The 288,358-nt window shown below is 42.3% G+C and overlaps 2 protein-coding genes and 1 long non-coding RNA gene across 10 annotated transcripts; all 3 read right to left on the minus strand.

Moving 5' to 3' along the window:
• Positions 1–663: 663 nt before the first annotated feature.
• Positions 664–93,235, minus strand: LOC109866399 (transcription regulator protein BACH2). Its single transcript, XM_020455067.2, has 5 exons — positions 92,962–93,235; positions 25,834–26,088; positions 14,698–16,266; positions 7,437–7,643; positions 664–6,060 (listed from the first exon to the last, which is right to left on the minus strand). The coding sequence occupies exons 2-5, from the start codon at positions 26,074–26,076 to the stop codon at positions 5,578–5,580; spliced, it is 2,502 nt and encodes an 833-aa protein (XP_020310656.1). The 5' UTR covers positions 26,077–26,088; positions 92,962–93,235; the 3' UTR covers positions 664–5,577.
• A 22,626-nt stretch (positions 93,236–115,861) lies between these two features.
• Positions 115,862–139,672, minus strand: LOC109866124 (mitogen-activated protein kinase kinase kinase 7). Of its 8 annotated transcripts, none has more exons than XM_031800354.1 (17): positions 138,551–139,296; positions 137,828–137,938; positions 137,645–137,710; positions 137,463–137,508; positions 135,896–136,034; positions 134,888–135,012; positions 133,394–133,522; positions 132,764–132,894; positions 132,435–132,516; positions 132,057–132,175; positions 131,628–131,775; positions 126,290–126,370; positions 123,768–123,835; positions 122,770–122,872; positions 122,116–122,299; positions 121,523–121,638; positions 115,862–119,525 (listed from the first exon to the last, which is right to left on the minus strand). In XM_031800354.1, the coding sequence occupies exons 1-16, from the start codon at positions 138,629–138,631 to the stop codon at positions 121,560–121,562; spliced, it is 1,692 nt and encodes a 563-aa protein (XP_031656214.1). In that variant the 5' UTR covers positions 138,632–139,296; the 3' UTR covers positions 115,862–119,525; positions 121,523–121,559. The 8 variants fall into 8 exon arrangements, with proteins under 8 accessions (XP_031656214.1, XP_031656218.1, XP_020310256.1 ...); XM_020454667.2 differs by having other exon boundaries at positions 117,117–119,525; positions 122,116–122,177; positions 138,551–139,672; XM_020454668.2 differs by having other exon boundaries at positions 117,117–119,525; positions 122,116–122,177; positions 138,988–139,286.
• Positions 139,673–190,799: 51,127 nt separating this feature from the next.
• On the minus strand, positions 190,800–191,441 carry LOC116356216 (uncharacterized). The gene is made up of 2 exons (XR_004204702.1): positions 191,254–191,441; positions 190,800–190,836 (listed from the first exon to the last, which is right to left on the minus strand). It is a non-coding gene; the product is annotated as an uncharacterized LOC116356216 (long non-coding RNA).
• Between the last annotated feature and the right edge of the window lie 96,917 nt (positions 191,442–288,358).

Raw genomic sequence — 288,358 nt, forward strand, 5'->3', positions numbered from 1 at the left:
ACCAAGTTTCAGCATCCTGGCAGAGGCAACCAGGTTTTTGTCTAAAATGTCCTGGTACTTGGTAGAGCTCGTGATGCCGTGGACCTTAACAAGGGCCCCAGTACCAGTGGAAGCAAAACAGCCCCATAACATCAAATATTCACCACCATATTTTACAGTAGGTATGGGGTATTTCCTGCATCCTTCTTTCGAGGCCAAATCGATCACTGGTGGGCGGGGCCAAAGAGCTTTATTTTAATCTCATCTGACCATAGCACCCGGTTCCAACCCAAGTGCCAATGCCATTTAGCAAACACCAGGTGTTTACAATTGTTGGTTGCTCACAATACAGGCATTTGAAAAAAAATAGAAACCCTTCCAAATAGCCTTTTGGCTTGGAGGTGGCGTTCTGTAACTCTCCAACTGTGGCTCTTGGACTTTTCTTTGCCTCCCAAACCATCTTTCCCACAGTGCAAAGGGACAAGAAACACTTGGGTCCTCTTCTTATGTGACTACTTTACACCTTATTTCAAATCTGATATGATTTTAATCAGATAGTCCATATACCTTTGGTTAATTTCGAATTACACCTTAAAAGTACAGATTATGATTTAGGGAAAGAATACGACGAAGTAAACAATATTTATTTGCATTTGCAGATATAAAAAAAAGGACAAAATAACGTACATGATATGATTCTTTATTTCATAAACAGAAATGGTGTCTAGACAAAAATGTCATTTATATAACACTAGCGATTGAAATGAATGAAAAGGGGGTTTACGCAACACTGTATTTACAATGGTTGTTAAGTCATTTGAATTCATTAGGGTTGTGTAGCATTTAAAAATGAACAAGGTAAGTAGAGAATAAGCAATTAACAGTTATTTCAAATTGACAATATTAACACAAAACAGTCTTCTAGAAAAACGGGAGAGAAAAACAACTTTGTGACTACAAGCTTAAGAGTTATTACATTTTTAAAAAATGATGCACCAAAATCTACTAATACAATAATCCATATGATCTGTGTAAAAAGCATGTAAAAAAAACCCACCTGATGCAGTTTGCTGATACAGTCATTGACCAATTATGAGAGGTATGAAGGATTTCACAGGTAGATAAGTGTGAGAACGTCTGCATTGGTGGTTACTCAGAAATGGGGGGCGTAGGCCCCTGCATACACTCACTTCACTTGAATGTGAACTATGACCTCTGCAAGTTCTAAGGCAAAAATGGGAGGTGCACTTGTATCCATGTAACTCTGAAACATCCCCAGTTGAATGAAAAGACAAGTTGAGGAAACACCGTTTTCTGTTTACAAATGTAAAAACACTAACCATCAGTCCAATTTTAACCTACCAATTTCTATATACATGGCAAATTGAATAAACACAACTTTTTTGTAAACATATTTCACGTTTCTTTTACTCCTAAAATGGTCTCAGCCTGTGCATGTAATCAGGATACCAGTATACTGTATTATAAAGTTGAGCAATTTGTGAAAAAGGCAAGTTTTGTTCGTCTTTTCAAAACAACAACCTTTGGAGTTGGAGAGACAGTGTTTTTTTTTTCCAGAGAAGCAGCACAGAAAAACTAAAACAAACAAAAGTTCAACTAAACAAGAAAATATCCACCAACTAATAACCAAAGCCAGTTAACAAATCAAATTACATGGATTTTTTTGTTGTTGTTGTGTGTTTGGCTTGTAAAAAACTGCAGAGGTAAAGAACGAGAGAAATCCAACTAATAATGAAATGTATTACCAAAACATAATTCATATTTGTACTCCAATGTATTGTGTACTCTCTGCAGCCTCTTGATGGGGTTGATCTGTATCGGGCCAAGCTCATTACACAGTATTTGCATTGGTAGAAATAAGCTTCGGGAATATAAAACCAGAGTTTAAAGCTGTACTTTCACACACCCAAAGCAAAGCCATAAACATCAAAGCAAACATAAAAACCAGCTAAAAGTTACAAACGTCTGCTCCAAATTGAGAAATTGAGAAATAAAACACTTGGCACCCTGAGACGATATACAAGAGAAACGACTGATCCTGGTTAAAGTTAAACCAGACGATTGAGATGATGACACAACAAGCTTATTTCACCTGGAATGCTTGGGGGGGGGGGGTTGACCGTTGAGGTGGAGGTGCTCTACTTTCAACCACTGGCCACCATAGTAACACCACACATGGCATATCAGGCATGGAGCAGCTCTCTCAAGGCTAGAGGGCTAAGAGGTATGGACTGGACTGTCAAATGACTGGAGGGATGGTGCTGCTTTAAAAACTCTTCATGTATCTGCATCCACCCAACCAGCCTTTACATGAATCCAGGGGGCTCTCTTGGTAAAGTAAAAAACAACTATGAGGAATTCGAAATGTTATGCACAGTAGCCTACACACCAGAAATATGCTATGCACTCATTGCTATCCATAGAACATCAACAGTAATCATAATAGCATTATAAGGACATCTACAAACAGATAGAATGATATCTATTGGTATAGCTTTGATGGAGGACAATATAAACCTGATGCATTTCAATACATTTCCCCAAAATATGACATTTGTCAAAGTGTAGCCTAATGAGTGTGCTTTTCTGGTGGAACGTCATGCTTTTCACTTTTTACTTCAAAAAATCGTGTACGAAAAAGTCGGAATTGCATATGGTTTGCACAAATGTCCACTTGAATCCACCCATCTTTAGTTTTCTGTTTTGTATCTGATAATGGGGATGGATACCGTTCCACTTCAGTGACGGCTTATGAATCAGAGCAAAGTGGAAAAAGAACCTCGCAAACAACAATTTCAACAGGCAATCACAACTTGTCTAGACAGAAGTCTTCGAGCAAGGATGCCGTTACGACATGCATGTTGTGTGTGTGTATGTATTCATATTTCTGCGTATGCTTGTGGTTCTCTGTGTGAGACTGTATATGAGTCTAGCTACAACCTTAGGGAAACCTATGTGTATGGTCAAATAATCAGACTAGCAACCACACCGCAAAACACAGAGCACTCTAATACCACACGGTTTGTTCTCAGTCAGGACTGGTTGGAGAACTACATAACTGTGTCCAACAGGGGGCAGCAGAGTAACGCCAAGGGGAATTTGCAGACTCCTCAATATATACAGTTGTATTATCGCTCTTTCCTGACAAACTGTATAGCTTTTCGTCCTGAATGATGTTCAAGTTATGAGCAAAGCTTTATATTCCAATTGAATTCACTCCTCTTCATAGGTTATGGCTCTATTTTCTTATATTCTGTATTTTCAAGCACATCTCTGACTGTTGAACAGATAAGAAAAGTATTTCTGTATATTTACATTCTAAATGTAAATACGGTTCATCAGCAAAAGACAAGAGTAAATCATTTAGCTGAGGACTATCGTTTAGAAGCAAACGTAAGCTAGACAAACTAACTAAGTAAAATATACAGGGGCATGCATTCACATCACAGAATATGATGTTTTCAACAAATGTACAACCAGGGCAAAAATGTTACTATATCATATGATTGTTACTCAATCAGTTTGACGATGACACACACAGTGCTTTCACGTGAACTGAAGTCTCAATTAGCTTATTCAATTCTTAAAGAATTACAAATATAAGATGTGAACACTCTCAATATTATGTTAGCTTCCTTTTTTTGTTAATAACCCTGTTTACTGTAGTTTAAAAAAAATGTAATGTCTTCATAGAGATATTTATATCAATATTAACATTCAATAAGATGTTTTCATTTAAGTGCCAATTCAAGAGTTTCGGTATCTTTTCAGGATTCTGAACCAGACATAAGCCCTCTATGAAGTGCTATTAGAACTAGTTATAACTGAGCATCCGGTGCTGGAAGGAAAGAGCCTGAATTGAGCCCAGATTCATTAGGAGAAAGTATCCTTGGTAAATGGAAATACTTTGTGTCTGTTTTTGTTGTTGTTGCAGACAGAATAGCTATCCCTCAGCTTGAGAAGATGTCTACTCACACATTCCTTGGCAACATTGAAACACAACACCGAAGAAATCCAAAGGGTGCCTGTGAGAGCTTTCCCCATCGTACATATAGCATCTTCAAACACTGATAAGGAGAAATAAAGTTTCCTCAAAAAACACAACAAGCTGAAACTCGTTTTCACATTTAAAGTGGTGTCAAATTTTGAATGGATGTGGCTTGAGCCACTGGTGAATAACATACGTACACGGTCCGTGCCAGCAACATCCAATTTTCATGCAAGGGGCTCTGAAATGAATGTACGTGTGTGTGTGTGTGTGTGTGTGTGCGTGTCAAGCTGATTTCCTGAGTTTAAGAACACCCACCCTTATGGGGAATTTTCCTTTGGGCAGGAAACAGCAAAGCAAATATTTCCCCTTAGCAAAAACCCCAGTGAAAAGAAACGTCTAAGCCTCTACTTGTATAATATTACTGTGACAGTCACCATGCTCCATACTATATACATTATACGTTCTGCCCAAGCAAGCACTTGAAAGTTACCATTACAACATCCAAATACAATGGTATTGCTGATGTGTGGGAACCAGGATTGGGGTTAATTCCTTTTCATTTCCAGTTCATTCAGAAAGCAAACCAAATTGCAATTCCAATTTCACATTTTCCTCATTGAAAAGCCTTCAAGAGAGTTGGAATTCAGTGTACTTCCTGAATTGACTGGAAATGAAATGGAATTGACCCCAACCCTGGTGTGAAAATAGCTATTTAACCACCTGTCAAATCGTTATGTTTTTCTCTTTCGTTTCAGTGCTGCGGAAGGCAAAGGAGGAATGTTTAGGTACTGTCTGTACACATTGTTTTGCTGTACAGAAAATGCAAAATGAGTGAAGCAGAAGACATTTTTTTTTGCATATGAACATTTACAGTCTAACTGCTTCATAAATCTCTCATGTACAGAAGCTGTATTCTTATTTTCATGAATCATATCGAACATTCAGAAGATTTCTTCCTGAGTTTGAATTGCTGTGACAAGGGCCACCGAGAGAGAGTGAGAGAATAAGCGAGAGAGAGAGAGAATATACAGAGAGCGAAAGTGTTTTAAGAGGTAGAAATAGATTGATAGGAAATAGACAGAGTAGAAGAGCGATTGGGAGAGAGAGAGAGAGAGAGAGAGACAGAGAGAGAGAAAGGGAGAGCGAGAGAAATAGAGAGAGGAGAGACAGGGAGATAGAAACTGTAGGTTGATCGAGAGACAGAGGGAGCTGCTGTTAGGTCCATTGAGGTTTGAATTGAAGATGTGAACTTTGCCCATCCCTGTGAGTAGACTGTAATACATGGATAAAGAACACTGTGGAGATCGCTGCCTGCCCGGTCACGGTGTAGCACCATTGTAAGAGGAGTTTTGTGTGAGAAGTTCCCACTCTGTCATGGTTACAGAGAGGAGAATACCTGGAGAACAGTATTGCTGCTCTTAAGACAACTGTAGTGTCAACCTTTAAAAAGACATACAAACAAAATATATTTTCAAAGAACACTGGCCAAGGCTGACCATCTCAACAACCCCGAGAAAGGGGTTTGTCAGAAGAAAATCAAAACTAAAAATTAAATAATAAAAACACAGATTTAAAACCACCGTTTACTAAATACAGTCCTTTCTTGGCTGTTCATCAGTTGTACATTTATCAGTCATTTCCTGGCAGAAGTCTACCGTCACTGTCTGATTGGACTGTTCATTGAACGAGAGCTCCGCCTCCATGTATAACCTTGGCCCCTGGCCTTCCGCCTCGTTGCTGCTCGCCCCCCCGTCAGCCCCATTCCCCATGACCGAGTCAGGCTCGCACTCTGATGGCCCGGGGGACTTGAGGAAGCTGGGCTCCGGGGTGGCTGAGCCGGAGTGGGTGGTGAGGTCAATGCTGTTGGAGGCAGCATTGCTGGCAATGTCGATGGTGTTGGTGCCAGGCTTTAGGACCGGGCAGTAGTGGTTCAGGGACTGGACCTGCTCGGGGCTCAGCTGCACGTCCCTGCACACTTCTTGGGACAGACAGGAGAAGTTCTCCCACAGCTCACCCATACACTCCTTCAGCTGGTTCCTCTCTGTCAGCAGCTTGTCCTTCTCGTTCACCTGGTGGACACACAAGGAAATATTAGGGATGAGGAATAGTGTCATGAGCTGTGGTCTGACCAGGAGCAAAGATACATGCAGTACATACTGTGATACCCTTTGACACTGCAGCTGCACAGTCGACGTTCTACAAATGCTTCACGCTGCCTATAGCAGCAGCGTGACATAGATACGTACTACATGCCAATTCACCTCTTCGTATCAACATAAAAGAGTTCACCGTGACCTAGCTTTACTGCTTGTTCACCGAGCTTATATTAAATAATGCATGCTTTGGATGAGGTTTGTGATGGGCGAGCATTCCCAGGATGCTGTGCGCACCGAGGTAACATGGGACCAGGTGGTGGAAAGCGGTTTGAGATGATGAACTTGTTCTCATATCCTAGGATGCTGCTGGGTGACATCAAGGGGAAGGCTGTCAGTCCACTGTGGAGTGTAAAGCACTCGTGTGTGTGTGTGTGTGTGTACATGTGTGTGTGGCTGACACACACAACACATCAAAGGGCCCGCAGCTCCACCCCCCATCATGGAACAAAAGCATACTGGCTGCCTGTGAGAGACCACCCGCCGCGATGCCATGGAAACGTGGGGGCGAGGAGGTAGGAAGAGAGACATACAGCCAGCACTCTACTGCGGATGCTCGACTCTTACTATTCTTCCCCCTACACACATTGCTGTACTTTGACAGCTTGGCAGCTAGAGGGCAGTCGGCCAGCGTGAAAGTGCTGACACAGTGTTGAGGTAATTAATATCGCTCTATCCCAAGATAATGCTTGTTGCGCTGTCAACATGTGATTTAAAAAATAGATATATTTAACTCGGCAAGCCAGTTAAGAACAAGTTCTTATTTTACAATGACGGCCTACCCCCGGCCAAATCCTAGCCTAACCCGGACGACGCTGGGCCAATTGTGCGCCGCCCTATGGGACACCCGATCACGGCCAGTTGTGAGACAGCCCGGGATTTAACCAGGGTCTGTAGTGATGCCTCTAGCACTGAGATGCAGTGCCTTAGACCGCTGCGCCACTCGGGAGCCAACAGTTATCATTAGTCCAGGGAGAGATCGGTACTATATAGACACTACATGGTTCTACTACTTTACATGCCAGTAGGTCCACACACTATGTGCTGTAGTACTGTATGCGCCAGCGGAGGCTGGTGGAAGGAGCTGTAGGAGGACGGGCTCGTTGTAATAGCCGGAATGGAATAAACGGAACGGTATCCAACACATCAAACGTATAGAAACCCCACGTTAGACTCCGTTCATTTCATTCCCAGCCATCCCAATGAGCCCGTCCTCCTATAGCTCCTCCCACCAGCCTCCTCTGGTGTGCACAGTGTATCTGTGAGAGAGACATGGCTGGAGACACACTCACCAATTTTCTGATCTCACACTCCAGGTTCATGATACAGTCGAGCTTCCTCTTGCGACAGCGCTGCGCTGCGATGCGGTTCTTACTCCGCCTCCGGACGTCATGGATGAACTCCAGCTGCTCTGAGGTCAGTTTGTGCATTTTGACCATCATTTGGAAGTCGTTCCGCGGAAGATTTGTGATCTGATCGACAGGGAAAGGAAGCTTTACCTGCAAATCAAGAAATAAAGAAAGGCTTTTTCACATCTGACGTGGCACAGTGTTCACTTTTGAATGGAACATGGAAGGAACGTGAATGTGTAACAGTTTGATGAACCCTTGCTGATTCGACTTTATGTGCGTGTCAAAAACGGTCAGCCACATTTTTTTTTACCACAAGATGGTGCCAGAGTGCCGTCAGGACCAGGAATAGAGGATGTGACTTACATATACACATGTAAAGCCTGCAGCACTCTCTCTCTCTCTCTCTCTCTCTCTCTCTCTCTCTCTCTCTCTCTCGCTCTCAACCTGAAATATTGAACATCGTGTAACCTATTCTCGGGCAGAGGGGGACAACGTGATCCAAGAAATGAGTGTCTCTCCATCTGTCCCTGCTGGCTTGGAGAGGTGCCAGCGTGACAGATCGAGGAGGGACAGGCAGGGACTTGTCACCCCCATCCATAATGGTGTCAGGTGATATCTGTTAGGGCATGATATGTAACATCTACACTAGGGGTAGGCAACTAGATTCAGCCGTGGGATGTTTTTTTTGTCGGAGCGGATGGTTGGAGGAACGGAACATAATTATAATCATTTTGCAAATTGATCCCAACTAAGCCCCAAAAATAGATTGTATTTGAAAATAACAATCATTTCATATGTTGAATAACATTGAGAGACGATCACATAGGTCTCTTTTTCTATTCATGGGAACACTTGGAAACAGATTTCCTGAATTTAAACACATTTGTTGCTGAATTCCTGGTGATTTTACCTTTTTTTGGGGGGGACCCAAAACACTACAAACGTTAGGGGGGGGGGGGGCAAACAAATATAATCTTGCAGGCCATATCTATACTATCAACCTACAATAGTCCACGGGGGCTGCAGAACAAAAGAACCACGCAGAGCCTTACTTTCTCTGACACCTTCAGTCACATAGTGCAACACTAATCCCGGAGAAAAATCTTTGGCAATAAAATACAGATAATTGCAAATGATCACAATACATTATTTCCAGGAGGGTGTGATTTTCCCTCCCCGCACAGCATCAATAGATCGCCTGATTCTTTCTGCTCCCTTCTGATACCGACATACCCCAGCGGTACCTCACAGCACCAGGGAGCCGGGGGGGGGGGGGGGGGGGGGTAAGAAACAGGATGGCAGAGAGAGAGAGAGGCGAGGAGGAATAACAAAGAGCCAGAGGAAGACAGCCAGAGAGCTTTTGCCAAGATGAGATGAGCTGCTGCTCTCTTCCGCTCTGCTCTCTCTCTCCCCCCCCCCCGCGGCTGCCTCTCTGGAGAACGTCAAGAACAAAGTCAAACGGCGAGGAGGGATAGGAGGGAGGGGGGAGGAGAAACGTCTCCCCGTTCTCTCTGTACCTGGCCACTGAACCAGGGCCAGATGGAGAATCCAAAAGCCCCTCGTGACTGCAAACTGAGCCCCACTAAAACAGAAGACTAGAGGACAATGGACTGGGCTGGAGCCTGCTTACACTCCCTCAAGCTACTACACACACACACACACACACACACACCACAGTGAGCCGAGATATACGGCATCACCTGGGGTAAGTGCTGCACTTCAAGGGACAAAGCAAGGTGCCTATTCACGAGCACATCGAAATCACTCTCCATTGAAAAGCAAATCTAGATGTCAATTTATCCCAGAGAGACAGGCTTGAATTTCCTCATTAGAAGCCCCCAGTCCTCCGAGCCGTAGAGCCTATTTCTCATCTGGCCGCTGCATGCAGACACATGAATAAATAATGGGAGGAGATTTCCAGGCCACACTAGGCCCTGCAGGCTCCCTCCCACTACCAGCCAGGGTATGACAGTAGCTACAGAGAGAATGAAGGCAGAAAGAGAGGGAGGGCAATGGAACACATCCACATCCTGCCTGCTCTATGTGATCTGAAAACAAACAGAAGATGACTCTGCCGGTGATGATGGCCCCATTGAGCGCCATCTAATAACCACTAGTTATAGAGGTCTATGGAGTGACCAGACAGATGCGCTGATGGGGGGTGGCTCTCTCCCTGAGACAGGCTAGGGGAGGGAGGAGATGTTCAGCTACCTCTCCACAGCGAGCGACCTTGTAATGTTCTTCTCTTTTTTCTTCCCGGCAGTGGCGTTCGGAAGGGGTTCTGAAGGGGTTCGGAAGGGGTTCTGAAGGGGTTCTGAAGGGGTACCTAGGATATATTTAGTGGCTCCACCAGGAGAATCAGTCCAGCAGCAGCTCTGACGGCAGTCATAAATTCAAACCCAATGTGTTCTGGATTCTCACTAACTTTCTTTTTCCCCCTTCCGTCTTTCCTTCCTCTCCTCTTTCCCCTCTATTCTCCCCAGACTCACTCTTTCTCTGGGTCACTATGCTGCAAATAGGTCCAGAGTGAAAAGCAGGGATTATCTGCTACCCGGGGCGGCACTGTGTGTGCAGTGCCTCTATTACCCTACTTCCCTCTCCCCTCAGACACACAGAGAGAGGCTGGGCATCTGGCTGCCTGCAGGTCCAGACTTGGGCCAAGCCTTAGGAGTCAGATGGTGGAGCGGCCCGACGATGACGGCTAACGCCCGGGGTCAGTGGGTTCTGTACTACCAGTCCTCATCTGTAGGGTTGGTGACCCACGTTGAACCCTGGGAGGGAGTTTAACACTGCAGCGCACTGTGCAAGAGAGAGGCATGCAAAGCCACCTACTACTGTGTTCCTTCCTAGCTATTGACACAGGCCCTGAGGCAATAAATACAGATGTAGGATCTTAATTTGATCGCTCTTTTGTTGCTGAGAATTTTCCTACACAGCAGGAAATGCTAATTTGTAGTATATTCAAGATTTAAAAAGGATTCTAAAGTTTGTAATTTCCACTTTAAAATGTCAGACTTGAATCCCCTAACAATTTTTTTTATCAACCCCTACAAAAAAATGTCCATTCATTTTAATGTACATAATAATCCACATTTCCTGTTGCCGCAGGAATATTTTCCTGCTGTAGAAAATCTACTCAAATTAAGATCCTACGTCTCTACTTCCAATTTTCAGAGCAATTTTGGCTGAAAAGAGAAGCCATTGACTTAAATGGCCACGCACTGTGACTTGTTTTTCAGGTCTAACCGTCTCCCACTAGTTCTATAGTGCTGCTATCGTGACTGTGGCTCTGCCTCTGCATCAAAAACAGACCTTTATCTGGTGAGTACAACAAAACATGAACGTGAACACTAGCGTCTTTCTACGCTGATTATATACTACGTGCTCCCAGTTACACAGTGATATATCACTTGTTGGTTTATAATGTGATTACAGAGCATTATGCATCCTATGAAGATCTGGGAGAAGATCATGTTGTTACAGAACTCCGTTTAGTATCGTATTGCTTTTTCTACCGTAAACAAACGCTGTTGCCGGGAAAACCCCTATGGGAGATGAGTTTAGAGAGGCTCTGTGGTGAAGAGATGGGCTGTGTGTCTGTGGGTACTGTTACTGTTAGGATGCCAGGTCCCAGGGGATGGAAGGCGAAGTGGCAGCACCCCAGCTGGCTTTAAAGCTGACACGGAGCCTGTTCTCAGCTGCCAGCCCCAGCATCCGACCGTTCCCCAATGGGCACAACAACAGCCTGACTCTGTCTACACACAAGACAAATAACGAAACCTACAACAACAGCAAAAAAAATCAAAAAGGCTGCACCAAATCAGTATAATGTGGTTTACACTGTATGCCCCAAATGATTGAGACCACAGATGCATCATAACAAGGGTGGAGCAAGATTTGTTTTTTTACTGTAGACTATAATAGAAATAACAGAAGTGATATTTAGGTTTGTGCACTTCCTGTGTCACATGTTCATTCAGGGGTTAACGTTTGGTGGTGGGCGAGATCGGAAACATTGTGCTGCTAATATATCAACTCTACTTCCCTATCACTCCCACCTCACTCTCAGATCAATATGTGCAGCATACTGTGACCAGACAGTTAGACTGAGCTTAACGCCTACACAGGGAGAGAGAGAGAGAGAGAGAGAGAGAGAGAGAGAGAGAGAGAGAGAGAGAGAGAGAGAGTGAGAGGGGGAGAGAAAGAGAGAAAAAGGTCTCAGCTCTTTAAATCTCCTTTATCACTGTGAATTCCATCTCCTTTATCACTGTGAATTCCATCTCTGCTTCCTCCTCTGTGGGTGGATAGTGCAAAAACATTGGCTGGTGGTGGTGTACTGGGTTCCGTATTCACATCGCGTGCTGATCTCGGATCAGCTCCTCCCTGTCCACATAATCGTATTCATTATGAACTGAAAAGGCAAAACTGATCAAAGATCAGCACTCACTCCTCTGAGACTCTTTATGAATCCGGGCCATGGTCCATGTTTAAGAGGGGCCTCTCCTGACCCTATTGACTGATTCACTATGTATGATGTCGTCCAGCTGGGAAGCAGTAGAAATACAGTTAAGGTGTAAAAATGTGTCAATTAAAAAGTTACCCCAGTGTGGTGTAGTGTCTGCTATGTGGGAGGGTGTTGCTAATGTGGCTACCAGATGTGGGCTCGTATGCAACACCCTCTAACCTCAGTACTGGGAGCAGCCAGGAGACCTCAGACTACCTTGAATGACTATTGCCTCCATCTGCCAGACTAGCCTCCAGTTTAACAACTTCCTTCCCTGTCAGAATTCATTGTTCCCAGCGCCGGGGCTGCAGCTATTTCCAACAGCAGCAGCGTTGGGCGCTTGCCTGACTAGCTCTCCCTGAGTGGGGCCCGGTCTGCCTGTCATTTGCTCTGCAAATAAACAGAGGGAGAGGCATGGCAGTAGCCTCCCTGGACGCTAGCTGTGTTTGTTTGTACAGCCGACTCACTGGGGGGAATAAGGAAAAGAGGGCCCCAGGAAGCATGAGGTAGCAGTTTTGTTGCCAGATAAAGCTGGAGGAGAAAGCACGGCGGGATTTGGCCCCACACTGAGGCTCCTTATGTAAATGCTCTCCAACGCCTCCATCCATAACAGCATGTAATAAACCAAACAGCACCACTGCGAGAGGTTCTCTCACACACAGCAGCATCTGAGACCAGGCAGAGTCTGCCAACCTCATTCATAATCCATCTTATCAGCAGCAGGCAGATATAACTCCGTGCGGGTCAATAGAGGTCTGATCAGGGGAGAGCGACTGCCCCCTCTCATTGAAGCCACTGAAGTTCAAGGCCGACCGGGCACTGCAGGCATTGTTAGCAGAAAACAGGATCCCCCTCATTATAGTGAATGGAAGAATGGAACTCTTCATGGTCAATCATTGTGTAAAAAAAAAAAAATACAAATGAAGACAATCACGGTACCAATAATTGGTTCTAATACACCAGATGTTTGTCCTTGAACCAATCATTTTTTAATTGCACAAAGAAGAAATTACAAGGATAATTTAGTTGCTAATGGCAGCCTGCAGGCCTTTAACTTGAGTTACTCAAAGAGAGGGGGCAGCACTGAGCTAGCCTGCAACGTCACTTCCTGGAGTAGCTCAAACTGCGCATGTTATGTCTCCATGAGACGCCATCTTAACTGACTTAATTTGGCTTCAATGCGCTATTGAGTCTTCACATAGGAATGAATGGTGTCACGTGATCGGTGACTTTGTCCATTCATATATACAGTCATTGGATCTGACAGTGGATATTGTGCTCTGCTAATCGACTGCCTACAATAGAGTGTAGTGTGTGTTCCATACACTCTTTGACTCATACAAGATAACAAAGGGAACTGGAAATGTCTGAAGAGTCATTTTGGGGCTGCTTTTCTCTTCCTCGACAGCTCTAACGCTGTAAATTACAATTGTCTATAGTAGAGCACTCAACAGTCCTTCAAACGGCCCATAAATCACTGGGTGTGGGTGCCACTGAGGTAATAATTACACATTACTGCTAGGGCTGTTAATCTCTCTGTTTGTGCACAGAAGAAGTGACTGACTGGATTCTTTCCACAGTCCCTGTCATGTGGCTCCAACACCGGCGAAACTGGGACGAGGCTCCGTGAATCCGATCGCCATGGCAACGCACCAGTTTCTCCCTCTCTCGGCTCCCTGCGCACTTCAAGGTCTCAGGCTGAGAAGCGGCGAGCCTTTATCTTCCAGGCAAAGAGAAAACACGTCTGCCTACAACAAAAGCAAATGCTACGGATGCAATAGTTCCAAGATGAAATTAAAGAGGCATCAGAGGCATTCTGTATGAAGAAAAAAAAGGATCATTTTACATTTCCTTTTGATGGAACAAAACCGCTTTCATCCTGATTATAATTGTCCACTTGACTAGGCTGTATTCTATTTATCCTTAGTGATCTCACAGTAAACAACAACAACAACATCAACAACAACACCAGGGCTGTTCTGCAGTCAGCCTGGAGGACATCGGTTGTCTGGCCAGATGGATTAGGGGATGATTAAGGGATTGGCCATCCATCCTTGTCAGCAGCATGCCAGGCGCTGCAGGATGCAGTCTCATCATGACACAACGCGGAGCAGCCCCCCCCCCCCCCCCACCCCCTCCACGTGCACAATACAGACAGAGATAAAGTCACAGGAGAACCCCTTCAGACCTTAGAGAGAACCCGGACTCCTCCCCAGCTCCGGTCGTCTACATCGCAGTCTATTAGCCCTTCTACACACACCAGCGCTTCCCTGTCCATAGGATCAACCAATCACAGCCCTCGACACGACCACCGCATCCTCGGGAGTGTGTGTGGGTGTGTGTGTGTGTGTGTGTGTGCGCGTGTGTGTGGGCTCAGACTGTTCGAGCGAGCGCGTTCGGTTTGGACCCTCGCTCCTATTCAGACTCATTACACAGATCTCAAACAGTGCATAAAGCCGATTAACATTATCAAGGCGCATCTGTGCCCCTGTTCTGTTCACGGTGGCGTTGCTGTAAATCTGTTATTGAAAGAATAATACTCCTGCTTCAATTACATGATGATCTAATGAATGTGAATGCAGACCCAGAGAGCAAGGTCACTGTGAGATGATGATTCGTCTCCAAGGTGGGACTGGGTGTGTGAGGCATTGTGTACAACATGAGAGAAGGCAGTGTGATAGTGTTAAATTCACTCACCTCTGGCCCCTGCTCGACTCGGCACGACTCGCTGTCACCCTCGGAGAAGGATCCCGACTCATCGCTGGAGTTGGTGCCGTACGACTGCTCGCACTTGATCTTGGGGCGCACCTGGTTGAAGAGGGCATCTCCCCCTATCACGCCCTGGTCCTGCTGGTCGGTGGCGAGGCGGAGCGCCACGTTGGAGCACGGCGAGGAGGAGAACTCAAACTGGGGCAGGCTGCAGGGTGAGCCGCCGCTCCCATCCTCCGCGTAGGAGTAGGAGGAGCAGGAGCTGGAGGTCCGCGTGCGGGTCTCGGAGGGCGGCGAGCGCGTGCACACCTTGATTGGTACTGGGCAGCTGGTGTTGGGCCGCGGGTGGCAGAGGAGCGGCGGGGGCTCTGTGGTGGTGGAAGCGAGGGTGGGGGCGCTGCTGGGAGAGTAGGTCTGTGAGGTGGGGAGGGACTGGCTGGCACCAGCCCACAGACTCTTTGGCGTGTGCTCTGAGAGCTCCATCTCCAAAGAGTTCCCACCGGGGTAGGAATGCGCCGGGGTGCCCAGACGGTCGCAGGCCCCTGAGGAGGAAAAGATGACACTGCGGCGGTCCAGCTCCACTTCCTGTTTGCAAACGCCGTCGCAGGAGGCGGACTTCAGCGACGACAGCATCGGAGGGAAGCCGTCCACTACCTTTGGGGATGTAACAGACAGGCCCAGCTCCACTGCAGTGAAAGGCCTGAAATCTCCCTGAGTGGTTTCTTTGTCTTCGGGGCAGACGCTGGCGAGTCTGTTGGCGAATAGCTGTTCTGACACGTTGGGCAGACCTGGCAGGTCCGTTCCTTTCTTGAAGAAGGCGCGGAGGCAGGTGGGGGACTTGCTCCTCTTGACGGAAGAGGCGGATATCACTGGGACACTGTCCAATTCCATGGCTGTCACGTCGTCCTTGTCATGGCCATCCTGCTCGTCCCCTGACAAGCACAGCGAGATGGCCTCTTCCTCTGCCCGAGGCTCCACTTTGATTTGAGCCACCGGAGGCCTACTCTGGTCCCGGACCGCCCCGTCGCTGATGCCACCGCTGGTCTCCTTAAATAATAATGTGCTTGGAAAACCTGAGGTACTGGTGTGTGAGGAGGTGTCGTTATTGTGCTTGTTGCAGGCCCACTGGTACTTCCTGTATTTGGGGCAGCGAGGGAGGTCCGACGCTCCGTGCCTGTCGAAGTCCAGCCGTCCGTCTGCGAAGTCGCTGGGCACTGCCATGGCTAGCGGGTCCGCGTCTGGTGCTTGCCGCAAGGAGGCCAAGCATTCAGCGCGCCGCCGGGCCCGGGGGGAGGCAACCTTTGTTGTCGTCTCAGACTGCATGCTCTCGTCCTCAGGCTCGTGGTTCCCCTCGGCCGGCGCCACCTTGCGGCACAGCAGCAGGCCGTCCTCCTCGCTGCGGAGCTGGGCCTCCAGGAAGCGAAAGCACGAGTCCTCCAGGTTGTGCATGCGCAGGAATTCGGCACAGCGGATGACCTCCTGGATGTTTTCTCTGCTGAGTAACAGCTTAGCAGTGTAGGCAAACTGCAACAATGGGGCGAATCCCCTGGCAGTGACCTGCGAAAAAACAGGGAAATTGCCAGCATTACCATCAGCACTGCCATTGTTCTGAGCCCTTGGAGTGTGGTGAGACAACCCGACAGCTCTAATGACCATAAACAAACACTTTAAAATACCAGTTAATCTTTTATCGGGTCAGCACAGAACTTTCTATACAGCCTAGCAAATTAACATAAAAACCAGTGGTGCTGGGCTAGCTGGCTGGCTGTGTCCAACTCCCATTTTATGTTGTGTCCAACTCCCCATTTTCACTACAATAACCCTTGTGGCATACTGACATTCCACTGGCCCACCACAGTCTGTCTGCCCTGCCGCCCGGCGGTAGCCTATCGCTCTCCCCCGGCAGTTTCTGCCCACCTCTAGTCTTGTGTGGTGTCGACGTACAGTGTAGGACCATATGGATTGCAGCTCCTGCTGCTGCCTCACTTTCCGGTTCAGTCCCCTGCAGCCCCTCTGAGGTGAAGTGCCTCTAAGACCTAACGATTATGCAAAAGACAGTGGCTAATCTTTACTGAAGCCATATGGAGTAAACTAGGATGAGAGAGGGAATCCTTCCATTTAGACTTAATGCTGGATAATTAGGTAAACTCCTGAGACTGCAGAAGCTTGGCCGCCCTCTACTCCGGTTGTTGTTGAAGACAGAGAGACAGGAGGATGGAGCCAGGCTAGCTAGCTGTTTAAATGCCATTCTGTTTGGTGTCTGTAGAGAGAAACCAGTGTTAAGCTCCATTTGAGAGACACATCCCTTGCTCAGGCAACAGTAGCACACAGTGCTGTTTAACCACAGTTTCTGATGGCGAACGCACCTCTGTTAGGGGCTGGCTCGAGGAATGCCACGTGAAACTACACAAGGCAAGGTGTCCTCACAAACACAACTACGGGGGTTTCACTTTGAATTCGGGGAGCGGCATTGTTCAGCAAAGCACTTTTCTTTGTCAGAGCGATGTCAATTTCCCGGTAACACTTAGCGGGCTCTCTCAATGTGTTTTTAATGAGCAGGGAGAAAAGGCCCAGTGTTTACTGATTATTTTTGCTTTCCATTGTTGGTAGGAACAACACAAGATGAATTCCCTAGGTGTAATGGTATTCCCTCTCTCTGAGAGAGAAGACTGCCCCACTGCCCACTGTCAGCAGTAGAGGCTGCAGGCAAACCGGCACTCCAATGCTCGGTGCCACGCACCCTTCTAGTAAAACCGGATATTCCCTCCTCAGAAATGAAGCTCACAAACCACAGAAATTTGCTTTTGGAAAAACAACTGGGCAGTGTATATAAGGAAATACGAACATAGAGGGGGATTTTTTTTTTTTTTTAAGCCTGAGGTCATTCAATCATTCCTAGCAGAAGGAATGAAATCACTGAGATGTGTGTTGATTGTGTTGGAGGGATTATTCTAAATGGGTTTAAAATACACAAGATTGGGCCTCCCGAGTGGCTTAAGGCACTGCTAGCTGTGCCACTAGAGATTCTGGGTTCGAGTCCAGGCTCTGTTGCGATCGGGAGACCCATGGAGCAGTGCATAATTGGCCCAGCGTTGTCCGGGTTACGAAAGGGTTTGGCCTGATCAAACAATAACTCGAGATACACTCACCTACGTATTTACTTGGACAGTGACACTAAAACGTTTAATTTGGCTCTATATTCCAACCTTTGGATTTGAGATCAAATTCGTTATATGAAACGACAGTGGCGCATGTCAACTTTTATTTGAGGCTATTTCATACATATCTGTTTTCACAGTTTAGAAATGAATGTATTTAACCCCGCCCATTAGAAGATGTCACAAGTATTACCGCATGGTACGGGATTTGCACCGCCCGCAACAGCAGGGATCTCCAGAGGGTAGTGTGGTCATTCCAACGCATCACTGGGGACACACTGCCTGCCCACCAGGACATCTACAGCACCCGTTGTCACAGGAAGGCCAAGAACATAATCAAGAAACCTGTTCACCCTGTTACCATCTAGAAAATGGAGACCGTCCAGGTGCATCAAAACTGGGACCGAGAGACTGAAAAACAGCTTCTATCTCTAGGCCATCAGACCGTTCAAACAATCACCACCTGCCGGCCTCTGACCAGTACCCTGCCCTGAACCTTAGAAGTTAGAAGTTACCACCGGCTAAATCTATGACGTTAAAATTCGTATTTACTCTGTTCCATTTGACTGCGCAATCCACTGATTTATCAGCCCAGCAGGGCAATTTATAAACTTGAACTCCATTATAAAAAGCATCTAGACGTTATCTCAAATATCTTTTAAACTAACATTTCGTTTTCAACAGCAAAGATTTGTATAAACCTTGCTGCCAGTCTCTACGTCATTTGCAACATTGTTTCAATATTAAAATTTGATCTGCAGCTGTTGCATAGTAATGAAAGTGTCGGGAGTCTGGATGAGACATTCAACCAGGCGGCTTTTCTCAGATAATTGAAATCATGAATCAGCATAATTTTGTATAGATATATACAAAGAAATATCAATAGAAAACAGGTAAAACTAAACGAAGTGCAAATAGTTTGCAGTCTTTACAGCTTCAGTGCTTGAAGTGATTGTGTTAGCTGTGTTGTTGGCTAGCTCCTCTGAACAACAGTGTCCTGGCGAGGGAGCACATTCTCTATGCCAGATGAAATCGCGCCTCATTAGCTCATTGTTATGGATGTATCCAAATAAATATCACTAGAAAACAGCTTAAACAAATGCAAATGCTACTGTTGTTATTCTGGATGCACTGTTTGATGTGACTATAAATTAGCCATAGTTGGCTAGCTAGCAAGCAAGGGATAAGAACGTTGCCAGCCAGGATGGCAATGGAACATTTAGAACGAACGACTGGGTTGCATCCATAGATTCAGAACAAAAAGGACTTATTAACGACTGGGTCGCGTCTCTGGCAACCGAACCGATAGAACGAACAACCAGCCAGCTTGGGTACCAACCCTAGATTTGTGTCAGGACTATTTCTTGTGGAAGGGCGACATCTTATGAATAAATACATAAAAATACAGTTTTGAATATATGTAAATCCTAATTTGAATACATTGGTAACCCGTTGTGTGATAATGCCGTTGAAGCCGGTGTTTGGAGGATATATTGGCACGGTTTGACTGCCGTCGACTTTGTCTCGTACCTAACAACACCCGTGACAATATATCCCCCAAACACCGGCTTGTCGGCCATTATCACTTAATCATGGTAGCGTCCACGTTGATGTAGAAGTGTTCAGAAACATATTCTATTCCTATTTACAATAAAAGTGACTCCAAAAATTATACAATACATTATTTATCATTCCATTCTATTGGGCACAAAATAATCCGAAACACATCCAAAGCAAACTGCAGATGCATCCAACAAATTTGCAGTCACAACCTTGATGTAGTTGTTGCATGATGTTGATGTTGCATGCTGGGAATATGGGACCAAATACAAAACGTTTGACTGGAATTTGTCCAAATACACCTTCAAATGGGGGGACTAGATACCTAAAGTGCATTGATTTCTCAACGGTAAAACAGACGTATGGAAAAATACCCTCAAATATAAGGTGACATTCTGTACTGTCACCTCATATAAAATATTTAGTCTCAAATCCAAAATGTAGAGAGGCAAATTAAATGTTTTAGCTTTACAGTCCAAATAAACACGTAGGGGGAGAGTATCCTGATGTTACACACTATTCTGTGAATAGACAACTTACAGTGGATGCTTTAAGTTATGCCACACAACAACTCAATGTAAATCCTCATTTGAACTACGGACAACCTGCCCAAAACACTATGTGGCATCGTTATACTGTATAATTAAACTTTTGTTCAACATTTGTTATGTATACTAAGGATCTTATAAAATACCTCCACTAAGCAGATGTTTACTATAGGATATACGTGCGTGCCTGTGTACGGTGCACAGTGGGAGGAAAGAGGTTTGACTGGACTCGCCACTACTGATGAGCACAGCACCTCCACTAAGCAGATGTTTACTATAGGATATATACGTGCGTGCCTGTGTACGGTGCACAGTGGGAGGAAAGAGGCTTTGACTGGACTCGCCACTACTGATGAGCACAGCACCTCCACTAAGCAGATGTTTACTATAGGATATACGTGCATGCCTGTGTATGGTGCACAGTGGGAGGAAAGAGGCTTTGACTGGACTCGCCACTACTGATGAACACAGCACCTCTACTATACCACTGCGGTACCACTCTGCCACATCAGTGTGCGCAAACACGCGTGCACACAACACAGGAACACAGACACCTCCCTGCAGACAGATGGAAAGAGAGAGAGAGAGAGTGAGAGCGCCTCCTCCCCACGCACTGTCCACCCCTCCCTTCCTTTGACACACCCACAAACAGGGCAGATCCAACCAGCCGTCTTCAAACGTGAAAGTGGTTTGGTCTTAAATGAGGCTGGTCGGCTGGACTTGGCTGGCCCGCCGCATCAGGGCTGCTGACAAACAGACACGGAGCTGCTGCTGGGCTGGGGGGGAGGGGGGGGGGGGGGATCTATTTTCAGCTTGTATCAGCAGCTGCTGCCTGCGGGAGCACCTCTTTATGTGTGCCCTGCACCATACGTGATTACTCCAGTGATGAAACCAGCACAGTAGCCCAACGAAGGCAAGCGTGAGGGATCCGGAGGGGGAGAAAGACAGAGAAAGGAGAGAGGTAGAGAAAGAAAGAAAGAGAGAGGGAGCGAGGGAAAGCCACACACTATAAATTAAAGGACAAACAAAAAGCAAAGGATATAGGATATAAAGAGCATTTCCTGGTCATTAGTGGATCGACTTTGACATATGAAGTGTTTCAGGCCGTTAGCAGCACTTATTGCATGAGTTAAGACAAAGGGACAAATTAATCAAGGTGACAGATCTGGGCCATTATGCTAATGTGGGCTTGTGGACTGGGTGGATCTGGCCCTACTCTGTGTCTGGGGACTGGGGGGGGGGGGGGGAGTAGGAAGTTATAGCAAGAGTGCATCACAGAACCCTGACAATTCCCATGCCATTTTTGGGAAGTCCTTTTCAAATATCCTTTCATAAACAGGCAGTGTGGAATACTATCCCGCCCCTCTCTCTTTTTCTTTCATTGTCTTTCTTTCTCGCTCTCACACACCCTCTTCCTCCAGTCTATCTCTCTCTCTGTTCTTACATCAGCCTTTCACCCCTCTCTGAAGTTGAGATGGTTAATTTATGCAAATGCACTCCAGTGAATTCCTGCATGTCATGCATCCTAATGAGGACATTGCATGGCATGACAATGGAGTACTTCCCCGGCCGAGCCCAAATATAAATACTCCCATCTCCACTGGAGAGTCTACCCGCTAGATGCTTTAATATCAGCTCTGCCGAGTAACCTCGTCGACGATGAGTCACAGCACAGCGCTAATGGAGGGAGATACTGCATGGAGGGTTGGCTGCCAATGCGATTTACCGTCGTCGTAGGATGGGGATGGGAGAGAGTGGAGGAGGGAGCACAGGGATAATGAACTGCTGCAGTAGAGCCAAGCCCATTGGTCAGTCTGTTTGGAATCCACTTAGGCTACTATGCCAATAACAGTAGGGAAATACAAAGTCATAAAAAGTCCATTTGACGGCTAATGTGAATGAATGCATAGTGTCTCATCCGTGATGAGAAGGAAAGGAACGCCATGTTTTCCCACACTGGGACACACCGCGACGTCTAGCCACAGCTTAGCCGTAACTGCAGAGTTTTATTTGACCTTTATTTAACTCGGCAAGTCAGTTAAGAGCAAATTCTTATTTACAACGACGGCCTAGGAACACTGGGTTAACTGCCTTGTTCAGGGGCCGAACGGCAGATTTTTACCTTGTCAGCTCGGGGGATTCAATCTCGCAACCTTTCAGTTACTAGTCCAACGCTCTAACCACTAGGCTACCTGCCGCCCCAGTAAACCTCCCTTGACAGTGTGGATTAAATCAAACACTGCACTGCTTAATCCTCTTGTAGTTTACTGTCCATGGTGAGACACTGGGGAGGACATGACCCTGCAGCTTTGCTAGGAGTACGCTCAGCTCTGACTTTACACACTGTCCCTGTCTTTACTCTTCAGGATGCTGCACTCTATCCTGCTTTGTTTCTATACAAAGGGGCTAACTGCAGAACATTACTGCCGTCCCCCGTTTGAGACACCCTGCGTCTGAGATGAGACATTGAAAACACAGCGCAGCCCGTGGTTAATTGTCTGGGATCTCATGGGTTAAATCCAGCCATTATAAAACACACAGGGATCACTCTGCAGGCTCTCGCCGGGTGTCCCGGACTGACTGGCTGGCTGGTTGACTGACTGACTGGCTGGCTAGTAGGCTGGGAGGGAAACATAAGCTGCTCAAGGTGCTTCTCAGAGCAGCCTGCTCAAACGGCAGACAAAGAGCCTGTATCCTTACTGTCAGCTGAGCGCTGAGCCCTTGTGCTGGCGGAGAGGAGACCCCCTGCCACGACCAGGGGGGCTTGGCATTAGCACCAGCAGTTACACCAGGGGGTATCGCTAGCGTACTCGTTCCTCTCTCTTCCTTTTCTCACTCCCCTCTCCTCCTCCCACCCCTCCCCCACTGTCAGTATGGGGAAGACTGAGTTGGAGATACGCGCCCGGCTCCCGCCATCTGTCTAATAAGCTGTAAATGTGTGATAGTCTCCTGCTTAGGCTCCCTATTTGTGCAAAGCCATGCTGTTGCTGCTCTGCTTCCACCTCGCCCTGAGTCCCTCAGATTAGTTAGCCGGGCTTCTGCAGGTGCCGACCCAATCAAGTGTCTGTGGAGTGGGTGGGGGGGGGGTCACTCACCAACCCTAAACCTCTCAAGGCACATTACATTTCCCTGTCTCATCAGCCACTCATCCGCCATTCCCTCTCAACCCTCTTCACCAGGGCTCAAAATGATACTTAGTACAGACTGCCAAATCACTGCAATCGAAGCAGTGTGGTTGTATTTTTTTGTTTTGCTGAAGAGGGAGTTAAAAAAATACGCACCAATGGGCCTGAGTCATGACTGAGGGAACTGACAAACAGGAGGCGGTTGGAGGTTTCAACCAACTGCCCCTCTGTTGAATCACAAGGGAAGGTACTGTACGTCCTTAATGTCACACTATGCCCTACATAGTCCACTGCTTTTTGAACCAGACCCCTATTGGCCCTGGTGAAAAGTAGTGGACTATATACAGTATAAGGTACCCCTCCCAATGCATGCTGAGTAAACCAGAGGCCAGAGACGGCTACCGGTCCAGCAAGGGCCCGCCCTCCTCCCTCCTCCATCAGTCTGGATCTGCAATCAATCTTCTCCCGTCTATTCACCCTGGTCAGAGCTGCTTTCCCATACTGTGGTGAAATGGGAATGTGCAAAGGACGCATGGCGCAAGTCAGTCGGCTTGCCTGTGTATGAATGAATATTTGAATTGAATTGATTTCATTATCAAATCCTGCGCCGCATCCCGTGCAATTATTCGCTGGATTAGAATCCTAATGCAAATTCACTAATAATAATCAAATCACCCCTACAGCTCACAAATATATTTCATCGGTCGCTGTATATTTACTATGAGGATATATTTTCGATAAAGAAACCAAGGGCACATGCTGACAAGTAGGTCAAACTGACACCCTCCCAGCCGGGCTCCGGTGAGGTGGTGCGAGCCGGGGATCCAGTCAGACATTACACTTACGCCCAGTTTCATCATGTAGGAGAGCAGCTCTGAACTGATCGACGCGGACTTGCTCCGTAGCCGCACTGCTCTGCTGCCAGCGGTGGCTGATGACCACTCTTCTCCAGCTGGAGGCTGGAGGGGGGGGGGGGGGGGGGGGGGGGGGGCGACGACTCTCTGAAATGCCTCTCCTTCATTCGATCTCATATTACATCATACTGGTCCGTCTATGAATAGCCCTTTGTTCTGGCCCTGTTCTGTGATGTGGAGGAATGCTCTAATGTGACCCTGTGAGTGTAGCCTTCTATCATCCAATGCAAACCAAGTGTCCTCTGTTTGTTTGCTCTTGCTTGGCTAAGGACTTAAAGGAGACAAGACTTGATTGTTCTACTTTCGTGATCTGATCACGAACAAAGACCTTGACGAACGGGCCCCGTCTCTCTCTCTCTCTCTCTCTCTCTCTCTGAAACGGCTATGACATTAGATGGATGATGAGGTCACTAACCGGTTGCAGCACCGGCGACTTCGGACTGACAAGGTCATCTGGGAGGAGCGAGGAGTGATACAGTATGGGGGAGGAGAGGATAGCGTCATAGCCCCCGCAATGGTCTTTGTTTCACATTTCATCTGCAGTGTGTTTCTCTCTCTCTCTCTCTCTCTCTGCGCCTGCCTGCCTGCCTGCGGTGATCATCAAGGCCTCCTCGGTTAGTTGCCCTTTGTTGCACATAGGTGGCAGCCTTCGGTAGTGCTGGGGAACACAGCCCCTCTCGATCTCTCTGACTGGAGCCAGAACCACCAGTATCAAGGAGGCCTAGTGAGCTAAAGGTTGGTCTGTGCTGCATTGTTGCCGACACAAATCGGTGGGGCGAGAGTGGCCATAAGGCAAATGTGTCAGCGCCTGTGAGTCACGGACCATAAAGACGCGGGTGACAGAGGACCTTAAAACTTGATTGGTGACATCAATGAAATGACCTTCCCTACATGTTGGGACAGTGGCCTGTCTTAGACAGGACGGTGTGAGAGAAATATTGGATGAGCCCCAAATGGCACCCTATTCCCTATATAGTGCACTACTTTCAACCAGGGCCCATGGACATTAAAGACACAGGCTCTTTCAGAAACATGTCACTTTCCACACACGCTCACACCTGAAATACACAGCTGCTCATGCATTATGCATAACGCAGAAAGTGTGAATGAAAGGGATTCTGCCTCGGCGTGCGACGGGGGGGGGGGGGCATTCGCAGGAGTAACTGATAGTAACTCACTCAACACATGATGCTCATTGTACGTGAGGCAGGAACGGATTGATCTTTCAGGAGAGATCTCCGCAGCAGAAGCTCATGTTTGTGTGGCATGTGACGTGTAAGTGTGTTAAATAAATACATCTGTGGAGAACTTGAATCACTCCATGACACATCTATGATTGAATGACTGGAGGCTGGAATGACAGGGGTGCTGGGAAGAGGAAGCCGAGCATTGGCTGTGTGAAGGGAGAGGACTCTACCTGTGACAGAGAGCTGAGGAGCTGAAGAGAGCAGTGAGCTGAGGGAAAGGTGATAATTGCTAATCATGTCTCTACATTATCTACTAGCACCGTCGCCAGCACACCTCCCTATCTCACTCTCTCGCCTTCAGCTACTAGACCACACAGATTCAATTAAAACACGTATGTTAACTTGTTTCCTGCCTGGCTGACACCATTCATCTCGATACCATTCCCCTTGACACCGTTCACGACAAAGTGAGTGTCGGTATTGGAATGAGAAGTTATCAAGTGACTGGTGATAGAAATGGGCCGACGATAAAAGAACCTGATTGGAGGGAATATCTAACTGTGTGTTTGACCAGGTGTGGAAACGAAGAGGTTCTTCTGAACGCACAGGGTTTTTATACAGTAGATACGTACCTCTCCAGGTAGGCTGAGGAACAAGCCATTCTCGGCCTGTCGAACCAGAGCCTGCGAGAAGTACTCTGAGCAGGCGGCCAGCACGGCCCTGTGGCCGCGGAACTCCTTGCCCTCCACCAGGAGAGTCACATCGCACAGGATATCCTGCTTCCGCTGGTCGTTCAGGCACAGGAGGATATTGGTACAATGAACCGTCGACTCATACACGTACATGGGGGCTTCAGGCTTCTCATCCACGGACATTCCGCTCACGCCCTGGAAATAGAAGCACAACAGGGGGGGGGGGGTCAGCTTTCAGCATAATGCGACGGGCCCTGTCGGTGAGCTTGCGCATACTGCAGGGCTGACATCAGTGGCCCTCTCCTTGCACAGCCTCATCCCACCCCACCAGCCCCAAACACAGTCAACCCCATGATTCAACACTTGCACCACGACGAGATTAAACCGCCTCCGCTTAGCTCAGCATTCAGCTCTACCCTCTCACTTCCCCCTTCCCTGGTCTAGCATCAACACACACACACGCACACGCACGCACGCACACACACACACACACACACACACACACACACACACACACACACACACACACACACACACACACACACACACACACACACACACACACACACACACACACACACTCGAGTCACAGGCACTTAACACATTCCCTCTCATATACACCCGTGCATGCAAACACACAAGCAATAATACAATCCTCCCCCGTCCACACACACCTCCACGTAGACTCCTGTAGACAACCCCACACACAACCCAATCCTGACCTCCTCATACTCCCAAGCAAACACACGCACGCACGCCACAGCGCAAACAGAAAAACGGCTTGCATACCTCACTGCACACAGACACTGACATAGCACAACAGAAGGCTTAGTCTCAAGGGTGTCGTCCTTTCACACAGGCAGTAAGAAGAAAAGGCCACATGCTGGTAATCTATCCAGGTTGGGAGGGATCGCGACGATGAGTGGCACTCGAGCACACTCGGCACAGAGTAACACGAGTCTCGACAGGGAGAGGAGCGAACACCCGCTACACAAACACAACTCCAGCCTCCTCACCACCGCTGTGTAAACTGTGTGAGGGAATGCAGTTGTTCCTGTTGCTTTAAGCCATCAGAAGGCTGAGATTTGGCAGGGAAGAAATGCATACGGTCAAGCTATTCAAATGCGTCTCAATGTTATCAGTTGTCCACATACACAGTGCGGTGAGAATCTGCAAAAGGGGATCTTTTTTGCACTCAAACAACGGCACGTTTGGACGAACGTTCCGTCTCGAGTGACTATGAAATAGGAAATGACCGAAGAACAATGTAAATGATCAACTGAAACCATTTTAAATCACTATAGAAACCAAGCGATGAACACAAATAGTGCCTGCCAGGCTGTTTTCCATCACATAATGACTCTTCACTTCCGCAGCACTGGCCACTAACGTAAAGCTAAAACATGACTAAATCAGAACTACTGCGTGACTATATAGTTCTTTCAAAACACATCATCATCCTAAGAAGCCCTGCACTGGGAACCGCCTGCGCATTTGCGTGAAGTCAGTGCCAGCTCGACTTTCCCCTCTGCTCACCCCCTGGTGATTGATAGGCATGACAGTCCACACCATGTAGTCATCAACTATCTTCCCGCAGAGAAGTCATATCACTCTTTCAACTCCTGAGTTTGCTTACCCAACAACCCCTACTTCATTCCTGGTTGTTCACGTGGAAGACAGACCACTTTGTGTACATGTAGCGATCAGTCACATTAAATTGAGTCCCTTGTGACCGGCCAGACCGTGCATTCCTTAACCTTCTGACACCGTGCCACATTTGAAAGAGTCTTGGCTCTCACTCAGACAGGCAAATATAATATCGGTAACACGACTCCAACACACCGCCTCGCCATAGGGGGGGACGACGACATTACTGGTGAGAATGGAGACTTCTCCCCTGGCAAATGGAAATGTCTCTGTTGAAAATGGGAATCCTATCTCGCAAATGGACGTGGACCCGGGTGTGCTGTGGACACTCTGGATCTCAGACGGAGGAAAAAAAGCTACTCTGCTGCACCGCAAGGGTAGTGAAATGCCACGCATGTCCAGGTTCTTCTACAGTCCACACCATGTAGTCATCAACTACCTGAGGGGATAGTGTACTGGCTGTTACCTCTCCAGGTATAAAAAAACAAACTGTTACTACACCAGACATCATTCCAGGCTAGGATATCATATGTTTTCCATGCGGGGATCCCCTGTCCAGACATTTACAGTGGTTGTCTGAGTGGCCAGCCCTAATTATTGTTTCTTTTTTCCTTTCTTTTTTCCACCAAACATTTCTCAGTTGGCTTGGCAGGATGATGACCTGTCTTCCAAGAATAATGTCTCCAGATGTGGTTGCAAGGTTCACAACAATTCAAACATGCTATTTCTAACCCTGGAATGGGCATTCGCCTTGCTTCCATTTCAGACTGTCTGTTTCGCAGTGGGGAAAGGAAAATACAAGGGATATATACACACACACACACACACACACACGCACGCACCACAAAATAGCTGGCTATGGTCGCGTTCTGATTGGAATTGCTGAGGGATGCAAAAGCTCTTTTACTTTTTTCAAGGTTCGTTTTCTTCAACTGTAGCTCTTTTCGCTAACCGACGCAGCTAACCGACGCAGCTAAACCGGCTTTGTAACTAACACTCCTGCACAGATCGAAAAGCGTGGCGGTGAGTTTCCCGACACCCGTCAACAGAGCTGACTCCAGGGGCTTTACCACAACTCCTTCTCCCGAAACACTAACACAGATCTGAGTGGCACTGATTAACACTAATGAGGCTGGAGAGGAGTCAGTTCTCGGCTTTACACTTCACGCATCACGGTTGAAATGTTATATATTCTGTACATGCAGTGGGGTCTGGAATGATTGACGTCCTTGATAAAGACGAGCAATAATATAATAATTCTGAGTGAGAAAGTTACAGAGGGTCAAAGATCATACCTCCAAGACATTCTAACCTCCCATGTTATTGGTAATGGTGAGAGGTTGGCACGTCTTGGGGGAATGATCTTTGACCCCGATTAATTCATGATTGCCATAATCAGGGTAGCATCCACATCAGAAACATCTTCTTTTCTGATTTACAATAACTCCAAAATGACACAATACATAATTTATTCTTCAGTTCCTATTGGGCAAAACAGAAACAGAAACACCGCCAAAACAAACTACAAATGCATCCAACAAGTCACAACCTTGATGTAGATCTTGATCTTTAACAAGCGTGTCAATAATATTGAACTACAATGTATATGCACGCATGCACATACACACATACACATACACAATGTACGTACGCACGCATGTATGTACACAAGCACACACACACACCTGCACACAGCCTATTTGAATTCAATGCCATGTGCTACTACAGAACAGTATGTATTACTACAGTACAGTATGTATTACTACATTACAATATATGTTACTACAGTACAATATGTGTTACTACAGCATAGTATGTGCTACTACAGTATAGTATGTGCTACTACAGTACAGTATGTGCTACGACAATACATTATGTGCTACTACAGTATAGTATGTGCTACTACAGTATAGTATGTGCTACTACAATACAGTATGTGCTACTACAGTATAGTACATGCTACTACAGTATAGTATGTGCTACTACAGTACAGTATGTGCTACTACAATACAGTATGTGCTACTACAGTATAGTTTGTGCTACTACAGTATAGTATGTGCTACTATAATACAGTAAGTGCTACTATAGTATAGTATATGCTACTACAGTATAGTATGTGCTGCTACAGAACAGTATCTGCTACTACAGTATAGTATGTGCTACTACAGTACAGTATGTGCTACTACAGCACAGTATGTGCTACTACAGTATAGTATGTGCTACTACAGAGCAGCATGTGCATACAGTACAGTACACAAAGGAGCTACTTACAGCAAACATTTTTTCTTGTGTATGACAAAACAGTGGATGGTTTCATACACCTACGACATGGCAGTAAGATGTGTTCCAGCTTAGGGGGCTCTGAAGGAGAGGGGGCGATGACAGCATCATGATGGGCTCTGTGATGTCTCCTCTCTCTCTGTGTCTCTGAGGAGCCATATGCAGAGAGGGGACTGACAGGAGGGAGAGGAGGGGGAAATGGGGAGGGCTCCACACCAACAGCCCCCGGGCTTGCTCGCTCTCACTCTCTCTCTCTCTCTCTCTCTCTCTCTCCCTGAGCACGAAACAAAGCTGAGAGCGCCACACTCATGACAAGAGAGAGGTCACATGACTCATACCAGAAGCAGGGCATCATCCCCCCTAATGGCGACCAAACCCCCTCCCCCACACATACACCCTGGATGCCATTACAGCGCACTCCTCTTCAGACCTACATGCCTCTATTTCTCTCCAACCATTTCCACGGATTGGAGGAGAATGTGAGGTGTCTTAACAGACAACACAAAGGACAAGGTTAGACTGTTTTGACATCGTTCACTACACCATCTTCCCTTTAGAGGAGAATCAAGTTGAAAACCTAGCAGTTGCATTTTCAGGAAACAACAAAACCAAGTCTCCTGTGCTTAGGAAAGATATCATTTGAAGTCTCCTTGCTGTCTTATATAAGACGGGCCTCACTGAGCTCCTTTGATTGGTAGGAAATGCCAGTCTAGTGTGCAGTGAGTCATTTCCTTCATTGGCTCTGACACAGAATCAGATTCAATGGCTCATTACGTTCAAGATCCACTTGGCATTAATCACGGGTCTCTAATGACAAATCCTGTTGTTCCACTAGTATAAATTCACCTTCAAGAGGCATTATATAGGCTATAAGCAATGACGCCACTGTACAGGCCATACAGACCTGTTCAACATGAAATATATCTGGAATTCATATATTTTCCAAGGCAAGGCTATAATGTTATTCATTACAATTAAACATAGACGACCATGATGTCAGAGGGTTGTCCTCCAGAGGCCCTGTGCACAACATGCAGGTAATGAGCATGCTGTTGCTGCTGCTATTGAGATGACGTAAGTGAGTAATATGAGCACATTTCTTAAAAACCTGAGTCATTTAACATGTACTGTCTACAATAACAATGTGTGTATGTACTGTGGCTAGCCTGGCGGGTAGGAGCATTGGGCCAGTAACCGAAAGGTTGCTGGATCGAATCCCTGAAATGACAAGGTTAAAATCATTCTGCCCCTGAGCAAGGCAGTTAATCCACTGTTCCTCAGGCGCCGAAGATGAGGATGTCGATTAAGGCAGCCCCCTGCACCTCTCTGCTTCAGAGACACTGACTAGGTATCTCCCTTTACAGTATATGTGAGAGATATAGGGGAGAAAGAGAGCAATTAGGAATGAATTTAAACTGGGGTCTCTTTGCTAGTCTCAACTCTCATATGAATAACTTGCCTTGTTATTCCCTACCCATTCCAAAACTGAAACGAGTATTTCTTCAACAAACAATAGAACTACTGTGCAGAGTGCCGACACCCCAATGACAAGTCCTTATATTTGCATACCTTATCGTTCTTTGAAAGCATATAGGCCTGTGCTTACAGTATAAAACAAACACGTTGATGTGCTGTACCTGCTGTGGTTACGAACATGAGTTAAATGAGCTTCTTCATCATGGGAGCAGCTTGGCCAGAGTCTTACTAAAGTTTTTGCCCTGGAAAACAAACAAATAGCATAGTTCCCATTCAAAAAATCAGAATCACTCTCTACGATTGCATTTGCTGGTCGTAAAACAAGCCCTGTCTGCCGCTGCAAAACTAGGGTTGCGTTCCAAATGGCACCCTCACCCCTTTATTGTGCACCACTTATGACTAAGGCCCATCGGGCTCTGGTCTAGGGAATAAGGTGCCATTTGGGACGAAGGCCCAAGTCTCCTAAGCAGGATAGTAGCAAGGCTTCGAGGAACAGGAGAGAACACTGTGTTACTGTGTTCCGTTAGGACAGATGCCTGTAATTACTCTTGAGGATGAGCATGGCTTTAATGACAGAATCCAAATGAAGTAGCTTGCGATAACAAATTTGCTTGTAGAGGTATAGCCCAGTGGATGTCAAACATGGCTTTAAAGAGCCACTGAACACGTCGATTGGCACACGTGTTTTCCTGTTTCTAAGTGCTGAGCGATTAGGTCGGTTCTATAAAAATAAAAAAATGAAATCACGTTTTTTTCGATTTAAATCATTTTTTTTTAAACTATCCATTATGTGGGTTGAATGCTGTAACACAGAATACAATAGTTAATATAGTCCCATGATGGTAGTGACAGCCCATTACTGCTGATCACTTATTAACCATCATTTATTCACATTATTTGACTTTAATCAAATATTTCATTTGTTGTGTATATTACATGTGTTTTATTTGATGACTTTATTATTTAATTCCAAGTCATCGTCTCATCTCTGTAGAACTGCTGCCTGTGCTGTCTGACAAAATCACTATTTTGTAGATCGTAAAAGTAAATAAGACATACTTTTAGGACTGCTGAATACTGACTATCAATCACTTAGATCATGTATTTTCAGGTAGAGCTCCCTCACTAAGCAACAGCTGCTCTCTATATAACCTCACAATCAAGCATTCTTTTGTCTCTTCTGTAAGCAGGTATAAAATAAACACAGACTGGACAAGTAGATGCACAATGGATTATGGTCATTGTAGTTAATTACCACATTTTATGCGCTAAACTATGTATAATATTGGCCTGTTGCAAACTAAAACTCCCTACTACATCGCACAGTTCAGACTGGATGTGATTTATCTTTAAAGAAATTATAATCAAATAAGTAAACCGACAATTTTTACATCTAACAAAGGTGTTTGGTGCAGTATTTGTCAGGTAAAAAAAATGTTATGGAAACAAAGTCGGAGCTGCTGGGCAGGTCTGTATCACTGCCTATGCTGTTGGATAGAGAGCAATCACAGCTGTTACCCATGCATGTTAGTGGGCAAATGGACATAGTCAATTCAAAAACCAACCTTCAATTACCCGTTATGACGCACTGATGTTCCAAACTCCGTTTTAGACAAGACTGACTTCCTAACCCAAATGATCCTATTTACAATTTGACACTGGAATAGTGAATCGAATTTCTGAATCGAATTGATGCTACAATTTTCAAAGGGATTTGTTGGTTTTTAAAGGCAGTCACTTTATTGTGAGGGGTTGATATGTTTCAATAGTGCTCCAATATTAACAGACAGAGACAGAGAGACAGACAGAGAGAGAAAGAGAGAGAGAGAGAGACAGACAGACATGTGTTCCTCCCAGTGCCTGCTGTATGTTCCTATAAATGCATACATTCATCTTTGCAATTTCTCTAAAATGAGGGAGCAGATCCCTCCACTCACTGCAACATGAAGGTCAACCCAGATGACTATTCCATTATACCTAAGTGGCAATTTCCTCAACTCAATGCTCTCAGGCTCCTGCATGGTTCTCTTCATGCAGCTAGATTTCTCTCTCTCCCGCAGGAAATGACAGAATTCTGCTTATTAAACCACCTGGAGGGCCTCATGGGTAGTTGTTCAACTATTAAATTGTGAAGTCATGTATTGATATTACAACAGTGATGCAGGAATCCATGTAGTACATGTTCTCCTTGCCATCAAGGTAATTATTTCCTCAGCCTGTTAGAGGGATTTGGTCTGGGGCTTTAGGTAAATTAATTGTAGTAGATTCATGAAACTGAATCATTGAGAGGCACAGACAGTCAGACACCTGAGAGGGCTGGGCAGAGCACTGTTAAGGTGGTGACGGAATTTGTGGAGATGTATCTCCCTAATTCTGCATATAAATAAATCATACAAAAATATATAAATAGACAAGTTGAAGTGAGCACATGCTGTAGGTCTCATTGATATTCAGAAAAAATCTGTGATATCACACCAAAGGTGGCAGTTCATTCCTAGCCAAACTACAGCGATGGAAACATGTTAATGCTTCATTATAGAATATGCAGAGTGAGGATGTTTGAGAATAGGAATTGAATGAAACAGAGATCACTATCAGAGGGCTAATGAAGAATTGTAATGAGAATGGAGTCAGAAGCGCTGCCTTTAAGTGACCTTAGATGTCTCTTTGGTATGTACCACTGGGCTTTATCAGTGTCTGGTGTTCCTCAAGGCACCATTCAAGGACCGATACTGTTTATTGGGCTAAGGAGTAACCAGGGCTTTAATGACTGGTTAATGACAGAGGCTGGCAATGTAACATATGTTGTCGTAAACACGTTTTGCTTATGACAAAATGTACATTTAAGTACTACGGCAAATCATCAGTATGAAAAAGTACGAAAATGTATGCACTCGCTACTTAATGTAAGTCGCTCTGGATGAGAGTGTCTTTTAAATCAATGACTAAAATGTTCAAGAAATGTATCATGCAAAGAGAGAGAATGATTCTCTTGCCTGAGGGAGAAAAATGTAAGAAACGAGAGTGAAAGAAAGGATCTCTTCTCAGCGGGGGTTTCCAGCTGACTGTGTAACCACAGACAGATAAGACAGTGACGTCAGTGGCTGAGAAAAGCTGTTACTCTCAGAGGCCAAGATATGGATCAATCTGGCTTCCATCGGTTCAATGGATTCTCATATCGAACCGGAGACCATGCATACAGGACACAGACGTTCGACGTTCGACGTGCTGACTGAGCTCTTCTATGGAATACAGTTGATCTGTAAACAATGTGACTCAACTGAACTGACCTCGTTGAACCTATTTAACGTGGAACCATTTTGGTTTAGCCTGGTCATACTACATGGTTACTTTTCTGTCACTTCTGATCTCATTTTTAACTCATTAAATGATGTAGAACCATTTACGCAAGCGAGTTCATGCTGAATCTATGACGCGTTCAGTAATAGAGGTCTCTACATGAACACGTGGCTATGAGAGCACAGTGGATAGTGCATCTGCATTGAACTATGGGTCTGCTCAGGCCACAGAGAGGGGTTGCAGATGTGGCAGACAGACCATAAGCAGGAAAGAGAGACCTCAGCGTTCAAGGCAAAGAGCTGGGCCAAAGACACAGAGACGAGTCAGGCTATGCCAGGGGTTCATTAAAGCCCAACTCAATCAACAAACGGACCCAGAACCTTTTCACCCAGATAGAGATAAATATTGCCTCCCTACGCTTTGATCCCGAGCCAGAGCTAAAAACAGCATATCATACATTTTCGACCATAGGTTGCCAGAGACTTGAAATATTAATTTAAGGAATTTTGTAAGACACTGTGCATGTGGCATGTTCATCATTGAAAAATGGAACATTGCTTTACAATGGTTAGAGTCTGAAATCAGTGGATAATATGATCCCAGGTGTGGTATGCAATGATACTCAGACCTGGTTCGGGACAGTCTTTTGGAATAGAGCCTCTGGGTATATGACTCCCTAAGGTGATTCTCTGCAGTTTTGCAGACCAAACCCTGGAGCTCCTGCCTGCTGACATTGATGAATGGGATCAGCTCTGTGTCTGGTGATTGTGAAGGCGGGAGGAGAGAAAAGTGAGGGAGGAGAGGAGGAAGGAGAGGGAAGGAAGAAGGGAGGAGAGAGAACATCTGATTTTGCACACCTGCCGGAGCACTGGGGGACCTGCACAGTAATAACATTAAAGGGTGGTTTCCCGGGCACACAGATGAACCTTTTCACGTTTCTTTTTATGCGTGTAATTTCAGAATGCACTCACTGTTCCAAAATGTGATTTCTACGCAACAGGACAGTTAACACGTGCTGCCCTTTATAGGCTATGCTTAAATTTGTCAATTTCAAATTAGTTTCAAGTTTTATTTTCTAACAACATTTTGAATTGAGGCGTGTTCCGTCTTCTCATTAATTCACATAGAAGTAGCCCATTTGACTTTTGCGAACAAATAATGTTTAAGGCTTTACTGAGGAGGACAAACATCTCTCTTCGAGTAGAGGCCAAGCACTTCCCCAGTGTTTCCAAACATCAAGTATGCAGACATTTGCGCAGTCTTGCACAAACTATTCCCCCCTGGCACATTTTCTGGCTAGTGCTCGAATTGCCTTCATTGTTGTTTTCCTTTCAAATAATAACTTTGGACGTGTGTGCGTTCCTATCAAAGTAAGTGCCTTATTTTCTGTATATCTTGTTGTCATTTCTAGTGGAGCATACCGTATGTATGTATGGAGTATAATCTATTTACAGTCTTATTCACGTTTTCAAGTACTGGTGACATCAATTCTTGCATCGATTTTAATGGACACATATGATGTGTGTAAAATACTTTTATGAAGGTTGTACTGATTATGATGAGCTAATGCTAAGCTATTTGCCAGCTATGTGTGGTGCCATATGTTTGTTGACATGATACAATGCATTCTGGGTGTAACGTAAAGTCTATCAGACAAAAGATGTTATAACAAAATGAAGTGGGATGGTTCACTCATCTTTCAAGTAAACTCCCTGAAGTGAATGAAGGGAAGTGAATGATGGTAGACGACACACCTTCTTCAACATGCATATTGCAAACAGACCAAACTCATTTTGTCTCATCTTCTTATCTTTGGTTGCCTCAACAACAACAAAAACATGGCGGACCGCACAAACTACCCATCATTGGATTACTTAACATTTTTATAATGTTTTTTACTCAATTATTTAGATCAATGGTGAGCTCACCTGTGATGTGATGACTTGTAAATAGTAATTGCTATTAGCTTATTGATATTATGGTTTCTGTCAGCTGAGAGTTGACCGCTTGTGTTACGTCAATCTTTCCTCAGCTAGCGCTAGGACTAATGTAGCCTACATTTTCTGGTTTGGATGAATGTGTTATGCTAACGCTACTTCTGTGAATGTCTGAACCAAAAATAAACTAGTCACATTCAGGATATAACATTGGAAGGACTGTGTTTGTGAAACAAGTTTCTGTGAAAAAACTGGGTAGCCAGCTCAAATGCTGACTCTTGCATCAATCGAAACTGAACGTTCTAAATAACCATTATTTTTTAAATAAAAAATCAAATGTACACCTTTTTACTCCCCAATTGGTAGTAGTTACAGTCTTGTCTCATCGCTGCAACTCCCATACAGACTCGGGAGAGGCAAAGGTCGAGAGCTATGCGTCCTCCGAAACACAACCCAACCAAAGCCGCACTGCTTCTTGACACAATGCCCATCCAACCCGGAAGCCAGCCGCACCAATGTGTCGGAGGAAACACTGTGCACCTGGCGGCCTGGTCAGCGTGTACTGTGCCCGGCCCGCCACAGGAGTCGCTAGTGCGTGATGAGACAAGGCTATTCCTGCCGGCCAAACCCTCCCGAACCCAGACGATGCTGGGCCAATTGTTCGCTGCCCCATAGGCTCCCCAGTTGCGGCCAGCTGCAATAGAGCCTGGACTCGAACCCAGAATCTCTGGTGGCAATAAGCATTCTAATCACACCATTTTGAGCGTACGCTGCAGGGACCACTAGAATGATTACACCTGTGTGTCAAAGTTAAGCCTAGTCCATTTTTTTTGTCCAGGACTAAGCTTAATCTGTGTCCGGGAAACCGGCCCTTAGAGTTCTGTACAATCTACCATTAAAATCAAAGGTAGTTAATGTCTTAATGAGGCAGGCAGAGTGCCATATCCTTCAATACTAAGAACACCATCGGGATTCACCCTCCAAAAAGAAAACAATTAGTAAAAAGTACAATAGCACACACTGTTTAAACTATCAAAGACAACTGTTAGCCAGATTACAGGTTAAAATGCTCACGTATTGCCTGTGAGACAAGAGGGTGGTCCTTACACATGTAGCTAGCAGAGAAGTTATTCCAGACAGTCCACATTTCAGGCTCTCTCATGAGTCATGACTTACTGTTGATTGAAATGAAACATACATCGTACTGTATAGACTTCCTTCTGATCTTACCTGCAAAGTAAATCCCTCTCTTTAAGAGTATCAAATTCATTCTAATGATGAAGTTAAGGGGATTTTTGTTTTATCTAATCAGTGCTCTTTAATTCCACACAGTGCCTTAGTCAAATTAGTATGTCAACATAAGCAGCAACGTTTGATTAGATTGTTTGAAGCAGTCCCTCATTTAGATGAAGTTGTAATGAGGTTGGAGTGATTTAATTGCTATAATTGCAGAATCTACTTTACGACAAGAGTGTTAAGACTACAACTACGTGACTTACCAAAAACAATAACACAGCAACTCGTCACACCACTTCCCGACACAAAATGCAAGTTATGTAGCTCGTACCTGGAATGCATCTCACAATATAGACAAACATGCTAGCATTACCTCAGAAAGCCTTCTCAACTTGGCCAGTCATTCTGTTACTCTCCACACTCTGGTAACTTTTTCATGTCTCACAAACTGTTGCTGAGTACATCTGTGCATATGTGAGTGTGTGGGTGTGCATGTGAGTGTGTGAGAATGCATACCAGAGTATTTTAGGCTCCGGCCTGCATTAGCTGCAGCTTGCATGAATCATGACTTCCCTTCCCACATTGTAGGTCAGAAAGCAGGGTGAGTCATTACGCTGTCTTATATGGTAACAGACTGCAAATGTGATAGAAACACTGAGTTATCTATAGACCTTGGCTATAATTCTGCATGGACTCAAATGTAAACAATATTCACTGTTGTATCTCATTCTGTGTCTACTTTGATATTAACGCTGTGGCCACACTTTGAATACAGTAGAGTAGATTCCTCCATACTTTAACATGTTTCTATTACTGTATTTCTGAGCTGGCCAGTGTCCGTGACAAACATTTTGTTGATTTGGAAGGTAGATGAGGCAATGGCTGTCTCCAAGAAGAGTACGACAATCCACTGTATCCAGACATTGTTTCTACCTGAATTGTAACTAGCAACTTGATATTACTTACATGTTAGATAGAAATGGTAGAAAAGTAATGTGGCGTACACGCTTTTGTGTGTCTAATCTCGGAGAGTACATTGGTATTGACTAAAGCAACAGGATAATCACTAACTACCCTAATCTGCACCTCAAGCAAATTCCCTCTCCTTTGTCTCATCGGTTAATGACCCCTTCCTCCTCCTATGATCAGTTCAATAATCACAGAACCCCTTCTAATGAAGCTACAATGCAACCACGGACACCTCAGCGATATCAACCACACAAAACTCTGACACAAGCGAAACACTCACACCATCACTTTGGCCTGAAACTGCCAAAAAGGTGATCAAGATAGTATTGGGGTTATTTCAGATCGTTACCATGAAGATTTTGAGCGTTGCCACCAGGGCCCAATGGAAGGTGCTGGCTGGAGGATGACTGGTAGGGGATGGGGGGTAGTGGTGGGAGAGAGACCAGATGGAGGGCTTTACACGAAACAACAATACAGAGAAAGAAGCCCATATGAGAAAAGTTGATGTGATAATTGGCAATGAAATAAACCTTCAACAGGCTCAACAACAAACAAAATAAAACAACACCTTGCAAATGGAAACTCTCCCCATAGGAAAAATATGGCACACAAAACCACCCACATGAAGCCTTCAAAGGCTGAGTGTGTTGTTCAGTGTGTGTGTGTGTGTGTGTGTATGTGAACGTGCATGTGTATGTAGGTCACTCCAGGAAATGAGTGCGTTTTGCGTCCCTTTGATATTTGAAGTAGAAATTGTGCACCAATATTCAATTTAAAAGCCTGTTAAATTAAACGAAGTGCCCTTTAATATAAACCACATGGAGAATTCAATCAATCTGATTTGTCATATGAATAAAGACTTGTTAAAGTGCCACATTTCAGCATTTTGACATGACCCTCCATGCACCCTCTGTGACTGCTAGGAAGATTTTAACCCACTTGACCCAAAGATTTCTCTAAGTTGTCACCATTACTGTAAAGCCAGAGTTATTTTGTTGCTTTGACAAAAGTCATTTTTTTAAAAGATTATTATTTACTTCATGTGATTAGTGATTCATTTACATATGTCCTTCATTTGAATGTGAACACTGTTATCTGAACAGTACTTTTTTCATTTTTTTTTCTTCAAAAGAATCATTGAACATCTAATAGTGAAATCATAGTGTAAAAGCAGGTGAGCTAGTTCTACTCCTTTTGGCAATTTTTGTGTTTTGTGGTGGAAAACTGAACATGTCGAACATAACATGTCATCCCTGTTACCCACAGATAGACAGGCGAAACATATTTTAACAATAACATTTTTTTTGTGCCACACCCTGTTGCACACAACAAGTTTCCATTCCACCTGTCACAAAAGGGATTTGTGGCTGATTTAACTCCTGAAATCATCAACCTTGTTAGTCAACCCCTATTACTTTATTTGGCACTTAGATGCAGAAAGAAAACATCATAGTGGGTCAATCTCTGCAACAACTAAGAGCGTTGAAACGCGAGGCTCAACTTCTCTGCTAAATTGGCCCAGAGGCTGCCACACTGTAACAGCGTGAAGAGAACCCGTGCAAATGCATAGATACGGTGCTGCTCATGGCAACTTCATTTCACTCAGTCTATCTTTAACAGGCACCAACTATAGTCTTTTTTTTTATTTGACCTCTTGAGATGGGAAAATTAGTTTTTTATGAAGATGAACATGTGCTCTTTATGACAGAATGTTAAAATGAGGTGAAATCAAAAGCGTATTTTTTTTTTTGCCGTGGGGAATTGCTTCTATACAGCCACAAGAGCATGAATGAGGCCGGGCACTGATGTTGGGCGATTAGGCTCGCAGTCGGCGTTCCAATTCATCCCAAAAGTGTTTGATGGGGTTGAGGTCAGGGCTCTGTATAGGCCAGTCAAGTTCTTCCACACCGATCTCGACCAATAGGGTGCCATTTGGGACACAGAAAAAGATCTGCCATTTTCACATGACAATCCTGTTTCTATGGTTATTTATCATTATATGCCACAATAAGCCCAGTTCTTGCAGGAAGCACGATCATACACTCTAAATAAAAGAGAACCACGAATGGTCCTTTTTTGCAGAGGAAGGATATCGCTGTGAAGGCTATCGCTCATTCATAAAAGCTGAAAAACGACGTAATCATTAATGAAGTCTGTAGCTTTTGTTTTTCCACCAATGTTATGAAATGTGACTGAGAATTTCAGCCATTCATATTTTTAACATTGACCCCCCATCAGCATTTCCTCTTTAAACTCTTTAAAATCCGCGAAATGTGTCCTCAAAATCGAATTGATGAAAAGACGAATAAATTAAATATGGTTACACAAATACTCTAATGCCAATTGAATGATTAAAAAAAGAAGGATCCACCGTAGATATCAACAGTAGACTCCATAAAAATAATCTGTTCAGAGTTTTCATAGGCCTGTGTTAAACAAAGCATCCCTCCCTCTACTATGCTATAAGGTAAATTATAAACTGGGTGATTCGATCCCTGAATGCTGATTGGCTGAAAGCCTTGGTATATCAGACCGTATACAACAGGTATGACAAAACATTTATTTGTACTGCTCTAATTACGTTGGTGTGTGGTATATGGCCAATATACCACGGCTAAGGGCTGTATCCAGGCACCCCACGTTGCATCGGAGTACCTGGCTTTTAGCCATATACCACACCCCCTCGGGCCTTATTGGTTAATTGGACAGGTGACATAAATGGATGTCATGTAGCGTGCCAGTAAGGGTTTCTAGTGATACACTGCCTGCCTGTAAACCCGTTCAGGACTGTTGTACTGTGGCTGCCTGGCTATGGTGAGAGGTTAAAGCACATTCACACATACCAATACATGAAGTGTCCCTGGACCTGACCAAGCGGGGCTAGCTCACATTACACAGGCAGAGAGTGACTGCCAGTGCCCATACCAAGTCAGATGACCCGCTGGCAGCAACGCTGACAAGAGTGTAAGAAAGCTAATTTTGGAACTAAGGTGAGGCTACAACACATACAGTATGGATACGTAAATGTGTGAGTGGAGATAATTAGTCTGCATGTGCACACTGAGATGGGAAAGGGGCGGCAGGTAGCCTAGTGGTTAGAGTGTTGGGCCAGTTGCTTGATCGAAACCCCGAGCTGACAAGGTAAAAATCTGCCCTTCTGCCCCTTGAACAAGGCAGTTAACCCAGTGTTCCTAGGCTGTCATTGTAAATATGAATTTGCTCTTAACTGACTTGCCGAGTTAAATAAATGTAAAAGACAAGCCATAACATTAACAGAGGAGTAGGTTAGTCTAGACGTTCTGAAATGAACGCCACGCAGATCATAAAAAATAATTGAATAATAATAATAATCAAATAATTTGACCACTCACTCCCCACTCATTGTACACGCAAGTCATATGATGTATTTCTTCAAAATGCAACATCTGCATGATTTGGCCTCTTACAGTGGTGACTCCATGATAAGGTTAATGAGGGACTGACACGGAACAATCAATCTGGGGCACCCCAGACGTGCTCAGTCATAGATAGGAGGTGTAGCTACGTAAATGCAACCCACGTGCATCTGAAATACACTGTGAGGGCATGGACTGAAAGGTTATGGTTGAAGTTGGCAAAGATGTGACACATACTGTGGTTAGTGTGGGTTAAGACAGACAGCGCTGCTGGTGACTCAAAGTGAGAAGAGAAAGCCATATGCACTCTTGTTGTACGGATGAGGGACTTGAGATACGGTGGAAATATTCTGAGGGAGGAGATACTGACTGTATCTGTGGCGATGATGAGTGTGACTAAAGTAACTTCATATCCATCACCGACAGAGGTGATTTTAGATACAACAATAGACAATGAAAATGTTATGTACATGAGCAACACTCACCGTTGCTTTTTGAGATGAGTACCGGTTGAAGTATTGTTTTAGTGGGGGTGGGGGGGGTTGTCTCATCCACCACATTTTGGTAAAGTGGGATATGGTTATCCTCGGCCTTCATCAGACATCTGATATTACCACTTACTGTGGACAGATAGCTGCTATACAGTGGGGCAAAAAAGTATTTAGTCAGCCACCAATTGTGTAAGTTCTCCCACTTTTCTGGAGAAAAAAAATCTCATTTTGTCTGTCATAGTTGAAGTGTACCTATGATGAAAATTACAGGCCTCTCTCATCTTTTTAAGTAGGAGAACTTGCACAATTGGTGGCTGACTAAATACGTATGTGACAAATGCTGTCTAGTATCAATGGTGCTCAAATCTCAACTTCAGCTTGATCCAGAAATGTTTCAGACTTTATACCGCCCTCAGTTGTTGCCTGTGTTTTTAAACAGCCACTGCATTAGGCTGTTTGCATGACCATACAGATGTAGGATCTTAATTTGATCGCTCTTTTGTGGCTAAGAAAAGCAAAACTTGTAGTGTATTCAAGGTTTTAAAAAGGCTTCTAAAGTTTGCAATTTCCACATCAAAATGTCAGACTTGATTTGACGTGACAAAAAATGTATCAACCCCTATAAAAAATATCCATTAATTAGAATCCACATAATAATTCACATTTCCTGATGCTGCAGGATTATTTTCCTACTTTGCCAAACTGGCTGAAATTAGGATGCTGTAGTACAGAGCCACTGGGCAAATGACTATGTTACACTCCTTATTCTAAAATAAAAACTCAGCAACCTACACACAATACCACATATTGACAAAGGGAAAACAGGTTTTTAGAAATGGTGCAAGTCTGTTAAAAAAAACAGGAACACCTTATTTACATTTACATGTATTCAGACCCTTTGCTATGAGACTCGGAATTGAGCTGGGGAAGGGTACCAAAACATTTCTTGGCCTCCATCAATCTTAAATGGAAGAAGTTTGGAACCACCAAGACTCTTCCTAGAGATGGCCGCCCTGCCAAACTGAGCAATCGGGGGAGAAGGGCCTTGGTCAGGGAGGTAACCAAGAACCCGATGGTCACTCTGACAGAGCTCCAGAGTTCCTCTGTGGAGATGAGAGAACCTTCCAGAAGAACAACCATCTCAGCAGCACTCCACCAATCAGGCCATTATGGTAGAGTGGACAGACGGAAGACACTCCTCAGTAAAAGGCACATGACAGCCAGCTTGGAGTTTGCCAAAAGGCACCTAAAGGACTCTCAGACAATAATTACCATAGTGAATTATTGTAATGCTTGATTATTTGTCAATTAATCCCATAAGGGTTGGGTTACCAATTGTCGATTTGACTTAAAAAAAAAAAGTTTAATTCATTTTCAGACCATGAGAAACACGATTCTCTGGTCTGATGAAACCAAGATTGAACTATTTGGCCTAAGAGCCAAGTGTCATGTCTGGAGGAAACCTGGCACCATCCCTACGGTGAAGAATGGTGGTGGCAGCAACATGCCATGAGGATGTTTTCAGAGGCAGGGACTGGGAGACTAGTCAGGATCGAGGGAAAGATGAACGGAGCAAAGTACAGAGATCCTTGATGAAAACCTGCTTCATAATGCTCAGGACCTCAGACTTGGGGCGAAGATTCACCTTCTAATAGGACAATGACCCTAAGCACAGAGCCAAGACAACGCAGGAGTGGCTTCGGGACAAGTCTCTGAATGTACTTGCATGGCCCAGCCAGAGTCCGGAGTCCGATCAAACATTTCTGGAAAGACTTGAAAATAGCTGTGCTGTGACGCTCCCCATCCAACCTGACAGAGCTTGAGCGGATTAGCAGAGAAAAATGGGAGAAACTCCCCAGGTGTGCCAAATACAGGTGTGCCAAACTTGTAGCGTCATACCCAAGAAGACTCAAGAGTGTAATCACTGCCAAAGGTGCTTCGACAAAGTACTGAGTAAAGGGTCTGAATACCTACGTAAATGTGATATTTCATTTTTTTTTTTTACTGTTTTTGAATTGTCATTATGGGGCATTGGGTGTAGATTGGATGAGGAAAAAAAGCAATTTCATACATTTTAGAATAAGGCTGTAACGCAACAAAATGTGGACAAAGTCAAGGGGTCTGAATACTTTCCGAAGGCACCGTATCTCTGTAGCAATTGGTTTCTGCTTGATTAAAACAATGCATCTTAATAAGACCTCCAGACCAGGAAGGGAGGGAAAGAGGGAGGAGTGGGTACACTGAGTGCACACAAGGTCTTGTGAGGGGCAATACTTGTGGAAAACAAGACAAATAAACAGCAGGATAATAGGTTACGGGTGGGGTAGGTGGACTGGATAAAATGGTATCTATACCATTATAGACTATACCATTATAGAAAAACACCATATACACCGAGTATACCAAACATTAGGAACACTTTCCTAATACTGAGTTGCACCCACCCCTTTCACCCTCAGAACAGCCTCATTTCTTCAGGGCATGGACTGTACAAGGTGTTGAAAGCGTTCCACAGGGATCTTCTGGTACATTGACTCCAATGCCCGCAAATATAAAAGAACGAAACGAAAATTGGTTTCTATACTTCAGGGCTTAGTGTGTTGTAAAGATCCGGTAGATTAATAGGACTCTACTGGATACAGTTAGTCATTCATTCCATGTACAGTACCAGTCAAAGGTTTGGACACGCCTACTCTTTTTAAGGGTTTTTCTTTATTTTTTACATTGTAAAGCTGTCATCAAGGCAAAGGGTGGCTACTTTGAAGAATCTCAAATATAAGATATATTTAGTTTGTTATTTTTTCAGAAGGAGGTTACAGGCACAGGTGTAACATTCAAAGTCATATTGATTCAGATATACTCACATATTTAGTTATCATATTTGCATTTGATATCATATACATTTACTTGTACCTGTGGGCTGCCACTCAAAAGAAGAAGAAGACAAATCTAGAGAAATGCGTACAGAGATAAAGAACCGTATCAACAGCTTTGTAACATTTTTTTTAATGCAAGGACATCTGAGGTATAAGGACAACCTCATGCAACTAAAGCTGTCCAACTTCTCTTTTAATACGTGCTTTTTTTCTCCCTGTTGAAGGTAGACAAAGAGGTGAAGGGTATTATAATATAACAATATATGCCATTTAGCAGACACTTTTACTCGAAGCAACTGACATGCACGTGTGCATACATTTGAAATTCTTTGTTTTATACGCGATAAACCTCGGCGAAAGATAGTGGGTGTAAAGAGGTTCAAAAAGCTTCCAGCCTACTGAGCGAACCTACGTCACAGCTTTAAAAAAATACATTTTTTTCGCACCCAGCAGTCAGTCAGTCAGGGTGAAAGAGGCAGAAAGGTGTTTTCTAGGGCAACATTCCATGGCTGTTCATCCTTGTAGATTCCTCAATTTAAAAATATATATATGAGAATAGAAAGAGCCTCAAAGTAACATCCATCCTCCCATATGTACAGTAGATGTTGGGCAGAGTCTGACTCTGGCCCTGGCTCCTGACTGTGTGATTCCCAAAGGTCACTTCTCCTTTTCAACTCGCGCTCTGTTTGAAGTCAAGTGCAGAACAAACACAACAATGACTGATGTATCAGGCCATGCAGTGTTTTCTTCTGGAAGCAGGGATCTCGTGGGAAAAAAAAGAACACACACAGGCTGTTGCTATTTGGAGATTAGGGCAAGACGCTGACTGAAATTACACATTGGGGCCAGGCGGAGGTCTACGAACAGGAGGGACATTTTCTTTTCCAGCGGGAGGAGAGGAAAGGACAGTTCTTGGAAGGCAATGATCAATGCGCCGTGTCTGGCTGAGCCATGCTCTTGCATCTTAAGCATTTTCGCTCTAGTCTGTGGGCTAGCCAGAGCACCCACGCACAGACTGGACATAGCCTATTGGCCTCAGCCTGTCTGCCTGCTAGAAGGCCACTCTTCCAGGTCCAAACATACAGCAGGGCTAAACAGCACTTTTCTCTCCCGCCGCCTGCTGCCGCTTCCTAACCAACCAAGGTCAACCTCTGGCAAACCACAAATTACACCCTGAATCGCAGGCAGACAGGCCAGCGGAGAGAAAAAATACTTTTTTTTGTTCCTCCACGTAAGCGGCTATTTTTAGCAGTCTAATACAGGCTCAAGTTTTACAAATTGAAACACATAAAAAAAAAGGTTTGTGTTAAAGTGTAAAGTGTAAAGTGTAAAGTGTAAAGTGTAAAGTGTAAAGTGTAAAGTGTAAAGTGTAAAGTGTAAAGTGTAAAGTGTAAAGTGTAAAGTGTACCCACCCGGGGTTGTTGTCTGATCTTTCATTAGTTGTGCTCCTAAAATATCCCAGGTTTAAAAACAAATGGCAGAAACTTACATGCCAAGTACAGACCATAATATAGAGTACAGACTTCTGTGAGATTTTATCCCACGGCCATAAGATTGTTCATGTCTAACAACTACTGCTCCCCCTCTACGCTGCTGCTACAAAAAACAATTGATTCGATTTATTACTACCACTACACTGCTGTTCATTGATTATTGATTGCCATTTACATTCGTATGTATCGATTTATCCAGCTACTCCTTTTTACATTAGTATATTATCGTAAGAATTTACAGTTGAAGTCGGAAGTTTACATACACCTTAGCCAAATACATTTAAACTCAGTTTGTCACAATTCCTGACATTTAATCAGAGTAAAAAATTCCCTGCCTTTGGTCAGTTAAGATCACCACTTGGTCAGTTAAGATCACCACTAAGACCTCAGCAAAAAATTGTAGACCTCCACAATTCTGGTTCATCCTTGGGAGCAATTTCCAAACGCCTGAAGGTACCACGTTCATTTGTACAAACAATAGTACGCAAGTATAAACACCATGGACCACGCAGCCGTCATACCGTTCAGGAAGGAGACGCGTTCTGTCGCCTAGAGATGAGCATACTTTGGTACGAAAAGCGCAAATCAATCCCAGAACAACAGCAAAGGACCGTGTGAAGATTTTGGAGGAAACAGGTACAAAATGATCTATATCCACAGTAAAACGAGTCCTATACTGACATAACCTGAAAGGCCGCTCAGCAGTGAAGAAGCCACTGCTCCAAAACCGCCATAAAAAAGCCAGACTACGGTTTGCAACTGCACATGGGGACAAAAAATGTACTTTTCTGAGAAATGTCCTCTGGTCTGATGAAACAAAAATATACCTGTTTGGCCATAATGACCATCATTATGTTTGGAGGAAAAAGGGGGAGGCTTGCAAGCCAAAAGAACACTATCCCAGCAGTGAGGCACGCGGGTGGCAGCATCATGTTGTGGGGGTGCTTTGCTGCAGGAGGGACTGGTGCACTTCACAAAATAGATGGCTCATGAGGCAGGAAAATTACGGGGATATATTGAAGCAACATCTCAAGACATCAGTCAGGAAGTTAAAGCTTGGTCGCAAATGGGTCTTCCAAATGGACAATGACCCCAAGCATACTTCCAAAGTTGTGTCAAAATGTCTTAAGGACAACAAAGTCAAGGTATTGGAGTGGCCATCACAAAGCCCTGACCATAGAACATTTGTGGGCAGAACTGAAAAAGCTTGTGAGAACAATGAGGCCTACAAACCTGACTCAGTTACACCAGCTCTGTCAGGAGGAATGGGCCAAAATTCATTCAACTTATTATGGGAAGGTTGTGGAAGGCTACCCAAAATGTTTGACCCAAGTGAACATTCTAAAAATAAAGTGGTGATCCTAACTGACCTAAGACAGGAACTTTTACCAAATGTTAGGAATTGTGAAAAACTGAGTCTAAATGTATGTAAACTTCCGACATCAACTGTATATATAAATATCAGTCCTCCACTAATCAGTTTCGGTATCGTCGTTGAAAAATCACAATCGGTCGACCTCTAGATGAAACCAAGATTGAACATCTGGAGGAAACCTGGCACCATCGCTACGGTGAAGCATGGTGGTGGCAGCATCATGCTGTGGGGATGTTTTCAGTGGCAGGGACTGGGAGACCAGTCAAGGGAAAGATAAACTGCGCAAAGTACAGAGAGAGATCCTTGATGAAAACCTGCTCCAGAGTGTTCAGGACCTCAGACTAGGGTGAAGGTTCACCTTCCAACAGTACAACGACCAGCCAAGACAATGCAGGAGTTGCTTCAGGACAAGTTCCTGGATGTCCTTGAGTGGCCCAGCCAGAGTTCTGACTTGAACCCGATCTAATATCTCTGGAGAGACCTGAAAATAGCTGTGCAGCGTCGCTCCCCATCCAAGAGGATCTGTAGAGAAGAATGGGAGAAACTCCCCAAATACAGGTGTGCCATGCTTGTGGAATCATACCCAAGAAGGCTCGAGTCTGTAATCGCTACCAAAAGATGCTTTAACAAAGTACTGAATAATGTGTCAGCATACTTATGTAAATGTGATATTTCAGCTTTTTTATTTTGACAAATTTGCACACAAAAAAATACAACCAGTTTTTGATTTGCCATTATGGGGTACTGTGTGTAGATTGACGAGGAAACACAAACAATTGAATCCATTTTAGAACAAGGCTGTAATGTAAATAAATGTGGAAAAAGTCACAAAAAAAAGTCAAACACTTTCTGAATGTACTGTACACAGCTAACAGTACTACACAATTTGATTTGATTTCATTAGGGTCCCCATCGACACCAATCGTGACAGCTAGTCTTACTGGGGTCTGACATATAATGAAAAAGACAGTACAGACAAAATACTTTACAATTTACACTGTACATACGTGTGTGTGTGTGTGTGTGTGTGTGTGTGTGTGTCATCATCTATCAGTTACACATACATGTCAGTAAATATACAAACATTGTTTAGTCAGTAGCTGATATATTGCGTTCCCTACAGGTTATAGAAAAGAGCAGAAGCTCTAAACTCTCCATTTAAACCTGTTATATTTACATACCGATGTTAGACACATTATCCAAAATTAAAACATTTCTAGGAAGACTACTAGTCGTGGGATTTCCCTCAGTTCCATTCAATTAGTTGGTAGCTATAACAAACTATCGCTGCTGTCTGTCCAGTCCAGATCCTACACGTACTGCTACACTGCACATTCATGGCCCCAGCCTGCTGCTAATGTACTATAATGTACTGCTAATCTCTATTGTAGCTCCGGATCAAAATGAGCACACACACAGACAGACATTGGTCTTTCGTCCTTTTATTAGGAACAAACTGTTCTAATCTTCTCCCACCACACATGAAACAAGGCCTGAGGACACCAACACACTCTGACTACCCTGCTGAAAAAAAAACAGTGTCGACCAAAATTGCTGTGTTTTTGCTGGTGCCTTCGCTGTGTTTTGGACACTGATGACCAACATGAGCTGGTCACCAGCGTGCCAGCATATGCTAGTCACCAACAAAAACAGCACCAAAGTACATAATTATTGAAGACAATACATGACATATATCATAAAGCCTTACTCCGAGGGCCTAATACAGTGGTCACATCAGGCCTGCAAGTCACATTATGCTGGCTTGCAAAGTGATGTTTAATTCCTATTGGAATCCAGCCAGAGTGGGGATATTCAACAATTGGAACTTTTATTCACCACAATAAGTCCCCCCTCGTAAGCGGCTATTAATGGAAGTCTAATCCGTCAATGGATTTCTAATGGCTCAGATTGGGCAGATGAAAAAACATGAATAACAACAGGTTAAACGTTGTTCAAGTTTTTGTCTGACCTCTCATTAGTTGTGCTCCTAAAATATCCCAGGTTTAAAAACTAGTGGTAGGGAGTGCGAGACCTGTGTTCTGAACCAAATGTTGGAGTTACAGTAGTTACAAATGTCAGACACATTGTCTAACGTGAACACATTTCTAGGATGACTACCAGTCGGAGGATTTCATTGGCTAGGAAAACAACCCACTATATCCATTGAGTGCCTTCTTCACTCAGTTCCACTAACTCAGTTGGTAGCTATAACAAACTAACACTGCTGTCTGGCCAGTCCAGATCCTACACATACTGCTACACTGCACATTAATGCCCCCAGCTTGCTGCTAATGTACTGTCACTCTATTGTAGCTCCGGATCAAAAATGACCTCACACAGACAGACATTGCTCGTTCATCCTTAGGCTTTTATTAGGAACAAACTGCTCTAATCTTCTCCCACCACACATGAAACAAGGCCTGAGGGACACAAACACACTCTGACTAACTGACTGGCCTCAGCCTCAGCCTCTCGCCTGCCTCCTAGGACTCCAAAGAAAGAAACAGATCAGCAGCCCACTGTGGACAAAAATGCCCTTTATAGCTGCAGCCTGCCTGCTAATGAGTCAGCGTAATCCAATAGGAAACTGTCTAGTCGCACATCGTAATTCTCACAAGGGGGGGGGGGGGGGGGGGAGCTAAACACGCACAACAATGAATAACGAGCCAAGTAGTAGTAAAAACACAAACAAACATGCAGTCCTGCTGAAACAGGGGAAGGCATGAGGCATGTTTCAGTCAGAGTAAACACATAAACACTCTATGTAGCATTCTCCTCTTGAGCCTGCCTGGCACACTCCCAGACAATAGGACGATAGGCTCTGATCTGCCTTGGATCTCAACTCCACACGCAACACCCTGATAATGATCTGCTCTCTGTGATGAAGCGATAGTAGCTGATGTATTTGCTCTCTATTTGATGAATGGGTCACATTCCAGCCTGTGTCTGGTGGAAAACCCAGCGGCAGCTTTGCCCTGTTCTGTCCTGTGCCTGTGGTGAGGCTGTGTAATGAAGTCAAACCCAGAAGGGGGGGTTGGGGGGGGGGGGACAGCAGAGCAGCAGAGCAAATAGAGAAAGACAAGAATTAAACTACAGTATATACAGTGAGTAACAGTACCAGACAAATGAGGTATTTGAAGTACATATGTACATATACAGTAGGCAGGGTATAGAAAATAACAAAAGGAAGAAAGGAACAGAGTAGTGACTTGCAGCACACACACGTCTGTCAGGTCGGCCTTGCCTATGGATCTCATTTAGTGTGAGGTCTGTGCATACAGCGCAGTACTGTGAGGGTCTGTATTGATACCAGGCTAAAGCAACAGAAGCGCATTCTACATGTACTGTATGTATTAGTCTCTCATGGCAAACGTGTTCCAAAGTGAGCCTATGAACTCTCCGCAGGAACTCTCTGAAACCCCCCTGAAGCAGCACCTTGAAACTGAGTGTGTCAAAGCTGACTTTTTCAGTAGCATACAGTGATGTACATGTACACTGAACAAAATACATAAAACGCAACATTTAAAGCGTTAGTGCCATGTCTCATGAGCTGAAATACGCACAAAAAGCGTATTTCTGTCAAATGTTATGCACAAATTTGTTTACATCCCTGTTAGTGAGCATTTCTCCTTTGCCAAGATAATCCATTCATGTGTAGCTCGTTTTTGGTCACAGGTCCAGGAATGGCTGAATAATTGCAACATTTGCTGAGAACTAATGCTACAGATAGCAATAATGGGTGCTATGAAAAGCCATAGTCAATCAATCAATAATATAATAATTAGTTTAGCAAAAAAAATGTATCCTTAATTTACAATCTGTGGAACCTATGAGAATAGAAAGGTTCGGAACTTTTGTTAAGCATCACAGCACAGTTGAAAAATATATGGCAAATAGAAATCCAAAATGGATGGTGTAAAGAGATAGATGGGAGGGGTAGAATGGAGCTGAAGGATGGGACTAATAACGAGATAACCAATAGCACAGTTACAAATAGAAATCAAACTGGATGGACATCAGACATAGAGGAAGGACTAAAAACAAGCAAAATAGAACTATTGTAAAATATAGAACTATTGTCAAATAGATTGTGTCTGTAAAATGTGTATAAGATGTATAAACTGAAGGTAGAAGCCTAAGTGTTATTGTTTATTAGTTTACTCCAATTGCTGGAAGGGTGGTAGGGTTTGCAGGGAATAATAAAGGTATATTCTTTAAAAAAGTATATTTATCTATGTACAGTTTAAGTCGGAAGTTTACATACACTTAGGTTGGAGTCATTAAAACTCATTTTTTCAACCACTCCACAAATTTCTTGTTAACAAACTATAGTATTGGCAAGTCGATTGGGACATCTACTTTGTGCATGACAAAAGTCATTTTTCCAACAATTGTTTACAGACAGATTATTATCAAAAATTCACCCAACTTATTGTGGGAAGCTTGTGGAAGGCTACCCAAAACGTTTGACCCAAGTTAAACCATTTAAAAGCAATGCTACCAAATACTAATTGAGTGTATGTAAACTTCTGACCCACTGGGAATGTGATGAAAGAAATAAAAGCTGAAATAAATAATTATATCTACTATTATTCTGACATTTCACATTCTTAAAATAAAGTAGTGATCCTAACTGGCCTAAGACAGGGAATTAATGGATGGACATTTGAAAAACTGAGTTTAAATGTATTTGGCTAAGCTGTATGTAAACTTCCTAGTTGGGGTGGCAGGGTAGCCTAATGGTTAGAGCGTTGGATTAGTAACCAGAAGGTTGCAAGTTCAAACCCAGAGCTGACAAGGTACAAATCTGTCGTTCTGCCCCTGAACAGGCAGTTAACCCACTATTCCTAGGCCGTCGTTGAAAATAAGAATTTGTTCTTAACTAACTTGCCTGGTTAAATAAAGGTAAAACACTTCTAAAAAACTGTAGGTGTATGTATGTATCTGTATCTGTATGGGTATTTATATGGATATATATATTTCCCCCCAAAATATATGGGGCATTGGAAATTATGCAGACAATTACATTGATGGAAGCAGCAATATTAAGCTGATCCACCCCAATAAAAAAAGGAAAAAAAGACAATTAAAGAATTTATCTAATTAACACTTTGTTCTAGCTAGCTATTTGTGTAGGTAGCTATCAAGTAAACACAATGATAGGTGTGGCATATCAGGAAGCTGATTAAACGGCATGATCATTACGCAGGTGCACCTTGTGCTGGGGACAATAAAAGGCCACTAACATGTGCAGTTTTGTCACACAGCACAATTCCACAAATGTCTCAAGTTTCGAAGGAGCGTGCAATTGGTATGCTGACTGCAGGAATGTCCATCAGAGCTATTTCCAGATAATTTAATGTTCATTTCTCTACCATAAGCCGCCCCCAACATAATTTTTGAGAATTTGACAGTACGTCCAACCTGCCTCACAAATACAGACCACATGTATGGCGTCATGTGGGTGAATGGTTTGCTGATGTCATTAACACAAACAGAGTGCCCCATGGTGGCGGTGGGGTTATGGTATGGGCAGGCATTAGCTAAGGACAACGAACACAATTGCATTTTAATCAATAGCAATTTGAATACACCGAAATAACGTGACGAGATCCTGAGGCCCATTGTGAGGCCCATTTATTTTAAGGTATCTGTGACTATATCTGTATTCCCAGTCATGTCAAATCCATAGATTAAGGCCTAATTAATTGATTTAAATTGACTGATTTCCTCATATGAACTGTATTCAGTATATTCTTTAAAATTGTTGCATGTTGCTTTAATATTTTTTGTTCAGTATAGATGAGAGGTTTGGGTAAGGTGTTCAAGGGGGAAAACCATGTAAACTGCTCATGACACTAAAGCAGAGTGTATGTACGACGTGCCTGAACCCGACTGGTATAAGAGGATAAATAACAGCAGAGTCATCATGTCAGAGGGTGAGCCTGTGGACGCATGCCAAATGGCACCCTATTCCCTATGTACTTTTGACCAGAGACCTATGAATAGGGTGCCATTTGGGATGCAGAAGAGTCTCTCCCTCTCCCTGTCCTTGGGTCTCTCTATAAACTAGGGTACCAGTGAGGATTTCCTACACTGGACAACTTGTTACAGGTGTTGATAAGACATTGATAATAATCTGCCAATTTGTTTCATGCCATTACCTTAAGATATAAGGGGGGAACATAGCTACATGTATATTTAATAAAATTCCCAAGTTGATGTAAACGCCTATGTTTAACCCTTTCTCATGGTTGTTGTCTTGATAGATTTGTCTAAAATCGTGTGACACAAAACATTACTTTTCTGTCCTTGCATTTATGGTAGAGTAAATTGTCATTATATCATATATTAAGCATTAATCAGTTAAATTAGACATTGAACTTGAACCCTGTAAGTATCCTGCATCTAGCTGTCAGACAGTTGTTTGTAGAGATCTGTTGAAATTCAGTGTAACTATGTAACATTTTGTGTCGCCTTATGTTACGTGGTGAAAACAGTTTTCATGGGCACAAAAATCCCCAAAGAATGATGCAATTGCAAAATAAAATGCTTCTAACCGAAAGAGTGACCTTGACACTGAAAAACAAAATTGTTACTATCATTAATGTGTGTTCTTCAATAATTATGTACGACACTTGTTGAATGTGCATTTGGTGTCAAGCTGTTTAATTACGCCGTAGTAATTTCACACATCATCAACTGATCCAGTGATGAACAGCTGTTGTGATAACACGTGCGATGCTACAACAGGCCAAGTGCGAGGAATGTCCATAATATTCTGGTGTCTCATTCGTTATGCCGGTGAGGACATTTGTGCCTGGATCCACGCTGGATCTAATGTCCCTAGCAAATTGATGCTGATCATCCGTTGTTGTCTGCTTGATTTACAGCAGTATCTCGTTAGATTTAACAGAGGAAGCATCAAGGTAATAAGTTCATGTTTTCATGTTTCTGTGCCTCGGATTGGACACCGAGTCTACTCGGCGCAATTGTGTAGGATACACTATTGCGCAACACCCAACGCTATTCCTATGAATTATTGTGGACAGAGTGAGAACAAATGACATAGCTTAGTGGGCTTCTTCACGACGTGGTCTGATACTGAAATAACATGACAAACACATTTTGTTTTCCATGCTACACCTGCAATTTTAAACAATACAAGAAAATGAATTTGGAGCTCAGAAATTCAAGTACTGGAATAGGCCTACCTTGAAATGTAGATATTTCCTCAGTTTGGTGCTTGAAAAGTTATTGTAATTGTTGTTGCCAATTTATACGTTCTCCTGCTCCCTTATTATTATCATCCGTGATTTCATTTTTTATCAGTTTTTGTGAGAAATGTGGCCACTTTAGTTTGTGGTAATTGCTTACTTTTTTTTTTACACTTTCAGCATGCTTTTTTTGGAGGGGGGGGTTCTATATTAAGCCCTATATGTACATAAATCTAAATAATAATTTAGTAATTTAGCAGACGCTATTATCCAGATGTCTGTATAAACCCTGTTTTTAAGGATGTATCGTCCTAGTCCTCCGATGTTGTTGTGTTTGTTGCCGGAGTTATAGGCAATTTGCATATTATCCTCTAAATACACATGTGGAACTACACAAAAATACTTAATTTTTTTTGTTTCAAACCATTTTGACATTTTTATCCCAATGTCACACATTGGCCCCGTTATCTATAGAAAGACCCCTTTACTCCACACCATAAGACCTGCTTCTAACTGGGAGAGCTCATAAAAAAACCAAGCCCAAACTCCAACTGTCAAGGCGCTAGCCAGCCGCGAGTCATGGCAGGATTCATCAAAGCTTTCTCTGCAGAGTGAAGGTCGTCTGAGGGAATGGTTGGCTGACGTAAACCAGTCAATTGTTCCCCTCGTCCTGCTGAAGAAGGTCGACTCAGATGACTAGTGTGTATGGGGAAATGCACGGGGGGAATGTACTGTAGTATACCATAATGATTCTATCAGTAATGTTCAACCCACTCCTTTCACATCTTGCCTGAGCGAATCGAGTAACCTTTTACCATTCCTGGTGAGGTGGGGAGAGCGGGAGCAAAGGGTGGTGGAGGTAAGCTAAGGTGGGGAGAGAGAGGGGTCCCAGGGCTAAAGAGGAGAATCATAAACAGCTCGCAAAGGACTGAGGCGACAGCAGGGAATACATCCCCCCCCCCCCCAAAACACACAAGCGTGCACGCACACACATTTTGACTTCCACATTTTCACACGCATGCACACACACACACAGACACAACCATGTGTACACCTCCAACTCCCCCCACCCAGATGCACTCCAAGAATGCTCTGATGTCTGATTTGTTTTTTTGTTGCTCCCTCCCTCTGAGTCATAATTTCAGTGAGGGAGCCAGGAATGAGTCAGAGAATATTCCACAAGGCTAATAGTACATTGTCAGAACGCCATGACAGACTCTCAGTGGCTAGTTTTCCTTCATCGGGCTGAATCAGTTATAGTGGGAAAGAAGTTATAAAATGGCAGCCTTTTCTTTCTGTTGTTATTTGAGGTATTATGAATGAAATACAACTATCAGTCATAAGAACATATGACATATGAACAGCTTTCTATGCCAATGACCCTTTATTATAAACATGTAATACATTCACGCGTAGCCTCAAATATATCGCATATGATAATAAACCGCTACCACAGTCTCAAAATTAGCTTTTTTCTCTCCTTTGAAATTCTATTCCACAATAGAAATTAATTGGCTTTGCAGATGAAAGAGAAGTGTAATTGTTAAGTGCTAAGTGCTGCATTGAGAGGCTTAGCGAACGTGCATCACATCAAAGCTCGGGCCAATTAGACCGGGTCTCCCCTGCTCCACTCAGAGGGCTAGGGCTGACGAGGAGGGCGTGACTATGAAGGGTCCTTTCTAATTACCCATTCAGTCAGGCTTCTCTCCAGACAGCTGCTCCCCCGAGACGCAGAGAAACACACCCCTGGGAACACCTCTCCATCCCAACATCACTGCTCGTAGACAATGTATAGTCATGGTGCCCATGGGTGGCTCCATCACAGAGCCTGACTTATAGAAGTCTTGAGGTCCACACCTTTCATACTACAACCGTACATTATATCAAGCAATATCACACATCAAGGTAAGGTAAAGTTTTCTTACATGGGTGTTTTAACTCAAACCCAAATCAGAAACCTTCCGTGATCAGATCAAAGTGAAGGGGGTTTACGTCGTATATTTCCCTCTCTGCCACCAATGCCAGAGGTTTAAGGCGTATTTGTATTTTTTAATGGATCCCCATTAGCAGCTGCCTCACTTTACACACAAAACGAAAGATAAAACAGTACATCATATAACAATATTACACCACTACTAATTTACAGTACAAAATGTATATCACCACCACACAACAATATTACTATGTACATGTGTACAGTGCGTGTGCTAGCGTGTGTGTGTTTCCGTGTGTCTGTACCTGTGTGTGTCTCTTCACAGTCCCTGCTGTTCCATAAGGATTATTTGTTACTGTTTTAAAAAATTATAATCTGATTCTACTGCTTGCATCAGTTACCTGATGTGGAATAGAGTTCCATGTAGTCATGTCTCTATGTAGTACTGTTAGCCTCCCATAGTCTGTTCTGGACTTGGGGATTGTGAAGACACCTCTGGCATGTCTTCTGTGGTATGCATGGGTGTCGAAGCGGTGTGCTAGTAGTTTGAAACAGACAGCTCGGTGCATTCGGCTTGTCAGCACTTCTTACAAAAACAAATAGTGATGAAGTCAGTCTCTCCTCTACTTTAAGCCATGAGAGATTGACATGCATATCATTAATGGAGGAAACCTGGCACCATCCCTACGGTGAAGCATGATGGTGGCAGCATCATGCTGTGGATCTGCAGAGAAAAATGGGAGAAACTCTCCAAATACAGGTGTGCCAAGCTTGTAGCGTCATACCCAAGAAGACTCAAGGCTGTAATCGCTGCCAAAGGTGCTTCAACAAAGTACTGAGTAAAGGGTCTGAATACTTACGTAAATGTGATATTTCCATTTTTTTTATTTTAATAAACATCGCTAACATTTCTAAAAACCTGTTTTGCTTCATCATTATGTGGTATTGTTTGTAGATTGATAAGGGGGAAACTATTTAATCCATTTTAGAATAAAATAACATCACAAAATGTGAACCAAGTCAAGTGGTCTGAATACTTTCCGAATGACCTGTACATTATTAAGCATTTCACACATATCATCCAGATACTGACTGTTAGCACAGGGTGGTTTATATCATTTTACCACAAGGCTTTAGGTGAGGCTGATAAACCTGTAGCCATATTACTTCAACAGTACTTAACATGAGATCCTCTTTAAGCTTTACAGGAATTTGGTTTGGAAAATAGACCGCAAGGTTGAAGACAGTAGTGTTCAGTAGAAAGTAGCCGTCGCTGTAGTGTAGGAAGGGAGGAGGAGTAAGGTAGCGTCTCTAATGGCACCCTATTCCCCATGAAGTGCACTATATCCCCCAAAACTACGGCACTGTATAGGCAATAGGGTGCCATTTGGGATGAACCGAGGTGATGGACGATTCCTCACATAATACCTCAGCCCTTCCATGTGAGCCACAGAGGGATAGGAGCCATTCATCAAACTTTGGGCAGCACTACAAGTGCGCCGCTGTTTGAAGTGCTGTCAACTTAGTCATGCTATTCACCCAAAACAAACCTTATGCACACAGTGCACAGAGTCGTTTTAATTTTTTTTGTGAGATGTGAAAGAGGTCTTTTGTTCGATGTATTGAGGGAGCCTGTCAGCGTTGTGTGATCAAGGTATCAGTGTTTTTAGAACAGACCGTTTGTAAAGAGACTTCTCGGCATTCATATACATCATGACAGAGCAGCAGACATTCTTGAAATAATCCAAACTAAACACAAAGCACATTCTTGCAATATAACTCAAGCCAGGTGTCTAGGTCTTTTGGGGTCTTGTATAGGTGGCTATAGTATAATTTAGTACTTCAGATTTTTTATGCCAGGCAGTGCATGATACTGTATCTGTAGTAGGGGTCAGAACAACTTGCCTGAGGACTCATCCTGAACTTAATTCCGCTGCTCCATCGATGATTCCATACCTCAGTCTGAACCTGCCATCCTAGAAGTTGTTTGTGCTGATGTCAAAATGATGTGATTCATGATTCGTGTCGGCCAGCTCTGGTCCAGCCCATCCATTTCTGGGACCAATCAGAATGGCTTGAACGTGTTCACTTTTGAGAAGTCGTCGGGAAGGATGCAAATCCAGACTCATCGCGGAGAAACGTTAGTGGATGCGGATTGGCCAGAGTGCTGTGGATGGGTAACCAGGCAACAGAACAACATAGATTGATCATAATTTGGCTAATCTGCTGCTGCGCATGTTGTGTATTTTGTGGAATTGCATTAGTGTGACCTTCGGGAAAAATGTTGTAATTTCCCGGGTCTTTTCATGCCATTTTTCTGATAAATGTGAAGAGTGTTCCCGGGACAGTCTCTGGATCCCGGTTACCCATGTTAATCCCTGGTGCTGACTAACGGAAAGTAAATTGTAGACTATAAAAATAAATAAAAAATAGAGTCACAAACTTTTTAGATCAGTTAACGGGCATCATAGGGCCTTAGTCAGGGTAATATCATGAATGTTTGAACAGGGTTATGAGGACAAACAGTACAATTTGTGCAACCGATGACCACAGAGTGATGAGACATGAAAAAGTAGAACTGTTCAAAAATAATAGTTTACAGCAGGTAATCCCAAACTGGGGTACGCCAAATAAAAATGTTTATTCACATTTTCAAACAGTCCATTTATATTTCCCAAGGGGGCTAAACATTTGGGTGAGTTTTTTCTCTCTCTCGCCTGAGTAGCCTCGTTTCACTGCCCAAAATAAAATTCAACCATCTAGTGTTCAGCGAAATAAAAACACAATATCAAATACAGGTAGCCCCGTCAAATAATTAACATCCAATCACATTAACCGCTACTCTCTCGCGGGAATTCCACTGACGGTCCGTATGTAGCCAAACGTAGCTGCTGCTCATGTTGGTATCTGTACCGATGGGGCAAAAGCCATGATAGGGAGTCATAGTGGAGTGGTAACGCGCGTGCAAGCAGTTGCTCCAGACGCCTCTTGGGTACACTGCAGCATCCACCGAGGGGCTCTTGCTGCCAAGGGAATGCCTGACAGCTTGAAATACATTTTGGACACTACAGTGAAAATAACTTTGTTAATTAAAGCAAGGCCCCTGAACTCTCATATATTTTCTACACTATGCAATGATATGGGCAGCGACCATGTAATGCTTTTACAACATACAGAAGTGTGCTGGTTATCATGGGGCAAAGTATTGACACGTTTTTTAAATTGAGAGACGGGTTAAGTTTTCTCACTGACCATAATTTTCAGTTGTCTGACCGCTTGCATGATGAGGAGTTTCTCACACGACTGGCCTATCTGTTTTTTCTTGCCTGAATGATCTGACTCTAGGATTACAGGAACTCTCCACAACTATACTCAATGTGCGGGACAAAATTGAGGCTATGATTAAGAAGTTGGAGCTCTTCTCTGTCTGCATTAACAAGGACAACACACAGGTCTTTCCATCATTGTATGATTTTTTTTTGTGCAAATGAACTCAAGCTTACGGACAATGTCAAATTTGATATAGCGAAGCACCTGAGTGAGTTGGGTGCGCAATTACGCAGGTACTTTCCCGAAACGGATGACACAAACAACTGCATTCGTTATCCCTTTCATGCCCTGCCTCCAGTCCACTTACCAATATCTGAAGAGAGCCTCATCGAAATTGCAACAAGCGGTTCTGTGAAAATTTAATTTAATCAGATGCCACTGCCAGATTTCTGGATTAGGCAACGCTCAGAGTATCCTGCCCTGGCAAATCGCGCTGTTAAGACACTGATGCCCTTTGCAAACTCTACCTATGTGAGAGTGGATTCTCAGCTCTCAATAGCATGAAAACTAAATGCAGGCACAGACCCTGTGTGGAAGATGATTTAAGATTGAGACTCTCTCCAATACAACCCAACATTGCAGAGTTCTGTGCATCCTTTCAAGCACACCCTTCTCATTAACCTGAGGTGAGGTATTCACAATCTTCGATGAACAAATACGGTTTTATATGTAAGATGGTAAAATAAATAGCAAAATTATTGATTATTATTATATTATTCTTTGTGCCCTGGTCCTATTAGAGCTCTTTGCCACTTCCCACAAGCCGGGTTGTGACACGCATTCTTATGTTTAATAAATGTATCGTATAGTGTGTGTGTGTGGCAGGCTTACAGCAATTGGGAGGGCGTTGACCCTGGTGCTAGAGGGGATACGCAGCTGGAGGTTGAATGTTTGAAGGGGTACGGGACTATAAACAGTTTGGGAACCACTGGTTTACAGCATGTTGAATATATTAGGCTATTATTTACACCATCATACTGCAACATGATTAAATATTGTATATAGTATTAACGTCATAAATCATTATTATTCAATTTCATGTTCCCTTGTTTACATTTCATTTAACCATTGTTGCATATAATCTTTTAGTTCAAACATATATAGTTGCCCCACATGATATCTTAAATATCTTAAATATAAATATTGATTTATAATCATGCCACATAGGGGCAACACAGCATGCCGATACCCCACATGGTTTCCTTTAGTGAAGTGTGCACGGCTTTCCTCTGATGTCAGAGACAGAGTAGGCCTATAGTATGATCACCTCAACATGCCCTGATTCGCCGAACACAACACAAGTCAAACGCTTTATTTTACGATTCAATAAAAAGACTGAGCCACAAGAGGCACAAAGCACTCCGTCAATGTCAAAACCCCCGACATCATCGTATTTTTACTGGTAATCGAATAAATCTCACCTGTTTCTCTCTCCCTCTGTTTTCTCTCTATGACAGCCGGGGATAGGTAAGGGTCCCTGTCCATGGATGAGGTCACTATAGATTCTATTCAGGGCCTGTAACAATTCACAGTAGACTGCCAGGCCTGAGAAGCCAGCGGCGACCCATCAATGACTGCCTTTCTCCCTGGGGAGCCACTGTTTACTAAGTACAGGGAGGGATGGAGGAGGGGAGAGGGGGAGAGGGGGAGACAGGCAACAATGGTGCTCCTGGACCTGTGAGCGTAATATTGATGTCATACTACTCGTCCCACATTATCCTCTCTATTGATTAGGCTGATCTCAGCCTTGCAGAGCCACACTAAACCAACCAGCATCTATCTATCTATCTATCTATCTATCTGTCTGTCTGTCTGTCTGTCTGTCTGTCTGTCTGTCTGTCTGTCTGTCTGTCTGTCTGTCTGTCTGTCTGTCTGTCTGTCTGTCTGTCTGTCTGTCTGTCTGTCTGTCTGTCTGTCTGTCTGTCTGTCTGTCTGTCTGTCTGTCTGTCTGTCTGTCTGTCTGTCTGTCTGTCTGTCTGTCTGTCTGTCTGTCTGTCTGTCTGTCTGTCTGTCTGTCTGTCTGTCTGTCTGTCTGTCTGTCTGTCTGTCTGTCTGTCTGTCTGTCTGTCTGTCTGTCTGTCTGTCTGTCTGTCTGTCTGTCTGTCTGTCTGTCTGTCTGTCTGTCTGTCTGTCTGTCTGTCTGTCTGTCTGTCTGTCTGTCTGTCTGTCTGTCTGTCTGTCTGTCTGTCTGTCTGTTCTGTCTCTTTTTCCCTCCCTGCCTTTCTCTCTTACCCAGACAGTGTGCTGGGTTCACATTGTCTCTCCCCCTGCATCTCTCAATTCTTACACTGCACGTAAGTGAGTTCTCCCTCTATCCATAAGGATGAATAGACTGAGGTGACTGTGTGTCAGCATCACAGACACAGACACACACTTACAATGTGCTGCCTCTGGGACAACATGTTACTCTAGATATATGCATTAAGTGTGGTGACTTAAATGTCACTCATTAATTGTAGTGTACAGTTAATGGAAGTATATCTGATTGAAACTTAAACTACCCGTTAAAGAGAGGCAATGGCCTTGACTTTCAATAAAGCTTATGTTATATTACCTGAACTGTCAGTTGATTATACTTGAAGCTAAGTTGTCAACTCTCTATGCGATGTAGTTAGGCATGCAGTAGAGCAACTATTTAAGATGGTGTCACACCATTTAGCAAACAATTTACTCACAGACAAAGAAATCACTGTCTGCCAAGTGGCTCATACAGTATGTGGAAAGTATGAATCACTAAACAGTCACTTTTAATGAAGACAAAAATCTGTGGAAATGTGGGTTGTGCCTATACCCCTCAGAGTTTCCATACAGGGAAAAATGTGCAGGGTTTATATGACCATAAAATGTAAAACATTATTTGAGTGTAGGGGTACTTACAGTGCCTTGCGAAAGTATTCGGCCCCCTTGAACTTTGCGACCTTTTGCCACATTTCAGGCTTCAAACATAAAGATATAAAACTGTATTTTTTTGTGAAGAATCAACAACAAGTGGGACACAATCATGAAGTGGAACGACATTTATTGGATATTTCAAACTTTTTTAACAAATCAAAAACTGAAAAATTGGGCGTGCAAAATTATTCAGCCCCTTTACTTTCAGTGCAGCATACTCTCTCCAGAAGTTCAGTGAGGATCTCTTAATGATCCAATGTTGACCTAAATGACTAATGATGATAAATACAATCCACCTGTGTGTAATCAAGTCTCCGTATAAATGCACCTGCACTGTGATAGTCTCAGAGGTCCGTTAAAAGCGCAGAGAGCATCATGAAGAACAAGGAACACACCAGGCAGGTCCGAGATACTGTTGTGACGAAGTTTAAAGACGGATTTGGACACAAAAAGATTTCCCAAGCTTTAAACATCCCAAGGAGCACTGTGCAAGTGATAATATTGAAATGGAAGGAGTATCAGACCACTGCAAATCTACCAAGACCTGGCCGTCCCTCTAAACTTTCAGCTCATACAAGGAGAAGACTGATCAGAGATGCAGCCAAGAGGCCCATGATCACTCTGGATGAACTGCAGAGATCTACAGCTGAGGTGGGAGACTCTGTCCATAGGACAACAATCAGTCGTATATTGCACAAATCTGGCCTTTATGGAAGAGTGGCAAGAAGAAAGCCATTTCTTAAAGATATCCATAAAAAGTGTCGTTTAAAGTTTGCCACAAGCCACCTGGGAGACACATCAAACATGTGGAAGAAGGTGCTCTGGTCAGATTAAACCAAAATTGAACTTTTTGGCAACAATGCAAAACGTTATGTTTGGCGTAAAAGCAACACAGCCCATCACCCTGAACACACCATCCCCACTGTCAAACATGGTGGTGGCAGCATCATGGTTTGGGCCTGCTTTTCTTCAGCAGGGACAGGGAAGATGGTTAAAATTGATGGGAAGATGGATGGAGCCAAATACAGGACCATTCTGGAAGAAAACCTGATGGAGTCTGCAAAAGACCTGAGACTGGGACGGAGATTTGTCTTCCAACAAGACAATGATCCAAAACATAAAGCAAAATCTACAATGGAATGGTTCAAAAATAAACATATCCAGGTGTTAGAATGGCCAAGTCAAAGTCCAGACCTGAATCCAATCGAGAATCTGTGGAAAGAACTGAAAACTGCTGTTCACAAATGCTTTTCATCCAACCTCACTGAGCTCGAGCTGTTTTGCAAGGAGGAATGGGAAAAAATGTCAGTCTCTCGATGTGCAAAACTGATAGAGACATACCCCAAGCGACTTACAGCTGTAATCGCAGCAAAAGGTGGCGCTACAAAGTATTAACTTAAGGGGGCTGAATAATTTTGCACGCCCAATTTTTCAGTTTTTGATTTGTTAAAAAAGTTTGAAATATCCAATAAATGTCGTTCCACTTCATAATTGTGTCCCACTTGTTGTTGATTCTTCACTTCAATGCACTTTTGAAAAACAGGAGATTTTAGATTGGTAAACTAGCCTAGCCAGCTATCTAAACTTGCAGTAATCATGGCCAAATACCGACCGTGAGGGGGGAGCAACCAAATTTCGCCTTAGGGCCCCCAAAAGGCTAGAGCCGGTCCTGAATGAAAGGTTTCTCCCTGCCCCTTCCCTGCATGGCTGGCCTTTTGCCCGGGCTCAGTCACCCACTCTGGCTCAGTGTCCTCTTTCAGCCTCCACCACTGACATCATTAGTGCCTGAAAGGCCCGGCCGGTTCCGCTCTACAATCCAGGGTTTCATGTAAAGTAAAGTGTAGTAGGTGTATAATTGGTCCTCCGATGTCTGGCAGGTCACCCTATGGCTAGATGCAAAAAATACACAGCGACGCCGTGTGTCCTCGCTCACATGTGGTGTGGGGAGGTATACATTGGCCATATTGATGACGGAAAAACAAATAGGAGATTATTCAAAGGGACCAGAATGGAAACAATGTAGCAGAATTGTTCCAATACACTGTTCTTCCTTTAAAAATAAACCTACATGTTTATCTTTTGTAATGTAGCTACTGGTGTTACTTAACACACACTTTAAGGTTGTAGTTTTTTGGTCAGAGATCTTGTGAAAGAACTGTAAATTGGTAGCCTGCAACGGAATCAGTCACCTTTACTGAAGTGTTCGCCACATATTTTCAGACCTGTTCCTCCCTCTCTCTCTCTCTCTCTCTCTCTCTCTCTCTCTCTCTCTCTCTCTCTCTCTCTCTCTCTCTCTCTCTCTCTCTCTCTCTCTCTCTCTCTCTATACAGCTGGTTTATTATTCACAATCCTGCGGGTCAACAGTCTAGCTAGCAGCATGTGTAAGAACCTGTCTTACCTGATTTTTTTATCTCTTGGCATTTAGTTATTCTGGGCACCAGGTCAAGCGATAGGAGCATCATCTGAATTTCTTTGGATGGGGAGGAAGGGGTCACAGAGCAGTTAAACTGAAAAGACAGCTTCTTTTCCCTGGCAGAGTGAGAGAGCGAGAGAGAGAGAGAGTTAGAGAGAGAGAGAGAGAGAGTTAGAGAGAGAGAGAGAGAGAGAGAGAGAGAGAAACTGCCAGTGAAAAGCCTGGTCTACTTGGCTCGGTGGAAACAGGTGTCAAACAGGAACTCTGTGTTTAACGTCTCCTACTGCAACACGCTTCCTGGAGACAGATGCGGCCTCTCTCTCTCATGGGCCAACCGCCCTGCAAACTGCTGCCTCATCCTTTACCTCTGTCAGATTGTGACCCAGTTTCGGCTGTGTTGGGAAGAGTCAAAACAAAATAAAAACGTAACAAACACGTTCCACATTCACCCCTCTGCGCTTGCTTTGGAAATAGAGTTGGATCACAATATTCACATATTGTGTGTTTAGCCCTTGACTAAACTCCACAAGCAAACAGTACAGGTTGTGCCACACTGAATTCCATTTCATGTTAGTAAAACTGATGTACTTCTTCATGTACATGGTTGAATTGAGCACAACATATCAATCCCATCACATCCATCTACAAAATCCAGAAAAATAAGCTAAACATAAGCATCACCCCGCAGCGTTAGAAGTGAAGGGGATCCTTGCTTTGCTATTTATTTCAAATGGACCCATTTCCACAATGTCAATGAACACAGCGATCATCATGCTGAGATTTAAGGCTCTATTATGCACAGAGCAATACAAGTCTTTCTGTCTGAGTTAACGGTTCAACGGTGATAATTGAACAACAACTTAGCACCAGCTTCAAAGGCCAACTCCTCCCCATCATCTGCTTTTCTATAGATAGAACACCTCACCCACCACAATTATCACAATGCCAAGCTCGCTCCCTTCGTGCAATTACAACTAATGCATTCTGCAGAGGCGCACTAAGGGCCTGCTATGGCCTTGAGTAGTACTAAAGAGACACTTTCGAAGCATCAGACCAGCGTCAGCTTTCACACACAATAGGACACAACGAGACATCAACAGCAATTCACCATATTTGAGGTTCATGTTCATTCATCCACCCCCCGAGCTATCATTGCACTGTGACACAAAAAGCGGCATCGGTGTGCTTTAGGACCATGCGGATGCTTTAGAGCGGTCGGGTAGGCTGTTTGGCGGTATAAACCAGCTGTATTTAGGACCCTGCAGACAGCACAGAGCGTGCAAACAGAGGGAGCTGTTGTCTGTGTGTGTTGTGCTTTTGCTCCAAGTTGTAAAAGCAAGCAGAACAGAAACTACCTACTCTTTATTTGGATTTAGCTGGCAAGGTAACTGCTTTTTGACTTAACAGAAAAATTTATTTATCACCAGTGTGGAGTTAGTAGGAGAACTGGCATGTAACTTTAGCAAAAACGTACCCAATTGCCATACTTGAGTAAAAGTAAAGATACCTTGATAAAAATGACTCAATTAAAAGTGAAAGTCACCCAGTAAAATACTACTTTAGTAAAAGTAAAAGTATGTATAAAAAGTAAATGTAATTGCTCAAATATACTTAAGTATCAAAACTAAAAGTTTAAAAAGTATCTAAGAGCTGTAAAAGTATCTAAGAGCTGTAAAAGTATCTAAGAGCTGTAAAAGTATCTAAGAGCTGTTGTGTGTATGGAAATGTTTTGAAGCCTTTATTTTGTCCCGTTTCAACAGAAGTAAATGAACTTGGCTAGTTTTTACCAGTAGATGTACCATTAGAGTTAGCCAAAAGTTGGCTAATGTTAGCTAGCTAGCTAGCTCACTAACTATAGCTATTATTTTTGTCTGACTAACACTAGACCTGAGTCAAACTATGAAACCAGCGGCCAAACGATTGAAGACCGATATTCTGACATGTTTTGATAGCGCAATGCGAGTTTTTGTTTGAGTCAGTAAAGCAATGTAACGTTATTGATCTGTCAGTTTCTCTAGCTAATTCCCTACTTTTCACAGTGAGACAATATAAACAGCTCTATAGGCTTCACTGTCATGGTGCACAGTCAGTACACAACACAATGCTCATCATTTCTTAGCAGGATCAGGTGGTGACAGGTGTCACAGCAGGGTCAGACAGCCAGGGAAGACCAGTCTACAGAGCTGAGGTGAATTTTGCAGTATATTTTAACAACCAGTGAATGGATACAATTGAGTTGAGTTGATGAGTAGGCTACAGTCTGGTATCTGGGATTCATTTTAATTTAAATTATTGAACCATAGAGTCTATTCATGGATAACATCATGTACAAATGTACACCAAGGTAATTATTTTTTATTCCTCATCTGAGCAGGATAAAATGGTGACGGGGTCTCAGCAGGGTCAGGAAACCAGGGAAGACCAGTCTGTGACGGCGCTGAGGTGAACTTTTACAGATGCAACACTTTATTCTCTTAGCATTTATAGCGAATAAGAAATGCATTGCCATTAATTGGAAGGTTGGTTATCTTCCCACAATGTCACAATGGATGGCAGAAATGTCAAGTTATGTATCACAAGATTTGATTTATTACAAGATTAAAGGTATACTGTGCAACTTTCATAAGGTCTGAACGCTTATATGGAATACTGTATAACAAAAGGAGTCTGTATTGAAAATGTGCCCACATCAGGGGAGATACCTATTTAGGCAATCCCTAGCTGCTGGGCTGCTCAGTCCTTGCCCTGGGGGTCTGCCGTACTGTTGGTTTTCACGCTGGCCTTGGCTTAACACACCTGAAACCAATAATGAATGTTTCACTAAGATCCTAATGATGAGTGGGGTGTGTTGGATTGAGGTGCTGCAGGGCAGTGGACACTTAGGAGCAGGATGAGTCGATCCAGCTATATTGTGTGCAATTAAAAAGAGCTCTACAGTAGTATTAGGCCTATGATAGGAATCACAGTGCCCTCCATAATTATTGGGACAGTGAAGCATTTTTTCTTCCATACTACAAAAGTTTGATTTGAAATCAAACCATGACTATGAAGTTAAAGTGCAAATTGTAATTTGAGGGTAGAAATTAGAGCACTTTTTGTACATAGTCCCCCCATTTTAGGGGACCAAAAGTATTGGGACAAATTCACTTGTATGTGTATCAATGTGGTAAAAAGTTAAGTATTTGGTCCCACATTCATAGCACGTAATGACTACATCAAGCTTATGACTCTACAAATTTGTTGGATGCATTTGCTGTTTGCTTTGGTTGTGTTTCAGATTATTTTATGCCAAATAGACATGAATGGTAATGTATTGTGTCATTTTGGAGTCACTTTTATTGTAAATAAGAATAGAATATGTTTCTAAACACTTCTACATTAATGTGGATGCTACCATGATTAGGAATAATCCTGAATGAATTGTGAATAATAATTAGTGAGAAAGTTACAGACACACAATATAATAACCCCAAGACATGCTAACCTTTCACCATTACAATAACAGGGTAGGTTAGCATTTTTTGGGGGGGGTATGATTTTTGTGCGTCTATAACTTTCTCACTCATCATTATTCACGATTAATTTAGGATTGATTATCCATAATCATGGTAGGATCTTAATGTAGAAGTGTTTAGAAACATATTCTATTCTATCTAATAATAAAAGTGATCCCAAAAAGACCCCAAAGGAGTCATATTAGATTGTGAAGAAATGCAGGAAATTAGCTTTAGATGGCCCAAAAATGAGCTGTAATCAGAATCCTTCATCAGGCTATTCAAGCAATGATCTGGTGAGCCAGCCAACGAACACACATCTGCCTGTGCTTCCATTCGGCACTGGCGTGCACAAACCGTCTCCATCAGCCTCTGGCACTGGCGGGCACCACTCTGCTCTGAGTGGATTTTTCTGGGATGATAATGTGTGCATTACACAAGCTGGAAATCACAGTGTGTAAATCCACCGAGAGAGGTCTAACGGGGAACCAAGGAAAGCACAGCCACAAGCAAGAGAAAACCAACTGCAAACCCGGAGAGAAAAGTCTAGATCATAGATCAGTGCGGTCATAAGAGGGTGGGTGACACATGCACATAGGACTGACACATACAGCATATGGTTGGCTGCGACATGGAACTATAATTCCGCGTGAGAACATCCACCAGAGACTTCTGACAGTCCATTCAGTATCCACTGCGTGCCACGCCAGGCATTTAAAAGGCACACAATGCAGACAGACGTTCAAGTGCACAAACACATACTGTCTTCAAAGAAAAATCTGATCTGAATTACACTACTCTACTCCTCTTCTCCCTCCCTCCCTCTCTCTATCTCGCTCTCTCTCTCCATGTTTAATCTGGACTTGATTGTGAATAGACTGCCAATCCAATATTCACAAAGGATTTAGGTTACATTCAGGGTGACATGAATATATTGCAGTGTGAAAATATTTGTTCATTCATTATGCACACTGTACCATTCCCACTGGGCACAGACGTCAATTCCGCGTCTATTCCTTGCAGGTGCCAAGTGAGGATCCACACAGTACTTAACAAAGATATTGAGTAAAATGTGGAGCTGAGAAGGTCAAGCAGGAGATTATCCTGTTTAGAAACAGGTGTGAGAGATGGTGGGGATACGGTAATTTCACTTCTACAAACTAAAGACCATTTATCAGACTGTGATAAATAGCGTGTGTTCCAAATGTCCGTGCGTGGCTGATCGTTTGCACTGTTCTTTCCACTGCCAGGCTGGAAAACATTGACATTGATATTTCATCACTCATCCCTCAACAAATGTTCATCTTGACCTCAACACTGGGACTGGAGGGCAGGTTACAGGGGGTCAGGTGGGGTGTGGTGGAAGAGGGAGGGGGGTGGACAGGGTTGTTTTTGAGAGCAGGGCAAACAGCCCAGCCAATAGGCTCGCAGCAGCCTCGAGTCTCGATCAATGAGGGGGGTGGGGAACGGAGAACGATAGACAAGGAGAGAGAAAGAGAGGGGGTGGAGGGAGGGGCGGACTCTTCACCAACTGTGACAGAAGAGACTGGTTGGGAAGACGGGGGGGTCACTCGGTTCAGCTAGTAAATAAGTCATTTGCTCCGAACGCATTCCAAGGCTCCACCTCACCCTCCCGCCCTCTGGTCCAAAGTCTCTTTTCGGGTATTCCTGGGGTTTCTTAGGCTGCTCTCTCTCTCTGCTCTCCAATGGTGTGTCAACATTTCCTGACGGACTGCCAGTGTAGGCTGTGGTCTTGTTCAATGTAGGGTGTTCACTGCACATAGAAGAGGACTGGAGGAAGGCCAAATTAGCGGCTGCATTGTCCCTAACAAAAACATAATTCCACTCACCACAGTAAATGAGCCCTGTGCTGGTGGACAATTCCTTCAGAAACCCAACACTGGAAAATATATATATTTTCTTCTTCAATCTTTGAAAATTTTTCCCATTCAGTCATGGCTAGAAATGTACTACTACACCAAAATAATCCTTGCATCCAAACAAGCCAGTCAGTAGTATATGCAGATGAATACACCCTGCCTTAAGCAATGCAGAATCTGGCCGTGGCGCCATCTGCCTCGGCTTTTGCTAATCACCTCAACCAGATGGGTTAGTAGCAGATCTTTGAGGAAGGTTGTTTTCCTGCATAATACATGTGAGCATCGCCGGCCCACTAACTGGAGTAGCTGCAGAAATGAATATTGCTTTTTTTCCCCTCCTTTCTCGGTTTTAAAATGGAAAGGATTTCAAGAAGAGCGTTTGATTAAATTGCCGATAGAGCCATTTGAAGATTGATGACTGCTCAGACTATTACACACAGTGCTACTGAGCACTTCTCTAATAGGACCAAGTAGTGCCTCTGAAGGGCAAAGAGTCATTGATTTAAAACGTTAATATTGAGATCAGTCCAGAGTCCATTTGGCAGCCAGAAGGGTCTGCAGATCTAGGTTAATAACCAAGCAGGCCTGTCCTCGAAAACACTCATCAAGCAGCTTTGAAAATTCATCGACAACAGGTGGGCACACTGAATGAACGGCACTTTAAAGGCCGAATGAGAATATCACCACATCTGTTCTGAATGAAGTCTTCGTAATTTAATTTGGGCTTTTGTCATGTTAGGGAAAAATATGAGCAGTTATTCAAGGCTGCTGCACAACCCACTTTACTTGCCTGATGAATCTCCAAATTGAAGTCACTCCCAGTACCAGGTGAAAACAACAGCAGAAATCGGTCTCACAGCCAGACTGCTGCTCTAAGCGCTCTAGGCAGAGGATGAGGACATGTTCATTTCTCGTCTTTGAGCATAAATGTGATATACTGTAAACGTAGGTCTAAATGTGATGAAGATTATAATAATGAGATACTGGAAATATTTGATGAGAGATGTTTGTTATTCTTGAACGCCTCACTACAGATATCAAATCTGTACATTACGCAAACAGACAGGGTATGAATGGTTAATTCCTGAGCTTAGTGGCCCACTGCAATTCTGAGAAAGGAGGCTGAAGTAAACTATGTCTGAGCCAATGGCGAGAGGTTGAAGATGAGGAGAGTAGGATAGTAATATATAAGTAATCGTAATATATAGAGGCTATTCCAAGGAGATTTCTAAAGTGGTCTACCATGACAATTGTCCCACATAATGGTTTCCATGGCAACCAGACTTTAAGATCTCGTCTGCAAACCTCTAGTCCAGAAATGAACTAGATGAACAATGGCCAACAACTTCCCACCTCCAGATTATAGGACATTTTTTTTTACACAAGTATTTTGTTCATTTCAGTGTGCTGAAGTAAACAAACTTCCATTTGCTGGGAAAAAGGACTCTTCTCCTCTCACAGCACTCCTGTTCCTATGAGCCGTGGCCGTATCCCAAGAGTTCCAAGAGCATTTATCCCAAGAGTATCCTTTCAGTCCTCGGTCTCCAAAAGCTCAGCAGGAATTTCGATGCATCAATAGAGGTCTTCGGCTTACGAGAACGCTTCCTTAAGATAACACAAGAGCTAAAAACATGAAACCCCAAAGGGAGTGAGACTTTTATTTTTGTTCATCTAACCATGTATTAGTTATTTTGATAAGACTTTTTGGCCAAGTAAAGAGTTGATGTGGATTTAGAAGCAAGTCGTTTTAATAAAAACAAGCAGCAAAAACAACTCTAACTGTAACCAGCTCTTAAAGCTTGAGTACGACTGAGGTTCCATTCTCTCCAACTGTTCCAGCTCTTCTTAGAACCCGTCTGGTAGTCAATAATCCGTTAACCTGCTACACATACTTCAATTATTTACAGTATAGAGTTCAGAAGTGAACAAGGGCACTCCATACTTCAGTCTGTCTGAGCAGGGCCACAGGGTCCACAGGGGTCAGTGGGAAAGCTAAGTCCAGACCAACCACTGCCTGCCCTGCCCTGCCCTGCCCAGAGGCTGCTCTGTCAGTTAAGGAGCCAGCTCACAAACAAACACGCTGCCACTGCTGGCAAAGTGGTTTAGGCCTTGTGACCATTCTCAAATTACTGATGCTACAAAGTGCATTCTGGGGGAACATTTGGGCAGTATGCACATTATCTTGTAGACATTTGCTCAATTTCACTCTATTCTTTAATCCATTAGATAGACATTGATATCATGTGCCTTCTCATGCTGAAGCCACTAGCCTCTTTTTCTACGTACCTATGTAATGCAAAATCAACAGCATCTAGAGGCAGTTTATTAAGAAAAAATGCTTTTTAGTTGCTTGTTTTCCCCCCAAACAAACACCCATTTAAAGCACATAATTACTGCCTCTATTTGCATAAACCTTTCATAAGGAGATGCAAAGGCAAGGGATTTAAAGGGTTTAAAGATATGTACATGTATTTTGGTGAAAAAAAAGCTATGGTTACAGTCTATTGGTATACAACTTTCTTGTAACTAACTGAGGGTTTTGGATAACATTGGATTCAACAAACGTTTTCACTTTCTATACATTTACAGTGCCTTCAGACACTATTGACTTTTCCCACATGTTGTTGTGCTACAGCCTGAATTTATTGATAACATTTCGATTTTTTGGTCATTGGCCTACACACAACACCCCATAATGTCAAAGTGTAATTATGTTTTTCGAAATGTTTGCAAATTAATACAAAAATAAAAGCTGAAATGTCTTGGGTCAATAAGTTTTCAAACCCTTTGTTATGGCAAAGTTCAGGAATAAAGATTTGCTTAACAAGTCACATAAAACCTTGCATGGATTCACTCTGTGTGCAATAATAGTGTTTAACATGATTTTTTAATGACTACCTCATCTCTGTACCCCACACAATTATCTGTAAGGTTCCTCAGTCGAGCAGTGAATTCAACCACAAAGACCAGGGAGGCTTTCCAATGCTTAGCAAAGGTAGATGGGTAAAACATCTACAATAGCAGACATTGAATATCCCTTTGAGCATGGTGAAGTTATTATTACACTTTGGATCAATACACCCAATCACTACAAAAATACAGGCGTCCTTCCTAACTCAGTTGCCAGAGAGGAAGGAAACCGCTCAGGGATTACACCATGAGGACAATGGTGACTTTAAAACAGTTACAGAGTTTAATGGCTGGGATAGGAGAAAACTGAGAATGGATTAACAACATTGCAGTTACTCCACAATACTAACCTAATTGACAGAGGGAAAAGAAGGAAGCCTGTGCAGAATACAAATATTCCAAAACATGCATCCTGTTTGCAACAAGGCATTAAAGTAATACTGAAAACAATGTGTCAAAGCAAATCACTTTTATCCTGAATACAAAGTGTTACATTTGGGGAAAATACAATACAATACCACTCTCCATATTTTCAAGCATAGCGGTGGCTGCATCATGTAATGGGTATGCTTGTAATCGTTAAGGACTGGCAAATTTTTCAGGATAAAAAATAAATGTAATGGAGCTAAACACAAACCTGGTTCAGTCTACTAACCACCAGACACTGGGAGATGAATTTACCTTTCAGCAAGACAATAACCTACAACACAATGCCAAATCTACACTGGAGTTGCTTACCAAGAAGATAGTGAATGTACATGTAAGACCTGAAAATGGTTGTCCAGCAATGATCAACAACAAATTTGATAGAGGTTGAAGAATCCAGGTGTGGAAAGCTCTTAGAGATTTACTCAGAAAAACCCACAGCTGTAATCGCTGCCAAAGGTGATTCTAACACGTATTGATTCTAACATGTGGTTGAATACTTATCTAATCAGCATATATTAATGTTTTATTTTTCAGATTTGTTTTTACGAATGCAAAAAATGACAATGCAATCCATTTGAATCCCACTTTGTAGCACATTTTTTGTTGTTGAAAAAGTAAAGGTGTATGAATACTTTCTGAAGGCACTGTAGGCTACTACATCACATTCCTCTGGGATTTGATCTGTTAACCTATAATGTCCATCAGTCTATGAACAATACACTACTATGCTTTTGATTATAACCATACACAGCTTTGGGGCACCGCAACATAACCTACCACTAGAGTATAACATCAAACCCCTATATAGCCTCTACATGTACGTACTCTATGCATCACTGCAATGCTAAATGCCAGACTGACATGACAAATCCATATCTGTCTGCAGGGCAGTGAACTCAAAACATGCTGGTGTCAGGGGAATCACTCCAACTGCAGGGAAGCACAACAACCCCATGGAAAAGGAATACAAGTTCCTGACAGTGGAACGAAAAGCAACCCAATCTGATCATGCGGATTAATAGGTCAAACTAGCAGATTAATAGGTCAATTGAAACTTGCCTCTTTGTGTGTTTTTGACGTCTGTGGTGGTTAACCTAATACAATGTCCTGTCTTGTCCGACGAGTGACTGTGATTCTGGGACAAGCTGGCAGGGAGCTGGACGTTCCTCCCCTCCCCTCTGGCTCTGCCAGCAGTGTATTAAAATAAATCTGTGCACAGGTCCCACCCCTGCATGTTCGCCAGACATTACCTTATACAAGGCTGGCTCCAGTGCATTCCTCTGTCTCCCCTAGCCCGTGAGCAGCTTTTAACCCCCCTGCTTCCCCTGTCCTCATCCCTCCCTTCACCCTGGTGTGGTTCTGTCTCTGTGTGTACATGATCTCACATGACTCAACAAAACTCTGGGCCTGGAGAGGGCTGTCCAGAGCCTTTCCCAGGAGGACGAAGAATGACTTTGTGGAAGGGACCCGGAGCTCTGCCGGTAATTTGGCTCAAATTACCCGCTTGTCAAGCCTGGTGAATTTGGCTAAAAATGAAAGAAAGCGGAGCCCACGACAGGCGGATGAATGAACCCAGCAGTCCCCCCTGATAACTGGCCTCCCAGTTCCCTCCGCGCCACGCAGCGTCTCCGGGAGGACCCGCTCAGCTCGGAACAAAGATGTTCTAATGCTGGGCACGGCTCAGAGTGCTGAGAGCATTCCAACAACAAACATTCCCCTTTTCTCAACAGAGGAGAGTACTGAAAGAGAAAGGGGGGGGGGGGGGGGGCAAGTAGCAGAACGAATACATGATGAGCCAAAGTGAGAGGGAATTCCTGTGCTTTCACTCACTCTCCCCATTTGCCCCTCCTGTAAACATTCCCACTCTAAATTTATAAAAGAGATATCACTCCAAAACAGAGCAGCAAACTCAGAGCCAGCCTCCAGAATCCAACCGAAACAAACATGAACACAGCAGATAGACAGGCCATACTTTCTCTGGGCTCTGAGAGAGAACTGAAGTCCCCCCATCCGGCCATCAATCGGAACAGTCTTAAGTCTTAAGTCTTAAGTGTGAGGAGTAGCGGTCCTGGCGCTGAGCAAGAGACGTAAGTGCTGCTAATGCAATGAGGAATGTCCTGACGTGGAGCTCCTTTAAATAATTTCATAGCTGTTTACCGTATATGTTCAGCTCCTATGAGGTCTACACGGGTGTTCCAGACTGCCATCTGGTTTCTATTTGGAATTGCAGATGCAGTGACAACGCTGGTAGTGGCACAGGCTGTGAAATGAGTGCATTTTCAGCTTTGCAACAGGTCAGTCCCGGATGTCGGGTTCACCTCGCACAGCAAACACACACGCACCCAGTCACAAGAGGGATTGTTGTGACGAGATTCTACCTCATTTCGCCTCACAGGCCAGGCTACCCAAGAGCATCCTGAAACATCATCCTCACCTAACAAAATACCTAAATGGCAAGAGGAGATAAGTGGCACAGTAGGTGTTAAAAATAGGCCTCTCTGGGACAGATACAGACGTTTTTTTCTTTCTGGCATTTACACTCTTGCGTGGTGACTCTTGCGCGGTGACTATGTAGCTGAGGGAGAATGTCACAGCACCGCTGATACAAATGGTGCACTCCAGACAAGATGCTGAACAACAGCCACTGAAAACATACTGTCCATCTGTCTGAGAGGCTCGCCTTCCAATGAGAACAACAAAAACAAAAACAGTCTCACAAATGCCTTTGTCTCGCTGATACAAAGTGTTCCACAATGTCTAAATGGGGCTAATGTTATCTGTGAGGCATAGACAACCCTGAAAAGACCTGGGAACCTGCCTTTTCAGATAGAGGTATTATTATAACAAAAAAAAAAATTATGTCAGTGCTGCTATACATGACATCTTACCATGTAAAGGATCATGAAAACATTACATCACACCAGAAAAATCCAAGTGAGAATCAAACCTTGATAGGTGTAGTTTACTGCACATCAATCAATGCCTTCTGAAGGAAAGGGAAGACAGAGGGAGAGAGAATCCCTGAAAGCCATTTGTTTAGCAGAAGACTTGATTCAATAGATTCAATAGACATCTGAATCACACTCCGGAGGTCGAGTTTATTCTCCAACCCGTAAACAATGAGCACTGAGTCATGTTATAGTATGAGCCATTTCTTCTGCGTAACGATGAAATATAACAATTCAAATTTTGCTATGCTCTTGGTTTTAAAGAGGGAACTGAGTGTTTCCATAAATTTTATCTCACAATATTGTAACTTTAAATTATCCTACTTATCAGTGATATTTGCATGCCATGATATTTGGAATGAATACAACTTTATTTAAACTACTTTGCCCTTCTCAAATTGAAGCTGGTTATAAAACGCATTTGTTCTCATACAATTGATTGATTCAAAGATATTCCCAATGTATAAAATGGCATCATATCTCTCTCTCAGTGTCACACCTACATGCAACATGCCTCAGAGTGACACAAACAATGGCCTCTTTCACTGCCTTCCCCATGCTGGATGAGAATAGGTGCACCATGGGAGCCAGACTGCTTGCTTGTAGTGCACGTGGATAATTGTGAGACATTCAAGGAATCCAAGCATTGGTTAATGTTCCTTTAACTCACAGGCATCTGCTCTTGAACTATACGGTTCAATTAGCCCCCCCAAAAAGGTTGCTTTGCAAGATAGGCATCATGGAATTTTAAAAAATGAATCAGGACATTTGGGTTGAGACAGACCTTGCCACTGATCCTAAGGCACTAGCATGTACTCTGAGCAGGTCTTAGCCATGTTACATAGCTGCCTAGATGCCATCCAGGTGGTCCGAGGCTAAGCGCTCTTATGGGTTGTACTCCGACTATAACCATTAGCATTAGCTCTAAGCTACAAACCTTGTATATGAGGCTAACAGCAGTGAGACACAATGATCCATTGTGCTACTAATTGTACAAACTTTGCCATTATTTTACAACACATACATTCAATGGGATCTTATATCGGAATTGAAATATTTAAAAAGAGTGAATTGGGGAAAGTATATGAATTCATTGTTGTTTCTGTTAAATGTTTCTACATAAATTTGGCTACGGCCAAAATTCTAGCACCTGTAGAGGAAATCACAAAAGGAAGCTTAATTTCCGTAGCAATTTTTGAAATGAATAAATTGAATCGCTTAAATATATTTAGTCTGGCTGAAAATGTGTTGCAGAGAACTCTGTCAACTAACAGTTGACAACACAGTTCAACTTGGGGTATAATTCCTAGAGACTACAATCATCCGACCCCAAGGATTTCTTAAAGAGTTTTGTGGCTCAACGTCTCTCCTCCCAGCTTTGCCGTAAACCAGGGCTCCATGAATTAGGTTGAGATAGACCTGTCTATTTTCTTCTGTTTCTTCTGATATGGTCCATAAGCTAAGCAACTGAGGACATCTTTCTTGCTACGCAGTTCAAAAACATGGGGGGGGGGAAAGTAAACCCAAAGAAACGTATTTCTAGCAAGTAACGTGTGCTGATGAATTTGACTTTATAAACATAATACTAGATAAGTGGTAAATAGTCGATAGACGTTCTTGTCAAAGTAGCAATAAAAAGTAGCATTTGTGACCACAAAATACTTTGCTGTATAACATGAAAACAGCTTCCTTGACAACATAAATGTTACTTTGAGAACATCGGTTACTTACAGGTTTGTCGTCCATGGTGTTAGTAATCAGTAACAAGTCATTCACCAGCAGCAGTGACTCTATAACACCAGCCGCACTGCTATGTAAAGGTGTTATGCCAGTCATTTGATTGGCAGCTCAGGGGTCTGTAGTGTGGGCTTCATGTAATCACTCTCACACACACACAGACACACAGACACACAGACACACACACACAACTCCTCGCAGTAGCACTTCCCATTGGCTTATGACCCAGACCAATGACAAAGACTCACAACCAAATATGTGTGATGTCAATCTAACTATCTTATCACAACTGAAATAAAACATTCCAAACACAAGCGCACATAAAGGTCACGAAGCACAGATGTGCCTACGTAGTTTATGTTACGCCACAATTTACCCTTCAAACAAAAACCTGATCAAATCTGCACCATCATCACATCATAACAACAAAAGATCTGATCTGCTAACAGTTCTAACTTTGATGTCCACCAAAGAGGCGGCAAATCAAATTGAAGAAGCTTGTAAACCGCAATACTACTCTATAAATTGGACTGTGCATGATAATCAAGCCACTGAACCAAGAAAGGTGCTTAAAGAGCTGCAAACGTATAGTAGTATGGCACAGTTTACTGGGGCTCAGTCCACTGGATTGATAGCAATCTATTGATGAATCACACTGACTTTACAATGCTTCATGGCTACTCATTACCCTGTTCAAACAGATGACACAATGTCAATTATGAATACAGTAAGAGAACGCTAAGCTAACCTAAAAGTGGATGCTAATTCTGATTAGGACTAATTTGCTTCCTCCCCTCCAAAAACAGCCTCTGAGAGTAAGAGGAAAGAGATGCGGCGCAACAGTAATCCATCTGAACCTTATCCATCTTAAAGCCTTTCGTGCAGGCGGCACTAATCGATCCAGATTCTCTCTGTCGGTGATGGAAAAAACACGGCGAGAGGAGCTATTGTCTCGAGAACGAGTGGGAGAAAAGAGCAAATGCCATTGACGTGGCCATAGATACAACTGAGAATTGATTATACGACAGAATTATCAAGTTAATTAATCTAAAACTATCCTCAGTTGTGTTCAAAGTAGTGCTGAGCAATTAGTGCATTTAGAAGTCGGTTCGGTTTCGGTTCGATCATTTAAAAGAAATTATCACGGATTTTGATTTTGGGTTTGGATAATTATTTTAGACATTAAATGCAATATGTGGGTTTAATGCTGTGACTGCCTGTCTGTCAAACCATAGAGAAGAAATACAATACTATGGTTTTTGAAACATCTCTCTAGATAAAAACTCATACTTCAGTTGTAGGTGTATTAGAAATGTGTAAACGCCTCAAAATGATATATTGGATTTTGTAAAGCATGATTGGGTAAATACAAGGTGCAGGTCAAAAACATACAAGTTCTAGAGACATGTATACTACCGTTCAAAAGTTTGGAGTCGCTTAGAAATGTCCTTGTCTTTGAAAGAAACCTTTTAAAAAATAACTTCAAATTGATCAGAAATACAGTGTAGACATTGTTAATGTTATAAATGACTAGCTGGAAACGGCAGATTTTTCCATGGAATATCTATATAGGCATACAGAGGCCCATTATCAGCAACCACTCCAGCGTTCCAATAGCACATTTTATTAGCTAATCCATGTTTATCATTATAAAAGGCTAATTGATCATTAGAAAACCCTTTTGCAAGTATGTTAGCACAGCTGAAAACTGTTGTTCTGATTAAAGAAGCAATAAAACTGGCCTTCTTTAGACTAGTTTAGTATCTGAAGCATCAGCATTTGTGGGTTTGATTACAGGCTCAAAATGGCCAGAAACAAAGAACTTTCTTCTGTAACTCGTCAGTCTATTCTTGTTCTGAGAAATGAAGGCTATTCCATGTGAGAAACTGCCAAGAAGCTGAAGATCTTGTACAACGCTGTGTACTACTCTCTTCACAGAACAGCGCAGACTGGCTCTAACCAGAATAGAAAGAGGAGTGTGAGGCCCCGTTGCACAACTGAGCAAGAGGACAAGTACATTAGTGTCTAGTTTGAGAAACAGACACCTCACAAGTCCTCAACTGGCAGCTTCATTAAATAGTACCTGCAAAACACCAGTCTCAACGTCAACAGTGAAGAGGCGACTCCGGGATGCAGAGTTCCTCTGTCCAGTGTCTGTGTTCTTTTGCCCATCTTAATCTTTTCTTTTCATTGGCCAGTCTGAGATATGGCTTTTTCTTTGCAACTCTGCCTAAAAAGCCAGCATCCCAGAGTCGCCTCTTCACTGTTGATGTTGAGACTGGTGGGCCTGGCTCCCAAGTGGGTGGGCCCCTGCCCAGTGATGTGAAATCCATAAATTAGGGCCTAATGAAATTATTTAAAATGACTGATTTCCTAATTATGTAAAATCTTTGAAATTGTTGCATGTTGCATTTATATTTTTGTTCAGTATATTTAGGTCAAATAGGCATCTACAGTGAACTCCAAAAGTATTGGGACAGTGACACATTTGTTGTTGTTTTGGCTCTGTACGCCAGCACTTTGGATATGAAATGATACAATATGAGGTTAAAGTGCAGATGCTCAGCTTTAATTTGAGGGTATTTTCATCCATATCGGGTTAACCATTTAGAAATTACAGTACTTTCTGTATGGGACCAAAAATATTGGGACAAATTCACTTACGTATATGTATATTAAAGAAGGTCAAAGTTAAGTATTTGGTCCCGTATTCATAGCACGCAATTTACTCTACAAACTTGTTGGATGCATTTGCTGTTTATTTTGGTTGTGTTTCAGATTACTTTGTGCCCAATAAAAATGAATGGTAAATAATGCATTGTGTAATATTAGAGTACTTTTATTGTAAATAAGAATAGAATATGTTTCTAAACACTTCTCCATGAATGTGGATGCTACCATGATTATAGAAAATCCTGAATGAATTTTGAATTTTATTTTTTATTTAACCAGGCAAGTCAGTTAAGAACAAATTCTTATTTACAATGACAGCCTAGGAACAGTGGGTTAACTGCCTTGTTCAGGGGCAGAACGACAGATTTGGAACTTGTCAGCTTGGGATTCGATCAAGCAACCTTTTGGTTACTGGCCCAATACTCTAACCACCTGCCGCCCCTGCCGAATAATGATGAGTGAGACACACAAATATAATACCACCCCCAAAAATGATAACCTCCCATGTTATTGTAATGGTGAAAGGTTAGCATGTCTTGGGGGTATGATATTTGTGCGTCTATAACTTTCTCGATGATCATTATTGAGAATTCTTGTTTCAGTCTATTCATATTTAAGCAATACGGTTCGAGGGGGTGTGGTATATTGGCCATATATCACAAACCCCCGAGGTGCCTTATTGCTATTATGAACTGGTTACCAACATAAATAGAGCAGTTCAAATAAATGTTTTGTTGTACCCGTGTACGGTCTGATATACCACGACTGTCAGCCAATCAGCATTCAGGTCTCGAACCACTCAGTTTTTAATGCATGTTATAGGATGGTAATACAGAGTGACAAGTAGCCACGTTAGGAATACTCTGTACAGGAAAAGCTACATTCCAAATGTCAAACTCCATTGTGGATTTTACTGAGCCATACTTTAATGTTTTCCATTCCACAAGTGTGCAAAACTAAATGGAAAATCCATCCCTTTTATCCATGGTTCTAACTTTCACTCTCTCTTTTAAAACAAAATGGTAAATGTTCATATTTAATAATACTAGCAAAATTGTAATTGTATACTCTTTGCTATTCTTTTTCTTTATGGGAGAGTTGAATGTTCTTTTCCGAATGTGTTTTCTTTGCTACACTTCTGTTTTTTTTCATCGAGAAAACACACCACACACAAGAAACAGGCACAACTAGCCACACCACCACACAAAGCTCCTCCACCAATGGCAGCCGATTGTGAGGCGGAGAGAGAGCTGCCACCGCAAGGCAAATCCTGTTGATCTGGTCGTGAGCCAACTGGTTTACAGTATTTCAACAGGAAGTGGGCACTACGCCCCTGCTCCTCCACGCCCACCTCCTCTCTTTCCGCCCTCCTCCCAACCACCTGTGCAAGTCTCACAGGATGAAGATCCCCAACACCCACCAGTCTCATAAACACTAGCTAGGTCTACAGCTGCACCATACCCAAAACCACACTACGTACGTGTTTGTCTACTTTTACACTCTACTGCTTCGATTTCAATGATTTCAATGAAAATATTGTTCTGTATTTTTAGGAACTTGTATTTTGACCGTAATAAAACACATTTCAAAATGTTTTAGAATAACTGACAGTAACTGCATGATTCTAAGTATGAAATGGTTATACTTGTATAATTGCAGGGGCAAATCAATGAAGTAGCCTACACATGAAAACAAATAGAGAGAAGTTCCATGAAGCTGATTCATAGATAATCATTATTATGTCCTGACTTGTTTATCTTGACCCTGGAGAAAGGGACTCATTCGAGGAAGAAAAAAATCATTATTATTCATACAGCGTAAATCATCAGACACAGATGTTGGAGCTCTGTGTTAACATCGCCTCACACACACACACAGGGAATATTTAGTTTTTTGGGCGAGCCGTTCTGATATGCTAAGCAGTACTAATAAATACGTCTAGAAGGAATGGTGACCTTTGCCAAAGCCAAGGGTTACCTCAGAGTTCACAGTAACGGCTGACTTGCCCTGGGCCTGGGTCTGGCAGACAGACAACAACAGACTGCCACGGGATCATCCCAGCTCTCCCTCTATTCTCCCTCCCTCACTCCCTCGCTCCCTCACTATAACAATGATCTCACTCCCCTTACCAGGACTCCACTGATTGTTTTAAATACCTTCCACTCTCCAATGCTTGAAAGACTGCTGCCCCCCCCCCCCCATTGACTAAGGAGAGAAACAGGAAAAGGGGGGAAACAAAATTATCCTGGCAGGAAATGTTGGGCCCTCTAGCCACCTTGGGACTCGGGTTCACTCAGGTATCAACCTATATTATTTTAAATGACCGACAACGACGACAAAACCCTTGTAATTTAATAAGGCTCGATGAGAGAGAGAGCACACATGGAAAAAATATCAAATTATTTTACGGAAGAATTGCTGTTGGCAGGATTGTGAGGAATCCGATGATGACATGGGTTGCCAAAGTGAATGAAGTGAAGGAATACCTCAACACCTAATACCATATCTCTGGTGAAATGAAGATTACGGAAATATTGGCAGTATGCCTGTGGACTGTTCATTTGAGAATTTGCAGGTCTGTTGCATCACTCAAATTACATTTTACAATATCATCTTTTTTAGATTAGCACTTTTAACATTATCTATAATCAGAGAGGAAACAAAGAGACCAAAGATAACCCTGAAGGAGCTGCAAAGCTCCACAGCAGAGATTGGAGTATCTGTCAATAGGACAACATTAAGCTGCATACTCCACAAAGCTGGGCTTTACGGAAGAGTGGCCAGAAAAAAGCCATTGCTTAAAGAAATAAGCAAACATGTTTGGTGTTCGCCAAAAGGCACGTGGGAGTCTCCCCAAACATATGGAAGAAGGTACTCTGGTTAGATGAGACTAAACTTGAGCTATTTGGCCATCAAGGAAAACGCTATGTCTGGCGGAAACCTAACACCTCTCATCACCCCGAGAACATCATCTCCACAATGAAGCATAGTGGTGGCAGCATCATGCTGTGGGGATGCTTTTCATCGGCAGGGACTGGGAAACTGGTCAGAATTGAATGAATGATGGATGGCGCTAAATACAGGGAAATTCTTAAGGGAAACCTGTTTCAGTCTTCCAGAGATTTGAGACTGGTACGGAGGTTCACCTTCCAGCAGGACAATGACCCTAAGCATACTGCTAAAGTAACACTCGAGTGGTTTAAGGGGAAACATTTAAACGTCTTGGAATGGCCTAGTCAAAGCCCCGACCTTAAACCAATTGAGAATCTGTGATATGATTTATAGATTGCTGTACACCAGCGGAACCCATCCAACTTGAAGGAGCTGGAGCAGTTTTTCCTTGAAGAATGGGCAAAACTCCCAGTGGCTAGATGTGCCAAACTTATAGAGACACACCTCAAGAGACTTGCAGCTGTGAATAGTGATGCATGTTCAATTTTTCCGTTTTTTTGTCTTATTTCTTGTTTGTTTCACAATAAATAAAAAATATTTAACATCTTCAAAGTGGTAGGCATGTTGTGTAAATCAAATGATACAACCCCCACAAAAGATATATTTTAATTCCAGGTTGTAAGGCAACAAAAAAGGAAAAATGCCAAGGGAGGTGAATACTTTCGCAAGCCACTGTATATTACGTCAAAGCATGATGTTGACATGCAATAGTTGATGTGATTCATGTGTGCCACTCGTGTGACTCTGACTGTATGTCCTCCCTCACAGGTTTGTGTAGACCCTGTGCAGAGATACAGCTTAACTCTACTTAAAGCCCACACATTAGCTTTCTGGCACACCCCTCATTGATGTGCTGCACATTTCTCTGCACAACAATACGTCCTGTATAATGCTGAACACCAGCAGAACAAAAGAGATTGTCACAGGGATAACAGCAAGGATATGACCTCAGGCTAAATAGGAAGACAACAGAACAGAATTCTTTTGTCCTGACATCGTGTCAGGCTGTGGCCACAACACAATCAGTTAGCGTCCGACAGAGATAGAGGGTAACCTTCACAAAAAAAAGAGTAGCCCTCGCAGACTCATGCTTTGAACTATTGAAGAGGAAAGCATTAGCAGTGTAAAACAAGTCATGAATGAGGACGCGCTGAGTAATTTAGAGACAGGCAGGCGAGTGATTAATAAAACGTCTAGATGCCATAAATCGGACTGTTGAGCCCCTCTGCTCCACTAGGAGCTGAAAGTAAGGCAGTGTAAGTTGGTTGGTTTAGTAATGGGAGGTTGACTGGGTGGATGAGTGAGCGGTCGGTCATCGGTCAGAGGGGCTCCGGTTCGCCTCCGCATTTGACTCAGCTGCTGCAGATGGAAAATGCTGACAGGCGGGAGGGGATGGCTCTAAATTTAACTAGGAGGAGTATGATCTATTGCGTTCCCCATACACAACACAGACACCCTGCAGACAAGATCCAGTTCTTCTGCCTCAAATTCACAGCAAAACAGCCCTAATTTGATAAGGTGTGTAACATGCATGTCATCACCACTGTGAGAGGAAGGCCCCCAAGGGAGTAGACAACACCTGGAACAGAACTGGGTGTTTTGCTTTGCTCTAAGTATAGAACAGGCATCTTAGGAACACTAACAAAGGCTTAGGAAACGAAACAAAATGCAGACAGGGGTTTGTCATCTAAATTATACAACTACTCCCATGACACACTGGTGCATTTGCTCTTTGGCCGTTCCTTAGCTGGATGTGGTTCTGGTAAAGAACCAATGCCTGCCTGGTGCATGTTGGACTGTAACTGTGCTGCTGACACAGTCAGACAAATAGGCCCAGCTGAGGCTCTTGATGTGGTTCCTATGCCGCCATTTTCCGAGTCAACTACAGAGAAAAATGACTTGCATCACGTACGTCACTCAAGTCCTCTGATGCTTAAGAGGAGAGGACCACACACAGTGGCAGGGCTGGTGAAAACATGCACAGCCTACATTTAAATGCTAAATTTTAAGACATGTAGCCATGCACTCTCACGTGATACCATAAGAAGATATACAAATGAGCAAATGCACAGAAAACAATGGTGTGAAAGCATCATTAAAACAGACATTGACAGTGACACTGAATGCCATCGCTATACATCTACAAGTGGAACCGAAAAAAGGGGTTTGATTTCAATGGAACTGGACAGGAAATGCAGGTGTTGGTATTGACTTCCCATTTAAGAAGCATACTTGTATCCCATCACCAATGCAACAACAGTCGTACTGTCGAGCAGGAGCTGAAAGGGACTCCTTTGGCATGATACTCACGCCTTTGCCCTCAGATAAGAGCTGATCATTGAGGCTCTTCAGTGACACTTGAGGCTGAGAGCACTGCAAGCCCACTCCTTGGCATAGTCTTGTCTCACCAGAGAGCGCGAGAACACTCATATGCTGGCGCCTTTTCTGTGAGGGGCTCACCGTGTCCAAATGGCAGCTGTGCCGGCTTTACCACGCCCGCTCCTCACTCTCCCCCAGCCCTCTCTACACTTCACAAAGGAAACCAGAGGATCCAGCAATGTGAGGAGGACACTTCCAAGCACACAGCACCTCCAAGCACACAGCCATGCCGAGCGCCCATTAGGGAAAGTGATCAAACACGGTGGCGTCTTCCAATTAACTTCTGAACAAAGACATCACTGCAAAGTGATCTGAAAGGCCTCATTACTACTTCTCCTTGAGTGATTCACTTCATTGGATGTCTATTATTTTATGTGACTAGTGGTTCCATCATCGTCTCTAGTCTCGGTTGTTTTCGCTTAAGCCCAATTCAGACCAAATGTGAGTAAGTTAGTTTCCTGAAATCCGTTTTGCACAATTAAAAAGTAATGGATGATCACGGGATGGGTTCCTAATGAGCATTAAGTTAACTGTCTGCATCAAGGCCTGGGGCCACGTGGTGGGGCTCTGAGGTGATCTAGTCAGTCACTCTCATCCTGGTGGAAAATACAGCAGTTGATCACAGACAGTCTGAGGACACAGTCACCGGGGTTATTTAGGGGTCTTGATAATCTCTCGCAGGCCGTATAAAAACTCCAAGCAAAACATAGCAATCAGTATCGTGCCTGTAGCGTTTTGCGTGTGATGTGTTTTTGGCACTCTGTCTGTGATATGTTTTATTGTCACATACACCGGATAGGTGCAGTGAACTGGAAGGGAACACAGTGAGGGGCAGGCAACACGGGGCTGTTTCATGGAGGGCTTTTGCAACCGCAGATGGAGCTGGATCTGGCACGATAATGAAGTCTGATTTTACATGGTGCATGATAATGTCAGTAAGCATCACTGCCCCGGACAGTGGGAGAGGAGGAACAAAACACCCAGGAAAGAGAGAGAGAGAGAGAGAGAGAGAGAGAGAGAGAGAGAGAGAGAGAGAGAGAGAGAGAGAGAGAGAGAGAGAGAAATAAATCAAAGCCCTTGGCCTGAGTTGCATGATCTTAGAGTTCTCCCAGCAGTGCTGTCCCATCTATGGCTCCCACTGGCTGGAGCCCAGTATAACAAACATGCCTTTGTGCTGACGTAGGTGAACTATGGGAACACGTTTTTTTTTCGTACTCAAGACTGTGATTAGAGATGTTGGGTTTTTGCTGGTAGGGGTTACTCAAAATGCCTGGAGGGATGAGAACAACCCCTTAGCGTGGCAATCCGCAGTTGAAACAATTAAAAAAGGGAATCCCCGCCTCTGTTTTGGTAAAAAGCTGAAGGATGGGCCTGGAGAAAATGTAACCACTATCACATTCATAGTCAAAGCTATGGATGCAAGGACTGACCATCCAAGATCTCAAAATTATAGTTTTATTCTATGTTTTAAATGATTATAAGCACATTTTGAGGCTATTACAGGGTTTGTTTACATTGACAATGTCTACATACATTTGAGTTAAACAAGCTTATATTTTGGGTTCTGATGGGGTGTGACAGTTGAACTAAACTCATGAGACATCTATAATTATATAGCATTCATAATTTATATGTCAAAAAATGTATGTTGCAGCTACAGACTGCCCCTTTAATGATGCCGAAAACAAAGTTGTATGTGTGAAAACTTGCTCAAGACAGATACATTTAATTTGCCTTTTGATTGTTCCCTTGTAAAAAAACACCTATTTATTTTCCTACAGACAGTTCCATTCATGTGCATAATATACCTAATATCTACAGTGGCAAGAAAAAGTATGTGAAGCCTTTGGAATTACCTGTATTTCTGCATAAATTGGTCATCAAATTTGAGTCACAACAATGGACAAACATAGTGTGCTTAAACTAATAACACACAAATGATATTGAATACATAATTTAAACATTCACAGTGTAGGTTGGAAAATGTATGTGAACCCCTAGGCTAATGACTTCTCCAAAAGCTCATTGGAGTCTGGAGTCAGCTAACCTGGAGTCCAATCAATGAGATGAGATTGGAGATGTTGGCCTGCCCTGCCCTATAAAAAACATTCACAAAATGTGAGTTTGCTATTCACAAGAAGCATTGACTGATGTGAACCATGCCTCAAACAAAAGAGATCTCAGAAGACTTGCATAAAGCTGGAAAGGGCTACAAAAGTATCTCTAAAAGCCTTGATGTTCATCTGTCTGCGGTAAGACAAATTGTCTATAAATGGAGAAAGTTCAGCACTGTTGCTACTCTCCCTCTACATGCAAGGTACAGGGCATTGCTAGCATGGCAACATAAGACACCATTATTGTTGGAACACAGTTGAGGCTGATTACCACAAAGCAAAGGAAACACAAAGAGGAGTTAGTATGTATGAGTTAGTATGTATGAGTTAGTATGTATGAGTTAGTATGTATGAGTTAGTATGTAGGCCTGGTACTTCTCCGTTTAAGGACTGTGGAATGAGAATGGAAAGTCTGCATGGGAGGGACAAACGGTGTCAGGTGAAGAGATCTGGTTCAAGTGTGGGATTTCAGCGGTGGTTAGGCGCTGGGAGGGAACCCTATTGGGACTCATTATGTGTGGATCCTCAAACAATCTGTTTACGTCACAAATGGCACCCTATTTCCTACATAGTGCACGACATTTGACCACGTCAACAGTAAGTCAAATGTAGTGCACTATGTATGGAAAAGGGTGCCATTTGAGACGGGGGCAGTCAAATTCAGACAACTTCCCTAATAGTCTATCCCCGCATGAGAGGGACATTGACCAGTCATCATGTCTGTCATTATGTGATAAACGGTGAGTTGTGAGGGAAACTTGTGATTTTATGATAATATTGGAATATAAGGTATGTGCTTTTTTCTTCTTCGTCTTCTAGGTAATAGAAGTAACTGACTCTCATAATTACTTTGACTGTAAAATGATGCTGTTGAAAACAGTTACAATAATGCAACAACAACAAAAAACGTATAAAGGAAAGAAATGTTCCAACCAAAACAAATTCATCAAAGCACAAAATTAAAAAAAAAAAAAATAGGCTATATAATGTCTGATGTAGGTTGTTGGTGTGATATTGCATCATATACTGTATCCAGCCAAGATTCACTGTCAATGCCTCAAATGATAGATTCAGATTCACTGGGTAAGTGAAGCATACACTGACACTAATAGGGGAAGCGTGCGCATGTTCAGAAGATAAAGACGGCAGAACAATGGCATCATATCTGCAGCACATGATTACACAAGTGCTACATAGCGTACATTGCCATATTGATTGATAAAATGCGCATCAATTACACCAATGGGATAAAAGCATAGTTTAAAAGTGTATATTTTCTACTGTTGTGTTTCTTGGTTCAAGAACAGAGGAAATGTAATCCAATTAGATAGCCTATACCTAGGCCTATGAGTTATAATGGTGTTATAGCCTTCTCAAGCGTTGAGGCTCAATTTAATGGGAAATTCGTTTTCAAAATGACATACATCAGTCCAAATCATGAATGATCACTGAAAACATATTTTCAACGCGCATATTCATGGCACAATCAGCCACTGTTGTGCCATGAGCAGTAAGGTTGAAATGCACTAGTAGACAAAGGAATGTCTTGATCCTCTAGGTGCATGTCACACTGCTATAGGCTACAAACTGCGGTAACACCGCATTAAAATGTCAACATCGTTCATTTGAAACGCAGCGCTTATTTTTACAGACATATTCTCATTTGACAACACATGGCTGATGTTAGAGATGAAGATTTAGTTGTTTTGTAAGGCTATGGTGTCATTCTTTGGAAATAGCCAACGCATCGCAATCCCAGATAGCCTAAATGTGCGTCGCGGAGAGAACACACATGACACGTTCTTATTACAGCCGAGCGCAGCAAACGATGTCGCTTTTGCACAGCATGCGAGAGAGATGGTGTGTAAACTATAGTAGCCTAATGGACTGATCAGAGCCGCTGTCCGTCGGTGATTTCAAGATGAGGACAAACAAAGCCGCTAAGTCACTGCACCAATTATCCCATCGTCAATTAAAACGTCAATAAAAACATTGAATAGAAATAATGAAATTATGGGAAATAGGCTAAATATGTATAACGGCAATAATGCCCTCCACGTTGTTGCCAATGCAAAGTGAGCGATGACAAAGCACGAGGACCGTCCGTGGGTAAAGGCGAAGCTTTTGTGGCAGGTAGGCTATACAGTATATCGTTTCTCAAACCACATTGCTGTAGGAAATGCTGGGCTGCTATGAGACCAGACTGAGGATATGAACTATTGTAAACACATGTAACCCCAATTAAACTTGAGTTAGGACTATAATGCAAATATGGCGAGGGGGGATCACATTCCCCCAGTTTCACTGAAATATATGTTCTGGCTCTTTAAATGGCACCCTCGGGCTATTGAGCCGATTGCATTGGCTGCTGAACCAAATAAAACTCGCAGTCCTTACACAGCAAATATTTCGCTGATTTTCTGTGGATTAATGGGGTGATTGTAGTATAATGGATACTAGTTTTACATGAGTGCAGTTCAGCCAACTGTTGCCAAATTGCTTTTGTTACTCAAAAGCAACAAGTTACGGTGTAAAATGTATGCGAGTAAATTCTTTTTTAAACATCCGATTCGTCGCAGAAGCACATTAAGTAGCTTTAAAGAATATAATAACATAATACTAGCCTAACAATAATGATACTAATCATAATCATTATTATCGTCAATGGAATTTGTCAGTTAGAGTAGCCTAATCGTTAATGTGTAAGCTATACTCGTAAGTTTAATTGCATTGCACATTTGAATCACTCCGAGTTCATTTCTGCAGTGAATGAGGGCGGGAATTCGGACTGAGGGTATTTGCCTTTGCCATGGCCCATTAAACGGTTAAGGTCTTTGCAAGTGACAGCTTCTTTTCTCTCAGCGAAAACAAGAGTCATGCCTAACCCAGACGTGCCTCCTCCTCCTCCAGGATAGCAATGCATTCACTACTCTCAAATCGGAGGGAGCTCAAATCGGACTGACTCAGATCATAACAGGATGTGGTATAGCCTTATGTTTCACTCTTAAAACGAGTGTTCACAATCAAAACTAGGCTAATAGCTACAACCAGACAAAAATGATCAGATGCATGCCGCCAAGTGTTGGAGATTTACGCATGTATTATTTTGGAGAGGTTTTCATATCTTCGAACTCCAAACATGAACAGTCCTCTCACCGTATAAGTTTGGAACTCCATTCGCCGTTATAAACATACTATATATAGTCTATTCGAGCACTTGCACAATAATTAAATAACTAAGACATTCGATAACACATTTCAGTAAAAAGGTTGAAATATGCATGCAGCTCACCTTTTAACTTTCGCTTGTTTTCTTGTAATCCAACCTTTTTGTCCGTTTACCAAATACTTTTTATCACATGGTGACTTCCTTGCAGTTTCCTAAAGCCCCCGACTGCAGGGAGAATACCTTTACTTTACACGTTTCGTTTATTTCTTTCTTTTTTTAAATTAAGTTTTGTGGTTATAAAAAGTGTTGTTGTTCTTCTTCAGCAAATGTCAGTGTGTGTGATGATCCTGTGCAGCGTGCTGCTCCGTCTCGGCTGTTTATTACACTCGAATGGAACGCCTACTCTGAATGGCTACATTGTTGACATTGGGCCACTGACGTCATTCTATCCCTCATTCACAACATTACGCCGTGCAGATTGCGTTGGCGCCCCGGGCAGTAGGCACATACTCAAAAAAAATATCCGCAGTTGAGGTTTGTGAATTCCTATTTCGAGTGCGCGCAGCGCGCGACCCTAATCTGTCCAAGCAGCCTCTGTCTATATGAGCAGTTGTATTTTTTATATTTTATTTTACCTTTACTTCACTAGGCAAGTCAGTTAAGAACAAATTCTTATTTACAATGACGGCCTACTCCGGTCAAACCCACCCTTAACCCGGACGACACGGTAGTGGTTAGAGCGTTGGACTTGTAACCGAAAGGTTGTAAGGTCGAATCCCCAACTGAGGAGGTAAAAATCTATCGTTCTGCCCCTGAACAAGGCAGTTAACCCACTGTTCCTAGGCCGTCATTGAAAATACAAATGTGTTCTTAACAGACTTGCCTAGTTAAATAAAAAATAATTGTGCGCTGCCCTATGGGACTTCCCATCCCAGCCAGTTGTGATACAGCCTGTGATGGAACCCGTATATTGCCATGACTAATACAATATACAGGGCAATTAAGGAACATGCAAGGATGGGCATAGTTACAGTTCTAAATATATATTCCTTTACAAAGGAGGATATTTAAACCAGATACAAGACACCAGCCTTTTGAATTGAATAATATACTTATAATTACGTTATTACCAACGCAAATGTCCAAATCAAGGAACAAAGAATAGCCTAACCTACAGTTCGATTCTAGAACGGCAACTTCCTTTTACTAGAGAGAACATACATTCTTACAAGAGTTTAAGTAGATCATGAACATGTAAACCCATGTTGTGGTTCAGGACCAAGGTGTAGGCATGGAGGGAAGCTGGCGGTAGAACATGAGGCATGTTACTCAGGCACGTTTTGTTCTGGATCAGCCCACATACTGTTTGTACAAGAGAGCTTTGGCTGGAAATGTTTTCATTTATAATGTAAGATTCTTCCTCAGGGGAGTTTGCGTGTAATTATGCATGATCATGATGCTTACAGACAGCTTTTAGTTTTCATCCCAATACATTCGGTTCACTCACTCGACATTTTACAGTGGCACTCATTGAGTGCTGTAACACCCCCATGTTGCTGCACGTGTCTCACTTGTGGTTAGGGACATCAAAATACCAACAGGCATTTGTTTATGCAACAGCAGAGCAATATGGGAACAACGTATTATTATGAGTGACATAAGACTTACATTTGAAATGGAAGAAAAAACATTAAACATGTTATTTGAGATGTATTGCACAGGGACATGAAACCTGAAATGTGGGCCTAGTGTTGGTCTATACTGTTCCCCCAGTTCTATTCCACAACTCAACAAACTAATATCACAATTCATCTAGAAGCCTGCCTGAGCATCTGTGTGCTCCTCAAAAAGATGATTCCTGCAAACAATAAATGCATGATGATTTTCATAGATGCCTGTGGGGATATTTCTCAATACTTTCAGCTGCACAGCATCACAAACAGTAAAACACATTCCCTGCAAGGGATATCTCTGGAAATGACAAAGGATTGCATAGTTATTGGATAGTTCAGCACACTCCCACGGATAGGGACAATTGATTCCAAGTAGACAGGCTCAGAGCAGCCTCTTGCCAGGCTTGCAATGGTATGTTAGACAGCAGACTAGATCAGACAATGTACTGATCTTCATGTAAACTATGGTAGACTCGGGGGGGGGGGGGGTTAATGTACGAACAGCGTTAATATAATAACTTTTCTATTGGTAATACCTTTTAGATTTGTTATGTTGTGAAACGGTTAAGATAACTTGCCTGTTGACATAATAAAATGATGACCTTTAACGTGAGAACTTTTCCTGCTAAACGTAATACGTCAGTACATTAACAGGTGGTTATCACATGAATCAGTGAGGAGCATCTTTTCTGATGAATAATTGAATAACTTCAATCAAGTAATAGCATACCAAATAAATGCTTTTATGTCGCCTTGTACTTTCCTCAGTTTGATGCACATGTCACCACCCACTGCCAATTACAACACAAACAAACTCATGCACATTATACTAGGGATATTCCTGCACAATGTCGAGGCAATCACAAGCACACATTGAAATGTACACACACACACACACACACACACACACGGGGTAACACTCCACTTGATTATAGATTGGCATTCATGAAACCTTTACAAAACCATTCCTGACATTCATTTTTCGAATAAAAGTTTCAATAGAACACATCATTACTTTATTTGATTTATTTATTATTTATTATTTATTATTTTTATTAAGTCAGTTCATAAAAAAATCTTATTTTCAATGACGGCCTAGGAACAGTAGGTTAAACTGCCTTGTTCAGGGGCAGAATGACAGATTCTTACCGTGTCAGCTTGGGGATTTGATATTGCAACCTTTTGGTTACTAGTCCAATGCTCTAACCACTAGGCTACCTGCCACCCCTGGTTCAATTTAGGCTGTGATTCAGGCTATCCACCATTTAAAGGCAATTTGACTCTTGTCGCGAAGATTCAGTAAACACTGCAGATGTCCGCTCAAACCTTTAATGTCAACCGTGCTACAACGCAGCTCTTCCAAGACTCAAATTGAATCCTGGGCATTGTTCAACTGGAATATGCCTTTTTGCTATCACAGTACCCATATATCAGGATGAGTACCTTGCTTGAGACCTTGTGGTAGACCGAGTTAGAGAGACCCGGATTAGAATCTAGTCTGTGCCTGGAAGTATAACAGAGGTGGTTTGGTACAGATATAGGATCTTAATTTGATCACCTTGTTTTTGACTTGATTTTTCTACAAAAATGTATATTAATTAGAATTCACACAATAGTTCACATTTCCTGTTGCTGCATGATTATTTTCCTGCTGTGAGAATCTGGTGTAATTAATATCCTACATCTGTAGTTTGGAGTAACCTCGTGTGAGACCTGAAGACTTGTGTTAGCCCCCCCCAAGATACAAAAATCTTACACTTTAGAGCCGTTTTGTGGTTGTGCCTTTCTCAAGGGCACAATGACAGAATATGGCATCTAGGATTAGACACCAGAAACCCTCCATTTGCCGGTTCACAAAGACTAGATTTTTCCAATCGGACTTGGGATTCAAACCAGCAAACCTCTGGTTGTTTGCCCCCCCCCCCCCTATAGTTACCTTGCCTATAGTTCGGCAAGGTAACAAGTGACCCAAGTTTGAACTTAGTCAATGACACCAGCAACTGTCTGGCTCACACCTGCCAGATTTTGCCTGTCAGCCCAAAACGGCAACCGTACAGTTACTGGCCTTACAGTTACTACCAAATTAATATCTTTAGGTATCAAAAAAGGTTTCTAAACACACAGCAAGAATAGTTTACAGAACCACCTTCATTACACCCCACCACCCATTTCAACTCCTCACAGATACCTATCCAGGTCACAGCACCAATGGGACAGACTGGTGTCTAACATACACTATATATACAAAAGTATGTGGACAACCCTTCAAATGAGTGGATTTGGCTTTTCAGCAATACCCGTTGCTGACAGGTGTATAAAATCTAGCACATAGCCATGTAATCTCCATAGACAAATATTGGCAGTAGAATGGCCTTACTGAAGAGCTTAGTGACCTTCAACGTGGCACTGTCATAGGATGCCACCTTTCCAACAACAGTTCATAACATTTTTGCCCTTCTAGAGCTGCCCCGGTCAACTGTAAGTGCTGTTATTGTGAAGTGAAAATGTCTTGTAGCAACAACGACTCAGACACAAAGTGGTAGGCAACACAAGCTCACAGAATGGGACTGCTAAGTGCTGAAGCGCGCAGCACCTAAAAATCGTCTGTCCTCGGTTGCAACACTCACTACCAAGTTCCAAACTGCCTCTTGAAGCAACGTCAGCACAATAACTGTTAGTCGGGATCTTCATGAAATGGCTCTCCATGGCCGAGCAGCTGCACAAAAGCCTAAGATCACCATGCGTAATGCCAAGCGTTAGTTGCCAAGTGTTGACTGAAGTGGTGTAAAGCTTGCAGCCATTGGACTCTGAAGAATAGAATCACGTTTCACCATCTGGCAGTCCGACGGGCGAATCTGGGTTTGGCGGATGCCAGGAGAACACTACCTGCCAGAATGCATAGTGCCAACTGTAAAGTTTGGTGAAGGAGGAATAATGGTCTGAGGCTGTTTTTCATGGTTCGGGCTAGCCTCCTTAGTTCCAGTGAAGGGAAATCTTAATGCTACAGCATGCAATGACATTCTAGACGATTCTGTGCTTCCAACTTCGTGGCAACAGTTTGGGGATGGCCCTTTCCTGTTTCAGCATTACAATGCCCCATTGCACAAGGTGAGGTCCATACAGAAATGGTTTGTCAAGATCGGTGTGGAAGAACTTGACTGGCCTGCACAGAGCCCTGACCTGCACAGCATCGAACACCTTTGGGAGGAATTGGAATGCTGACTTGGAACCAGGCCTAATCACCCAACATCAGTGCCCGACCTCACTAATGCTCTTGTGGCTGAATAGAAGCAAGTCCCCTCAGCAATGTTTCAACATCTAATGGAAAGCCTTCGCAGAAGAGTGGAGGCTGTTATAGCAGCAAAGGGGGGACCAACTCCATATTAATGGAATGAGATGTTCGACAAGCAGGTCGTCCACATACTTTTGGTCATGTAGTGTAGGTCTCCTGCAGGCCACAAGACTGTGTTACCCTGCTAAGCTTAAGCATTAGATCAGGGAGCTTACACAAATCTTTAGGTCTCAGATAAGTTTAATTACACTTAAATCACTTTTCAGGTGCAATCCCCTACTGCCTTGGTGGCCATGAATAAGGCACTTTGTCCCTAAACTGTTACAAGGGCAACGCTGACCGTGTTCTGCTCCAAGCCTGTTCTGTATTTGGTGCGTCATAGGGTTGGGTACGGTGCATAGCCACGGGAAGTTGTTTTGAGTTTTTTTTTAAATACCATCAAAAATATATCACCTTTATAATAAAGCATTGCATGCATCTATGCAGACTTACAACAACATACTATTCCCAATGTGATTAGTAGGACAAGACTTGGTAAAAGTATCACTGCCGCCCAAGTTAATTTCATATCATGGCTGTTTGCAAAAAAAGCCTGTTGTGAACAGCACACATATTTCTTGGTATTGCATAATTACAATGGGTGTATGTGAGAGATGGTTTCAGGACCATGGACATCTATGCAAGCCATCGTGTAAAAAAGTGCTCACCTCGATCGATCGAGCACGAAAAAGTGAAAGGCTAATTGTGAGCACTACTCCAGATCACTTGATATCCACCACAAGGTGGAGAGAAGAAAAGAGGCAGAGAGAGAGAGAGATGGGGAGAGGGCCATAGGATGGAGAGAGAGAGACCCGACTAAACTCAAACTAAACTGTGTATCATACAGCAGAGAAAGTGTCCGACTACTAACCATCACAACTGAATAGATAAGAGCGTAAATCATGAGCGCACCGCTTACAAAACAGAGCCGAGAACTCGCCATGCAGAATTGGACCGATGCCACCCAACTAAATCCAGCACAGTTTACCCACTTATCAACAGAACCTCCCACCAAAGCACACAATTGTTAGAAATAATTGCTCAACAAACCACAACAACTGCATTAAAGAGAAGAAGCACAGTTGACTAATTTCAGTAGCCAACACCATACTATCCACAAGCTTTTGCGCATAAAGCACAAGAGTAGGCAACACACTATCCTCTCCGAGGACGGGACAGCGATCGGAAGACAGAGGAACAGTTTGATTAGGGTTTCTACTTCTCTAAAGAGACCTCTCGTTTGTGGGTGAAGTTGGGCCAGAGTTCAAGTCAAATCAAACTTTATTTGTCACATTCGCCGAATACAACAAGTGTAGACCTTACACGTGAAATGCCTACTTACAAGTCCTTAACCAACAGTGCAGTTCAAGAAGAGTTAAGAAAATATTTACCAAATTAAAGTAAAACATTATAAAAAGTAACACAATATCATAACAATAATTAGGCTATATACAGGGGGTACCGTTACCGAGTCAGTGTGCAGGGTACAGGTTAGAGGCAATTTGTACATGTAGGTAGCGTTCCAGTACCGCTTGCTGTACGGTAGCAGAGAAAACAGTCTATGACTTGGGTGACTGGAGTCCCTGACATTTTTATGGGCTTTCCTCTGACACCACCTATTATATAGGTCCTGGATTACAGGAAGCTTGGCCCCAGTCATGTATTGGCGCCGTACGCACTACCCTCTGTAGCGCCTTACGATCAGATCCCGAGCAGTTGCCATACCAGGCGGTGATACAACTGGTCATGATGCTCTCGATGGTGCAGCTGTAGAACTTTTGGAGGATCTGGGGACCCATGCCAAATCTTTTCAGTCTCCTGAGGGGGAATAGGTTATGTCGTGCCCTCTTCACGATTGTCTTCCTGTGTTTGGACAATGATAGATCGTTGGTGATGTGGACACCAAGGAACTTGAAACTCTCGACCCGCTCCACTATCACACAGGCATCCAGAACAGCTGGTGCTCTCGTGCATGCTTCAGTGTTGCTTGCCTCGAAGCGAGCATAAAAGACATTTAGCTCGTCTGGTAGGCTCGCGTCACTAGTCAGCTCGTGTCTGAGTTTCCCTTTGTAGTCCGTAATAGTTTTCAAGCCCTGCCACATCCGACAAGCATCAGAGCCGGTGTATTAGGATTCAATCTTAATCCTGTATTGATGCTTTTCTTGTTTGATGGTTCATCTGAGGACATAGCGGGATTTCTTATAAGTGTCCGGATTAGTGTCCTGCTCCTTGAAAGCGGCAGCTCTAGCCTTTAGCTCGATGCGGATGTTGCCTGTAATCCATGGCTTCTGGTTGGAATATGTATGTACGGTCACTGTGGGGACGACGTCGTCGATGCACTTATTGATGAAGCCGATGACTGAGGTGGTATACTCCTGAATGCCATTGGATGAATCCAGGAACATATTCCAGTCTGTGCTAGCCAAAACAGTCCTGTAGTGTAGCATCTGCGTCATCTGACCACTACTGTATTGAGCGAGTAACTGGTACTTCCTGCTTTAGTTTTTGCTTGTATGCAGGAATCAGGAGGATAGAATTATGGTCAGATTGTCCAAATGGAGGGCGGATTAGAGCTATGTGTGCATCTCTCTGTGTGGAGTAAAGGTGGTCTAGAGTTTTTTTCCCTCTGGTAGCACATGTGACATGCTGGTAAAATTTTTGAAAAAACGGATTTAAATTTGCCTGCATTAAAGTCCCCGGCCACTAGGAGCACCGCTTCTGGGTGAGCATTTTATTCTTTGCTTATGACCTTATAGAGTTGGTTGAGTGCGGTCTTATTGCCAGCATCGGTGGTAAATGTGGTGGTAAATAGATGGCTACGAATAATATAGATGAGAACTCTCTTGGTAGCTAGTGTGGTCTACAGTTTATCATAAGGTATCCTACTTAAGGCAAGCAATATTAGACATTGCGCACCAGCTGTTATTGACAAAAGACACACATCCCCACCCCTCGTCTTACCAGACATACAGTGCCTTGCGAAAGTATTCGGCCCCCTTGAACTTTGCGACCTTTTGCCACATTTCAGGCTTCAAACATAAAGATATAAAACTTTATTTTTTTGTGAAGAATCAACAACAAGTGGGACACAATCATGAAGTGGAACGACATTTATTGGATATTTCAAACTTTTTTAACAAATCAAAAACTGAAAAATTGGGCGTGCAAAATTATTCAGCCCCCTTAAGTTAATACTTTGTAGCGCCACCTTTTGCTGCGATTACAGCTGTAAGTCGCTTGGGGTATGTCTCTATCAGTTTTGCACATCGAGAGACTGACATTTTTTCCCATTCCTCCTTGCAAAACTGCTCGAGCTCAGTGAGGTTGGATGGAGAGCATTTGTGAACAGCAGTTTTCAGTTCTTTCCACAGATTCTCGATTGGATTCAGGTCTGGACTTTGACTTGGCCATTCTAACACCTGGATATGTTTATTTTTGAACCATTCCATTGTAGATTTTGCTTTGTGTTTTGGATCATTGTCTTGTTGGAAGACAAATCTCCGTCCCAGTCTCAGGTCTTTTGCAGACTCCATCAGGTTTTCTTCCAGAATGGTCCTGTATTTGGCTCCATCCATCTTCCCATCAATTCTAACCATCTTCCCTGTCCCTGCTGAAGAAAAGCAGGCCCAAACCATGATGTTGCCACCACCATGTTTGACAGTGGGGATGGTGTGTTCAGGGTGATGCGCTGTGTTGCTTTTACGCCAAACATAACGTTTTGCATTGTTGCCAAAAAGTTCAATTTTGGTTTCATCTGACCAGAGCACCTTCTTCCACATGTTTGATGTGTCTCCCAGGTGGCTTGTGGCAAACTTTAAACAACACTTTTTATGGATATCTTTAAGAAATGGCTTTCTTCTTGCCACTCTTCCATAAAGGCCAGATTTGTGCAATATATGACTGATTGTTGTCCTATGGACAGAGTCTCCCACCTCAGCTGTAGATCTCTGCAGTTCATCCAGAGTGATCATGGGCCTCTTGGCTGCATCTCTGATCAGTCTTCTTCTTGTATGAGCTGAAAGTTTAGAGGGAAGGCCAGGTCTTGGTAGATTTGCAGTGGTCTGATACTCCTTCCATTTCAATATTATCTCCTTGGGATGTTTAAAGCTTGGGAAATCTTTTTGTATCCAAATCCGGCTTTAAACTTCTTCACAACAGTATCTCGGACCTGCCTGGTGTGTTCCTTGTTCTTCATGATGCTCTCTGCGCTTTTAACGGACCTCTGAGACTATCACAGTGCAGGTGCATTTATACGGAGACTTGATTACACACAGGTGGATTGTATTTATCATCATTAGTCATTTAGGTCAACATTGGATCATTCAGAGATCCTCACTGAACTTCTGGAGAGAGTTTGCATAAACAGTTCTTAATGTCCCATTGGTAGGATAATCGTAATCGTAGGTCATCAATTTTATTTTTCAATGACTGCATGTTAGCAAGTAGAATTGATGGCAGTGGCAGTTTACTCACTCGCCTACGGATTCTCAAAAGGCAGCCCAATCTGACAGGGATCTGGGCCTGTTCCCGGGAGAACAGTATATCTTTCTTGTCGGGCTCGTTAAAGGAAAATGCTTCTTCCAGTTCGTGGTGAGTAATCCCAGTTCTCATGTCCAGAAGTTATTTTCGGTCATAAGAGACAGTAGCAGCAACATTATGTAAAAAACAAGTTAAAATGTTTTTACAGATAACGCAAAATAAAAGGACAAAATAGCACAATTGGTTACGGGCATGTAAAACGTCAGCCATCCTCTTCGGCGCCACCTTAACAGATGAAGCATCCTCTGGGACTGCTGCATGGGGTATTTTTTGTGATGTCTCCCAACATGTGGACTTAGAGCAGCAGGTGGTCTGTGTATAGCTGCATGGGGGGGGGGGGGGGGGGTCAAAGGACTGTGCATCCAGTTGAGTTGTGCTTCCTTTTGCAGCGTTAATGATGTTTTTCTCTCATCTTGCTGATATCCCTAGCCCTTTCTGGTCAAATCTTCTCTCCATTTCTGAATGCACCAGATCCACCGATTTCAAAGAACTGAGGCTGATGGCGTGTTTTTTTGGTTGGCTATACCAGGATTGAAGAAATCTGATATACTTTTCTGAGACACTTAGATTTTGATTGACCTTGATTTTGTAAATCATAATTGCTAGCCTGCAGGAAGGAATGAACCGGAAACGATCAACCTCGCGGTAATGCATTGTCAATGATTGGTTGTTATTTTAGAGTGGAAATGTTTGGTGAGACTGAGCTGGATGGTTGCTGGTGTTACTGACTGGGTTAGTTATGCGTAGCACAAGACTTTGATAGCCTCTGCTCAGCTTAAGCCAAGGTGTTAGCTTGTGGAGCTAATAGTCTTCAAGTTTCAGGCAAGGTTACTCAACATGTTAAAATTACAGCATTTGCCGTGATGCCATCCAGATCTGGGTTCAAATAGTATTTGAAATCCTTCAAATAGTTACTTTAAAATGTCTTATGGATGGGGGGCAGTATTGAGTAGCTTGGATGAATAAGGTGCCCAGAGTAAACTGCCTGCTACTCAGGCCCAGAAGATAAGGTATGCATACTATTAGATTTGGATAGAAAACACTCTGAAGTTTCTAAAACTGTTTGACTGATGTCTGTGAGTATAACAGAACTCATATGGCAGGCAAAAACCTGAGAAAAAAATCCATCCAGGAAGTTGGAAATCTGAGGTTTGTAGGTTTTCAAGTCTTTGCCTATCCAAGATACAGTGTAAATTTGGTCCGATTGCACTTCCTAAGGCCTCCACTAGATGTCAACAGTCTTTAGAACCATGTCTCAGGCATCTACTGTGAAGGGGGAGCGAATAAGAGCTGTTTGAACCAGGTGTCTGGCAGAATGCCATGAGCTAAGTCATGTGTGCGGCCGTGAGAGCTAGCTGCGTTCCTTTTAATTTCTAAAGACAAAGGAATTGTCCGGTTGAAACATAATTGAAGATTTATGATAAAAACATCCTAAAGATTGATTCTATACATCGTTTGACATGTTTCTACGAACTGCAATATAACTTTTTTGACTTTTCGTTTGGACTAAGTGTGCCTGCGCCTCATGAATTTGGATTTGTGAACTTAACGCGCAAACAAAAAGGAGGTATTTGGACATACATGATGGACTTTATCAAACAAAACAAACATTTATTGTGGAACTGGGATTCCTGGGAGTGCATTCTGATGAAGATCATCAAAGGTAAGATAATATTTATAATCCTATTTCTGACTTCTGTTGACTCCACAACATGGCGGGTATCAATATGTCTTGTTTTGGTGCCTGAGCGCTGTACTCAGATTATTGCATGGTGTGCTTTTTCCGTAAAGCTTTTTTGAAATCTGACACAGCGGTTGCATTTAAGAAGAAGTATATCTTTATTTCCAGGTATAACACTGGTATTTTCATCAACATTTATGATGAGTATTTCTGTAAATTGACGTGGCTCTCTGAAAAATTACCGGATGTTTTGGAAGTAAAACATTACTGAACATAACGTGCCAAAGTAAACTGAGATTTTTGGATATAAATATGAATTTTATCGAACAAAACATACATCTATTGTTTAACATGAAGTCCTATGAGTGTCATCTGATGAAGATCATCAGAGGTTAGTGATAAATTTTATCGCTATTTCTGCTTTTTGTGACTCCTCTCTTTGGCTGGAAAAATGGCTGTGTTTTTCTGTGACTAGGTGCTGACCTAACATAATCGCATGGTATGCTTTCGTCGTAAAGCCTTTTTCAAATCAGACACTGTGGTGCGATTAACAACAAATTTATCTTTAAAATGGTGTATAATACTTGTATGTTTGAGGAATTTTAATTATGACATTTCTGTTGTTTGAATTTGGCGCCCTGCACTTTCACTGGCTGTTGTCAAATCGATCCCGTTAACGGAATTTCAGCCTGTCTCATCCCTAAGAAGTTTTAAGCTGGCCTCCCGGGTGGCGCAGTGGTTAAGGGCGCTGTACTGCAGCGCTAGCTGTGCCACCAGAGACTCTAGGTTCGCGCCCAGGCTCTGTCGCAACTGGCCGCGACCGGGAGGTCTGTGGGGCGACGCACAATTGGCCTAGCGTTGTCCGGGTTAGGGAGGGTTTGGCCGGTAGGATATCCTTGTCTCATCGCGCACCAGCGACTCCTGTGGCGGGCCAGGCGCAGTGCGCGCTAACCAAGGTCGCCAGATGCACAGTGTTTAATCTGACACATTGGTGCTTCCGGGTTGGATGTGCACTGTGTTAAGAAGCAGTGCGGCTTGGTTGGGTTTGTGAGGACGCATGACTTTCGACCTTCGTCTCTCCCGAGCCCGTAAGGGAGTTGTAGTGATGAGACAAGGTAGTAGCTACTAACAATTGGATACCATGAAATTTGGGAGAAAAAGGGGGTAAAATTCACACAAAAAAATAAAAAATACGGTTTAAGCTGCCAGATTGATGAGTTTTGTACTTTTGGGGCTACTCCATCGATGTCCATCAAAATAAGGGAAATAATACCTAAAATCATTCACTTTGGTATCTACATGATCAGTTGAAGTTATGACATTATTCATCAAAAACGTTGCTACTCCCCTGATAACTACCTGAAATAGTTATTACATTAACCGTTAAAAAATGTAGTAAATTATCGGATTGAATCCCAAACTAAGTAAAGGTGTGTTCTATTGCAGCTTTTATTTGGAAAATTACATTCCACTATGAACGGTTTCATATGACCAAGTAAAGTGTTACGCCTGTGTGTGTGTGTGTGTGTGTGTGTGTATGTGTGCTTGTGAGTGCTTCTATGTATGAGTATTCCTGTATGATGTGCATGAGTTTGTTTGTGTTGTAGTTGGCAGCGGGTGCTGGTATGTGCATCAAATTGAGGGAAGTAATGTAGTACATAAAAACATTGATTTTTGTTATGTTATTACGTGATTGGTTGAAGTTATTACATTATTAATAAAAATACGTTTTTACTCACTGGTTAATGTAGTAACTACCATTTAATGTAATAACATTACATTTAGCAGAAAAAGTTATTACATTAACCGTTCAATCTTTTATTACGTTAACCGGCAAGTTATTACATTAAACCAGTATTATTAACCGGTTTTATTACATCAAAAAAATCTCAAAGTTATTACATAAACCAGAGTTATAACATTAACCGTTGTTACAGGGTGGCTTTTGTATCCATGAGTAATTGTAGGCCACCCCCAGATGCATATTTGTAGATTCTCTTTTTTACCCCTTTACTGTACTGTGTGTCAATTAAATATAATTTCTGTAGGAACATAGGACTCGTACTAAAGACCTCCAACGCTGTCGGTCTTGGGCTACTTTCTTTGCCTCTGCCCATGATAAGTGGATGGTTTTGAGTTCTGTGGTCAGACATGTGCGTCAGGTCATGGTTGATCTTGCTCCTCTTCGTTTGCCTTTTGTCACGCCCTGACCTTAGAGATCCTTTTTCTGTCTCTATTTTGGTTTGGTCAGGGCATTAGTTGGAGGTGGGCATTCTATGGTTTGTGTTTCTATGATTTTCTATTTCTATGTTTTGGCCGGGTATGGTTCTCAATCAGGGACAGCTGTCTATCGTTGTCTCTGATTGGGAACCATACTTAGGTACCCTTTTTCCCACCTGTGTTTGTGGGAAGTTAACTTTGTTTGATGGCACATAGCCTTAAGCTTCATGGTTTCTTTTGTATTGTTTATTGTTTTGTCGGCGTCATTTTGAATAAAGGAGAAAATGTACGCTCCCCACGCTGCACCTTGGTCCTCATTTTTCAACAGCCGTGACACCTTTAGGATAAAGCAACATGCATGATTGTAATTTTAGAGTCAATGTGTAACCCACACAACAGTTAAACTTACATTTGAGATAATAAGTACTAAATGTTAAATGGTCAAAATGAACTGACCCTTGTTAGTGGAAAAAATGTGTGAAGTGAGACATTTTGTGAGGAGAAGACAAGGAGTTCTGTGAAGGAAAGATTGATGGGAGGCCAGAGACACACCATTTGACAAACCCAAAGTAATCCAGCAGATTAGAGAAGCCATTCATATTCATATTCATCCACAGAAACCTTCAGGACATCTGAAGCTTTTAATACCCATCCAAATGGTTTAGCACCAAAGCTGGGCTGGGGGCCTCCAGAGGGAAGGTGTCCTATATCTTAGCATAGAGAGACAGAGAGACATGGCTCACTCTTTTGTCTCAGCAGACAATGCTCCTGAAGTCAACATCGTGCCTATGCTGAGAATGCTCAAAGGTGCACGAGGAGAAGCTAATTTCAAATGTCTGTGGAATATAAGGAGTCTAAAGTGGGGATGGCAAAACCTTGGTTTCCCGCCTCCACTGGGGACAAACACTGACGTTTATGTCAGGAAGTCTAATTAGAGCTAATCCAAACAGCATGTTCAGTGTCTGACATTCAGGCAAGACATTGGAGGTATGGCAGCATAGTGTAGTGAGACGCTACAGAAAGGTTTGACTCAACTCACCCACAGAGCGGAGTGGAATCTGAGAGACCATGAACTTTCAGTTGTGAGGAAAAGGCAGTTGCACGGATTGCTCAACAGGGAGGAATGTTGTTTTGTGTTGAGTTGCATAAACAATAGGCAGAAGGCTATCTGTCCATTATGAGGAAACATTTTTCACCAACTCGAGATAAGTTGAATACAGATACAACGATGCAATTTTAAGAAATCTTGAAAAGTACATTTAAACTCTTCGGGGACAGCATACTATCCCATTATTGTGTTCTGTACTCAGATTAACGGATGTACCTCAGAGCAATCCAGACAGACCACACAGGAGTTATATATCTACATTACAGTACATTCAGGGAGAGTCACCTCGCTGAAATGCCATCTTGAAAATGCAGTTCTTGGAAAGAGTAGAACATTCACACTAATGGCTTTTGATGTTTACTAAATGCATGCATTACTTATACTTCATGTATACTTCATGTATACACTGTATATTTAAAAGGTACAGTATATACACTACCACATCGCAAGCAAAGCCTGTACAATCCTGCATTTGTCGAAACGAGTGACTCATAGCAAAAGTATTCGGAGTAAAACCAGAAACAAAAGCTCTGTACAAACTGAGAGAGACAAGTCGGTCAAACAGTCACATCTTAGTGTGTGGAGGGATGACTCATTTCAAAGGGATTCATTTGGGTTTTGCGGTCGAACGATTGGACCCAGAGACAGAAATCATCCATGAATTTGCTGGCTAAGGCGTACGGCATGCTCAGACCTAGGCACAGACGTAAATGCAGCCTTGTTGTCAGCTAGCATGAGACCCAAACCCAAATACCTTGATTATGTCAATTACAGTAGCTCTAACAGTGCCCCAGGGACCGTTCTACCGCCATTCATAACAAAGCCTGCCACAGAACAACTTCCCTGGCTCAGGTTACCTTCAGAATAGGTGACACGCATTCAAACACAATAACAGACCGTCCGTGCCTGCCTCAGGCCTCATACAATACTTGTCTGGCAGTTTGAGATGGTTTGCATTTTTTCTCTTTTACCTTTGAGATGGAAAAATAAAAACCAGAACTTCCTTGGCTGACAGATTGTTTTTTTATGTTCATCAAGTGTGGACAAGTGTGTGTATGTGCGTGGGCGGTGAGGCTGGGGTTGCAGGGTTCACACCAATGCCAAACCAATGCCTTGGCTCATAAGCAGAACCCTCAATCACTCATATGGTCTAAACAAACCCAAACAGTAACAGAGCTTTTTTTACTGCCGTTTTTAGCCACTGATGTGTGTTCTGGCCAGTGAGGGAGGAGCAGGAACAGGAATTTCTGAGTGGCTGCCAGTTCCACCCAGGAAAAAGCATTTAAGCAGATAAGCTGGAGAGGGTATAGGCATGACACAACTCTTGTGTTGATAAGGAGTTTGTACACAGATGCTTTTGAAGAATTCACTGTGTGCCTGGATAGCGCAGTAAACAGAGAAAGCTCCCTGTTTAGTCTAGACTCTAGTCAGACTCAGCGGGGTTTGCACGGGCTGTTTACATGGGAAATGGACCTATATACACTGTGCTCTAAGCTGCTTTCCGTGTGGCTGAACAGGTGAAATCCTGTAAGACAGTTCCCTGTCATCACCACGCTCGCTCGTTGCTCAGTCGATGAACGGGCCGAGTAAACAAACAGAGTGAATGGGGTGTGAGCGATAAGTCATCACATTTTGAGCTACCCGTCTCTCTCTCTCTCTCTGTCTGAGAGCCTCAGTCTTCTACGCATCTGCTCCCCTAGAGGCCGTCGTCACCACACGCATGCTTGAATGCAATTGCTTTTCGCCCACACGCTGTCAGTCACATGGGCCTGTAATAACAGCTTGTCGCACTGTCCCACTCAGTCACAACACAGCCAGCGCTTCAGCGCTCTCCCCTCTTTCCCACTCTCTCGCCCTGTCACATATACAGTACATACAATTGTGCACACATAGATATTTTGATTGTGATTACTGTTTTATTGGTATTAGTTGTCTGCTTCGTGGAGGAAAATGTGCAGATTGTAAGGTGCAAGGGAATGGTGGATTGTTATATAGCTAGCCCTGTACTATACAGCCAGTCCTCCCTCCTTCCACTCCCCACCCCAGACCCATCTGGGGAGAAGATGCGGTATGCAGCTCTCGTGATTGAAGATAAAATATAGACACGTCACCTCTCACCCACACTGCACAGAGTACAGTGCAGGAGACAGGGAGTCATCTCAATGGGAGCACCTTATCAGCACATAAATAACAAATATAACATGTCTTTCTATCGCAACACCTTACATCTTGTCTGTCATACACATACACATTGGAGACCTCTTGTTCATGTTTCTCTGCCTCCGTCTTGGTGGGAGAATGTCACCGTCACCCTCAACAGGAGTACAAATTAGGGCTGTGACAATTATGGCATTTTGGGGTAACGATAAATTGTCAAACAAATATTCACGGTTATTGTTATAATTGGCATTTATGTAGAAAATCTTTGTGCACTTTTATACCTAATCATACAACAAAGCTTCGGCGACACCTCTGTCTCAAAATTGAATGGTTTGGACCGCTTTGAACTTGTGGAAACGAAGCTTCTCCTCCCGCCTGTGCCGTTTTGCTCGTAAAATGATTACCAACTTTACCCACTTCACGTAAAAATGAAAAACTGCTATTTGGTGACCTATCCATAACTGTTGGTTCAGTGATTAGTCGATAATTGTGCTAGCCCTACTTGGAATGGCATGATGTATACATATTTATCCTCCCAGTCCTTTCCTCCGCATGATTTGCAGAGAGCTTGAACCTTTCCCATCATCAAAATGTGTGAACATTACAACTGTCAATTTCAGCACATAATTATACAGTAGGGTGTCTTTGCTTAATTGCCATTAGATCTAATCATTTTCCATTGACGATTTTCAGCCAGGCTATCTTAAAAAGGATGCTAATGAGGATTATTGTGAACGGCTAGGGAGGGAGGCAGTATTTTCAATTGGCACACACTGGTTGAATCAACGTTGTTTCAACTTAATTTGTCAACGTGTTGTGACGTGGAACCTAACGTGGAAAATAGATTGGATTTGAAAAAAGTAATCAACCAGTACTGTTTTCATCTCGTTTTAATCAGCTCTGTAAACATTGAAATGAGGTTCAAACTTAAACATATTGAATTAACCTGAGTAATAAGTGGATACAATTTCAACATAATCATCAGAACTATGTACATGTTGAAAGGGCATTGAAAATTCCACATAGAAACGTTAAAAATAGACTACATAAACGTAGACCACCTAAATAACATTGAATAGTTGAAAGTCACACACTTTTCTTACACAATCTGTATGTAGAAGTCAATTTGGAGTGAAGTTTATGTAGGCTACATTGACATCTGATTTGCCTAAAGCACACCATAATAGGTATACTATCATTAATCCATGGTTGATTGAATCTTTGGAAGATGAGTAGTTACCATTAGCTCTATAAATGCGCGAGCGGCAGAGTTGATTTCCGCGGTTATAAACCCAGGGTCGTTACAATACTATCCAAGTTGGATTCATATCTCCAGCTCAACCAAAAATCTAAGTTAAAGAATGGTACAAAATCAAATCAAACTTTAAATGCACTTCAAATAATTTGATTTGATTTAGTCCTATTCTTCAACTTAGATTTTTGGTTGAGATGGAGAGGTGAATTAAACATACTAATAACCAACCAACTATCCTTCATCTTCAAGACAATATCAAAAAGGTAAACGTGCATTGTTAATATTATGAATTTGGCATCCTATTTATAGTAATTACTTCTAAACTTCTAAAGATCCAATCAACCATGGATGAATGATAGTATACCTACCTACACATTGAAATGATGGCACAATCTGTTGGGCAAGTTAGATGTCAATATAGCTTACATAAACCCAACCTCATTCTGATTTTACTTTCACAAACAGCTTGTGTAAGAAAAGTTAGAGTAGTTACTTTCAACTATTCAATGTTATTTAATATGGAAGCTGATCATTGTCTAACTGTGTTTACATGATAGCTCAGCTGAATTAAAGCTAAGTTGGGTACATAGAGGTAGGCCTCTGGCTGGTAGACTTGTTCTCACTGAAGTGCATTACGCCTCATACCAGTAGGAGTCACTGTTCAGAAAGAAATCAGTAGACTGTGGTTTCACATTTGATTTCAATGTACCTCTTTATTGATGTTGAAACAATGCCATTGATTCAAACATACCATTTTACTATCAACATTGAAACAAGGTCAAATAAAATATTTATAATAAAATCTGCAATTTCAATGTATATACAGAACCAGTCAAAAGTTTGGACACTCCTACTCATTTAAGGGTTTTTCTTTATTTTTTAAAAACTATTTTCTACATTGTTGGATAATAGTGAAGACATCACAACTATGAAATAACACATGTAGAATTATGTAGTAACCAAACAGGTGTTAAATGAAAATATATTTACATTTTAGATTCTTCAAAGTAGCCACCCTTTGCCTTGACAGCTTTGCACACTCTTGGCATTGTCTCAACCAGCTTAATCTGGGATGCTTTTCCAACCGTCTTGAAGGAGTTCCCACATATGCTGAGCACTTGTTGGTAGATTTTCCTTCACTCTGCAGTCCAACTCATCCCAAACCATCTCAATTGGGTTGAGTGATTGTGGAGGCCAGGTCTTCTGATACAGCACTGCATCACTCTCCTTCTTGGTCAAATAGCCCTTACACAGCCTGGAGGTGTGTTGGGCTATTGTCCTGTTGTAAAACAAATGATAGTCCTACTAATCGCAAACCAGATGGGATGGCATGTCGCTGAAGACTGCTGTGGTAGCCATGCTGGTTAAGTGTGCATTGAATTATAAATAAATCAGACAGTGTCACCAGCAAAGCACCACAACACCATCACACCTCCCCCATGCTTCACGGTGGGAACTACACATGCGGAGATATTCTGTTCACCTACTCTGAGTCTCACAGACACGGCAATTGGAACCAAAAATCCCATGCAAGTCTTCTTATTGGAGTCCTTTAGTAGTGGTTTCTTTAAAGCATTCACACAGTCTCCTCTGAACAGTTGATGTTGAGATGTGTCTGTTACTTGAACTCTGTGAAGCATTTATTTGAGCTGCAATTTCTGAGGCCGATAACTCTAACAAACGTATCCTCTGCAGAGGTAACTCTGGGTCTTCCTTTTCTGTGTGCGGTCCTCATGACAGCCAGTTTCATCATAGTGCTTGATGATTTTTACGACTGCACTTGAAAACAAAGTTCTTGGAATTTTCCGGATTGACTGACCTTCATGTCTTAAAGTAATGATGGACTGTCATTTCTCTGCTTATTTGAGCTGTTCTTGCAATAATAGGGACTTGGTCTTTTATCAAATAGGGCTATTTTCTATATACCACCCCTATCTTGTCACAACACAACTGATTGGCTTAAAACGCATTAAGGAAATAAATTCCACAACTTAACTTTCAACCAGGCAGACCTGTTAATTGAAATGCATTCCAGGTGACTACCTCATGAATCTGGATGAGAGAATGTCAAGAGTGTGTAAAGTTGTCATCAAGGCAAAAGGTGGCTACTTAGGGCGGCAGATAGCCTAGTGGTTAGAGCGTTGGAGTAGTAACCGAAAGGTTGCAAGAACGAATCCCCGAGCTGACAAGGTAAAAAAAAAAAATCTGTTGTTCTGCTCCTGAACAAGGCAGTTAACGCACTGTTCCTAGGCTGTCATTGAAAATAAGAATTTGTTCTTAACTGACTTGCCTAGTTAAATGAAGGTAAATAAATACAACTTTGAAGAACCTAAAATATATTTTGATTTTTAAAATACTTTTTTAGTTACTTCATGACTCCATGTGTTATTTCATAGTTTTCATGTATTCACTATTATCCTACAATATAGAAAACAGTAAACATAAAGAAAAAGGTGTGTCCAAACTTGACAGGTACTGTGGTTCTGATGATTATGTTGAAATTAGAATGATGTAACCTGTTAATCAGGTTAAGTCAATGTATTTGTTTTACACGCTGGTTGAAATGAGATGAAAACAGTACTGGTTGATGACTTTTTTCAAATCTAAATGTATTTTCCACATCACAATACATTGACAAATTATGTTAAAACAACCGTGTGTGCCCGGTGGGTTTTACTACCCAATATTTTTGATATTTGTGGGCAATCATTTCTGTTTCGGTTGCTAATTTGTTTTTGATCCAGTAATTGAAGAAAATAACAGATAGTTTATTTTTATGGTAAAACAATAGAGAACATTTTTATAAGACCACGTCAAAGTTAAATTACTACCATCCAAATATATGAAATGCACATGAAATATTACACCTGGTAAGATGTAGCCTACAGAAAGTAAACTGCCAACACAGAGCTGAAACCGCCGTCATTTTCTGCGTGATGTCTTTGACTCTGCAGACGAGAACTTAAATAATCACCCACAGCCTCTTTTGAAGGCCAACTAGGGATTCATACAGATTAATGGAATACGTATCTGGCACACAGTGCAATTTATAGACCAACATACACGATATTATGACCCAAATTCTGTCCATTATTAAAAACTGCAACATCTCTCTGACCGTTTCTAGCCTATTTATGTCACACAGTTTCCATGGCTACCATGAGATAGAGAAATTCTAGTGCACATTAAGTGCAACTTCAACTTTCCTTTTCAGAGAGAAGATGAATGATCATTCTGCCTCCACACATTGTTAAACTTCAACGCAAGCAGTAATTTCTCAACAGCCATGTCTACAAACAGTCGTAATGAACAATATCATTGTGCAATAGCTCAAATAAAATGAAATTGTATTGGTCACGCACATATTTAGCACATGTTATTGTGGGTGTAGTGAAATGCTTGTACTATAGGCATTCATATTGCCAACCACTTACATCATTGTTCGACAAAATCAAGGAAAGATTGTGCAAAAGCATGATGACTGACAACAAAAACTGGTATTTTTGGCTGTAATCATGTAATGCAGTATGTCATATCTTCCTACGACAGATGCACAATAGTTCTTACGAATTTAACTAATCCCCTACCAAGAATATAAACACGTAACAGTTGGATCCAAGCATAGAATTTTAAATCAGTGTTGATGTGTGCATACAAACACACTCACAAAAGAAAGACATCTGCATATCTAGGCAAGAGACAAAGACTTCATTCCAAATGGCACCCCATTCCCTTTATAGTGCACTACTTTTGACCAGGAGTAGTGCATTATATAGGGCAGCGGTAGGCACCAACTAGGCACCACACCTGACCAAGTGAGCTAATTGATCAGTTCAGTGAATGCCTAAATTCAACACTGCCTGCGGCCCTCCAGAACCAGGGTTGCCTACTACCCTTGTTATACGGGATAGGATGTAATTTGGGACACATGCCCAAAGATGGCATTCTTGTTTCCTTGGCCAGACACAGACCTTCGCCATCCATTTCCTCTCTGCAGAGACAAGAAGCAAAACACAAAATGAGAATGTCACTGTGAGAACAAAGCAGCGCAGCACAGGATAGGGCTGCTAACAAAACGCTCAGTTCCTTATTTCCACCACACTCAACAGTTCAACAAGGGCATGGAGGCCAGCCAAAGCAAGCAACACAATACCTGGCCGCAGAAGGGAGATGACATCATTTCTCCTCAAAATTATTAATCGTCTTCTCTTTAGCGGTCAACTTCAAAACACACAAGATTAACTCTATTGTGAGGGTGAAAACACAGCCTTTGTAAGCAGAAGGGAGATAATTTTAACAAAAAAATATAAACATTGCCCTTTTGCCCTTGAAAGAGGAATCAGATCATCGGTTTTTTCTAAGACTTCAAAGGCAAATCTGACCAGCTTTGTTAGGGACTTGTGTAACTAATCGTGTTGTTGCCATATAAAAGAAGATCATAATTTCATACAATCAATAAATTAGGTTACAAGTCTTGAATCATTACCGTACACAAAGTATTAAGAGTCAGGTTTGATCCCCTCAACTGTTACACCATGCAGTGGCAAACGCTCAGTTTCTTTGTCCATGAAAAACAGCCTCAGTTCCTGGACAGAGAACGTGTCTAGATCTTGTACGCCACCTCCTGGCAGAACACAAAAACACCCAGAAATCCCCATTATATAAGACAAAGAACCACAAAAAAAGATGAGCGGGACAAAAAACCCACCTAGTAATGATTGAACTTACACACAGTAAGGTCCTTGACCGATGTGATGCCAGTCATCAGTAGTCAGTCCTTTAGCAGACTCATTTGTTTGTGTTGCCAGTTCAGGTGTGAACAAACACCTTACCCAGCACCCCACAACCCTCACAGAAGGGTGTTATGGGAAGCTTCGAGATATAAGATGAAAACACAATCTGCAAGAAGAATTTAGCTCATCTAAATCACAACAGGGATAATGTTTTGGCATTTTTTGTAATATTGAGCCATGTGGATCAATACGTTTTTATGAATTATTTGGGTGGGCGTGTAGACCATAAATTCTAAAACATGTTAAAAAATACAGTTTAAATGTTAAAGTTTATGTTAAAGTTTATTTCATGATGCCTCCCTCCCAGGCACATACAGTGCCTTCAGAAAGTATTCATACCCCTAGACCTTTTCCACATTTTGTTACATTATAGCCTCAGCAAATACTCCATTGATCATCCTTGAGATGTCCTTCAACCTGTAGTAACTTCAATTGATTGGACATGATTTGGAAAGGCACACACACTTGTCTATATATAAAAGGTCCCACAGTTGACAGTGTATGTCAGAGAAAAAAACAAGCCATGAGGTCGAAGGAATTCTCCGTAGAGCTCCGAGACAGGATTGTGTCGAGGAACAGATCTGGGGAAGGGTACCAAAAGAATTCTGCAGCATTGAAGGTCCAAGAACAGTAGCCACCATCATTCTTAAATGGAAGACGTTTGGAGCCAACAAGATTCTTCCTAGAGCTGGTCGCCCGGCCAAACTGAGCAATCGGGGGAGAAGGGCCTTGGTCAGGGAGGTGACCAAGAACCCAATGGTTAGACTGACAGAGCTCCAGAGTTCCTCTGTGGAGATGGTTGTCCTTATGGAAGGTTCTCCCACCTCTTCAGCACTTTACAAATCAGGCCTTTATGGAGTGGCCAGACGGACGACACTCCTCAGTAAAAGGCACATGACAGACTGCTTGGAGTTTGCCAAAAGGCACCTAAAGACTCTCAGACCATGAGAAAGAAGATTCTCTGGCTTGATGAAACCTGGCCTGAATGCCAAGTGTCACTTCTAGAGGAAACCTGACACCATCGCTACGGTGAAGCATGATGGTGGCAGCATCATGATGTGGGGATGTTTTTCAGCGGCAGGTACTGAGAGACTAGTCAGGAACCAAGGCAAAGATGAATGGAGCAAAGTACTGAGCGATCCTGGATGAAAACCTGCTACAGAGCGCTCAGGACCTCAGACTGGGGAGAAGGTTCACCTTCCAACAGGACAAAAACCCTAAGCACACATCCATGACAATGCAGGAGTGGCTTCGGGACAAGTCTCTGAATGTCCTTGAGTGGCCTAGCCAGAGCCCGGACTTGAACCCAATCTAATATCTCTGGAGAGAACTGAAAATAGCTGTGCAGCAATGCTCCACATCCAACTTGACAGAGCTTGAGAAGATCTACAAATAAGAATTGGAGAAACTCCAAATACAGGTGTGCCAAGCTTGTAGCGTCATACCCAAGACTCAAGGCTGTAATCGCTGCCAAAGTTGCTTCAACAAAGTACTGAGTAAAGGGTCTGAATACTTATGTAAAATGTGATTTCAGTTTATTTTTTAATACAAAAATGTCTAAAATCCGGTGTTTTGCTTTGCTTTGTGTGTAGATATTTAATTAATTTTAGAATAAGACTGTAACCTAACAAAATGTGAAAATGTCAAGGGGTCTGAATACTTTCTGAAGGCACTGTACCTGTTCCCAATAGTTCTTAAACATTTTATATACAGTTATGGTTAATAAAATGATAGCGAATATAACTTTAAGAAAAGGGAAAAACTAGGGATATAACTGCAGCAAATGAACCCTTACACAATTTCACCTGTCACCTCCCTTGTAAACCATCATAATATATACTTTGAAGTACAAGACCCAAACGGTTAGTTACATGTAAATCAGTAAAACCAGAGGATTGTGCAAAACATTTGAAGGACTGTAGCAGCAACAGCAGGTCTGGTCAAATGAAACGGCAAGACAACATTTCAAAGTAAGATCAATTCTCATTGTAAGTTTAGATCTCTAAATCAACTTTTTCTTCTTGCACGGATACTTAAAGCTACAAGGATTCATTCTATTAATTGGGAAAAGCAGTGACAGATATCATGATTTCTTTTGCAGCCTATTGACATTCATTTGACCAGACAATCAGCCTCCTGGTAAACCATTGACATAATATACAATTCTCCCTCAAAACAAAAGTCATACCATTCTCACTGACTGACTGTCCATTACATTCAAATGAGGCGCAAGTGAACCCCGCAATAAAGGAACGAAAAACAAGTCAAATACTTTCAAATCTAGCAATCAAATCTAGCAATCAAATTCTAAGGCAACATGTGAACTAAAAACATATAGGCGAGGGATAGGCCTCTTGTACATCTCTGCATTCCCATACCAGATAAAAGTATAATCTAACACCTAAATAAATAGGAAAAAAACAAAAGGAAACAAAATTAAGTCATGATAAACATGTTGCACTTTGAACCTCGTACATAGTTTATTTTAATTAAACAGGTTGAGAAAAGAAGTCTGCCGTCTTTGCTTGTGTTTTTTTGTGGTTGTTGAAAGCAGACTATATTTAATCTCTGTTTGAGGTCCGACCCATGTTTCTATCCAGGTACTTGTGACAAGCCACGTCCTTCCTTTTTTATCAAAGACATCATGGATGTGCAAGGCATATCTAAAATACATCCCCCGGTAAAATAAATAGAACAAACATTAAATACTTTCAGATAGGTTGTGGTGGATTTCTTTTGTAAGGGGTTGAGTTTTTTTTTTAAGTGGCTATTTTTGCATTAAAGGGTAACAAAACAACACTTAAGAGATCAAAGATTAGTCAAATAGATTCTGGTCATAATTCATTAAAACACCAACTTCTGCACATAATTCACACTTTTTGTCTAGACCGTCTTTGTTTTTCACATTCTCGAGGACACATGGCCATTGGCCAGTTAGGAGGACAGGTCAGGGTAAAACTAACCAAATGGGAGGACTGGACTGTGGGAGGAGGGGTGGACACACACTGACCAGGCAGCCCAGGGGAGGGTCCGAGGGGCCCTGAGAGCAATAGAGACAAACATATTTCACACCCCTCACTGGCCTCCCTCCCTCTCCAATCAGGCTCAGCAATTACTGTACTCACATACTTCAAGACGCAGCAGCAGTTACTGTACTACGCTCACACACCTCAAGAAGCATCGCATCCTGACTAAAAGGATGGCTGACAATCGAGGCCTAGAAGCCCATCGCTCGGTCCCGTGTGTTCACTGAACCCAGAGCAGGCAATTTAGGACTCCAGCTCTTTATGGGCAGAGAGAGCAGATGCATGCTGATTGTTTTGGCCTGCTATCAAAGAATATACTGTAAAGATGTGCAAGAGATATTCCATAACAGCTTGATTGAGTGCACATCTAATATTCCGTTCCATGTTATCAGCAGGGTGTGTCAATAACGCAACATGCAGGTACACAGTAAAACACAGGTCTCTTTACAGTACAAGGTAAAACAAGATCCACTCACTGGAACCTACAGGGTGAAGGCGTGGGCACCTAGGTTGAGATCATAGTTGTAATGGGGCAGAGGGAGGAGGAGGAGGAGAGAGATAGTGTCAATTATTTTGCAGGTAGAGTCTGGGTTTCAGACTAGACTACAGGTGACCCAGGAAAAAGCAGAGGCAGGGGAGGAGAACAGGGGATATGACATGGGGACAGTTTGTTTGTGTGTCTCTGCAGCACGAGCCAGGTGGCGGCCAGCTTGTGGCCCATCACGAGGTGCCCTGTCTCTTCTGTTGCTGAGCACGGATCAGTTCCAGCTGCTTTTTGCACTTCTGGTAGTAGGTGGACAGAGACTTGTTCTCCTCCAGTAGCTTCTTGTGCTCCTGGACCAGGCGGGACGTGTTCTGCTGGTCCTTCTCGTCTCGGTCCAGTTCAGCGATCAACTCTTTCCTGGAGATATAAATTGGTTTTATTTACACATACAAATATAGCTGCTGCAATGGTGGACTTGAGCAGTTTACAATATGGAAAACTGAATTGCAGTGCGGCAGCTAACATCAGATAACATCAGATAACAAGAACTAAAAAGAGAAGCACATTGCAAAAGAGAAAAAGGTCAAATGCAAACAGAAAGAACAATACATTTTTATTTATTATAATATTACACACACAAAAATAAAACGCAACATGTAAAAGTGCTGGTCCCATGTTTAATGAGCTGAAATGAAAGATCCAACAAATGTTCCATAGGCACAAAAAATAGTATGTATTTCAAATTGTGCAGACATGTATTTACATCCCTGTTAGTGAGCGTTTCTCCTTTGCAAAGATAACCCATCCATCTGACAGGTGTGACATATCAAAAAGCTGATTAAACAGCATGGTCATTACAAAGGTGCACCTTGTGCTGGGGACAAAAGAAGGCCATTCTAAAATGTGCAGTTTTGTCACACAACACAATGCCACAGATGTCTCAAGTTGAGGGAGTGCACCATTGGCATGCTGAATGGCTACCAGAGCTGTTGCCTGATAACTGAATGTTCATTTCTCTACCATAAGCAGACTCCAACATAATTTTTGAGAATTTGGCAGTACTGTACGTCCAACCGGCCTCACAACCACAGACCACGTGTAACCACGCCAGCCCAGGACCTCCACATCCAGCTTCTTTACCTGTGGGATCGTTGAGACCAGCCACCCGGACAGCTGATGAAACTGAGAAGTATTTCTGTCTTTAATAAAGCCTTTTTTCTTATTCTGATTGGCTGGGCCAGGCTCCCCCAGTGGGTGGGCCCAGCTCCATCCATGGCTGCGCTCCTGTCAAGTCATGTGAAATCCATAGATTAGGGCCTAAGTAATTTATTAAATGTACTTTCCCTTACATGAACTGTAACTGGGTAAATCGTTGAAAGTGTTGCATTTACAAGGCCAAATGCAGCCGTTTTTGTCTCAATATCAAATAATTTATAAGTACCTTACTGTGATTGTTTTATTCGTTACAATTTTCATTTAAAACAAATATAGTTTCTCAGCAAAGCGCACTTTCTCAAGCAAGAATTTAACTCAGCACTGTCAAGAGTACTCTGATTGGAGAGAAAACTAGCTGTTATTGGCAGAGAGGTCTGGAACTCTTTCTATTTGTATATTTACCACATGTGATGTAACCGGGCAGATTAAAACTAAATCCCACCAAAACAGGCTGAAATATCAGCTTGTCTTTTCAAAACAGCTCTTATACTAAAAAGGGCATGATCATCATTTTCACCATATCACAGTATTATTTGCATCTCGTCGTGTGGAAATGTATAGAAGACAGAAACATCACGCTTTTGACTACACTGGGCCTTTATTCCGATAATTGTGAATTACTCAGCTGTGCTTGAACAGGGGCACTTCACAATAAGCACAACAGAGGCTGGAGAGAGATGCAAAGGAGCACCAAAGCATTGGATAGCCCGTGTGAGAAAAACGCTGACTCCACAAACACGGTAGTTTCCTTGCTAAAGTCATCGTCTAGAAATATGAGCCGAGCTCTTTAGCCAAACACAGCCAGTTGTTCCACTGCGCTCGACTTCCACGGCATAAGAAGGCCTGCCTGCCTTGGATTTGTCATCGAAATTCAGTAATTGCCTTTGGGTGGCCTTCTGCATAGTCACACGCCCAAGTCTAAATACGTGCTACACATGCGATGGAGCTGCTTGTTATGTTAATCACAAGACAGCCCACCCCTTAAAACGGGAGATGTTTTTTTAATCACATCAAAAATATGTGTCTGGCCACATTCAGCAGGGCTTACAGTACATGAGTTAATTACATTAGACACTGCAGTACCATATCAGTCGCCTTAAAAAAAAAAAAGAACAAATAGCATATTATCGCAGCACTTTGGTAGTGGCTGAACGCTTGCCCTACAAGATGGAGAGGTAGAGTAAGGGTTCACTACTCACCTTCTCTGGATCAGTAAGGCGATTTCTGTCTGCACTTTCAGGTAGTCCTGGGCCATTTTACAGTGCTGCTCAAACACGGCCATGGACTCTTTGGAGTTTGGGCAAGGAGCGAGGGGCTGAAAATAAACCACGCATGTTGTCATTAATTGATCTAGGGAGCTTATAGCCAGTTAGAAATACATTTTGCAACACATCTATCAGCTCTCAGAACCGTCTGAGCTTTTAAAAATACACAACATGGCTCACCGCCGTAGCCGGTGGGTATTTATAAAGACATTACGCTTTTGGGATAGCATCGTTTTCTCACTGTGACAACAGAAGTAATCCCTGCACTAATTGGGTTAATACAGTCAATTTGCAGTGTCCTTGAAAACATCGTTGAGGGAAAACCTCAACATTTGAAATCAAACACAAAATAGAGCAATCGACAAAAGAAAAATAATCAAGAGTTTGTCAAATGGCCAATCAGTTTGACAGGTCACACAAACACTTGAATGGGATGGGAGTGGGATCAAGCTGTTTTGTGGCACAAAATAATGCTTAACATTCGCAGGACGGGGTCGGGGGAGGTCCGGTATGAAATGGAACCCTACCTGCAGCTGGTGGTCCAGAGTGAGATATGCCATGGGAATGGAGTTGTCTGAGCCGTTGGTATCTGGGCAGGAGAGAGCAAGACTTGTGTTTGTTTTTGGTCTGACAGTGACACCAGCACAGGCCCAGGCGGTGCAAGATGAGTCGACTGGGCAGGCACACAGTTATCAATAGACACCAGAAGTCCTTCAACAGAAATAGACCTGTGTCAGTGTCCCCGCCCCTCTCAGGCTCCGTGTGACAGCGCCTTAAATCATTGATGAGGATTACGTAATGTCTGCAGAACCTGCTCAAGTGATTTACGCCCCCATCCACAATGACATTGATGCCATTACAGTACTCAGGGTTGTGAGAGGGTGACACAACCAACACGAGACGCTGACTTCACTCAATCAAACTGGTTCTAAACGCCAACCTTCACTTTTTCGTCTCTCAACAGGACAAAGGGAATGGGATACAATGTCTTTGGATATTACATTAAGCAACAAGTTGAGCACCAGCATCAATATAGGATAATACAGTAAGGAACATGGGCAGTATGAGTGAATTTGCTCGTCAAATTAGTACATGTACCAAACTCCTTCCAGCTCCATCTGTGGAAGCAGCTGTAGACAGTGAGATGAGCATGTTTGAGTGACAGAGGTAGACTACTATACCTGTGGGGTCATCGGGAGAGAAGCTGTACCCTCGGCTGCTGGTCTTATCAGGCGGCACCATCCTCACACTGGGACTGGAGGACCTGCTGCTGTTCCTACTCCCCTGTAACAGGACCATAACACAGTCAATCACTCATACAGCCCCTGTAACAGGCAAACAACACTGTCAATCACTCACACAGCCAATCATAGAAGAAATGGCCCTTTTGTTTTTGTCCATGGCACATACAACATCTGACACTCAAGCAAAGTCAACAATGACTACAGCAACAGAAACTCACATGAAAATCCTGAGCCTGTTTTACTGGGGTAAAACAATGCATAGTTTGTTAAGTAAAAAGTGTCAAGTATAAAGGATGAAAAACAAGGTCTAAAGTCTGTCTGTGGTTATGTACACACTTCCGCAAGAGAGAAACACGGAAGAAAATCAGAGGAACCACAATCTGTCACACTATTGGGAATTCATAAAGATATTCTTTCTTAATTCACAAAAAGGTATAAGAACACAAAAATACACAAACCCGGGTCCAAAGTCTAGTTTCTTACTAAACTCAGTGAACTTCGCTACTGCATAGCTCTGCACAGGGAGAGGGTGTGCCTTTTAACAAAATATACTGTAGAAATCAACGTTTAGGAATGCAAGGACGTAGGGTCTTATTTGAAGGTTGTCCGTAAGGGGGGGGGGACGACGACAATGTTCTTTCTACACCTGGAATATCTCGATCGTCTCAAAAGTGACATATCAAACAGTATTCTCCATCACATCCTGTAGCATTTCCCCCCCATGGGACACCTTGTTTGACCGAGCATGTATCAAATCCTCCGAGAGCAAGCAAAACATGATAGGCGTGATCAGTCAAAATGCAAAACAATCCAAAGAAGGGAGAGAAGATACTATACCACTCTGAAAAGGAAAACATATGAAAGGCTTCTGAAAGGCTTCTTGTACGGTGCTACACTCGACAACCCAGGCCCTGTTCTACTGCAGAGCATCTTACCTGGCTGGACTCTGTGCCGATCCCCGGGAGGTCCTGTACAGATCTACGCCTCTGCGCCTCACAGGAGGCTGTAGAAAGGATGGATCGAAAGGGAGAGATAGAGAAGAAATGGAGAGGGGGGGGGGGGGGGGGGGGCATGAGCGAGACCCAGAGACAGTTCCAGGGGGACTTGTCTGTTGTCTGTGGTGAGGGATGAGGGGGGGGGGGTCCGATCCACAGAGCCAGGACAGCTGCACAGATTTAACCCCCGACTCCCTGGCCTGTCAACATGTGCTATGGCATGGCCATGAAATGACCATAGAGCAGCAGTTATCCCCCCCCCCCCCCCCCCCCAACCTTTACACTAACATGACACAACACACGCGCAGACAAACACCACCACTGCCATAACCCCATTGCAGACCACACCTACTGTACCACATGAATAGGTAAGCCTCACTGTGTCACGTGTTTGTGCAGATCTGCTTGTTTGGGTTGGTGGGGCTGGTGATGGGGAACTAGGCTATTTCAGGGCTCACAGCACATTGCAGGGTCTCAGACAAGACAAGCAGGCCTGGCCCTGTCCTTTAGTCTTCCTCATTAATCCCCAGCCAAGGTAAACCTGAGGTTGGCTCTGACCTGCCTGGCATCTTCAGAATAACAGGAGAAATTCCAGCCATCTGGCAGTTGAAGATATTATTAGTTCCATCTCTGCCGGAGAACTTTGAACAATGTCTTCAGAGTCACGTCTTACTGTTGGAATATGGAGCTGCTGGAAATGATCTGACAATGAGAGCATTGTGGTCTTTTTACCCTCCGCACACTCCTTGCTGTCAATCTCAGAGACCCATACAATACCACTTGAACTACTGCAATGTGGGAAACAATAATGGTAACCATTAAAATATTAGATTTGGGACAATTGGAAGTCATTTGAAATACTTGCCAACACCTGAAATATCAGGATTTTTATATATTAAAACAACAACTATGGAACCTAACATCTAAAACTACCAGGAATGTAGGTTTGTGAAATGTGGCACTACAGGGAACAGAGATGGGGGCAATTACCCTCTGTCTATTTTCTGGTACAGTAGGTCTAAGTACTGGTCTAATGGTCTTACCATTTTAACTCTACCTTTCCAAAGTAGGATATATCTATAGCACAACACGTTTAAACCAATAGACACACAGGCAGAGACACAAAGGCAGAGACACTGTCACTGCAGTGATTGTTGCTCTAGAGCCTATACATCAGAATAAGGTCCTGTTATTGTCGTGTCGTGTGTAAAAAAATAATACTTTGCGACTAGAGCCATTTTAAGTTCCAGCTTACTACGATACAAAACTGACGACATTTGAATTAGAATGCCAATCCAAAACGTCAACAAACTAAAAAAAAAATCAAGTAACGCTTCGTACTAATTGAGCTACTAAATAGAGACTGGTGTCAAATGAACTGTAGGAATGAGTGACACCCAGGTGTGCCACATACAGTGATAATAACCCTGTCATACCTTTAATATCCCCTTACGTCAGCCCTCTCCCTTAGTCACTCGGTTTAATTAACTACTCATTCAACATGTCTTACAGCTCCTACTTCCTAAATAGAAAAGGCCTGCAATATCCAGTGCTGCTGTCCCCATTTCTTTCATCCTTATATCGGATGGTAATAATAGCTGTGTGACCCACAATGTGAGGGAAATTAATCAAAATGACTTTTACAAAGTTAATGGATGTAAAGAAGCAAAAAAAATAAAAAAAATGATATATTCGCAGAGCTTTTAACAGACGTCCTCTACGCATGAGAGACAAGGGCGAGCTGAGAGGGGACGAGCTGAGAGGGGAGCTAGCAACCAAGCCAACTGATTTACTCCCTACTTGCCTGCAGTAAAACCAGAATGACATCTGAGAGACAAACAGGACCATGAGTTATGCATCTTATCATCACACCAATTTTACCCCCCCCCCCCACTCCGATTGCAAATATGCTGATTAGATAACCGGTCTGTGCCCCTAAATCAAGAGTCTATTCTATTAGTTTTGCACCAGGCTAACTCAAGTCTGGATTCATCCATGAATCTGGATTAGATAGATTAAAAGACGGATCTATGTGAATTGAAATGGCTCCATCAGCACCTTGTGACTAGAGGGTGAAACCCCAATAAGGCCGCCACCATGTTAACTCATGCCCCTTTTAAACATCTTGTCAAAACCACAAAGACAAGAGAGGAAAGAGAACTCTGTGTTACTCCAGGTTTATCATCATTCATAAAATAATGACTTATTTAGATTGGGGATTTAATTTTTTTATTTTTATCTCCCCATATTTAAATTCAAATGGAAAATGCAAAGACAAAGTATAAGGTGTTTGGCCAGTTGGCCACTACAGGAGCCAGTGACCCTTGTAGCCTGTGATACCTGGAGTAACAGACACTACAGGAACAGCAATGTCAGAGCCCAGAGCAAACAGTTCGCTGATTCAGTTCAGTCAAGCCAGCTACACCCAGGGCACCAGGTAGCCTGGTGGTCCGCACTGGTACCTGTGAAGACGATCTTGGGAACGTCCAGAATGGTGCCAAATGACGCCGTTTTACGGTGGCCTCGTTTATACTGGGGACGTGCTGCAACAGATACACATACACACACACAGCTGGCGTACACATGCATGCAGATAAAGAGAGGGCCCAGAGCTGGAGCATACATGTCGGACGGTGCCCTCTCCCCCTCACTCCTCTCTGGACTCTACTGGCATGCAGAGCACAAAAGTACATGCACATTGCACGGGAAGCATGCGTCCTGTGGTTAGTCGATTGGTTCGACATCACAGTGCTAGCGATGCGGATTTAGGCCCGGCATGGGAAGTCTCAGCACAGACATGTTAGGCATTCAGCTACACGTAGCAAGCAGTTTGAATGTACTAATAGGAATATTTACTATGAATCCACTTAGAAAAGATGATCAAATCATATTGATGGCTCTGAAGATTGGAATGTAAATATAGAACATTTGATTTATACACAGTAACTACAGCATAATTGATTTAACTATTGAAGAGCTTTGAGGATATACAGATTAAAGATAAATACATGATTATTATTCATATGATATACCATTGACAACAATAACACATGGAACGTTGAAAATAATTGACATCGCAAAAACATTCTCAACAGAAAGCTGTAAAGAAAGCATGAGGGAAAACCCTGACAAAAGACTTAATTATAGCTTTTTCATGCCAAACAGTATTTGACTGCCTCCAAAGCTTAACATTTAAACATGACAGGGCTGATGATGAATACAAGACCTCCTCTCAGCCGCCAATCTGTGTGAGGGAGGGGAGATGATTGGCACCAGTGCCGAGAGGCATATGGAGGCGCTTATATGAGGGGTGAGGCATGCAGTTTGACGGGGAGAGGGAGACATGATAGTCGCTTCTAACGGCATAGACATTTCTCCATCTCTCGTATTGGGATGAAACCCACTTCAGTAGCTGATGTAAGATTACTGTATGTATGCATGTATCTATCGAGCTCTTACAGAATGCCATGGGCAGTTTATGTAAAACATTTGCATATTCATATGTACATCTCTGAGGACTATATCGTTGGCTGGCCTACTTCAATGTTACAGAATCTGTATCTCCTTCAGTGTTGGGGTCGTAATTAAAATGTTTTTAATATATTACCCATTACATCTTTTAACAATAACATATTACTTGACTTATTACTCCCTGGGGGAAAGTAATTAGTTCCACTACTTGTTATATTACTTTTGCATTACACCCTCAAAACGTTGTGTGTCCTCACTCAATGTAAACAATGTCAACGTTACGTAGGCCTAAAGCACGGTCTAAGGCACTGCACCTCAGTGCAAGAGGCGTCACTACAGTCACTGGTTCAAATCCAGGCTGTATCACATCTTGGCCGTGATTGGGAGTCCCACAGGGCAGCGCACAATTGGCCCAGCATCGTCCGGGGTAAGCCATCATTGTAAATAAGAATTTGTTCTTAACTGGCTTGCCTAGTTAAATAAAAGGTGACTTTTTTTTTTAAAGTTAAAAAGTAGACCAATAATGACAGATTCTACTGTCGATAAGGGCAGCATTTCCTCAACTACATACCCAGCTACAAGTTTGTTGAGCTCTCCATGGGTTACAGCGTGTCCTCCAGAACGATTCAAATCAAGTCTTGGTTGTTTGGATGAGATAGGCCTAAAGCAGGGATCGTCAACTAATTTCAACCAAATTTTTCTTGAGGGGACGGTCGAGGGGTCGGAACATAATTACAATTAACTGTAGACTGCAAACCGCAAGAACCGCAAACATATCAAATATTTGACTAAAACAATAATTTCAAACCATGCTTACATTTGTATACGATCACGTCTCTCTATTATCCGTGGGAATACTTGTGAACAGATAAATCTTTGAAAAATATTTTTTTTATAACTTGATGACACAGACACACAAACCAGTCAAAAGTTTAGACACACATACTCATTCCAGGGTTTTTCTTTATTTGACCATTTCCGACATTGTAGAATAATAGTGAAGATATCAAAACTATGAAATAACACATGGAATCATGTAGTAACTAAAAAGGTGTTAAACAAATCTAAATATATTTTATATTTGAGATTCTTCAAAGTAGCCACCCTTTGCCTTGATGACAGCTTTGCACATTCTTGGCATTCTCTCAACCAGCTTCATGAGGTACTCACCTGGAATGCAGGTTAACAGGTGTGCCCTGTTAAAAGTTAATTTGTGGAATTTCTTTCCTTCTTAATGCATTTGAGCCAATCAGTTGTGTTGTGACATGGTAGGTGTGGTATACAGAAGATAACCCTATTTGGTAAAATAGACCAAGTCCATATTATGGCAAGAACAGCTCAAATAAGAGAAACGACAGTCCATCAATTACTTTAGGACATGAAGGTCAGTCCATCCAGAAAAGTTGCAGTCGGAAAAACCATCAAGCGGTATGATGACTGGCTCTCATGAGGACCACCACAGGAAAGGAAGAGGATAAATTCATTAGAGTTACCAGGCTCAGAAATTGCAGCCCAAATAAACGCTTCACAGAGTTCAAGTAAGAGGCACATCTCAACATCAACTGTTCAGAGGAGACTGTGTGAATCAGGCCTTCGTGGTCGAATTGCTGCAAAGAAACCATTACTAAATGTCACAAATAAGAAGAGACTTGCTTGGGCCAAGAATCACTAGCAATGTCTTTGTGAGAAGCAGAGTAGGTGAACAGATTATCTCCACATCTGTGGTTCCCACCGTGATGCATAAAGGAGGTAGCGTGATGGTGCTTTGCTGGGGACAATGTCGGTGATTTATTTAGAATTTAAGGCACACTTAACCCGCATGGCTACCAAAGCATCCTGCAATGATACCGTCATCCCATCTGGTTTGTGCAGTGTAAGGGCTATTTGACCAAAAGGAAAGTGATGGATGACCTGGCCTCCACAATCACCCGACCTCAACCCAATTGAGATGGTTTGGGATGAGTTGGACTGCAGAGTGTAGGAAAAACAGCCGACAAGTGCTCAGCATGTGGGAACTCCTTCAAGACGGTTGGAAAAGCATACCAGGTGAAGCTGGTTGAGAGAATGCCAAGAGTGTGCAAAGCTGTCATCATGGCAAAGGATGGTTACTTTGAAGAATCTCTGACATTTGTTTAACACGTTTTTGGTTACTACATGATTCCATGTGTTATTTTGTAGTTTTGATGTCTCCACTGTTGTTCTACAATGTAGGAAATAGTAAAAATAAAGAAAAAAACCTTGAACGAGTGTCCAAATTTTTGACTGGTACTGAGCAAGTGCCTTCAGAAAGTATTCATACCCCTTGACCTAATCCACATTGTTGCGTTACAGCCTGAATTCAATATTTTTTTTCTGACCCATCCACACACACAATACCTCATAAATGAACAAAAATGAAAATGTTTAGAAATTTTAGCAAATGTATTGAAAAGGAAATACAGAATTCTCATTAAATAAGTATTCACAACCCTTTGCTATGAAACTCCAAATTGAGCTAAGTTGCATCCAATATCCTTTGATTATCCTTGAGATGTCACTAGAACTTGATTGGAGTCCACCTGTGGCCAATTCAATTGTTTGGACATGATTTGGAAGGAAACAAACTTGTCTAGATAAGGTCCCACAGTTGACAGTGTCAAAGCAGAAAGTCCAAGGAACTGGCCGTTGATCTCCGAGATAGAATTGTGACGAGGCATATATCTGGGGAGGGGTACACAACTATTTCTAGAGTGTTGAAATTTTCTACCCAGACTCTGCCTAGAGCTGGCCGTCTGACCAAACTGAGAAACCAGGCTAGGACATTGTCAATGACCACTCTGACAGAACTGCAGAGTTCCTTAGCTGAGAGAAAATGCCAGAAGGACATCAGTCTCTTCAGCACTTCACCAATCTGGGCTTTATGGGAGAGTGGCCAGACGGAAGCTATTGTTGTGAAAAAGGCACATGACAGCATGCCTGGAGTTTGCAAAAAGGCACGTGAAAGACTCAAGAGTATAAGGCAAAAGATGTGGTTTGATGACTATTTGGCGAGAATGCAAAGCACAGCTCATCACCCATCTAACACCATCCCTACCTTGAAGCATGGTGGTGGCAGCATCATGCTATGGGGATGCTTTTCAGCGTCAGGTACTGGGAGACTGGTAAGTATAGAGGGAACAATTAATGGAGCTAAATGCAGGCAAATCCTTGATGAGAACCTGCTTCAGAGTGCAAACAACCTTAGACTCGGGCGAAGATTTACATTTCAACAGGACAATGACCCAAAGCATACATCCCTTTGGCTGTATGCAAAAGTCCCTGAGTGGCCCAGCCAAAGCCCAGACTTGAATCCCATTGAAAATCTGTGCAAAGACATGAAGATTGTTGTTCACTGCCCCTCCCCATTGAGAAAATATACAAGGAAGAGAATCTCCAAATTCAGATGTGCTAAGCTGATAGATATACTGACGACAACTCAAAGCTATAATCCCCGCCAAAGGTGATTCTCTACAAAGTGTCGACTCAGGAGTATGAAAACGTACAATGTGTAAATGAGATATTTCAGTATTTAATTAGCAACAATTTTAATTCTAAAAACACGTTTTCACTTTGCCATTATGGGGTAGTGTGTGTAAAAATCTGTTTAATCCATTTGAAATCAGGCTGCAACACAACAAAATGTGGAATCAGCCAAGTGGTATGATTTATTATATATTTATATATATATATATATATATATATTTTTTATTTCGTTTATTTTAGCTCAGAAAACTCAAGGCCAAATAAAACCAGGGCTGCCAGTTGGGGAACACTGGACGACAGTAATCTTTAGCAGCAGTGGTCAGGTCTCGGGGGGGGGGTCTTCCACTAAGAGTTTTGTGTTGGCGTGTTGCCTTTGCAGGTGCTTCAAGAGATTGGACGTCGTGTTTCTAGCAGTGGAGACGTGTGTTTCTCGCTTGGGCCCGGCTGACATTTTACAGTTATATTTTGTCCTACCAAATCAAAGTAATGGGCGCACTACCATGCTGAGAAAGTCAATGTCTTAGATGCTTCTTATATTTTTATATTACCCCAAGAAGGAATAAAATCACTCATATTTATGAGGATCAATAACTGTAATAGGAAGGAAATAAAGTAAATACCCATTTATTTGATCAGTAACTGTAATATTACGGAACGGTAACTCTGTTATATTAATCATTACCGCAAAATGTTACATTGTTACCCGCAACACCGATCTCCATACTCTACAGCAGTGTGTGTGGGGTGTGTTACGAAAATATGTAGACCTATACCTGTCCTCTTGCATAATCCATTGTGGGGTATGTAGGTTGTAGATCCTGACGTTACCTGCAGGAGCGAAAGGCACCCTGTGCTCCAGCTCTGACAGGTCTGCGCTCATTCTTTTGCTCTCGGAGGCCACCAGGCTGTGGGTTCGCCCCGACAGGCTCTCAACACTGCCCCCTCTGGACAGAGGCAGGCTCCGCAATGGGTCTCCCTGGAGAGCACAGACAAAACAGATACTGTTGGGCTACTGTACATTTGACTAATATTCACTTAGGTCACCAAATTATGGGCTAGAGTAATGATGGTTACTTCAAAATGACCATGATTACTTTCATACGAGGCTTGTGTAAATCGTTTAGTTTACATCAACACAAACGTAATTGCCTTAATTTGTCTACCTTTTCTTTCTAGTCACTTGACAAAGTAAATTGTTCAAGTTTAATTGTTGTGGTAGAAATGGCTAGCAATGTACAGTACAGCTTGCCGCCTTACCTTTGGCCTGAACTGATGTGCAAACTGAGGTTTGATCTTGATTGTGTCGTTGCTCCCCTGAGAGTCCACATGCTCCATGTTTGTGTCACTCTTGCTGCTAGTGCAATCCACATAGGAACCTATAATACCCAATGGAGAGGTAGTGAGACAACGGAGATATTGCCACATTACGTCAATGATGTGACATGAAGGTAAAACTATAGTGCAGGTAATAAAAACTTCCATCATTTCAAGGACATAGATTTCTATTTATTTATTTAACCTTTAATTGTAGCAGGGAGTCGTATTGAGACCAAGGTCTCTTTTGCAAGGGAGCCCTGCATCTCAATAATAACTCAATCAGCAGCATAGGAGCAACAACATTACTCAGTAAAATACCTGTGCTGGAGGCCGAGTTACTCTGTCCTTCATCTGAATACTGGTAAGGGTATTGCAAGGGTTCATCAGATCCTGGGAAGCACTGGAAAAGAGGTTGACAGAGAATGTAAGAGTGCCATTACCAACACTGACCGGTAGATAAGCAGTCTGAGAACAGGACACCACGGAAAGAGTCCTGCATGCATCCAGGGTTAGTGTCGGCATAGAATTAAAAAGAACCCTGGAATGGACATTGTGGCGGTCAATGAATGCAGGATGGCCATCTTGGCCAAGCAATCTTTCATTTAATGAATCTCTGAGTATGAGTGTGTGTCTAGGAGGGTCTTTACCCTCATAAGATGGGTCATGATCTTGACTATCTCCTCCATGGAGGGCCTCTGGGACGGGTCTTTGGACCAGCAGCGGGTCATCAGGCTCTCGATGGGCTTGGGAAGGCTCTTGATAAGCGGTGGCCGGGTGCCTGAACACCATCAACACAAACAGATAAGGACACATTAGATCAATATTCATCTCTACGAATACAAACAAACACAAAACAGTCACAGTAAAACGTATGGAAACTCAAATCTGTTAACATGAGGACGTTCCAGAAAGTTCATTGCAGTACAAAACACGAAGAACACTTGCAAATGACAGCCCCTGCTGTGGAGGCTCTGCTAACGTGTCAGAGAAACGGGCGCAGCAGCAGTGTCGTGGCCCCAGGTGTGCTCCTGCTCTCAGACAGTCAGTGTTTCGTTTGCATTCTGCGCCATCACTCTGTGTGTGACGGAAGAAACCGCGGGGAGCGCCTCACAGGCGAGTGTCTTTTAATTGCTCTTCATCGTCAGCCTCGTAACTCATTTAATCTCTCAGCAGGTCTCACTGGGGACCTGGCTCTGAAACACCAGGGTGATTGACATGTCAGCACCACCATGAACGAATTCACCTCCCCAACCTCCATCCCCACCACTTGGACTCACCGTTGTGCACCGCCCACATGATGCGGAAGGCCGGCCCACCGATCTCGTCAAAGGGCTTCCGACGCGTGATCACCTCCCAGAGAATGATTCCCCAGCTGAACACATCACACTTCTCACTGTAATTGCTGCCTGAAAGCACAGAGGAGAGAAAGAGCTCCACTCAGGGCCTTTCAGATGGGGGAAAAAAAATGATGGGCTTGACATAGCTCTGATTGACTGATGAAAGGTAATTCTCTGAGGCACAGTTAAGTGAGGAGTGTTGAGGGAGGGGATGTTTATGGGAAAGCACAGGAAGCCTTTATTTGGTCTGCACCTTTAGACCACAAATGCGATGAAAATAAGGAGGCAATTTTACTTCAGGGCTTCTCCGGAGATACATAATTACTGTGGCCATTACTGCGGAATTAAACTGCTCTTCACACACATGTTATGGGCTTGTGTCCCAAATGGCACTCTATTCCCTATTTAGTGCACTATTTCTGACCAGGGCTCTGGACAAAAGTAGTGCGCTATATAAAGGAATAGTGTCATTTGGGACTCAGACTTAAAGTTGATGTGCTGCTTAGGCCTTTTGAAAACATTTCTCCCTGTGATGCAAATTAGCTTTAAGGAGGTCATTCTGGGGGCAAATGTGAGGTGCTTAATTGCATGGAGTCATGTTACTCCCTCAACAAACAAGATAATGACTACCTCATTTGTGTTTCCTCCTGACCGCCTCAATGTGTTTTGTAAAACAAAGTACATTAGGCGACCACCCGAGAGCATAGACTCAAACGCTACATTCTCTCAAGGATGAAACCTTTCCTTCCATTCCAGTTTTTTTCCCCAAGGATTTTTTTCCAGCAGCGGTGGCACAGTTAGCATAGAGACAAAGTGTTGCTGTTTAAAAGCTAGTTTCCTGCAATTCTACACATTTTGCCATGGCTTATGCTATCCGAGTGACTCAAACATAACAAAATCAATGGGAATTTTAGATTCTCCCTGACTGTCCTGGTTTTTATTTGGTAGTTCTTAAAGATGATCTCCATTTTTCTACATACTTTACATCTGGTTTAAGTCGTTTAATTTAACAGTGAAACACTGCATTCACCTAAAGGTCTGTGTGCAGTAATCATGCATACCACTCAAGATATGAATGACTGTAAATTAAGAAAATACTAACAAAAGTTGGATAAAAATCCTGCTTTGAGAAATGGCGTCTACGTGTTTGCTGTGCCTTCCAGTGATCAAGTGAGTGACAAATCGACAGTGGAGCACTATTACAATTAATGAGCACTTCCACCACTAGACATGAGCTCTACTATAAAACACTCTGGTCTTAACAGTAGTATCACTTAAACGCAGACTATCAATGAACTCTTGGTGAACGCAGTCGTGAAAGGCTACACCTGTTTAGATAGAAAGCTCTTTTTCTGAGATGTGTGCTAAGACAGAGGCCGGACAGACATCTCTTTTACATGTGTTTCAAAAGCTCCCCATGCAGCTCATGCTTGCCTTCAAACACCTCAGGTGCCATCCAAGCTGCACTTCCCTTGTTGTTGGTCATGTGGGTCTGAATGTCGCACGCAGTCCCAAAGTCACATATCTTCAGCACGGTGCCACCGGCAACAAGGAGCAGGCTGAAACAAACAGGGAAACAAAGATCTACTCAAATGCTAGACGTGAACTTCAGCGCTTGGTGACGTGTGTGACTACGTGAGGGTAACTACCAGAGGCTGCTGAGGTCCTACTGGGTTACAAACGCTTCATAAATCCACTTTTGATTCAAGGTAAACATTTTGAATCATAAAAAACTCTGAAAAAGGAAATACATCAAGTAAGATTCTTACTTTTAAACATACAAGGGGGGAGAAGTCAAATCCCCTACAGAAAATAACTACAACCACACAAACATTCTGGCAGCACCCAATGTGTAACACAAAGGATGTGAAGGTTAGGTTAACAGCACTCTGTGGCAGCATCCCAAATAGCACCCTATTAACTACATATGAGCCCTGGTCAAAAGCAGTGTTCTATAAAGGGAATAGGGTGCCATTTGGGATGTAGCCTGTGAGTTCAGCCAGTGGTCGACAGGCCTGACCCATTTCATCCCAGCGAGTAAATTCTGGACAGGTTTCTAGGAAATGGACCAGCTGGTCATTCCCACAGTGCCCTGCCACTGCCAGAGACTTTTTCCCCCGTCAGATCCCAATAAATAACCTCTGGACCCGGTACAGCTACTCTAAGCAATTCAGTCAGAGGCATACTATGAAAACACTAAGGCCTCACTACTGAAGCCAGAAATAAATAAATAAACAAACATTGGTCTATCATAACAGAGGACTAGAGGATGAAAAAAGCTATGCTCTTTTGGTTTAAAAAGTCAGATAACGCATTTCACACTATTGCATAGTATAACATAGGCTACAACACACAACTAACAAATGAAACCTTGAGTGGCGGCCACTTTATGGGCAGTGAAACAAGAGACAACAGAGAGTGAGGAGGTGGGGAGGAGCATACTTGGGTGGTTTGAGGTCCCTGTGAATGAGAGCCTTTGGTTTCATGCCATGGAGATAGGCGACCCCTTGGGAACACTGAAAACACCAGCTCATAGCATGGGAGGCAGTGTAACATGGGAGAGGTTCAGCACCATGCAGAACTGTGGACAGAGAACAGTGTCACTACCACAGAGAGCTCCAAATAAACACAGAACACATGCACCACACACATCTCCACAGAGACCTCGAAACCAATGCAAACACTCATCCACAAAACCAGTGGTGGAAAAAGTACCCAATTGTCATACTTGAGTAAAAGTAAATAGAAAATGACTCAGGTGGGTGAGTCACACAGTAAAATAATACTTGAGTAAAAGTCTAAAAACATTTGGGTTTTAAATATACTTCAGTATTAAAAGTAAATGTAATTGCTAAAATATACTTAAGTATGTGCCGAATACAACAGGTCAACTTATAGACTTGACCGTGAAACGCTTACTTGCAAGCCCTAAACCAACAATGCAGTTCAAGAAATAGTTAAAATAATAATTTACTAAATTATCACAAGTAAAAAATAAATAAAAAAGTTACAATAAAATAACAATAACGAGGCTATATACTGGGGTTACCGGTACAAGGTCAATGTGTGGGGGTACAGGTTAGTCGAGGTAATTTGTACATGTAGGTATGGGTAAAGTGACTATGCATAGATAATAAACAGCAGTATAAAAACCAGAAGGGACAGGTTTCCTTATTTTGTTTTTTTACTGATAGCCAGGGGCACAATCCAACACTCAGACATCATTTACAAACAAATCATTTGTGTTCAGTGAGTCCGCCAGATCAGAGGCAGTAGTGTTAGTTAATGTTCTCTCGATAAGTGCGTGAGTTTGACCATTTTCCTATCACCATTCAAAATGTTATGAGTACTTTTGGGTGTCAGGGAAATGTATGGATTAAAAAGTACATTATTTTTCTTTAGGAATGTAATGGAGTAAAATTAAAAGTAGTCAAAAATATAAATAGTAAAGATACCCCAAAAACTAATGAAGTAGTACTTTAAATAATTTACACCACTGCACAGAACACACTCTTACAGACATGTCATACAAAGAGTTAAGAGAGTAGGTATACACCATTCAAATACACAAATAACCACCGAATAACATCAAAGTTATAGTTTCAAATATTCAAAGTTTTGACAACCACAACTAAGAACGTCAACTTGAATGATCCTAAAATATTACTTTGATAGAGATTCAGAGGGATAACAGGAGACAAGGGGGTGAAGTGCTTGTGCAGGTAAAGGGCCATTTACACTTCCTAACTCTGATACTCCACTTGCAGTTCACTGTGCAAGGACTGGCCAATGTGATAGTGGTCTATTTAAGGAATCATGCCAATAGTGGGCATATTAAGATAATAGTTTGCATGTGGGTATTGGAGTTAATGACACATTGACTGCAATATTTCCACTTGTTTGGTATGTCATGGCATGTGTTGGTTGCACTAATTTGCAAGCCATGTCAATGGCCAAGTCTACTGTGGTAGTGCAGAAGGCCATCCTACATAATCGCCCAGAGACCCACCATTGTACAGGGACCCCCCTTCAGCATATTCCATCACCAGGCAGACCTAGGCGGGAAAATTAGCATTAGGCAAGAATAACAGAAGGCTAACAATGTACTGTTCTAAGGTATTTACAACAACAACTGGCAAAACCATAGGCTACAACACACTGAAATATTGGAGTGTTTAAAAGCTAACTTACTGGATTATTGCATGAGCCATACAGCTTCACAATGTTGGGGTGATTCACACGTGAAAGTTGCCGCAGCTAGGGAGGGGAGAGAAGGCAACACAATCAAGATTGGTTTCCTTTAGTTGTAATAAACAGCATTGTCACCACTTTGCAGAACATCTCTACTTGTAGCCCAGTATAATAGGACAGTACCTCAACTATGAACGCTTTCCTTTCAGATTCACTCTCGATTGTCTTGATTGCAACGTCTTTGCCTTTCCATTTGGCCTTGCAGACAACACCAAAAGCGCCTCTCCCCACAACCTGAAAGAGAAGAGGTAGACAACATAAGCAAAGTGTGTTGGATGCATTGTTAGTAATCTCTTATAATCATGACAATCCTAAATCCACTTTCCACCTGGATATATTAGGCCTAGCTAACACTGTAGTTATCTTTTTGTGGGCAAGTTCCATTACACAATCCAGCATATCAATCACAGTATGTGCGCAGTCAACATCTGCTGATGGAGAGGGGTCTTATGTCTATGTGGAGGGCCCACCTGTGGGGAACTGCAACTAACTAACTCGCTACATAATCAATACAAGCACTGCCAAATCGATTTGGAACATAGCTAGCTAGCTAACTGACCATTCTGTATCATGTCTATGGCTTGGGCAAAATCATTGATGAATGGCATAACTATAGTGACATAATTAATGGTTATGTTTAATTACCAAGCTTTTCAAAACCAGAATAAACAAACATTCCTTGCATGGTAGAACTAGCGAGTATGACGATTGAGATAAAGCATTGAGGCAACTTCAGCGTCAGGACCTGGTTTTAATGTATATGGTCATGCCACTCACATAAGAGGACGACCCCACACGTGCCAATCAAATGGAATGTTGTTGATATATAGCTTTTTAGCTACTTACCTCCTCAACTTCAATATCCACATAATCTATTTCTTCAAAGGGATATCCAGGTGGAGTTTCGAGCATATCGGCGGAATACATTGCTAACTAGCTAACTAACGTTACTCATTAACACCAAGATGTTCTAAAATCAAATAAATAAATATTAAAAACATGCATAACACGTGCACTCGAAGAAACAGCAAAAAAATATATATTGCATGACATAACTTGCCAAGACACTGGCGGACCTAACGCGGAAATAAATCAACTTTAAAAACTGGAGCTCATACACTGTGTTAGCTGGCTAGATAGCCAGCTCAGTACAATCATACACAGCCAGCTGGTAGCTAACTGAGCAAGCTACTGTAGCTAGTTAACTAGCTAAGGCAGTTTACTGACGTTACCTAAAAAGTCGACGATTGGCTAACTAGTTAGCGAACAATTTGAATACATACATTTTCAATTGCCATATCATGTACGCCAACGACGTTTTTTGACTAAAGTCATTCAGCAAGTTAGCTAGCTATACATGACACTAGGCCGCTTTCTGGCCTGGTATGCCAGTCCGTCGCCGCGGTAGACTGAGGTGCACCCCACCGGTACTAGTGGCTCCAGACATTGGGTGATTGATTTCCTCAACATTTAAAACTCAAGAGAATCGATTTGACTCGCGGACATAACTTTAAAATGACGACTCTGAGACTTCTTACATTATATACTTTTGTTCCCCCCCCCCCTTATTTGTTGCAGGCAGCAGCTCCAGTAAATTTGCTACCTTAATTATGACCCACCAGTTTTATTCCCCGAATGCAACTTCGCAAATAGTGTTACTATAATAAAAAGGATGCGAGTTTTATTAACATTATTACAATAGATGCATGCACAAGTGTGTGCCTCTTGTATAAGTATATGTCTCTTACGTGTTAATAATATACATACAGTTGCAAAACGACAGCTGTGATTTACTGCCTGAATGGAAACGTTGTTAGAGTGACACAGGTATAATGCAATGCTACTCATTTTAGTGTTTCAAAACGAAATTGTAAATTTATCAAATGGCGCATCAATCATGATCCATCAATCAGAGTTTGTCTGGTACTCTGGACAAAATACAATTCAGTTGTTGCCCATATAATGTGGATTAAATCCAGGGGCGCAGTTTTGGTTTTAGAAGTGGGAGGGACATCATTTTTTTATATTTTTTATTTAATTTAAATCCAGTTGGATAAACACTCCAAACAGGCAACCCGCCTGCTCAGAGGCGTCTGCATGGTCCTAAAGCACATCCTGTCTCGTTTATTACATTCCAATTATAAAACTGGGGGGGTGCAATTTCAGAATATGGTGGGGACATGTCCCCCGTCGCCAGTGAAAGTTTTGCCCCTGATTAAATCTGTAAATCTCTATTCACCCCAGAATCAAGTGACAGAGTAGGAACCATCGTTTTGGTCAGCATTTCCCAGGGGAACCTAATTAGGGTGTGGACAGTTCAAAAAGTATAATAGCTCAGATGTATAAGAGCAGGGAAGGAAGTGACGTAGCTGAGAGTACATGTCCAGAGTGAGCTATAAACACGGGGATGGTGGTTGGAAGAGCGTGCTTGTTTGAAATGGAAAACTGTTGTGGTAGCTTTTGATAAAGAATAACATGCTTTATAAGTGGGATGTACTGTTGAGCACTACATCCCAAGGGGTTCATGCTGATTGTACGGAGATTGTGACAGCCGGTTAAAAGGTGTCTCTTGAGAAAGCAAGAACAAGATGTATGTCAGAAGGGCAGTATTATCATAAGGAGAAGTATACTTTGAATACGGAGGAGGAATGGAGGGAAAAATAGAGACAGAGGAGGTCGAAGAGAGAGGGAGGAAGACGGTGAGCTTGAATCGGTTAAAAATGTTGGAAAAAAGGGAGTAAAGGTTTGTTTAAAAAGAATGGTACAAAGTGTAAGCAGAGTGAGCTGAAGACTGAAGAAATGGAAGTGAATGAGGTCAAAGTATTGGAGGTGGTAGGTGTGGTTAAGTTCTCGGAGCCCGAGGCTTGCACCGAGGGTCAGGATGAAGATGAGTCTGTGAAGTTTTTGGAAAACGTGAACCCTTGCCTTTTGGCTGAAACATTTGTGGGTGAAAACATTGTTTGGTACTGTGGAATCGGTGAGGGTAACCAGAAGTGGTCTTGTGATAATTGTTTGTGTTTCTGCTGGTCAGAGGGAGAAATCGCTCAGCGTTAAACGAAGGGGGGCAATAAATGTGAATTGTTTCTCTCTCAAGAAAAGGGCACCATTGAAAGGAGTGATTACCGGGGTAGCAGTAAATGTTAAAGTTGACTAACTGAAGGGGAAGATTCCCGGTGTTTGTGATGCTCGTCAGTTGGTGCAACGCAGACAGGCCAGCGAGAGTGGTGAAACAGAAGAGTCATTGTCTGTTCTTTTGAGTTTTGATGTTGTCTTTGCCCGACAGACAAAGTGGACAAAGTGATGTTAGGATATATAAGTTATCCTGTATGAGCTTATGGGCATGTGGCAGCAATGTGTAGGAAGGAGGTTCCTAGGTGTGAGAAGTGTGCAGAAGGGCATGAGACAAAGGAATGTGTAGCACTGGGAAAAGTAGTGGTATGTGTGTTAAGTGTAGGGATGCCCATGGGGCTGTGGATCAGAAATGTCCTGTGCGAGAGAGGCAGGTTGAGGTTTCCAGGGTTAGAGTAGTGCAGAAGTTGTCCTATGCTGAGGCAGTGAAGAAAGTAGAGGAATATGGGTGGGAGGGCTCCTGAGAGGAGTGGTGTGAGTAGATCTGTACCAGTACGGAGGGATAGGCCAACAAGTGATATGTTTCAGTAAGGTTTTTGTTGTTGCTGCATTTATAGCAATGGTTATCAACTACTGCAGGGATGGAATGTAAGTCGCAGAAAAGAGGTTGTGGTGGCAGCTGCAGAGAGGTATTTGGGTGTGAGAGACTTAACATCAGAAGAGTTACATGGTGTGTTAAGTGGTGATGTCCCATCCTTTCAGGTTGTTGGCATGAGGTAGGACTAAATATATTTAAATAGTGGAGTAGGGTGGTGTTATTTGGTATTTTTTTTACGAGTGTAGTGTTACATGGTAGGGTTATTTGAAAACAATTCAGGCAAGGTATAAGGGAGTTGTACTCCAGTCTGGTAGGTGGCGGTAATTTGACATATTGGATGCCAACCGCCGTTAAACCTCATCGAAGAAGAAGAATGTGTACGTTTGTAAAGACTGCCTGGCATCATGTCTGTTTGAGAAACAGTTTTAGAACCTTTGATAACCAACTGTTGCAGTTGTGGTCAGAAGGTACAGTAAGTGTTTATTATTTCAAGTTGGACAATATAAAAGTGTTTTATATCTGCCTCCTGACTGTTTACTTATAAGTCGGCTCCGAAATGAGACGTATGGATATCACAGGATATCACAGACTACAAAAAGAAAACCAGCCACGTCACGGACTCTGACTTCCCGCTTCCAGACAAACTAAACACCTTCTTTGCCCGCTTTAAGGATAATACAGTGCCACCATTGCGGCCTGCTAACAAGGACTGACATGAGTAAAACATTTAAACGCGTTAACCCTTGCAGGGCTGCTGGCCCAACGGCATCCCCGACGGCCGCTTCCTCAGAGCATGCGCACACCAGCTGGCTGGTGTGTTTACGGACATATTCAATCACTCCCTATCTGTTGTCCCCACATGCTTCAAGATGGCTACCACTGTTCCTGTACCCAAGAAGGCAAAGATAACTGAACTAAATAACTAGCGCCCCGTAGCACTCACTTCTGTCATCATGAAGTGATTTGAGAGGCTAGTCAAGGATCATATCACCTCCACCTTATTGACCACCCTAGACCCACTTCCGTTTGCATACCGCCCCAACAGGTCCACAGACGATGCAATCACCATTACACTGCACACTGTCCTATCCCATCTGGACAAGAGGAATACCTATGTAAGAATGCTGTTCATTGTCTACAGCTCAGCATTCAACACCATAGTACCCTCCAAGCTCTTTATCAAGCTGGAGGCCCTGGGTCTCAACCTTGCCCTGTGCAATTGGGTCCTGGACTTTCTGATGGGCTGCCCCTAGTTGGTGAAGGTAGGAAACAACATCTCCACTTCACTGACCCTCAACACTGGGGCCCCACAAGGGTGCGTGCTCAGCCCCCACCTGTACTCCAGGTTCACCCACGACTGCGTGGCCATGCATGCCTCCGACTCAATCATCAAGTTTGCAGACAACACAACAGTGGTAGGCTTGATTACCAACAACGACGAGACAGCCTAAAGACAGGAGGTGAGGGTACTCAGAGTGTGGTGTCATGAAAACAACCACACTCAACGTCAATAAAACAAAGAAGATTAACATGGACTTCAGGAAACAGCAGAGGGATTATTCCCCTATCCACATCGAAAGGACAGCAGTAGAGAAGGTGGAAAGTTAAGTTCCTAGGTGTACACATCACAGACAAACTGAAATAGGCCACCCACACAGACAGTGTGGTGAAGAAGGCACAACAGCGCCTCTTCAACCTCAGGAGGCTGAAGAAATTCGGCTTGTCACCCAAAACCCTGACAAACTTTTACAGATGCACAATCGAGAGCATCCTCAGGCTGTATCACAGCCGAGTGCGGCAACTATACTGCCCTCAACCGCAAGGCTCTCCAGGGGGTGGTGGGGTTTGCCCAACGCATCACCGGTGGCAAACTACCTGCCCTCCATGACATCTACAGCACCCGATGTCACAGGAAGGCCAAAAAGATCATCAAGGTCATCAACCACCCGAGCCACTGTCTGTTCACACTGCTACCACCCAGAAGGCAAGGTCAGTACAGGTGCATCAAAGCTGGGACCGAGAGACAGAAAAACAGCTTCTATCTCAAGGCCATCAGACTGCTAAACAGCAATCACTTACTCAGAGAGGCTGCTGCCTACTTTGAGACCCAATCACTGGCCACTTTAATAAATGGATCACTAGTCACTTAATACCAAGCCACTCTAAATAATGCCACTTTAATAATGTTTACATATCTTACATTACTTATTCCACATAAACAGTTGAAGTCGGAAGTTCACATACACCTTAGCCAAATACATTTAAACTCAGTTTTTCACAATTCCTGACATTTAATCCTAGTAAAAATTCCCTGTTTTCGGTCAGTTAGGCTCACCAATGTATATTAAGAATATGAAATGTCAGAATAATAGTAGAGTGATTTATTTCAGCTTTTATTTCTTTCCCCCATTCCCCCATTCCCAGTGGGTCAGAAGTTTGCATGCGCAATTAGCATTTGGTAGCATTGCCTTTAAATTGTTTAACTTGGGTCAAACATTTCGGGTAGCCTTCCACAAGCTTCCCACAATAAGTTGGGTGAATTTTGGACCATTGCTCCTGACAGAGCTGGTGTAACTGAGTCAGGTTTGTAGGCCTCATTGTTCTCACAAGCTTTTTCAGTTCTGCCCACAAATGTTCTATGGTCAGGGCTTTGTGATGGCCACTCCAATACCTTGACTTTGTTGTCCTTAAGACATTTTGACACAACTTTGGATGGTATGCTTGCGGTTATTGTCCATTTGGAAGACCCATTTGCGACCAAGCTTTAACTTCCTGACTGATGTCTTGAGATGTTGCTTCAATATATCCACATGATTTCCCTGCCTCATGATGCCATCTATTTTGTGAAGTGCACCAGTCCCTCCTGCAGCAAAGCACCCCCCCACGACATGATGCTGCCACCCCCGTGCTTCACAGTTGGGATGGTGTTCTTCGGCCTGCAAGCCTCCCCCTTTTTCCTCCAAACATAACAATGGCCAAACAGTTATATGTATGTTTCATCAGACCAGAGGACATGCAATAAAATGCAAATTAATTACTTAAAAATCATACAATGTGATTTTCAGGATTTTTGTTTTAGATTCCGTCTCTCACAGTTGAAGTGTACCTATGATAAAAATTAAAGTATGAAAACCTGCAAAATCGTCAGTGTATCAAATACTTGTTCTCCCCACTGTGTGTATGTATATATATATATATATGAACACTTTGGAATTACCTGGATTTCTGCATAAAAATGTAATCAAATTTGATCTGATCTTCATCTAAGTCACAGCAATAGACAAACAGTGTGCTTAAACTAATAACACACAAATTATTGTATTTTTCTTGTCTATATTGAATAAATCATTTGAACATTCACAGTGTAGGTTGGAAAAAGTATGTGAACCCCTAGGCTAATGACTTCTCCAAAAGCTAATTGGAGGCAGGAGTCAGCTAACCTGGAGTCCAATCAATGAGACGAGATTGGAGATGTTGGTTAGAGCTGCCCTGCCCTATAAAAACACTCACAATATTTGTGTTTGCTATTCACAAGAAGCATTGCCTGATGTGAACCATGCCGCGATCAAAAGAGATCTCAGAAGACCTCAAATTAAGAATTGTTGACTTGCATAAAGCTGGAAAAGGTTACAAAAGTATCTCTAAAAATCCTTGATGTTCGTCAGTCCACGGTAAGACAAATTGTCTATATATGAAGAAAGTTCAGCACGGTTGCTACTCTCTGAAGGAGTGGCCGTCCTGCAAAGATGACTGCAAGAGCACAGTGCAGAATGCTCAATGAGGTTAAGAAGAATCAGCTAGAGTGTCAGCTAAAGACTTACAGAAATCTCTGGAACATGCGAACATCTCTGTTGACAAGGCTACGATATGTAAAACACTAAACAAGAATGGTGTTCATGGGAAGACACCATGGAAGAATCCACAGCTGTCCAAGAAAACATTGCTGCACGTCTGAAGTTTACAAAAGTGCACCTGGATGTTCCCTAGCACTACTGGCAAAATATTGTGTGGACAGATGAAACTACAGTTGAGTTGTTTGGAAGAAACACACAACACTATGTGTGGAGACAAAAAAGCACAGCACACTAACATCAAAACATCATCCCGACCTGTAAAGTATGGTGGAGGGAGCATCATGGTTTGGGGCTGCTTTGCTGCCCCAGGGCCTGCACAGCTTGCTATCATCTACGGAAAAATGAATTCTCAAGTTTATAAAGACATTTTGTAGGAGAACGTTAGGCTATCTGTCTGCGAATTGAAGCTCAACAGAAGTTGGGTGACGCAACAGGACAACAACCCAAAACACAGAAGTAAATCAACAACAGAATGGCTTCAACAGAAGAAAATACTCCTTCTGGAGTGGCCCAGTCAGAGTCCTGACCTCAACCCGATTGAGATGCTGTAGCAAGACCTCGAGAGCAGTTCACACCAGACATCCCAAGAATATTGCTGAACTGAAACAGTTTTGGGAAGAGGAAATTCCTCCTGACCGTTGTGCAGGTCTGACCTGCAACTACAGAAAACTTTGGTTGAGGTTATTGCTGCCAAAGGAGGGTCAACCAGTTATTACATCCAAGGGTTCACATACTTTTTCGACCCTGCACTGTGTGTGTTCAATAAAGACATGAAAATATATTGTTTGTGTGTTATTAGTTTATGTGGACTGTTTGTCTATTGTTGTGACCTAGATGAAGATCAGATCAAATTTTATGAACAAAATATGCAGAAATCCAAGTATTTCCAAAGGGTTCACATACTTCTTCTGGCCACTCTGTATTTATATATATTGATAAGTATTGAACCCCCTGAGTCAATACATGTTAGAATCACCGTTGCCAGCGACTATAGCTGTGAGTCTTTCTGGTAAGTCTGTCAGAGCTTTGCACACCTGGATTGTACAATATTTGTGCATTATTTGTTCGTCAAACTCTGTTTGTTGATGATCATTGCAAAATAGCCATTTTCTATTCTTGGCATTGATTTTCATGCCGATTTAAGTCAAAACTGTAATTAGGCCACTCAGGAATGACGTCTTAGTAAGCAACTCCATTGTATATTTGGCCTTTTGGGTTGTGTGCTGCTGTAAGGTGAATTTCTTCCAGTGTCTGGTGGAAAGCAGACTGAACCAGGTTTTCCTCTTGGATTTTGCCTGTGCTTAGCTCTAAAAACTCCCTAGTCCTTTCTGACGACGCGAATACTATAACATGATAAAGCCACCACCATTCTTGAAAATATAAAGAGTGGTACTCCGCGATGTGTTGTGAACATTGCCCTGTGTAGGGTGCCGTCTTTCGGGTGGGACGTTAAACGGGTGTCGTGACTCTGTGGTCAATAAATATCCCGTGGTACTTATCATAGGGGTGTTAAATCATAGGGGTGTCCTGGCAAAATTCCAATCTTGCCCTCATACCATCATGGCCATCTAATCATCCCCAGCTTCCAATTGGGTCATTCCTCTCCCATGTAACTATTCTCCAGGTCATTTGTTTTTAAAGAGAACATGTTCTCAGTCAACTTACCTGATAAAATGTGGGTTAGTATTGTAGAGTAACTACAATGTTCTTGATCCATCCTCAGTTTTCTCCTATCACAGCCATTAAAGTAACTGTTTTAAAGTCACCATTGGCCTCATGGTAAAATATTTTCCTTCCTCTCCGGCAACTGAGTTGGGAAGCATGCCTGTATCTTTGTAGTGCCTGTGTGTATTGACACATCATCCTAAGTGTAATTAATAACTTCAACATGCTCAAAAGGGATCTTTGCTTTTTAAACTTTTTTTTTTACCCATCTACCATTAGGTGTCCTTCTTTGCGAGGCATTGGAAAACCTCACTGGCCTTTGTGGTTGAATCTGTGTTTGAAATTCACTGCTCGACTGAGGGACCTTACAGATAATGAGACGGGGTAATCATAAAAAAAATATGTTAAACACAATTACTGCCCACAGTGAGTAATTTAATTTGTAAAAATTTCGAAAAACATTATTCCACTTTGACTTTATGGGATATTGTGTGTAGGCCAGTGACAAAACATCTCAATTGAATCCCTTTTAAATTAATGCTGTAACAAAACAAAGTGTTGAAAAAGTACATTTGTGTGAATACTTTCTTAAGGCACTGTACATTCCAATGTCGACACGTGTTTCTAAACAGGTACAGTAATTTGCTGCTTCCTTAACTCTAACGTTTCTCCAATATTAAGCCTTAAGGAACTTTCATGACCGTCCACAAGAATCGAAATAGTTCAGATCAGGTTTGCAATGAATAACTTCAGTCAGACCCCCTCTCACCCATAGAGCGGGAAGTAAAGAACTAGTGTGGATTAACAACTCACGTCCTGTTGTAAATCAAGGGAGAAGATCGATGCCTGTGCTCTTTGTCTCAGCAGACCCTTTCACGCTGAAACTCTAACACGTTCAAAAGTTAATACTGGAACAATATTTTGAATGAAGAACGGGGGGAATGGTCAGAGGCGGTCTATAGAACACTAATGTCATGTTGTTTGTTATTTTGTGATGTCATAAATTATTTTATAAAGGAAATACTGTAACTTGGAAAGTATACCCAGTACATGGATAAAGATTCCATACTATGGGTTGTGCATATAATATGACAAATTATGAAAGTGTTTTTGTTAAGAGAGGGATGTGATTTGAGGAGGTATAAGAGAGAACTGTTTTCCATAACTTTGCACAGTGAGTAATCACCGCCCTGGAGTGAGGTCAGGGAGAATGTCAGCCTGCCAAAACCTCCCCTTTTTAAGCAAAAGGTATAAATGATTGGTTAAGAAAAACCTCCACATTGAACCAGAAAAACATGTGAAGCTGCAGCTACATGTTTAAAATGGTTTGAACTTTGAATCTCAACACGAGGTGGAGACTATCACTGGTACGGCTGATTAGCTGTCCTAAGTATCTTCGAAAGCGAATATAAGTAGGACTATCCTGTTACTCTGCTCAAACCATCACGTTACGCTACTCTCATCACCCCACTGGGGAACCATCGATATGGCTGGCTAACCTATCTACAAAGAAGTACCTTCAAGAGCGAATGGAAGAAAAATCAACTCTGTAGTTCTGTTCAGGACTACATGACAAGTCACCGGGTACCTTGTGAGAGAGCCTTACAAGCCAATCAGAGCCTTACAAGCGTGCTGCGAAAAGGGCCAACACTCTTTCCCAAGCTGCCCCAGGCATTTTACGTAAATACATTCATGATTTCTTGCTTAAAGTGGACGGCGGTTCTTGTGCAAAGTACATGGTTATTGTAGGTGAGAGTAGTTACTGAATGTGGCAATGCTAAGTGTCTCTGTCCCTCTCTCTCTCCCTCTCCATCTCTTCTTTAACAAGCATCCATACTGTTGCCATTCCGCTAGGGACCTGTTTTCAGTGTATTAAGTCTCCAGTCATTAATCGGTGTAGTGTGTGTTTATCCTGTGTTCCCATTTAATTTAGCTAGTAAATAAATAATTAAACCAATTTCTGTAGTACTGAATCATAAGTAAGGCTCAGGTTTTTGCAGATGCAAGGAGGTTACGAATGAATGATGATATGACACGAGGTTATTATTAATAAGTTGACTGTTTATAGATGTGATAGGTAAATACATTTAGAGTTTAATTCGGGAGATGGTAACTCTTTAAAGAACCACTCCTGTGGTGCCCCAGATCCTAATGAGTTAATTGTTACATGATTAATTTAATAGAGTAACAATTAAACAGTTCATTAATTAGATACATAATAGTCTTCAGACTGATGTTAAAGTCAAGTCACCACACAACGCTACTGTTAAAATAACTGTACATATACAGTCATGGCAAAAAGTTTTGAGAATGACACAAATATTAATTTCCACAAAGTTTGCTGCTTCAGTGTCTTTAGATATTTTTGTCAGATTTTACTATGGAATACTGAAGTATAATTACAAGCATTTCATAAGTGTCAAAGGCTTTTACATGAAGTTGATGCAAAGAGTCAATATTTGCAGTGTTGACCCTTCTTTTTCAAGACCTCTGCAATCCGCCCCTGGCATGCTGTCAATAAACTTCTGGGTCATATCCTGACTGATAGCAGCCCATTCTTGCATAATCAATGCTTGGAGTTTGTCAGGATTTGTGGGGTTTTGTTTGTCCACCCACCTCTTGAGGATTGACCACAAGTTCTCAATGGGATTAAGGTCTGGGGAGTTTCCTGGCCATGGACCCAAAATATCAATGTTTTGTTCCCCGAGCCACTTAGTTATCACTTTTGCTATATTGGCAAGGTGCTCCATCATGCTGGAAAAGGCATTGTTAGTCACCAAACTGTTCCTGGATGGTTGGGAGAAGTTGCGTTGGATGCGTTGGTACCATTATTTATTCATGGCTGTGTTCTTAGGCAAAATTGTGAGTGAGCCCACTCCCTTGACTGAGAAGCAATCTCACATTTGAATGGTCTCAGGATGCTTTACTGTTGGCATGACACAGGACTGATGGTAGAGCTCACCTTGTCTTCTCCGGACAAGCTTTTTTCCGGATGACCCAAACAATCGTAAAGGCAATTCATCAGATAAAATAACGTTACCCCAGTCCTCAGCAGTCCAATCCCTGTACCTTTTGCAGAATATCAGTCTGTCCTTGACGTTGTTCCTGGAGATAAGTGGCTTCTTTGCTGCCCTTCTTGACACCAGGCCATCCTCCAAAAGTCTTCGCCTCACTGTGCGTGCAGATGCACTCACACCTGCCTGCTGCCATTGCTGAGCAAGCTCTGTACTGGTGGTGCCCCGATCCCGCAGCTGAATCAACTTTAGGAGACGGTCCTGGCGCTTGCTGGACTTTCTTGTGCACCCTGAAGCCTTCTTCACAACAATTGAACTGCTCTCCGTGAAGTTCTTGTTGATCTGATAAATGGTTGATTTAGGTGCAATATTACTGGCAGCAATATCCTTGCCTGTGAAGCCCTTTTTATGCAAAGCATTGATGACGGCACGTGTTTCCTTGCAGGTAACCATGGTTGACAGAGGAAGAACAATGATTCCAAGCACCACCCTCCTTTTGAAGCTTCCAGTCTGTTATTCAAACTCAATCAGCATGACAGAGTGATCTCCAGCCTTGTCCTCGTCAACACTCATACATGTGTTAACGAGAGAATCACTGACATGATGTCAGCTGGTCCTTTTGTGGCAGGGCTTTTGTTTTGAGATTCAGTTCTGATCACTCTTCATAACATTCTGGAGTGTATGCAAATTGCCATCATACAAACTGAGGCAGCAGACTTTGTGAAAATTCATATATGTGTCATTCTCAAAACTTTTGGCTACGACTGTACAGTTGAAGTCGGAAGTTTACATACACCTTAGCCATGTACATTTAAACTCAGTTTTTCACAATTCCTGACATTTAATCCAAGTAAAAATTCCCTGTCTTAGGTCAGTTAGGATCACCACTTTATTTTAAGAATGTGAAATGTCAGAATAATAGTAGAGAGAATGATTTATTTCAGCTTTTATTTCTTTCATCACATTCCCAGTGGGTCAGAAGTTTACATACACTCAATTAGTATTTGGTAGAAACCCTTTAAATGGTTTAACTTGGGTCAAACGTTTTGGGTAGCCTTCCACAAGCTTCCCACAATAAGTTGGGTGAATTGACACATTCCTCCTGACAGAGCTGGTGTAACTGAATCAGGTTTGTAGGCCTCCTTGCTCTCACACGCTTTTTCAGTTCTGCCCACAAATGTTCTATGGGATTGAGGTCAGGGCTTTATAATGGCCATTCCAATACCTTGATTTTGTTGTCCTTAAACCATTTTGCCACAACTTTGGAAGTTTGGAAGACCCATTTGGAAGACCCATTTGAGACCAAGCTTTAACTTCCTGACTGATGTTTTGAGATGTTGCTTCAATATATCCACATGATTTTCCTGCCTCATGATGCCATCTAGTTTGTGAAGTGCACCAGTCCCTCCTGAAGCAAAGCACCCCCACAACATGATGCTGCCACCCCCATGCTTCACGGTTGGGATGGTGTTCTTCGGCTTGCAAGCCTCCCCCTTTTCCCTCCAAACATAACGATGGTCATTTTGGCCAAACAGTTCTATTTTTGTTTCATCAGACCAGAGGACATTTCTCCAAAAAGTAAGATTTTTGTCCAGTTACAAACCATAGTCTGGCTTTTTTCCGGCAGTTTTTGAGCAATGGCTTCTTCCTTGCTGAGCGGCCTTTCAGATTATGTCGATATAAGACTCGTTTTACTGTGGATATAGACACTTTTGTACCTGTTTCCTACAGCATCTTCACAAGGTTCTTTGCTGCTGTTCTGGGATTGATTTGCACTTTTCGCACCAAAGTACGTTCATCTCTAGGAGACAGAACGCATCTCCTTCCTGAGCGGTATGACGGCTGCGTGGTCCCATGGTGTTTATACTTGCGTACTATTGTTTGTACGGATGAATGTGGTTCCATCAGGCATTTGGAAATTGCTCCTAAGGATGAACCAGACTTGTGGAGGTCTACAATTTATTTTCTGAGGTCTTGGCTGATTTCTTTTGATTTTCCCATGATGTCAAGCAAAGAGGCACTGACTTTGAAGGTAGGCCTTGAAATACATCCACAGGTACACCTCCAATGACTCAGATGATGTTAATTAGCCTATCAGAAGCTTCTAAAGCCATGACATAATTTTCTGGAATTGTCCAAGTTGTTTAAAGGCACAGTCAACTTAGTGTATGTAAACCTCTGACAGTGGAATTGTGATACAGTGAATTATAAGTGAAATAATCTGTCTGTAACAATTGTTGGAAAAATTACTTGTGCCATGCACAAATTAGATGTCCTAACCGACTCTCTAAAACTATAGTTTGTTAACCCTGAAATTTTTGGAGTGTTTTAAGTTTTAATGACTCCAACATAAGTGTATGTAAACTTACGACTTCAACTGTACCTGTATACGTGATGGCAAGCTCTGTAGGGCTAGATTAACTGCTCAATGTTGAGTCACTACAATACATTCAATAAATAAATCCACTTTTTAAATTTCAATATCGGTGAAGCATCGATAGTAGTTCCTTTGAAAGACACTGATTTTCCACTTACTATTCTGATATTGGTCTAATATCTACTGTACATCTATTAGTAATTGGGCCAACTTAGCGATGTTCTCCATGTCACTTTCAGAAGGACCCTCAGACCAAATGTAAGTCCAAAAAAAAGGATACAGCTGATGTCCCTTCCAACTAATTTCTTAGCTGATGCAGACCGCAGTCCAGGTAATGAGAATACTTTTCGCATACAAGTAAATCAGCGCTGCTCCATAAGAACAATATTTCAAATAAGTAATATTGTGGTAAACTTTTAACAACCAATATCCCAGCTTACCACGCTTTGAAAAAGAGAAATTAGGCTATGTATTTAGAAACACAGTGCACGATGAAACAGTAACACATGGATCTCTGTTTACAAAGAGCACTCAAAGGAGTTCCCACATCAAGCTTGGTAAACCACAAGGCGAGCATAACTTGTACTAATGAGCATAAATGATTTTTTGTATATTGAACTGGAAGTGTGCAAGTGCTATCCAAATCCCACAGCAATAATCATTTTTAATCACTTGACTGAAAGGTTGTTTAAAATGCATTTCCATTAGTGTTATCTGAGTCTACCAACATTGCCATATGGCTGGGGATCTGTGCTCTTCAGAACATAGCAGGTTTGTTTACCCTCCGAAGCCAGATACATTTAAAGTTTTGAATAATCATGATTGACCAATTATATTAACTTATCACATTTAGTCATCCGTCGTAGTCAATTTGTTCATATTTGTAGATTTGATGAGGTATTCAATCATGTTGAAGTTGTCCCTTTTGAAAGGTCTGCCCCAATTGTTATCTCTTTTGTAGCATTATTGGCTTACTGTCTTTGTGATGTTAATTAGGCATATAGCATTCATGATCATGGAGCATGAATTGAACTGAAGCAAAAAGGTCACAGACTTGACGATATGCAATTGTGGAGCTCCTGCAGTTGGTGTGCTGTGGTTTTGTCACCACAGGGTGATGCTGGTGTACTTCAGAGAGGAGGCCGTGGTCTCTGCTGAGAGTGATGTGGCTCCTCCTTTTATGGTCTAGGCCTAATCAGTGAAAAAAAACGACGGCATATTCCAGGCATTTGGGTATATGAATAGATCTTATACAATTAGAATGCCTTCATTTAATATCGTTATGCCAGGATCAGTACTCTCTTACACTGGAAATAATCGGTTTCATCCAATAAATCACAAGATTGATGACATAACACTCTTGCAGCTGCTGAACATTTGTTTTATGTTTATGGCTTTTAGTTACCAACAGTTCTCCTAGGTTGGCATTATGAATATATATGTCCTAAATAATAACTAACATTGTTTAATTAGAGTGGTGAGAAAAAAAAGACCACTCTTTGCAAATATTCACACAAATTATTCAATGTAAGTAGAGCAATTCCCAGGGCTGCACCCCGACAAGTAAACAGCGCAGGCACCAGGGACCACGATGCTGTCATTTTGCTAAATCATTTTAACTTGATCTAAACGCTCCATTCATTTACACTGAATTTATGTGACACAGTAAAAAAAATCGACTGAAAAATAATCCTGCAGCCTAATTTATTATTATTTATTATTAGTCTGAGGTATAGTAGCCCCTGTGACTCAAAGAGGCCCTCCCGAATGAGAAGCTCTAAAGCTCTAGTCTAGATCAATGGGTGGAACTGTTAGATTAAAGATTGGCCCAGGGAATAATATGGTCCATACTGATAGGTAACTTCAGGGTTTTATTTGAAGCCGGCTTCATAGACCATGTTATTTAAAATTCCTGCCCTCCATTCTAGTTCAGCGAGCTGATTTGAATCAGACTGGTAGGCCCTCCTGGCCGACAGATGACAAAGCTGATCTCCCCCTACGCAGCTGGTGGCTGCTGTTTCCTCCTCACAGATTGACTGTTGCACACGGGGACCAGCTGAGAATGACCTTTCCCGATTGTTCCGTGCAAGCTCAGATACATCACGCTTGATAAGTGGCGGTGCTGTGCGTGTGGGCTGAGGGGCCAGCACAGCAGCAGCCCCTCTTCTCTCCGCTCTGCACCTCACCACGTCATGCGGCCACCTCCGATCCCAGTGATAAGGCCTCCATCCATTGTCCCTTTGTTGTAATTTCTCCGCTCAGGCTTAAAGAACTGAGGTGAGCGAGTGACCTTTATAATTTTGACGCAAACAGTGACATTAACTTTTTGGACACGGTCTCTCTAGGTCTGTGACGATTATGGAATTTTCGGTAGGGATTAATTGTCATGCCACGGTTATTGTCATAATGGTCATTTTTGTAGATTTCTTTTTGGAGCTTGTAATGTATCATAATTGTAACACATGCTGACTAGACAAACATATGACATAATGCATCTTTGAAAATGAGCTACAACATACAGTGCCTTCAGAAAGTATTCATACCCCTTGACTTATTCCACATCTTCTTGTCTTACAGTCAATTTAAAATGGATTAAATATTTTTTTCCCCTCACCCATCTACACACAATAACCCATAATGGCAAAGTGAAAACATGTTTTTAAAATGTTTGCAAATGTATTGAAAATGAAATACAGAAATCTCATTTACATAAGTATTCACACCCCTGAGTCAATACTTTAGTGATTACAGCTTTGAGTCGTCTTGGGTATGTCTGTATCAGCTTTGCACATCTGGATTTGGGGATCTTCTTCCTTGCAGATTTTCTCAAGCTCTGTTAAGTTAGATGGGGAGGGGCGGTGAACAGCAATCTTCAAGTCTTTTCACAGAAATTCAATGGGATTCAAGTCTGGGCTACTCAAGGACTTTCACATTCCTGTTCTGAAGCCGTTCCAGCATTGCTTTGGCTGTATCCTTGGGGTAATTGTCTGGTCGGAACGTAAATCTACACCCCAGTCTCAGTTCATTTGCACTCTGAAGCAGGTTCTCCTCCAGTGTTTGGCCCCATTCATTGCTCTCTCTACCCTTACCCAGTCGCCCAGTTCCTGCCTCTGAAAAGCATCCCCATAGCATAATGCTGTCACCACCATGCTTCACGGTAGAGATGGTGTTAGACAGGTGATGAGCTGTATGTGGTTTTCTCTACATATTGTGCTTTGCATTCAGGCCAAATAATAAATGTTTTGTCTCGTCAGACCACAGAATCTTTTGCCTTATGGTCTGAGTCTTTCAAGTGCTTTTTTTTGTAAACTCCAGGCGTGCTGTCATTTGCCTTTTCCGTCTGGCCACTCTCCCATAAAGCCCAAATTGGTGAAGTGCTGTGGAGACTATTGTCCTTCTGGCAGGTTCTGTTTTATAACCCTCCCCACATATACGCCTCATCACAATTCTATCTCAGAGATCTACAGACAGTTCCTCATGGTATAGTTTCTGCTCTGACATGCACTGTCAACTGTGAGGCATTATATAGACAGGTGTGTTTCTTTCTACACTGAACAAAAATATAAATGCAACAGGCAACAATTTCAAAGATTCTACTGAGTTACAGTTAATATAAGGAAACCAATCACTTGAAATCAATTCATTAGGCCCTAATCTATGCATTTCACATGACTGGGAATACAGATATGCATCTGTTGGTCACAGACAAGAGCACTGGTGGCTTCAAACTATTCAGCGTGGTAGAGTGGGAAATGTAGGGACCCCGGTGTCCATGTAGGCTACGCGTAGCTATGTGTGTGGAAACATATGATCACAGGTAAGACATTTAACTTGTTTAGTATAGTCAGTTTGTAACGCCACTCACTACTAGTCTGTTTGTTTGTGTTGTTGCTTTTGACTAGCTTAATGTTTCGTTTGGTAGCTATAGCTGCACGGTAAAAAGGTTCCAAAAGGGTTCTTTGGCTGTCCACCTAGGATAACCCTTTAGGGTTCCATGTAGAACCCTCTGGGGAACCCTTCAAAGGGTTCTCCTATGGGGACAGGCGGAGAACACTTTTAGGTTCTAGCACCCTTTTTTTCTAAGAATGTAGCACTCACTCACTCATGTTGCTGCTAGCACCGTCTTAAAAAGGGGCATGAGGGAAGCCCTACAATATTACGCATTTTTCTATGTAGTGAGAACTCTCTGGAGCAGGCAATGTTGAAAAATAATATTTAGACATGTTGTACTTTGCTTAAATGTAGTTTTGCAATTGACTAAAACACGCAGGCAAAAGTAAAATGGTGTTTGAGAAAGGCCAAGTATTTTCTGTGAGCCAGTGGGGTAACCTAGGTAACCACAGGTTGTTTTCCCCACAGGGGGGCGGGGCCGAGACGTTCTATCTAATACAGACTCTGTCTATATATGTCTATAGTCCATAATAATGGTCCTCTACACAATTATATAATATTTGTGCCAGCCCTAGGTCTCTCACTCGGCTAATTGTTTATCCTCTGACAAGTTGGGATAATGCACTTTTTTTTTAACGAGGGAAATGTGTCATTAGACGTCATGATCTTCGTCCCCTATTTTCAATCCAAACCAATTCAGTTTCCTTTGAAGCATGTTTGCCGTATTATAGGCCTACGGTTGTTTCTTTATGATCCACTCAATGAGTTGTGTTTTTGACTACATCAATCGAAACGGCATAAGCACAGTCTTGCAGCACAAGTCAAAAATAAAACAAAAAAAAGGTTGTTTAATACTAGGTTAAATAGGTTTTGATTGAAAAGGTGCTTGGCTTTTGAGTTAGTCCTAGCCATGGATGTTTATAGGGCAATAGAAAAAAGATCTAGCTCGCAGTTTTTTGCTCACAGAATGTTAATGAATTTTTGACATTTAATACAACGGAAGATATTACAGAATGTAGACTAGAAAGTGTGTTCTATGTTTAGCAAACCACATTACAATCAGTGCCCTGATTCCAACAGTCTGGGTTTCACCATTATCTGCCACATGTAGGAATCATGCGCCTGTTGAAATACTTTTGATTATTTTCTTTCTTATTTCCTCCAATTAGTTCAGAGTACCTATATCTGATTTCATAGAGAATCAATCATATTTAAAGTGATTTCAGACTCATGGACAGTGTCAGGAGTTATAGATTAGCTTTAAAAAAAATCTCCCCTGAGACCCATCTCAGTAAACAGCCCTTTCATTCAGAGCCATGCAGGTCAACATATCTCTCTGTGAGGTTATTTAGACTATCTATTTGACGATAACTGAAACAAATTACTCATTACATTCGATGGTAAGTACTGGTTCAGAATCCGTGCTTTGTTTTCATTGTAATTGTAATGTGCAGTTATTTCAGGCCTCGTAGATGACATTGCCTAAAAGAATGTTGTAGAATTGAGTCGTGAGATGAAATTAAGATTACATTTCCAGAGTCTCTGATAAAGAGTAATTTATCACACATTTGTTGACTTGTCTATTTCCAAGAAATGCATGAATATATACACACTGAAGGATAGACTGGCTTTTCATTTCATGAGAATGCTCCATTTGGAACTATCACAGTAACTTTTATGGAGGTTTCTCAGATACACATAGTATGCGCCATAAATGGCAACCTATTCCTTACAGAGTGCACTCCTTTTGACCAGTGGTGGTCAAAGGTAGTGCACTATATAGCGAATAGGGTGCCTTTTGGATGCACCCTCTGACACGTCAGTCTTGTGTCAGACGCTTGGAGGACCGGGATAAGGTGATGTCTGTACCCATGAGCCGGGCAGGCGGACAGTCTCACGGCTAGAACACAGAGGGACAGAATGTGTCAGACAGACGGACAGCCTCCAGAGGGAGGTCAGGCAGGGATCAAGGACATCCTTGTTATTTGTGATGATTCCTCTGTGTCTGCAGGACTCCTTTTGGGAGGTGATAAGAAAAAGCCTGAAAAGTAGAGAGAGTCTTAGAGAGCAGCCCATGGCAGAGTTGGAACCTCCCCAAATAAATCTGTACAGAGCAGGGAACTCATTTATTTTCAGTGCCATCGGGTCAGGTATACAAGCTTCCAAGGATTTAGGAGGATTATGACCACCCTTTAGCAACAGCTTTCCGCCTGACCACTGACTTTAACGACCGCGGTCCGAGCAAAGCCTCAGCTTTTCAGTTTCCGCGCTCTTCCGAATGTGGCTGTGGGATCACTAGGAAGCGTTGGGAGTGGGAGCAGGTGTGTGGAGCGCCTCCATGCCGATGGGATGGAAGGATAGTAAAGCCCTGCAGGGATAAGGGCTTTATCAAATTGGCCCAAAGATAAAGGCACAGAGGGTCAGACAGGAGGACATGGCAGACTGCTAGGGTTTTGTACCTTTTCACAGCACCTCTTAAATAAACGCTACCTCTCCCACAGCCCTCTACATACCCACTTGCACTTGGCAGGTCATATGTTTCATTAATTGTTGTTGCTATTTACAGCATATATTAAAGGCCTGTGGTGGGCTGTTTGGTGGTCCTTGGGTCTCACTACTGTCCTTGAGGTTGGGATTTATTTTGGTCATTGTATGTAAAGATTCTGGTCATTGTATGCCTTCTTTTATTTCTTTTATTTAGTAAAAAAAATTAGGGGGTAGATCAGCTTTAATATTGCAGATTGTATTTTGTATTGTACTTGTATTTATTTTATTGCTATTATTTCCCAATAGTATGAGAAGCCTCACAATCATAAGTTCAAACAATATCTTATTACATAATCAGCCAGCCTTTGGAGAATTTCTTAAATAACATTGTCTCAGTGTTTGCCTGTCTGCAGCTCTGATGCTACTGAGCATTCTTCTGGCAGCTGTTTTGCCTATTTTGCCTGTCTTGGCATGGCTGATGAACTGAGACAGCTGATGTCTGAACAACCAGTCAAAGAAACTGCCTGTAATGAGGATTCTGCTGCCTGAGAGACAGATGCCATCATATTTCAGATAAAGTTATTCCCCTTCTCTCCTTTTGGCATTCAGACTCTGACAGCCAGAATATATGTAGGGGAGAGTGGAGTAAGTTGTTTTGATTTTTTTTTAACATTCAGCATAGTATAGTATACTATACTAAATATAGTATACTTTCTAACAAAGATATCTACATATATTACAGGATATATTACAGGATGTTGTGTATTCCTGGAAATAATCAGAATTCATGTAAACAGTACAGTTTTGAAAACATACACTACGTGACTAAAAAGTATGTGGACATCTGCTCGTCAAACATCTCATTTCAAAATTATAGGCACTAATATGGAGTTTTGTCCCTCTTTTGCTACTAGAACAGCCTCCAGTCTTCTGGGAAGGCTTTCTGCTAGATGTTGGAACATTGCTGCGGGGACATGCTTCCATTCAGCCACAAGAGCATTAGTAAGGTCGGGCACTGACGTTGGGTGATTAGGCCTGGCTCGCAGTCTACGTTTCAAATCGTCCCAAATGTGTTCGATGGGGATGAGGTCTGGGATCTGTGCAGTCCAGTCAAGTTCTTCCACATCGATCTCGACAAACCATTTCTATATGGACCTCGCTTTGTTGCACAGGGGCATTGTCATGCTGAAATATGAAAGGGCCTTCCCCAAACTGTTGCCACAAAGTTGGAAACACATAATAGTCTAGAATGTCATTGTATGCTGTATCATTCACTGGAACTAAGGGGCCTACCCGAACCATGAAAAACAGCTCCAGACCATTATTCCTCCTCCACCAAACCTTACAGTTGGCACTTTGCATTGGGGCAGTTAGCGTTCTCCTGGTATCCGCCAAACCCAGATTCGTCTGTTGAACTGCCAGATGGTTAAGCGTGATTCATCACTCCAGAGAACATGTTTCCACTGCATTGCGTATGGTGATCTTAGGCTTGTCTGAGACTGCTCGGCCATGTAAACCCATTTCATGTAGCTCCCGATAAACAGCTATTGGTTTGACGTTTCTTCCAGAGGCACTTTGGAACTCGGAAGTGAGTGTCGCAACTGAGGACAGATTATTTTTACGCGCTACACGTTTCAGCACTCGGCAGTCCTCTTCTGTGAGCCTGTGTGGGCTACCACTTCGCGGCTGAGCCGTGGTTGCTCGTAGAAGTTTCCACTTCACAATTACAGCACTTACAGTTGACCTGGGCAGCTCTAACAGGGCATAAATTTGACAAACTGGCTTGTTGGAAAGGTGGCATCCTATGACGGTGCCACGTTGAAAGCCATTGAGCTCTCCAGGAAGGCCATTCTACTGCCAATGTTTGTCTATGGAGATTGAATGGATGTGTGCTCGATTTTATACACCTGTCAGCAACGGGTGTGCCTGAAAAGCCAAATCCACAAATTTTAAGTGGTGTTCACATACTTTTGTATATATAGTGTAGCTTGTCCAAAAAAAGTGGTCTCTTGCCACACAATTTACCCCAGCTATTGGGCAAGGTGAGACATGGGGCAGGGTAAATTAATTTTAACTATAGATTTCTGTACTGCATTCAATATTAGCACTACCTTTATTCAAATATCTTTACTTTCCAAACACAATTCAACACAATCTAAATAGCTTTTATGTCTTTTAATAATGTTAAGCATCTTTTACCACGCTTAACATATAACAAACACTTTTAACATAGGTCAGGCCCTGTTGTTACCTCATGTCCCAGTGATAATGCCTTGCATTACGCCTGGGAAGAAAACACTTCAATTTACTCAACCATTAGCTCAACTTACCCCATGGTTATTGGCTCAACTTACCCAAAGGCAAACATTTGGACTATTATCCCACACAGCTGTAAGGATGCACTTCCTTGCTAGGTTTAAGACCTCATATTGAAGCTTATTGAAACTTCAACTGATGTATAGAACAATCTTAAAATAGTCTACTTTGGTTTAGATAAAAGTATCATGAAATCTCAAACACAACATTTCTTTGATTTGGTGAAAATGTTGAGCTAACTTGCGTACCACTTTCCATGTGGTTTCTTCCTTAACAGATTCCATGAAATGATGACCTCTTCTGAACCGGTGCCTGTCACATGTGAAGCTATTCTGAGATCTGGTTTATGTTTGTTTTTCAAACAATAGGGAAGGGAATGGGAGGCATGGTGTCTGTTAAAATTACACAGATGCTAAGACTGTTGATGAGGTAAGGCTCTATCTTTGAACCCAGATGGGCACAAAATCCTCAGACAGAGGGTTAATTTACTCCCCATTCTTCATTGCTATTCATTGTTTAAAAAATGAAGGCTTTGCAAAAGTCTGTATGTAAAAGTGACATTAGTTGTGTAATTCCAACTGGATATCTAAAAACTGGCATTTGTTTGCAGCTATTAAAGGTAAAGACTGGGGATCTCATTTAGAAAAGTGTATGATGTCGTGCGATTGAGAATGAGAGGGACTTCTCAATGTACTGCAGCAAGCTTAAATGCCAGGACAGGTCCACTTAGAACCAAATTTATAGTGACACATGCAATTAATAAAGGAAATTGAGATTCATTTATACATGCCAGCCTCAGCAGGCACATCAGCAAAACTGTCAAGCAAAGGTCACATACAACCAGTGCCTTATTTTCCAGCTTCGCCCACGATGCAGTCGGTGTTCTCTGTGTTGGCAGCATAAACCTTTCAGTTTGTTTTGTAAAAGCAACAAATCAGCTGTTTTAAGATGACCTGTCAGGCTTTGCGCTTGTGGATTTTTGCGGAAGAGTCAGTATGCAGCTGATAGAACTATGTGAAAGCTAAGCAAAGATCGAATCATTTTGATGTATCAGTTGTCACAATGCCCTCCCTACCTAATGGAAGTTTCCTTGGCTATTTGGTGTTTACAGTATGCAAAATTTCCTTCCATGGGAAGGCTGGGTGCAATTTCATGAATATTTATGAGTCTCGACATATAACCTGTCAAGTGATTGGTTGAGCCTTCGAGTGCGTTACGTCACACAGATGTTCTACGAAGCCGTCTGTTTAGCTAGCTCTTGCCGCCGGCATGAGCAGTTAGCACCGACCAAGCGACTTGTGAAACCCAGCTTCACTTTGATCACCAAATGAGTTGTGAAATAAATGAAAGCCTCGCCAGCTAGCTACCAATCTAGGTTCACTGTCGAATAAGAATAAAACCAATAATTATTTTTTACCTTTCCACAAACATTCTGGTATGTGCAGCTTAATATGAGCAAATTAACCAAAGAATAGTTTATGAATAGCGAGTGTAGCGAAATGCTTGTGCTTGTGTCCACAGTTAGTGGCTACTGCCTGGCCAGTGATCTAGTTAGCTACATTTTAAGTAATTCGCTATCCTCCTAAAATATTTGTCTGAAAAAAACAAAAAAATAGTCGCCAGTTATTGTTGCCTGTCATTAAATCATGTCTAACCAGTTGGCTAATGTAGCCTATGTGCCCATGGGCTCATAGATAGCTGTGAATTTTGTTGTCTACTATTATCTATAAAAAATATAAATGCAACATGCAAAAATGTAAACGATTTTACTGAGGTAACCCGTCAGGTTAACCCGCCTACCACTTTGAAGATGTAAAATATTTTTTTATTGTGAAACAAGTAAGAAATAAGACAAAAAAAACAGAACTTGAGCGTGCATAACTATTCACCCCCCCAATGTCAATACTTTGTACAACCACCTTTTGCAGATATTACAGCTGCAAGTCTCTTGGGGTATGTCTCTATAAGCTTGGCACATCTAGCCACTGGGATTTTTGCCCATTCTTCAAGACAAAACTGCTCCAGCTCCTTCAAGTTGGATGGGTTCCGCTGGTGTACAGCAATCTTTAAGTCATACCACAGATTCTCAATTGGATTGAGGTCTGGGCTTTGACTAGGACATTCCAATACATTTAAGTGTTTCCCCTTAAACCACTCAAGTGTTTCTTTAGTAGTATGCTTAGGGTCATTGTCCTGCTGGAAGGTGAACCTCCGTCCCAGTCTCAAATCTCTGGAAGACTGAAACAGGTTTCCCTCAAGAATTCCCCTGTATTTTGCACCATCCATCATTCCTTCAGTTCGGACCAGTTTCCCAGTACCTGCTGATGAAAAACATCCCCACAGCATGATGCTGCCACCACCATGCTTCACTGTGGGGATGGTGTTCTCGGGGTGATGGGAGGTGTTGGGTTTGTGCCAGTCATAGCATTTTCCTTAATGGCCAAAAAGCTAAATTTTTGTCTCAACTGACCAGAGTACATTCTTCCATATGTTTGGGGAGTCTCCCACGTGCCTTTTGGCGAACATCAAATAAATGTGTTTGCTTATTTTTTTCTTTAAGCAATGGCTTTTTTCTGGCCACTCTTCCGTAAAGCCCAGCTCTGTGGAGTGTACGGCTTAAAGTGGTTCTATGGATGCTACTCCAATCTCTGATGTGGAGCTTTGCAGCTCCTTCAGGTTTATCTTTGGTCTCTTTGTTGCCTCTGATTAATGCCCTCCTTGCATGGCCCATGAGTTTTGGTGGGCGGCCCTCTCTTGGCAGGTTGGTTGTGGTGCCATATTCTTTAAATTTTTTAATAATGGATTTAATGGTGCTCCGTGGGATGTTCAAAGTTTCAGATATTTTTTATAACACAACCCTGATCTGTACTTCTCCACAACTTTGTCCCTGACCTGTTTGGAGAGCTCCTTGGTCTTCATAGCATAGCTTGCTTGGTGGTGCCCCTTGCTTAGTGGTGTTTCAGACTCTGGGGCCTTTCAGCACAGGTGTATACAGTTGAAGTCGGAAGTTTACATACGCTTAGGTTGGAGTCATTAAAACTCATTTTTCAACCACTTCACAAATTCTTAACAAAAACTATAGTTTTGGCAAGTCAGTTAAGACATCTACTTTGTGCATGACGCAAGTAATTTTTCCAACAATTGTTTACAGACAGATTATTTCACTGTAGGTCAGAGGTTTACATACACTAAGTTGACTGTGGCGTTAAACAGCTTGGAAAATTCCAGAAAATTATGTCATGGCTTTAGGAGCTTCTGATAGGCTAATTGACATAATTTGAGTCAATTGGAGGTGTACCTGTGGATGTATTTCAAGGCCTACCTTCAAAAGCAGTGCCTCTTTGCTTGACATCATGGGAAAATCAAAAGAAATCAGCCAAGACCTCAGAAAAATACATTGTAGTCCTCCATAAGTCTGGTTCATCCTTGGGTGCAATTTCCAAACGCCTGAAGGTACCACGTTCAAAAAAATAGAACTTTTTGGTAAAAACTCAACTCGTCGTGTTTGGAGGACAAAGAATGCTGAGTTGCATCCAAAGAACACCATACCTACTGTGAAGCATGGGGGTGGAAACATCATGCTTTGGGGCTGTTTTTCAGCAAAGGGACCAGGACGACTGATCCGTGTAAAGGAAAGAATGAATGAGGCCATGTATCGTGAGATTTTGCGTGAAAACCTCTTTCCATCAGCAAGGGCATTGAAGATGAAACGTGGCTGGGTCTTTCAGCATGACAATGATCCCAAACACACCGCCCGGTCAATGAAGGAGTGGCTTCGTAAGAAGCATTTCAAGGTCCTGGAGTGGCCTAGCCAGTCTCCAGATCTCAACCCCATAGAAAATCTATGGAGGGAGTTGAAAGTCCGTGTTGCCCAGCAACAGCCCCTCTCGTCTTTTTAAGTGGGAGAACTTGCACAATTGGTGGCTGACTAAATACTTTTTTGCCCCATTGTACTTCCAAAGTTGTGGCAAAATGGTTTAAGGACAACAAAGTCAAGGCATTGGAGTGGCCATCACAAAGCCCTGACCTCAATCCTATAGAACATTTGAGTGCAGAACTGAAAAAGCGTGTGTGAGCAAGGAGGCCAAACACACCAAGATAATCGTGAGGAGGGCACGACAACACCTTTTCCCCCTCAGGAGACGGAAAAGATTTGGCATGGGTCCCCAGATCCTCCAACAAATTATACAGCTGCACAATCGAGAGCATCCTGGCTGGTTGCATCACCGCCTGGTTTGGCAACTGCTCGGCATCGGACCGTAAGGACCTACAGAGGGTAGTGTGTACAGCCCAGTACATGACTGGGGCCAAGCTTCCTGCCATCCAGAACCTATATACTAGGCAGTGTCGGAGAAAAGCCCCAAAAGTTGTTATAGACTGTTTTTCAAGTCTAGGACCAAAAGGCTCCTTAACAGCTTCTACCCCCAAGCCATAAGACTGCTGAACAATTAATCAAATGGCCACCGGACTATTTACATTGACACTCCCCCTCCATTTGTTTTGTACACTGCTGCTACTCTCTGTTTATTATCCATGCATAGTCACTTCACCCCTACCTCCATGTACAAATGACTTCGACTAACCTGTACCCCCGCACATTGACTCGGTACCGGCACCCCCATTGCCTCGTTATTGTTATTTTATTGTGTTACTTTTTAATAATTTTTTATTTATCAAGTTTATTTGGTTAATATTTTCTTAACTCTTTATTGAACTGCACTGTTGATTAAGGGCTTGTTAGTAAACATGTGACAAATAAAGCTTGATTTGACTATTCTTCCAGTCCCTGCCACTTAAAAACATCACCCACAGCATGATGCTGCCACCACCATGCTTAACTGTAGGGATGGTGCCAGATTTCCTCCAGACATGACGCTTGGCATTCAGGCCAAAGAGTTTAATCTTGGTTTCATCAGACCAGAAAATCTTGTTTCTCATGGTCTGAGAGTCTTTAGGTGGCTTTTGGCAAGCTCCAAGCGGGCTGTCATGTGCCTTTTACTGGGGAGTTGCTTCCGTCTGGCCACTCTACCAAAAAAGGCCTGATTTGTTGGGTGCTGCAGAGATGGTTGTCCTTCTGGATTGTTCTCCCATCTCAACAGGAGAACTCTGGAGCTCTATCAGATTGACCATTGAGTTCTTGGTCACCTCCCTGACCAAGACAATTTATTTTATTTATTTATTTTAATTTTACCTTTATTTAACCAGGTAGGCAAGTTGAGAACAAGTTCTCATTTACAATTGCGACCTGGCCAAGATAAAGCAAAGCAGTTCGACAGATACAACGACACAGAGTTACACATGGAGTAGAACAAACATACAGTCAATAATACAGTATAAACAAGTCTATATACAATGTGAGCAAATGAGGTGAGAAGGGAGGTAAAGGCAAAAAAGGCCATGGTGGCAAAGTAAATACAATATAGCAAGTAAAACACTGGAATGGTAGTTTTGCAATGGAAGAATGTGCAAAGTAGAAATAAAAATAATGGGGTGCAAAGGAGCAAAATAAATAAATAAATACAAATTAAATACAGTTGGGAAATAGGTAGTTGTTTGGGCTAAATTATAGGTGGGCTATGTACAGGTGCAGTAATCTGTGAGCTGCTCTGACAGTTGGTGCTTAAAGCTAGTGAGGGAGATAAGTGTTTCCAGTTTCAGAGATTTTTGTAGTTCGTTCCAGTCATTGGCAGCAGAGAACTGGAAGGAGAGGCGGCCAAAGAAATAATTGGTTTTGGGGGTGACTAGAGAGATATACCTGCTGGAGCGTGTGCTACAGGTGGGAGATGCTATGGTGACCAGCGAGCTGAGATAAGGGGGGACTTTACCTAGCAGGGTCTTGTAGATGACATGGAGCCAGTGGGTTTGGCGACGAGTATGAAGCGAGGGCCAGCCAACGAGAGCGTACAGGTCGCAATGGTGGGTAGTATATGGGGCTTTGGTGACAAAACGGATTGCACTGTGATAGACTGCATCCAATTTGTTGAGTAGGGTATTGGAGGCTATTTTGTAAATGACATCGCCAAAGTCGAGGATTGGTAGGATGGTCAGTTTTACAAGGGTATGTTTGGCAGCATGAGTGAAGGATGCTTTGTTGCGAAATAGGAAGCCAATTCTAGATTTAACTTTGGATTGGAGATGTTTGATATGGGTCTGGAAGGAGAGTTTACAGTCTAACCAGACACCTAAGTATTTGTAGTTGTCCACGTATTCTAAGTCAGAGCCGTCCAGAGTAGTGATGTTGGACAGGCGGGTAGGTGCAGGTAGCGATCGGTTGAAGAGCATGCATTTAGTTTTACTTGTATTTAAGAGCAATTGGAGGCCACGGAAGGAGAGTTGTATGGCATTGAAGCTTGCCTGGAGGGTTGTTAACACAGTGTCCAAAGAAGGGCCGGAAGTATACAGAATGGTGTCGTCTGCGTAGAGGTGGATCAGAGACTCACCAGCAGCAAGAGCAAGAACTTCTCCCCCGATTTCTCAGTTTGGCTGGGCGACCAGCTCTAGGAAGAGTCTTGGTGGTTCCAAACATCTTCCATTTAAGAATGATGGAGGACACTGGGTTCTTGGGGACCTTCAATGCTGAAGAAATGTTTCAGTACCCTTCTCCGCATATGTACCTTGACACAATCCTGTCTCTGAACTCTACGGACAATTCCGTCGACACAATTGCTTGTTTTTTGCTCTGACAAGCACTGTCAACTGTGGGACCTTATATAGACGGGTGTGTGCCTTTCCAAATCATGTCCAATCAATTGAATTTACCACAGGTGGACTCCAATCAAGTATATATGTAGCATTGATGCTTCCCAAGAATGCTGTGTCCTCCATCATTCTTTAATAGAAGAAGTTTGGAACCACCAATACTCTTCCTAGAGCTGGCCGCCTGATGAACAGAGAAAAGTACAGATCCTTGATGAAAACCTGCTCCAGAGTGCTCAGGACGTCAGACTGGGGCGAAGGTTCACCTTCCAACAGGACAACGACCTTAAGCCCAGAGCTAAGACAACCCAGGAGTGGCTTAAATGTCCTTGAGTTTCCCAGCCAGAGCCTGGACTTGAAGCCGATTTAACATCTCTGGAGAGACCTGAAAATAGCTGTGCAGCGACGCTCCCCATCCAGCCTGACAGAGCTAGAGAGGAGCTGCAGAGAAGAATGGGATAAACTCCCCAAATACAGGTGGGCCAAGCTTGTAGCGTCATACCCAAGTAGACTTGAGGCTGTAATCGCTGCCAAAGGTACTTCAACAAAGGCTAAATACTGTGATACTGTGTAAATGTGATATTTCATTTGCAAAAATGTATACAAACCAGTTTTTGCTTTGTCATTATGGGCTATTGTGTTTTGATTGATGAGGGAGAAACAATTTAATCAATTTTAGAATAAGGCAGTAAGTCAAGGGGTCTGAATACTTTCCGAATCACCTTCCCAGCTCTGCAGATTTTGCAGCGAAGAGACAGAATCATTAGATCACTTGTTTAGGGACTTCCCTTATGTAGCTTGTTTTTATTCGCAAGATCAGGAATGGCTGAAGAATTGCAATGTTTACCTGGAGCTAACTCTGCAAATAGCACTGCTGGGTGATTTTGAAAAGTCATAGTCAACTGATCAATAACCTGATAATACTCTTAGCAAAAATTGTATCTTTAATTTACAATCTGTACAAACTCTGAGAATAGGTTTCAGAACATTTATTAAACATTACAGCACAGTTATGGCAATTAGTAATAAAAAATGGATGGTTTCCAGAGATAGATGAGAGGGGTTGAGGATAGCTCAAGGGTGTAAAATAAAAATAAAAAATAAAGATGTCAAATATACTGTGTCTGTAAAATGTATATACACTGAACATAAATATAAATGCAACATGTAAAGTGTTGGTCCCATGTTTCATGAGCTGAATAAACAATCCCAGTAATGTTCTATCCCCACAGAGCTTATTTCTCAAAAATGTTCTCTGGAGCGACGTGGTGTTCCAGTTTCTGACCAATATCCATCAACTTTGCACAGCCATTGAAGAGGAATAGAACAACTTTCCACAGGCCACAACCAACAGCCTGATCAACTTTTTTTCAAAAGTAATCTGTGACCAACACATACTTGCATTCCAATTAATGTAAAATCAATAGATTAGGGTATAATTCATTGATGTTGATTTAAGGCCTAATAAATGATTTCCTTATATGAACTGTAACTCGGTAAAATCTTTGAAATTGTTGCATGTTGCGTTTTATTTTTGTTCAGTGTAATTTGGAACAATGGGGAGTGTCAGTGTACTCTCCAGAGTCCTATGCTGCATACTGACATTGATACACACACTGCTGCATGCACACGAAAAACAGACAGACGTCATCTCCACACACCATTGGCACAATATGGTCCTCCACCAACGAGCACTGATGTCCTGCTGCTCAGATTAAATAAATGTCAATTCTCGTTCCGGCAAAACATGACCTGGGTGACAAATGATGTTGATTCAGGAAAGTAATCTGAATTCATGTCATCAGCTCCTTGATTGAATACTTTACCCATTGATTGATTGGTTTGGGATGCTTTCCCCAAGATGGTTTGATATTGACTGGTCCAGCACAGGTATCCTCAGTACTGGTGGTTGAGTGCCTTACTGTCCTCCTAATCAATGCACCACAGTGTCTAATACCTGGGACCTGTCGGTCTCTCCATTAGCCCATGTTCTGGAGCCTTCTTTCAACCTCCGCAGAGATGATATCCAAGGCAATCTAGCACCAGCCACTCACAATTCACCACATTTGGATAGAAATGTGCCGGAGCTGAATTCCCAGCTAGCTGGGTCCAATTATTATCTCCAGAGCATTTTCAGGGTGCGGCTGGCTGGCGTATCCACCAACCCACATGAGTCTTCTTTCAGACTGGCAACTTGTGTTTTTAATACGAGCTTCGTGGCTGTCAGACGACAGGCTGGGAACACATAGCAGGCTCTCCATGGGTGTGCATGCACAGGAAACATTTCCTATAATTATTACCGGGGCCAGGTTGAGAAATGGAGCCTATGGAAATCAGTTTGCCAATTTCGTGAAATGCCACATACGTGTAGGCTGACAAGCAATTGCCTGGCCGAATGCCTTCTCCCTCTGCTTGCAGGATCTTTATTCTGTTAAAGTGACTGTTCTTAGGGTAGGAGGCGTTTTTTTTCTCCAGAGCTTCTCACCCTGTCTTTTAATGTCACGTTATCGTCGGTTTTACTACCTGTGCATTTCCATAATGAGCCTATCTGAAACCATTTATGTCATGTGATGTGGTTGGATGGATGTAGTATAATTGACCAGCATCTGAAACGATTTATGTCATGTGATATGTTTGGATGGGTGTAGTATAATTGACCAACATGTTTCTCATTCCTATGTATGACATACTGTACCATATCAGAGAATACCAATTGCAATGTGCCCACTGGCCACCAGCTGAACGATGTCATTGACATATTTCCATGTCAATGCTATTAATGCGCTGACATAGTCTATGTGAAAAACATGTTACCAGCATTTTAAGATGAGTTTATTTGTGAAGATTGCCAGCTGAGTTGCTGTTGTTATTTCCCAGAGTTACAGTACAGTGCTTTGAAACTGGCATTATCAATGCAGATGTGCCATTCATGTCAAGATGGAGGAGGAGCAATTTACCTTCAAGGTTGACATTGGCAAGTTTAGTTTGTTTTGCTGTGAAAAAAACCCCTCTATTTCTAGTTTTACAAAACTCCTCAATCACTTAAGAGCACCAAAATGAACTTGACCTATAGAGGGACTCATTCGGGGATTGAAAAAAGGGAGTGAGAGGGGAGGAATGAAATAAAGATTCAGCATGTTCTGTTGGTCTGAAAAGAATGACTCGATGAGCGAGGCTGAAATGGAAACTCAAACGGGGGGATTAGATCAAATATGGCCGAGTAGAAACACTGCTGTTTAAATCTTTTAAAACGTTAATCCTCCCTTTGTTTCCTCGATCGGCTGGTGGAGATAGTGCCAGAAAAAGGAGACCCGGCGACATTGTTTGTTACATCTCGAATATCACATCTAAGACACTTTTCATTGTCCAGCCACAAAGGAAATGACAGAGAGCGTGAGGGAGGTGGAGCCAGTGGGTCCTATCCATGCTTTTGGTCTCAGGAAACATGAAAGGGACATCTTCTTTTTTTTTTTACTAAAAAGTCATAAGGGGCAACCTGTGTACACCGTTATGCACAGAATCCTGTTAATCTTTTATGAGAAGAACACCAATGACAGCTGTGTGAGGCTGAGGCCATCATCATGAGAGAAGAAATCTTCCCACTCTTTCCCCTGAATTAGGACAATCGGCCTAGAGGATTTGTGATGTCCATTGAAGTGCACCATCAAGAACGAGCGTCCCTTTTCTCTCATAAACAATGTAGTTCAGAGGGCAGCAAATCTTCATGAATAATATTATCTATTTTGTCTGCTTATCGTTACCCAAGTGTCACTGATATTCTATGCTGAGATGGAGATGATGATAGGCGAAATATGAAAAAAAGAGGATCTGTGGATCTTGACTCGTGACGTTCCAGACAATGTCTGTCTGAGGTACATAAGTAGGGTTCGGCAAACAATGAACTATCACACAAGAGGAAACAATTGGCCCTAAAGGCGAAGGGTTGGGCGGCCAGCAATCATCCAATATTTGATAACTGATCTGTGGTCGTGATATCCCCATATAAACCAAGTAAGCAGTACATTTCAAACCATTAGAAACAAATCATAGTTTTGAGCGGTTCGAAAAATAAAGACTGTTTGTGGCTTGTGTTCAGTGTTCTGTGTGAAGTACCTAGTTGAAAGTTAAAGGAGTGGAAAACACCCCTGCTGTCATGATATGAAGGCCCCCAATGGGAGCAGATGAGCTAGCTCCCTCTCCCAGCAGTAATGATGGCATACAGTATGCAGCATTTAATTAGAGAACGCTACAGCAGCAAGCATATCTGTAGTCTACCAAGCATCATTAACGCCTCACTCATCCCCTGGCTGCTACAAGCGACTGGCGGCTGACAGAAAGGACTGGCCGGGCATATTGAGCACTGAGGCAATTTCTAACAAATGTTAGGAATTAATTACCATTTGATTTTCAAAGGTGGTATGTTAAAAGGTGAAGAAGTGTTTGCCTATTGAGTATTAAATACGACGATATTAGCGTGGTTTATTGGCATTGATTATTAAAGAGGTTGAACTGAGGGTTCAGGCTCAACCCTGACATGACATTTGACAGTGCGTATTCACAATTAATGATTTGCCATTGGAGACTTAGTTTCGTGTTACTCACATGCACATGCTTGATATTTGCTTTCTGGAAAGGTAATTACATACAGATTAGAATTCAAATCTGTCTTGAGTTTGATTGTAAGCTAAATGGTATTCAGTCATATGAGGGTTTAGGCCTATAGATAGTTGAATACAAATGCAATGAAATAATGTAAGTTTTAACAAAGATAGCACGTCAGGAAATGTACCTCGACAGACAGTGTACCGAGGCAATCAGGTCTGTACTGTTCTTAAATTATGGTAATATCCTCCACAAATGGCTTAATGCGACCGCCTACCCAGCAGTTTCATTTAACTAAACGGTTCCTAACTGCGGGCCAATTGCTTTGTGAATGTGAAATCTTATTCAATCTAAAACGGTTTCGGTAAGTGGTGAGCCAAGATGTTTTAAAGGTGCTTTCTATTTTGTTCTACAATGATGGTTCCACGTACCACATGTTTGTTTCATCATTGACTACAAAACAATTCAGTGAAAAAGAACACTGTTATTGAATCCTATTGCTTCCATTTGGTTTGCAGTCATGGGAGGAAGAGAGTGGCTCAGTAGAGCTATAGTGATAGGGGGTCAATGTGAGATGTGTCACAGGGTTGATGCTTATGTCAATTAAATTTGCAGTCAATGGGAAAAAATGTGTTAACTAAATGACACTTACAGTGCCCTGCAAAATTATTCATCATCATTTTTCTTATTCTTGTTGAATTAAAACTTGTAATTTAAATAGATTTTTATTTGGATTTCATGTAATGGACGTATACATAATAGTCCAAATTAGTGAAGAGAATAAAAAAAATAAAAAAAATAAATAAATAAACGGAAAAGTGGTGCGTGCATATGTATTCACCCCCTTTGCTATGAAGCCCCTAAATAAGATCTGGTGCAAACAATTACCTTCAGAAGTCACCTAATTAGTTAAATAAAGTCCACCTGTGTGCAATCTAATTGTCACATGATCTGTCACATGATCTCAGTATATATACACCTGTGCTGAAAGGCCCCAGAGTCTGCAACACTGCCACACAAGGGGCACTGCTAAGCAAGGGGCACCAAACAGATCAGGGACAAAGTTGTGGAGAAGTACAGATCAGGGTTGGGTTATAAAAAAATATCTGAAACTTTGAACATCCCATGGAGAACCATTAAATCCATTATAAAAAAATTGAAAGAATATGGCACCACAACAAACCTGCCAAGAGGGCCGCCCACCAAAACTCACAGGCCAGGCAAGGAGGGCATTAATCAGAGAGGCAACAAAGAGACCATAGATAACCCTGAAGGAGCTGCAAAGCTCCACAGCGGAGATTGGAGTATCTGTCCATACGAACACTTTAAGCCGTACACTCCACAGAGCGGCCAGAAAAAAGCCATAGTTAAAGTGTTTGCCAAAACGCATGTGGGAGACTCCCCAAACATATGGAAGAATGTACTCTGGTCAGATGAGACTAAAATTGAGCTTTTTGGCCATCAAGATAAAGCTATGTCTGGCGCAAACCCAACACCTCTTATCACCCTGAAAACCTCATCCCCACAGTGAAGCATGGTGGTGGCAGCATCATGTTTTTCATCGGCAGGGACTGGGAAACTGGTCAGAATTGAAGGAATGATGGAAGCACACTGTGTCTTAGATGTGATCCTATGCATACTGCTAAATCAACACATTTAAATGTCTTGGAATGGCCTAGTCAAAGCCCAGACCTCAATCCAATTGAGAATCTGTGGTATGACTTAAAGATGGCTGTACACCAGCAGAACCCATCCAACTTGAAGGAGCTGGAGCAGAATGGGCAAAAATCCCAGTGGCTAGATGTGCCAAGCTTATAGAGACATACCCCAAGAGAGTTGCAGCTGTAATTGCTGCAAAAGGTGGCTATACAAAGTATTGACTTTGGGGGGGGGGGGGATAGTTATGCACGCTCAAGTTCTGTTTTTTTTTGTGTCTTATTTCTTGCTTGTTTCACAATAAAAAACATTTGACATCTTCAAAGTCGTAGGCATGTTGTGTAAATCAAATGGTACAACACCCCGCGACATCTACTTTTAATTCCAGGTTTTAAGGCAACAAAATAGGAAAAATGCCAAGGGGGTGAATACTTTCGAAAGCCAGTCTATGTCAATACATTATTTTCAATGGGAAAATAAGTGTCACAAGGTTGATGCACATGACCAGAACATTCCAGTCAATGGGTAAATATGAGTGTCAACCAATTGATGCTTATGTCAATTACATTGGCAGTCAATGGGAAAATGTGTTAGCTAATTGATGCATATGTCAATACATTGCATTCAATGGGAAAAGATGTGTCACAGGGTTGATGCATATGCCAATACATTTCCAGTCAATGGGAAAAATGACTCACAGACAAACATCTCTTTCTCTCTCCCTATCTCTATTCTCTAATCCTCCCTCCCTCCCTCCCTCCCTCCCTCCCTCCCTATATTTCTCCTTGCCTCGATGCGTCTCTTTCTCTCTACCTTCTCTTCATCCCCCTCCTCTTCTCTCATCCCCCTTCTTTCACCCCTCTCTCCCTCCTCTCTCTTTCTCTCCCTCTCCCCTTCCCTCATTCCCCCCTTCTCTCTCCCTCCTCCCTCCATTCTCTCCCCCATCTTCTTTCCCTCCCTCTCCATTTTCTCCTCTCTTCCTCCTCTCTCCCACCTCCACAGACAGAATATTGACGCATAAATATGCTTCAAGGGCATTGACGCATAAGTCAATACAATGCATTCAAGGCAAAAAAGTTGGAGCTACAGCTGCAATGGGTAAATTGGTGAAAGACAGACAGACAGGCAGACAGTTTTAAGTATTTATTTGTATTTTTTACCAATATCCTCCTCAGAATTAATTATAATAAGGCTTTTAGCTTCTAGAACTGCAAGAACATTGTGTCCAACGTAGGTCAAAAATACTTTTGGGTTGTTGACTTCAGATTTCATATGTCAGGTCATGATGGTCCCCCGATCACAAATATGTACAATTTGGGAAGATTCAACATGTTTAACCCTTCAAAACCTCCCTCATGACCCCCAATTATGTCACTTCCTGCAATTGAAATTCAATGTGTGGCCTCCTGTGGACACACTTTAACAGCGGAAAGTCTTTATGTTAAGATTTTACAGTTCTACAGAGGATAGAAAACAGTATTTTTGTGCAACTGCAGGGAGAGAATGAAGCATCATGTCATTTCCTGTTGCCACAGTAAACTGAATCTCAACACAGGGCACCCCTTTAAGGTCATGGTGGGTTGTGTTGAAGGACAGTTAGCTAGCTCAATTGCAGTCCATGGGTACGTCATGGTTATGTGAGAACTGTAGGTAATGGTTTTCTATGGAAGAAAGGCCTTGTTCTCTGTGGGACCAGGATTTCACTGTGAAGAGTTCATTTCACATGTTTAGGTGTAGGCTTGCATTGATCGGGAGCGTCTATTGAAACCTCAACCCTAATCCTAGCCTCAGTCCTAACCCTATTTTAATATCCACATACCGGCTCAATCCTAAACCTAGCCTCAACCCCACCCTCCAATGTGTCTAGAGAAACCGGAAACATCTGGTTTTCAGGGATACAGTATCTTCAACCTATCTTCCTTTTACCCTAAAAAACAGATGTGGTGACCCCGCTCAAGCATTAATTTTACGCCTGTGTAAGGGAGTGTACACTTACAACTATGAAATTCTTAACTGGTTACCACTTGCTATTGAGTCAGCAAGAAACAAAAAAATTGTTACAATTACAACTACGGTTAACTTATAATTCTGAACGTTTTTTTAAGGTCGTAAAATGACATGGAAATGCATTCTTGAAGACAGTGGAGACAGTGTTTTATAAAACAAAAATGTATTTTCAGAGAGACTACGGTAAAGCAATGAATGTACGTGATGAATGAATAAAGGAGATTGTGATGTCAAAATTAAATACTAATGTGATAGGCTTCAGAATCAATCACAAACAGGGAAAGGGGATTACATCAAACAGAGAGTCACATTCTTTATATTTCAGAATGAAACAAGGAAGGGATTACAGGAGAAATATACTGTAGATAGTAATAATAAAATAACATATACAGCTTACACTTTCAAATCAGGGAAAAGATAGGTGAGATAGAGCTGGATACTCTTATGTATATCCTGTCTGGAACCAAGTCTTCAGGGAACTCTCCATGGTGTAGAGATCAAAACAAAGGAGTCCAGTATCTCAAGGTCCCAGCGGGGAGGTGGTCCATGAATGATGTTGTAGTTTATAAATGACAGCAACCATATGGCTGGTTGCCGCCAGAACACAAGGAGTGGTGTTAGCATATTCAGTTTATAGTCCTGGACAGGAAGAGGTGAGGCCTCCTGTCTGGAGAGCTGTGATTGGCTCCGGTGAGGGAATAGTTCCTGGGTCTGGTCAGCCCCATTCATCGCCTGTATTGTGACATGGCAGGCCACGAGTTAATCAATTGTCCACATAAATGGAGGGTACTTTGTACACTCTCATAACGTCTTCCATCGCCTGTGTGAAGACTGTGTGATCTCACAGATATCAAACAGTATACTTTTACGTGGACGAATAAGGGAATAATAAGAATAATAATACCTGTTAAAGGGAAGATTGCAGAATTAGGTTACTGTTAAACAGTCTGATTGGTTTCATCCTTCCAACTAAATGTCCCAATACAACATATCACGTTACATTTTAGGAGAGATTTATATTTGATCAGAATTTGACCGAAGTTATGTCAAAAAGTGTTAGGAAAAGTGACATCAGGAGAACACACGAGTGAACACAGCAGGAGTGAAGCCACTGTCCACGTAAGTCCGTAAAGACCCACATCATACCGAGTGATAAAAAAAATATCATCAAATTTTTTTTTTTATCGCGTATACAGCACACAGGCTTTTAGCCTAACGTTACTAGCAGCAGTAACAGTAAACCAAGGTATAATGGCAAACACAAACATTGGCTACCATGATATCCTGCAAGTTATATTGGCCAATTAAGGTCAAGACGTTCAACAAAAATAAAGACATACCTTGAAATAAACAATGACATTAATCCAATTGGTATTTAACCATTAATTTCTGCAAAGCATGCAGTGTTGATGGAGTTGTAGCTTGATTTCTATTTAGCTAGCTAGCTTATTCCCCGTTTTTGCATGGGCCAGTGCGCTTAGCTACAGTGGTTCCTCCTTTAAAAGTTGTGTCCTACTGTGGCACACCTTGCGTGCTGCCGCAGAATTCTGAGGCACGTCATGAAATTGTCAGCCATTTTTTCTGTAACTGCAAGTTATTGCTAGTTTGACCACCAGAGGGCATTTTTGAGAAGCATTTGATAGTACTCCGTATTGGCATTACCAGAGAATTTAAAACCTTTTTTTGTAATAACATAATATATGGGATCGATTTGAATAAATTTGGCTTAATTCATTTGATTAATATTATGGTGTTCCTATTCAGAGAAAAACTAAATATGAAGCCCTCAGGGTGTCCATTAGGATGGAATGGAAAATATGGCACTGTACAATGTCACAGTAGGGAGAAGGCTACAGGATTGGATGATTCTAAATTGTTTGCCTTCATTAGACAACTTTGTTCCAATATTTCTGTAAATCAGTGATATTCATTCCCATCGTAATCCGTTATGGATCCATAACTAAATCAACATCTGCAATTTGAAAGAGTTTTCTAAAAATCATTATTTTATTAAAGAAATGTGTTTATTTGTTTATTAGGCTACTGTGCAGTCTACAGTACATACTGTAGTAAACATGGGAGGTTGCCTAATTACTTACATAAAGGAGAGCAGGCCATGTCTGTACTACAGAATGCAGGGCACACGGGAGACCGGTGTTATTTCATAGCTGTGATCCCGGAATGAATAGGTGAGTTCAAACCTTTGACTGGTACTTGCTTAATGAATTTGATTCATATTATGGTGTTTCTATTCCATGAAAAATGAAAACCCCTCTGGGTTTCTGTTAGGATGGAACAGAAAATACGGCACTGTACAACATAAATTCAGAGCGTTTTCCGTTTGTAAATTCAGACCATTTCGCTCTCGGAGTGCACACTGGACGTTCGGGCCGAGGAGTAGGGTTGATTTGAGTGTTCTGGCCTTACAAAGGCAGTCGAGCACCCAAGCTAACATTGGCTAGCTTGCTAGCTACAGTTGAAGTCGGAAGTTTACATACACCTCAGCCAAATACATTTAAACTCAGTTTTTCACAATTCCTGACATTTAATCCAAGTAAAAAAATCCCTGTTTTAGGTCAGTTAGGATCGCCACTTTATTTAAAGAATGTGAAATGTCAGAATAATAGTAGAGATAATGATTTATTTCAATTTTCATTTCTTTCATCACATTCGCAGTGGTTCAGAAGTTTCCATACACTCAATTAGTATTTGGTAGCATTGCCTTTAAATTGTTTAACTTGGGTCAAATGTTTCAGGTAGCCTTCCACAAGCTTCTCACAATAAGTTGGGTGAATTTTGGCCCATTCCTCCTGACAGAGCTGTTGTAACTGAGTCAGGTTTGTAGGCCTCCTTGCTCGCACACACTTTTTCAGTTCTGCCCACAAATGTTCTGTGGGATTGAGGTCAGGGCTTTGTGATGGCCACTCCAATACCTTGACTTTGTTGTCCTTTAACTTTAAGCTTTAACTTCCTGACTGATGTCTTGAGATGTTGCTTCAACATATTCACATGATTTTCCTGTCTCATGATGCCATCTATTTTGTGAATTGCACCAGTCCCTCCTGCAGCAAAGCACCCCTACAACATGATGCTGCCACCCCCGTGCTTCACGGTTGGGATGGTGTCCTTCGGCTTGCAAGCCTCCCCCTTTTTCCTCCAAACATAATGATGGTCATTATGGCCAAACGGTTCTATTTTTGTTTCATCAGACCAGAGGACATTTTTCCAAAAAGTGCGATCTTTCTCCCCATGTGCAGTTGCAAACCGTAGTCTGGCATTTTCATGGCAGTTTTGGAGCAGTGGGTTGTTCCTTGCTGAGCGGCCTTTTTATGTTGATATAGGACTCGTTTTACTGTGGATATAGATACTTTTGTACCTGCTTTCCTCTAGCATCTTCACAAGGTCCTTTGCTGTTGTTCTGGGATTGATTTGCACTTTCTGCACCAAAGTACGTTAATCTCTAGGAGACAGAATGTGTCTCCTTCCTGAGCGGTATGATGGCTGCGTGGTCCTATGGTGTTTATACTTGCGTACTATTGTCAAGCAAAGATGCTCTGAGTTTGAAGGTAGGCCTTGAAATACATCCACAGCTACACCTCCAATTGACTCAAATTATGTCAATTAACCTATCAAAAGCTTCTATAGCCATGACGTAATTTTTTTGAATTTTCCAAGCTGCAGTCAACTTATTGTATGCATACGACCCACTAGAATTGTGATACAGTGAATTCTAGGTGAAATAATCTGTCTGTAAACAATTGTTGAGCTCCCCCCATTGTTTTCCTATGGAGAGGCATGCCGATCTATTTAGCCAAATATCTCACTGTGTATATTTAGATTTTTTCAAGTCAGGCACCATTTTAATCAGGAAAATCTCCTCTTTGTCATTATGTAAGTCTGGGCAGCGAGCTTGTTTGTCATTGATCGCTAGACCAGAAATAGTCAAATTTGGATTTTTCCTTTCTCATTACGCAGACAAGCACAGTTGACACCATTGAGGTGCGGATGCTTACTTTCTACACAAGTTGTTTTTTTCCCAGTTTCGTCCGAAGAACAGATTGTAGTGGTAAAATAATGAAAGGATACATTTTTTTGTGCCATTGAGGCGAAATGGAATTCTAAGCATCACTCCAATCAAAACAGGCTCGTTCGCTTCCATTCATTTGCTATGGGCTCGCGCTAGTGTTTCAGCTTAGCCAACGTTCTTAAGCCGTTTTTCAGCCTTGGGTGAATTTTGACTCGTTCTATTGTCCAGCCTATAGATAGCCAAAGCGAATTTACGAAAGCACCCCAATGTCCATTGAGAATGCACAACGACTATACCATTTAGCAAGTCTAAAAATGACAGGAATTATCAAGTCAATAAACGTTGGGTAGTTAGATAGCCTATAGTTAATATACTGTCATGTTTGATGTATAACTACTAACGTTAGGTAGATAGCTAGCTAACATACCTGTACATACTGCTGTAATGATATATGGTTCGTAAGGACAGCGTAGCTAACAAATTGTCAGCCAACATAACATGTAAGGTAATTTATCTGAAAAGTCATTACTTTATTACATTGAGTAGCAAACTACCCCTTGGTCATTAGGGCAAATCTGGTCTGTGATAGGTGTGGGGAAAAAAACTCCTATCTCCGCTATTAGACTATTCTTTAGTAAAGGTTGAATAGTCTATTGTTCAGCTATTAGCCCCCCCTCCCCAACTTGCAACAAATTGTTGTTGTTCCTTTCCCTCTTCCACGTGTCATCATTCTGCACCTGAGTGGCTTGCTTGTGGGCGTGCTGACAGGGTATGGCAGCATCTTCGGTTGTGTGTCAAGAATTCTGCTTACAGAAGCACATTTGTATGAAGGTGGGGTTATTCACAGGAAAATGATTATATGCTATGAAGGTACCTTTGTGTGTTCTTGTCGAGAGCAAAGCTTTTTTTTTTTTTCAATCAAAAAATAATTGTTCTGAAAGCAACTTTTTTCCAACACAAAGGAAGACAGAGGACACCTACAAAGGAGGACTGTGTGATGATGTTATCTCAGGTAAGCAGCACTGGGCATTCTTCCTTCCAACATTTACATAGCTCCTACGATTCAGTGTCGGTTCATAACATTACATACATTACATATGTACCGTAGAATGATTAATAATTGCATGATTTTTCTCAAGCTAACCAAAAGCATTTAGCTACGAACTCCTGTTCTCGCCATTTTCATCTCATAAGCAGGCCATGTCATATTTGTTTCATAGTCGATATATAATCATATTTCATGACAGTGTAACGCTTAGCTTTTTTTTACTGAAGGATGAAAGAACACAATGTGTCTGTCATGAAGAGATAGGGTTGTCTGCAGCGTGTAGATGGTGCAGGTATCATTGCATATTTCCCATCACCTAATGAACAACCACAATACCGTTAATCTTTCTGTGCTGTATTGACGTATCCTGAAAATGGCATCTGCTGCTTTAGATTGAACGGTCATATCTTTTATTTTTTGTTACTACTATTTTGTAGCTACAACTCCTGTACGGGCTCGGGAGAGACGAAGGTCGAAAGTCATGCGTCCTCCGAAACACAACCCAACCAAGCCGCACTGCTTCTTAACACAGCGCGCATCCAACCTGGAAGCGAGCTGCACCAATGTGTCGGAGGAAACACCATGCAACCTTGATTAGCATGCACTGTGCCCGGTCCGCCACAGGAGTCGCTGGTGAGCGATGAGACAAGGATATCCTTACCGGCCAAACTCTTCCTAACCCGGACGACGCTAGGCCATTTGTGCGTCGCCCCACAGACCTCCCAGTCGCGGCCGGCTGCGACAGAGCTAGCGCTGCGATACAGTGCCCTAGACCACTGCGCCACCTGGGAGGCCCTGAATGGTCATATCTTCGTTATTGTTTTCATATCTACAAAAAAATATGCTATTTTCTTTTCAGATTCAGTGAGCTGATCAAGGGGTTGAAAATGTAGATATTGCCAGATGTTCACTGTCCGAGGAACAGGCCATTGAAGCATTATTGCTGGCAAAAGTGTCCATAACCAGAGGTAATTAAACTGTTCTGTGTTCTTTTTCTCTCTTCATCTCTGCCTGTCTTGTTGTACATGGAACCTGTCTTACATGCATTAATTGAAAAAACCTTAAAATGTCAGCTGCTAATTTTCAGATTTACACCACATACACATAGCCATTTTCACTGGATTATCTGTTGCTGCCAAGTCATGATTTCCCTTGGGGTTAGCCTTGCAATAACCAAGTGGTGATACACATAGCCCTGTATATTGAAATGTTTCAGGTACAGTCTGATAGGTGTCTGCGTCACATACAGTATCTTCTATTGACATTTTCTTCGATTGTTTGTCATCATGTGTCTGTTTTTCAGCATAAAGTACTCTGTAGCCACACAGTATTGACACCAGGTGAGACCACAGATAGACTGTTATTGTGTCTGTTATTGTGTGTGTTATTGTGTGTGTGTGTGTGTGTGTGTATCTTCTTCACGTCATCCCTCTCCCCCTTCTCCCTAAATCCTCTAGGTTATATCAGCTGTTTTGGTGAACCCCTCCCGCATCTGAACTGGCTGACACTGAGGGCACTGCATGATCATAGGTGAGAGGTCACTTAGTCAAGCCAACAGGAAGTATTATTAAAGAGATGCTTTACATTGAAATACAGACAGAGATGTAGTAGTCTCAGAGTTAATGATCCAAGGTCAGTTTTGCATTTCACCTCCTGATGATTATGATGACTGACCGTTTAAAAAAACAAAAAAAAACAGGCTTAATCATGCTCTCTCTCTCTCCATCTGTCTCTCGCCTGCAGGTATGTTTTGATGTGGGAGAGGAAGCCACCTCACTTCGGACAAACTGGGGGCCCAAGGCTGGTTAGGAGACACCGCAATTGTGATTAACTGAGAGAATATTAGGGTAGCACTGTCATTTATTAATCATATGCGGTCTGCCGCTGTTCTTACCTCTCTCCCCACCTCATCTTTCTTCCTCGTTTTATAATGCACACCTTATGTGCATTGAAGTACAGATTGAATTTGTATTTATAATATAATAATACAATGATCATAATTATAATGTATTTATTAATAACACCTGGATAATGAACTTCTTTCAATAAAGCGTTTCACATTCTCCACTGGTTGAAATTAAGTATCTCATTGAAATACTATCCTGTACTATCCTGCCAGGTCGATGAATACGGCTGCACAGCAATGTCTCTTATTGATGGCGGTTATGATGTCGTTTAGAACCTTGAGTGTGGCTGAGGTGCACCCATGACCAGCTCGGAAACCAGATTGCATAGCGGAGAAGGTATGGTGGGAATCGAAGTGGTCAGTAATCTGTTTGTTAACTTGGCTTTCGAAGACCTTAGAAAGACAGGGTAGGATAGATATAGGTCTGGAGCTGTTTGGGTCTAGAGTGTCACCCCCTTTGAAGAGGGGGATGACCGCTTAAGCTTTCCAATCTTTGGGAATCTCAGAAGATACGAAAGACATGTTGAACAGGCTAGTAATAGGGGTTGCAACAATTTCGGCAGATAATTTTAGAAAGAGAGGGTCCAGATTGTCTAGCCCGGCTGATTTGTAGGTGTCTAGATTTTGCAGCTCTTTCAGAACATCAGCTATCTGGATTTGGGTAAAGGAGAAATGGTGGGGGCTTTGGCGGGTTGCTGTGGAGGGTGCCGGGCAGTTGACCGGGGTAGGGGTAGCCATGTGGAAAGCATGGCCAGCCGTAGAGAAATGCTTATTGAAATTCTAATTTATAGTGGATTTAACGGTAATGACAGTGTTTCCTAGCCTCAGAGCAGTGGGCAGCTGGGAGGATGTGCTCTTATTCTCCATGGACTTTAGTGTCGCATAACTTTTTTGAGTTAGTACTACAGGATGAAAATTTCTGTTTGAAAAAGCTTGCCTTAGCTTTTCTAACTGCCTGTGTATATTTGTTCCTAACTTCCCTGAAAAGTTGCATGTCACGGGGGCTATTCGATGCTAATGCAGAATGCCACAGGCTGTTTTTGTGCTGGTCAAGGGCAGACAGGTCTGGAGTGAACTAAGGACTATATCTATTCCTAGTTCTACATTTTTTGAGAGGGGCATGCTTATTTAAGATGGTGAGGAAGGCACTTTTAAAGAATAGCAAGACATCATCTACTGGCGGGATGAGGTCAATGTCATTCCAAGATACCCTGGCCAGGTCGATTAGAAAGAACTGCTCGCAGAAGTGTTTCAGGGAGCGTTTGACAGTGATGAGGGGTGGTAGTTTGGTCGCAGACCCATTACGGATGCAGGCAATGAGGCAGAGATCGCTGAGATCTTGATTTCAGCAGAGGTGTATTTGGAGGGCGAATTAGTTAGGATAACATCTATGTGGGTGCCCGTGTTTACTGATTTGGGGTTGTACCTGGTAGGTTCATTGATAATTTGTGTGAGATTGAGGGCATCAAGTTTAGTTTGTAGGATGGCCGGGGTGTTAAGAATGTCCCAGTTTAGGTCACCTAGTAGCACGAGCTCAGAAGATAGATGGGGGGCAATCAATTCACATATGGTATCGAGGGCACAGCTGGGGGCAGAGGGAGGTCTATAGCAAGCGGCAACAGTGAGTGTGCTAAAGCAGTGAGTAAAACAAACTTAGGGAGTAGGCTTCTAATGTTAACATGCATGAAACCAAGGCTTTTACGTTTACAGAAGTCAACAAATGAGAGCACCTGGGGGGTGGGAGTGGAGCTAGGCACTGCAGGACCTGTATTAACCTCCACATCACCAGAGGAACAGAGGAGAAATAGGATAAGGGTACGGCTAAAGACTATACGAACTGGCCGTCTAGCACGTTCAGAACAGAGAGTAAAAGGAGCAGGTTTCTGGGCACGATAGCATAGATTCAAGGCATAGTGTACAGACAAAGGTAAGGTAGGATGTGAGTACATTGGAGGTAAACCTAGGCATTGAGTAATGAAGAGAGAGATATAGTCTCTAGAGATGTTTAAAACAGGTGATGTCATCGTATTCTGTCCTTGAGTTGCGTTCCCATGCAAAACTAGACAGATAGCTAACAACTAAGTCTTCAATAAAACTCCCAAGGCGTGACTTTTCTTGAATGAATATATTGAAAACGTTTGTTGTGAAACTGCAAAATACAGAAAAGAATATACTTTAGTATTCAATTCACACCGACATACTGTAGCTGTACATTAAACATTTGAAGTTGCATAAATACAAAGCACGTGCTAAGGTACCATGCATCTGGCATGATGCCAAACCATATAGCTAATTGTTACTCATATGGTAATTGGCTCCTTTCATTACTCTAATGTACAACCATTTATGTAGAATAACAAAGCATATTACACTAGGAACAGTAACAAAACTACAGTATTGTATATTTTACAATTCGTTTGCATGACGCACGAGCAAAGTAATACAGCTAACGACATACATTTAAAGGCATTGCAATTTGTGAGTAAATGCAACCAACATTGATATGTAAGCAACTCTATCAATAACAAGATTATCATCATTAGCTAAATGCTTGAATCGAACTTACAAACAAATATTTCCAAGGCTGAAGCGTAACAAGAAATAACCGAAAGACCTGCACCGTAGCGTTGTTTGTAGCTGCTTCTTTGCGTGCAAAACTAATTCTGTACTTCCTGTTTGCGTCGTCTTTCTAAGTACCAGAAAGCGCCACTAGGGGGCAAATAACACCATTGAACACAATGAAAATCCAATTTAACCATTGTAATAAAATAATCTGTTACCTTCTAACAGGATGGCAGCACACTCCCCGCCTGGCATAATGAAATTGTGCCACTATGAAATAAAACATATCAAGAAACAAATAATGTCCTTTCTATTTTTATCTTTTGTCTCTAGGATGCTTCAGAAAGAAGAACAACAATCTCTGAGATTGGTCTCAGAAACACCTTAGCAGCTCCTTGCTTGACAATTTTTAGTTCTACTTTCCTAACCTTTTTGTCAGTACTGGGAAAGGTTTTTACCACAAGCCCGACTGGCCAGTCATTTCTGTGTGCCTGACTGTCTTTCAATAAGACAACATCTCCCACTTTTACATTTGGCTTTTCTGCTGTCCATTTTCTGCGTCTCTGCAGCGTTGTCAGGTACTCCTGTCTCCACCTTTTCCAAAAGGTGTCAGCGAGACACTGGACTTGCTTCCACTGTTTTCCTTTTTCAATGCATTTGAATTCCTCTCCGAAGGCTTCATGTTGCACACAGTGAATGATTGCTGTTTTGGCTTGTGACAACTCACTTGTACCGCATGGTTTATTACAGTCATGCCAGCCTTTGCAGCTGGTGTTGTCTGCACCTTCATGGAAGGATCTTGCAACATGAATGAGTCGTGCTGTGGCTCGATTGAGAGTTTTCCAGCTTGAGAACCTCTCAAAGCGATGAGAGCCGAGTTGAGCTCCAGAAACTTTAGAGGCAAAGACAGTGACGTCTGGTCGAATCTCTGCATCTGTGTGAGGCTCTACAAGGTCAAAATTGATGTTCTCAGGCTTACTCGAGTTTGTTTGGGTCAGGAACTGTGGACCTGAGAACCAACTAGTGTGTTTTAAGAGCACAGCAAGTATGGGCCTGGTTGCATGGTCTGCTGGATTGCTGTCAGTGTTTATATAGCACCACTGATCTGGATGGGTAGACTTCCTGATGCGAGTTATCCTATTGGCAACATAAACATAGAATCTTTTGGTGACATTGTGGATGTAACCGAGAACTATCTTACTGTCTGTGTAGAACTTGGCTGCATGTATATCAATGTCAATTTCGTCTTTGATCAGTTCATACATCTCAACAGCTAGCAAAGCCGCACACAGTTCTAGGCGTGGGATAGTGTGGGCCGGACGAGGGGCCAATTTTGATTTCCCCATGACAAATCCAACATGGCATTGACCTTCCGAGTCAATAACTCTCAGGTAGGCTACCGCTCCTATGGCTACTGTAGAGGCATCCGAGAAGATGTGTAGCTCTCTTCTTTGAGTGGTAGACAAGGAGACTGGGATGTAGGTCCGCTGAATATTCATATGTTCCAACTCCATCAAAGATTCCTTCCACATTTTCCATTCCTCTTCTTTTTCTGTGGGAAGAGGGGCATCCCACTCACTCTGATCAGAAGAGAGTTCTCTGATTAAGGCTTTACCTTGCATTGTTATTGGAGCCACGAACCCAAGGGGGTCATAAAGACTATTCACTGTGGACAGGATGCCTCTCCGCGTAAAAGGCTTCTCATTGTGGGACACCTGGAATGAGAAGCTGTCTGTTTCCAGGTTCCAGGAAAGTCCCAGACTCCGTTGAAAGGGGAGAGGATCCACTCCTAGGTCCAGATCTTTTAAGTCTTTCGCACGGTCCTCCATAGGGAAGGCTTCCATAACTGTTTTGCTATTGGATGCAATCTTGTGTAGTTTCATGTTGGACTCCGCCAACATTGCTTGTGTTTTTCTTAGAATGTTGACAGCTTCTTCTGTAGTAGCTACTGATGTCAGACCATCAACGACGTAGAAGTTCCTCACTACATATTGCTTGGGTTCTGACCCATGTTCCTTCTCACCCTGTAGCGCTGCTCGTCTCATGCAGTAGATGGCTACGGCTGGTGAAGGGCTGTTCCCAAATACATGCACTTTCATCCTGTACTCGGTTATGTTTCCATCTGGGTTGTTGTCTTCATACCAGAGAAACCTTAAGTAATCTCTGTGATCCTCACGTACACCAAAACAGTAAAACATTTGTTGCACATCTGCTGTTAGTGCAATGCAATCCTTGCGGAAACGCATTAGGACACCCAAGAGTGTGTTGTTTAAGTCTGGACCACTGAGCAGAACATCGTTAAGTGACACGCCTTGACACTTAGCACTGGAGTCAAATACTACTCGTATTTGTTCAGGCTTTTGTGGATGGTAAACACCAAATATGGGCAGATACCAACGTTCTTCGTCTCCCTCTAGTGGCTGTGAAGGTTCGGCTTGGTCGTTATCCAGCATCTTTTGCATGAAGTCAATAAAATGACGCTTCATGTCAGGCTTTTTGTCTAAAGTCCTGCGAAGTGATGTGAGACGGTTCATGGCCTGCTCCCTGTTATTAGGAAGGCGATGTCTAGTGGGGCGAAAGGGTAGTGGAGCCACCCAGTTGTTTCCATCATCCTGGAAAACCTGTTCGTCCATAATGTCCAAGAAGGCTTTGTCCTCCACTGATGGTGCTGGTTTATCATCGTCTTGTGTTTTGTCGAACACGGAACATCCCAGGCTGTCTGTGTTCACAGTTGTGTTTGGATCTCTCAAGTACACTGTAGAGGGAGAGATGTGTTTCTGAGCTACGCTGTTGTAGTTCTCTTTCACCTGGATGATGTCAGGGCAAGGGCTCAGATAGGATGTGCGACCATTTTGAAGTATGTTTGTCCTGAACACGTTAACATTGGCTGGTCGGTGAGCCGTTCCCAGACAGACCTCACCTACGATGACCCACCCGAGGTCGAGTCGCTGTGCATAAGGAGTGTCGTGGGGCCCATTGATTTGCTCTCGTACCTTGTGTACCCTTAAGATGTCTCGTCCTAAGAGCAGGAGGATGGGAGCGTCTGGGTCCACAGCTGGAATTCTGTCCATAACTGGTTGCAGATGGGGATGATGATACGCAATGTCGGGGGAGGGAATCTCCATCCTATCGTCTGGCATCATATCACACTCTATCAGGGTAGGGAGAGTGAGCTGCATGTGTCCATCTATAGACTCCACCATGAAGTTGACGGCTCTCCTGCCTGAAGTCTCTGTTACCCCAGAACACGTCTTCATGGTGTATGGAGCAGAGTTGTCATTGATGTTGAAGAGACTGAAAAACTCTGTCTTGGCCAGAGATTTGTTACTCTGTTCATCAAGCACTATATACATTTTGACAGCTTTCTCTCTTTTCCCAGCCGGATAAGCTTTGACTAGGCATATTTTTGAACATGATCTTGGATTGACTGCCTCACCACAGATCTTTGTACACTTTGAGGTGACAGATAGAAGAGCATCGTCACCTTGCTCCCCGCCATGCTCTGTCTCTGCTGTAGCGGTGTCTGTATTTGTAGGGGCTGGGCCTGGATGCAGAGCAGCAAGATGCCTGTCGCTGTCACACTCAGAGCACTTGATTGAAACCTTACAGTCTTTAGCTCTGTGCTGAGTTGACCCACAACATCGGAAACAAATGCCATTGTCTTTGAGATATGATTTGCGCTCATCTAGAGTTTTGTATCTAAACCCACGACACCTTTTAAGAGGATGAGGCTTGTTATGTATTGGGCAGTGACGGTCAGGGTTTTCAACCTTTGTCTTACTGGGTTTGGTTTGGTGGTCTGAGGCCTCAGATGACACATCTGTCTTGTATACAGTCACATGGACACCTGGTTAGTTGAGGTGTAGAGGGTGAAGCTGGGGTCATTTCAAATTTTCGCCTGGTTCCTGATGAATCTCAAGAAGAACGAGAATGGTGGGAATGCTACCCGATAGTCCTCCTTATATTTGGATCCCTGTGCTATCCATTTTTCTTGTAAACTGAATGGAAGTTTCTCTACAATAGGGTTTACCCCCCGAGATGTGTCCAGATAAGCGAGGCCTGGAAGGTACCCTTCTACTTTAGCACACTCCAGTTCGAGAAGAATGTCACCTAGTTCTCTTAGTTTGTGATTGTCTTTGTTAGCCAGTTTTGGAAAATCATCAATTTTCTTCAACAGTGCATTCTCGATCACTTCGGGTGTACCATAGCACTCTTCTAGTCGTTGCCAGACCATGTTAAGTCCTGCTGTTGCGTTGAAAATATGGACAGATCTAATTCTGTTTGCTTGCTCAGACGACTCTGCCCCTAGCCACTTGGTAATTAGATCTAACTCTTCCCTGGCTGATAAATTCAAGTCTCTGATCGCATTGAGAAAGGATGCTTTCCATGCCCAATAATTTTCAGGGCGATCATCAAACTTCAGGAGTCCGGAACTCACCATCTCACGTCGTAGGAGGTACTTGGTGAGGTCTGGTGCCACTTGTGACTCAGGGAAGTTGTGTGTGTGTGACTGGAAGTGGGCTTGCTTTCCATTTCCACCATGCTGCTGTTCATTTCTTTTGAACGGAGAGTCTCTGCTCATGTTCTGTTGTTTGCTACTTTCTGGATTATGGCATGTAGCTGGGTCAACACTAAGCTCTTGTTTCTCCACTTCAAATGGAAGTTCAGCAAAGTAGGGCCTAGCATGTTGTTGCACATACTCACATGTACGTTGGACTGGACTTAAGGGCTGTGTCCCTGTGTCTAGTTCTTTGCGAAGCTCTCTGCGTTCTGATCCTACAACTTCTTCAAAGGCTGCAGCTTCAGCCAACGCAGCAGCAGCTGCTCTCTCAACTTGGAGAACATATAAACTTGCCTCGAGGTCAGCTTTTTGCTTCAACAAGCTGGCCTCTATTTCTGCCTTTTGTTTCATCACAGAAGCTTCCTTCTCAGCATAAGAGACTTGTGCGCGTGCTGAGTCCGCCTTGGCGCGTGCTTTGATGGCTGCAGAACTCGCGGTTGAGGATCTGCTTGACTGTTTTGATGACCTTGATCTTGTAGATTGAGACTTGGTCCCAATGTGCTGAAGAGACTCTTCCATCTCTCTCTGTTGAACACCTGGCTCTGGTTGTTGCATCATAGACTCCTGGTCTTCCCTAGGAAGAGAGGCTTTGTTTGCTGATGAACGTAGAAACAAAACCACCGTGTGTGGTTATTTTTGAGCTTGAGCCCGATGTGATGATGTTTTTTCACTATTCTGTCCTTGAGTTGCGTTCCCATGCAAAACTAGACAGATAGCTAACAACTAAGTCTTCAATAAAACTCCCAAGGCGTGACTTTTCTTGAATGAATATATTGAAAACGTTTATGTTGTGAAACTGCAAAATACAGAAAAGAATATACTTTAGTATTCAATTCACACCGACATACTGTAGCTGTACATTAAACATTTGAAGTTGCATAAATACAAAGCACGTGCTAAGGTACCATGCATCTGGCATGATGCCAAACCATATAGCTAATTGTTACTCATATGGTAATTGGCTCCTTTCATTACTCTAATGTACAACCATTTATGTAGAATAACAAAGCATATTACACTAGGAACAGTAACAAAACTACAGTATTGCATATTTTACAATTCGTTTGCATGACGCACGAGCAAAGTAATACAGCTAACGACATACATTTAAAGGCATTGCAATTTGTGAGTAAATGCAACCAATATTGATATGTAAGCAACTCTATCAATAACAAGATTATCATCATTAGCTAAATGCTTGAATCGAACTTACAAACAAATATTTCCAAGGCTGAAGCGTGACAAGAAATAACCGAAAGACCTGCACCGTAGCGTTGTTTGTAGCTGCTTCTTTGCGTGCAAAACTAATTCTGTACTTCCTGTTTGCGTCGTCTTTCTAAGTACCAGAAAGCGCCACTAGGGGGCAAATAACACCATTGAACACAATGAAAATCCAATTTAACCATTGTAATAAAATAATCTGTTACCTTCAAACAGGATGGCAGCATACATCGTATATGTAGGAGGTGGAACAACATGGTTGGTTAAGGCATATTGAGCAGGCCTAAAGGCTCTACAGTGAAATAAGACAGTAATCACTAACCAGGACAGTAATGGACAAGGCATATTGATATTAGAGAGAGGCATGCGTAGCCAAGTGAACATATGGGTCCAGTGAGTGGTTGGGCTGGCTGGGGACACGGCGATTCAGACAGTTAGCAGGCTAACAAGCTAACAGTTAGTAGGCCCGGGGCTAAACAAGCTAGCAGCTAGTAGACCGGGGCAAGCTAGCAGTTAGCAGGCCGGGTTAGCAAGCAAGCAGTTAGCATGGGCTAGCAGTTACAGACCGGGCAGGTAAGCTAGCAGTTACCAGGCCGGAGCCGGCAGCTAGCAGTTTGTAGACCGGGGCAAGCTAGCAGTTAGCAGGCCGGGTTAGCAAGAGTTAGCAGACCGGGTTAGCAAGCAAGCAGATAGCAGGGGCTAGAAAGTCAGCCTTTCGGGGACGTCGCGATGGGGGTGAGTCTGTTTTTGCCTCTTCTTGCGGTGATGTCGATAGACTAGTCATGGAATTAGTAGGGTTCCAAGTAGCTCTAGGTAGCTAGCAGGCCTAGCTGGTTAGCATAATGGGCCTTCAGCGGGCGTCGCGCCTGAGGGGCCTGTTGGAGTCCTCAGGCAGATTATGTCGGTATTCCAGTCGTAGGGGATCTGCGGGGTTCCATGACCCATACAGGCTGTAGAAGGGGTCCGGATATACTTTGGTGGTAGCACAGGAGCCCTGGCCGGGCTAGCTTCAAGCTAATTGGTGCTTGCTCTGGGATGGAAACACTAGCCAGGAGTAGTCATCTGGGATTGCGGTTAGCTAGTTGTGAAGATCCAGATTAAAATGTTCAGTTTGCGGTAGGAATCTGGGGATAAAAATAACAGGTCCGTTATGCTCTGGTTAGAATCACGTTGTTCAAACTGACGAGAGCTTTGCGAGCTGAAGGTTATCTGATGACCGCAGGCAATGGTTTGCTGACTGATAGCTGGTAGTTAGCTGGCTAGCTTCAGTTGAAGGATTCCGGATCCGAAGTAAATATAAATACTTTAGTTAAAAAAAGCAGATCCACGCCACATTGGGTGAGGTGGGTTGCAGGAGAGTATTTAGATGTTGCGGTTTAGCAAAATATTTGAAAGGATATGCGATGAAAAATATGTAAAATGATATATACAAGGGACATGACAGGACAAAGACATCTGACTGTTACGCCATCTTGGATCATCAATGGATAGTCATTCATGGATAGGGGGGATAAGCCTCTTTTAGGGGGGGGGGGGTGTCTGGGCATACTCTCACTTATACAGCTCACATGTTGATCGCTGCATTGCACAGAAGCCTCTCTTTCTGCATGAACCTTTAATCATGAACATCATTTATTTATGCCTAACAAAAGTAAAACATATGCTCTCAAATGCTTTACAAATTTAACTGAAAGTTTAAACATCTACTCACTTTTTTATCACTAAACTTCATCAGACATGCTCCCTCAGCCCTGACAGACTTAAGCTTCTTTCCCTCATTCTTGTCTGCTGTGTTTCAAACTCATATTTACAATAACTCAAGGCTTAATAGGTGATTAATCAGTTTAAGTTTTAATTTGTTGGTTTGAACTGGTAAAATCTTCATTTCTCACCGGATTGGCCTTCGACAGAGCTGCTGGCACTGCCTCTCGAAGAATTTCTGTATATCCATCTAACATTAGTCGTTAGCTAGCCTACAGTTGAGAAATTGAGGATAATACAATGACATTGTGATCAATACTATGTCACCTTTTTTTATACATGACCTACTGATAATTGTTTTGCAATGGCCCACTGAATGAAAGCAATTGAGTATGAAAAGACATTCTCATTTATAGCCTGGCACAGATAGCAAAACTACATTAAATACAACGTTAATTAGATATCGCCGCCACCTAACTTATGTCGAATATAAAAGACACCGTTAACGTTACTGTCAGCTAGCTCGCAACGTCAGTTACACTGTAACTTTCAGGCAGCTTCACGTAAAAACATCTTAGTTAACAAACTTACCAACAATTCACATCGCAGCCTGTCAGAGCCTTTTCCTGTCCGTTTACTGTTAGCTAGCAGTCTCAAGCCACAGAAGTAGCTAACGTTAACCAAAATGTTAGCTACAAGTAGGCCTAACAGTCACAAGGGCGTGTAGCACCCTCTGCAGCAGCAGCCTCCCCAGGTCCTAGTGCCTCGCTGGTAAGAGGTTTAAGATGCAACGGAATGGTTGACAAAAAAAGAAATCACTGAGAAAATATATTGACTGATATATTGATTTAGTTGGGGGGGCTAATGAATATGAATAGGCCTAGCGATATCCCTGATTCAGACCCCTTGATTTTTTCCTCTTTTTTACATTACAGCCTTATTCTAAAATTTATTTAAAAAAATGTATAATCAGTCTACTAACAATACCCCACAATGACAAAGCAAAAACAGGTTCTTATAATTTTTGGCCAATACAAATAAACACAAAAGTTACCTTATTTACATAAGTATTCAGACCCTTTGCTATGAGACTCGAAATTGAGTTTAGGTGCATCCTGTTTCCATTTATCATCCTTGAGATGTTTCTACAACTTGATTAGAGTCCACCTGTGGTATATTCAATTGATTGGACATGATTTGGAAAGGCACACCTGTCTATATAAGGTCCAAAAGTTGACCGTGCACGTCAGAGCAAAAGACAAGTCATGAGGAAGGAATTGTCCGTAGGGTCCCAAAACAATTCCCCAATAACACAGTGGCCTCCATAATTCTTGAATTTAAGGAGTTTGGAACCACCAAGACTCTTCCTAGAGCTTGGTCGCCCGCCAAACTGGGTGTGCCTTTCCAAATCATGTCCAATTAAGGATGATCAATGGAAACAGGATACACCTGTGCTCAATTTATGTAAATAAGCTATTTCTGTTTGTTATTTTTATACATTTGCAAACATTTCTTTATGGGGTATTGTGTGTAGATTGCTAAGGGAACAAAATATTTAATCCATTTTAGAATAAGTCTAACGAAACAAAACGTGGAAAAAGTCAAGGGGTCTGAATACTTCCCCAATGCACTGTATATACAAAAGTATCTATACAACCCTTCAAATGAGTGGATTCGGCTAATTCAGCCACAGTTGTTGCTGACAGGTGTATAAAATCGAGCACACAGCCATGCAATCCATAGACAAACATTGGCAGTAAAATGGCCTTAGGATGCCAACTTTATAGCAAGTCAGTTCGTCAAATTTCTGTCCCGGTCATCTGTATGTGCTGTTATTGTGAAGTGGAAATGTCGAGGAGCAAGTAGGTCACACAAGCTCACAGAACTGGACCGCTGAGTGCTGAAGCACGTAGTGCATAAAAATCGTCTGACCTCGGTTGCAACACTCACTACCGAGTTCCAAACTGCCTCTGGAAGCAACGTAAGCAAAATAACAATTTCTCTGGAGTTTCATGAAATGGGTTTCCATGGCCGAGCAGCCACACAGAAGCCTAAGAACACCATGCGCAATGCCAAGTGTCGGCTGGAGTGTTATAGAGCTAGCTGCCATTGAACTCTGGAGCAGTGGAAACGTGTTCTCTTGCGTGATGAATCACAGTTCACCATCTGGCGAATCTGGGTTTGGCGGATGCCAACTATTTGTCAACTGTTGTCATGTTTCGGGCCAGGCCCCTTAGTTCCACTGAAGTGAAATCTTAACGCTACAGAATGCAATGACATTCTATAAGATTCTGTGCTTCCAACTTTGTGGCAAAAGTTTGGGGAAGGCCCTTTCCTGTTTCAGCATGACAATACCCCTTGTGAACAAAGGGAGGTCCATACAGAAATGGTCTGTAGAGATTGGTGTGGGAGAACTTGACTGGCCTGCATAGAGCCCTGACCTTAACCCCATAGTACAACTTTGGGATGAATTGGAACGCTGGCTGCGAGCCAGGCCAACATCAGTGCCCGAACTTACCAATGCTTTTGTGGCTAAATGGAACCAGGTCCCCACAGCAATGTTCCAACATTTATTGGAAAGCCTTTCCAGAAGAGTGGAGGCTGTTATACCTGCAAAGGGGGTACCAACTCCATATTAATGCCCATGATTTTGGAATGTTCGACGAGCAGGTGTCCACATACTTTTGTTGTTCTGGGCGGATTGGAGACCAAATTAACAATTGGTGCTACAGCAGGATCCTCCACTTGGTGGAAGAGAACGCGTTTTCACTGCTCCAGAGTCCAATGGCAGCGAGCTCTATACAACTCCAGCCGACGCTTGGTATTGCGCATGGTGTTCTTAGGCTTGTGCGGCTGCTCGGCCATGGAAACCCATTTCATACACCTGCCAAAACAATTTGACAAAATAAATCCTATTTTTGGCAGCTTTACTGACACTATTTAGTATTCAACAATTAGAAGCATTTCTCTTTTTGTTCAGTCATCACTAAGTGTGTGCTAAAATGCTTTACATGTTTAGCAGTTACACCGGACGGCCCAGGTGGCAATAAATGAATAATGAAACCAAAAGCTTACCTTGACTTGGAAGAGTTCCAGTGTTGGATAGCCATAGCCAGCTAGCTAAGGGGGTTTGAGTAGACTAAACTAGCTAGCTGCATTAAGCCAACTAAGTGAAAGTAAAATAAAAAATACAACCACATATGCAGTTGAAGTAGGAAGTTTATATACCCTTAGATTGGAGTCATTAAAACTCGTTTTTCAACCACTCCACAAATTTCTTGTAAACAAACTATAGTTTTGGGAAGTCGGTTAGGACATCTACTTTGTGCATGACACAAGTCATTTTTCTAACAATTGCTTACAGCCAGATTATTTAGCTTATAATTCACTGCATCACAATTCCAGTGGGTCTGAAGTTTACATACACTAAGTTGACTGTGCCTTTAAACAGCTTGGAAAATTCCAGAAAATTATGTCATGGCTTTAGAAGCTTCTGATAGGCTAACTGACATAAGTTAACTCAATTGGAGGTGTACCTGTGGATGTATTTCAAGGCCTACCTTCAAATGCAATGACTCTTTGCTTGACATCATGGGAAAATCAAAAGAAATTAGCCAAGAACTCTGAAAAAAATTGTAGACCTCCACAAGTCTGGTTCATCCTTGGGAGCAATTTCCAAACAACTGAAGGTACCACGTTCATCTGGACAAACAATAGTAAGCCAGTATAAACACCATGGGACCACGCATCCATCATACCTGTCACGCCCTGGCCTTAGTTATCTTTGTTTTCTTTATTATTTTGGTTAGGTCAGGGTGTGACATGAGGGATTTATGTGTTTTGTCTGGTCTAGGGGTTTTGTATGTTTATGGGGTGTTCCCTAGTCTAGGTGTTTATGTAAGTCTATGGTTGCCTAGATTGGTTCTCAATTAGAGGCAGGTGTTTATCTTTGTCTCTGATTGGGAACCATATTTAGGTAGCCTGTTTTGTGTTGGGTTTTGTGGGTGGTTGTCTTCTGTCTTTGTGTCTATGCACTAGATAGGACTGTTTTGGTTTTTCGCATTTGTTGTTTTGGTATTTTGTAGTGTTCATTTTTATTGTCTTTATTAGACATGTTGAACATTAACCACGCTGCGCTTTGGTCCGATCCTTCGTCCACAGAAGTAAGCCGTTACAATACCGCTCAGGAAGGAGACACATTCTATCTCCTAGAGATGAATGTACTTTGGTGCGAAAAGTGCAAATCAATCCCAGAACAACAGCAAAAGGACCTTGTGAAGATGTTGGAGTAAACGGGTACAAAAGTATTTATATCCACACTAAAACGAGTCCTATATCAACATAACCTGAAAGGCCACTCAGCAAGGAAGAAGCCACTGCTCCAAAAGCGCCATAAAAAAGCCTGACTACGGTTTGGGATAAAGATCATACTTTTTGGAGAAATGTCTTCAAAAAATGTCAAAAATAGAACTGTTTGGCCATAATGAAAAAGGAGGACGCTTGCAAGCCGAAGAACACCAGCACAACTGTGAAGCACGGGGGTGGCAGCATCATGTTGTGGGGTGCTTTGCTGCAGGAGGGACTGGTACACAAAATAGATGGCATCATGAAGGAGGAAAATTGTGTGGATATACTGAAGCAACATCTCAAGACCTCAGTCAGGAAGTTAAAGCTTGGTCGCAAATGGGTCTTCCAAATGGACAATGACCCCAAGCATACTTTCAAAGTTGTGGCAAAATGGTTTAAGGACAACAAAGTCAAGGTATTGGAGTGGCCATCACAAAGCCCTGACCTCAATCCTATAGACATTTTTGGGGCAGAACTGAAAAAGCGTGTGCGAGTAATGAGACCTACAAACCTGACTCAGTTACACCAACTCTGTCAAGAGGAATGGGCCAAAATTCACCCAACTTATTGTGGGAAGCTTGTGGAAGGCTAACAGAAACGTTTGACCCAAGTTAGAAAATGTAAAGGCAATGCTACCAAATACTGATTGAGTGTATGCAAACTTCAGACCCACTGGGAATGTGATGAAATAAATAAAAGCTGAAATAAATCACTCTACTATTATTCTGACATTTCACATTCTTAAAATAAAGTGGTGATCCTAACTGACCTAAGACACACATTTTTACTAGGATTAAATGTCAGGAATTGTGAAAAGAGTTTAAATGTATTTTTGCTAAGGTGTATGTAAACTTCCGACTTCAACTGTAGCTGTCTCTCTCTCTCTCTTGCTTCTCCTTAATTTTGGAAGAAACAATTGCCTTTATCTCTCTGAGTCAACTGCTCACCATATTTTATGCATTAGCTGTAGCTTATGTTTTCAGTACAAGATTCATTCTCTGAACCTTTGATTGGGTCGACAGCATGTCAGTTCATGCTGCAAGAGCTCTGATAGGTTTTAGGACATCCTCCGGAAGATGTCTTAATTACTGTGCCCATGGAAGGAGGTGAGAACCAAGAGCCTCCTAGGTGTTGTATTGAAGTCAATGTACCCAGAGGAGGACAGAAGCTAGCTACAACATGGTGCCACCTTACATAGTGCTGCTGAGGCTACTGTAGACGATTCTGGTGGAAATTCAACACCAGGGACACCTGAAGCCAATCTTAAAATGAATCATTCTTTATTATCAGCAAGCTGGAGAGGTTACAACAAACTCTGCACACCGTACAGGTCTATTAGAAACTCTCCTGGGGCGGTCTCAGCAGTTGTCTTATATACGACTATACACAGACAACTTATATTTGCATGATTTAGCATAGTAAGTTTTAAGTTCCTCGGCGTACACATCACGGACAAACTCAATTGGTCCACTCACACAGACAGCGTAGTGAAGAAGGCACAGCAGCGCCTCTTCAACCTCAGGAGGCTGAAGAAATTTGGCTTGTCACCAAAAGCACTCACAAACTTCTACAGATGCACAATCGAGAGCATCCTGTCGGGCTGTATCACCGCCTGGTACGGCAACTGCTCCGCCCACAACCGTAAGGCTCTCCAGAGAGTAGTGAGGTCTGCACAACGCATCACCGGGGGCAAACTACCTGCCTTCCAGGACACCTACACCACCCGATGTCATAGGAAGGCCATAAAGATCATCAAGGACAGCAACCACCCGAGCCACTGCCTGTTCACCCCGCTATCATCCAGAAGGCTAGGGCAGTACAGGTGCATTAAAGCAGGGACCGAGAGACTGAAAAACAGCTTATATCTCAAGGCCATCAGACTGTTAAACAGCCACCACTAACATTGAGTGGCTGCTGCCAACACACTGACTCAACTCCAGCCACTTTAATAAAGGGAATTGATGGAAATTGATGCAAAATATATCACTAGCCACTTTAAACAATGCTACTTAATATGTTTACATACCCTACATTACTCATCTCATATGTATATGTATATACGGTACTTTCATCTACTGCATATTTATGTAATACATGTATCACTAGCCACTTTAAACTATGCCACTTTTGTTTACATACCCTACATTACTCATCTCATATGTATATACTGTACTCGATACCATCTACTGCATCTTGCCTATGCCGTTCTGTACCATCACTCATTCATATATCTTTATGTACATATTCTTTATCCCTTTACACTTGTGTGTGTGTATAAGGTAGTAGTTTTGGAATTGTCAGGTTAGATTACTCGTTGGTTATTACTGCATTGTCGGAACTAGAAGCACAAGCATTTCGCTACACTCGCATTAACATCTGCTAACCATGTGTATGTGACAAATACATTTGATTTGATAATTAATTAATCACTACCGGTGGCTCGCACATGTTACTGACCAATATCTCACAAGGCTTTCTCTCTCCAAGTTGAGACCTTGAAACTGAGATACCTCGATTGTTCCTGTAGAAATATTCTGGGCGTACTGCCAAGATGAGGATCAGTGATTGTGAGGATTCCTCCATACTGTACATGATCAGTCAGTCACCTGCATGAACCCATCTAATTAGTTATTAGAACATAGCATTGATTTGATACATAAAATTTCCCTCACACCTTCATTGCAAAACAATGTGTTTTAAGCAATTATTTGGTGACGTGAATGTATTTACTATAGTTTTATCTAAAAAGGATAACTGAATGTTTCGCAATAAAAAATATAAAAAATGATTCACTTCAACTTCATCAAGGACGATGGGCCTCCCCTTTTTCCTCCGAGGAGCCTCCACTGTTACACACACATCTCAACACTTTTAACCGTGTCATTTTCAGTCTGTTTACGCTTTTTTCTTGAGGAAATAAGACACCATCTGGCAGGTGTCTTCACTGACATTTTCAACATGTCCTTGATCGAGTCTTGAGTCATATGCCCAAGAACACTAAGGTAACCTGCCTAAATGACTACAGACCCGTAGCACTCACATCCGTAGCCATGAAGTGCTGGTAATGGCTCACATTAACACCATTATCCCAGAAACCCTAGACCCACTCCAATTTGCATATCGCTCAAACAGATGACGCAATCTCTATTGCACTCCACACTGCCCTTTCCCACCTGGACAAAAGGAACACCTATGTGAGAATGCTATTCATTGACTACAGCTCAGCGTTCAACACCATAGTGCCCTCAAAGCTCATCACTTTCAAGGCGTCAACAAACTTGAGTCTTGCGCCAATGAAGTTGCTGCCTTGAGCACGTCTGATTTGACGAACATTACCACGTATGGCAATGAATGAATGCAGGACATTGACAAAGGCATCGGTGGTTAAGTCATCAAGAATTTCAATGTGAACTGCTCGAGAACCCATGCAAGTAAGTATGAGCCCATAACGCTTTAACTCTCTTCTTCCTTCCTTGACGTAGAAAGGTCCAAAGCAGTCCATCCCGCAGTATGTGAAGGGAGGCGTGGTCTACATGTGCTCCTTTGGAAGATCTGCCATCCTAATGCTCTTCTGTACATCTTCTAAATTTCCTGTTTTTCACACATTTGTAGAAGTGAGAGGAGACTGCATTGCTGCATCCTAGAATCCATATATACATTTGGATCGTAGCTCATTGATCGTCAATCCACTTCCTTGGTGTCGTACTCTTTCATGATAGCTACTTGTCAGTGCTGCTCATCAAGCACATCTCTTGGCAGGATTGCAGGATGCTTCACATGGGAATGAAGAGTTGCATAAGCCAAGCAACCTCCCACCCTGAGGATACCTTGCTCATCCAGAAATGGACTCAATTTATGCAATTTGCTTGCTTTATCTTTGGTCTTGATGTCTTTCTGATACCTAAGGTTATGTATCTCATGGGAGAAGGCTGATTCTTGAACCATCTTTATAATGGTGAGCTTTGCCTCTCTCCTTTCTTCTATGCTTGTAACTTCACTGGACCTCAGTTTTAAACCCATGGCTTCCTTGACAAGTCGCTTGAGCCTGGCAATAGCTTTCCCAACTCTTGTCCAGTCAGAGAACCTGTGAAGGTAATCTAGTAATGATCTTTCTTCCTTTGCCTGGGTATCATGGACCAGGGATTTATGCAGCTCTGGGTCATTGTCTAAGATCTCTCCCACAATTCCTGCCAAAGAAAGTTTGGACCTGTGAACCAGTTGGAAGCCATTCTGTTCTGATGTGAGACCTCTGGAAGCGTGATCCGCAGGATTCTCTTTAGAGGTCACGTATCACCATTGTTTGGGATCTGTGCTTTGCAATGAACTTCTCCTGCTGTGCTGATTGTTCTGAGGTATGAGCACTCTCCATAGCCTGAGGTACTAGCATTGGAGAAGTGATGGAGCTCTTAACTTCCTTGAAACTTGATGACAAGTAGCCTCGTTGGATCCTTACTCCAGACAAGTTTTGTAGACCTTGGAGCCAGAATTCCAAATGGGAATGTAGGTCATCTGGAAGGGGGTCATCCCAGTGGATCTTGTAACGGCACACTTGCTGCAAGATCTGCTTCCCTGCTAGGACAAAGGGTGCCACAAACCCAAGCCGATCATATACAGAGGCTACTGTAGACAACACTCCTCTTCATGTGAGTGGGCGCTCCTTGATAACTACTCTGAACTGGAACTCGTCTGTTGTGACACACCACAGTTCCTCAAACGCTCTCTCCATATGTGGTTCACCCAGAGCCATATCCAGGTCTTTGGCACCCTCTGCACGTTCTTCCTTGGGAATTGTGGCTATAACCTCCTTGCTGTTGGAGATTTGCCGATGCTGCAAAGCTCCCTTGAATCTTTCTCCAGCTGGGCCGCTTCAGCTTCAGACGATACGCTCATCAACCCATCATCAACATCAAAGTTCCTTTCTATGAACTGGATAGACTCCTCGCTGAAGCTTCCACATACTTCGGCAGCAAGCTGTTTGAGACCATAGTTGGTGCAACCAGGAGATGAAGCTGTGCCGAACAAGTGGACTTTCATACGAAACACTGAGGGTTGAGATTCTAGATCTCTGTTCTCCTACGAAAGGAACCGCAAATAATCTTGGTCTTCTGATTTCACATGAAACTGGTGGAACATGCGCTCTACGTCAGGCATGATTGCGACTGGACCTTTACGGAAACGGCAAAGGACACGCAGCAATGTGTTTGTCAACTCTGGACTGTTAAGGAGATGGTCATGCAAGGACATGGTCATGCAAGGACGTCTCTCGAAACTTTGCTGAGCAGTCAAAGACGACTTGCATCTTCCCAGGCTTTTGTGGGTGATAAACCCCATGGTGTGAGATGTACCATGCTGGATGCTTGCTAATTTCCTCCTCTGAGACCTTCTCAGCATCTCCACAAGCTATGGCCTCTTCCATGAAGGCTCCTTTCTAAACACTTGAGACGGTGAACTTTCTTCCTTAAATGGCAGTGGCATCTTGTAATGTCCATCATCCTTGCGTCTGATGCCCGCTTTCATTCTTGTCAGGAACTGGATATTCTCTTGAGATATGAGGTCCTCTTCTGCAGGTCTCTTGTTGAAGTCAGATTCAAGCGTCTTGATAATGTCCAGTGCTGTGATTACCTCTCTTACGTGTGTTCTACAAACACAGTGTACTTGATTTGTGAGGTTGGAAGAGGATAGAAGACTTGCCATGTCTAACGATAACCCGATGACTCACTCCATTAGCGTCGCCATAGTCGATACATGGGTTTCCATAGCCGACTATGCTCCAGCCAAGGTCTGTTCTCTAAGCAAAAAGCTGATTTCCCTTACCAGACACAATTTCTCTTGGAAGGAGAGCCTGGGAGCAGTTCTGTTACAGCTCTGTTGAGGAGCAATCTCCTCTGCAATGTGTTCAAGATGAGACCATGCTCTTCCAGTGTCTGGAGTGGGATTATGACCTCTGTTTGCAGGAATAAAGTCTCTCGAGTTGGTCATTGGCAGAAGGATTTTCTTCTCCAAGTAAAATCCTCTAACCTGCAAACCGGGCATGATAGTATTCCTTGAAGCCATTGTAGAGAGTTTCAGTTGTACTGGCTCCTTCCTTGTATTGAGAGCTTTTGTTGTCTCTTCAAGGATAAAAGTGGTGTCGCTCTGGGTGTCAAGAAGTACATAAACGAGAACTTCACAATCTGGCTCGCTTGTGGTTGACACCCATACTGGAATGATTTTGGATGTGTGAGTGTTGGTAATGTCCTTTACGAATCTGTTAGATATGGCCTCACTTGACGCCCTTGTTCCCTTATCTTATGGGGGCTCTGTCTTCCTATTCCTTGACATTTCTTTAGTATGGTCTTCGTGCAGGCAGGATGAATGCCTCCTCTGACAGATGTCACAGGTGTTCCTGTTATCAAAATCTTTCGAACGATGTCTAGGCCTTAAACAGCCGAAGCACAATTTATTTTCTTGAACAAACTTCTGTCGCTCTGTGGTGGACTTATCCAAGAACTTCAAGACTCAACTAGTAACAGTACCTTTCTCATCAGAGTTAGTTGCAAACACCCTTGCTTCGGGGCTTTGAATCATTGGCGTCTTAGGTTTCCCATCTTCACTTGGTTTCAAAGTTCTCCGTTGAATGTTACTGGTTCTGGCATGGGGAGGCGGCTTACACTAATGGATTCTACTAGTAACCTGACCATGGTCTTCGTGACATCTTCTTGTTGTGTGCTTGTTACAACATGTTGTGGTGAGAGACTGTGAAATGAGCAACTTCTGTGCATGATTTCTTTCTCTTTCACAGATTTGCAGTTAGTGAGTAGTTCTCTTCCCGTCCTCTGAGTATTCATCTTGCTCATACACTTGCATCCGCGCCTTGGCAGCATTTAATTTCTCTAGCTCTCTACGCTTGTCTTCTAGTGTCCTTTGTCTGGCAACATTTTCGACCTCTAACTTGACTTGCAGCCTAGCTTCTTCTAAGCTGCGTTTCACAGCCTCAGCTTCTTGCTCCGCTGTCCTCTTCTTATTTTCATCTTCTTCTAGTTGGCATTCTTGCTTAACCATTACTTCTTAACTTCTTTCGGACCAGTGGGACGCTAGCGTCCCACCTCGACAACATCCAGTGAAATTGCAGAGCGCCAAATTCAAATGACAAAAATAGTAAAAATGAATGAAAATACAAGTGTTATACATCAGTTAAAAGATTAACTGCTTCTTAATACAGCCGCTTTGTCAGATTTCAAAAAGGCTTTTAATTTATTTGTTATTTTACCAGGTAAGTTGACTGAGAAAACATTCTCATTTGCAGCAACGACCTGGGGAATAGTTACAGGGGAGAGGATGGGGATGAATGAGCCAATTGTAAACTGGGGATTATTAGGTGACCGTGATGGTTTGAGGGCCAGATTGGTAATTGAGCCAGAACACCAGGGTTAACATCCCTACTCTTACAATAGGTGCCATGGGATCTTTTAATGACCTCAGAGAGTCAGGACACCCGTTTAACGTCCCATCCGAAAGACGACACCCTACACAGGGCAGTGTCCCCAATCACTGCCCTGGGGAATTGGGATCTTTTTTTTAGACCAGAGGAAAGAGTGCCTCCTACTGGCCCTCCAACACCACTTCCAGCAGCATCTGGTCTCCCATCCAGGAACTGACCAGGACCAACCCTGCTTAGCTTTCAGAAGCAAGCCAGCAGTGGTATGCAGGGTGGTATGCTGCTGGCCATACCATGCGATTATCTGAGGACAGCGCCCTGCTTACAAAAGCATACAAACATTTTCCAACCAAGCAGAGGTGTCACGAAAGTCAGAAATAGCGTTAAATTAAATCACTTACCTTTGAAGATCTTCCTCTGTTGTCAATCCAAAGGGTCCCAGCTACACAATATATTTTTTTCTATAACGTCCATCTTTATATCCCAAAAACTCCATTTTGTTTTTGTATTTTGTTCAGTAATCCGCTGGCTTAAAGGCCGTCAAAACATGCAGACGAATACATCCTAATAGTACCGGTAAAAGTTCGTTGAAACATGTCAAACAATGTTTATAATTAATCCTCAGCTTGTCAATTATCTAAATAATCGATAATATTTCAACTGGACAATAGAGTATTCAATAGAAAGGAAAAAAAATGTGCGCAAACCAGTACTGCATGATTCCATAGACCCCTTACCAAAAGGTCGTATTCTTCAAAAAAGGCCTGAAACCATGTCTAAATACTGTTGACATCTAGTGGAAGCCATAGGAACTGTAATCTGAGCGGATTTTCCTCTGGTTTTCGCCTGCCATATCAGTTATGTTACATACATTATTTTAACAGTTTTAGAAACGTAGAGAGTTTTCTATCCAATGCTTCCAAATTCATATTTATGCATATCCATAGCTTCTGGGCCTGAGTTACAGGCAGTTTACTTTTGGCACGTCAGTCATCCAAAATTCCTAATACTGCCCCCTTGCCCAAAAAGGTTAAGCTGCTTGTTTAGCAGCAACTTCTGCCGCAGTCTCTTGTTTCTTGACAGATGACACACTTGAGTGTCTGGAGGTGACTTTTGAGTTGTTTTGAGACTGGGAGGAAGCACTTGAGTGCTGATAGTTGAGACTTGACATATGTGAGAGTTCGGACATGCACAAGGAATTGCTATCATTCCAGTGCAGCTCCTCTATTTGGTTACTTTTACATTATTATTTTTAAATCACACCTTACAGTCTTGATAATAGACTTTGTAACTGCTTCGCAAGTATCAACTCTGCGGCGTATATCATTATAGGAAATATTGATTTGACGCAAATTTACATGGGCAAGGTTTAGATCTGTAGAGCTATGTCTAAACTTGTTAAGGAGGTCTTGTAGTAGATCTTAAGAGCAACAACCTGTCAGTGACAGAGCCTTTCACTTCTCATAGCTGACCCTCAAATGATGTTCAAGCTGTCTCCACCTTTCGTTGCAAAGTTTTCTGCCCTTTTCAGTTAACCTGCGGACACTCTCCACCTCTGTGGCTCTTGTTGTGGTCTCATTAGCAGCCTCTGTGTCATCATTCACTGGCAGCTTTGACTCCACACCGGTCTGGGTCTCTTCCTGCTGCTCTGTTTGTTGTGATGAAGATTTGAAGTTCACGAGGTGTTGCTGCTCGACTTGACCCAACCCATCTCTATCACCTCTATCATCTATCCCAAAGATAGGGAGTGCGCTCCACCGTAGATTTCCATATGGCAAATGGTCACTAAGTCATGTCCCGAGGGTGAAATTTAGAAAATCTCAAAACATTTTTTATTACCGCCACACCGGCGGTCACGAGTCATGAAGGCAGTCAAATTCCACATGACCGTTTAGTCATGTTAATTAGGCTTCTCCAAGCTCTGATGCTGCTGATGGTCATTAGTAGCTTACCAAACTTGCTAACAGCATTGTACTGCCTTGTACTCTATTGTCCCTCTAATCACTCTGACAGTAATGCAAATGTAATCGAAAATCTAATCATACACTTCTTGATAGCCCATTTGCTTAGAAAACAGAGTGATGGCCTCTACTAAAAAGAGGAGGATCCCATCAGCTTTCTATAGGCTAGGCCTACTATATTTATTTATCAACTTTCCTAATATTAAGCACATTATTTATCTTTACAACAGGAGTAACGCCTACCTGGCTGGCATGAAAATGAACCACTGGAAACCACCGCTATTTAAGTGCATAGATTATCTGTATTTTCCTGCTGCCCCTGTTTCGAGACAGGTGCATGATAACAGTCCATTCTAAATCAAAACACATTTCCCACATATATTATTTTGTATATGTAAAGACAAGATTAAATCAAGAATAGTGTGATGGGTGACAATATTAACCTATACAGTGGGGCAAAAAAGTATTTAGTCAGCCACCAATTGTGCAAGTTCTCCCACTTAAAAAGATGAGAGAGGCCTGTAATTTTCATCATAGGTACACTTCAACTATGACAGACAAAATTCAATTTTTTTTTTCTCCAGAAAATCACATTGTAGGATTTTTAATGAATTTATTTGCAAATTATGGTGGAAAATAAGTATTTGGTCAATAACAAAAGTTTATCTCAATACTTTGTCATTGCCAACAAAGTGTATATAACAGAGGTCAAATGTTTTCTGTAAGTCTTCACAAGGTTTTCACACACTGTTGCTGGTATTTTGACCCATTTCTCCATGCAGATCTCCTCTAGAGCAGTGATGTTTTGGGGCTGTTGCTGGGCAACACAGACTTTCAACTCCCTCCAAAGATTTTCTATGCAGTTGAGATCTGGAGACTGGCTAGGCCACTCCAGGACCTTGAAATGCTTCTTACGAAGCCACTCCTTCTTGCCCGGGCGGTGTGTTTGGGATCATTGTCATGCTGAAAGACCCAGCCACGTTTCATCTTCAATGCCCTTGCTGATGGAAGGAGGTTTTCACTCAAAATCTCACGATACATGGCCCCGTTCATTCTTTCCTTTACACTGATCAGTCATCCTGGTCCCTTTGCAGAAAAACAGCCCCAAAGCATGATGTTTCCACCCCATGCTTCACAGTAGGTATGGTGTTCTTTGGATGCAACTCAGCATGCTTTGTCCTACAAACACGACGAGTTGAGTTTTTACCAAAAAGTTATATTTTGGTTTCATCTGACCATATGACATTCTCCCAATCTTCTTCTGGATCATCCAAATGCTCTCTAGCAAACTTTAGACGGGCCTGGACATGTACTGGCTTAAGCAGGGGGACACGTCTGGCACTGCAGGATTTGAGTCACTGGCGGCGTAGTGTTTTACTGATGGTAGGCTTTGTTACTTTGGTCCCAGCTCTCTGTAGGTCATTCACTAGGTCCCGCCGTGTGGTTCTGGGATTTTTGCTCACCGTTCTTGTGATCATTTTGACCCCATGGGGTGAGATCTTGCGTGGAGCCCCAGATCGAGGGAGATTATCAGTGGTCTTGTATGTCTTCCATTTCATAATAATTGCTCCCACAGTTGATTTCTTCAAACCAAGCTGCTTACCTATTGCAGATTCAGTCTTCCCAGCCTGGTGCAGGTCTACAATTTTGTTTCTGGTGTCCTTTGACAGCTCTTTGGTCTTGGCCATAGTGGAGTTTGGAGTGTGACTGTTTGAGGTTGTGGACAGGTGTCTTTTATACTGACAACAAGTTAAAACAGGTAACGAGTGGAGGACAAAGGAGCCTCTTAAAGGAGAAGATACAGGTCTGTGAGAGCAAGAAATCTTGTTTGATTGTAGGTGACCAAATACTTATTTTCCACCATAATTTGCAAATAAATTCACTAAAGATCCTACAATGTGATTTTCTGGATTTTCTTTTCTCATTTTGTCTGTCATAGTTGAAGTGTACCTATGATGAAAATTACAGGCCTCTCATCTTTTTAAGTGGGAGAACTTGCACAATTGGTGGCTGACTAAATACTTTTTTGCCCCACTGTATATATCGCATTCCACAACTGTCCCAGACTATGTTTGGAATATTTATTTCTTGCACAGAATAGGTCGACTTTTGTGCTATGGGGTTTAGTAGATTGACATAGGCTAGTGCTTTTTCTGTTCATTAGGCTTACTCATCTTGTTGGCTGACAAAAAGTAAATGTGGACCGTTCTTCCAATATCTTCAATATGCACCTCGGAATTGGATAAGCACACACATAGTGGTGTCCCTGATGTGTCTTGTAGCCTGTGAGAAAGACTTGATCACGGGATGGAGAGCCATGTGAGGGAGAGGTGCTTTGGAGCGCTCAGCACTCAGGGAGAAGGGCACAACACAACACTCCGGGCCAAGGGCACAATGGCCACTGGCCGCAAAGGGCATGGATTTTTTTCCGGGTGCATTACGGCCACATAAAGGGGATGCCGCCATGAAATTTGAGGCATTATCAAGTGCTTGTCAAATTGTGAATGAGTGACTGATGTCGTGTGTACAGCCTGCACAAAAAAAATGTGGGCTATGTGTGGAAGTCATGAGATGTCAAATGTGTTTATGTTAATTAACTGTCAATTACCGTAAGGCAGACAGTTATTTGCTTGACCGGCTGACAACATTTTGTGACCTCCACAGCCCAACCTGTCACCCAGTTGCTTGTGCATTTTTGAATCTCTCATTTTTCTCCTTCACTTGATTTAATAATCCACATTTGGAAACTTCAATTCTCAGTGGATTGTATGACCTTATTGTAAATGAACTTGTAGTTGCTCTCTTCCCACCCGAAGAATTTTAGTTGCATCTTGCACCGTAGGCTAAACTTGTCTGTCCATCATGCATGTAAACAACTAGCTTGCCAGCTCTATCAGAACTGACTATTGAAACTATTGATTTCACAGGTTAAAAAAGGAACAGAAAGGAACAATATAAACCAATACTTTTGGGGGTTTCAAACCGGTTTAGAACTTTATTTTGGTGGTCGGAACAGTGGAACAGAACAAAAAAAAAGTGATTATATTCAGAACGAAACGATTGGGAAAATAATTTTGGTTCCAACTCCTGATTGTGTCCTGCACTGAAGAAACCATGCCAAAGTAACAAAGTGTAGCCGGGATGATGGAGACATTTGTTACATCTTTAAAACTGCACATTGAGTCACATTTCTACTGGGCACCATGTTTGTTAATTGGACGCCGTCTTGTAGAACTCCCTGTATATAAGGTCAGTAAAGTTCATTGCGCATTGGAAGTCCGCAACAGCAGGCAATAATCCTTCCACTTTGTCCATTGGTTCAAGGGCATTTTCAAATGTCCAATTGCTGCATCTGCATTTTGATGATCAATGGAAACAGGATGCACCTGAGCTAAATTTCGGGTCTGAATACTTACAGAACCAGTCAAAGGTTTGGACACACCTACTCATTCAAGGGTTTTTCTTTTCCTTTTTCCTATTTTCTATATTGTAGAATAGTAGTGAAGACATCAAAACTATAAAATAACACATATGGAATCATGTAGTAACCAAAAAAGTGTTAAACACATCTAAATATATTTTAAATTTGATATTCTTCAAAGTAGCCACCCTTGCCTTGATGACAGCTTGCACACTCTTGGAATTCTCTCAACCAGCTTCACCTGGAATACTTTTCCAACAGTCTTTTGGGAGTTCCCACATTTGCTGAGCACTTGTTGGCTGCTTTTCCTTCACTCTGCGGTCCAACTCATCCCAAACCATCTCAATTGGGTTTAGCTCGGGTGATTGTGGAGGCCAAGTCATCTGATGCAGCTCTCCACCAGCAAAGCACCATCACACCTCCTCCTCCATGCTTCACAATGGGAACCACACATGCGGAGATCTTCCGTTCGCCTACTCTATCTAACAAAGAAATGACGGTTGGAACCAAAAATCTCAAACTTTGACTTATCAGACCAAAGGACAGATTTCCACTGGTCCAATGTCCATTGCTCGTGTTTCTTTGTCCAAGCAAGTCTCTTCTTCTAATTGTTGTCCTTTATTAGTGTTTTTTTTTACAGAAATTTGACCATGAAGGCCTGATTCACACAGTCTCCTCTGAAAAATTGATGTTGAGATGTGTCTATTACTTGAACTCTGAAGCATTTTTTGGGCTGCAATTTCTGAGGCTGGTAACTCTACTGAACGTATCCTCTGCAGCAGAGGTAACTCTGGGGCTTCCTTTCCGAGCCAGTTTCATAATAGAGCTTGATGGTTTTTGATACTGCACTTGAAGAAACTTTCAAAGTTCTTGAAACGTTTCAGATTGACTGACCTTCATGTCTTAAAGCAATGATGGACTGTCATTTTAGCTGTTCTTACCATAATATGGACTTAGTCTTTTACCAAATGGGGCTATATTCTGTATACAACCCCTATCTTGTTACAACACAACTGATTGGTTCAAACACATAAAAAGCTGTCATCAAGGCAAAGGGTGACTACTTTGAAGAAACTCAAATATAAAATATATTTAGATTTGTTTAACACTTTTTTGGTTACGACATGTGTTTTTTCATAGTTTTGATGTCTTAACTATTATTCTACAATGTAGAAAATCGTAAAAATAAAGAAAAACCTTTGAATGAGTAGGTGTGTCCAAACTTTTTACTGGTAATGTATGTAAATAAGCTATTTCTGTTTTTTAGTTTGAATACATTTACAATAATGTCGAAACCTGTTTTTGCTTTGTCATTATGGGGTATTGTGTTGAAATTGATGAGGAAACATTTTTTAAATATGCATATCCTTGGTTCTGTGCCTGAGCTCCAGGCAGTTAGATTTGGGTAGGCCTTCAGGTGGAAATTGAAAAAAGTAGGGGGGTAGCTCTAAGAGGTTAATAAGGCTGTAATGTAACAAAATGTGGAAAAAGTCAAAGGGTCTGAATACTTTCCAAATGCACTGTACACAGTCGGACATATACAGTGTCTTGCAAAATTATTCATCCGCCTTGGCGTTTTTCCTATTTTGGTGCATTGCAACCTGTAATTTAAATGGATTTTTATTTGGATTTCATGGAATGGACATACACAAAATAGTCCAATTTGGTGAAGTGAAATGAAAAAAATTACTTCTAAAAAAATACAAACGGAAAAGTGGTGCGTGCATATGTATTCACCTCCTTTGCTATGAAGCTCCTAAATAAGATCTGGTGCAACCAATTACCTTCAGAAGTCACACAATTAGATAAATAAAGTCCACCTGTGTGCAGTCTAAGTGTTAAATGATCTGTCACATGATCTCAGTATATATACACCTGTTCTGAAAGGCCCCAGAGTCTGCAAAAACCACTAAGCAAGGAGCACCACTAAGCAAGAGGCACCATGAAGACCAAGTGCTAATGACAAAGCAAAACAGGTTTTCTTACATTTTAGCAAATAAAAATAAATAAACAGAAATAGATTATTTACATAGGTATTCAGACCCTTCGCTATGAGACTCGAAGTTGAGCTCAGGTGCATCCTGTTTCCATTGATCATCCTTGAGATGTTTCTACAACTTGATTGGAGTCCACCTGTGGTAAATACAATTGATTGGACATGACTTGGAAAAGCACACACCTGTCAGGCCTTGAATGCCAAGCGTCACATCTGAAGGAAACTTGGCAAGGTGAAGCATGGTGGTGGCAGCATCATGCTGTGGGGATGTTTTTTCAGTGGCAGAGAAACTAGTCAGGATCGAGGGAAAGATGAACGGAGCAAAGTACAGAGATCCTTGATGAAAACCTGCCCCCAGAGCGCTCAGTACCTCAGGCTGGGGCAAAGGTTCACCTTCCAACAGGACAACGAGCCTAAGCACACAGCCAAGACAACACAGGAGGGGCTTCGGCACAAGTCTCAGAATGTCCTTGAGTGGCCCAGACATGAACCTGAACAAACATCTCTGGAGAAACCTGAAAATAGCTGTGCATCAACGCTCACCATCTAACCTGACAGAGCTTGAGAGGATCTGCAGAGAAGAATGGTAGTAAATCCCCAAATATAGGTGTGCCAAGCTTGTAGCGTCATTCCCAAGAAGACTCGAGTGTCACGCCTTGGTCATAGTATTTTGTGTTTTCGTTATATATTTGGTCAGGCCAGGGTGTGACATGGGTTTATTTTGTTGTGTTTCGTATTGGGGTTTTGTAGGCATTGGGATTGTGGTTGATTAGGGGTGTGTCTAGTATAGGCTTGGCCTGAGGCAGCCAAGAGTCAGAGTCAGGTGATTCTCGTTGTCTCGGATTGGGAACCGTATTTAGGTAGCCTGAGTTTCACTTTGTATTTCGTGGGTGATTGTTCCTGTCTCTGTGTAGTTTCACCAAATAAGCTGTAATTAGGTTTCACGTTCCGTTTGTTGTTTTGTCTTCTATAGTTATTTCATGTATCGTACTTATTTTCATTAAAGACATGAGTAACCACCAAGCTGCATTTCGGTCCGACTCTCTTTCGACAAACGAAGAACGCTGTTACATCAAGGCTGTAATCGCTTCAACAGGTGCTTCAACAAATACTCAATACTTATATAAAACCCATGTAAATGTTTTATAAATTAGGCAAAATTCTACAAACCTGTTTTTGCTTTGTCATTATGGGATATTGTGTGTAGATTGATGAGGAAAAAATAATATTTAATACATTTTCAAATAAGGCTGTAACGTAACAGAATGTGGAAAAAGTCAAGGGGTCTGAGTACTTTCTGAATGCACAGTATATGCCTAAAGGCAGAGACAATAAGAAGACACAGTGGCAGAATAAATGTAACCACACCTTGGTTTCATCACCATACCGGAATGCAACCTCTGTCCGGTGTAGTCCACAAAGCATATTGCATGTAAGAAACAATTACATGACCTACAGCATGGTCAAGCAAGTTAATGTTTCCAACATTTTCAGACCAATAAACAACTATTGATTTAGAACCACAGAGAGTTACAGCAAGTCGCATAGACAACAGGAGCTGCCTCCACTATTCCAGCACCATTTCAACTTTAACATTTCATCAAATCACCTATGCTTAGTCTAATACAGGGACAAATAAAAGATACCAAAAACTATTTAGTCCAATCAATGTAAGTTAAATATGATGTGGCAGTCCATGGTTCTGATATCTGTGTATGTGTGTGTGCGTTCGTGCAGGTAGAAAAAACATGTTGACTCACCCTACTTATAGAGAAATGCCAATGCCATCCTCCCTTTCATGTTGGTTGTCGAACCGGTCTATGACTCAGACGGTACATGTTTTTATTTTTTGTCTTAGGCTACCTGGCTAAAATGCTTGCTTGCTTGCTAGCTTAACTTCCTTTCATGGGCAACTTTAGCTAGTTAACATTAGCTTTTTACATCTACAGTTGAAGTCAGAAGTTTACATACACGTAGGTTGGAGTCATTAAAACTATTTTTTCAACCACTCCACAAATTTCGTGTTAACAAACTATAATTCTGGCTAGTCAGTTAGGACATCTACTTTGTGCATGACACAAGGCATTTTTACAACAATTGTTTACAGACAGATTATTACACTTATAATTCACTGTATCACAATTCCAGTTGGTCAGACGTTTACACTAAATTGACTCTGCCTTTAAACAACTTGGAAAATTCCAGAAAATGATGTCATGGCTTTAGAAGCTTCTGATAGGCTAATTGAAATAATTTGAGTCAATTGGAGATGTACCTGTGGATGTATTTCAAGGTAAACCTTCAAACTCAGTGCCTCTGCTTGACATGAGAAAATCAAAAGAAATCAGCCAAGACCTCAGAAAAAAATGGTAGACCTCTATAAGCCTGGTTCATCCTTGGGAGCAATTTCCAAACGCCTGAAGGTAACACGTTCATCTGTACAAACAATAGTATGCAAGCATAAACACCATGGGGCCACGCAGCCGTCATACCGCTCAGGAAGGAGACACGTTCTGTCTCCTAGAGATGAACATACTTTGGTGCGAAAAGCGCAAGTCAATCCCAGAACAACAGCAAAGGACCTTGTGAAGATTCTGGAGGAAACAGGTACAAAAGTATCTATATCCACAGTAAAATTAGTCTTATATTGACATAACCTGAAAGGCCTCTCAGCAAGGTAGAACGCACTGCTCCAAATCTGCCATAAAAATGCCAGACTACGGTTTGCAACTGCACATGGAGACAAAGATCGTTATTTTAGGGGAAATGTCCTCTGGTCTGATGAAACAAAAATATAACCGTTTGGCCATAATGACCATCGTTATGCTTGGAGGAAAAAGGGGATGCTTGCAAGCTGATGAATACCATCCCAACCGTGAAGTACGGGGGTGGCAGCATCATGTTGTGGGGGAGCTTTGCTGCAGGAGGGACTGGTGCACTTCACAAAATGGATGGCATCATGAGGTAGGGAAATTATGTGGACATATTGAAGAAACATCTCAAGACATCAGTCAGGAAGTTAAAGCTTGGTCCAAATGGACAATGACCCCAAGCATACTTCCAAAGTTGTGGCAAAATGCCTTAAGGACAACAAAGTCAATGTACTGGAGTGGCCATCACCAAGCTCTGACCATAGACTATTTGTGGGTTGACCTGAAAAAGCGTGTGCGAACAAGGAGGCCTACAAATCTGACTCAGTTACACCAGCTCTGTCAGGAGGAATGGGCCCAAATTCACCCAACTTATTGTGGGAAGCTTGTGGAAGGCTACAAGAAACGTTTAACCCAAGTTAAACAATTTAAAGGCAATGCTACCAAATACTGATTGAGTGTATGTAAACGTCTGACTCACTGGGAATGTGATTAAAGAAATAAAAGCTGAAGTAAATCATTCTCTCTACTATTGTTCTGACATTTCACATTCTTAAAATAAAGTGGTGACCCTAACTGACCTAAGACAGGGAATTTTTACTATGTTTAAATGTCAGGAATTGTGAAAAACTGAGTTCAAATGTATATGGCTGAGGTGTATGTAAACTTCCGATGTAGCTACATATTGTGTGCCAGGGGGCACAATGTATGAATTAATGTTTGTGTGGTGGAAGCTCTACACAGGGACACTCGAAGTCAATCGTAAATGAATCATTGTTTATTATCAGCATGGTGGAGAGGTTCCAACCAACTGAATGCACCAAGTACACATGTCGATCAGGAGCTCCAATGGGGCAGTCCCTTTAATTCCCTTACATACTGGTTTCAGACACGTTACATAGGCATAGTTCATAGGGTTGGTTCCGGCATGTGTCTGGCATCGTCTCCTATCTTAACTTAAAGAACATATTCTGGGTGTTCTGCCAGACGGTCCTAAGGGCACAGGCAGGAACCAAGGATTGGTTATGACACCAAAGCCAATATGAACATTTTCAGGACTGTTTCTTCACAAAGTAAAATTTCCTTTACAGTTGGATCAGATTCACCGTGATAATCATTGGTCAAAACTGAGAATTAAGTAAAAACCACAAGTCCAAGTCCCTATCTCCATCCATGGATTTTAGGAAAGGACCAATTTTAGCTAGCTAGGTAGCCACCGGAGGACAACAACACAATGAGTTGTTCCTGTCGATGACGTATGCTCTCATTGCGATTTGATAGGAGTGACACCAAATCCAAACTGGCTTGACACTTTTTTTTGGTGTGCAAGGACATTTCAAAGTTGAGTTCACTCAGTTTAGCGCAAAGCTGATTATTTTATACTTTTTAAAAATTAAATGAGGCCAAATGCTTGCTGGCTTCCCTTGCATTCAATACTGCGGGCGGCAACAGTGCCATACTCTTTTGGATCAGACAGTATCAGATAGATGGCCTCCACTTACAGAGGCAGAGGAGCGCTATTTCGTTCACTCAAATACTTTCTCCAGTTAGATACAGTCTCTTGCGAATTTATGGGAAATTATGAAACAGAGAGACGAAAGATGCATCATTTTTTTGTAACGTTTTTTTTTCTAGATTTTTCTTGGTACATTTTTTGGGGAAGCCTGGTTTCCTTTGGCATCCATGAATACACGCCACAGTTTACCAGGTACTTCATTGTCAAGGAAAAAAACGGTATAAATTATCTAGGCTACAATTGTCACTATGATTAACTGAAGATATTATTAAATGTAGCCTACAATTTTTTTGCCTGTAAGACATGATAAGTCTATGAAGAGTCTAATGATTTATACTGGGATAATACCTTTTTTTTTTTTTAAGTTCACCTGTTGCGAGGCATCACTGATTTACACCCGGAATCCACCCCTTTTTACGGCGATTTTGTGCCATGAACTTCACGTTTTAGGGAAGCCTGGTTCTCGATGAGGCTACAATAAACCTAACCCTTGCTTCATCTCTACATCTTGGCTCAACTCTAACCCTAGCCATATCCTTAAGTTCTTGTCCACTAAACCTAGAAATAACCTTAATTCATTATTTCACCTCACCCCGGCCCCCACTACATTACAGAAAGGTTGGCCTCACCAGTGGCGTCATTAGGCGTCATTTCAGACCCATATTCTTTTGGAACCAGCCCAACATTTTGATATATTTAACATTTCTGACTGATATGAGTTTCCATAGCCACGTATTTGTTTTTTGTCCTAGCACTACAGAGCTGATTCAAATAATCAAAGCTTGGTGATGAGTTGGTTATTTGAATCAGCTGTGTCGAACTAGGGAAAGTTTGGGAAATGTAAATGAATGCTGAGTTTGTTTCAATCCTGCCCACATGCCCACAGCTGGAGGCACACAAGTAATCATCAAATCGGAGTGCAGCTGCACACGACCCGATCATAACGCCTGTGGTAAATCTGGGTTGACTTTGGATATCCCTACAGGGCTAGTTAGGGACCATCTGTAAATTATGCAATGCACATCGGACAATATATAAAAATTCTAATAGCTAAAAATGTCATTAACTTGTAAAACCTCAAATCAATTATTAATTGTACAATTCATATACAAATATCGAAAGCATTTAATGAGCACTTAAAGGTGTGTAGCATGAAAATATTGTCTCATTCACATTGTGTAATTTATTTGACGGTCCATAATTAGCCCGGGAGATAGGCTCTCCAAAGTCAGGTCGCACACCAGCCGGCTGAAACTAATTGGATAAATCATTTGACTAACTCTTCCCACCTGCGAACACACACAAGACACCCACATCACACCCTCAAACAAACTCATGTTGGAATTCACTCATGGCTACTAGAGTTTCTTAATGAACCAAATCTAAAACCAGGCCAGATCAGGAAGTGTAGTCACCCTTTAAAACTAATTTGCATGTTCTTGCTACTTTTCAAATGAGCCAAGGAGGAGGATAGATGAGAACAGCAGGCCAGTGGAGCACTTAGAACAGCAGTAGCCAGGGGCAAATGGTAGGGAAGAGGATGATTTAGGTGACCCAGACACAGGCCCAAAACAAGTCAAGCAACCCCAGTATCCCCTTGACCGTTTTGGATTGCAAAACTAAAGAGACACCTGACAAGACACAGAGACCCCAACAGAATAATAGGTGATGGAGAGTGACACACCAGACAAGAGACAGAGACAGCAACAGAAGAATAGGATATGATGGCGAGAGACACCAGAGGAAGCTATACAAAGGAGACAGTAACAAACAAGAACCTGAGACAGCAATAGACAAGACACAGACACAGACAGCAACAGACAAGACGTAGAGAAAGTGAGAAAAGAGGGCAGATTGAGTTAGAGCAGAGGTGGGTTGAGCACACAGTAGATTGTATCACTGCACACGGTAGACTGTATCACTTCAAGCTGCTCTTTCTCTATCTCTCTCTCTCTCAGACCGGTTGAGGCTAGAAACAAAATTCAGGTATGGGATCATTCAACAAACGCTCCAAACTTGGTCCCACAGAGAACAAGGCCTTTCTACCATAGAAAAGCATTACCCGCAGTACGAACATAACCATGACGCACCCATGGACTACAATTGAGCTCGTTAACCATCCTTCCACACAAGCAATCGTGAACTTAAAAATATGCCCTGTGTTGAGGTTCAGGTTACTGTGGTAACAGGAAATGGCTTAATTCATCCTTAACGTGGTGCTTTATTTTCTTCCTGCAGTTATACAAAAACACTGTCTTCCATCTTCTCTAGAACAGACAATTCTTAACGTATATACTTGAAACTCAGGGCATTGTTAAAGAGTGTCCACCAGAATTACAGGAAAATACTTAATTGGGGGTCATAAGTGCAGTTTCGAAGGGCTTAAAGGGTTGAATCTTCCAAATGTTACATATTTGTGACCGGGGACCATCATGACCCGACATGAAATTTGAAGTTAATCGACCCATAGAGGAGAGAAAGTCATAGGGGAGGTTTCAAAGGGTTATCTGGTGTCCTCTGCGATCTTTAGTATGCTCTGTCTAATTCTCCCAGCTCTCTCTCACTCTCACTCTCCCCTCCCGGAGGACCTGAGCCCTAGGACCATGCCTCAGGACTACCTGGCCTGACGACTCCTGGCTGTCCCTGTCCCCAGTCCACCTGGTCGTGCTGCTGCTCCAGTTTCTGTTGTTCTGCCTGCGGCTATGGAACCCTGACCTGTTCACTAGACATGCTACGTTGTTCCGGACCTGCTGTTTCGACCCTCCCTCTAACTCTCCTCTCTACCTCAGCTGCTGTCTTGACCTCTGAATGCTCAACTATGAAAAGCCAACTGACATTTACTCCTGACGTACTGTTGCACCCTCTATAACCACCATGATTATTATTTGACCCTGCTGGTCATCTATGAACTTTTGAACATCTTGAAGAACGATTTAGCCTTAATGGTCATGTACTGTTATAATCAGCCAGAAGAGGACTGGCCACCCCTCAGACCCTGGTTCCTCTCTATGTTTCTTCCTAGGTTCCTGCCTTTCCAGGGAGTTTTTCCTAGCCACAGTGCTTCTACATTGCTTGCTCTTTGGTGATTTGTGCCCGGGTGACTGTCATGATCCGGCATATGAAATTTGAAGTCAACCGATCCAGAAGCATTTTTTGACCTCCATTGGACAGAAGGGTCATGCAGTTCTAGAAACGAAGAGCGTTACATTTGACATTTTGGTAATTTAGCAGATGCTTTTATCCAGAGCAACTAACTGAAGAAATTAGAGTTAAGTGCCTTGCTTAAGGGAACTATGTCAGATTTAGAATGAATTCTGAAGATAATTCTAATCATTCTAATCCTTGTTAGAATTAATTCTGAAGAGGATATCGGTCCAATTTTTGAGGGGATTGACTTAACTTGAAAGTGTCTGTCTGTCCGACTGCCCGCCTGCGTCTGTCTGTGCCTGCCTGCCAGTCTGCCTGTCGGTGCCTGCCTGTGTCAATTTTCTGTCTGTGAAGGTGGGGGAGTTGAGGGAGAGAGAGATGAGAAGATGGGGAGGGAGGGAAGAAAATAAGGAAGGGGAGGGGAAGAAAATAAGGAAGGGGAGGGAAAGAAGGAAGGGGAGAGAATGGAGGGTGGGGAGGAGGGAGAGAGAGAGAGAGGGAGAGAGAGAAGGTGGAGGGTGTGGGAGGGGGAGAGAGAAAGGGAGAGGGTGAAGGAGGAATGTGGGAGAGGAGGGAGACAGATGGGGTAGGGGAAGAAGGGAGAGGGAATGGAGGAGGGAGAGATAATGGGGACATGGAGGGAGGGGAAGAGGAGCGAGGGGGAGAGAGGGGGAGAGAAAGGAAGAATGTGAAGAAGGGAGGGGAGAGAGAGGAGGGAAGGGAGCGAGAGGGAAAGAGAAAGGGGAGTGGGTAAAGGAAGGGGAAGAGAGAGAAGAGGAATAAAGAGGAGGTAGAGAAAAAGACAGAGGAAGGCAAAGAGAAGGAGATGAGGAGGGAGGGAGGGAGAGAAATAAGGGAGAAGGTGAGAGGGCGATTAGAGAGAGAAATGTCTGCCTGTCTGTCTGAGTCATCTTTTCATCTTTTCCCATTGAATGCAATGTATTGACAGAAGCGTCAACCCTGTGGTACGTCTTTTCCCATTGAATGCAATGTATTGACATAAACTTCAAGTGGTTGACACTCATATTTTCCTATTTGAATGCAATGTGTTGACATAAGCTGACATAAGCGTTGTCTCTTTCACAGCAATGTAGTAATTAATATCAATAAAAAAATACTAAAGAAGAACAAAAACATAGAACTATGAAGAACACGAGAAAGTAAGTAAACTATATACAGGTTCTATTCCAGGGTCAGTGCCAGTACCATGTTTACAATGTGCAGGGATTCTGGAGTGGTTGGGGTAGATATGTATCTTTTCCCAATGGCACCGCAAAGTTTGCTGAGACCATGGCCAGTTGACATAAGCATCAATCTGTTGAAGCTTAACTTTTTGCAAAAAAACATAATAATATAATATTTTGAGGGTGATAAGGGGCTGAACAGGTGTGGAAACAGTCAGGGAAAATTGAGGAAAACACTGGTAGGTGCTGGTTGCAGTGACCCTCATGAAGTCTGACTAGAATAGTCTATCAACTGAAACAAAATAACATTTGCTGTATTTGTGCATCCTCTCATATGATAGTCTTGCAGAACTTGAATGTGTATATAGGCCTAATAGGTTTAATACCGTGTGTGTGTGTGTGTGTGTGTGTGTGTGTGTGTGTGTGTGTGTGAGAATGCTTTCTATGTGCCATTTTGCCCGCATGCATTGGATCTTTCGATGCTATGTTAGTTATTCCAGTATGTGTTATTGCTGTGTGTCTTATTAAACTGTGTCTTGCATATCATCTACAGTATGATTCATTCTACACCTGTTATCCAACTCCAACACATTGACACATTCCCACTTGAAGTGCAATCAAACAAAATGGGCCCTTATTTCTCTGCCTGGTGATTACAAAAGTTCCTCTGATGGAAGCAATCAGAATGAAAAGCTATATCTGTCTGTTGCCAGGCAATATGCACTTGAAAGCAGAACACACTTTTGGGTGTATTTTTCCTCCCTGATGGTCAGTCATGAGAAGCACTGAATCACTGCTTTCCAGTTCTATCCCAGTGTAAGGAGCTCATTTGAGGAGACATAGTAGTTAAACCCCTGCTGTTCTCAAGCATTCCCAGAGACGTCCTTGACATAACCATCTGTTTGTGAGAGGTGGTTGAGCTGCAGTTCTTTAGCCTTAAAGGCCGCTGTGCTGCTCCACTACTACGTGCTGCAATGGACTGTAGTAGATGGAGCCTCACCTGAAAGTGGGGTAGATGACGTGAGAAGCGAGGGAGAGGAGATATTTTTAGTCTGAGCTTGCACAGTTCACCCAATGGGGATCAAGCCAAGCAATTTTGGAGTAAATAATACTATTTCCCCTCCAGGCAATCAAAACACTATCTCTGTGAAAAATGACATGAGCCCACACAAGATGATTGCCCACATTTTCTGGGGCAAATCTACTCGCCCAGCTTTGTTAATTCTCAAAGACTGACTGCAAGGATCCACTGTATCCATCATACTGCAACAGACGGCCAGCGGAGAAAATTAAGTCTTTGAAACTGTGTCCAACCAGACTTTTATTTATTTTATTTAACCTTTATTTAACTAGGCAAGTCAATTTATAACAAATTCTTATTTACACTGGGCCAATTGTGCACCACCCTATGGGACTCCCAATCACGACCAGTTGTGATACAACCTGGATTCGAACCACGGTGTCTGTAGCGATGCCTCTAGCACTGAAATGTAGTGCCTTAGACCTCTGTGCCACTTGCCACTTTGATCTGAAATGTTAGTGTACCGATATAGTTTTTTTTGAGAAAGGCCTGAAAAATGGCCTAGCCACCGAAGACATGGACTGTTCTCCATGTTCCCGTACGGCAGGCGATACCGGTGCACCAAGGCTCAGACCAACAGACTCCTAAACAGCTTTTTTTCACCTGGCCATAAGACTTTTAAATTAGTATCTATCAATTTATCCTGCTACTGGTGACTTACTCCTGTATACATGTACAGTGCATTTGGAAAGTAATCAGACCCCTTGACTTTTTCCATATTTTGTTACGTTACAGCCTTATTCTAAAAGAGATTAAACATTTTTCCCCTCATCAATCTACACACACACACACACACACACACACACACACACACACACACACACACACACACACACACACACACACACACACACACACACCAACCACTTATGGTGCTGCCATACTGTTTACTATTATTATTAGTAGTAATCCTGCTACCACTCACTTTCTCCTAATCACTGCCGACATGTACATATCTATCTCAATACTCTATCTCAATATCCCTGCACATTGTACATTTGGTATTGCCACTGACCCTGTATATACTGTAGCTTCCTCTCTTTTTTCTCTTTCATTTTAAACAGGATGTTCCTGAGACAAGGACTATTCAACGCTGGTCTGACCAATCGAAATCCAGACTTCAAGATTGTTTTGATCACGTGGACTGGGAAATTTCCCGGGCAGCCTCAGAGAATAACATACATTTATTTGCTAATTTGGTGAGTGAGTTTATAAGGAAGTGCATTGGAGATGTTGTACCCACTGTGACTATTAAAACCTATCCTATCCAGAAACCGTGGATAGATGGCGGCATCTGCGCAAAACTGAAAGCGCGAACCACCACATTTAACCACGGAAAGATGACTGGGAATATGGTAGAATATGAACAGTGTACTTATTCCTTCCGTAATGCAATCAAACAAGCAAAATGTCGGTATAGGGACAAAATGGAGTCACAATTCAACGGCTCAGACACGAGACGTATGTGACGGTGTCTACGGATTACAAAAAGAAAACCAGCCACGTCACGGACACAGATGTCTTGCGTCCAGAAAAACTAAATACCTTCTTTGCCCGCCTAGAGGATAATACAGTGCCACTGACGTGGTCTGCTACCAAGGACTGCGCACCGCCCCAATAGGTCCACAGACGATGCAATTGCCATCACACTGCACCTGCCCTATCCCATCTGGACAAGAGGGATACCTATGTAAGAATGCTGCTCATTGACTACAGCTCAGCATTCAACACCATAGTTCCCTCCAAGCTCATCACTAAGCTTGAGGCCCTGGGTCTCAACCCTGTGCAATTGGGTCCTGGACTTTCTGACGGGCCACCCCCAGGTGGTGAAGGTAGGAAACATCTCCACTGAGCTGATCCTCAACACCGGGGCTCCACAAAGGTCCGTTCTCAGCCTCCTCCTGTACTCCCTGTTCACCCATGACTGCGTGGCCATGCACACCTTGAACTCATTCATCAAGTTTGCAGATGACACAATAGTAGTGAGCTTGATTACCAACAATGATGAGACATCCTACAGGGAGGAGGTGAGGGCCCTCGGAGTGTGGTGTCAGGAAAACAACCTCTCACTCAACGTCAACAAAACAAAGGAGATGATCGTGGACTTCAGGAAACAGCAGAGGGAGCCCCCCCACTATCCACATCGAAGGGACAGCAGTGGAGATGGTGTAAAGTTTTAAGTTATATGGTGTGCACATCTCGGACAAACTGAAATGGTCCTCCCACACAGACAGTGCGGTGAAGTAGACGCAACAGTCTCAGGAGTCTGAAGAAATTTGGCTTGTCACCTAAAACCCTCACAAACTTTTACAGATGCACAATTGAGAGCATCCTGTCGGGCTGTATCATTGCCTGGTATGGCAACTGCACCGCCTACAACCGCAAGGCTCTCCAGAGGGTGGTGCGGTCTGCCAAAAGGTCATCAAGGACAACAACTACCCGAGCCAATGCCTGTTCACCCCGCTATCATCCAGAAGGCGAGGCTAGTACAGGTGCATCAAAGCTGGGACCGAGAGACTGAAAAACAGCTTCTATGTCAAGGCCATCAGACTGTTAAACAGCCATCACTAACACAGACAGGCTGCTGCCTACATTCAGACTTAAAATCATTGGCCACTTTAATACATGGATCACTAGTCACTATAATAATGCCACTTTAATAATGTTTACATATCTTACATTACTCATCTCATATGTATATACTGTGTTTTATACCATCTATTGCATCTTGCCTATGCCGCTTGGTCATCTCTCATCCATATATTTATGTGTACATATTCATAGTCCATCCATTTAGATTTGTGTGTATTAGGTAGTTGTTGTGGAATTGTTAGATTACTTGGTATATATTACCGCACTGTCGGAACTAGAAGCACAAGTATTTTTCTACACTAGCATTAACTCTGCTAACCATGGTTATGTGACCAATAAAATTTGAATTGATTTGACTTTGAAGACTCTCAAATCTAAAATATATTTTGATTGGTTTCACACGTTTTCAGTTACTACATCATTCCAAAACTTGAATGAGTAGGTGTGTCCAAACTTTTGCCTGGTACTGTATGTCCAATTCAAACTGGGTTTTTATAAATAATACATTTTCCACCAGGCTATTATTTCTGATTATGACGCAAGAGATTTTCAAATGCACCGCTACAATGCTGCAATACTATCAAGATGATTATTCCCTCAGCTGATATGTACAGTTGCTAGCGTGTTAGCTTGGGTTATCATTAAAAGTGAAAGCCATTCTGTTATAGGACTCTTTTTATAAACATCCGAGACAAAGTTCAAAGGGATTATAGTGTTTTGCCTTTACTGGATATCACTTACCAAGTCATGCTGGTACTGTAATTCTGATGTTTTACAAAAGATTACCAGTACAGCTGGGGATAGAAAGTTAGCAACAAACACCAGCCTCTTCTAGAAACGGGACTTCCTTTCAACATACAGTAATTACATAGTGTTTTGACAGAAGAGAAGGAAAATAGAGTAGAGTGTTTCTTGTTCCGACGTAAAAGCAGAAGGCTAGAAAGTGGCATGCGTCTGACTGTGCTAGCGAGACCAGATGTTAATGTTGTGAATAGAGCTGGAGCCACAGGAGATCCTGCGAGACTGATTAGACTTCCTCCATCTCACCACAAATTAATTCACAGTAATTGAGTATGTAGAGACAGCACTCTTCTCCTCACTTCTCCTCTCCTTTCCTCTTCATTGCTCCGAGTAGGGATTCTTATTTGCAAAAATACTGGTAATTTACCAAAGTTACTTGACTCTTTGGTAATTAACAGGTAATCTATGGCAATCTATGTTGACTTTGGTAATGAATACTTGAATAACTTTTTAAAATGTATGCACATGTAGTATTCATTGTTTATATCTCTGCCCATATTGCCCATGAGTTTCTACTGGATAGACCATATGGTTTAAGAGAAAATAGACCAATTCACGAAAAAAGCATCTAATCAACAATGCCACTATTTTCAACAAACTCTTCCAACTATTTACTTTTTTTTCACAACTGCTACCAGTTTGGGCACCAAAACATTTACAATAGACATATTGACATTGTACAATAAAGCCTATTCCCCCTCAGGAAACTAAAAAGATTTGGTATGGGTCCTGAGAACCTCCTACAGCTGCAACATCGAGAGCCTGACTGGTTGCATCACTGCCGAGTACGGCAATTGCTCGGCCTCCGACCGCAAGGCACTACAGAGGGTAGTGCGTACGGCCCAGTACATCACTGGGGCTAAGCTGCCTGCCGTCCAGGACCTCTACACCAGGCTGTGTCAGAGGAAGGCCCTAAAAATGGTCAAAGACCCCAGCCACCCCGGTCGTGGACTGTTCTCTCTACTACCGCCCTGCAAGCGGTACCGGAGTGCCAAGTCTAGGACAAAAACGCTTTTCAACAGTTTTTACCCCCAATCCATAAGATTCCTGAACAGGTAATCAAATGGCTACCCAGACTATTTCCATTGTGTTCCCCCCCCCAACCTCTCTTTTACACTTCTGCTACTCTCTGTTGATCATATATGCATAGTCACTTTAACTATATATTCATGTACATATGTACATACTTCCTCAATTGGCCCATCCAACCAGTGCTCCCGCACATTGGCTAACCTGGCTATCCGCACTGTGTCCCGCCACCCACCCCCCACCAACCCCTCTTTTACGCTACTGCTACTCTCTGTTCATCATATATGTATAGTCACTTTAACCATATCCACATGTGCATACTACCTCAACCAGTCCAACAAACCGGTACCTGTATGTAGCCTCGCTACTGTTTTTCACTGTCTTTTTACTGTTGTTTTTAATTTGTTTACTTACCTATTGTTCACCTAATACCATTTTTGCACTATTGGTTAGAGCCTGTACGTAAGCGGTTCACTGTAAGGTCTACTACACCTGTTATATTCGGCGCACGTGACAAATAATCTTTGATTTCAAGTTGATGGTTTATATTAAGTAAAAACTTTTTTTTTAAATGTATCAGGTCATTTGGTTTATTTTATATATGTGATAAGGCCACACAGAGGGCCAGAGATAATTACAGACACCTTCGTTAAAAACTGATGTACCCCAAAAGGCCACTTCATAACATCTTATAAAATTCCCCCCAAAAGTTTCCAGTAAAATACCCTCCCTTTGCAGCCATAGCTCCGACCCAGCTCCATTCTGCCTGTGTAGCATCAAACTGCAAACATCAAAGGGAGCTCAGAAAGCAGCCAAAGAGCATTGATCTGCATGTCCAGGTGCCTCCTTCAATAAGTGACCTTATGCTATTGTCTGATTATCAAATCTATTGTATGATAAACTGTACGGTTTTGAGTACTGAAATGGAGATGTGCTCAGTTACAGTATATGATTCCTATCCCCACTGCCCTGAATCTATGTTTGAATATGTATTGCATAAAGCACTGTGTCAAGGTTATAAGTCATTTGAAGGAAAATGCATTTCCTCTTCAGGGGATAGTTTATAGTCCACAGTCACTAAAAGAAATCCCGCTTCCAATGTCAACATTAAATGAGTCACATTTTCTTTTCTCTTTGTCGAACTCCTCCTGTTGACTTGGCACACTGTCTGCTTGTTGAGGTTTTCAGCACAAGTCCCTTAGGTCACCTTTGTTTTTTATGACTGGTATTCATAAGGGAGGAGGAGGCACTCACGGTGGAGTGGAGAGGTGGTGGCAGCTCTCATTTGAAACAATTTATTTCGGTGGAAAGTGTGGAACTGTTGGAGGAGAACAGTGAGAAGTGAGACTTGTTTCCACATGGCTTGTAACATAGATGCCACGGAAGTAGCTCTGTGAATCACTGGGACATCCAGCCAGGGAAGGAGTGAGTGGAGAGATGGGTCTGGAAGGGCTATTTTGTGGTTTTCTGGGTATATTCAATGATTGACCTATAGCAAACTCATTCCATGGAGTGCCTAGTATGTTCAGGTTTTTGTTTTTTCCTTTCAATTAAGACCTAGACAACCAGGTGAGGGGAGTTCTTTACTAATTAGTGACCTTAATTCATCAATCAAGTATTAAGGGAGGAGCGAATACCTGCAGACACTCGGTCCTTCCTGGAATGAGTTTACTCTATGACTCATGATCTATAGCGATGCTTTTGATCATACAGTTGTTGAAATAGTTTGTTAAACTGTGTAGCAATCTGTAGAAAATGTATAAGAAACCGGGCATAATAGTACGCCTATGTTATATTTACCATTCAGATATGGAGATCTAGGATCCAGTGGCAGATACGTTATCATACAGTATAGAGGGCTTACAGTTGTACAATGTATGACACCTCCTGGCGGCCATGTTGGAAGACCATCGGATTAATTCTTCCGACAACAACTAGATGATTCATCACCACTCCTTTTCTGCGCAGGATTTGGCTGCTCTAACAAGGCAGGAAAGACAACTGGAAAAAAATACACTTTTTCATGATATCCAATTGGTAGTTACAGTCTTGTCCCATCACTGCAACTCCTGTACGGACTTGGGAGAGGCAGCTTAACACAGAAGCCAGCTGCACTAATGTGTCAGAGGAAACGCTGTAAACCTGGTTACCGAAGTCAGCTTGTGGGCACTTGGCCTGCCACAGGGAGTCGCTAGAGCACGATGGGACAATGACATCCCATCTCATGGGTCTCCCGGTCACGGCCGGCTGTGACACAGCCTGGGGTTGAACCCGGGTCTGTAGTGACACCTCACTGCGATGCAGTGCATTAGACCGCTGCACCACTCTGGAGGATGGAAAATCTGCAATCATGAAAGAAGAACTGTCAGAAAAGCGATGAAGCCTTTTTGCCCATCAAGACCTGAACCCAGACAGCTGCCAGTACAGGGTCTGCTCCGATCATTTCATCACTGGTAAGTCTGACCGATGTCGAGTTTAGTTTAGCTCTTAGTAAAACCAGGTGTTAACAAGAAGAATAAGTTAGCCAACATTCGCTAGCTAGCTTGTAGTCTAGCTATTAGTATGTCTCTCTTACATAAGCAGCGCGTGAGCTTAAAGTTTTGGGGAAGCAATTTTTTCACCATAAAAGGCACCTTTATAATAATGCATTGCATTCATCTATAACTGCATAAGCCTTCTACTCCTAATGTGATGAGTAGGTTGGATGGTCATAATTTAGACTATTAATGAGCTTGTAGTGGCAAAAGCCCATAGGCTATATCAGAAAAGTTGAGAAAAATGTGACCTTAAAACCTTTTGGTGACAGGGGGCAGTATTTTCATGTCCAGATGAAATGCATGCCCAAATTCAACTGCCTGCTACTCATCTCCAGAAGATAAGATATGCATATCATTAGTGGATTTGGATAGAAAACACTCTGAAGTTTCTAAAACTTTTTTTTTTGAGGTCACTCTCTTTTCAATGGGTTTTCATTGGGAATTCAGATTTCGCTTCCACTGGATGTCCACAGTCTTTAGAAATTGGTTGAGGTTATTTCTTTGTGTAATGAATAAGTACGGCCATCTTGAATGAGGGTCACTTGAAGTGTACTGTTAGATAGAGGCATGTGACCAGAAACCTAGCTACAGTTTGTTTTCTTCCTGTATTGAACACAAATCATCCCGTCTTCAATTTGATTGATTATTTATGTAAAAAAAATACCTAAAGTTGTATTACAAAAGTAGTTTGAAATGTTTTGGCAAAGTTTACAGGTAACTTTTGAGATATTTTGTAGTCACGTTGAGCAAGTTGGAACCAGTGTTTTTCTGGATCAAACGCTTCAAATAAATTGACATTTTGGATATATATCAACAGAATTAATCGAACAAAAGGACCATTTGTGATGTTTATGGGACATATTGGAGTGCCAACAAAAGAATCTCGTCAAAGGTAAGGCATTAATTATATTTTCATTTCTGCGTTTTGCGTCGCGCCTGCAGGGTTGAAATATGGTTTCTCTCTTTGTTTACCGAGGTGCTATCCTCAGATAATAGCATTGTTTGCTTTCGCCGAAAGGTCTTTTTGAAATCTGACATGATGGCTGGATTCACAACAAGTTTAGCTTTAATTTGCTATCTTGCATATGTGATTTTAATGAACGTTTGATTTTTATAGTAATTGAATTGAATTTGGCGCTCTGCATTATCCCTGGCTTTTGGCCAGGTGGGACGCTAGCATCCCACATATCCCAGAGAGGTTAATAAACAATTCATGCAATTCTACTACACTTTATATGACTGCCGACATTAGCAGAATCTTTTTTAATACGACAAAGCACAGGGTAGCCAAGGCCTACTGTGCTGACAATGACAACAGATCAATAAAAAAACAACCTTGTCTTGAAAGCAACCATGTAATCTAGGCTTATGAAAAGGGGACACACAAATTGTGCAATATGATGCCATCTAGCATGGAAGAGGACATTATTGTCCAACAAAAACCTGTAGTGGCACTGACCCAATGATAATTTTTTGTCAACTTTATTCATAAGAGGAGGGGAAATGTACTGTATGGACAGAAAATGACAATGCTTCAATGGAATAGGACAACCATGCTGTGTTGCCTATTGGTTGATCCAGCCCAACAATAGATTCAATCTTTATATGACACTGAAACACCTGAATGAATGAAACACAACCAATCAACCAAGAGCCCTGATGGTATAGGTGACCTGAAGAAGTGATACTGAAACATCAGGTGTGCTTTTAATTTGTTCATGTTCTGTTGGCTCACCAGCTGACCTCTATCAAGACACCCATGTCGACTGGATTCCCACTGTGAAAGTCAGCAATCCTGCAGCAGCATCAGTCTCTACATCTACTTCGTCCTTTTCCAGATATGAAATGAGACATCCCTCAGTTAGACAAAACAGTTGTCAATCTGAATGATTCTGGTGTGCCATTTGAGTAAAGAGCACCTTCGTCATGTCAAAAGTGTGCCCTTAATTACACCGTATGAATATATAAAATGTAATTTGGAACATGTAAAATACTATTGTTTAAAATATTATAAACATACGGTACTTTAATCATGAGCTAAATTGTTACATGAACATTTTGTATGTGCCATTTCTGCTTTGTCTTTCCTCATTGAATATCATGTATTTCTTATAGACTAACTATTCTTCATTTATTTTACAATTTGAATACAGTGCCTTGCGAAAGTATTCGGCCCCCTTGAACTTTGCGACCTTTTGCCACATTTCAGGCTTCAAACATAAAGATATAAAACTGTATTTTTTTGTGAAGAATCAACAACAAGTGGGACACAATCATGAAGTGGAACGACATTTATTGGATATTTCAAACTTTTTTAACAAATCAAAAACTGAAAAATTGGGCGTGCAAAATTATTCAGCCCCTTTACTTTCAGTGCAGCAAACTCTCTCCAGAAGTTCAGTGAGGATCTCTGAATGATCCAATGTTGACCTAAATGACTAATGATGATAAATACAATCCACCTGTGTGTAATCAAGTCTCCGTATAAATGCACCTGCACTGTGATAGTCTCAGAGGTCCGTTAAAAGCGCAGAGAGCATCATGAAGAACAAGGAACACTGTTGTGAAGAAGTTTAAAGCCAGATTTGGATACAAAAAGATTTCCCAAGCTTTTAACATCCCAAGGAGCACTGTGCAACCGATAATATTGAAATGGAAGGAGTATCAGACCACTGCAAATCTACCAGGACCTGGCCATCCCTCTAAACTTTCAGCTCATACAAGGAGAAGACTGATCAGAGATGCAGCCAAGAGGCCCATGATCACTCTGGATGAACTGCAGAGATCTACAGCTGAGGTGGGAGACTCTGTCCATAGGACAACAATCAGTCGTATATTGCACAAATCTGGCCTTTATGGAAGAGTGGCAAGAAGAAAGCCATTTCTTAAAGATATCCATAAAAAGTGTTGTTTAAAGTTTGCCACAAGCCACCTGGGAGACACACCAAACATGTGGAAGAAGGTGCTCTGGTCAGATGAAACCAAAATTGAACTTTTTGGCAACAATGCAAAACGTTATGTTTGTCGTAAAAGCAACACAGCTCATCACCCTGAACCTACCATCCCCACTGTCAAACATGGTGGTGGCAGCATCATGGTTTGGGCCTGATTTTCTTCAGCAGGGACAGGGAAGATGGTTAAAATTGATGGGAAGATGGATGGAGCCAAATACAGGACCATTCTGGAAGAAAACCTGATGTAGTCTGCAAAAGACCTGAGACTGGGACAGAGATTTGTCTTCCAACAAGACAATGATCCAAAACATAAAGCAAAATCTACAATGGAATGGTTCAAAAATAAACATATCCAGGTGTTAGAATGGCCAAGTCAAAGTCCAGACCTGAATCCAATCGAGAATCTGTGGAAAGAACTGAAAACTGCTGTTCACAAATGCTCTCCATCCAACCTCACTGAGCTCGAGCTGTTTTGCAAGGAGGAATGGGAAAAAATTTCAGTCTCTCGATGTGCAAAACTGATAGAGACATACCCCAAGCGACTTACAGCTGTAATCGCAGCAAAAGGTGGCGCTACAAAGTATTAACTTAAGGGGGCTGAATAATTTTGCACACCCAATTTTTCAATTTTTGATTTGTTGAAATATCCAATAAATGTCGTTCCACTTCATGATTGTGTCCCACTTGTTGTTGATTCTTCACAAAAAAATACAGTTTTATATCTTTATGTTTGAAGCCTGAAATGTGGCAAAAGGTCGCAAAGTTCAAGGGGGCCGAATACTTTCGCAAGGCACTGTACATTTAGAATAGACAACGTAATTGTTGTGGTAGTCTTAGGCAAACCATCTTCCATTCCAAAGTGGCACTTCCATGTGCCACTCAGACCTGGGAGAAAAGTACAGTATCTGGCATTGAACTTAGTAGTAGTAGTAGTAGTGTGTATGTTTTATGCTAAGAATCCTATCATCTCTTGCTTCCAGACATTTCACGACCTAGATTACATGGATTGGATTTGCACTAAACAATTTCATGTCAGCACAAGGTATGTACAACATCTAGTAAAATGATCAGCCTTATATACATTGTCTACTGGTACAGTTTTTAAATTGAGAACATATAGCTCAACAACATGTTAACAGTTTGGGTTAAGCTATTCTCTGCGAATCAAATCAAATACAATTTTATTGGTCATGTAAGGGGTGCGTACTGCGGCACAGAAGTCAGGCGCAGGAGAGCAAAACACTGTTACAGCCGCGCAGTTTAATAATAAAAATCACTGTAAACAGAACAATCAATACAATGGGTACAAAACCCGTCACACTCCAGAATAACGTGCACAAGCACTTACAATAAACAATTACGGACATGACATGGGGAGAACAGAGGGTTAAATACACAACATGTAATGATGGAATTGAAACCAGGTGTGTGGGAGGACAAGACAAAACAAATGGAAAATCAAAAATGGATCAATGATGGCTAGAAGACCGGCAACGCCGACCGCCAAATGCCACCCGAACAAGGAGAGGAACCAACTTCGGCGGAAGTCGTGACAGGTCACATACACATGGTTAGCAAATGTTGATGCGATTGTAGCGAAATGCCTGTGCTTCTAGTTCCGACAGTGCAGTAGGTAATCTAACAGTTCCACAACAACTACCTTATACACACAAGTGTAAAGGGATGAATAAGAATATGTACATATAAATGTATGGATGAGCGATGGCCGTGCGGCATAGGCAAGATGCAGTAGATGGTATAAAGTACAGTATATACATATGAGATGAGTAATGTAGGGTATGTAATCATTATATAAAGTGGCATTGTTTAAAGTGACTAGTGATACATTTATTACATCCAATTATTGATTATTAAAGTGGCTAGAGATTTGAGTCAGTATGTTGGCAGCAGTCACTCAATGTTATGGCTGGGGGCAGTATTGAGTAGCTTGGATGAATAAGGTGCCCAGAGGTGCCCAGAGTAAACTGCCTGCTACCTAGTCCCAGAAGCTAATATATGAATTTCCGCCTGACTGATGTGCCCAAAGTAAACTGAATGTTACTCAGGCCCAGAAGCCTGGATATGAATATAATTGGTAGCATTGGATAGAAAACACTTTGAAGTTTGTAGAAATGTTAAAATAATGTATGGGATTATAACACAATTGATATGGTAGGCGAAAGTCCAAAGAAAAACCAACCATCCTTAAGAAGACCTTTAGAAAGATATTTACGAAGTTCCTAAGAAAACTACGAATTCTTAAGAACATTTTGAAGAATTGCATTTATCCTTAAAGAAACTTCTAATGTTTTTTCGTAAGTAATGTTTTGTGAATCCGGCCCCATAATTATATTTGGTTCAGTTGAGTACATTTCTATTAAAGTATCTTTACTTTTACTGTATGAGAATTTAGTACTTTTTCCACCACTGCATTCAACCAGTGCTTCAGGAACCAGTTAGAGATAGGGGGCAGTATTTCCACTTTGGATGAATTGCGTGCCCATAGTGAACTGCATCAAAATATGTCCTAAATTGCTAATATATGCATATTATTATTAATATTGGATAGAAAACACTCTGAAGTTTCTAAAACCGTTTGAATTATGTCTGTGAGCATAACAGAAATCACAGGGCAGGCAATCTTCCAAACAAGTTTTAAAGGCTACATAGAAGAACAAATTACGGTATTTCAATCCGAACGAGAGCGACTATACCTATTTCTCACCCCATCATAAAATGTATTCCCTTATAGACCTTTTCATCTGAAATGCATCTTTGCTATCCCAAATTTCCAACTCAAAGATGAATTTGATCAGCACCTCCGATAACAAATTGATCAGCCTTGCCTTAACCACACCAAGGTGGCATAGCAGTTCAGACGTCTTTTGTCCTCGTCTTGTCGTGTCCTGTGTATATATATATATATTTACAACTTTTGCATCAACATTTTCCATCAACTCATCTTCAAAACACTCTCCTGCAACCCGCCTCACCAATTTATATTTATAAAAAAGTATTATTTACCTCAAATCTGTAATCCTCCAAGAAGCTAGCCAGAAACTCCAAGAAGCTAGCCTGAAACTAGTCAGAAGCTAGCCAGAAGCTAGCCTGAAACTAGCCAGAAACTCCAAGAAGCTAGCCTGAAACTAGCCAGAAGCTAATCAGAAGCTAGTTAGCTTCTTTACTGGCAAATCGTTAGTATTCAGCTAACCACGGTTTGTGGTCATCAGCTATCCTTTAGCTCGAAAATCTATCGCCAGTTCTGTACGGCGCAGCGCGGCTCGGAACGGAACATACCGGACCAATTTTTCTCTCCATGTCCCTGGATTTCGACTGCTCTCTGGACATTCATACCCGGATCTCACAGCTAGCTAGCTGCTATCCGTGTGACTATCGGCCTTCGTCGATTCCGGAGCAAACATCAATTATTCCGGAGCTAGCAAGCTCCGTCAATCACTCCTGAGTTCCATCAATCACACCTGGGCTGCAGTCACCTATCCGGACCCATTTTACTGCCTTCGCGGAGCTCCACCGGGCCTTCACAACTGGACTGCCGACGTTATCTACCCGAAGGAGTTATTCGGCTGGCTCCTCCGTCGCGACGTTACCTGAACGCCCATCTGCGGCCTGCTAACCGTTAGCTGTCTTACCGGCTGCTATCTGAATAGACAATCGGACAATTTTTTTATTATTATTATTATGTTTTCTTCTTGGGCCTCTATAACTATATCTATTGTTTTTATTTTTGTTGTTGTTGAGTGATTTGGATTAATCCCCTCTACCACACGGAACCCCACTAATCTACTGACGGAACGCAAGAGGTGGCTAACAACAGACCTCCATCCTATGCTAGCTTGCTACCGATGCCCTGGCTAGCTGTCTAAATCACCAACCAACCTCTCCACTCACCGGACCCTTTTGATCACTCGACTAAGCATGCCTCTCCTTAATGTCAATATGTCTTGTCCATTGCTGTTCTGGTTAGTGTTTATTGGCTTATTTCACTGTAGAGCCTCTAGTCCTGCTCACTATACCTTATCCAACCTATTAGTTCCACCACCCACACATGCAATGTCATTTCCTGGTTTCAACGATGTTTCTAGAGACAATATCTCTCTCTTCATCACTCAATACCTAGGTTTACCTCCACTGTATTCACATCCTACCATACATTTGTCTGTACATTATACCTTGATGCTATTTTATCGCCCCCAGAAACCTCCTTTTACTCTATGTTCCAGACGTTCTAGACGACCAATTCTCATAGCTTTTAGCCGTACCCTTATTCTACTCCTCCTATGTTCCTCTGGCGATGTAGAGGTGAATCCAGGCCCTGCAGTGCCTAGCTCCACTCCTATTCCCCAGGCGCTCTCTTTTGACGACTTCTGTAACCGTAATAGCCTTGGTTTCATGCATGTTAACATTAGAAGCCTCCTCCCTAAGTTTGTTCTATTCACTGCTTTAGCACACTCTGCCAACCCGGATGTTCTAGCTGTGTCTGAATCCTGGCTTAGGAAGACCACCAAAAATTCAGACATTTTAATTCCAAACTACAACATTTTCAGACAAGATAGAACTGCCAAAGGGGGCGGTGTTGCAATCTACTGCAAAGATAGCCTGCAGAGTTCTGTCCTACTATCCAGGTCTGTACCCAAACAATTTGAACTTCTACTTTTAAAAATCCACCTCTCTAAAAACAAGTCTCTCACCGTTGCCGCCTGCTATAGACCACCCTCTGCCCCCAGCTGTGCTCTGGACACCATATGTGAACTGATTGCCCCCCATCTATCTTCAGAGTTCGTGCTGCTAGGCGACCTAAACTGGAACATGCTTAACACCCCAGCCATCCTACAATCTAAACTTGATGCCCTCAATCTCACACAAATGATCAATGAACCTACCAGGTACCTCCACAAAGCCTTAAACACGGGCACCCTCATAGATATCATCCTAACCAACTTCCCCTCTAAATACACCTCTGCTGTCTTCAACCAAGATCTCAGCGATCACTGCCTCATTGCCTGCATCCGTAATGGGTCAGCGGTCATCACTGTAAAACGCTCCCTGAAACACTTCTGCGAGCAGGCCTTTCTAATCGACCTGGCCGGGGTATCCTGGAAGGATATTGATCTCATCCCGTCAGTAGAGGATGCCTGGATATTTTTTTTAAATGCCTTCCTAACCATCTTATATAAACATGCCCCATTCAAGAAATTTAGAACCAGGAACAGATATAGCCCTTGGTTCTCCCCAGACCTGACTGCCCTTAACCAACACAAAAACATCCTATGGCGTTCTGCATTAGCATCGGACAGCCCCCGTGATATGCAGCTGTTCAGGGAAGCTAGAAACCATTATACACAGGCAGTTAGAAAAGCCAAGACTAGCTTTTTCAAGCAGAAATTTGCTTCCTGCAACACTAACTCAAAAAAGTTCTGGGACACTGTAAAGTCCATGGAGAATAAGAACACCTCCTCCCAGCTGCCCACTGCACTGAAGATAGGAAACACTGTCACCACTGATAAATCCACCATAATTGAGAATTTCAATAAGCATTTTTCTACGGCTGGCCATGCTTTCCACCTGGCTACTCCTACCCCGGACAACAGCACTGCACCCCCAACAGCAACTCGCCCAAGCCTTCCCCATTTCTCCTTCTCCCAAATCCATTCAGCTGATGTTCTGAAAGAGCTGCAAAATCTGGACCCCTACAAATCAGCCGGGCTAGACAATCTGGACCCTTTCTTTCTAAAATTATCTGCCGAAATTGTTGCCACCCCTATTACTAGCCTGTTCAACCTCTCTTTCGTGTCGTCTGAGATTCCCAAAGATTGGAAAGCAGCTGCGGTCATCCCCCTCTTCAAAGGGGGGGACACTCTTGACCCAAACTGCTACAGACCTATATCTATCCTACCGTGCCTTTCTAAGGTCTTCGAAAGCCAAGTCAACAAACAGATTACCGACCATTTCGAATCTCACCATACCTTCTCTGCTATGCAATCTGGTTTCAGAGCTGGTCATGGGTGCACCTCAGCCACGCTCAAGGTTCTAAACGATATCTTAACCGCCATCGATAAGAAACATTACTGTGCAGCCGTATTCATTGATCTGGCCAAGGCTTTCGACTCTGTCAATCACCATATCCTCATCGGCAGACTCGACAGCCTTGGTTTCTCAAATGATTGCCTCGCCTGGTTCACCAACTACTTCTCTGATAGAGTTCAGTGTGTCAAATCGGAGGGTCTGCTGTCCGGACCTCTGGCAGTCTCTATGGGGGTGCCACAGGGTTCAATTCTTGGACCGACTCTCTTCTCTGTATACATCAATGAGGTCGCTCTTGCTGCTGGTGAGTCCCTGATCCACCTCTACGCAGACGACACCATTCTGTATACTTCCGGCCCTTCTTTGGACACTGTGTTAACAACCCTCCAGGCAAGCTTCAATGCCATACAACTCTCCTTCCGTGGCCTCCAATTGCTCTTAAATACAAGTAAAACTAAATGCATGCTCTACAACCGATCGCTACCTGCACCTACCCGCCTGTCCAACATCACTACTCTGGACGGCTCTGACTTAGAATACGTGGACAACTACAAATACTTAGGTGTCTGGTTAGACTGTAAACTCTCCTTCCAGACCCATATCAAACATCTCCAATCCAAAGTTAAATCTAGAATTGGCTTCCTAATTCGCAACAAAGCATCCTTCACTCATGCTGCCAAACATACCCTTGTAAAACTGACCATCCTACCAATCCTCGACTTTGGCGATGTCATTTACAAAATAGCCTCCAATACCCTACTCAACAAATTGGATGCAGTCTATCACAGTGCAATCCGTTTTATCACCAAAGCCCCATATACTACCCACCATTGTGACCTGTATGCTCTCGTTGGCTGGCCCTCGCTTCATACTTGTCGCCAAACCCACTGGCTCCATGTCATCTACAAGACCCTGCTAGGTAAAGTCCCCCCTTATCTCAGCTCGCTGGTCACCATAGCATCTCCCACCTGTAGCACAAGCTCCAGCAGGTATATCTCTCTAGTCACCCCCAAAACCAATTATTTCTTTGGCCGCCTCTCCTTCCAGTTCTCTGCTGCCAATGACTGGTACGAACTACAAAAATCTCTGAAACTGGAAACACTTATCTCCCTCACTAGCTTTAAGCACCAACTGTCAGAGCAGCTCACAGATTACTGCACCTGTACATAGCCCACCTATAATTTAGCCCAAACAACTACCTCTTTCCCAACTGTATTTAATTTTAATTAATTTATTTATTTTGCTCCTTTGCACCCCATTATTTTTATTTCTACTTTGCACATTCTTCCATTGCAAAACTACCATTCCAGTATTTTACTTGCTATATTGCATTTACTTTGGCATCATGGCCTTTTTTGCCTTTACCTCCCTTCTCACCTCATTTGCTCACATTGTATATAGACTTGTTTATACTGCATTATTGACTGTATGTTTGTTTTTACTCCATGTGTAACTCTGTGTCGTTTTATCTGTCGAACTGCTTTGCTTTATCTTGGCCAGGTCGCAATTGTAAATGAGAACTTGTTCTCAACCTGCCTACCTGGTTAAATAAAGGTAAAATAAATAAAATAAAATAAAAACCATCAATCCTGGACAACGTCATCCTTCACAGTATAAATTTAACACCTCACTTCTATCAGATCCCAAATTCAATAGATACAGTATTTTAATAAGGAATGGAACAAATTCATTAAGCTCAATAGCACATCTGACTGTACACTGCTGCTACTGGGAAACGACAAAAGTTGTACTCAGATAAAAAATTATCATTCTGCTGTCAGGGTGGCTGATCTCAGACAATTCCTCATGTGAAGAAGCTGGATGTGGAGGTCTGTGGTTACACGTGGTCTGCGGTTGTGAGGCCGGTTGGACATACTAATTCTATAAAACAATGTTGTGGAGGCGGTTATGGTAGAGAAATGAACATTCGCTTCTCTGACAACAGCTCTGGTGGACATTCCTACGGTTAGCATGGCAATTCTACACTGCCTCAATACTTGAGACATCTGTGACATTGTGTTGTCCCCATCTGTTAGAGGAATTCTAAATTCCTATGTGTTTTATAGCCAAAATCAAATTCGCACCCTCTCTATTTCATTAATGAGTCGTAAATTCATTAATTATGCATGAAATAGATCGAGACCAGTCTTAAAAGTCAGGTAACAGCATTTATTACAAGAGAGTCCTGCCACATACACATTTTTCCACAAGTTATAAACTGAAAATGACGTCAGTGTTTTCTAAATGTTCTATCTCTTAGAGGCCCTATAGTTTCTCAAGCTTTCGCTCCACGCCTGAAGTCAAGGTCAGTCAGTATAAATCAGCATTCTAGACAGTCTGGAGATAGTCCGTTCCTGCCACCTGGAGATTGTACAAATGAATGAACTTAAGGTGCACCTATGTGACGATTATGCTGTTTAATCAGCTTCTTGATAGGACACACCTTTCAGGTGGATTAATTATCTTGGCAAAGAAGAAATGCTCACTAACAGGAATGTAAACAGAAATAAGCTTTTAGTGCAAATGGAAAATGTTGGATTTTTTATTTCAGCTCATGAAATATGGGACACTTCATATGTCGCGTTTATATTTTTGTTCAGTATAATTTCTAATCTGTTCAAATGACTAAAAAGGACCCGACAAGGCTGTCCATTGTGTTCACTTCTGTTTACAAATTTTGCCAAAAACAGCCATAGGAGTCCGATCCACAAACATAACTCACAACATAAGTCTCTATGCTGATGATATTCGGATGTTTGTACAAGAATCTGATCGATCATTAGAACACTTGCTCGCGACAATCGACGCATTCGGTAGTATATCAAGATATAAGATTAACTGGGACAAATCAGAAATTCTCCCCATAAATCAATTTAATGTAGGCTGTCAATGTAAATAATAATTTGTTCTTAACTGACTTGCCTTGTTAAATAAAGGTTAAATAAATAAATAAAATAATAATAATTGGGACTCTTTAGCCAAAACGTTCCCTTCAGATGGTAATCTCAAGGCATACAATATCTCAGAGTAGGCCTCCCAAGTGGAGCAGTGGTCTAAGGCATTGCATTGGTCTAAGGCATTGCAGTGCTAGAGGCATCAATACAGACCCGAGTTCAATCCCGGGCTGTATTACAACTTGACGTGATCGGGAGTCCCATAGAGAAGTGCACAATTAGCCTCAGCTTCGCCCGGGTTAGGGGCTTTTCTTGGCTCATCGTGCTCTAGCGACTTCTTGTGGCAGTCGGGGAGCCTGCAGGCTGACCTCGGTCGTCAGGTGAATGGTGTTTTCCGCCGCCACTATGGTGGGGCTGACTTCCGGGTTAAGCGGTCAGGTGTTAAGATATTTGGCGTTTCAGAGGATGCATGACTCGACCTTCGCCTTCCGAGCCTGTTTGGGAGTTGCAGCGATGAGACAAGATCAAAATTGGGGAGAAAAATGTGGTAAAATACAAAGAAAATATATATCTCGTAGTACAAGTACCACACAAGCTAGATATATTGTTCAAAATATAATTTCCTGCAACTATTGAAATCGGTCAAAGATGATCTCGAAAGATGGAATTATCTTCCTCTGTTCCTTACCGGTCGTATTAATGTACTATATTTTCTCCATGATTCCAGAAATGGTTTGATATCCCTTAACCAGCTCAAGATTTTATTTGAGACAGTTAAAGGCCAGAATTATACTTACTACATTACACATAAGCCCAAAGCCGGACTAGGAACACCAGAATTTCAAAAATATTATTTGGCCTTCCAAATTAATAACATAGCCGAATGGCTCAATTATCCAAGTGTAAACTCACCTTCCTGGATTGATATAAAATACTTCTGAGTGAAACCAAGATTTGCCTTATATTACACAATCTGTTTAAAAAAATGCCCTTTTCCTGTGGTAGAATTATTGTAATCAAAAGGAGAGACCAATCAATTTTTTCAAAACAATCCAACTTTATTATTTAATTACTTCAGGAATGGAGCTGGTCGGTAATCACCCCTGAAGGTGATCACTGAGTACTCAATGAGCTGGTTTGAGCCACAGAATGTTATAGCAAAGTCCATCCTCCTCCAGTCTACATGACACACAACAGATGTATGGAATGGGTCACAAGGTTAAGATTTGTATGAAAGATACTTAGAATTCACAGCAGACAGTATCTGCTGTAAAAACCATTCTCATTGTGTAGAGACCAGTGTCTAGCCCCCCCAACTCCATACTGGAGCCATCTCCCCCTGGTACCCCAGTACTGAAACATTATCTCCTGCTCTGGAATGTGGTATCCCCAAAGACATCCTGTCGGTGTTCTCTCCCAGAGGCCCACTTTCAGTTCACATAGACACAATAGAGAGTTATAAGAACCTTCTATTCTGTTGCATAAAACAACCATTTGATGCAATAAAAGTATTATAACATAATCTTGTCATTTCCACCATATTCCAATCCCTTAACCTTATACACTGGAAGCATGGACAAAAGCCCACAAAGAAACGATGAACTCTCATATTTGGTCCAATCCCGTTTTTCAAATTTACTCAATGGAAAAATAAAATAATTATGTACATCTACCAGTTACTTGATAAAGGACAGTTCATTCCAATTAAGGAGTTACATGAAATTTATAATTTGAATAGCTCCTCAAGTTTCCAATAGCTACTGATTAAACAGCTACAGTACTGAAGTCTAAATTGCAATTCAAAGCAACGTATCTCAGGGCTAAGTCAATTTCACTTAGACAGCCGAAGTTCAAAAAGTATTACTTTCAAAATGTATAAAAAAATGGTGATAATCTATCCTTCCAAGAGAAATGGACCAACGATCTGGACATCTCCCTTGACAGAGAAGCCCAGAAGAATGTACTTATCAGCACCCATAGCACCTCGTGTAATACGGAAATAAATCGTATCCCAGTACAAAATCCTACACAAATTACACTAGACCAATAGAACTGTCCCTGATGGGGCTTGTTGATTCGGTTCTGTGTCCATTCTGCCAAAAAGACCTTCCCGACACTCACCTCCATGCATTCTGGTCTCTTGTCTCATCATTGAGAGTTACTGGAAAAAGGTTTGGAGCATTCTCTCAGTCATCCTCGATATTACCATTCCTGCATCCCCATCACTCTGTATACACTATCTTGATGATGACTACCCCTTTGTTTCTTCTCTCTCCAAGGACAAACAACAGTTCCGATTGATTTCATTAACAGTCACCAAAAAAAGTGATATGTTAAGCTGGAAAAGCAGACCCAATGTTTCAACTATACGCTGGCTTACTGTCTGACCTGGTCTCCCTGGAGAGATACGTCATCAAACGGAGTAACAGACTGAAGGACTTTAATCCTTAAGAGTCTAGTGATGCACCTGAGTGTCAAGCTAAGTAACGTAATACAAAAATCCCCATCAAAATCCATCAATTTAAGATAGAGATACTGGTTTTAAAAAATGATGAAAGTATAGAGGTAGTTTTGTGACCAAAAAACTAAAATATCTCCTATATATCTGACAGACATTTCAAAACCTTATTCCTTATGATACATTTTTTGACTGTTTTGCCATTTATGAATGTGTTGTTCAATGTGTTTCTATGTGCCTTAGTAGTAAGGCCAAATTCTATATTGATATACCTACAGGGGTCCTAACATGTAAAATCAAATAGCTAAATGATCCATGGTATTACCATCTTAAAACAATTCCATATGTTAGCTCAGTAGAACCCTTTAATGTTTCCTAATGTTTTGTACACAGTGTATACAGTACTGCTCTTTCCATGACATAGACTGACGTGGTGAATCCAGGTGAAAGCTATGATCTCTTATTGATGTCACTTGTTAAATCCACTTCAGTCAGTGGAGATGAATGAGAGAGGTTAAATAAGGATTTTTAAGCCTTGAGACAATTGAGATAATTGAGACATGGATTGTGTATGTGTGCCATTCAGAAGGTGAATGGGCAAGGCTAAATATTTAAGTGCTTTTGAACGGGGTGCCAAGAGCACCCGTTTGTGTCAAGATCTGAAACACTGCTGGATTTTTAACACTCAACAGTTTCCCATGTGTATCCACCACCCAAATGACATCCAGCCAACTTGACACAACTGTGGGAAGCATTGGAGTCAACATGGGCCAGCATTCCTGTGGAACGCTTTCGACACCTTGTAGTGTCCATGCCGCGATGAATTGAGGCTGTTCTGTTCAAATAATGTCGTCTAAAAACTGCCTTATGAAATTCTTTCCTATAATTGCTATGACACGGAGGCCCTTGCATTCATGTTGTAGGCTCACAGATCCATGATCAGAGAGTGAGTCACTCTCAAAGTTTCATAATGTACGTCACAGAGAGAGCCATCTTCCCCTTCACTGGCGTATGCCAAGTGCCTGATACTAACTCTATTTACATACTGCCTGTCGTCTTTTCATTGGACTGCAGACAACATTTTAAAAGTGTTTGATGCCAATTTAAACCACAGGCTTATCTTGACTGTGGGATATTGTAATATAAATAGTCTTTGTGTTCTCTAGAAAGCTCTGATTTAAGGTAAAGTGCCCACAGGGCCTGTAAAACTCTTTAATCGCAGCTTCTGCTTCCTTTTCCTATTATATTCCATAGTTCTTTTTTAGATGGCAAGTGTATTATTTCAAACTATGGCTACCTTCTTGAAGACATCATACATTTCTATTAGAGAAGAATATCTCAGGATCATTGTTCATTTTGAGTGACTTATTATTTATTTGAAGAGAGAATTGTTTTCGCTCTTTCAGCAGGTCAGATCTATTGGCAAATGAATGAACTTATAAAAAATAAATATTTGTTACCCATTTCAGGAAACTAGGCGTATGTCACACGTCACTAGATCACAAGTGAGCCATTTGAACATTTTTATCAAAATGCGTTTTTTGACAGAAATGCCTTCTGGAATATGTGAACTTTCATGTACCTTAATAACAAACTTGTATGCCATCTGTAAATACGAATACAATTATTAAATTACGAACCCAGTTGGTTTAGCCACAGAAAAATAAAAGATCCTTCCCGCTAGCCATGATTGGCTGAGATAATGGGTGGGCTGGACATGCCGAGAGATGAGTTCGGGTTGGTCTGCCATGTAGCGCGCTTCTGTCTATAACATGAGCTGGTCAATATGTGTGGGTAATCCTTTCTACCGCGGCTTTTTATTTCAGATTTCAAAATGCCATTCTTCAGTGAAGTTATTGCAGCACTACACAGTTTTCTTCACAATTGTGAATTATGAACAATGTCTTCCTGATAATCAATGACAGTGCTCTTAGTGTTCATTTTCAGTTGTTTTAATCAGCACTAGATGTAGTACTGTACTATGAAGGGAAAGGCTTTAGTGCTGATGTACATTGATCTCTATCAAGCCATACATAAGTGTATATTTACCCAATTGAGCTTTAATAGCATCTTAGTGCTCAGGCTAGAGGATCTAAATATGAAACCTTGCCCCGGCCCAATTTTGTGAAAGTCCTTATACACAAGATAAGGAACTCAAAGGCAGGATCACTCGTAAATGCCAGCGACTATCTGCAGCCTTACACACACACACACACACACACACACACCCATACACACTTCTGTGCAGTCTCGTGAGCAGCATGCTACCAATGTGTGCTTCTCAAGGCCCTTTCCCAAGGGTTGTGTGAATAATTGGTAAATATTTTACTTGATGTTGGGGCTAGCCGACTTCAATTGGGCTGCGTCACAGAGAAATGAATCAAAGTCGGACGACCAACAGTGACGTGAGTCACTTGAAGTGAGGTAAATTCCTGACAGGGATCTGGAGCACTTTGTGTTTGCTCGTAATTGAGAGTGAATAGGGAGGATGACAACACAGAGGAGGAGGAGGAGTGTAGTGGGGGGACCTCGTGCTATTTCAAGATACGCCCAGGCAATTACAAAAAGTCATTTAAATGCTAAAAAGTTCAATGAGAAAGTGAAATAGAAGCAAGCGGAGTCAACCTACCAAATAATGCCCGTGATCAAATGGAAGAAAGGACTCAAGAGTTACATTCAGAGCAAACAGAAAATGTTCAGATGTTTAGACATGTATCTTCAAAGGGTGTTGACACTGGCTGTTCTAACTGAATGCATCTGTTGAATTAGTAATGGGGAGAAGTCATGCAGCAGTTATTGACAGCCTTTATTAATGTGGCGAGCCTGGAAACACACACCACATGGCCAAACGTATATGGACACCTCTACAAATGAGTGGATTTGGCTATTTCAGTCACACCCGTTGCTGACGGGTGTTTAACATCGAGCAAAACGCCATGAAATCTCCATAAACAAACAGTAGAATGGCCTTCTTGAAGAGCGCAGTGACTTTCAACCTGGCATTGTCATAGAATGACACCTTTCCAACAAGTCAGTTTGTCAAAATTCTGCCCTGCTCGAGCTGCCCCGGTCAACTGTAAGTGCTGTTATTGTGAAGTGGAACCGCCTACGAGCAACAACGGCTCAGCCGCAAAGTGGTAGGCCACACAAGTGCACAGAACGGGACCGCCGAATGCTGAAGAGTGTGGGGTGTAAAAATCATCTGTCCTCATTTGCAACACTCACTATTGAGTTCCAAACAGCCTCTGGAAGCAGCGTCAGCATAAGAACTGTTCGTCAGGAGCTTCATGAAAAGGATTTCCATGGCTGAGCAGCCGCTCAAAAGCTTAAAATCAACATACGCAATGCCAAGCGTGTTGGCTGGACTGGTGTAAAGCTCGCTGCCATTGGACTTGATGTTTCATGCTTCACCATCTTCATGCTTCACCAAATCCAGGTTTGGTGCATTCCAAGAGAACGCTACCTGCCCCAATGCATAGTGCCAACGGTAAAGTTTGGCGGAGGAGGAATAATGTTCTGAGGCTGTTTTTCATGGTTCGAGCTAGGCCCTATAGTTCCAGTGAAGGGAAATCTTAACGCTACAGCATAAATTGACATTCTAAACGATTATGTGCTTCCAACTTTGTGGCAACAGTTTGGAGAAGGCCCTTTCATGTCTCAGAATGTCAATGCTCCAGTGCTTAAAGCGTGGTCTGTACAGAAATTGTTTTTTCGAGATCGGTGTGGAAGAACTTGACTGGCCTGCACAGAGCACTGACCTCAACCCCATTGAACACTTTTGGGATGAATTGGAATGCCGACTGCGAGCCAGGCCTAATCGCCCAACATCAGTGCCAGACCTCAATAATGCTCTTGTAGCTGAATGGAAGCAATTGCCGGCAGCAGTGTTCCAACATCTAGCTGAAAGCCTTCCCAGAAGAGTGGGAGATGTTATAGCAGCAAAAGGGGGACCAACTCAATATTAATGCCAATGATTTTGGAATAAAATGTTTGACAAGCAAATTACCAGTTGGTGCTACAGCATGATCATCCCCTTGGTGACCCCCCCAAGCACCTGCTGGCACCTTGGTGACCCCCCCAAGCACATGCAAAAATCCTATTTTCCTTTACTGATACTTTCTAGTATTCAACATTTAGGAGCAGTTCTCTGTTTGTTCAGTCATCACAAAGTGTGTGCTATAATTCTTTACATGTCATGCCAGAATGACTCAACATCATTGTATCTTCTCTGAAGGAGAATCGGGCCAGTGACACGGTATTTGTGGAGTATTGAGGGCTGGCTTTTGACAGAGCTGTTTCTCATTAACTGTTTTGTGCTGATTAATTGGGAGGCCGGATAAAAGGTGTTGCTGGGAGAATAAAGGTGCAAAGCAAGAGCCATTTAATTAAATATTGAGCACTCTCAGATGGATGTCTATGTTGGTGACCCAAACCGCTAGCAATGCTAATTAAAATTTCAGTTCTGTCTGGGGACAGAGCTTCACCCTCCCTTCGTGCCCACAAAGCTGCCTGCTCACCTGCTTAAGCATTGATTCTACTAGATAAACATGAAACAGTCACGTCTAGTCGCTTAGGCAGTGCTTTCACAGCTTTTCGCAAAGTGATAATGGGAAGACCTTCTGTGAAAGTATAGCTTTTGTTTGTGTTGGAGAGAAACTGAACTAAAAGTTAGTGCCCGCTGTTTCTAGGAAACTTGAATAATAGGTTGGCACTGATGATGGGATGTTTCACTTCATTTCTTATCAATTGAATACATCTCTCCCAGGACAGTAAGTCCCAGGAATGTCAGAAATTGGAACTCAATGTTCAGGGAAAGTAATGAAGATGTCTGCAGAGAGCCCGAAACTACAGAGAGAGTCTGGGGAAGAAATCAGAAATTGTGTTTTTTACTCTGCAGAGCCAAAGTAACAACCAGTGTCTAGCTGAAAAAATAATGAGGAAGGACTGCCCACTCATCACTTTGGGAGCATCTTCCTTTGTGATTAGATGGTGAGGTAAGGCCAGCCCAGCCCTGCTACCTCGGCAGAGCGTGTTGTTCTAACTCTCAAAGTTGCTTAATCGTGCTCGCTCCCTGGAGGCAGCACAGGTACTTCACCTTATGAGTGCACCGGTTGCAGCCAGACACTTACCGCTTACTGAATGAGTCTGCAGAATAGCATGCATCCCTATAAATGGATTGATGAGGTGGAGCGTTGTCATGGTTCAACCTCTGTCGCTGTGACCTTTGGGTAATAAGTTTGATGGAAGGCCAGGTTACAGTACTGTTGCTCTGTATCCACATTCTATTTTTAACATTTCAAAAGTGGTTAAATTAGTAATATACGCTTACATAACCAAGCCCTCAGAGGTTCCACCGCATCTGCTTCTCCTGGTGTACAGTAGCTGACATTGCACATCGCTAAATGAATGAAACATGATTTAGACATAGCCACAAGCCAAAATATGGTGATTCCAAACCCCCAAAAGACCCCTAAAAGAAGGCGAGGGTAAATCCATTTGAATTCAAACACTTCTTGACAGCACCGCTTTTGATTTGAACTAAACCTCCCATACACATTAGTCCGTTGTAGAAGTGCTCAGAAAGGGACTTTTTGGACCTGAGTGCCGAAACATCCAAGAGATAAACGTACTCAACGTTGATACATTTTTCATACCCCAACATACCATGAGGCATCCAGATAAACGGTTGAGGTTGATATCATTTAAAGGCTTACCAACAAGGTTGTCAAACTGTTTGATCATTTCTGGGTGAATTTTTTAAATATTATTTCCCTTTTTATCGACAATTATCTAATAACACGTCAAATCTGATTTTTTTCATATTGGCAAATGTTGTAGCTTAGACCCTATTGAACATCTAAGGTTTTTGTGTTGTGCCGGCTGTCGTTTAAGACACAACATGCTCTTGATTATAGGGTGGGTTTTATGTTTTGGCTGATATATGTAATAAATGGGAATCAAATTAAAATATAAACTTTCTTATGGTACCACAAAGATGGTTGGAGGTCCACACATCAAGGAATGTTGACTTGAATGGGAATATCTGTTGTTTTAAGTTATACTCTCAATCCTCCATATGAAACCTATTGAAATCCTAGAAATATAGATAATAGAATAGACCATTTATGTTGACATTCGATGGTAAAATAGTTTGACAGCACTGCTTGTAAAGCTTTTAAATCATATAAAAACGTAACCTTTTATCTTTTCAAGTGACGAAGACATGGACGTCTCATGGTATGGCTGGGTATACAAAATGGGTCAACTTTGAGCACCTTTATCTCCTGAATGTTTTGGCATTCTGGTCCAAAAAGTCACTTTCTGAGCACTTCTTTCATGGGCAAACATATCTGGACAGTTTTGTTTAAGTCAAAAAATGATTGAATTCAAATGGATTTACAGTTTACAGACGGATAAAACCTGCCCAAGAGCAATTGAATTAAGATGTCAGCAGCAGGATGCATGGGGATTCAGTGCAGTGTCTCATCAGAGATGTTGGTTAGCAATAGAGAGAGGGAGAGAGCAGTCTAATAACAGTTACGGGATGACCTCGATTAGATCCTCACTCCACATTAGTCAGATGAACACAGCTCCCATTAATGATACTTTGGCTTTTACATGAATTCTTTATTAGGCCTGGAAACTTCAATTTACATCACGCTGAGATTAGTGGCAGTATCATTTTCCTTATCTTTCAGACAAATCTCTTGCTTTACAGTACATGCAGCTGTCCTAAAATGGACATCGTGCAGCTGTTTTAAATTCCCGCCTATGGGACATGATGTGCAGGCACTGTATCTGGGTGGTGAAGAACGTGTTCATTCACGGAAGTTATTACACAGAGGAGGTTGCAGGCAGGTAGGAAGGGGCGTGGCCTTTAGCGCTGAACCTGCTTAAGACAGAGAGGTTCAGCCACTTGTGAAATAAATGTTGTCCAAGTCGTCACCTTCAATAAAAGAGCTTCCTTTCTCAGAGAGGGATCTCGTTAACCACTTGGGCTCTCCCATCTCATTAGACGTGTTTCACTATCGGCACTTCTTGATATTTGGATGGTGCTGCTTCATTGTGCTCCATGAAATGTGAGGGTCCCACAGCATAAGAGGCTCACAACAGAGCCACCTTGCCTCTCACATTTAACGTATTGGCAGCTGAGTGAGGCCGGTGACTGTCTGATGACACAGGAGTTGGCATCACATCGAGTTGATGATGAATCATAAATGAACTTCAATCGGGTTTAAATTCACAAACAAAACATAAAAAAAGAAAGAAATGATGATGAAGGTGACATGGCCTGAGGCCAGTTATACTAGTCTATAATGAGCCTTGGTCTGAATAATGGGCAATGACCAACACCCCTACCAAGATGGACCAGCCCAGTTTTCTGATAGACTGAGCTGAGGTCACGCAAACTCACATTCAAAGTCAAACATGGCATAGCAAAGAGACCTGCTCCAACTCTGTCAACAGTTAGACAGCCAAGTTCATCGCTCGTAAAATGGAAATGATGCCTATTAACGTAAAAAGAGCACGTTCTACATTGTGGCCTGCCCTTGTGCTCATTTTGCTGGGGCCTGCTGCTGTGATGACCCAGCCACTCTCCTTTACCCCCCCCCATGCGTCTTATAACATTTCAAAATGCAATTGCGGGAAAAACACAGCTTTGGAAGCTCTGTTGCCTTGACCCTGTCTTAGCTTTCTGTAAGTATCATTTTAATTTCTCAATATTTTTGCTCAAGAGCAACTATGTACAACCAAGATATTTGATATGGCTTTGATATATGGAGCTGCCATTGTGAGAGTATAGGCCTATAGGTTTCATGGGTAGTATACTTTTTTGGGGGGACATTACATTTACTGTTGGATGAATACATAGCTACTAGCATTGGGTATTACATTTAGAGTTAGCAATATGTTTTGGATTTCCACTTTCTCAGGTTTTGAACCTCAAATTAATAAGCCTAGTTAGTGTACATAAAGATGTATGTAATTCATCTCTAATGAACAGAAAAAAACCATCTGGAAATTCTGGAGTCCTATTTTAACTGTAAAATTAAGCAACTGTAGTCATAGTTTATTATAAAAAAATAAATAATGGTTTCACCTTTATTTAACCAGGTAGGCTAGTTGAGAACAAGCTCTCATTTACAACTGTGACCTGGCCAAGATAAAGCAAAGCAGTGCAACACAAACAACAACACAGAGTTACACATGGAATAAACAAACATACAGTCAATAATACAATAGAAAAAGTCTATATACAGTGTATGCAAATGAGGTAGGATTAGGGAGGTAAGGCAATAAATAGGCCACAGTGGCAAAATAATTACAATATAGCAATTAAACACTGGAGTGATAGATGTGCAGAAGATGAGTGTGCAAGTAGAGATACTGGGGTGCAAAGGAGCAAAACAAATAAAATATATAACAGTATGGGGATGAGGGAGTTGGATGGGCTATTTACAGATGGGCTATGTACAGGTGCAGTGATCTGTGAGCTGCTCTGACAGCTGGTGCTTAAAGTTGGTGAGGGAGATATGAGTCTCTAGCTTCAGTGATTTTTGCAGTTCGTTCCAGTCATTGGCAGCAGAGAACTGGAAGGAAAGGCGGCTAAAGGAGGAATTGGCATTGGGGGTGACCAGTGAAATATACCCGCTGGAGCGCGTTCTACGGGTGGGTGCTGCTATGGTGACCAGTGAGCTGAGATAAGGCAGGGCTTTACCTAGCAAAGACTTATAGATGACTTATAGTCTAATTGTCAACCCAAAATTCAAGACAATCACTGGATTAGGTTGCACATCCACATATATTGAAAAATACATTCCTGTTTGGACGTGATTGATGAAATAACTTATTTCTTGAATAACTCAGTAGTCTATTTATTACAGTTCTTAATAAAGCACTATGAATTACTGTATAAAATGATTACTCATGATATGGGGGACTGGTGCCACCAACTGTAGAAGTTGGTGGCACCAGTGACACCGGAGGGAAATGTTAGTCTGGAGCCCTGATAATAGTAATGAACACTTAGGGTAAGTGTTGATTCAGGGGAACACATATGACATGCACTAATTTGCAATGCGGCCTAAGGCGTTAGCTTGGCTTTTATAGCGTATGAGGCTTACGCAGACAGGCAGACAGACAGACCGAGAAGAAGAAGAAGCACAGAGTGACAGCAGAGAAGATGCTGAAACAGATAGACAGCACAACCTGGGTCGGGAAGCAAAATGGCTAGAGCAGAGGAACAGTATTCCAGTGGCTGTTTTTACATATTGTTTTTTGTTTTAAACATGAGCTGGTTAAAAAAAAGAGGTGGAGGACCATGTCTCGCCAGTCACTTGTGTAGATATAGTTGAGAAACGCTGTACTGTACTGACAATGTTATGTGTTAGGACTGCTGCCTGTGTCTAAGTAGGGCTTATAGGGTCAGGGTGTATGTGGCTGGTGGCCCGCCGGGGGAGTGGTGTAATGTGGGCTGTTCCAGACCGCCCCTGGCTTCAATATCAATAGGTCATGAAGTGAACCTTATGTCAAGTATTCTGTCATTTGATTTATCTGTTTAACTTTTGAAATTCCAGATTTCCACATTCTGCAATGCTTGGTTCTCAATCACGTTGATAAAAGCCAAACAAACTTTAACAATAGGCACAAAATAATCGTATTTGTGATTGAATGTGGTACACCATCTGTAAATGCATAATTATGGAATAATTGTATTGTATTTCGCCATTATTTTCTGCTCAACAGCAGTTTGGGACAGCATTTGAATACATTTGTAATGATACCATGCTAACACAACTGAATAAAAACAGTCTGGCCATTTAATTACCCCCCCCAAAAATAAGAAACAACACAACTACTTAACATTCATATTCTTGAACCAAAGAAACAAACATTTCTCTCTCTACCACAGCTGTGCCAGTTCTATTCTCACCACAGGACTCACCAGCTGTGTAAAAACAAAATCAGTTCCTACCATCTGCTGTGTGTGGAGGACCTGTTGGACAGCTACACCCATCCAGTAGCAAGTAGCCTACATGTTGATAGTAGATTGGTAGTTTGTCAATTAGAAGCCAATGACACTCCTAGGTATAGTATATGTCAAACATAGCCAGTGGTCTCACCTGACAGCATGTAGGAGTAGGCACATTTCCTTTATTCCACCCATCAGTTAGAATTCATTTCCACAGGTTTTCTTTCTCTCAATCTCTTTTGCCCAAACCCTGCCATTGATAACTTTGAACTATAAGCAGTTAATAATGACCCACATTTGTCTTATCTGTTCTTTGTAGGCTACAATTCCTTTATTTGGATTCTATAGCTAGATACTGAAGCACAGGCGGTGGCACCTTAATTGGAGAGGACAGGCTCGAGCTGTTCCATGTGTTTGATGCCATTCCATATACTCCATTCCAGCCTCCACCGTACTCAAACGATAACAAGTGTTGTGCTGTTTCAGCACTCATCGTTCAGTGTAGCGTGATTTGTATCATCGATTGCACAGTTTGTTTTGTTGATATCGGAAAACACTAGTTGATTTGGTTGTTCTATTTCCATTTTTATGTGAGATGCTACTCGTTGAGATAAATGTCAGCCTCAACTGTGAACAAGTGTTTGTTTCGTTCTGTTTAAACATAACTTTAGGGTTAGGGGATAATTGGTTGAACAGTTTGTATTGAAATCATCTGTTTGAGACTCTCCAAATATATTGTTCCTGTCCAAACTTTAGACTGTGTCACGAACCTCGCCGAAGATGGTGCCTCTTCCTGTTCGGGCGGGGCTCGGTGGTCGTCGTCGCCGGCCTATTAGCTGCCATCGATTCCCTTTCCGTTTGTTTTGGTTATTGGTTAATTGGGTACACCTGTTTTGTATTAGGATTTGTTTGTAGGGTATTCAAGGGCACTAGGCCCGCTGGGTATTTGTGCGGGCTTGTTTTTTGTTACTCTGTGTTTGATGGTGTGATTTATTCGTGTCTTTATTCTCCGGACTGTTTTTGTCCTGTTGTTTGGACTGGCAACTTATATACGCCCTGTGTGTTGGCATGACCGTTTTGTTGCGCTGGTGAATAAATTTGACAAACGACTGAACCCTGCTCTCTGCGCCTGATTCCACCCACCACTCCTAGTTGATCGTAACAGACTGGTAATAAATATATATAATATATACACTAACGGTCAAAAGATTTAGAAGACTTAATCATTCCAGGGTTTTTCCTTATTTTTACTATTTTCTACATTGTAGAATAATAGTTAAGACATCAAAACTATGAAATAACACATATGGAATCATGTAGTAACCAAAAAAGTGTTTTATGTTTGAGATTCTTCAAATACCCACCCCTTGATGACAGCTTTGCACACTCTTGGCATTCTCTCAACCAGCTTCATGAGGTAGTCACCTGGAATTAATTTCAATTAACAGTTGAGCTTTCCTTCTTAAAACCTCTACAAGATTGGTGGGTCCCCCGCTGGACGGTTGAGCTAACGTAATTAGTTATGTTTTGACAAGGTAGGGGGGTATACAGAAGATATCCCTATTTGGTAAAAGACCAAGTTCATATTATGGCAAGAACAGCTCAAATAAGCAAAGAAAAACGACATTGCATCATTTATTTAAGACATGAAGGTCAGTCAATACGGATTTCAAGAACTTTGAAAGTTTCTTCAAGTGCAGTCGCAAAAACCATCAAGCGCTATGATGAAACTAGCTCTCATGAGGACCGCCACAGGAAATGAAGACCCAGAGTTACCTCTGCTGCAGGATAAGTTCATTAGAGGTAACTGCACCTCAGATTGCAACCCAAATAAATGTTTCATAGGGTTCAAGTAACAGACAAATTTCAAAATCAACTGTTCAGAGGAGACTGTGTGAATTAGGCCTTCATGGTCGAATTACTGCAAGGAAACAACTACTAAAGGATACCTATTCTGACCTTGAGTTGCGTTCCCATGCAAAAGATAGACAGATAGCTAACAACTAAGTCTTCAATAAAACTCCCAAGGCGTGACTTTTCTTCAATTAATATATTGAAAACATTTATGTTGTGAAACTGCAAAATACAGAAAAGAATATACTTTAGTATTCAAATCAAATCGACATACTGTAGCTGTACATTATACATTTGAAGTTGCATGAATACAAAGCACGTGCTAAGGTAGCATGCATCTGGCATGATGCCAAACCATATAGCTAATTGTTACTCATATGGTATTTGGCTCCTTTCATTACCCTTATAATGTACAACCATTTATGTAAAATAACAAAGCATAACACTAGAAACAGTAACAAAACTACAGTATTGTATATTTTACAATTCGTTTGCATGACGCACGAGCAAAGTAATACAGCTGTTGGCATACATGAAAGGCGTTGCAATTTGTGTGAGTAAATGCAACCAACCAACATTGATATGTAAGCGACTCTATCAATAACAAGATTATCATCACTAGCAATATGTTTGAATCGAACTTACCAATCCATCTTTACCACCGTAATAAAACAATCTGTTACCTTCTAACAGGATGGCAGCACAATACCAATATTAATAAGAGACTTGCTTGGGCCAAGACACCCCAGCAATGGAGTTGGAAATTTGTCCTTTGGTCTGGAGTCCAAATTGGAGATTTTTGGTTCCAACCGCCGTGTCTTTGTGAGACATGGTGTGGGTAAATGGATGATCTCCGCATGTGTATTTCCCACCGTAAAGCATGGAGGAGGAGGTGGGATGGTGTGTGGGGTGCTTTGCTGGTGACACTGTCTGTAATTTATTTAGAATTTAAGGCACACTTATGCGGCATGACTACCACAGCATTCTGCAGCGATACGCCATCCCATCTGGTTTGGGCTTAGTGGGACTTTCATTTGTTTTTCAACGGGACAATGACCCAACACACCTCTAGACTGTGTAAGGGCTATTTTACCAAGAAGGAGAGTGATGGAGTGCTGCATCAGATGACCTGGCCTCCACAATCAACCGAGCTCAACCCAATTGAGATGGTTTGGGACTAGTCGGACCGCAGAGTGAAGGAAAAGCAGCCAACAAGTGCTCAGCATATGTGGGAACTCCTTCAAGACTGTTGGAAAAGTATTCCAGGTGAAGTTGGTTGAGAGAATGCCAAGAGTGTGCAAAGCTGTCATCAAGGCAAAGGGTGGCTGCTTTGAAGAATCTAAAAAATATGTTGACTCGTTGAACACTTTTTTGGTTACTACATGATTCCATGTGTTATTTCATAGTTTTGATGTCTTCACTATTATTCTAGAATGTAGAAAATAGTAAAAAATAAAGAAAACAACTTGATTGAGGAGGTGGTCTTAAACTTTTGACCAGTAGTGTCCATATATTTTTTATATATTTTCCTTCATTTTTCCCTACCATACCATCCCACCCCTACTTGGAGTAAACTAATGGACAACCCTTATGCATCTACTTCCAGCTTATACATACCATATACATTTTACAGTTGCAGTTGTTTCCCCTTTTGGTTGAATTCCTGTTTTCAACCGAGTATCAGCATTCATTACATCTATTTTCATACGTCCCCTGAATACAAACCTCTCTCATTTGTGTCTCATAACAAAAGCCCCAAAAAATTATTCTGCATTTAGTTGTGATGAGTCCCCTGCCACACTCAAGCCGAGTGCTATAGGCCTTAAGTGCTGAAACACCTGTCAGTGCTGTGATGCATGGACTCATCCAGGCATTGGATTCAAAGGCATCGCCAATCCCTCACTTGTCTGACTTTTATGTGGTTGTAACCCTTTCTCTGGACTAGTAAACAACAGTGCAGGTGCAAAGGCAAACATAGCAGCAGATACGCATCAGGTCGGGTTCCAGCTGGAGGGTCTGAGTGGTAATCAATGAACAAACAAACGTGTTTTCACACCCCATTCTCCCCTGGGTCGAACTTTCAATAGTACACTACAGGAACACCAATTAATGAATTAAGATCAAGGAAGTGCTGTATAAAAGTTGCAGGTCTATTTATCTTTTTTCCCTCCTGGAATAAATGTTTCATAATAGAGTTTAATCATTTGGAATGTTTGAATATGTGCATAATAGCAAATCATATTATGACAGGTTGGAAACAGTGTCTTTCTGTGTGGAGGTAATGTCGGCACCCGGAACCAAATCTCACGTGCGCTTGCATCATGGTAACATTGGTAGCACACTGTCAATGTAATGTCAGCCCTGCCAGGCCTTGTTAAGTATCTATCTTTATCTGTGATTACCCAGTGCAGCTGAGCGCTCCATAGAGAGCTGCTGAATCCCATAGGTGGTGGGCTAATGAAGTCGTTTCCTGCTCTTCGACTTCAACCCTGCCTAGAGCTGCCTCATAAATGTGTAAGAGAATCTATACACCTTGTCAGACCTCAATATAGACATTCTTAAAAAATAGCTACTCAGCAGTGTGCTGTCACAGGGTTCTTCTGAAGGTGTTTTCGTAGGTGGAAAAAACAGTGTCTCCTTGTCCTTCAATGTCTAATACCAGACTTCACTGTCGGTCTGTGGGGCCGTGGCTCTTTTGCTGTGGTGGTCTCTGGTGTTGTCTTGACCAGTGTGAGCATTCCCACTCCGAGCCTGTGACTGAATTATTCACAAAAGCACAGTGTTGAGTCTATGAGCCACTCTCTTCTCTCCCCTTCATGTCTTATTCCCAACCCCACCTCGGCTATGTTCACTAGTCCACAAGACTTCATTTGTTTCTAGTATGGAGACCGACCGGGGAGAATTAAAAACACACATAGATACAGCTCAACTTTCCCTCCCTCCCTCCCTCCCTCCCTCCCTCCCTCCCTCCCTCCCTCCCTCCCTCCCTCCCTCCCTCCCTCCCTCCCTCCCTCCCTCCCTCCCTCCCTCCCTCCCTCCCTCCCTCCGACTCACTCACTCACTCACTCACTCACTCACTCACTCACTCTTCAGCCCACCCATTGGCTCCCTTCCAACACCCAAAGCCAGACTTCAGCATTTGATGGTTGTGGTTCACCAAGATGTCAGGACTGCTAAATGTGTGAGGTGGCATTATTGGTTCTGACAGGCAGCATGATTTTTTTTTAACGGTGATTGCAAGCTGGGAACGCTCAAAGAAAGGACACAGTGGCGATGTCGCAGCCTGACAAATGTGTTTGCTGACAGCTGTGGTGGTTTGGTTTGATGCATTGATTTTGATTTTGGTGCGGACTGTGATCATAGTGCTGCACAGGAGGAAGTATCTCTTGCCATCTTGGATACACTTTATCTTCAGGCAATATGTACTATGCTATACAGAATTCATAACACATTCAGCACAGGTCTCTACAGGCCCCATATATTCCTTCGAATTTCTCCTTACTATGAAGGCTTTTTAGAGAGTGTACTGGGTGTTATACAGCTCCCTTCCACTCTATCTTCCCTTAGTTATCTTCCTTCCCTGTCTCCAAGACATTTTTCTGATCATGTCTGTGTAACAGCAGTGATATTACATGGTCATTTGAAAAAGATGTAGAGGGTGAGAGATTCAATTGGTAGCCTGCAGGCCACTGTTGCTGTCGATGCCTGTACTTACGGTCATGAGATTGGGTTGTTCTGATGGGAAGATGGCTGGGAATACCCCAGGAAGTTATTGTCAGGGGACAAATTAATAACAGAGTTGGAGACTGACCTTGACAAGTGGCTCTCATTTGGAAACAGGATTAGCAAGTGGCCTGCTGCACCCATTGTGCTAAGTTCACAACATTTAAACCAGTTTCCCTGTCCTGGAAATAATTAAAAGGTGATCTGATAACAAAAAGAAAAAAGCCTGAAGCAACTGTTATTTTAAAAAGCCTCATGCTCATGTGGTGGTGGAAGACTCTCACCTACCCACTGAAGTGTATTGTTTATTGTCTTAAATATCATTGAGGACCTTGTCCAAGGCTCCTCGCCCAAGGAGTTGTTAAGCTGAGTTTAATATAAAGCACTTAGGAGAAAGCGGGTGCATCCCAAAGACTTAATTTATGTACGATTTAGGATTTTCACTGCACAATTACTTTCTGCAGCTATTACTATATGAAGTGTGCATATGGTTTTGTCACACGGAGGGTATTTCTGCTTTGTTGGTTTGGTTGATTGTGTGCCCACAGAGCCACTCAGGGCACATCTTTGAATGTACTAAATGATGGAGTTGAGATGCCGTGCCAATGCTCTTTATCATACAGATATGGCAAATGGGTTGAAGATCACTGGAGAACTATAGTACCCACCTGCTCGAAACACTTGTGTTTTGAAAACTTTCCCTCTGTGTGTGTATGAATACAGTATTTTACAGGGCTGTATAGATAACAGTATGGCAATATTTTCTCCATGGCAAAAAATAAAAACACAAAGCAGACTAAACTCTTTGGTCCTTTCAAAACCTGCTATATGTAAAATATTGTGTGATAACTTGCAAAATAAATAAACGTGACTCTGGATAATGATGTTTATTTCCAACATTAGGGCTGTTTTCCACAAAGATGCTTTGTGTTTGTTTCCTTGCCACGATACTAACGAGTATCACGATACTGGTATGGTCCTGGCCCTAGTATTTTAGCTGCTCAAATTAATTTATTGTCGCAGGTCGTAATGTAATCAAATCAAATCAAATGTATTTATATAGCCCTTCGTACATCAGCTGATATCTCAAAGTGCTGTACAGAGACCCAGCCTAAAACCCCAAACAGCAAGCAATGCAGGTGTAGAAGCACGGTGGCTAGGAAAAACTCCCTAGAAAGGCCAAAACATAGGAAGAAACCTAGAGAGGAACCAGGCTATGTGGGGTGGCCAGTCCTCTTCTGGCTGTGCCGGGTGGAGATTATAACAGATGTAATACTATAATAGTCCAGCTACAGGGTTGTTAGGAGTGAATGTGGTGGTCTTTGAAAGAGAAGTTAAAGAAAACAGTCTCATCTGATGCTGTATACAGGAGTATACTGTAGTTTCAAATAGCCACCACTGTGTGGTTTTAACCACTTCCTCTGTTAGGCAACATGAGCTGCAGATGCAGAGAGAAACTACAATGTGCCCATGTGAATATAATCAAGGAGAGTGGTGGGTTCATTAAAAAAAGTGTTTCCAATCCAATGAACACCGATTTGAATCAATTAAGGCTTGAAAATGGTTTTAATTTGATTTGAACACCGATTCACCTACAATTCATCTATATTTCATCCTCCTCTCTCAATCCCCCAGCATGCTGTATGTACTATCTGGTGTTCTAAATTGTATGTGTCTGATGGCTGCCTGTCAGTGGTTTACATGATTCTAATGTTCACCACTGACCCTAACAGTCTGCGAAATTAGATAATTACTTACCATTTCATTCGATAATTGTACAGATTACACATTGACACCATCAACAGAATAACAATCTCCTCTCATAAATGAGTTCAAGCAGCACTACTCCATCCCACAGTGGAGAAACCATTGTGAGTGGTATTGGTCAAGTTTGAAACTTAAAGTGGTATCAGTGAAGGTAGCTACGGTATGACAGTACATCAACCTGGCCATTGGTGGTGCCTCCACTTGATCTGTCGACTGACACTGCAGTAATAGCGTATTACACTGCAGTGTCAGTCGACAGATCAAGTGGAGGCACCACCAACTGCACCAGGGAGAGTTAGAATATTTCTTGTTATTTCCAGCCAAAACAAAATCCATTTCTCCACTGTAAGCCTTTCCCAGCTAAGTGTCATTTCTTTACAGTCCCTGGTTATTATATTGTCGAAGAGATTTCATATTCAATAGTCTGCTGTTAAACCAATTTGAAAAGGTGTGTTAAATGGAAGACTATTTACTATGTCGAGATGTCAAAGGATATTGTGTACCCCAAAGATAACATATTTTCTGATTCTTTTGGGAAAAGTATTAGCTCCGTCTGCGAACCACAAATGAAAAGAGGACCTGACTCAAGGTGGACGTCCATTGCAAGATCTGGCACTGCTGTAATTTGTAGAGCCAATATTATAAGATACTGTAGCAGGCTTGGCGTCAAACAAAGGGATCTGCAATACATATACTGCCCTATAGGGGGCACACTATGAACAAGGAAGAAAGGAGAGGAGAAAATGACAGAGCTGAAAAGATTAAAGGGGAATATATACATATCTGAGGTAATCTGTCCCTCTTTGTCATGTATTGGGACTCAACTCAGTTTGATTCCTATTTACGGGCAGAGCAATGGAGCATGCCACGGGGACAGTAAATAGGAGGTATCACTCCGTGGGTCCATGACCAGACCACATCCCATTAAATGATTTGTCAGAGCTGACAAAATGGATGATATGGCCGCGTGCTAACGACTGCATTCTGTTACAGTGCTCTGCTTCTGTGTGCTCGAAAGAGGGATAGAGGGAGAGAGAGAGGGGGGTGCTAGAGAGATATTGAGGTGGGAGAGAGGGATGAGGCAAGAGGGAGGACAAGAGTCACCTGAGGTTGATTAGAAAGGAAAAACATGCATCCGTGTCATCCTCTGGCTCATAAGCCTGTCGTTAATAATGTGGCCTTATGAATAAACAATGTAATATCTTTCATCAAAACCCCCATTGATCGGTCAGACCAGAGAAGAATCATGTGCACACGGATGAATGACTCTAAAGGTCTAACTGGATAAAAAAAAGGCCTGCTCGGGGCATGGAAATGACTGCCCATTTTCACAGGTAATTTGCTTAATATTTCCTTATTAAGCCCACCACTGTGCTCAGTGCAGGGCTGGCAGGCAGTCACACCGGGTTTTCACATGAAATGTAGCCTCCTCCATTTTCCTCCGGGGTGTGCATCCTGGTTGTTATAATTCACTCCAGATCACTTGTAATTATCACAGATTTAAGATTGGACTCCACAATTAGACAGCTCCTGGGTCTAATACGTCCCCCCCCCCCACCCTCCCCCTGCAGCCTGCCCACTGATGACTGGAGTCAACATCTGGCTCAGCGGTATCCACTCTTTTTTTCCATCCTACTTGCCTATGATCTCTGATTCCTTTTTGTTCACCCCCCCCCCCCCCCAAGCCAAACTTCAAGAGATTCTAATTTACTGCCACAAACAAATCAGCAACCTAACAGGCTTGCGGTACTGTACATGAGTCGGATACTTGCCGTTGCCGCATCGCTCGTGGCTACATGTGGCCTCGATAGGGGAAGGTCTCTTTCTGCCCCTGTTGAGTTGTGGCTCCAGGGGACATGATGCTAGAAGGGAGTATCCGGGAATGGGAGGGGAGCATTGATACTCCTGAAATGCCCTTCACCTCCATGATGGCCATCAGGCTTCCTGCAGACTCCCGTATTATAAGTCTAGAAAGCAGTGACAGAGACTAAGGAGGGTCTTGAAGCCACTGGCAGGGGGATTCAGTTATGTAGTAGAAGTATACACGCTCTGCTCAATTGGAGGGCCGGGAATTGCCTGGGACCTCAATACACAATATTATTACGATACTTAGGTGCCAATAAGATATCTATTGCGATTGTAACGATTCTATATGTATTGCGATCCGATACTGTGATTTTATTGCGATTCGATGTTCCAAACATATTGCTCACCATATGTCTGCTGCAGAGGGACGAGAGAGAGCCATGAGAAAACAAGATTTGATCGGTCATGGAAATAAAAGTGCTGAAAACAAAATTGGCTCCATATTTAAAAAGAAGATGGTGAACAAGCTATGAAGGAAAAATACTGGCGTTTTGGTGCAGGTACAGCCACCTAGCGCAAAAATAATATTGCGATATTGTCAGAAACGATATGATATATTGTAAAAAATAATAGCTTGATATGTAACTGTATCGATTCCCCCCCACTGACATGCAGCCATCAAATTTCATTTTTGGTAACAAACAGACGAACTCCGTGCTGTTCCACAGTCTATACCCAGATAACATTTTATAATATTAATTTAATGGACATGGCAAGTAATGCTACAAGTATATATCATGGACACAGGTACATTTGCAACATACTGTATACATTTCACAATAACGTTGATGGGGATATAAGAGCATTTGGGGAGTAGGTACTTAATTGAATTTACGATTGCAGACATCTCGCATTAAGCAGATAGTGTCTCTTGCAGACATGGTGAAGGCAGGCGAGGTGTAGTGATGTATTGGTATTCATGGTGGCTTGCTCAGGTGTTTGGAGAGCTACAGTAAAGCCTGCCAGATCAGCTTCGCCGGTAAAGAAATGACAAATGTTTTGTCAGGATAAAATTGTATCAGACCTCCGCGGGCACAGAAAGCCATTTAAACCCTGTGCTCATTTCAGAGCTCGCAAAACACAGGGAAAAAAAAGCCGACTAGCACCCAGAGTGAGATCTCATCGCAGCAATATTGCGAAACTTAGGAGTTCTGTAGATAGTCTTCTCGCAATCTCGTCTGTGTGTCTGCATTCAATGAGTCACTTTGGCAGCGAGATGCAATGAGAGAAGATATCTTGATTATCTGTCCGTTACATGTTTGAAGTCCCATTTTATTATTTTATTTTTTAAGTGTGTGGGTTATAACTTAAGAATAATGAACAGGGTCAGCCACAGGAGGAGCTAAGGGGTTTGAGAGTGGACACTGACCCATTTATTCTGAAGGAATATTTTATCTCCAAAAATGTCCAGGAATGTCCAAATTATAGCTATATTCTATATAAAGGAAACCAATTCAAAGGCCTCGACATCACTGACATTTCACCTTGGATTTAGGTATGGTGCCTGTCCAGATTTCCCTCCATGTTATACCTCCCTGCACCTCCGCCGCCCAGCAGACCTGCAGAATCATGCCCCGACCCAGCTCCTTTTGAAGCTATCCCAGGAGCACAGCCTTATTTCCCTCTGAATCAAATTTAGTTCAGGAGTAGAGCTGTTCAATTACGTGGCCTGGCTGTGACCAGGCAGCGTAGTATAGTCCACGCACCAGGAGAGAAGTGACACACCACACACCCTACGCAGAGCCCGGGGAGAGAGGTAAGAAACTGCAGCCAAAGAGAAAGAGAGAACAGAGAGAGAGAGAGAGACAGGAGAGAAGTGACACATCACATAGAGCCCAGGGAGAGAGGGGGAAGAGGCTGCAACCAAAGCGAGGGAGTGCAGTACCGGCAATTTACAGTGGCTTGATGAGTGCTTTGTAGAATGTTAAGGCAAAAAGCCTCAGAGTGAAGGTAAATATGGTACAGCAGTGTAATATCTCTCACCAGAACTGACTGGATTTCTCTATCTCTCTGCCTTTTGAAACCCTCCAGCCCAGTTCAGACTGAACTTTAGACACGTGGTCACCACTGACTACAAGCACAAAGTGGCTGTTATGTGGATTAGGGTTGCTTTCTTTGACGTAGACCTAATCAAAGGCAGACAGGTGTCACTGTTCTCTAATTTAGAGAGAGACATTGACACCTATTGTTACCATTATACTCACCGTTAAGAAGTTGATAGGGTGATTTATATTGGTGTTGAAAATGTCGTTTTGCGTTAACCGCCTTTATTGGTTTCTTGATAAATTGTGTGTCACCGGCTGTATCCCAGTCAAGGGGGTGTATTGTGGTGGTTTCCCGGAGGAGAGGGGGGATCGAACACACAGGATTGCTTGCAAATAAAAAGGTTGAGACTCCCTGGGGAGCCTGCTCACTGCCATTATGACCCCAGAAATGAATCATCTGACATCGATTCCCCCACACACTCATACACAAGTGTATTCATCACAGGTCGATTTTGAGCATCTTTCCCTTTTCTGAGCATTTTCATAAAAGCCTTTTGATTGATCTGTAAATCGCACCTCATTTAGGCTTTTTTTTTGTGTTGCTCTTGTTCTGGTTCCAGGCTGTCCCAGGATCTGTCGCTTGATTATTTACGAGTGAGCAAGCATATGGCTCTGGTTAATTGAACCCCTTATTGTAACCTGTGCACGCTTAATTGATTTCCGAGACATAACTTAGCTACAAATTGATAATATGAGCTAAGGACAAATGTGTCTGAAACTAGAACTGGGACCTTAAAATGTATGATCATTATGGACAAACATATTTAAAAAAGAATCACTGATACCACAGTTAGCCTGTCTAACAGAAGAGATTTCAGATCAGATGTGCAATGTATTGTTCATTTCTGTACTCCTCTGTTTCATGGCAGTAAGATGAGTCATCACAGGTATTTTATACTCCTCTTTATATTAAAATAAAAGGTTCAAATCAACAGGATTATCTATAGTGCTTTAATTGGACAAGCATTATAGTCTCAAAGGCTATAATCCATCCTGAATTATAGCCTGTCTCAAACCGTGACAGGCTAAAATAGCAATAATGTCCAAAGAAAGCCATCACTCATAAAACGTTTTTGCGTCTGCCTCTACTGTACTTTGAAGTACTGAAAGGATAACCATCAACCAATCTATTAACACACACGTTCAATCTCTTCCTTGTGGGGCAATAAAGCACTTCTCCTCTTCCACTCGGCTCATTCTAGAGGTGGCTTGGTTGTCTAATTGGGCCAGTCTTTCTCCCTGGAGACAGTAGCGTTCCTGTCAACTCCCAGTCTTGAGGTAGTAACGCTAGCCCAGCCGTGCCTGTGGAGGTGACCCAGTCCTATGTCCTCCCAGCCTTCCCAGCCCAGACAGGCCCACTGCGAGGATTAATGGAAAACTTCTGCCGTTTTCACCTGGTATTGGCGTTCCAGCTCCAAGGCCGCATGGGAGGGAATTGGCAGCTCCAGCCCTTGATGTTACAGAACTGGAACTATCGGATGTGCGGAGAGAGAGAGAGAGAGCCCCCACACAAGATTGCTTCAACACAGAGAAAATTCTTCAGCTTTATGACATTACTATATCTGCATGGAAACTTTTGAGTGGAAATCCTGCTCTCCATGTCAATCAACCTTGACGTTGACTTCATCTTGAAGCCATTGTTTAGCGTGTGGTAAGCCAGACAGATTCATGACCTCATCAAAGCCGGGATCAGAGCACCAAAACATGGCAGGTACAGAGAGCAGTGTCCCTTTCTTATGTGGAAAATGTGAAATCATATCAACCTGGCTTCGGTCTGCCATGAAACCAACAGCCTGCTGATAAGTAAATGGACACCAGCTCTTAGACTGTGTCAATTGGACTATTGGACGTCTCCATTGATGTGGATGGATGGCTCACTTGTTCCACGTTCTTCCTATCACCTTCACTCGTCATTTTGAAGAAAACGAGGAATAACTACAGGAACAAATATCTTTAAAAATATATTATTCCCTGTTTGTTTGCAAAAGACAGAAGTCATGGCTTACCTGAGAAATCAAGTTCATGAGGTCACCGGTTATAAGGCAGGCGAGACTTTGTCAGTATAATACTGTGGCCACCTTTACTGTTAAGCAGCGTCAATCTTGGGCTATACTTTATGTCGAGGAAGATACTGTGGACTACTTCCTCTTAAGTCCTGACCTTTCGGTGAACTTTGACTGTTTTTCTCCAGCTGATTAAGGAGGCTTGCATATCCAAGAGCATTTATTCTCTTTCTCTTTCTCTTTTCATCTCCATCGGAAGTTTCCTGACAAGCCAGAGGGGATGTGAATCAATGAGAGATCTGAAAAAGAGCATTAAAGTGATAAGTTTATTCCAAAGACATGAAAGGGAATAGCATAATAAGCCGTCTGCCTCAAAGTATTTTCGCCATAGTCAGAGAGAAGAGCCTAATAATCATACCGCAGCAGTCTTCTCCAGTCTTTACAGAGAGGGAGGAAGCTTCTTGTACAAGACATCTTCTGCATCACAAATCTGAAATGCATGGCATATCTAGGCTTCATTTTGAATCAGATGTACATTTTGAAATGTGAACAATGAATATTTAGCTGGAATTCGATGTGTCCTCGTGTAAGCAGATGTCAAAGAATCTCCGTGGATGTTCTGTGTTGGAAGTGCCTGCTGTTAGTGGTGAAGTGTGTGCTGTACATTTTGAACATACGGCATTGGTTACATACAGGGCCTTCAGAAAGTATTCACACCCCTTGACTTTTTCCACATTTTGTTGTGTTACAGACAGAAATGAAAAATGATGAAATGTAGATTTGTTTTTGTCACTGGCCTACACATAATACCCCAATGTCAAAGTGAAATTGTTTTTTGAAATGTTTACAAATTAATAAAACATAAAAAGCTGAAATGTCTTGAGTCAATAAGTAAGCAGACTTAAATCTCCTTGAAATATTGAACAATCCAGGTGTTCAAAGCTCTTAGAGACTTACCCAGAAACACTCACAGTTGTAATCGCTGCCAAAGGTTATTCTAACAGGGGTGTGAATACTTATGTAAATGTAGTATTTCTGTATTTCATTTTCAATACATAAAAAATATATATATATATATATATAATAATAATAATACATGTTTTGACTTTGTCATTATGGGCTATTCTGTGTAGATGTGTGAGAAATTATATTTCATCCATTTTGAATTCAGTCTGTAACACAACAAAATGTGGAGTAGGTCAAGGGGTATGAATGATTTCGGGGGAATGCACTGTACAAGGTAGTATTATGTCGAGTTTGAACAACTGCCTCTTCAACAACTTTTAATTGTAACCCAAGTGTGAGGGTGACCGAGCACTGGAGGGGTTTTCATGCAACACATGTTTTCTTTACAGTTGAAATGACTGAGCTTGAGGATTATGATGGCTGCATTGCCTAACAAGCCTCATATACTGTACATGACATTGTAATTAAAAGATGTCTCTCAGACATGCTACGTGTAGCCAACTCAATCCTGAATTATTGTGAACCATGCGCAGACCGCTAAAGGAAGAAGTGCAGGCTAGACGGAGAACGGCAAACATCACAAGGAACAACAAAACCCAGTGATTGCTATACTAACAGTAAGATGAGGTGATGATTGACAAATACAATACTCTCAAAATGCTAATAACAGAAGATAATCTATTTCTGTAACTATGGATGGGTTATCTGACAAAGTCATGAAAACGATGCACACACTTCAATGGAGCAGAAGTTTGTGGGTTGTTGTGATTCTGGGTGGCCAGATAGCCACCAACAGTCTGTGGGTTGTTGTGATTCTGGGTGGCCAGATAGCCACCGACAGTCTGTGGGTTGTTGTGATTCTGGGTGGCCAGATAGCCACCGACAGTCTGTGGGTTGTTGTGATTCTGGGTGGCCAGATAGCCACCGACAGTCTGTGGGTTGTTGTGATTCTGGGTGGCCAGATAGCCACCGACAGTCTGTGGGTTGTTGTGATTCTGGGTGGCCAGATAGCCACCGACAGTCTGTGGGTTGTTGTGATTCTGGGTGGCCAGATAGCCACTGACAGTCTGTGGGTTGTTGTGATTCGGGGTGGCCAGATAGCCACCGACAATGACACGAAACTGCCATGTGGGGAATCGTTAGAGACTAATTTCAGCTAGTTTAATCTTGTTATTGATATCATGTATTTTGTTTAGGTGTTTTGACTGATTTCATGTCAATGCTAATATGGCTCAAATTCACTAGCTAGCTAACCAACAACTGTAACGATGTGCAGAACCAGTCAACACTCATTCAAGAGTTTTTCTTTATTTTTACTATTTTCTACATTGTAGAATAATAGTGAAGACATCAAAACTATGAAATAACACATGGAATCATGTAGTAACCAAAAAGGGGTTAAACAAATCAAAATATATTTTATATTTGAGATTATTCAAAGTAGCCACCCTTTGCCTTGATGACAGCTTTGCACACTCTTGGCATTATCTCAACCAGCTTCATGAGGTAGTCACCTGGAATACATTTCAATTAACAGGTGTGCCTTGTTCAAAGTTCATTTGTGGATTTTTTTCCCTTCTTAATGCTTTTGAGCCAATCACTTGTGTTGTGACAAGGTAGGCATCAGCTGTCAGAGCAGCTCACCGATCACTGTACCTGTACACAGCCAATCTATAAATAGTACACCCAACTACCTCATCCCCATATTGTTATTTATCATCTTGCTCTTTTGCACCCTAGTATCTCTACTAGCACATCTTCATCTGTACACCTATCACTCCAGTCTTAAACAATGTAATATGGTGTCTCCTATTGCCCTGGAAGGGGTGGTCTCCACTGACATATCCCTTAAACAATGTAATATGTAGTCTCCTATTGACCAGGAAGAGGTAGTCCCTTAAACAATGTAATATGGTGTCTCCTATTGCCCTGGAAGGGGTGGTCTCCACTGACATATCCCTTAAACAATGTAATATGGAGTCTCCTATTGACCAGGAAGAGGTAGTCCCTTAAACAATGTAATATGGTGTCTCCTATTGCCCTGGAAGAGGTGGTCTCCACTGACATATCCCTTAAACAATGTAATATGGAGTCTCCTACTGACCAGGAAGAGGTAGTCCCTTAAACAATGTAATATGGTGTCTCCTATTGCCCTGGAAGGGGTGGTCTCCACTGACATATCCCTTAAACAATGTAATATGGTGTCTCCTACTGACCAGGAAGAGTTAGTCCCTTAATGCTAAATTGTAATTATTTCGCCTCGATGGCCTGTTTATTGCCTTACCTCCCTACTCTTCTACATTTGCACACACTGTACATAGATTTTTCTCTTGTGTTATTGACTGTACATTTGTTCATGTGTAAGCTGTTGTTGTTTTTGGTTGCACTGTTTTACTTTATCTTGGCCAGGGCACAATTGCAAGCGAGAACTTGTTCTCAACTGGCCTACTTGGTTAAATATATGTAAAATAAAAAAATTATAAAGGGGTGGTATTCAGCAGATATCCCTATGGGAAAATACCAAGTCCATATTATGGCAAGAACAGCTCAAATAAGCAAAGAGAAATGACAGTCCATCATTACTTTAAGACATGAAGGTTAGGCAATATGAAACATTTCAAGAACTTTGAAAGTTTCTTCAAGTGCAGTCGCAAAAACCATCAAGCCCTATGATGAAACTGGCTCTCATGAGGACCGCCACAGGAAATGAAGACCCAGAGTTACCTCTGCTGCAGGATAAGTTCATTAGAGGTAACTGCACCTCAGATTGCAACCCAAATAAATGCTTCACAGAGTTCAAGTAACAGACACATTTCAACATCAACTGTTCAGAGGAGACCGCGTGAATCAGGCCTTCATGGTCGAATTGCTGCAAAGAAACCAATACTAAAGGACACCAATAAGCAGAAGAGACTTGTTTGGGCCAAGAAACATGAGCAATGGACATTAGAGCGGTGGAAATCTGTCCTTTGGTCTGATGAGTCCAAATATGAGATTTTTGGTTCCAACCGCCGTGTCTTTGTGAGACGCAGAGTAGGTGAACGGATGATCTCTGCATGTGTGCTTCCCACCGTGAAGCATGGAGGAGGAGGTGGGATGGTGTGTGGGGTGCTTTGCTGGTGACACTGTCTGTGATTTATTTAGAATTCAAGGCACACTTAACCAGCATGGCTACCACAGCATTCTGCAGCGATACGCCATCCCATCTGGTTTGGGCTTAGTGGGACTTTCATTTGTTTTTCAACAGGACAATGACCCAACACACCACCAGGTTGTGTAACGGCTATTTTACCAAGAATGAGAGTGATGGAGTGCTGCATCAGATGACCTGGCCTCCACAATCACCCGATCTCAACCCAATTGAAATGGTTTGGGATGAGTTCGACTGCAGAGTGAAGTATAATCAGCCAACAAGTGCTCAGCATATGTGAGAACTTCTGTGAGTCTGTTGGAAAAGCATTCCAGGGGAAGTTGGTTGAGAGAATTCCAAGGGTGTGCAAAGCTGTCATCAAGGCAAAGGGTGGCTGCTTTGAAGAATCTAAAATATAAAAAAATATTTTGATTTGTTTAACACTTTTTTGATGACATGATCCCATATGTGTTATTTCATAGTTTTGATGTCTTCACCATTATTCTACAATGTAGAAAATAGTAAAAATAAAGAAACTCTTGAATGAGTAGGTGTGTCCAAACTTTTAATTGGTACTGTATTTGAGAGACAACAAGCGGTCATTGTGCAAATGTATTTATGTTTTTAATAAACATTGGAGAAGAACTATAGTTTACATGTTGTCAACAATCTAAGCCAACCCAGTCTGTTTTGTCCCATAGTTGCGCACGCTTCGGTTTTGTTGCTAAACAACCAACCCATCTATAAGATGGCTAGAAGGCTTTGGTACTGCATTTGATACAGTATGTTTATATAGCATCTGGGGCATAGGGATTCAGATTGACGTCTTGCCAAAGTGTTTAGCTGAAGACAGTGTGAACAGCTGATAGACCGTGCCAATACGCCCCAGTATTGTTAATATGAGCTTGCTGTGATGACGATCCAAAACATCCTGATGCTTTTGGGGGATTTAGTCTGCATAGGATTTACACTGCCAAACAAGGTTGAAGTTCAAACCCCAAAACCTGGAACGACTATTGATTGCATTCACATTATCCTGTCACATACTCTTATCAACCTCCCATGCACATCCCTGGAATCCACATCTCCTCCTCCTTCCAATAAATAGACAAGATCATTACTGTCTGTCTCTGAGCTTAAACAAAAACAATCCTGTTGTTCTGTGGTTCAAAGTGGAGGATGTTTGGGAGGATCTTGACGTTTTAGTTTGGTGGCACAAAAGAATGGTAAACAGCTAGGTCAAGTCTCACTGTGTGGTCCATCATCCAGCATCCAAACAATGGCATCTCTTGCCAGTTACCTCAGCTATCCAAAACTTGAGGGTCTCCACTATTTCAGCCAGTCATTTTGACCTTGACTATATTATCAGTGTGTGTTATTCCTTTGTCTCGTCTTAATGAAATTGTGGGATAGTCATTGTAAACTACCGGTCTATAATGGCTGACTGATGAATGTGCATTATGAGTGTCTTTGATTAGAATGAAAAGGTAAGCAATCCGTGTAGCCTAACCTAATCATGGTAAATTGAAAACACATTTTTTTTCTGTTTATTATGACGCCAACAGGAAAGCACAAGCGGTGAGGGTCGCAAACTACATGGTATCTGACAGTGGTGGCTGAGCTGGAAGAGATGGGTCTCTCATTGGACAGCACACACGCTGTGACTAAAGACAGACTCCAGTGGTAGAAGATTGTTGTGGCCTTATGTGCCACCTGGGATGAAGAGGACTAAGGAAGTAAGTTATGGCCTGATAGTCAACCATTTGGTCATCTATTCAACATCAGTGCTTTTGTGCTACTCCTGTACCCTATTGGCTTGGCGGGAATTCGTTGCCAATGATTGCCAGCTCTTGCTTTGTCTTGATGCTGGTCTTGTACTGCTTTGCCCGGGAGGGTCTGTAAATGGCTCATACTGTGGGCTGCCAACTGACAGAGCACTGTGAGAGAAACCCTGATAAAGATAAATACCTTCTACTCAGGAAGATTTTGTGCATCATTAAACATGGCAAACATATTAGCTTGCATAGGGGTAGAGGAGAATCCCAGAAGAGATGGGCTAAATCCAATCCAGTGCAGTGATCAGAAAGGAGGTGTAGTGACTTGCCAACCTCGGGAACATCGAAAGGAATGAGATATGAGCTACAGCATTACCGAACAGAGCAGCACACTTTGCATACAGACCACAGATGTGTGAATGAGCTATTAAGTTCCCTCTACTCTCTCCCAGTTTCTGTTGTCATGCAAGCCTATTAACTTAATGTCCACAACCTTTTTTTGTCAGCAAATGACATTGGGGGTGGAAAATGTTTGATCATTCCTTTCTTTCCATTTCTCTTCTAAAAGACATTACTGATATGGAGTATGATTCAGGCAATCACAGAGAGGCCGTATGATTTCTCTTCCACCTGCTATGGCTAATTGGTAGCTTTTGTGAACTCAAGGGACGCAGACAATGTCACCTGGTGGCTAAAGTTATCAGGGAGTTATTTTCTATAGCAGATTTACACACTTGGAATAGGAATGGAGAGACAAAAACACAGCAGGATATTCATTTCCATTTAATAATCCAATATTTCCAAATGTATATACAGTATTTCTATTACCCTCTTGTTCAAAGACAGCCTTTTTCCCTCAGTGCATATTCTTAGGTTCAACTTCATTGGAACTCTGGGAAAGTGACTAAAACCAATTTCTCAGTTAAGAAAAGAGCAGAATCCAGCAGATGTCTGGGCCTGTGAGGACACAATCCAGCTCCCTCTGTGTTGGCAGAGCTCTTGATCTTTCCCCCAAAGAATAAGTGGACAACAGATTGTGGTAATGAGAATCTTTGGCTCCGGACTGCCCATGTATACAGAGGCATGCTGCTGGGGATCAGGCCTAAATGAGTGAAGCCACAGGTTTGGACGTGAGGTGGCATACCTTTGTTGTGAGTATATATTGACATTTAATACTCTAGTAAATGAGTGGGCCCTGGCCCGTGGCCCTGGGTGTGGGTCCACTGTCACAGAGCAAATTAAATGGTGCAATGGGGAGCTGACAGGAAATAGACTGGCCTTCTCCTTTGTGCTGTTTGTCTTTTAGGGACCAATAAAGTCAGCATGGAGGTCTGTCTGGGAGCTTTTCATTTGGACTGTCCTTCTGGTTGAATAGGTACTTTTTTTTTTCTTCCAAAGGTATCATGTTTGGATTATTGATTTCCCATCCCTTCCCAATTTTCTTTATTTGGTTGTTAGGGGCGATGTAATTGGAAAACAATGCACCATGTCAGGAGAGAGATTTTGAGCATCATTTCTATGACACTATGTCACTGTTTTAGGGGTTGGAAACCTCTACAAGGTTGGGAGTGTTTTCTTTTCTTGCTGATATTGCTAATAGTATGAACTGTGTCCTGAACTGTGTCCGGGCCCTGGCAGGGTGTGAAGGTTGCTGATGCATAGTAGTTGTCAGGAAGATTAAAGTTTCCAGACTTTGACAGGGCACCAGTCTGGGCCCTCTAATAGGCAACGCCTCTGTCCTTGAGAAGAGGACACAGTTCATGCAGTTGAAAGGGAGGCTCAGGCACTGTCTGTCCAGGTCCTTATTATCTCACTTTATTAAATGATCTGTCAATAAGTCATAGAGCGTGCCTCTTTCCTGCGGTGGCGTAGTGCCTAGAAGAGTCAGGGACTTGAGAGGAGTTGAAAAAATAATGTTTCATGCCCCAGGCTACAAAATACCTTATTTAGACATTTAGTATGCGATTTAAGATGCTGCGCAGCACTTAAACCAGTGTTAACTAAGGACAAAAGTGAAACAAACTTAGAAAATTAAACTGCAAACTCCCACTGTCCAACCATGACACGTCACCTTTCTTGTCCATGTTTGGTTGTATACTATACAGCTATTAAGTCTGCCTTTAACGAAAAACGATTTTGATGAATTCCTGTTCTGGTCAACATTGACCTCTGTATGTTATCATGATTTATGTCGTGCTGTATACTAACAGTCTAATAAAGAAACCCAGGACCAATCCAGTGCAAAATGTATACCCTGACCAATCCAGTGCATACTGATATCCACAGGAATCCAGAGGACTACAGTGTCATAGATCAGACAAGCGCCTGTGCCCCAGACATGCTTAATGTTTCTCTCTGCACTAATGAACTGCTTTACAAAGTGAAGGTTATCAGAGATCCATTCGGCTGAGGGAAAGCCTCATATAAACTAGTCTTAAGCTCTCTATTTGTCTTTATGGCCGGTTGGGTCTACATCCACGTAGGGAAAAAATACAGCAAAACCCTCAACCTTGTTAACGGATGTCTGTCAGGCCTTTAAAAACAGATCATCTTCAGCTTCTCCTTGCGTGGGCACTTTATTTCAAAATGGGCCTTGTCAGCCAACGCTTGACTGGCTTTTCCCCTAAACCAAAGTGGACACGCAATTCCTCTTGAAATTGCCAGTGAATACTTCTCGATCCTGAGAGCGCCCGGGTTCAACCGTATCCACTCAGAGAGCAGTAATAAGATCTGTTGGTCAGAGGGGGAGGACAGGGCCTTTTACAGCCACTCCCTCCTTCCTACTTGGACAGGGCCTTTTAGAGCCACTTCCTCCTTCCTCCTTGGAGAGGGCCTTTCACAGCCACTTCCTCCTTGGACAGGGCCTTTTAGAGCCACTTCCTCCTTCCTCCTTGGACAGGGCCTTTCACAGCCACTTCCTCCTTCCTTCTTGGACAGGGCCTTTTACAGCCACTTCCTCCTTCCTCCTTGGACAGGATCTTTCACAGCCATTTCCTCCTTGGACAGGGCCTTTTACAGCCACTTCCTCCTTGGACAGGGCCTTTCACAGCCACTCCCTCCTTCCTCCTTGGACAGGGCCTTTCACAGCCACTCCCTCCTTCCTCCTTGGACAGGGCCTTTCACAGCCACTCCCTCCTTCCTCCTTGGACAGGGCCTTTCACAGCCACTCCCTCCTTCCTCTACAGTAACAGCATGTAAGGAAATTAAATGAATAACAAATACTTGCCAAAAAAGACATGAACATTTTTTTCGTAGCATTATTGCGCTTGTCATAGCTTGACAATATGATGTATGGGGAGGACTTCCTTTCCAAAATCATTTCCTGTGACTTGTTAATATGGCTTTAATAATAAAGAGGACCAGGCCCACTATCAGTCAGTTGAATACATTACCACAACACATGTTGGCACCCATTCATTAACTACTAATCATTTTGAGTAATACCACTGTGGAAGCCTGCTTTTATGGCTGTATTAGTCTTCTAAAAGGAAATGGGTTAAATGCTTAATATGGTAACCGAAAGGTCAGTTAATAAACAAATTAGGCACATGTGGGCAGTCTTGATACAACATTTTGAACAGAATGGTTCATTGGACCAGTCTAAAACTTTGCACATACACTGATGCCATCTAGTGGCCAAAATCTAAATTGTACCTGAGCTGGAATAATACATTATAGCCTTTCTCTTGCAATTCAAAGAACGGTTGGTTTTTTCTTTGTATTATCTTTTACCAGATCTATTGTGTTATATTCTACTACATTCCTTTCACATTTCCATGAACTGCAAAGTGTCCTTTCAAATGGTACCAATATGCTTCAGGGCCTGAGCTACAGGCAGTTAGATTTGGCTATGTCATTTTGGGCGAAAATTTAAAGAATTGGGTAATCCTTAAGAGTAAAATACAATATTGCCTAGAGATTAGAAGTTAGTGGTTGAAGGTCCAATGCAACAGTTTTTATCTCAACATCAAATCATTTCTGGGTAACAATTAAGTGCCTTTTGTTTCTTTTTGACCATTTTAATTGAAAACAATCACAGTATGATTGTTTTCAATTAAAATGGTCAGAAAGAAACAAAATTAGCTTCTTAGCAAAGAGCAATTTCTCAAGCAAGAATTTAGCTAGGACTGTCTGGGAGTGGTCTGAGTGGGGAAGGGAAAATGGAAAACTAGCTGTTATTGGCAAAGAGGTTTGGAACTTTCTCTTTTATTGGTGTATTAACTAATATAACCGCCTGGTGATGTCAAAACTCCATCCCACCAAAACAGGCTAAAATGTATGTTACACAACAAGGGCACGATCATAATTTTCATAATTTCACAGTAGTATTGCAACCTCATATTGTGGAAATATATACAAAACACAGTAAAATCAATTTTTTTGACTGCACTAGGCCTTTAATGTATTTCTATCCATTCAACAGCAATGATTCTTCTTTTGAGGTTTTGCAGCAGAAGGAGCCAGTGTGGATTAGTGGTCTTGATTTCATTTTGTAGAATTCCCACGAATGCCCACATTCTGCCATTAAAGACACAGCTTATTTTTCAAAAGAGGCAAGAACACAGTGAGGGAGCACGCAGCCAAACCAAGCTCTTCCCTTTTCCAACAACATCATTTTCACCATAAAACATATCCACATGAATCTGTTCATTAACAAAAACGACCTGCTGCTTTTCCATTGGCTCCCCTGTGTTGCTTGCTCCCTCTGCAACAAAAAGGCCATTCCGTCCAATATTTAAAAAAAACTATAGCTCCTGATCTTGTAATTTGTGCCTACTTTCATTCTTCAAGGATCAGAGGGAGATTAGAGATAGGACAAATACGAATTAGGGGATTATAGTCTACAGTAGATGAATGTAATTATTAAATGTTAACCCAAGTCAAAAATCTCAAAGAAAGTTGAGGCAAATTGTTTGAATGCATATCCAAGGAGCATACTATGAATCAGTACAAGCCATAGAGATAGATAGAGGACTCATCTTTATATCTGTGCCATTATAACATCTGTGACAGCATGGGCAGCACTATTGAGGCTACGACCCCACCAGGTGGAATCCCCATATGACCCCAACAGTTGGAATTCACATCCAATTGACTACTTTAAAATGGAGGAAGCATGGGGGAAGCCCTCAATGGCAATGTCCATACTAAAACGGGTTATGTCCATGGCAGGGATTCCAGACTATCACGGATTACAAAAGGGAAAACAAGCCACGTCGCGGACACCGACATCTTGCTCCCGGACAAGCTAAACAACTTCTTCGCCCGCTTTGAGGACAACACAGTGCCACCAATTCAGGCTGCTCCCGTGGACTGTAGGCACTTGTTCTCTGTGGCCGACGTGAGTAAAACATTTAAGCGTATTAACCGTTGCAAGGCTGCTGGCCCAGACGGCATCCCTAGCCGCGTCTTCAGAGCATGTGCAGACCGGCTGGCTGGAGTGAAACCTCCCCAGTGGAAGACCTAACCAGTGTAATTGAAATCACAAAAACTTTAGCTTGTGATGATCTGCCTTGTAACTCATATGCTGCACTTTGCCAAGGTTGCACTATATCTGGTGGCAAATGACAAATAGCTTGCTTCTTCTTCCCGGCGTCACCTCTCTGGGGGTGACTCCTCTCCCCAGTTATAGCAAACAGGGACATTGTTTCAAATGAAAGGGACACAGAATAGGGTTTCCTTTCCAAAGGAATGTCACCTGAAACGACAAAGCCCATGTTTCTACTGGACCTACAGTGTACTATTTGGAACCAGCTCAGCGTTGGAATAGAAAACGTTCAAATAACGACAGTGGCTTTAACCGTTGAGCGTTTCTGCACGTACGTTTAAATGTTTTATGTATAATGTAGCGTCTAACAATACTTTTATTGAGCAAGTGAAGTACAACATAAAGTGAATGTGTCTGCTGGAGGAATGGGCAGACAGAAATTGTACATAGGGATATAACAAACAAAAAAAAGACGGAATCATTGAATGTACGATTACAGAACGTGACCGAGCAAACAAGCGGCAGATAATTGTGGCGGCTTTGAGGATACATCGTCAATGAGACTCATTATCTCTGTAGACTGAGGTTCAGTCGACCATATTCGATAATGATAGTTATCGCCCCATCATAGGAATACAATGGATATGTTGCATGCAAAAGGCATTGCTAAGGTCACAGCAATATAATAAATAAAAAATAAACCTCATTGATTATGGAAAAATGTACAGTATACATGCGTCTAATCATCTGACAATTTATTCTTGCAAATAAATAGAGACATCTCATTTGTAATCCCATACTGGATGTCATTATTGCTATTGGCAGTACATCACCAGCAATCTGGGCTACTTTAGTGGTGGATTCCCATCAGTGTGCGATGAATCTTAGCGATAGTGTGATTAGATTGGACACGGAAAAGAGAAAAGTTGTATTTCACGGAATGTGCTGCTTATTTTCCGTCAATTAATGAGGGTGGAATCTCAGTGAATGAGCAGATTAGCAACACTGCAGACATATCCTACTCAGGACAATGCAGTATAGGAGATCTCCCACAATATCCCACATGTATAGTACACAGTATGACATCATCAAGAGCAGTTTCTAATAGACTTTTCCAAAGGGAAAGCAGTCATCTGCTTACATTTTGGCTTCAAATGACAGTTATTGCATCACAGAATTACTCTTAAAATAAATACTAGGATATGATAATTATGCCACATTTTACATTAGGCTTGTACCACAGTAAATACTTGATCCAAGATAACTACAAAAGGCTCTAATTAATTTTGTTCAAAAGTCACGGCAGTGAAGAAGAGGGGACCATAGATTTTGAAGAGCATAAAACATTAATGCTGTGGTAGCATGTGGGTAACAACTATTTATGCTGAACCTTGACTTTTCCCTGGGCATCAAAAAAGCTGCTTGGCGCATCTTGAAAGTGCTTGTAGAGATACTACAGCAATTAAAAAGTGGGAGATGATATCATCACGGCTCAAATATTCTGCCGCATTCCCCTGTCATGGAAACATGGCCTCTCCTCAGTAATCCGGCATTAATGGGGATGGGTTCAACGAGGGTGTCAGAGCAGCCAAGTGCCCGGGATTTTTAGAGCTCTCGCTCTCTCTCTCTCTCTTCGGACTCCTCGGTGGATTCCAAAATCACTCCAGCATTGTGATAACGAAGTTTAGCTAGGATGCCAAAAAGTGTAGTAGCATTTTATAATTAGCCCTCTGGGTTGGAGGCAAGTGTCCTATTTCATCTCTGAGATGCACTTTGTCAAGACTGATGTTGTGGTTGTTAAACTGGGATGAAATCGGAAACAATTAGGGGCATCACAAGCTGTTTATCTCCAGCCTCTTACAAGCTGACATGTCATCTGTTTCAACACAAGTGTCTCAGACTAGCTGTCTGGATCAGACAGTGACATGATCAATTCTGCTGTGAGGCTTCAGTCTTCTCATCCTTGAGTTGCGAGGCGGAGGAGGACCTCTACAGTATCGTGTCATTGTTGCCAATTTGGCACGGAGAAATGTGCGAGGGGGAAAAAAACGGCATTGTCCATCCTTCGCAAACAGTTTTCGGATGCAACAATTAAGGTTGGGAAATAATCCGTGTTGAATTAATCAGTGTTTAAGCAGCAGGGCGCTTCTGATCATTTGTGTATGAGGAGCCAGAAATAAGGATACGCAAAATAAATTAACACGGTTTAACCTCAATCTTCTTAACTTCAGTCTAGTTAGCCAGTGCTTTAATCACTCAAATTAATTGGTTTCCCAATAAATATCCGCGACAAGAGGAGTGCACAGGCTTAATAACGCAGCGCACGGACTGAAACGGAAGATATTTTCTGAGGAGTTGGAGGCACACATTGCTGAAGGACAAGCAGGCATGTGCTCTGTCCATGGCCAACTATTCCATTGATATGAATAATCCCATTTTCTATACTGGCATTCATATGCATTAGTTACCCATTGTATGTGTATAAGGCTGGTTCCATTCCTGTACGGCTGACCCAGGGTGCCATCCTTCATCCACAACAACACGTATTAGACTAGGCGGAAAGTTTTGCCTGAAGGTACACTTTGGTTATATAAACCTGGAGAGAGGGGATGGAACCTGTCCACCCAGAAAGCAGTCAGGCTGTGCTTGTTTTTCTCTCTGTCTAGATAGTAATAAATTGATGGTTTGGACTGAACTTGCTAATGCTCTTTTCCTTACCCCTGATACTCCATTCAATTAATACACACTCAATTCAACCATCAAATGTGTAAATGTTGGTGTGGCTGCCAAAAACCAAACGAGAGGAAATATCCTTGGCCATTACAGTCTGATATCTATTAACTATCAGGGTTTTATTGATTGCAAGAATGCAGTGACACAACAGACAGGAAGCAGCAATCATACCCCTGAGAACCCGCTCTTCCAAGGGCAAAGTTTCAGCACTCTGCTGCTACTACCGTGCTGTTGAAGAAGTTTGGGACAGGGCCATCGATCGCCATGCTTCTTTATTGATGAGAGTTTAATCTTGGGTGTCTATGCTATCTTTATCCTGGCCGGCTGATTGATTTACCTGTATTCTCTCATAGGCAGTGATCAATGTCGGCCGTTGATGAGGTTGAGATTACACAAGTGTTTCAGAGCCACTACCTCAATCAGAATTGTTCTCAGGGATGAGATCCTTTTCGTTGCTTCTAGCCAAAGAAAGAAAAGAAGAAAAGTAATTAGGGCTCATTGGGTATTATTGTGAAATGGCAAATTGCTGTGTTCAAAGTGAGCACAAACGTTATGAGAATGCAGGGCCGACCTTCAAATGGGTGGGATGGAAATACAGAATGTTTTTGGCAAGAAAATAATCTGTGGCAATGGCTCATATACGCTCATAAAAATATGGAGCCAGTTCTGTCATTTTACAGACGGGTCCTTCACCGGAATATTACACACTACTTAAGGATCCAAAGTAAAAAAGCAGAATTCAACTAATTATTCAACCTTGACAGTGGCTGATGTGCAATGCACCATTTTATCCTCTGCCCAAGACAGTAAAACTGAAATGTCCCTTTTACCCCGCTACCTCATCCGACCACTGACCAGTCAATGTCAGACATAGTGGCTGCCTAAGATGGTGACAAGATACTATATATTTTTTTTATACCTTTTATATAACCTTTATTTAACCAGGAAAAGCCCATTGAGACCCAGTCTCTTTTTCAAGGGAGACCTGGCCAAGAAGGCAGCAACAATCAATACATCACAGAATTAAAACATAAAGAATACTATACAACAACATGATCCAGCCTAAAAAAAAGCATTTGCACTCCCAATATACAGTCTAGTCCAAAGTTTTAAACACCTTCTCTTTCATGGGTTTTTCATTGTTTTTCTACATTGTAGAATAATAGTGAAGATATGGAATCATGTAGTAACCAAAAAAGTGTTAAACAAATCAAAATATATAAAAAAAAATGTAAACCTTTATTTAACTAGGCAAATCAGTTAAGAACAAATTCTTATTTACAATGACGGCTAACTGCCTTTTTCAGGGGCAGAATGAGAGATCTTGACCTTGTCAGCTCAGGGATTCGATCTTGCAACCTTTCGGTTCCTGGCCCAATGCTCTAAGCACTAGGCTACCGGCCACCAAAAGTACTCACCCTTTGCCTTTATGACAGCTTTGCACACTCTTGGCATTCTCACAACCAGGTTCATGAGGTAGTCACCTGGAATGCATTTCAATTAACAGGTGTGCCTTGTTAAAAGTGAATTTATGGAATTTCTTTCCTTCTTAGTGTGTTTGAGCCAATCAGTTGTGTTGTGACAAGGTAGGGGTGGTGTACAGAAGATTGCCCCATTTGGTAAAAGACCAAGTCCATATTGTGGCAAGAACAGCTCTAATAAGCAAAGACAAATGACTGTCCATCATTACTTTAAGACATGAAGGTCAGTCAATATGGAAAATATCAAGAACTTTGAAAGTTTCTTCAAGTGCAGTCGCAAAAACCATCATCAAGCTATGATGAAACTGGCTCTCATGAGGACCACCACAGGAAAGGAAGACTCAGAAATTGCAGCCCAAATAAATGTTTCATAGAGTTCAAGTAACAGACACATCTCAATATCAACTGTTCAGAGGAGACTGCGTGAATCAGGCCTTCATGGTCGTATTGCTGCAAAGAATCCACTACTAAAGGACACCAATAATAAGAAGAGACTTAGTTGGGCAAGAAATATGAGCGATGGACATTAGACTGGTGGAAATCTGTCCTTTGTTCTGATGAGTCCAAATTTGCGATTTTTGGCTCCAACTGCCGTGTCTTTGTGAGACGCAGAGTAGGTGAACGGATGATCTCCGCATTTGTGGTTCCTATCGTGAAGCATGGAGGAGGAGGCATGATGGTGTGGGGGTGCTTTGCTGGTGACACTGTCTGTGATTTATTTAGAATTCAAGGCTCATTTAACCAGCATGGCTACCACAGCATTCTGCAGCGACACGCCATCCCAATCACTTGTTTTTCAACAGGACAATGACCCAACACATCTCCAGGCTGTGTAAGGGATATTTTACCAAGAAGGAGAGTGATGGAGTGCTGCATCAGATGTCCTGGCCTCCACAATCACCCGACCTCAACCCAATTGAGATGGTTAGGGATGAGTTGAACCGCAGGATGAAGGATAAGCAGCCAACAAGTGCTCAGCATATTGGGGAACTGTTGGAAATACATTCCAGGTGAAGTTGGTTGAGAGAAACCAAGAGTGTGGAAAGCTGTCATCAAAGCAAAGGGTGGCTATTTTGAAGAATGTCAAATATATTTGTTTAACACTTTTTTTGGTTACTGCATGATCCCATATGTGTTATTTCATAGTTTTGATGTCTTCACTATTGTTCTACAATATAGAAAATAGTAAAAAATATTGAAAAACCGTTGAATGAGTAGGTGTTTTCAACAAAAGTATGTTGACACCCCTTCAAATGAGTGGATTCGGGGTGTAGCGCATTTAAATTGTCTGTCCTCGGTTACACACAAGCCTAATATCACCATGCGCAATGCCAGGCATTGGCTGGAGTAGTGTAAAGCTCGCTGCCATTGGACTCTGGAGCAGTGGAAATGCGATCTCTGGTGTGATGAATCACGCTTCACCATCTGGCAGTCCGACGGATGAATCTGGGTTTGGCGGATGCCAGGAAAACGCTACCTGCCCGAATGCATAGTGCCAACTGTAAAATTTGGTGGAGGAGGAATTATGGTCTGGAGCTGTTATTTATGGTTCGGGTTGGGCCCCTTAGTTCCAGTGAAGGGAAATCTGAACTCTACAGCATACAATGACATTCTAGACGATACTGTACTTCCAACTTTGTGGCAACAGTTTGGTGAAAGTTCTTTCCTGTTTCAGCTTGGCAATACCCCCTTGCACAAAGTGAGGCCTTAGCGGAAATTGTTTGTCGAGATCGGTGTGGAAGAACTTGACTGGCCGGTACAGAGCCCTGATCTCAACCCCATCAAACACCTTCGGGATGAGTTGGAACGCCAACGACCTCACTAATGCTCTTGTGGCTGAATGGAAGCAAGTACTCACAGCAATGTTTCAACATCTAGTGGAACGCATTCACAGAAGAGTGGAGGCTGTTATAGCGGCAGGGGGGGGGGGCAGCTCCATATTAATGACCATGGTTTTGGAATGAAATGCTCGATGAGTAGCTGTCCAAATACATTTGGTCATGCAGTGTATATAATATAATACTATTGATACCCTGTATGACTTATGTTAATCCTTCTAAGCCTCCTTGACCTTCCATGCTATTGGGAAACTAATCCTTATTTGTACGTCTTTTTGAAATGATACAAGTGTCTGCGTCAGTTTGTAATCAGAGAGGTGAAAATACTGCTGAACTTAACGCTTTAGGAGTTGGAGTGCATGTTGCTTATTCATATTCAAATCTTTATAACTGGTTAATGTGTGATCAGGCTGGTTCAGTGTAAATAAAGGACATTATCAGCCTTTAAACCCCGTCTTAGTAACTTTCAAAATGAGAGGGTAGTCATAGGAGGTTTTCAACAGGTTTGCTACCAGAACAAAGACAGTTGAATGATGTCTTAGTTACACTACAGCTACATTTCCACATTAGAGTAAAATAGAGATTGGGGCTATTGGGTATTATTCATAATTCCACATCCCCCCCTTTAAACTCTCTTGTTTAAACACAGTTCACAAAGCCTCGACAGCAAAGATACCCATAAGAGATGGTATGTCAATGTGAGGAATAGGCTAACTAATGAGGACTCTCATAATCCTTTAGCTCAGGCCTAATGGGGCATTTAAGGGAAGACAATGCATCTTCCGGCACATAACCCCGCTCTTCCTTATATTCTCATTTGTAAGAAATCATGTTACAGGGCCAGTACAATTAGCTAAAGCAATGATGAAGAGCTATGCAATAATATCCCACTTCAGTGCACGCAAAGTATTTATCAGTAACATATATTGTAATATTCTCTCATCCTTTCTCTGGATAAGTACGTCAGAACTATAGATATGCCCGTCGTATGGCACAAGTTGTGTTCATGTTCCATGTACATCTACACATGGGTGGTTTCGGGCAATATTTCAGTGTCTACTAAACATTTTCACGTTGTTTGGGTAACATTGCCGTAGCGTTACTTGACTCAAACAATCAAAGTACCAGCATATTTTTGGCTGCCGTCCAAGCCAACCTGTGTTTAGACAAGTCTCCCATGAACAGTAACACGCACAGAACAGTCACAAATAATGAATAAAGATAGTCCAGATAGTAGGTACACGAATCATCCCAAATAATTTGTCTTGAGTGTATCTGCAAGAACTTTGTTTCAAAGTTCTTCCTGCCTGGATATTGGCCCAGAAAATCTAATTCTTCACAAGGTAAAGGAGATGGCAGGAACAGAAACACTTCCCACCTTATAAACAAAGCCCCCTGCTGTTGGTATCACTCATGTCCTCCATTTTCCTGTTTGAATAACATGACCTCATCAATGGTGGATCCATGAGTCCCCTGCGTGTGTATTTAATGAATATTTATGCCAGCGAATAATAACAGAAATGTCTTTGGCGAATCGCTGCAGGCTCTCTTCTTGGCTCTGTCGGCTACACAAATTCTAAGCCCTCCACAGTTCCTTTCCTTTGTCTTTCCATATTTTGTGTTATACGGCTATATACATAATCCTATCATGCATATGTGTCATTCGAATAAATGGGCAGATTCCTTGATCACGGACAAAATTATATATTTTTGCATGCTTTATTTGTCCTAGAAAAGTAGTATATAATGTGAATCTTGAATCCTTTGAAAATTCCTATCCCTGATATATTCCAGAACATATATAAATATATGTTATATATTATGTTAATATATTTATATATAATATAAATACTATCGTTATTATATTATTGTACTGTAATTATTTTACATGTAAAATCTGTATGTTTCATACAATAGCTATGAGTCATAAGGATGAATTGTTACCCTGAATACCCTGAAGCCTGATTGCTTTAAGCAGTGTGACCATTAGCATTCGTGCTTAAATATTCCTCCTGTCTCTTGTTATCTCCCCGAATAATGAGACCATTGGTATTTCATGTAACCTAAAGGTCAAAGAAGTGTAATTTAGACTGTTTTTTTTGGAGTTCGAATTTAGAACTGAATCCTGCAGACATTCAATTCCCAGACACACAAATCTCCAAAGGATGTATCAAATGTAGCCTATACTCACCTGTGTGGACTGTTGGGAAACAGCAGTTGGTGACCTCCTGATATACAGTGCCTTCAGAAAGTATTCATACCCTTTGCTTGATTCCACATTATGTTGTGTTACAGCCTGAATTCAAAATGGAGGATTTTGTCTCTCTCACCCATCTACACACAATACCCCATAATGACCAAGTGAAAACATGTTTTTAGATTTTTTTTGCCAATTTATTAAAAATGATGTACAGAAATATCTAATTTACATAGGTATTCACACCCCTGACTCAATACTTTGTAGAAGCACCTTTGGCAGCCATTGCAGCTGTGAGTCTTTCTGAGTAAGTCTCTAAGAGCTTCCAAACGTGGGTTGTGCAACATTTTCTCTTAAAAAAATATATATTCAGAATCCAGGCTTTGTCAAATTGGTTGTTGATCACTGCTAGACTACCATTTTCAGGTCTTGCCATAGATTTTTAAGTAGATTTAAGTCAAACTTGTAACTCAGCCACTCAGGAACATTCACTGTCTTCTTGGTAAGCAACTCCAGTGTAGATTTGGCCTGGTTTTTTAGGTTATTGTCCTGCTGAAAGGTAAATTCATCTCCCAGTGCCTGGTGGAAAGCAGGCTGAAGCAGGTTTTCTTCTAGGATTTTGCCCTCTGCTTAGCAACATTCCGTTTCTATTTTATCCTGATAAACTCCCGGTCCTTAACAATTACAGGCAAACACATAACATGATGCAGCTACCACTTTGACTTGACAATATGGAGAGTGGTACTCAGTAATGTGTTGTTTTGGATTTGCCCCAAAAACTTTGCCACATTTGTTTTGCAGTAATGCCTTGTTGGAAACAGGATGCAGTTTTTAAAATATTTGTATTCTGTACAGGCTTCCTTCTTTTCACTCTATCAATTAGGTTAGTAATTGTGGAGTAACTACAATGTTTTTGATTCATTCTCAGTTTTCTCCTATCACAGTCATTAAACTTTGTAACTGCTTTAAAGTCACAATTGGCCTCATGGTGAAATCCCTGAGTTAGGATGGACTCCTGTATGTTTGCAGTGATGGGGTGTATTGATACACCATCCAAAGTGTCATTAATAACTTCATAATGCTCAAAGGGATTGTCAATGTCTGCTTTTTGTATTTTTACCCATCTACCCATAGGTGGCATTCTTTGTGAAGCATTGGAAAAACTCCCTGGTCTTTGTGGTTGAATCTCTGTTTGAAATTCATTGCTTGACTGAGGGACCTTACAGATAAGTATATGTGTGGGGTACAGAGATGAGGTAGTCATTAATAAATACTTTTAAACACTATTACTGCACACAGAGCGAGTCCATGCAACTCATTATGTGACTTGATAATTAAGGACATTTTTACTTCTGAACCTATTTAGGCATGCCATAATAAATGGGTTGAAAACTTATTTGACTCAAGACATTTCAGCTATATGTATATACATAATTATACTTTGACATTATGGGGTATTGTGTGTAGGCCAGTGATAAAACATCTCAATTTAATCCATTTTAAATTCAACAAAATGTGGAAAAAGTCAAGGGATGTGAATACTTTCTCAAGGCACATTATATGGCTGATATTGAACCCTGTATGTCTAAGCCCTTAGATGGCAAATATCTACTAAGCTAACATGTGTTATTGTTTTAAGATGGTCATAAAATGTATCATTTAGCCATTTGATTTGGAATTTTAGTACCCCTGTAGGTATAAAAAAAACCATACAAAATATTTGATGAAATATTGAATTTAGCATTTACTGCTGTAGCCCGTAGAAAAGCATATAATAAAACATTAGTAGATGGCAAAAGAGACCGTCAAAAACATGTATCATAAGGAACAAGGTTTTGAAGTGTCTGTCCTATATCTGAGAGAAAATTATTTTTGGTCATGTTATTTTTGGTCATGTTATTTTAGGATTTTTTTTACCCCCTATGCACTTTTTGCCATTTTTACAGCCTGGTACTCTTCTGAAGTTTGTGTGCATCCTAGAGCAGAACGATATTGGTGACATATTATTTAGGACTGTAGCTCCAACGGTTTGGTCTGAACAGTCGGTTTTGTGAGAAGACCTCTGCAAAATGAGGATGTCCGTGCCATGAAGCTTGTGGATGTCATAGAGCCAAACAACCAACACTGTTGTATTTGTGAGTCTTCGCTTTTGATATTGGTGACATATTAGTTTGTAACTTACACAGTTCGGGTTTTACAGACGATTTCTTCACAATTTTCTCATTTGGATCCTCTCATGTGTAGAAAAAGGCCACTTTCACAAACCCCATGTTATGTAATAGGAGAAAACTTTAAATCGGCGGAAAGACT

Source organism: Oncorhynchus kisutch, linkage group LG21, assembly GCF_002021735.2.
Source record: "Oncorhynchus kisutch isolate 150728-3 linkage group LG21, Okis_V2, whole genome shotgun sequence".
NCBI classification, from domain to species: domain Eukaryota; kingdom Metazoa; phylum Chordata; class Actinopteri; order Salmoniformes; family Salmonidae; genus Oncorhynchus; species Oncorhynchus kisutch.

Coding starts and splice junctions, on each gene's coding strand:
- LOC109866399 (XM_020455067.2), bottom strand. CDS start 26,076: ATGTCCGTGGATGAGAAGCCTGAAGCCCCCATGTACGTGTATGAGTCG. Junction 16,267..25,833: donor TCCTCAGCCTACCTGGAGAG/GTACGTATCTAC, acceptor GTTTTTTCGCAG/GTCACTGCCAGGGGATTCGC. Junction 6,061..7,436: donor AGTGTGAGATCAGAAAATTG/GTGAGTGTGTCT, acceptor TGTGTCCACCAG/GTGAACGAGAAGGACAAGCT.
- LOC109866124 (XM_020454667.2), bottom strand. CDS start 138,631: ATGTATTCCGCCGATATGCTCGAAACTCCACCTGGATATCCCTTTGAA. Junction 132,517..132,763: donor TCATGACCCATCTTATGAGG/GTAAAGACCCTC, acceptor CCTCTTTTCCAG/TGCTTCCCAGGATCTGATGA. Junction 122,873..123,767: donor TCGGCACAGAGTCCAGCCAG/GTAAGATGCTCT, acceptor GTCCTGTTACAG/GGGAGTAGGAACAGCAGCAG.